Here is a 205,898-nt window from a genome sequence, read left to right as displayed (position 1 = left end):
CATACCCTCTATCCTCCCCCAGCCCGTCCCTATTCCATCACCGCTAGGAATGGCTGAAACTTAGAACAGCAATGCCTACCATTTAGTTCTCGTCATTGATTCTGTGCTGAGCTGCCCACCTAGAGTCCCCCCTTCAGGACTGAGGCACCCATTCCCCCACCTGCTGGGAGAGTTGGCTGACAGCTCTCAGAGGAGTCTCTTGGGGAGTTGCCTTCCCTCCACTGAAGAAAGCTGTCTAGCTCAAGGTCATGCTGTCCTCCCTGGGAGCAGCCAACTCCCATGACGGTCCAGTGATGGGGGCGGGGCCTGGGGGAGAGCCCAACTTGGGTGCTCAGTGGGCAGGCTGTGCTGGGGAGGAGGGCTCTAAGGCCCAAAGAAGCAAAACAGTGCCAGGGTAAGTCAAACCCCCTTCTCCCAGCATCCCCATCCCAGCTCCTTCGCTCAGCCTTCCCCGCACAACACGGTGTGCCGGGGTGTGGGAGCAGGTGTGGGCTTCACTACGGAGACGGGGAGGGAGAAAGAGGAGCTCACTGACGTCACGCCTCGTCACGTCACGTCATGTCACGTCACAGCGTCGGGTGATGTTGGCTGGCGTTGTGTGCCTTCACCTTGAGCTAGAGACATAGACGTTGCAGGCAGAGGTATTTTATAACATGCGGCTATGGGCCAGGAACAGAACTAGTTAGCCATTTGGGGGCAAAACAGCACAGTTTTATAGGATGCTTTAGGTTTTGTTTTTTGTGTGTGACTTTCTTACTAAGTGCTAGACACCGTGCCACTATTGCGCATGCTTTGTCTCATTTAATCTTTACAACAGCCCTGTGACACCAGGGTTGTACTAACTGATTAGAAAACTGAAGTCCACAGAGATTAAGGAGTTGCCCCTGGGACCCGCCCCTAGGAAAGCACATCGATCAAGTGGAAGCCAGGTCTATCAGGAATTTCGACGACTACTGCTCTCTGCTGACTCCCCAGGAAGTTGTAGCCCACTGTAATCTTCATCCAAAGAGCTCGTGCGACACGCTTACAAAGATCCAGCTACTATCTTCCTATCAGCAGTGACTAGCATAGTGTTTTGTCCTTAGGAACTGCATTGAATTAAGAGGTGCTGACAGCCTGACTGGCATAGCTGGGTGGTTGAGCATCGATCTATGAACCAGGAGGTCAGAGTTCGATTCCGGTCAGGGCACATGCCGGGGTTTTGGGCTCCATCCCCAGCTTTGGGCGTGCAGGAGGCAGCCGATCAGTGATTCTCTCTCATTGTTGATGTTTCTATCTCTCTCCCTCTTCCTTTCTCTCTGAAATCAATAAAAAAATATTTTTTAAAAAGAGGTGCTGACAGATCTCTTTAATAATAGATGTCACTGTGATAGACCACAGCATACTGAGAAAGGCAGAGTCGACTTTTTCTTTCCCACTGTAGGAAAGAACTGCAGTCTCACCGCACTCATTAGGGCCTTCTACTTCCTATTACACAGCAGAACTCACAAAGTCGGAGTCCCAAGGTGATGCATTTGTCTCTAAGTACAAATGAGTCCCACGCGGTGGTGGCTGTGGAGGTTAGTGGGGAGGGGCCCTGTGCGCTGCTGGCACAGCCTCCTTCTCCGCAGCTCCCCTGCTGGGAAGGGGAAGAGCCCTCAGCTGTGGCTTTGGCGCCTCACTGTGTCCCCAGCTGCTGACACATTTCCTGGCACCCGGGAGGCCCTGGGTGGATCTGTGTTGAAGGTCGAGGCACTGTTCCGGGGGAAGTCTCAGGACTGGGACTGGGAAAGCGAAGGAACCTTTATTGGACACCCACTGAGCATCAGTACTGCGCAGAGCTGTGCGGGGCCCAATGGTGGATCCAGGACCGCTACAAAATCTGCAGGGTTCAGTGCGAGATCAAAATGAGGGCACCTGCACCTTGTTCAAAAATGGAGAATTTCAAGATGGTGACAGCAGAGTACTAAAGCAAACGTGGGACCCTTCTGAGGAGGGAGTCTTGTGTGGCTGTGCAGGTCACATACCCAGGAAGCCGGCCCTGGGTGGATTAGAAAGGTTCTGTTATCAGCCCCACTGGCGTGGCTCAGTGGTTGAGCATCGACCTATGAACCAGGGGGTCATGGTTTGATTCCCAGTCAGGGCACATGCCCGGCTTGTGGGCTGGATCCCCAGTAGGGGGCGTGCAGGAGGCAGCCGATCAATTATTCTCTCTTATTGATGTTTCTCTCTCTCTTCCTTCCCTTCTGAAATAAATAAAAATACATTTTAAAAAAGTTTCTGTTATCAGAGGGCTCTCAGCTCAGGGGGCAAGACAAAAGCATTCACAGCGATGATTTGGTGTGATAAATAATAGTATGTGTTGGGGCGGGTGGCATGAGGTGTTATGTGAACAAAGACAAAAATGAGGTCATTTAGACCTCATACCGGGATTATCATCTCCTTTTTTTTTAACCTAAAATATTTTAATGTTTTACCTGTTTAACAGCTTTCGGATATATTCACATACCATACTATTTGATTCACCCATTGAAAGCGTACCATTTCAAAGTTTTAGTATATTGATGAAGATTCGCAACCCTCACCACAATCCATTTTAGGACATTTCCATCACTCCGAAGAGAAATCTCATTCCTATTAGCAGTCACTCCCCATTGTCCCCCGCCCCTCCCGGTCTAGGCAACTACTAATCTTCTTTTTGTCTCTTTCCCACTTGCCTATTCTTAGGAGTGGAATTGCTAGGTTCTATGGTAATTGCATGTTACTGCATTTTTTAAAGAGCGTTATTGAGATACAATTCCTATACCATAAAATTTACCCTCTTAACATGTACAATCCAGTGGTTTTTGTATATTCACAGACTTGTGTGACCACTATTATCTAAATTCTGAAACATTTTCATCACCCCCAAAAGAAATCTCACAGTGCTTAGAAGTCCTTCCCCGTGACATCTCACTCCTATGGATTTGCCTATTCGGTCAGATATTTCATATAAATGGAATCATATACTACGTGGCTTCTGTTTCTGGCTTCTCTCACTTAGCATAATGTTTTCAGGGCCCATTCACATTGTGGCACATAGATAATCTTCTGTTTGTAGATGAGGAAACCAAGACTCTGGGAAGCTAAATGATTTGCAACGAGTCACACACTAAGCCATCTTTTATCATTGGTGATAACAAGTTTGATTTCTTGGTTTTATGACAGTGTCTAACAGATCTCTCAATGGCAAAAATGCATTTCTCTTCGAAATTATTAATTGATCTGTGGGATGCTACTCTGAAACCGTATGATTATCTTGTTCCCCAACATCCTTTCCCTCAGTGACTTTAGCGCCCATTAATGATGCTACCCTGAATCAATCATTGTATTGGCAGTTGCAAAGTCTAATTCTGTCATTCGCCTACATTTATTAGCTGGCATGCTTGTGAATCACTGTGAACTTATAAATATTTTTACATTTTACTTAATGTGCTATAATCCATTACCATCATTAACTTTTTGATGCCCACATTGTTCAAAATCTGGCAACTGGGACTCTTAAAATAATTTGAAAGGTCTTTATAATAATCTATATGTCACAAAATACAATAGGTTGGAGGCCTATGAAACTCTAAAATGTAGACTATATTCAAATACTTTTTGGACAATTTGTTGGCATAAAATGTTTGCTACCTGAAACAAGTTCAGAATCTGTTGACAACACCTTTGATTTCCTTAGAAGTTATATGGTAGAACATTTTCTTTGAACTTGATGTTGATGTATTGTAATAGGACTTCTTCCAAAGAAAACCAGTGAATTTTCATCTTCAGATATTATTTGAGTCTGAAACAAGATTTTAAGTGTCGCCGAAACCGGTTTGGCTCAGTGGATAGAGCGTCGGCCTGCGGACTGAAAGGTCCCAGGTTCGATCCCAGTCAAGGGCATGTACCTTGGTTGCGGGCACATCCCCAGTAGGGGGTGTGCAGGAGGCAGCTGATCGATGTTTCTCTCTCATCGATGTTTCTAACTCTCTATCCCTCTCCCTTCCTCTCTGTAAAAAATCAATAAAATATATTTTTTAAAAAAAAGATTTTAAGTGTCTTTAACCCAACTTTTTAAAGTGGCACAGTCTGAAGAGTTGGAGAATTAATACAACTGCATTGGATGCCAGAAATTTCATTTCCTGTGCAATGCTGAAGACTGTGAGAATAGAAGGAAACTCAAAATAGCCCCAAATATATAGGATTGGGTTGGGCTGCAAGTAATAGAAAACCAGATAGTAATGGCTTGACTCCGCAGGGACTAAGTTTTTTCTCTTGCAATAAGAAACACGAAGGTGGTCAGTTCAGGACTAGTGTGGCTGTTCGGTGACCTCACCAGGCCTTCCTCTTTCTTTGCACGCCACCATCCTCAGTCTGTCTCCTTTGTCCTCAAGATTACACAATGCTACTGAACCTCTAAGGCATTGCACCTATGTTCTAGGTCAGACAGAAGAGAGGAGGAATAGAGATCAAACTGAACCAGTCCCTATTAGGAAAAGTTCTAACAAGCCCCAAGATATAAACAAGTGTTTCTATCTCGTTGGCCAGAATTGGAACGCGTGGACTTCTCACCTGCAAGGGAGTCTATGTTAGCAGAAAGCAAAGGAGAAGGGGGCTATGGATCGCTTTTGGTACCCAATCAACAATACCCACAGCCACGTACATGGCTAGGCATCTTTAGTTGATATTTCATAAAAGTTACATCTAAAGGAGTTAACATGGTTATCATCTGTCCGCCTTCCACGCATAAAGCAAAAATATTTTTTAGCATCTTCTATGTACTATTACTTCATTGAGGATATAAAAGATGGAAGTGATATGCTACTTCGTTTGTTCTCTTTAGGACATGTTTTTGAAAGTTCCAAGTAGTAAGCCTTAGGACTCAGGAAACAAACAGTTGTATTCAATTTTACGTTGCCTCTTCACAACAGTTCAAATCCAATCAAAACAGGAACTGAATCACCCCACTGAGTTAACTAGCTCAGTCAAATACTCAACGTTCTCCCGTGCAATTGTTTCCTTTGTGAAAATTGATCATAAATGAAATGCATATTCAGATAGCCCTGCCAAACTCACTTCAGTAGCTAGGTAGCATGGACATCATTTCCAATGTTTGTAGTAACTTGTTTATGTTTACAGGATGTATGACACTAAATAATTAGGAGAGCTACTTTGGATAGCCTACTGACAAATATAACTTTAAAATTATAGAGATAGCACCTAATTCTTTGTGTTTATAAGCGAAGCATAAACATGTAGGTTTCCTTAAAGAAAACTATTGCATTAGGCTGCAAACTCTTTTACATCTTCTAGATCAGGGATTGGCAAACTGTGGCCCATGGACTCCTGCCCACTATAAATAAATTTTTATTGGAACACAGCCATACTCGTCTATGCAGAATCTAAAGCTGTTTTGAAACTACAATTGGCAGAACAGAGTCGTTGTGATGGAGACTGTACAGCTTTCAATGTCTATATTTACTATCTGGCCCTTTACAGGAAAATTTTTAAATTTCTCATTACTTAGCACATACTAGGTATCCAATAAATGCTTCTTGACTTATTGAATAAATCCATTCAAGGCTTTCCAGTTAGATAAGAACAGTGAACAAATTAACAAACCTCAACACAACACATTTTCCTTCCACAGTTTCTCTGGTATTTGCTTGTTTGATTGTAGTTTGCTATTGTCCACACATGCCTGGCAAAGATCATGTTAGAACTTTGAGATTCTAGAAACTGCAATTCAGCACATCCAATCGAATAGCAAGCCACAGGCAAGTCCAGAGAACAAAGGAGAAAGTTCTTTTATAGAGGAAAGGAGGGTTCAGAGGGGCTGTTGTAAACAAAGAGTCCATTGGAGGAAACTAGGAATTCAAAATGTAATGGCTTTTCATTGGCTGCGTTGTAGCAGTCTTTCATTGGCTGCGTTGTAGCAGTCTTTCATTGGCTGCGTTGTAGCAGCCTTTCATTGGCTGCGTTGTAGCAGCCTTTCATTGGCTGCGTTGTAACAGTCTTTCATTGGCTGCGTTGTAACAGCCTTTCATTGGCTGCGTTGTAGCCCTCTCTCATTGGCTGCTTTGTAACAGTCTCTCATTGGCTGCGTTGTAACAGTCTCTCATTGGCTGCGTTGTAACAGTCTTTCATTGGCTGCGTTGTAAGTCTTTCATTAACTGAGTGGTTGCTGGTTGAGGAGAAGATCCTCCCTCTTCCTGCTGGAGTCGTGGAGTAGAAAAACATATTTCTGTTAGAGGTAAAAAATACTTCTCTTCCTGTTTGGGGTAATGGATGATGAGTGGTGGGGCGTGACAGGTCTCCCTACAGGACCTCCCAACTCCAAAGCATATGAGGATTCTGTTTATTCATCTTCACACATGTTTTATTTGACTCACACCATGCTGCTGCTGTTTATTTTTAAAGCAGCATTAGCGGCCAACAGATAAAAATAAGGAGACTTGACTTGGACCCGCCGCCACCTAAAGCTGCCGGCACCCTCTGCCTCGTTGTCCCCGCCCAGCCTCCTGCGCCCTGGCCTCAGAGAAGACCTTCATTCACACAGCGCTGCACCTTGGAACAAAGAGTAGACGATGCCCAACTCATCTGAGAGCAGCATCCGACCCAAATCCTGGTGGTAATACAGCCATACAAGGGCGAGAAGCAGCTTCCTGTCCTGGACAAAACCAAGTTCCTTGTACCTGGTCATGTCAGCATGAGTGAAGTCATCGAGATAATGACAAGGTGCTTGCAGCTCAACGCTAACGAGGCACTGTTAGTGAATGGGCACTGCATGGCGAGCGTGTGCACGCCGATTTCAGAAGTGCATGAAAGTGAGAAGGATGCAGATGGGTTCCTGTATGTGGTATATGTCTCTTGGGGGACATTTGGAATGAAATTGTCCGTATAAGACAAGAAAAATGCATCTGCTCTAGAATTTTTTAAACTCTTACCAAAGGGAGAAAAAGGGATGTTACCAGCTGAGATTGATCAGTTCATCTCATCACGGATCATGGAAACAGTAGTGTTCCTGCCTAGGAGTTTTAGAAAGTTATTTCGTACTTCAAGCACAAAAACTGAGCTCCAATGCGCACACTCAGCTTTGGAAAACTATATTATTTATTTAACCTAGGCTGTCTTGTTTTCAAATTTAGAAGTTTAAAAATAAAATACTTTGCATTCTAAAAATAAAAATGAGACTTCACATAATGAAATAAATTTCCAGCTTCTCTTGAAAACTTGAAAGATCAGGCAACGTGAGTACACAACTTGGTTAGGGCCATAGCCACCTGGGGTTGAGTAGCTGCTGTCTCCTTAGGAGGGGCAAGCTCTCCAGTTTACCACAGTCCCCACGATTCCCTACAGTCTTACCCCGTGCCGCCCCATCCAGGTACCCTATCTGCCTGGCCCTTCTGTAGACCTTTGTATTTAAGATCCTTACTCTAGAGAGTATCATTTGCTACACAGTAGTTTGATAGCTATACATTTACTTTATTTTCCTGGCTTGAAAACAGACGGGTACAATTGAAGACAAAACAGGAAAGAATGACAATGCTATTCCGAGTGCTACCTTCACTCCAACTAGAACGCAGCCTCGTTCTCCCACCCCCTCTTTCCTTTTTCAAACAAGCCCCAAGACAGCCTGCTTTCCTTGCCCCATTCCCGGCCCCCTCCGCCCACTTCATCTCCTGGAGTTGTTTACCTCAGGCTTTGGAGTACTGTCTCCCAGTTCCCTGTTTCCTTGCTGCCCTTGAAAACAAACACCTTGGCCCTTTTTGTTTTTAGAGTCTTACTGCTAATCACTACATGGAACCAGGCAGGAAATAACAAAAAGGAGGAAATTACAAAGTTTACAAAAACCTTATAGCTCTTACAGTCAACGTCCCTGATTCCCCTAACGAGGTGGCACCTGGAAGTCTCCTGTTTGTCCCCTCCTGTTAGATCCTCATCGCTGGCAGCTTCCCTATAAAGGGCCTAGAGATTCCACACTAAACAAAGAAGAGTCGCCTTGATAGAACAGGAACATTAGGTGGCAGCACAGGGCACCTCTTTTCAAGTCTTGCTACAATAGGCTGGCGGATGTGAGGCACCAAACTGTCTAGAAGGGCTAACTGGGTACCGTTAGCAGGGCAAGCATTTGGGCTGAGACCAGCGGGAGGATGCGAGTCAAGCCAGTCACACTGTGCTGTCACGGATCCAGGTGTGGCATTGTCTCCAGAGCCTTTCCCTGATATGTTGATTAGAATCGCACACTCTTAGGGCTGATACGAGTCTTCCCATCTAACACCTTGATTTCACAGGCAGGTAAACCAAGGTCCTAAGAAACTTGACTGGTCCTGTTGCCCCCATGCCATGGGTCCAGTCGGATGCCTTTGTAGTTTCACTATTGCCCGCTTATCCTTTGGGTCTGCCCTCCTGATTAAAAAGCATTTATTGAGCCCGGCCAGTGTGGCTCAGTGGTTAAGCATTGACTCATGAACAAGGAGGTCACAGGTTGATTCCCAGTCAGGGGATTTGCCTGGATTTTGAGCTTGATCCCTAGTAGGGGGCATGCAGATGGCAGTCAATTGCTCAGTGACTCTCTCTCATCATTGATGTTTCTATCTCTCCCTCCCACTCCGAAATCAATAAAAACATATTTTTAAAAAAATGTACTGAAGTCTGCTTATTATAAAGACTGACTTTCCTATGTTCGAAGGTGAAGCTAACAGAGCAGGGCCTCACACAGGAAACAGACTTGCTGGCAAGAGGTAAACAAAAGTTTCTGCCTCCACTTACTTAATCCACCCGGAGAAAAGTGAGGGCCTGGTCCGGAAGGGGGGTTATGGCTCTCAGCACTCCATGCGGCGTGAGGTCCCATGAATGGGAGCAGCTAGTACCATTGTGGCTCTTATCAAGCAAGACTGGCCTAGCATGACAGGGCAGGCCATGCACACCCAAGGAACTCGAAATCCTCCCAAATTACATTAGTAAAACCACTCACAACCCTAGAATTTAAACCCTAATTCAAACAACCGCATTATAACAAAATTATGTCCTCGAGCTCCAGTTAGTTGAGAGGACAGTCTAGTGATCAAAGGGAAAGGCCTTCTGGTTAGGCAGCATTTGCTTCAAGGGGTCAGGCCTCAGGAGAGAAACTTTCCTGGCAACTACTATCACGATCAAGTTTTAGTTGTTTATGTTAAAGCACCATGCTGGCCCTGACCGGTTTGGCTCAGTGGATAGAGCGTGGGTCTGCGGACTCAAGGGTCCCAGGTTCGATTCTGGTCAAGGGCATGTACCTTGGTTGCGGGCACATCCCCAGTGGGGGGCGTGCAGGAGGCAGCTGATCGATGTTTCTAACTCTCTCTCCCTCTCCCTTCCTCTCTGTAAAAAATCAGTAAAATATATTAAAAAATAATAATAATAAAGCACCATGCTGGGTGTTAGAGGCCTTGCCGCTCAAACTGGGCTCTTCCAAGCAGCAGCTGGTTAAAAATGCAAAATCTGCCCTAGGTGGTTTGGCTCAGTGGATAGAGCGTTGGCCTGTGGACTGAAGGGTCCAGGTTCAATTCCAGTCAAGGGCACATGCCCGGGTTGCGGGCTTGATCCCCAGAAGGAGGAGTGCAGGAGGCAACCGATCAATGAATCTCTCTCATCATTGATGTTTCTGTCTCTCTCTCCCTCTCCCTTCCTCTCTGAAATCAATAGAAGTATATTTAAAAAATAAATCAATAAATATGCAAAATCTCGCTCTTCTTATTCTGCAATGACCCTTTGAAGCCCCAAGGCACCTCACCGCATCCCTAGCTCAGCATGTCCTGTTATCCCCATGTTCCCCTTCTGCCTCTGAGCCGCTCATGCATACGGGATCTCTGACTCTCTCAGGTATGCGGGGTTCCCATACGTATGTATGTGTTACATCTGGTTATTTTATCTTGCTAAAAAGAAAAGAAAAGCAGACTCTGGGCCCAACCTATTCCTCCTGAATCAGCATCTTCATTTCAGCAAGATCCCCTGTTGATCCCTACGCACCTTACACTTTGAGAAGCACTGCTTTAGGACACTCTAGAGAAAAGGCCCGAACCCACAAAAGACAAACAACACCCCCCCCAAACAGCCCCTACCTCAAGGAGTTTATAGACTGGCTTAGGAGGCTCCAGAAGAGAAACTGGAAAATGTCATAAAAATGGGCACAAAGAACTGTATCATTAGCGCCACGCAGGCTGCCCCAGAACAAACAGAACACATATTTTGAGAGGGTGCAGAAGAATGATTACAGTCAAGAGGGGTCAGTCTGGGCAGGTTCCCACAGGTGGGGAGGTCCTGATAAGCATGGATATAAATGGAGAGGAAAAGGACTGGGAAGGGCATTTCGAGTGAACAGATCAGGCAAATCGGACATTCTAGGGCTAGGCGGTGGCCTACAGCTATTTCATCGTCTTATGCATGACCCCAGATTTTCGTTGGATCTTTCCAGCATGTCACATGTTGTGGCTTTACATTTATACAACCTCATTACATTTTATGGACCTTGGTTTAATCAGTGGTTCTCGGGCATTCCTCAAAGGGGTTCACTTAACATGCAAACTTTCTTCTTCGGATTGAAACAGGCAGGTCACCCTGCCCTTTCCTGTGCCACTGGCTGTGCTGTCTAGCTGTTCTTTTCGCATTGTCGTTTTGATTTGCATCTCTCGGATAATTAGTGACTTTGAGCATGTTTTCATGTGTCTCTTGGCCTTCCTTCTGTCTTCTTTCGAAAAGATTCTATTTAGGTCCGTTGCCCATTTTTTTATTGGATCATTTATCTTCCTTTTATTAAGTTGTATAAGCTGCCTGTAGATGTTGGAAATTAAACTTTTATCAGTGATACCATTTGCAAATATGTTCTCCCATACAGTGGGGTTTCTTGTTGTTTTGTTGATGGTTTCTTTTGCTGTGCAAAAGCTTTTTATTTTGATGTAGTCCCATTTGTTTATTTTCTCTTTGGCTTCTCTTTTCTCATTGCCCTAGGGGCAGTATCACTGAAAAAGTTCTTTTGGCATATGTCTGAGATTTTGCTGCCTGTGGATTCCTCTAGTATTTTTATGGTTTCCCGTCTTATATTTAAGTCCTGTATCCATTTTGAGTTTATTTTTGTGTATGGTGTAAGTTGGTGATCTAGTTTCATTTTTTTGCATGTATCTGTCCAGTTTTCCCAACACCATTTATTGAAGAGACTGTCTTGACTCCATTGTATGCTCCTGCCTCCTTTGTCAAATATTAATTGCGCATATTGGTTTGGGTCAAATATTAATTGCGCATATTGCCTGGCCTGAGTGCTGATTCTGGATTCTCTATTCTATTCCATTGGTCTATATGTCTGTTCTTGTGCCAGTACCAGGCTGTTTTGAGGACAGTGGCTTTGTAATACAGCTTGAAATCTGGTATTGAGATCCCTCCTACTTTATTCTTCTTTCTCAGGATTGCTGTGGCTATTTGGGGTCTTTTTTTATTCCAGATGAATTTTTGGAGAGTTCTTTCTAGGTCTGTGAAATATGCTGTTGGTATTTTAATGGGGAGTGCATTGAATCTATAGATTGCTTTGGGTAGTATGGACATTTTGATGATGTTGATTCTACCAATCCATGAACATGGTATGTTCTTCCATTTGTTTACATCTTCCTCTATCTCTTTTTTCAGTGTCCTGTAGTTTTCCGCATATAGGTCTTTTACCTCCTTGGTTAGGTTTATTCCTAAGTATCTTAATTTTTTTGGTGCGATGGAAAATGGGATTGCTTTTTTAGTCTCTCTTTCTGTAAGTTCACTGTTGGTGTATAGAAATGCCATAGATTTCTTGGCGTTAATTTTGTATCCTGCTACCTTGCCGAATTCATTTATTAAGTCTGTAGCTGTTCTGTTATAATCAGGTGAAAGGAAATGCCTTACCTGTGGACTCTCCTAAGTGGCCTTTCCAAAGCGGGGCAGATCTTCTCTGGAAAGCTACTAATCAGCTCCCATAAACAACCAGCCCAAATGCATTTTCAGTTTCTAGATAAAGTTAATCACCCTTGAGGGCCAGGAATCAAGATGAAAATGGGGAACTTGCTGGTTCCCCTCTCGGAATGTCTAGATTTAGTTTACAAAACAAAAGCGGCTGCACGGAAGATGAAACCCAGGGCGGCAGTGTTGATTTCCCCAATGAGCTGGTGTGGCTGCAACCCTCTCCTCTTCATGCGCAGAGCTGCTCGGAGAAGGGGGGTCTGGGAATGAAAGAGTGGGTGCCAAGTGGCGAGGGTGAGAGCGCCTCCGCTGGACGCCGGAGGGAACGCACATAAGAAGAGCCTGTCCCCACAGCTTTCCCAAGCAGTACCCTGCCAGGGGTCCTCGAACTACGGGCCGCGGGCCGCGGGCCACATGCGGCCCGCCGGGTGCCGCTGCCTGTCCTGCTTAGCAGCCGACTCGTCCCGGGCCCGCAGTGCGCATAGGAATTTGTTTATAGTTTGTTTTTTAAACTATAGTCCGGCCCTCCAACGGTCTGAGGGACAGTGAACTGGCCCCCTGTTTAAAAAGTTTGAGGACCCCTGCTACACACTGGAGGCCTCAGAAGAGAAAGTGGATCATTTTGAGGAGATAGCATTCATGATTCTTCAGAATAATTCCATCATGCGCCCAGGGACTCTTCCCCTTCTCTGAGCCCCGTGGTGGGTCGCTGAAATCAGAACGGAGCCCTGAATCTGTCTCCATGGGTATCTGCCCTTGGCATCTGAGCGGCACATTGCTTTGCCCAGCAACACTGGTGGGAGGGCCTCCATTGATGATCCAGAGATGAGATTACCGCTCCTCTCTGTCAGAGCCGATCAGCAAACAGCTAGTCACCCGCTGCCCAGTGCCCCTGGGGGAGATGGATTCTGTATTCACAGAGGTAATTTGGGTTGATAGGAATAGCATGGGGGGGGGGATGGATTCTGTATTCACAGAGGTAATTTGGGTTGATAGGAATAGCATGGGGGGGGATGGATTCTGTATTCACAGAGGTAATTTGGGTTGATAGGAATAGCGTGGGGGGGGGATGGATTCTGTATTCACAGAGGTAATTTGGGTTGATAGGAATAGCATGGGGGGGGTGGATTCTGTATTCACAGAGGTAATTTGGGTTGATAGGAATAGCATGGGGGGGGGATTCTGTATTCACAGAGGTAATTTGGGTTGATAGGAATAGCATGGGGGAGGGAGGGGGGAAGGCAATGGCGGCACCAAATCAATACTTGAGCTGCACAAATTAACGTCCTGGCTCTGGCTCTGGGTTTATGTTCGGGAGGCCGTGGCTCCCAGACAGAGACACTAAATGGAACAGACATTTCACTCCCAACAACAGCACATTCCCTTTTCTTAAGGAGGAGTCAACTAGAGACTTGATACATTAAAGAAAATTCATCGGGAACATCCAGGAGCTGGGAATGGAACAGTGTTTACTGTGGCACGCCCCTAGGAAAGAATGTGGAGAAGCTGGGAGAGGGGAGCTGCATGCCTGGCCTGAGTGCTGATTCTAAGAACAAATCTTTCTACACCCATGTCCGTAGCAGCGTTACTCACAGTCGCTAAAGCACAGGAGCAACCCAAGTGTCCACTGACAAATGAATGGTAGACAAAGTGTGGTATCTACAAGGGAATGTTACTCAGCCTTAAAAAGGAAGGCAATTCTGACACATGCTACAACATGGATGAAACTTGAAGACATCATGCTAAGTGAAATAAGCCAGTCACAAAAGGAAAGGTACTGCATGTTTCCACTTATCTGAAGTCCCTAAAGTAGTTAAGTTCATAGAGACAGAAGGCAGAATGGTGGTTATCAGGGCTGTGGGGGGGCGGGGGCAATGGGAGTTATTGTCTAGTGGGGACAGAGTTTCCGCTTGAGAAGATGAAAAGTTCTGGAGATGGATGGTGGTGATGGTTGCACAACTATGTGAACGTACCTATTGCTACTGAACTGCACTTAGAAATGGTTAAATGAAAAAAAAATGGTTAAATGATAAGTTTATGTTATGTATATTTTGCTACAACAGGGGTAAAAAAGGAATTGTTCATCCATCAGCCAGAGATCAAGCCCTTCATTCAAAGAGATCTTAACATCATGGGTTCCAAGGAGACTCCTGGAAATGTTCAGTAGGGTACAAAAGGTTTAACCCCTGAGTTTACTTTGGGACATAAATTTGTAATCATAGAGGTTGACACACTGATTACATATCAGCTATGATTGCAACATGGTGACACAAGGTTTGCCAGCGAAGCAGTTTCCTATCTGGTGGATCAGGGCCTTTCAAACCTGAATGTGCCTGGGAATCACCCAGGCATCTGGTTAAAGCACAGACTCTGGTTCAGTAGGTTTTGGGTGGGGCTTGAGATTCTGCTTCGCTAAGCAGCTCCCAGGTATTGCTGATTCTTCAGGTCCAGGGACCCCATTTTAAGTACCAAGAGTGTAGACCTCTCCAGTTAGGATTCCTGTCCGTGTCCTGTAAATAATGGCGCCCTCATTAACCCTGAACACAGGCATGTCCAGGTTTCAGTGGATGGACCGTCTCTGGGTGACATGAGTTATTTTGGAATCCTCTCCCTTTGATCCTTACTGCCATCAAAAGTCAGGTCTCATGGGATCTACAACTCCTTTTTTTCTCCAGCCCAAGCATGGACAAACCACAAATAAATCCCTTGCCCATTAGGTGTAGGCCAGATAAGATACATATTTTCCAAAATCATGCTTACAAGAAGGAAGAAAGGAGGGAAGGAGGTGGGTGGAAGACAAACGAGAGAGAGAGAGAGAGAGAGAGAGAGAGAGAGAGAGAGAGAGAAAGAGAGAGAGAGAGAGAGAGAACAAAAGGCTTTGTTTAAAGTCTTCTATAAGAATCCTGTGTGGCCCTCCATTGCTTTCAGGCCAAAAGTTCAGACTCCATAGAAAGGCTTATAGGATGAGGTCCCTGCCCACCTCTTGCCATTCCCCTCCATGTTCAGCCGTAATGAATTCTGTTCTTCCTTGACTTTAAAGTTGCTCTCTCCTGGAACCTCGTCCCCTCCTTGGATCACTGTCTCAGGCATTGTCTCTTCTGGAAAGACTTTAACCATGTTGCCGCCCTCGTTTTCTCCCCCTGTTGGGTTGTCCTTCTCTGTCTTCAGTTGCACACAGTGCTTACCTCAAACATAGCACTCACAGTTATATTTTAATCGTATTCCCTTGTCTATGTTCCCTGCTGGACTGTGAGCTCTCTGAGGCATAGGACAATGTCTTCTGTCGCCACAATGGCGAGAACATATGAAGTGCTCCAACAATGTTTGTTGAAACAATGAGCAAAGGCAAACTGTAAGTGTTTGACATTTGAAGGAGACATTGCTTAGTTCCTGAAACACCATGAAGTTGCCCTCAGAATGACTCTTCTAAAGGTCAAACACGTTGACACCAATTTCTGAGTTCCAGCAACTGGGACTGAACTCCCCTAATTCTGATAAACTGTATTTCCCCAGCTTCCTCATTTTATAGCATCTTCTTTGGAAAAACAAATGCAAAAAAATTCACAAGGTAATAAGAGTAGGTTTTAAATAAAATTTAGCAGGAGGCTAGCATCTCTTTGAATATTAGGATGCTAATTATACTCTTCTTATTGGACAATTTGACCCCAAATAAGTCTTTTTAAAATTGCAATGGTTCCACATTTGAGGTCTTGGGACATCTAGATGTTGCTAACAACCTCCAAATTGGTATATCTATATGCACATCTGTAAATTCTATCGTAGATACTGCCTGCTTTATGCAAAGTACTGTTCCAGGGCCTATGGGTTACCAAACTCCCACTGTCAAAAGCTTTGCCCTTCAGTTGTCTGGTCTGTGCATCTAATTCCATGCCTTCAGCACTTAACCTAATTCCCTGTCAGTCTCTAGCTTCCATCTGTCTCATCAACTCGAGACACATATTTCTAACACCCAGTGGGGCTTGCTCACCTGAATGTCACGTGGGCATCTTAAACCCAGTACATCATCCTTCCTCCCAAACCTGTGCTTCTGTTACCTACTGTGGTTAATGGAACCCTCATTTCCTCAGCTTGTGCAGGCCAATGATTTCTAAGTCATTCTTAGCTTCTTCCTTTCTCCCATCATCTCCCATCAATCAACGATCAAGTCTTGTTGACCCAGTCTCTCAATTCTTCCTTCAACTCATTCTGTTCTCCCTTTTCTTTTTTTAAATAAACCCCAAAATATTTATTCCAAAACAAATTCCATGTGGCTTAAAAATTTACATTTTTAAAATGAAAGTCTAGAAATCAAAGAAGAAAACATGGATATTTGTATAACCTTGGGATGGGAAAGGTTTCTAAATATCAGAAGAAAAGGGCAGAAATCATGAATGAAATGACAGCTCTAGTTGACCAGGTATCACTTGAGAGCCTTGTGGCTTCAGGACTAACAGTGACAGTTTATCAATCTCATCGCTTTTCAGATGAAACAAAAGCTGTCACCTGGCAATTTCCAAAAGGACCCTTGATTTGAAAACAAGATTATCTGAAGGTGTCCTGGAATAATTGGGTCTCCGCTCAACTCTTTAAAATCTAACCTTTCTCTCGTGCCCTCCCGCTAACCCAGGATAAAGCTATTCTCGGGTGTTGCACATACTCACGTCCCTTCAGTTGACTTACTTCTATTATTTAAACCTGCACTGTTTGTTGCAGCTGCTTTGGAAAACAGTCTGGCCGTTTCTCAAAATGTTAATTACAGAGTTATCAACAGGGCCCAGCAATTCCACTCCTAGGTATATATACCTTGTTCTCTTCATTAGATATTTCCTTTGCAGACCTATCAGAATCTTTGTTCTCCATAATAGGAAATTGCTGGTTTGTTTGCTCTTTCTTTGTTGAGTTAATCCATCACTGTCATCAGTAGCAGCAGCATTAACTGTTTTCTGTTACTTCTGTTTCACTAGATCCGTGCTTTGCTTTCTTCTTCAACCTTCGGTCATCTCCACCAGGCTCAGACCAGTGGTTCTCACCCAGCACCACGTCCTGCTCCTGGCCGCCCACTTGCGAAGCTCCCATGCCCAGGGTGTGGGGTGGGGCGCTGTTCCCCTTTTCAGCTATCAAGACCTTACCACTTCTCTCCTAGATTACTGAAATGACCTTCCTGTGATTTCTTTGCCTCCAGTCCCTCCTCAGGATAACTCTTCCCTCGGACTCCTGCCAGAATGTCTTGCTAAAGCCAAAACCTAATATTGTTCCTCCTTTACTTAAAGCCCTTCAACAAATCCCTTCTATCTATAAAATAAAGTCCAAAGACCATAGCAAGATTTACAAGGCTCGGGGTGACTTACCTTTTATCTCCCTTATCTTTTCAACCTCCTTTCTGACATTCTCCCTACAGACCTTAACTCTACCAATTCCCTCAGTGCACCATGCTGGCTCTTTCGTCAGGGACCTTCCAGATGCTGGAAATTTCAGCCCAGAAACGTCCTGTTTGTCCCCAAGCCGCACTGAAATGCCCCCTCCTTTGTGAAGACATTACCTCTGGGCACTCCATACATACTTCTATTATAGCACCTCTCACACGATACTTGTTTTTTTTTAAATATATTTTTTATTGATTTCAGAGAGGGAAGGAGAGGGAGAGATAGAAACATCAATGATGAGAGAGAGTCATTGATTGGCTGCCTACTGCACACCCCACACTGGGGATTGAGCCCGAAACCCGGCCATGTACCCTGACCGGGAATCTAACTGTGACCTCCTGGTTCATAGGTCAACGCTCAACCACTGAGGCACACCAGCTGGGCTGTACTTATTTTTCACATGCCTCCTTCCCTCCTGGATTGAGCTCCTAGAATGTAGGGACCACGTCTCACTCTGTTTTGTATCTTGGCTTTTGACCCAGTACTGGGTGCATCTCCAGCTTGCCATACATGTTCAATGAGTGACTGAGCAAATAATTGAATGAATAAATAATTGCGTGATATGAGTCAGAATAAGAGCCGTAAGAAAGGTGCAACTGAACTACTGCTGTAGGATGTTCAGACCTGAGTCATATTTATTGGGGAGACCAAAAAAGACTGTGCGCAGAGGAGAGTGGGGTTGGGGACTGGGTGAAAAAGCAAAGGGACTAAGAAGTACAAACTGTATTTATAGAATAGTTACAAGGATGTAAAGTACAGCACAAGGAATATAGTCAATAATATCATTTTAACTATGCATGAGGCCAGGCGGGTACTTGAAACATTGGGGGACCCCTCTGTCAGGTCGTCTAACCATGACTGTCTAGCCACTCTGCTGTACATCTGAAATGAATAGAGAATAATACTGAAGATAAATTGGAAAAAAAAGAAGTGCATGACAAAAAAAGACTGCATAATTGATTGCAATCTTTCAACTGAATCCTATATATTTGTTTGTGCTTTAATGCAAGATTCCCTGAGATCCAGGCATGGCCCACTCCTTTTCCAATTTCTGCCTCAAAATGAAATTAGTTTTACCTTCCATCTCTGGTATCACTTAGATCTTTAATTCGTTTTAGCTTTGCCTATAGTCCATTTAGTTTCTTACAATAATTTATCTACTTGTAAAAGAAGATCCCTTCTTTTTTTAAAAAAAAGGACTTAAGTGGCAGCCTCCGGACTGATCATGTGTTCCTACTCTTGCTTCTTGACTAGAAGGACCCAATACATGTTTGTTGGATGAAGTACAGGATTGCTCAGGCCCCGGTGGGACTTTGAGTTGCTTGGCGAGCACTCATCTCCCTTGCAGACTCCTAGGTACTTGGCCAAAGCGCTCTCCCTACCCTGTGTGTTTGACTGCATTTCCTTCTTTCTTTTTTTAAATATATTTTTATTGATTTCAGAGAGGAAAGGAGAAGAGTGAGATTGAAACATCAATGATGAGAGAGAATCATTGATTGGCTGCCTCCTGCACGCCCCCTACTGGGGATCAAACCTGCAACCTGGGCATGTGCCCTTGACTGGAATCGAACTCAGGATCCTCCAGTCCGCATGGCTGACGCTCTATCCACTGAGCCAAACCGGGTAGGGCTGCATTTCTTTCCATTTTCAATTCATTGGGGTTGTACCTTGTTGCACATGGATCTTCTGAACTTAGAACACCAAAGGCCTGTGTTATCTTCACAGCTCAGCACCCGTGGTGCTGATATGCCCCAATGTGGTTAATGTTTACCGTCTCAACCACTGGTTGAATTGTCTTTAAGTCTGAACGAATAAACAACCACACAGCAATAGAGGTCTAGGGTCTATTTAGTGACAGGTGCTCTGTTTCTGTGAATGGCGTCCCTCTCAGGCACATGTTACCCTCCTTCCCAAAAAGAGAAGAGGGTTCACAGCACAGAAAAATCCAGCACAAAGGCAGTTCCTGAGGGGCCCAATCAAAGAGCAAAGTCCATCCCCCTCCGGAACTTTCCTGAGAGCCTGTCGTATACAGGACCCTGCATGGAACGTGGAACCCAATCTCTGGATTCCCAGGTCTGGGCTTGACTTACCAGGCGATAATGGGATGTCTGTGTTTTCTGCAGGGTAAAGGGTTGCCTCCTCGCAGAATTATCCTTTTATCTATTGTCTTCCCTCCCTCCATCATAGACAGCTATGCTCGCTGCCCTTCTCTCTTCCTAATAGGTCCCCACACTTCTGAGCCATGTGCAAAGGGCCGGACTTTCTCCATCCAGGCATGGACCTCTGGGTTTAAGCCCGTCGGTGTGTCCTATCCCACTGAGTCCAGTGACTGCTATAGGGACGGCCCACGGCCTAAAACGGTCTAATCGGAGTGAACTCAGGAGTCTGCAGGGCATGTAGGGACTCGGACTCTTCTCAACCTGGCCAGGGGTGCGTCTTAGTTCTGCTGCCGCCATAGTGGGAAGCTGGAAGCTGCCAGGAGCGAGAAGGGGTTGCATCACGTGGCGACAAAAGAATGAATCCACCAAGGAAGCAGAGCCGAGACCTGGAAACCTGTGGTTTGAGTCCTGGATCACCACATTATGCCTGATCCCTCATGAGCCAATACATTCTCTTTATTGCTTAAGCCAGTTGGCGGCTGTTTTATTTCACTGGGAGCATTAAACGTCCTCGTTGGCACACCTTGGCTTATAAACTGTGTGACAGAAGAGACTGTGTCTATCTGGATCCCCACAGCACCCACCCCCCGGCACATTAGGAGGCATGCAATAAATGAGTGCTGACTGAATACACATCAGCCGGAACGCACACGTTCTATAAATCCCCTTTACCAACGTGACTGCAAGGAACCTGGCGTTCCACAGGAAAGTGATGTGGCTCCAGAGGCCAGGATCTCACCCCAACTCAAGGCTTTTGCTAACCACCAGGAAGTCTCCCTGGAAATAGGTGGCGTCTCTGAGAAGGCCCCCAAGTAGCAGCCCCTCCCCCCACCCCCCACTTTCCTGCGAATCTTGAACTGAATTCGAAGTAAGATAGCAGTAAGCTAGATGAGGACCAAAAAGATCTTTTATTACTAATACAACTTTTATTACTAATAAAAATAACCTTTATGACTAATAAAGCTGAGATGAGAGGACGTGGCTTATAGTATCAGGCTAATGAGCGTCTCAATACCCATCCTCAGAATTAGACGGACTTGGCCAGAATGGGCCTCCCTTTCCCACCCTGAGGTAGCCCTGTTGCTTGCCAAGAAGAGAGAAAGAGAAGATGGCGGGAGGCACAGTTTCTCCTTCCAAACTCATCAGTCACATGAAACCACTTCCTCCAGGAGAAGAACGAGGGGGCGGAGAGAAGGCAGGCGTGGTATGCTAATTGGGCTCTTTCACAAGGAAGGAAGCAGCCCGGGTGGGAAGACGAGGTCTCCCCAACGCACAGCAAGTGTGATTGGGTCAGGTCAATTGATTCTGCTTTGTTTTCCATCCTAATAGCTTATTTTTCAAAGGGTGGAATTTGTTTGCGTCTGAAGTATTCTCCCTGGAATCACTGACACACCACAGTAATACCAAGCTCCCAAAGGAGTTAGAAACCCTTAAAATCATGCAAATTCAAAGGGAGAAACAAGAAGGATTCACGATACACTTACACAACCAGGGGCACCGGGCGGCAATAATCCTGGCGCTGGCTCATCACTCACCGTGCCCATCACAGGCATTTCAAGAGCACTGAAATCTCACACCTGTCCATTTCTTTCCGGATGATCTCAGAGCCACACTGCACCCATTTAGTCACCAGGAGGGCGCAGCCAGTTTAACTCCTTGGTGGCACAGGGAAATGGCACTTCACAGTGAATTCCAGGAAACCGAGGGCCACACTAGACAGGAAGTGTGTGACCATGTTCCCAATTTCCCCAACATCAAGGCTGGGGGCTGAGAGCATTTTTCAAAACAAATGGTCAGTGGAGCAAAGTGACTGTCAGCCACATGCCTTTGGTTTTATTTACCTGGAACCTTTTTCCTGCTTCAGGGTTCTGAGTGTGTTTGTTTTCAAGGTAAACATTGGCCATCCAGGCTTTAAGAGGCTTTCCCAAAAAACCATTGTTTTGTAAATGTGACGTTTGGTGGAAAATGAATGACCAGATCAACTGGGCAATAATACCCCCATCCCCCCTAAATTAGCCAACAGCACATTTAAAATTCAGTGGGTTTTACTGGAAACTGTAGTGTTGGCTATTTTTGTTTTGTTCTTTAAATACATTTTTATTTATTTCAGAGAGAAAGGGTGAAGGAGAGAGCAATAGAAACATCAATGATGAGAATCATGGATTGGCTGTCTCCTGCACGCCCCACACTGGGGGTCAAGCCCGCAACTTGGGCATGTGCACTGACCGGGAATCGAACCGTAACCTCCTGGTTCATAGCTCGACGCTCAACCACGGAGCCACGCCAACTGGGCTGTTAGCTGTTTTTTTTTTAATGAATATTTCTTCTTTCTTTATTTATTTTTAATATATTTTATTGATTTTTTACAGAGAGGAAGGGAGAGGGATAGAGAGCTAGAAACATCGATGAGAGAGAAACATCGATCAGCTGCCTCCTGCACGCCCCTACCTGGGGATGTGCCTGCAACCAAGGTACATGCCCTTGACCGGAATTGAACCCGGGACCCTTCAGTCCGCAGGCCGACGCTCTATCCACTGAGCCAAACCGGTTTCGGCTTGTTGGCTGTTTAATGTGACTCTAAACACAGTGTGAACCAGGATGCCTCGAACCCAGCATGGATCTCCTCTGGTCTGGCTGCTAAGACAGCCTTGAGCTTTGATCTCACCCTGAGCAGCTCTCTGGTGGACTTTTTGCTGGAAGCCACTAAGCAGAGTTGGCTGGCCAGTCCTGGGAAAGATCCCAAGCTGACAATGGAAACCCACAACACAGCAGATGGAGACAATGTGTTCCCATCCCGCTCTCCTCAAATGCAAAGCTATTTTCTCATCTATTACCTGCCCCTATTTTTACCGTCAGGAGCTCTCCAAGCCACTTGCGCTGTCAATAATTGGCAGTGAGTTTTGCAATGAACAACTGCTCAGAATCAATTCCGTGGAACTGCACAGGAACCACGTCCAAAAACAGCAGATCTGGGGATTGCTCAGCTGCTTACCTGTCCTCCAATCCGTTTCTTGCCCTACACGTCATCGGCTAGAAGAACCTGAAACTTGAGCCACATCCTCAAATGCCAGTTCTGAGCACATGGTAGATATTTGCGAAATTCTCTTATTGATTGATGATTGACTGATGTGCACCTAGAGGGAGGGAACGAGCAGTCCATGAGGAGTTGCTGTGTAATTCACAATGAAGAGCGGGTTTTCCTGCTGACTCATAACTCTCCTTTCTAATTTCAGAACAAAGACCCCAGGGAGAGGTTTGGGTAAGAAACTTGGCCTCAGGGAAAAGCCTCTGAAGTATGTTCTTCTCTAAGACAAGCAAATAGGGAACTGGCTACTAGGAGGGCACATCTCAGTCTTTGCTGGTTTACCTTGCTCATCCACAGCACCAACCAGGGGCCCTCTGTGAAGCTGAACGTCCCCCCTCCTCCAAGCCGATTGGAGACATAACCCAAGGCTTCTGCTCACACGCAGCATGGAAGGAGCCAGTAGATCCTCTCTCCATGACCTCTCAGTGGCGCTCTACTGAAGACTGTGGGGCCTCCAATCACTTGAGCACCAGGAGGTATACACTTAGAGACATTCTGTCACTGGGGGAGCCTCAAGTGAATGTTTTCTTTTCCGTCTTTCCTCAGTATCCTGATCGGGTGGGTTTGGGGCAAGAAACCCTCCAAGGGCAGCAACCTTGGAGGAGGTGCTTGTTCATGGAAGAGAGAGGGCGAGGGGGCAGCCGGCTGCAGCCTAGAGCTGCTCAAGCTCCTGGGAGCCCCAGCCTACTCAGGCAGAGATTCACGGGCCTGCCTTTGCCTCAGGATTCCACATGGTGCTTCTTTACATCAGCCTTAGCCGAGCCGCTATCGTGGGGCCTAGTGTTCGCAGCAGAGACCGAGATCACAGAGCCAGGACCATGCCACCCCTGCTTGTATACTGACCTGATGGTCAAATAGTCATCCCCTGGGCCAGAGGGCAACTTTGGTTCTGTTCCCTCTGTGCAAAACGCCAGGATGCCTCCGCCTGGAAGAGGTAGACCCGTTTGTCAGCTGTGGGAAAAACAGCCAGAGCTGCTATTTGCACCCTGAAGTGCAAGCTGGGTAAAAATAGTGCTAGCAGCTTGGTCCAGCTTCAAACCCCACTGCAGAAAGAGATTATTTTTGGAAGAGAAGATTTTCCTCCCCACCCACAGATCTGAAAATGGTCACCTCCCCGGAGGAGAAGGGGGTAGACACTCCCACGCAAAGGCCAAATCTATCCCCCGCTCCACACCCCTGCCCAGACTGGAAACGCCTGCCCCTGACAGCCAGGCCAGGCCCCAGCACAGACCTGCAGGTGGCCTCGTTCAAGGTACAGTGGGAATTGATGAACTTTGACCACAGCGAGAGGAGGCAGATGTCCGAGCCTGGATGCGGCCACCCTCCTGTTTATTATTACTGTTAAGCTATCTGTTTGCCTTTCAAAACAGGAAGGAAAAAAATTGCCAAGAGAGTACATGAGACCCCATAACAACAGCTGAGATGATCTACTGCTTGAGAGCCTGGAATCAGTTTGGCTATAAATTAATATGGCTATAAAATGATGAACAAAATTCCCATAAGCCTGGTCCAGTTCCAGTTCTGTATTTGGGGCCTCCTGACAGCTGGGGCCTGAAACTCTTACCTCGTGCACTTGGTGTCGGGGTCCTGGGATCTCTTTCAGGTTCAGGAAGTGACCCAGGCAACCATCGGTTGTAGGACAGCCTCTTCTTTCTTTACGGTGAAAAGGTATTTTTAGATCCATGTAAGTATGTAGATTATAATACTTGTGCAGCTCTAGAGAGACATAGGCATGTAGCTAGTTGCTGGGATATGTGAAAAACAGTGGAGGAGAAAAACGCCAGATTAATAGTGTTATTAAGTGGCTCTATAGTCTGCAAGTGCCCAGGCACCCAAAGGCAAGCCCAATATTTTCAGAAAGGAAGGGGGAAATATCCCAAATCCTACCTCCACCTGAACCTCCTTCTTCAAAGATCCAGGAACCAAAACGGAGCTTCTCCTTTGAGGAAACATACCTAGGCGTACCTAACCGATGAACAAACAAGGGGAGATGACAACATATCACTCCCCAACTTCTCAGCACCTCCCAGCAACACACCCAGAGACCTTCATCCCCCCCCCCACCCCTGCCCCCATGTGGCTGTGAGCACAGGAGTAGTGACAAGAGGGAGGGCCGCTGGGTGTAGGTGGAAGAAACGGGAAAGACGAAAGACGGGAGGGACCTTGGGCCTGCAGGCAGCTTACTGCAGCCTGGCTTTTCCTCTGGCCTCTCAGGCCTAGGTTTCATCTTATCATTGCAACCTCCTAGTTGTGTGACTAAGTCACATTATCTTTTATTTTTTTAAAAATATATTTTATTCATTTTTTTACAGAGAGGAAGGGAGAGGGATAGAGAGTTAGAAACATCAATGATGAGAGAAACATCAATCAGCTGCCTCCTGCACACCCCCTACTGGGGATGTGCCCGCAACCAAGGTACATGCCCTTGACTGGAATTGAACCTGGGACCCTTCAATCCGCAGGCCGACACTCTATCCACTGAGCCAAACTGATTAGGGCCACATCACCTTTTAAAATCTCACTTTGACCTCATACCCGGCGGGGGTGGTGAGGACCGGGTGTAGCAGCATATACAGAGCACGTGTTCAGTGCCCAGTACAGAGGAAGGGATGCGGTGAGCCCAGCGTCTGGGAGCAGTGCTATTTTCCCTCCGGTATGTCATGGACCACGGGCCAGACTCTGCAATCTATCCTGCTTCTAGCTGCCAGATGACAGCAAGTTGACCAAATGACTAAAGTCTTAGCTCCGTGAGAAATGCATTGCATTTACAGGAAGCACTGAAAACCTCCTCCCACGTCATTAGACCTTGCTGCACCATGCCCTTCATTCGCTGCAGACCTTCACCTCTCTGCTTCCACCCACTTCCCCAGCCTTATCAAGAAGCCAGAAATAGACTCTCCCTACTCAGAGGTCTCTGCCAACGGGGAGCTCTGGCCAGCGGCGGGCTGGGTCAGCACTGCTTCTCAGGGGAGGGAGGCCACAGAGATGCGGCCCCCGAGCCCCTTTCCAAGTCTCATCAACCGATGACATCGTGGGGGAAGAGCTGCTGCTTTGCTAGGTCAGAGCTCTTTAAGCTATTTGTTCTCGGGCTCTGAGACTCCCCGGGGACCTGGGAAAGACGGCTGTAGATCCCCTTGATTGGTCCTCTCCAGGTTTCTATTTCCCAAGTTGAGAAATCCAGATAGTGCTGACTCCAGCCCAGGAACGAAATGAGCTCAGGTCTGTCGCTCGCTGACCTCACCCGGAGGATTGTAGGCCAAGGTGGCGAGGCTCGCTCTCCCCTCCAGCCTAAGTCAGCTTGCTCCTGAGTCAGCTCTCTTCACCTTCCTATTAATAGCCACTGCTTTGGCTGGCTCCACTCACAGTATGATTACACTTTAATAATACATCTCAAATAAGGAAGCAGCAAACTTCCTGGAGCTAGGTTACCGAGGGCCTCAGAGCGCATGCTTGGTCCAGAAGGCAGAGGCTGGGGCTGATTTTCTGCAGCAGTTGTAGCCGGGGAGAGGTTAGGGTGACTAAGTCGATGGCCTTTGAGACAAGTCACTGCTTTGGGGTTTCTGTCCTGCTGAGCTCTTGCTGGTTTAGGGCAGGAGACAAGCATGCAGGATCACTTTATTTTATTGTGATTACCACAGATAATCTGGGCAAGGCTGAAAAAGTGTGGTTCTTATGTAAGAATGCAGATCCCTCCGCTCCCCTGGATGGAAGCTGTGGGCCAAGCTGGAGTGAGTCCCTACCAAGGTCAACTTTTCTCTGATACTACAGTAACAAGGTGGCCTACTTAGAGAGGCTTGGGTTTCTGGATGGGACAGGCTGCCAAGAGCTAACTGTCCCATCCAGAAAAGTTTAAGCCACCTCCGTCTCCCCAGTAGAAGCAGACACGCTAAACAATCCTTAGTGTTAGATTTATGCTTATAAACAATGTCGTTGGGTCACCCTGTAATAGTTTCAACATTCCTGTTCTTTGTGGGCGTGGATGGGAAAAACGCTCACGTTCAGGAGCCAGAAACCCGGGTTCAAATGCTGACTCAGTCTCTTAGCTGAGAGGGTTAGTACATTTCCTCCCTTTCTGGAACCTGGAGCCTCCATCTTCTCATGTATATAAAAGATGCAATAATCTCTCCTGTAATGGTATTAATATAAATTAAACGAGACCAGCTTTGGAAAATATGCCTAGTATAGTGCCTGGAATATAGTACATGCTCAATGAATGGTCCAGAAAATAAAAGGGAGGGAAACGTGAGTGCAAACCAAGGCCATCCAGGCCACACTCGTAAAAAATAAAGATAGCATCTCCAAGTGTGCAGAGCTACGATATCAGCGTCTCTGACAGAAAGGCTGGTGGGAACACACAGAACTTTGCTTCCCTTCTCTAGATTCAGTCCATTGAAAAGTCACAATGAGAGGCCGATCTGGACTGTAATGTGCCTTGCTAAGGCCACAGTGAGGAGTCTCCTAGGTCCATTTGTCAGAAGTCTCACAGTTCATAAACCAGTATTGGCATTAAGAAGAATAGGTAGGCCCGGCCAGTGTGGCTCAGTGGTTGAGCGTCAACCCCATCACCAGGAGGTCGCCAGTTCAATTCCAGCTCAGGGCATATGCCTGGGTTGTGGGCTCGTTTCCCAGTAGGGGGCATGCAGGAGGCAGCCAATCGATGTTTCTCTCTGATCAATGTTTCTATCTATGTCTTCCTTTCCCTTTCTCTCTCTCTAAAATTAATAAAAACATATATTTTTTAAAAAAATAGGTAGGCAGTGGAGTGGAGGGATTGAGCAAAAAAACTCATGGACGTGGACAACAGTGTGGTAATTGTGGGGGTGGGGAGGATGAGTGGAGGTGGAAGAGGAAGAGAGGGGATAATTGGTGATGGAAAAAATTAAATTTAATTTAAAAAATAAATAAAAGATCATGAGTGCTGGAGGGGTAGAAAAAGAGGAAGAATGGGTAGGCGAAGGTTAGGGAAGGGTATTCGTCTGTTCCACTACTGTGTGCTTATCTACATTTCAAGGTCCCCTGTAAAAGGAGCAGGTCGGCCTGACCTTAGGGTGAACCCTGCTATCAGCAAGGCCAAAGGAGAGACCAAATATCACACATGCCCTGTATTTCAGCCTGCTGAGAAGTAACGTGCTCCCCAAACACCTGCTTATTCGATGGCAAAAAGTTGGGTCTCTTTAACCCAGCTGACTGCTTCAAGTCTGGATGGGGTGTGAGGGAGGGTGGGGCGCCAAACTTCGTTCTTGCTACAGCTTGCTTCCTCCCTGGTTACCAACAGCAGGCACATATCTGATGGGAGCCAGCCAGCGCTCCTGGCAGCACCAAGTGGGGCAAGTCCCAGCATGACCTGCCCCCAACGGGGCACTGACTGGGGCTGGTGCAGGGGAGGAGAGAGCTGGGGCTGAACTGACTTAGGCTCATATTCATGAAAGCAGCCTCACATTCCCCTCACCTCAGGAGGCAAAGGAGCAGGACTTCCCAGGACACCTCTTTGGGAATGGTCCTTATTTCCCCTGGGACCTATCCTTGTTATTAACACTCCACATGACTGTATCTATAGTGTATGCGAACGCTGAGAGGGGTGAGCACACTGTGATTCACTTACACGTAACAGAGACCACCCAACTTAAGCATCAGTCACCTGACACTACTCACTCCTTCCGTCACTGAACAAATACTTTTTGAACATTTATTCACACCAGTACGGTTCTGGGTTCTGAATAAAAGAAAGATGGTGTCTGCCCTAGGAGGAGAGTCAGACAATGAATATGACAATTAATATGTAATAGCATATTGTGATGAATGCAACTGGGAGATGGACTCAGCTATGGTAGTAGAGAATGTGGTGGTGGGGAAGGTGTCTGATTTAGATGAGAGGGTCAGGGGGGTGACATTTAAGGACTTGTTGCTGGGGGGGGGGGTGCTTCAGTGGCAGTTGCCCATGAAGGTCTCCCCTCACTGCTCTGCGAAGTTCCCTTCTCTCCTAATGCAAGGCTCTGTGAACCTGGAGAAGAAATATATCTTCCAAAAAAAAAAAAAAAAAAAGAAAAAAAAAGAAATATATCTTCCAAGAAGGACTTCTTGTGGTTAACTGGGCCCAAACTCATAACCAGAGTCTAGCAGCCGTTGTGTGCATCAGACGCTGCTCATGCACACACTCCTCATTTCAGGGAAAAGCCACAGATTGAGCTTTCAGCCTCCTGCCGTCTGAGTTAACTATCATGAGGGAATTCCTGGTTTTTGTCTTTCAACCAATGAACTGAGACTTTCCCTGTCCGATCAGAACTGTACAATTATATCCTCATTTGCATCTAAACTGACCAATCAGAACTGTATTGGTTTGAAGCATCATTTGCATAAAATTGGACCAATCAGGAACGGGCGGTAACTTTATAAAAGCCTGCCTCCCCTGTGTTTCAGGAGTGTACTCTTGGTATTCCACTAGCTGCATTTCCCCATCTGCAAACTGTTCACCTGAGTGTAACATTCCCTTTTCCACACCTTAAATTGGGAATGTTTGTTAACAGCCCTAAGAAGAAGGAAAGGGTACCTCAGCCAGGGATGCAGTGAAGAAGATTCTGGGAAAAGAAAGGGGGATACAAAATCTTTCTTCCAAGTCTTCTTCTGTGGATATATTTACTTTTCTTTTCATTCTCCCCAACTCCCCACTCTCCCACTCCCAGACACCCATCTGGACTCTGTCTAGGGCCTTTCTGGCACACTTGATTCTCTATAAGCTCTTCCTTGTTCCTGTTCCCCAGCATGTTCTCATCACTGTGAGGACATTGTCCTACCTGGCACAGCCCAGAGAAGCCCTTCATGGGCTCATTGTCTTTGAAAACAGTTTTCTCCAAGGCCCCCACAATCCTGCCCTTGAATCTCCAGAAGCCAATAGCTTTGACCTGCAGTAGATAAAACTCACCATTCCTGCTGGGCCAGCAGGCTAATTATAGTGTCTTCTTTCTAGAACTCTTTATCTCAAGGTTGTTTTCCTAAATTAGCATTAGTGAGGTTGACATCAATGCCATCTACCCCCTGCTTTAAGGAGTTGGCCCTCTAGACGGCTTGGAACCAGCCCAGGCATTGGAGACAGACAGACCTGGAATCACAGCTCTCACCTTTCCCAACTTTGTGACCTTGGGCAAGTCAAGAGTCTCTTCTGGGCCTCGGGTTCCTTATATGCAAGATGAGGAGGAGGATAATACCTCGTCTGCAGAGTTTGTGTAAGAATTAGCCAAGAGGTAGGCAAAACGATGGAATGTAATAGATACCCTGTAAATGAGAGTCTTTGTTATCATATCAGATATAAATAACCTGACAAATTTTGCCAGTGCCTTTTAGGAAGGTGAATGATTGTTCTGTTAAGAATGGTACCAAGCCCGGGCGGTGTGGCTCAGTGGTTGAATGTCGACCCATGAACCAAGAGGTCACTAGTTTGATTCCTGGTCCGGACACATGTCCAGGTTGTGGGTCTGATCCCCAGTAGGAGCATGCAGGAGGCAGCTGATCAATATTTCTCTCTCATTGATGTTTCGATCTCTCATCTCTCTCCCTTCCTCTCTAAAAACGAATAAAAACATATTAAAAACAAACAAACAAAAAGAATGGCGGCCAGGTCTACATTTCACTGTCTATTTGTAGCTCTTTAATTTGTGTATTGCTAAGAACCAGGTGAAATGAGGACACTTCAGGACATGGTAAAGGGCATGGATCCCAGAATCTTTGATTGGAAAGAATTCTGAGAAAACTCTAGTCCAAGTTTTTGCTATCGGACATGACTGAATCTGAAGCTCAGAAAGATGGAAATCTCCAATACAGAGCTGAGCAGCCGTCACCAACACTGCCCCAGCAGTACTGCTCCAGGGATCTCACACAGTTCATTGTATTTATGTCACTCATTCAACCATTAATCCAATAAATGTTTATGGAGCACCTACTATGTGCTGAGTACCATTCAAGGCATATAGGAGAGAGAGAGGGAGGGCAGGAAGCGAGAGTAGAGGAAGGAAGGAAGGAAGGAAGGAAGGAAGGAAGGAAGGAAGGAAGGAAGGAAGGAAAGAAAGGAAAGGAAAGGAAAGGAAAGGAAAGGAAAGGAAAGGAAAGGAAAGGAAAGGAAAGGAAAGGAAAGGAAAGGAAAGGAAAGGAAAGGAAAGGAAAGGAAAGGAAAGGAAAGGAAAGGAAGAAGCAATAAAAAGAAACTAAAACAAGCCTTAGCCAATTTGGCTCCATGGATAGAGCATCAGCCTGCAGACATGCAGGAGGCAGCCAATCAATGATTCTCTCATTGATGTTTCTATCTCTTTCTCCCTCTCCCTTACTCTCTGAAATCAATAATATATATAAATATTTAAAAGAAACTAAAACAAGGTACCAGTATAGTAAGTAATGGTGGAGGGGTAATGAGGTAGGGTGGCCAGAGAAGTCCTCTCTGAAGAGATGAAATCCGAGTTGAGACCTGATGGATGAGAAGGAGCCAGACACAGGAGGATGGGAGACAGCATCCTAAGCAGCAGAGACATCAGGGCAAAGTCTCCAAGCAGAAACAAGCTGGGAGTGTTCAAGGCTTGGAAATTATTTCCAGGTGGTTGTGGGTAGTGAAACTGCAGGTGGCAGAGTATGAAGCCTTGAAGGTTAAATTTTATTGTAATTGCAGCGTTTTGAGCTGAGGCCCAGCAAGATCTACTTTATGCTTTGAAAAGATCGCTGCAGCTCTTCTTGGAAATATGCTGTAAGTGGCATGAGTGAAAGTAGAGACCAGTTAAGGAGGCTGCTGTAGGGGTCCAGGCAAGGGCAGATGGTGGCTTGAACCAGGCTGCAGCATTGGGGAAGGTGAAGACTGGCCAGGTGGAAAATATATTTTGGGGACAGAGTCAACAAGAATTGCCTGTGGGTTAGATAAGGGGAGAGGGAGGAGTGATAGAAAAAGAGGAATCAAAGATGACTTCTAGATTTTTGAACCTGCTAAACTGGGAGGACAGTAGTGCTGTTTAATAGATGGGGTTGTTTGGGAGGTTATTCCACGTCTTTATCCTCCTCTAGACTGTAAATTCCCTGAGAGCTGGGCCCCTAACTCTCTTATTCACTGTTGTATGCTCAATGTATAGCTTGCAGAACAATAAAAGCAACTACCAATAATTGACTGTTTAATACATACCCAGCACTGTGCTCCGTACTTTATATTCTTTCTCATTTAACCTTCACAAGAGAACTGTGAGGAGATACTTGCTTGAATCCTCCTTTTACAAACAGGGAGTTGGGTTCGGAGAGGATATAGGACAGCCTCACAGTCTCACAGCTATTAAGTGGTAAAGCTGGCTCCAACGCCTATGCTCCTCACCACTACACAACAGTCACATAGTCAGGATGGTAGGTGGGTGGGTGGGAGGGTAGATGGGTGGGTGGGTGGATAGATGGATCAAAGGATACATGAATGGAGTAATTGGCAGGAGGAAGCTTCACATAATGAAAATCATTTGTATCAAAGTGTCTCTCTGAAAGTGGCACATTTAAAACGGAAAGATTTATGCCTGAAAGGGGAAAGATAGAAGAGCCAAGCATAAATTCCCACTAGGGTTACTTGCAGGAATTCAGAGGAGCTAGAATTTGCTGGGGCGGGGGGGGGGGGGGGGGCGGCGGGGAGCATAGAAAGTTCAAGAAAGCTTCGTTAAATTAAAAAAACAGCTTAGAAATTTGAAAAAATTATCTTTCCAGGGAGCATTTCCTAGTATCTTCCCTACCTCTCCCCCCCCCCCACCACCCCACCTCCCACCCCAAGTGATCTGGTATTACTTTAAGAGCCTTAGGATCACATGAAATATATTTTTTTAAATATTTTTTTATTGATTTCAGATAGGAAGGGAGAGGGAGAGAGAGAGAGAGAAACATCAATGATGAGAGAGAATCATTGATCGGCTGCCTCCTGCGCGTCCCCTACTGGGGATGGAGACTGCAACCAGGCATGTGCCCTTGTCTGGAATCGAACCTGGGACCCTTCAGTCCGCAGGCCTGCGCTCTATCCACTGAGCCAAACTTGCTAGGGCCACACGAGATATTTTTGATGTTTGAAAACTATCTTTTGAGAACTTTAATCAAAATAAAGGAAGAAAATATTGCTGTGAGTCAGACAGCCCAGAACCTGGAGCTACTCAGGAGTGTGGCTTACCACTTCCGCAGCTTACCTTAGGATCAGTGTGGCAAGGTCTCCAGTGGGTGCTCTATCAGACCGCAGCCTGCTCATGGAGAGGACTGTGCACCTAGTTCATGGCGCCATGGTGACTCAGGTAAGGACCCGGGACCCAGCCGAGATCAATCCCCTCCTCTCACTAAAATGACACAAATAGAAAATGTGTTGAGCACTTACTGTGTCAGATACTGTTCTAGGCACCTGGATCTCATTTGATCTTTACCAAATGACATAAGTACTGTTATTATCTTCATTTTATATAAGGAAACTGAGGCCAATGGATTCAAGTAGCTTGGCCAAGTCACACTGCTAGTTCGTGTCTGGAACCAATGCAGTCTGGAACCACAGCCAGTGTGGTTAACCACTATGCCACCTCATGGTGGGACAGTCTTCAAATCCCAGGGATTCTGTCTTCTTAATCATACTCTCATCTGACTCTTCCACTCTATCTCCGTGGATACAGCCCTTAGTTAGGCATCTATAATATTGCAACATCCTCCTCAATTACCTCCCTGCCCTCACCTAGCCCCTCTGCCTCCCTCTAATCTTTCCTTCCATAACTGGCCACGTTGAAATTTGATGTCCATCTGACCATGCCCTGCTTCTGCTCAGAATCCTTTAATGGCTTCTCGTTGCTTGGGAGCTAAAGCCCAAACTCCCTCAAGGCCCTTTAAGACCCGACTTCCTTGTGCAGCCTCATCCTCCTCTCCTGCTGTTTCCCTTGAGCCCTGTGCTCCAGGCGTTTCCAGACGTGCTGTTTGAATACTGGGGCCGGGCTGTTGCTGAGCCCAGAATGCTTCTTCCTTTTCTCCTCTGTGCAACACCCCCACCCCGTACACATGAGCACGTGTGCACAGGCACACACAAACACGCAAGTGTGTGCATATACCTTATCCATTCAGTGGTTACTCTTTATTCTTTGAGACTCAACCCCTAAGATGCCTCCTCTGTGAAGTCTTCTCACTCTCACAATCAGACTTAGGCATCTCTTCCTCCTTGGTATTTCCCCTTCATACTTCTGAGGAAACACATCATTTTTTCAAGGGTAATTTTCTCTTTACCAACTTTAAGATTGTAAGGTCCAAGAGGGCAGGAACCATAGTTATCTTGTTATGGTTGCATCCCCAGCATCTGTGCACGTTCCTAAATCTCTGTGAAATTAATGACCTGTTGAATTTGTGGGGTTTTTTTGCGGGGGGTAGATTTTGAAATCTGGGAGACATTTTTGTCCTCACATTTTCCCACTGTCAGGCTTATCTACCTGGAGATTTTTGTTGCAATGGGGTTCCAGTTGTAGGCAGAACATAGAGCAGTTCAGAAGGAAGACTTCAGAGACACATTACCTGGGTTTAAAACTTGGCTCTACCATCCAGCCAGCTCTGGGCCCTTAGGAAGTCACCATCTCACTAATCTTTACTGTAAAGCCAGGTTGATAACAGGACCTACTTTATAGGACTAGTGTGAAGGTGACTGGCACAGAGCTCGCACTCAATACATGTGAGCTATTATTAATAGCTATTTTCCCGACAGCTTCGCTTGACCCCATTGTGTCACCACCACTTTTTGAACCAAATGTCTAGAGTCCGCTTCTCAAGCCTGGATGCTCAATTTCAGCAGGCTCTGCATTTGCCATAGTATTGGGTCGCCCTGGATACCGGGCCTTGGGGAATATGGATGCAGATAATGGCTGAAACCAGGAATAGCCTTTTGCTGGGGAGTCATGATTTATTGCCTAGAAACCAAAAGGAAGCATTGCCAACCAGTCAGCAGATTACCTGAATTCTTCAGTTTTCACCCCTCTGGTCCCGTGTTCTCCCTTGCACTTGGTGAAACAGAGGTGATCGGTGTAGGCAGTTGTGGATACAAGCAGCAATTTCTCCTTGGAGGAAAGGAAGGGGGACATGCAGACTCTCAGGGGAGGCTGTGGGCTGTTTGGCTCCTTCCGTTGGTTGCACAGAGGTGTGTGAGAAGCAACCCTGGGGAAACAGAGCCCCAGTGTGCCCAGCTGAAAGAAATGCCTTCCTTTCTAATCTCATGCCCAAGGAGGGGGCTGTAGTCTTTATTTCAGACCTGATTTTTCTAGATCTTGGTTCACACAGTCACATTTAGAGGTCATAATTGTCTCAAGAGAGTCTTGAACCAAATGGCTAAGATTATAAATTGCAAGATTATCCTGCAAATGTGTGTGCCAAAGAAGTGAATGAGGAGTGACAGGAAAAGAACAAGATGATTCCTCAGAGGAATTCAAAGACTTTTCATGTCAAATTACTTACTAAAGAACCAAGGAATAACATAATTCTGGGTCAAGGGTGAGGTTTTCCCTTGAATGTTTAATTTTTTTTATAATCATTTTACATGTGGCTATTTTAGCGATGTTATCATCCCAGTCATCTTCCTGCAAGAACCGGCATTTCTGGTTTATAGGAGACTAGGTTGGAAAACAGGAGTTAACAAAAAGAGGTCAGTTTCGTAATCTGTGCCAAGAGCAACGTGGATTTTTTCAAACGAATTAATCAGAATATGTGGCCAAAGGGTATGCTTCCCACCTAGACGGGTGACGAAAAGGAATCACATTGGAAAGATTAGGAGATCCCATACCCGGGCCCCTCTTCCCAACACCCATCTGCTCTCATTTATTTTTCCTTCTTGTCTTTATGTTTTCTTATGAAGCAAAGGATATTTTTGCTTATTATGTGAAGTCACTTTTAAATTTCCTCGTGACTCTTTACCTTGTTGGTCAGGTAGGATTTCCTGTACATTTATCCCACGGGAGAAATGTGTTAATAGAAATCAAAGGAAAAGTGAGGCCTGACCAGTGTGGCTCAGTGATTGGGCATCAAGCTCTCAACCAAGGGGTTGCTGGTTCCATTCCAGGTCAGGGCACATGCTGGGGTTGCGGGCTCCATCCCCAGTAGGGGGCATGCAGGAGGCCACTGATGGATGTTCCTCTCTCTCCATATTTCTAGCTCTCTATCCCTGTCACTTGCTCTCTCTAAAATCAATAAAAACATATTTGGAAAAAAATTATTAAAAAAGTAAGAATGAGTATACAAAAAGCGCCTGTGCACACCCTGTAAAGCCGCCGGTGGGGCCTTGCGTTTCCCTTTTCTGGTGTCGGCGCGGCGCGGTGAGCACCGGTGTGCTCCGCCGTCAGCCATCCAGGCGTCCTCTGCGGTCTGTGCAGGTCTTCGCCGCCGTGGCGCACTGCCAACCCGGCAACGGCCTCATAAAGGTGAACGGACGGCCCTGGGGATGATGGAGCCGCCGCGCTCCCGTACAAGCTGCTGGAACCTGTTCTGCTTCTTGGGAAGGAGCGGTTTGCTGGCGTGGACATCCGAGTCCGTGTGAAGGGTGGTGGTCATGTGGCCCAGATTTATGCAATCCGTCAGTCCATTTCCAAAGCCCCGGTGGCCTACTACCAGAAATATGTGGATGAAGCTTCCAAGAAGGAAATCAAAGACATCCTTATCCAGTATGACCGGACCCTGCGGGTAGCTGATCCCCGTCGCTGTGAATCCAAAAAGTTTGGTGGTCCTGGTGCCCGTGCTCGCTACCAGAAATCTTACCGATGAACTCATCTGGGTTCCCCTTTATAATAAACAATGGTCGTGGGATTTAAGGTTTCAAAAAAGAAAAAATGAGTATACACATATATCAGAATAAATAAACTGACAGACCATTCCAGGTGCTGACAAGGGTGTGGAGCAACTGGAATTCTCAGGCACTGCTGGTAGGGATGCAAAATACTTTGGCCATATGACCCAGCAATCTCACTTCTAGTAATTTACTCAAGAGCAGTGAAAATACACAAATCTGCCCACGAATGTTTGTACCAGCTTTTTCATAATAGCCAGAAACTGGGAACAACACAAATGTCCATCAATTGATGAACATACTTCAGTATATCCATACAATAGGATACTTTTCAAAGATAAAAGGAATGACCTACTGATTCATGCAACAACATGGATGAGTCTCTAAAGCAAGCATGTCAAACTCGCGGCCCGCATGCGACCCACAGTGAATATTTTTGCGGCCCAGCCAATACAATGGGTTTTAATAAAAATTTTGTAACTTAATTTTTACAATATCCTATTATTCATAATTTTTTTAAAGATACATTCTTTTTTTTAAATATATTTTATTTTTTACAGAGAGGAAGGGAGAGGGATAGAGAGTTAGAAACATCGATGAGAGAGAAACATCGATTCAGCTGCCTCCTGCACACCTCCTACTGGGGTTGTGCCCGCAACCAAGGTACATACCCTTGACCAGAATCGAACCTGGGACCCTTCAGTCTGCAGGCCAACGCTCTATCCACTGAGCCAAACCAGTTAGGGCTATTATTCATAATTATTAATAATGAACTACAATGTTCACAAATGACTGATGACTATGATCGTGTTGCATTCATTTTCCTTATGTGCCTACGTGTAGGCGCACCTTTTCTCTCCACTAATACTAGCAGCGAATATTTTAGCAGCCGATTGCCATGTCATTAGTCTTGTACTGACTTGTTTGGTGTATGCAACAGGAAATAATTCGCTTTCAGAGAACAAGAAAAATAGGTTTATTTGCGTTACGCTTATTAATTTGTGCAGTTATTCAGTGTCTGGTAAGTTAATGTTCAAGAATAAAATGTTAATTTTTATTAAAATGTTCTATTATTTTATGTTAACGATTACTCATTTATTTCAGCCCTTTGTATTCAGCATGTCTCCATCGAAATAAACCTACGTTTCTATGAAAATTGAAGCTTTTGTGGGGTTTTTTTGCGGCCCTCATAAATTTAAACCTTGTTCATTTAGCCCATGTTAGCCTTTGAGTTTGACATGCTTGCTCTAAATCATTATGTTGAAACATGCAGAAGAAGCCAGACTCAAAGGCTACATAACATATGGCATCCTGAAAAAGGCAAAACTATAGGAACAGACATAGATCAGTGGTTGTTGGGGGGTAAGGGAGGGGCTCATTATAAAAAGGACATGAAAGAAATTTTTGAAAAAGGTGAGGGCAATATTCTGTATCTTGATTAGTTACATGACTCCATACTGTTGAGTTTTGTCAAACGTCACAGAACTGCACAACTGTGAATTTTGCCATCTATAAATTATGCTAAGTGAAATAAGCCAGTCAGAGAATCTCTAGTTCTAGATGGCCATCTAGGCGCTTCTACACACATTGTCTTACTCAGTCCTTACAAGCCTCTTTCACAGGTAAGTCAACTGAGCCTTGGAAGATAAGCGACCTATTCAAGGTCACACAATAACTAGAGCCTGGTCGTCTCCTGCCCACAGGCAGGCAGGATTTTAGACATTCTCATGGTGAGTCTGCCTGTCTTATGCTCATGGCATTGCTTTCTCAGGAGAGTCTCCCTCAGGTGAAACCTAGGTCTACCCGAGGCAAGATGAAATCTCTGATGCACTGGACACAACAGGCCCAAACCAGTCTTCTCTGCGGAAATTCCAACCTTTTCTTTGCAAGATGAATACCCACACCCTCTCTTAAACAGAAACTCCCAGAGTCCCTCCTATAACTAAGGCCCCAGATCAGGGGCACTCCCTTTCCAAATCCTCTAGCCTCAGATGGTACCATTTCTTTATAATATCACTTAGGTATAAAATGAAATGAAATGTGAACCTTGGGCATGTCTCGTCACCATAGAAACAACTTCAAGCCTGAGTGCCTCCAGGACTCATGGGTGCTGTTTCCCAAAGACTGGAAATAAGGGACTGGGAAAGCTAAAACAAATTCCCATTGGATTTGTGGCAGTTTGGTAATAAACGCGGCAAATTCAACATAGGATTATGTTCATATAATGATCAGCAGCACCATCAACCTCTTTTCTCTACGTTCTACACTGTGCGGGTCTGGTATAGAACATGTCAGCCAAACAAATGATCACTCAAGTGATCCTATTTTTGCCAAGGGACAGTTTCAACTTGATTAAGGTGGCTCAGAGAATGTGGTGGTAGGAAAAAAACATAAACAGTAATAAATTTCAAGAACATTCTGCAGATGCATTTTTGCTTCTGGGAATGGGAAACCAAAAATTTCCCCAGAGACTCCATTATTAAAGCCATAAATAAACATCCCTGGATGCGCCTGCTGGGTTGCTATGCCTGCATGGCCTTGCCCTGGAGAAGTGGCTTGGAATCAGAGGTGGATAGTCCAGGGGAGGCCAGGGATGCGAGTGAGTCGAGGAGCATTCGGCTTCCTCTCCCCTCTGTTGCGTGCACACCAGACCAAGATGCCAGGATAATGAGCAAATCTTGCTTTACTGAAGACCGCCAATGATGGTTACTACAAACATTTCAAGCAAGGTCCTAAAATTCAAGGATGTTTTTCTAGCTGATGCTTTTCTTCTTCTTCCCAAAACTGTACACATTCTCCCCTAGAAGTGGAAGCAAGTCATGTGGTGCAGGAACCCCTTACCTGACCGGCAAGGTGCACTGGGTTTCAGGTCCAGTTCTGGTACTTACCTGGACCATGACCAAGTATTGGTTTCCTAGTCTCCTTTGTAGAGGTTGGTTAGATGGTGAATGTTAGATCCTAAAATCCTATGCACCAGCAGTGCCCATCACAGTGAGTTCCACTCACTCAACAACAACAAAAAAAGACAATGACACGTGCTAAAGCCTATTTGATCGGGCAATGTGCTGGGTGCTGGGCAGTTCTGGGATCCTCACAATAACGTACGTTTTTTTACAGATGATGGGAACTGGTCCTGAGAATTACTGTGACTTCCTCAAAGTGATGGACGGAGAAGCATGCAATCAGGCTTAAAACCCCCATCTGTCCAATGGCAGATCCAACCTTCGTTCTACTTGACCCTGCTCAAGTCTGAGCTTGGGATAAGTCATTAACATGATTTTAATTTAAAATGAAATAGAACTGTTCTGTGAGAATTTTCAAATAATTTGCTAATGCCTTCAGAAATTCAGCATCTCTGGCTATTCTCTCATTAAGATGATCCCATGTCACTTGGGAATTAGAAGTATCTTCATGTGACATGAACTTTTAATCCTTGGCTTGTTCCAAGCTGGTCTGGAGAGTTGGTCCCGAATGGCCCCATGAAGATGTTGTCATACGTTAGGATACTTGAGTCACTTCTCCATGGGCAAGTTTTTTGATTTTTATAGTTTAAAGCAGCCAGCAACTGAAAGCAACACTTTTTTTCCCCTCCTAAGAAACATAAAATCAACAGGCACTGCAATCAACAGGCCTGAAACCCTGTAAAACAAAGGTATAATACAACTCAACCCTCGTCTCAATTCTAAGCTCTTGGTTTCCACTGGAAAAGCCAGAATTTCCATTTCATAAAAAAAGGAAAGAAAACATTAACAAAAACAAAATACCCATGAAATTTTGGGTGTGTAACTACATCTGCCAGAAAGTTTCCTATTTGGTAGTTACTCCCTTTCCTGAGAGGCAAGCTGGGGCCACAGATAGGGTGTAGGCTTAGAATCAGAACACGGGTGAAAAAGTCCCAGCTCTTCCACAAGCTTGTTATCTACACTCTCTGAGCCTTAGTTTCTCTTCTGTAAAACGGGGATATTTGCTTCATAGGATTGTTGCAAAATTAAACATATAATGTACATTAAGAACAAATACAATAGCCTTCTTTATCCCACCTCCAGTTCAAAATAGACTTGAACAAGCTGTTATAACAATTACTTTATGATTGACTCCTCACTATATCCCAGGCACCGGGCTGAGCCTTTTCCATATATTTCCTTTTTCCCAAGGGAAGCAGGTGTTTGAGGCTAGCCCTGTGCTCTAACTCCAAGAGCTTGCCCTGTGCCCTGTGCTGCTCCAGGACATTTATTGGGTCCAGATAAAAGGATTTATGAGCAATTGCTTCTGCAGGAAACAGCTGCCTGTGAGGGTCATGGCTGGATATTTGGCCAACAGCAGGGAGGGCCATGCATCACAGCCCTTTGTTTCCCACTCTGCACAATTGGAGCCTCTGGTTTTCTGCTCCCTGGGGTTAAGTTTCCTGACTAGACGGGCCACATATTATGTCAAAAAATGCTTGGTGAATAAATACATGCAAATAATAATTTGATCGCTCATGGTGTAACCATGAGCTCACATAGAAAACATTTAATGCTAACCTCATCGCCATTCTCCTCTTAGGGATTCTAACACGTTGAACAGATTTTGTTTAAAGCTGTTAATTCTCCCCCATCCACATTAATTCAATGTTCACCAAACCATATTAAGTACCTACTATTAATCGAGGGGCCAAGGATTACATATGTAATCCATTACAGAGTATTCAAAAACAACAAAGCCCCACTTATGTTCAGCTACGGAATATACATTCTTATTCAGGTAGCACTGACTTTGGTGACTTTGATTACTTTAATTCCCTGAGCCCTTACCTATGAAGCAGTCATGTGGGCAGACTGGGAAAGTGTCCTGTGAGCCTCACTAGAGTTAAGGTTGGAGGATGAAACTGGGAACACAGCATAGGGAAAGACCCTGTGGCTAGCAAAGAAACCTTGCAAAACTTCCATTTCGTCATCTATAGAACAGGAATAGTCCATATTTAATTTCAAATCAGCTTTCCCGCAGGATGGTGAGGATTCCTGGGATGATGAGAGGAAGCAGCTCATCGCAAGGATCCTCAGTGAGATCCTATAGGCAAAGCACTCAGTGGGTCTGGTGCTCGCTGTACTTTCTCCCAGTGTCATCTGGAACAGGGTAACTGCTGGGGGTAGAAGAGCTGGAAGGGGGAGGACCCAAAGACTGCTGGTTTGAGACTGGTTGACTCCTGCACATGTTATCTCCTCTCCTCCGTCTGCCAAAGGCAAACAAGAATGAAATGATAACAGGCGCATCCACTGAGGCAAATCAGGTCACAGGAAAATAGCACACCAAGGACAACTATAAGTCAACAGCGGCTGGGCCCAGAGTGTGAAAATTCAGGGGAAGTAGAGGGATTTCCTATTTGATGGGCAGTAGGCTCTTAAAATATTCCCACCAGCCGAAACCGGTTTGGCTCAGTGGATAGAGCTTCGGCCTGCGGACTGAAGGGTCCCGGGTTCGATTCCGGTCAAGGGCATGTACCTTGGTTGCGGGCACATCCCCAGTAGGGGGTGTGCAGGAGGCAGCTGATCGATGTTTCTCTCTCATCGATGTTTCTAGCTCTCTGTCCCTCTCCCTTCCTCTCTGTAAAATATCAATAAAATATATTTAAAAAAAATAAAATAAAATATTCCCACCAATGTGAAAGCACACAAGCACATCCACACACTTGTGTGGCTTTCCTATTTTCCCTCCTTGTGATTTAGGGAGGCAAGCTGTGGAAAAAGTGCTTAGAATATAACATACATGGATGATGTTCAAGCAAAAATGTTTGCACTGCAACATGAAGGTACCAGAATACAAAACGGTACTTACAGCTGGTTCTGGGAGACTGTGTGCCTGTGGGCGAGGCTGCAGGTAAGGCACTTGGGAAACAAAACCAGTTGATTGTAGGATGTTAACTTGCCTCACCTCGCCTAGACTCTAATAGAAGGTGTTTAATAAATGTGTTCAATGAGTGAGAAGACTTGATTAGTCAATTCAGAGATCCTGCTGCCTCTTTTTGACATAATTTTGTTCTTTTGTCCGTCCCCTCCTCCCCCGCTTACCTAATGCATTCCTATTTCCAAGGAAACCGGTATAAACAGAAAAGCTAAGAATATGGACAGAGTAGACAGAAATGATAACGGTCACTCATGCATTTCTGATATCTGAAGCCAGGAGGAACATTTGCAGATAAGGAGGAGACCTGATTTTTATTCATGAATGGGCCAACTGTCCTTGGAGAAAATAACGCCTCAGTTGACAAATCTGTGAGTGGGGTGACCTCCTGCAGGCCTTAGGTTACTTTAAATATTAAATGTCAAGATCAAACTGGCCGGGTCAATTAAGACAGATGAGCTCTACAGAGAATTAATATTTGAAAACTTTATTTTCTCAAATGAGCACCAACACAGATTGGAAATATGACAGAAACAATGCACTTTTCTCTAATACTGAACCACTATGTACAAATACAGGAAAAGGTGAAGACAAATTATTTGAAAATAATCATCTTTGTTATTAAAGCAAAGGGACCTGAAAAATGCCAACAATAACAACAAAACAAAAAAAAAGATAAACAAAAGAAAGTAACAAAACCCAAACCCAACAAATAGTTTGTAAACACAAGCATAAATAGATTCTGTATTCAAAGATCATCTCTGCAGGTTGGAGAAGGGAACTCTCACTCTCACTGAAATTTTATACAAAACGTATGGGGCAGATAGAATTTGGTAAAATTAGAATAGCTTGCTTCTTCTTGCTTTGCCTTTTATTACTGGCAGATTTCATGACTTTAATTTTTAAAATTAAACATCTACCTACACCATTATTAGCACGTTTTCTCATTTGAGGCAGACTTTTAAAAAACATGTAAGTTGACTGTGTTCAAGATTTGATTTCCTAGCCTCTTCCTGGGGCAATCTGACCTTTAAAAAAAGAAAAAGCTGCTTACCAACAAGGTATGTGCATTATTCCCTTACTGTTCTTTCAACCCAAACCAGTCGATGTTTTACCATGATGTGGCTTCTACAATTGAGCCCTGGGATGTGTGATGCAGACACTCACATCTCAGAAAAACACAGATCTGACTCTGCCTGATCTTCACACACAGAGTTCCTAGTCTGGAGAAGCTGAGCACGCAAGGAAAGAAAAGGGAATAAACCAGCAACAGTGCTACGCTCAGGAAAACAAGACCCGAGGTTTGTGCTGTTGGTCTGCTCAGGAACAAAACCATCACCAGAGAGAAAGGGAAGGAAAACCCTTATATGCCCCAAGGTGTAAACTATAGGTATTGTGTCCCCAATGAAAAAACAGGAGGCACAATGCAAAGCACTTTACATGCACACACACCATTCCAATTTTCCAGTTTGTTTCACTCTGTTACTAAATTTACTTGATTATATTTATTTTCTTTTCTAGCCAATACTGGTGCAAGATAATACTTCGATTCTCAACCTGCTAATGTACTGCAGAGCCCATTCCAATGGGGAAAAAATACAGCAAGGCATTGCTTTATTGCCTCCAGACTAATGTGATAGAGATCTTTCTTTCTTTCTTTTTTTTTTTTTCGAAAAAAAAAAAAAAAAAGAATACATTGGTGATCACTGTTTCCCTTAAAATATACTTCAAGAAATGCAGAGAAAACCATAAAATTTAAAAATGAAAAATAAAAAGTGCTCTCAGGGGATCTGAGAAAACAGCACCAAATATATTATTTAAAAAATTAAATATTATTTACAAAAGTATATATTCACAAGCAACTGTTTCTTTTATATATATATCCACTTGAAAATCTTTGTATAAAGGGGATGCCTCTTTTTCACACACTGACCCGCCAGGAAAGATGTCCTCCATCCTATGTCCCTGATGTTACTACTGTCCACGGAGTCGGGGCACCACTCAATCAGGCCCAGATGACGATCTGTGACCTTCAACTTCGGCTGAATTTGACTCATGCCAAATCAGCCCATCAGCAGCCTGAGATGAACAGCAAGGATGGGATGGGGCTGGGGTGGGTGTAATCCAGGGCCACCAAGGCCATACGACCTGGGATGGAACTGGATCATCAGCTGACAATGAAGGCAGCTGCTGGAGGCATAGAACTCTGGGCTGATTCGTTTCTCACTCCTCCCTCTCCCTTTCCTTACTCCCTCAACCCCACCTAAGTTTTGCATCGAACTCCAATTCCCTGAACCTACCAGGGGCGAGTGGACAAGGTCTTTGGTTATGCTCTGAGTCAATGATTTGGTGAGGAAAATTAAAGAATGAAGTGACTGAGGCCATGCGTTGATGCATCTCCACTGCTCAGCTGAGGGCTCTCCGATGCCACCAGACGTTCGGCAGACAAGCCATGAATGGAGCTGAAGGTTTAAGAAGCACTTTTGGTTTAATTGACACGAAGGGAAAGCCCAATGAGTTGGGTTTCTGTTTTTCTGTATTTATGGAAAAAACCAGCATTTTTCTCAGATCTTTTGCACCAAGTATGGTGCCCTCTACCCCTGGATGCTCAATGGATAATATTAATAATAATAAAAAAACACACCGAAACCAGGGTCTTACTGGAGCCTGGGCTGATCCGTGCAGGCCCCATCTCCAAGGAAGAAGAGGGACACATCGGTCTCCTTCTGCTGAAAATTCTAGGGCACCTCATGTCTGGTTTCTCTGTTGTCGCACTCCATTCTTACTTTTAAAGACAAAATACCCATGTTTAGCCCCCGCTTTCTTATTATGGGGAGGAGTATCAATAGCCAGGACATTCCCTGAGCCAGGGGGCTAATCAAAATCCATAACTGAAGGCCACTACCTTCAAGGGGCTGGAAGGGAATCTATGACTTCTGGGCTGCCAAGCCCATTGAGGAATGTGAAAGTTGTAAAAAAATTTTATTTTTTGAGATCTTGGGCTTGGGAGTGCCTGGAACCAGAGGAACTATTTCTCTGGGAGCAAAAATGCAATACTTTTTTTTTTTTTTTTTGAACTTCAGTCTGCTTTTCAGTAACGTGGGGAGAACAAAATCTCCCAGGGCTACTAAAGCACCGAAGATGTGGGCGAGAAGCCTTTGGGAACCAAGTTCCATTTCTAAAACTCGGAAGTCTTACAGAGGCAGTCTACTGTGAGCCTGGAGCCCCCCGCCTCCGGTCCTGCTGCCCGCCTCGGCCGGCAGGACCACGCCATCTCAGGGCCCCCATCCTGCGGTTGGCACACAGAGACACAGAAAGGCATTTCCATCGCCGACCCATTCCCTAGGGAAATTTGGTTCAATTCTGAAAAATCCTGGGTTGGTTGCTTGAATCTTGGTTAATCGATTTTATAGACTCTTTGTCTCCATGAACACACTCATTTGTGATTTCTAAGGTGAATATTCCTGTAGGATCAGCCGACCTGGAGAATGAGATACTGAGGATTACCTGACATAACCTGCATATATCTGAACAATAATATTTTCAGTCCAAGCAATGAAATGAACTCAGCTCAAGAAGTTTCCATCACGCGCTGTGTACTGGCTAAGTGGCTGTGGAACGGACTTCACAGTGCTGATTAAATGTAACAAACGCCTCCCTCTCTCAGGAGCCTTACAGGGATTTGCTCTCCACTTCACCTAATGTAATGAACTTTGGATAGGGAGGAGAGGGGCGGGGGTGTTGGGTAATATTAAAATTTGACATTTGACATCAAGTCTGATCCCTCCCCCTACTGGACCATTCGGACAGTTTTCTCTCTCACATTCAAGCGATGACTAAGCTCAAACCCTTGAGACTTTGTTTTCCACAATCTAGGATGATAGAACTGGAGAAAAACACCCAAAACTCTATGTATGGAGAACTGCTGACCTCCTGAAGCTACTGCACACCAAAGACGGAAGGAAACGGCACCGGACCTGCAATGGTTCAAAGCTAAGCTACGCCCAGCTTCACCCCTCCACACCCGTTCCTTCCATGGCGCTCTCTTCTCTCACTGAGGGGCAGGGAAAAGGTCAGACACGCAGAAATGCTAATTGGTTTTACGTGGGTTTTTTTTTCTGAGCCCAATATCTGGGCCATTTCTGCAGGAGCTCCCGAATTGCAGCTTCTTGTTCCCTGTTCTCCTCAATTACTGATTTTTACCTGGTTCCTGGTCACAGCCTTTGGGATGTTTGGATTTTTGCACCCATTGCAAATGGCAGTCCCCCTCCTCTCACCTCTGGTGGCTGAAGAGGAAACGAAGATTACCCAGAGGAGCGGTGGGGCTCCAGAGTCGTCCAAACCCAGCTGGGCTTCCCCCCAATCACTCACAGCCGCCAAGACACCCTGACTGGCCCGGGAGAAGCAGGCCGCTGCCCTGCCAGCTAGGATTAGGGCCACCCTGGTGCCCACCTGCTCACCTGGCACCTGTGGTGTCAGGAGCAGAAGCTTCTGATCAGAGAGAGCATGGTCATGAGGTATTGTTTTCTCTTTGTCCTTTTAGACAACTTGGTTACTTCAAGCCTAAGTTACCAGGTCTCCAAGAGTAGCACAATGTTGTCCCTACCTCTGCCCTCCCGCCCCCTGCCCACCCTGGAACCCTCCACGTTCCCTCTTGCTCACACCCCGCCGTGCACTGCTCCCCCGACCAGAGGCCGTCAGGCAGCTCTCCCGTGGGCCCCAGGCCCTGATCAAGGTGGGCTGCCGCCATGCGGTCAGGCGTCTGCTCCTTTTGCTGTTTTGTGTTCAGCCAACACGAGACCAGAGAGAGAAGCCAGGATCAACTCACAAACAGATACGAAGCAAAGAGACAGAGAGACAGCGATTTAGAGGCCGGTCACCAGAAAGACGGCGTCGGGGTGGGCCGATGCCCCAGGGGGCAAGGCCCCTACATGGATGGAACCAAGTGTCCAGTCACTCTCTCACGCTTGGGTAGAATGTTCAGTTGGGTGGCGTTCACGCGGACACGGGCTGGCGGCGGCTCTCGGCTCAGTCCCAGCCATTGTCCTTGATCATGTGTGCCAGCTCAATGATGTATTTCCCTTCTTTATATTTCTGGCTGCTTTCAAAGGCATGTTCCTAGGAAACACAAGGAAGGGAAAAGATGCTCAGTGACGAAAGACAAGCAGGTGACGTTGGTGGCACAGGAGCAAAGGCGGGGCCCGTGGCAGGCACGGAAGCCTTTGCGCCCCGCTTTACCCACACTCACGGAGAGAACTCCCGCCACGTAAGCACACTGTGTCCCTTTCCATGAACTGCGGCACTGGGGCGACACCAGGGCTTCCTCCACATTTACAACAGAATTGCTTCAGGATCTCTGCTCGTTCAGGTCTTTGCCCACATGTCACCATCTCGGTAGGCTCTTGCCAACTACTCAGTGACTTAAGACCAGAGCTTCCCCGCAACCCCTCCCCGCAGTGCGTGTCACTTTCCAACGTGCACTGTGACCTGCGCATCTATTCTGTGCGTTGTCTGTGTCCCACGACGACGATATCAGCTTCCTGGGAGGCAGGCGGTTCCTTTGTTCTGTTCATGGCCCCATCCCTAGCGCCAAGAAGACGGCTAGGCACATACCAGGCCTCCAATAAGTAACTGCCGATCGAACGAGTGCGTTTCATTCATCTGTGTATACAAATGTGTATACCTTTTTGGGGACACCCCATATTTTGTCTTGGGGAACTTGGTTTTTGACGCTAACCAGAAATCTGCCCTATGGATGTGTTCACACAGTGTCTGTGTTATAATTTATTTATTTATTTATTATTATTTTTTTAAAATATATTTTATTGATTTTTTACAGAGAGGAAGGGAGAGGGATAGAGAGTTAGAAACATTGATGAGAGAGAAACATCGATCAGCTGCCTCCTGCACACCCCCTACTGGGGATGTGCCCGCAACCAAGGTACATGCCCTTGACCGGAATCGAACCTGGGACCCTTCAGTCCGCAGGCCGACGCTCTATCCACTGAGCCAAACCGGTTAGGGCGTCTGTGTTATAATTTAAAACCAGACTTTGTTAGGCTTATAGAAAAGACAGGGAGAGAAACAAAGTATGGTGAGGCCAAACAGGTCTTTTCATTTCTTATCTTGCTGTTTCTATGTCAGATGTGTTACGTCTGCTTTTCCTTCTCTGCCTTCCTCCAGAGACATGGGCGCTGCACGAATCCACCCCGCTGCCAGACCTCCGGGGGGGCTCACTACAAAGTACCTGGCAGCTCCCCACCCTAACCCTGCAGCACTGCGGACTTTCCAGCTTGTCATAAGCCCCCACAGAGAGAAGTCCTGCACAGGAGTGAGGTCCGAGGGCTATTTATTTGCAGGCGTAGATGCCTAAAACATCCTGGTGGGTGAGCAGTCATTAGACGCCTAAGGTCAGTGCAGAGAAGCAGTGGAATCAGCTCATCCTCCCGAGTCCCCATATTAGTAACTGACGAGAGGTCCTTCTGGTCTAGAGCTCAGGGCTTTGGGCTGCAGGAGGAGAGTTCAGACTCCAGTCTTTGGGTGAGAGGACTCATTCCACAGAGTGGATAGGGAGGGGCACCAACAGAAAATGCACTAACACCACACACACAAGAGCTGTGGGCTCAGCAGTGATATCCTTGACACTTCATTATTCCCCATCTGTGTGTGTGTGTGTGTGTGTGTGTGTGTGTGTGTGTGTGTGTGTGAGAGAGAGAGAGAGAGAGAGAGAGAGAGAGAGGTGTATACAGCAGAGAATGTGGTTCAGGAATAAGACCTATTGTCTGTGTGTTCAGGGTGGGGAGAGGAAAAAACAAAACTAGGAAAGTGGGAGTATATCCTTATTTAAAACACACACACACACACACACACACACACACACACACACACAAATCAACACTCCCCAAGCTACAGGGCATTTACAAAAATGTCGCCACTGTGGGCTCCAGTGGACGGAGCACCACATCTGGAGTCTGAACTCCACCCCAGAGTGAGCGCTCCACTCTGCTTCCCAGTGTCAGAAGCACCACTTAACCGTTTACAATGTACAAAATGATAAACTCTCCATTTACAAAACTGGGACAATGAAAACATGTCACAGGATTATTGTGCGGGTCAGAAGAAATCATGGGATGAAGGCTGGAGCACTGGCCCGCACACGGAGGCGATCAACAGATGTTGGGGGAGAGAGATACATACATTCTACCCGGCCCACTATCTCCTCTGTTTACCTGTGGCTTTGCTCCCCAGCCAGGACTGTGAACACCCAGGGGCAAGGACTATATAGCTTCTCTTTTGTATCCAACACAAAGGCTCTCAATAAAGCTCTGTCAAGCAGTGAATCATTTGCCCTGAAGCAATTTAGGAGCAAAACCAACCAACTCAGACTATCTTCTGTCTGTCACCCAGCACAGCCTGAAAGGAATGAGACAGCCAAGAGAAGGGGGAGAACATTACTGGATAATCAACCCAGAACCATGGCCCCCAGATCACGCAGCAGGGCCAGTGGCCACACGAGGCAGGGTTGAGGGGGGGGGTGCGTTGCCGAATGGTCAAGGCCAGTTTCCCCCCAGAAGGAACCACCAAGGCAACCACAGGGAGGTTGGGCTAAAGCACCTTGGCAACAGGAAACACAGCGTCTAGGCTTTTTCCTTTCTAATCCAAATGTTTCAAGGGAGATGTCAATGCTGCTCCATCACAGACTCCACCTGCAGCCGGTTTCAAGATTTGCATATTTTTAAACTTTATTTAAATGCAAGCATACTTTTATGCCTGGCTTCCATTGTTCAACATCCTTTTTAAATAGAAGTCCTATTTTCAGAACAGTTTTAGACTCACAGCAAAAAAGGAGCAGAAGGCACAGAGATTTTCCCTCTACTCCTGCTCCCACAGACACACAACCGCCCCACCAGCAGACCCTGTAGAGTGGTACATGTGTTACAACAACAAACCCACATCCACAGTCATTATCCTTCTGCCAGCAGTTTGGACTCCTGCAGGCTCCTCCTACCTGACGTAGGTGACAGGACCCTAGGTAACTGACAGGGCGGAATGTAAGGGATCGCTTATGGGATAAACTGCCCTCCCAGAGACAGGAAGACTCATTGTTCAATTCCGCCGCAGCGGCAGAAAGGGCAGAGGAAAGCTCTGTGAAAGATCACCCAGTAAAGACAACAACAACAATACAAGCATTTTCATAGCACACATATACCTCTCCCACCCTGGCCAAGGACTGCTGACTTTCCTAGGTACCAAGAAGATGTGGGAAATACTTGCTGAGTTCAACAACGAAGGGATGAATGTCCGGTTGGCAAAGTCCAGCCCTGACTATGGCTGAGAGCGGGCATGCACTACCAATGCTTGATGACGCCGAGCACAGGGCCCAGGACTAGAGATGCTCTGGGGGTATTTACTGGGGCATGAAAGAGCATGGGCTCTGCGCTCAGACCACGACCTGGACCCCTATCCTACTTAGCCATGTAATGGCTAGATAACATTGAACGTATTACTAACCTCCTTAAGCCTCAGTGTCCTCATCCTTAACAGGGGTTAAGCCGGCTGGTGTAGCTCAGAGTTTGAGCATCGACCTGTGAATCAGGAGGTCAAAGTCCAATTCCAGGTCAGGGCACATGAAGGGGTTGTGGGCTCCATCTCCAGTTGGGGGGTCGTGCAGGAGGCAGCCGATCAATGATTCTCTCTCATTGATGATGTTTCTCTCTCTCTCTCTTCCTTCCTCTTGGAAATCAACAAAAACATAGTTTTTAAAAATAGGGGTTAAAATATGACCTACCCTCTAGGCATACTGTGAAGAGTAAATAAAATAATGTATGCCTGGAACATAGTAAGCTGTCAGGAAATGCTCTGTGCCAGTGTTATTATTTATTTAAAGGCAAAGGGTGTGTGTATGTGTCTGTCTGTCTCAGGGGTGGTGTGAGGGAATGAGTAGTGAAAAGGGAAGAATGCGTGTGGCAAACAGGAGTGTGCCATGAGCTGCTCTTTGGGGTCAGGTTCCCGTCCTGGACAAAGACAGTCCCCCAGGCCACAGAAAGGTTACTTCTAGAGCGAGGCTCTCGGCGTCCCCTGCATGTCCCTCTCTCCACCAGACTTCTCAATACTTACATATTTCCAGCCCAGAGTGGTTTTGCAGTTTTCACAGTAAATGTCTGCGACTGCGTGCAGTCCTGTTAGCAACACTCGCTCCTCCGCAGGCCCGCAGCCCACATTAACTCTATGCCAAGGGACAGAAAGAGAGAACGGGCAGTCAGTCACCTGTTCAGCATCAGTTGCTCAAGCTGAGCTCCCAGCAAAAAATTAACTGAGCACAGCTGCCTCGGGGGAAGCCCACACCGAGGAGGGTGCCCTCCATAACTGCAATCAATAACAACCCCCCAAGGGCAGCCACGTGGAAAATCTCCACTGAAGTGAATTTTAGGTCTGCAAGTTCTGATTCAACGAGTCGACTAAAAATAGTCTTGATGGTTGAGATTTTGCTTGCAATGTTCCTAAGAGGTGCTTTCAATCCTGTGATATAGAGGGGCAAACTGACGGCCACACTGTGAAGTCCACAGCCACGGGCACAGTCCTCGGAGCTTCCTGGGGGCTGGCTGCAGTTGGAAATGTGAAACATGACGGCCCAGTCTTGCCCTGAGCACAAGGGTGAGCGAGCCCTGGGTATCAAACACACTCTGCTCCTCCACAGAGCACGCACCATCTCAACTGCACACGCAGGCTTTCCACCGTCACAGCTCCTCGGCTTGTGTGTGCTTCCCCTTCCTTTCCCGGGAAGGGGCCGTAAATGTCGTGCCGGGTTAATGACTGAGGGCTGGGGCAGACTGTGCATCTGATGGAAGAATGGAGGACCTTCCCTAACGGGGCCTTCCCTCCAGCCTTAGGTCCTCCAGCAGATGCTGGTGTCTTCTGTGCAGTCTCTTCCTTTTCCCAATATGCCTCACACCTGGTTAGAAGCCCTCACGTGGAGGCTTTCTAAGAAGCACTTCAGCTTCTTCCCTGTGAGACCACAGCTCTCTGATGTGCCTCCTGGGGCGAGTGAATATATTGTTTGTAGCCAAAGATGCTGCCAAAAAATCCCCCAAAGGTAACTGGCGACCACTTGTGGAATGCAACATGCCACGGGTTTTTTACTGTGGCACAGAGGGCAGGGTCCATTGTTCAATGATCATTAAGTGTTGTTGTGTTTTCCCCCAACCCTCAAATTTGCACCAAACCATGGATGTACTGTTGAGAGACACTCACACTGAATTAAAGAGGTATGCGCGTCCTTGACTTCCTTGGAACGACTGAAATGCAAGAACACAAATCGATAGTTAGACATCTCTTTCACCCACCCACTTGGGAAAACCAGCCCAAATCACAGTGATCATGACCTTCCAGGATTGACAAAGAAAAAAGGGAGCAGTGAGCCAGTTAGCAGTCCAGTGAACCAGTTAGCAGCCCAGGAGAAGGCAGAACAGACAGAGCTAAGGATCCTGGCCAGCCCACACCACGACTGTCTCATTTTCAGTAGCCCAGTGAGAAGGTAAGAAAAACACAAACTCCCAATTCCCTCCTGACATCCTCTGATACAAGGATCCACCTGAGATCACTGATCCACACTGGCCTTTCCTAGACCCGCTTGATTTCAGCCCTGTGTGCTGGCCACGGCTTTCCTCGAGTAGGCTAGAGCAGTGGTCGGCAAACTGCGGCTTGCGAGCTGCCGCGGTTTGCCGCTCTGTTGAGTAATGAGTTTGCCGACCACTGGGATAGGGGCTTAATCACAAGGAACAACAACAGCCTGTAATTATTGGAATCGAGAGTCTAAGTCAGTGGTTGGCAAGCTCATTAGTCAACAGAGCTGCAGTTTGCCGACCACTGGGCTAGAGGGCATGGAAACCAGCCCATGGAAACCGGCACCTTTGCTCACCCTCTTGGTCCAACTCTACAGAGACAGCGAAGAATCCCTGAGGCAAGAATAAACCATCAAGCCCACCTTCTTCCCACGTGTTGTGCCTTCTTATAGAGTTAACCTCCATGACAGTTACAACCCTCCTAAATGGGACGTCTCTTTCTGAGGTGTGAGCAACTTGATCCCTAGGTCACAGGAGTGCTCGCTAAACAGCAATCCCATTTAAACGTCTAGCTTAAATATGAGCTTTCCTCTCTTCCGGCTGGAGGGTGGCAGGGAACAGGAGAAACAGGAGCCAGGGCCTGCCATGCCATTTGGCGTCTACTCCCACTAACACCGGCCCTACCCATGTTTGCCTCCTCCGGTTACCCTGAAATGCCTGGCTGACATGAGCCAGCCGTGTTCTGCATTGCTGCCTGCATTTTTAATGGTCTGATGGTTGTACCCTGAATTAAATATCGTAGTCTGCTCTGAAATCCACTCTGAAAACAAACGCATAAGGGGCTCTCCCATGACCTCTGTTACTCAGTGGCTGGAGAAACTGGGGGTGATTGGTTAACCAGACTGGATGCAGATTGGTGCCCACGAGACAGTCGCTGTCAGAAGCACAGGACTTTAGGGATCAGTGGCGCCAGCCAGAGAGTAAGGCAGAATGCTTGACTTGTGGGAAAGCTGCCTCCAGGGCAGCTGAACTGTTGGTTGCCTCCAACATACAAACATACCAGAAGCCTTTGCTCCCAGGTGTAGCTCCGGATGTTCCCCAGCGGCTGCTCAAACCTAAACCAACTCTCCTGGGTCTTGAAACATCCCTGAGGAACACAGGAACTCTCAGACTAGAATTGTGCATGAAAATGAGTGTCGCAGCCTTGAAGCCTGGAAGTGTTTGAATGAGATAATGTCCAGGGACACGGAGCACGGATTTGGCCAACCTATCGGCTCAACCTTAGAGCACGAAGACACCTGAGCCCAGCCAGGATAGCAAGGGCCTCAGGATCTGGCCCCACCACCTCTGCAGCCTCTTCTCTTGCTCCTTTCCCATGGTAGCCTTTGCTCTAGCCGGGCCCAACCCCATGAAGTTCCTGGAACTTGCACTTCACCAACTTTGCCCACAATGTTGCCCCGGGGGAGGGGGAGGCTCTTCACCCACCAATGCTAAGTCTCTGCTCGGCTTCCTCTGACCTCCCCAGGAAGAGGTGCCCCACTGGCACCTGTGTTCTGGACGCCTCCTGTTCCCTGTCTGTTCATTTTTTACTTGATTTTAAGAAGGAATTTGGACTAGCTGACCTCCAAGTTCCCTGCCAGCTCCAAAATTATATTCACTTACAGTTCAATGGCAATATATTATGAATAATCAGGAGTGTCATCCTCTAAAAAACATTTGTCAAGCCCTAGCTGGTTTGGCTCAGTGGAGAGCATCGGCCTGCAGACTGAAGGGTCCTAGGTTCCAGTCAAGGCACATGCCTGGGTTGCAGGCTCAATCCCAATAGGGGGCGTGCAGGAGGCAGCCGATCAATAATTCTCTCTCATTGATGTTTCTCTCTCTCTCCCTCTGCCTTCCTCTCTGAGATCAATAAAAATATATTTTAAAAAAGTAATAAAACAAATAAAGTAAAAAACATTTGTCAAGACTTTTAAGTTCAGAACTTAGAAGAAGGTGGTGATGGGAAAATAAATTCTAGAAGAACACAGGCAGGAAAATGGCACCATGGCTTTACCATTTATGACAGGAAAAGTCATCTGTTTCTCAAACACTCACAGGTCACCTACTATCTGTTTGGCACAGGTAGAAAGCAGGAAGCGAGGCAGCTTTCTAAGACTTTTCAGGGCAGCAGTATCCCCAGGAGATACACAAGCAACCCCCCAGAGTAGGAAAAGAATACTAGAATTTTATCTACTTTCTTTCATCTTTAAACGTTTCGCTAAACAGTCACAAGACATGGATTGCCTCTGGGATCTTCCCTGTGTCATGTGTACAGGTATCTAACAGGAAGTATGGGGCTCTCGCTGTGTGTGTGGTTTTTCTTGGGGGGGATACTCTTCTGCCTTTGCTTTCAGCACATCGTGAATACCACTATTTTTGTGCTCTAGGATGTCAATAAGGAGATCTTTAAACAGCAGGATCCTTTTAATTTTTTGTAATGAGATAAAGGACTACAAAGAGGTTCATTTACATAAAAAAATCTTAAAAATGTAAATATAAGTTATACATTTTTCTTTTGCAAGAAGACGAGCACTCCAAACTAGCTGCCTTTTGTGGTAAAAAGTAGGCTATTTTGCCAGATTTTCCAAAAACATAAACACACTAAATCTGTCCCTTCAAAGTAAAGGTGACATTTTAACAGGGAATGGAAATATAACTCCTTTTCAAAAGAAACTTTTGCTATGGAGAGAAATGGCATTTGGCAGTATTTTCATTTTATGTGATCTCTGTAGTCTACAATGGAAATGCCTATGCAAAAATTAATTCAAAACGGACAATAGTTAGAAGAAAATGCAGGAGAAAATCTTTGTTACTTAATGTTAGAAAAGATTTCTTAAGATAGTTCAACAGGAACATAATTAATTTTTAAAACCTGCCAAACTGAACTTCATAAAAAATTTTAACTTTTGCTCTAAAAAAGACACTAGTAAGAGAATAAAAAAATAAGACAGACTGGGAGGAAGTGTCTGAAAATCACACATCTGACTACAGATACACATAGCAACATCGATGAATCTGAAATGCACTGGACTGAGGTGACCAGCGGTTGCCAAAGGCTATGGAACAGGGGAGAAATTGACTACAAAGGGCTGATGGGGGTGTGGGACTGTTCTGACTTGTGAGAGTAGTTACAAGAGTATGTATTTGTCAACACTCACAGGACTATACACCAAAGAGTGTATTTTACTGTGTATAGAATTAAAAATAATTTTTAAAAATCCAATTAAATAAATAAAAAACTAAAAATCCAATAAAATTTTAAAGAATAAGCCATCTCTAAAATTTCCTGTGCCTCCACACTGTACTCCTATAGTTGTATAATTAGGAATTGTAAACAATTTCCTTATCTACTTAAAAGAATGCCAAACAAGGAGCTTCGGAGGCTTTGTGGCCTTGTTAAAAACCGCAAGAGCAACTGCAAAGTTCAGCAAAATCCTTTGTGTAAATGGTGGAGGGGCTGGAAAATGGGGGTCAGGATTTTGTAAGTACAACGATGCTACACATGTTCCACAGAATCGCCCTTTCTTTGAAAGTCAGTTTCCAGCGAGGGAAACTTAAAATGAAGTACCGAAATGCACTCAGCTTGGGACATACCGTGGAACCACTGAATCAGAAAGTGAGGAACAAGATTTTACTTTTCTCAAGAGTCTATTCAATGACATATACCTACAATAAAATCAGATTAAAAGCAAATTTATAATTGTTTCCTTTTTCTTCCGTCCTTTAAAATTACATAAATTATAAAGATTTCCTTTGCCTGTATGTTTCTAATGTACACATTACATAGCAGTACATACATACCCTTTGTAAGTGTGCGAATTAGGAGTATGTGCACAAACATGTTACTGCCAGGGGTGTGTGATTAAAAGTCTGGAGGCCACTGCTCTGGGGCTCTGGGGTAGGGCCCAGGAGGAATGTTCTCTGGCCTGACACAGATTAGAATTCCTCGAAAGTGGGGCTAGGGGAGGACACACACAGAGGAGAAACGCCAGCCAGCCAGCCCCAGCAGCACCTCGCAGGGCCACTACGGTTCTCGCAGGCTTGTTCCACGACAGCATGCTGGCAGCCGCCCGCCCTCTGCAGAAGGGTGCCGGACCCAAGCGGGGCTGTCATCCGGCAGCATCCACTCAGGTGGCCCCTGAGCGACTGTCTGAGAACCCGCTTCCTCAGCCTGGCACGTGGGAGCAGCCGCACTTCCTGGGGCAGAGCGCTCTCCCACCAGGCCTTTCACGCGGGGCCCTGCCAAGTTCTCAGTTATGATGGGAAAAACAGTGACTGAGAACAACAGGCATCTTGCAAATAGACACAGACAAGAATAGCCCCGGCTGGGTCGCTGTATCCTGTGGGGCCCGGCCCAGCCTGGCGCAACCAGTCACAGCCTGGCACTCCCCCACGAGTGAGGGTGGTACCGAAGGTGCGGAGCCTGAGAAGAGGCTCGGGAAGCAGCAGAATGAAGCGAACAGAATCTCAGGCTAGGAGATCCCTAAGAGACTGTCAGACATGTCAGTGGGATGTCAGCACTGCCAGGCACCAAGGCAGCTCTTTGCCATGTTGTGTGTCAACCACGGCTGGTATTTAGGGCTCTGGGAAAGTTTTTTTTTTTTAAGTTACACAAAACTTTTCTTCTGTCCTTTATAGGAAAGTAATCATTTCAGGCCCAGCCCTTCCAGCTAGCTCAAAGGAACGGAAAGGGCTTTGAGTTTCCTGTTTAGTAGCCAAAACCACTGATTTCTGGCTCCTTTGAAAGTCTGGAAGACAGAAATGCCTTTGAAAAGGAGGAGGACCGTTGAAAAATGGGGGGAGGTGGCAACAGAGCAAACATGTGGTTCCTTCCCCGTGGTGACAGGCCCGGGCCCTGGCCCTCACCCTGGAGTCCTGTATACTTGGACACACGCAGTCGTGAGGTCCTCCTGGCAGCAAGCAGAGCCTCTTACACGTAGGCCCCCTCCTCTCTTGGGAAGGCCAACCCCTTTCAACTGAGCACGTGCCTCAGGGGATGCGCAGAGAGATGGGGAAGCAGGTGTCCACTGGGAGCTGGATGCATATCTGCATATGATGAGAGGACTGAGTCTTGGCACCAGAAATTCGGATCAAATTCTGGTTTTGCGCCCTAGCCGGTTTGGGTCAGTGGATAGAGCGTTGGCCTTTGGACCAAAGGGCTCGTGCAAGAGGCAACCAATGGATGTTTCTCTCTGTTGTTCCCCCTCTCTTTCACTCTCCCTTAAAAAAAAAAAAAAATCAATGGACAAATATCCTCAGGTGAGGTTTAACAAAAATAAAACAAACAAAACAAATTCTGGTTTTGCAACTTCAACTTACAAGCTACTTGACCTTGGCAGTATCATTTAGCCTTCTCTCAGCTTCTACATCTTTTACATCTGTAGATGAAACCATGTCTATATTTCATAAGGTTGTTGAGAATGATAAGTAAAACAGGGTAACTGAAGTGCAGAATGAAAAGGTCAGTTCCCTGTCTCTCCTCCTTGGCCTTTTCAGGGGCCTGGAGAGGCGCAATGAAGAGGCTGCTTCTCATCTACTTGGTTCTTCGACATCCTTTTCTTTGGTGACTGGTCTCCTCCTTTCTCTACTATTATGACAAAAGATAAATCTTTCACTCTTTGCAACTCAATGTCTCCATAAAAATGGAGGCGGTAGACTGAAGCTCCCCATGGTTCTTTTCACTCATGATACCCTGTGAATCTGTTAGGGGCAAAAATAGAATATTGGGGACTAGCTATGGTTACAGGAAATATTAATCATGCTCTGTTAACCATGATTGCCTTGTGTTGGTTAAAGAAAGGACATTCTGACCTGGGAGTTGTGTACCCCTGGGCCCAGGGAGTCAACCTTCGATCTGGGAATCAATCTTTGAATGCAGCCCATTCTCATTCAAGAACTGTCTATTATCATGGACAGATTATGGAGTCCCATCCAAGGCTACATAGCTTGCTTCCCCATACCTGTAATCCCTACTTCCCCATGTAATCTTTGTCTTACCCTATATAAGCAGCTGGCTTATGGGGGGCTACAGAGCAGATTTTTGTGGATGACCTGCTGCTCTCCCATACTGCTGGCAGTTTTGGAATAAATGCTCATATATGATTCAACCCTGTCTCTGCTTAATTGGCTCAAGTAGTGACAGGCAGCACAGACCCATTGACTGTCCGGTTACAAATCCTTTAAAGCAGCGGTCACCAACCTTTCGGACCTCACGGACCACCAGTTGGCAACCGCAGCTTTAAAGCACTTGGTATTTGTTTCTCCAATTGACCATCCACAGGCAGTTTTAATTACATGGGCTTCAAAGAGGCAGACTGACAGAGTTTGAGCCCTGGCAAGCCAATTCACTTCCCCAAGACTCAATTTCCTAATCTAGAAAATGGGCACAACAAAATAGTATTCACATTCACATCCATTTTGTATAAAAAATAAATAAGATAATGTGTATAAAATAAAGAGCTTCCTAAACTTCAAGGAATTGTATAAATGTTGTTGTCAGAACGTCTTACTATATAACTATAAAAGAACTCACTGGCGCCAACATAAAGCTGTTTTGTTTAGTTGAATGGTAATCCCCATTACCATCAAAGTCACCCCTTTAAAGTATGCAATTCAGTGGCGCTTAGTATAGGTGCAACCATCACCATCTAATTTGCACCCCCTAAAGGAAATCTCACATCATTACTAGTCACCTTCCAATTCCCTTGCCCCTAACCCCATCTACCACAAATCTATTTTCTGTCTCTATGGGTTTGCTCAAGGAGCTGTATACTATACTACATACCATCATCTCAGTGGAAAGGTGGCCTAAGTGTTAGGTAGAAATACAAACAAGAGTTAGTAACACCTTCCCTCTTGGGATCAGCTAAACACCCCCCTTCAACAGAACTGGCATTAGGCTGGGAGGACCAGGCCAGTTTTTTTCCTTTCTCGTTCTTTTCTCCATCCATAGTTCAGACCTGGTGGAGTTTCCTATTTAGGGTCAATGTAAGCCACAGGCTCCATTCCAAAAACCTGAAACCCAAGCAAAATAATACCGGATCCTGTTTGGATTTTGCCCCGAGGAAGCATATGGAGAAAGTGGAAAGGATGATAATAAAGAACAATGAAAATTATGAAATTTTCCAGAATTAGAACTCAAATGCAACTTATAAAAAGAAACTGGGAACATTTAGCCCAGAGGGAAAAGATTAAAGGGGATTTCTTCCATCTTCTCTGCAATAAGAAGAGGAAATGGACTTAAATGGAAATACAAGACCTAGGTTAATTATAAGGGAGAATTTCCCGACTCGATGACTTCCACAACTAGGACACAGGTCACCAGGAAAGACTAGGAAAGGACAAAGCCGTTTGTACGTGTTTATGGTCTACAAAAGGCATTCACATATCTGTCTAGAAACTTGGAATGGGGGAAAAGGCCATGTGTGCTGCCGAGGGGTAGAAGCATGGTCTCCTACAGCCCTCCTTCTTGGCTTTGAGCTTTGGTAGGTCTCAAGGCAACCTCACATTCCCAAAACAGATGGAGGGAGGGGCAGGGAAGGGACTGGCTGGAAAGGAGGAAATATCTGCAGTGCGGAGTCATAAAATTCCAAGGGCATGGGAGCATACCAGTTACAAGAAACAGCACCAAAAGCCAAAAAACAAAAGGTGGTGAGGTGTCACATTTTATTGGTGAAAGGGGGAGATTCTGGGATCTGTCCTCTCTTAAGGATCAGACCTTTCAAATCCACCTTCCTGTTGACCCAGGTGAAACGAGTTGCTTTCAGGGAAGGACCTAGAATAAAGCCATGGACCAGAGAAGACCCTGCAAGCTCCGCTCCCTCATGTGTCACGCCTGCCTGAAGTGCAGTGGGAAAGAGGCAGGCTTTGGAGCTGGGGAGGCCTGGATCCAGCCCTTCCTAGTTGTGTAACCCTTGGGCAAGACACTTCCACTTCTGAGCCTCAAGGTCCCATCTACAAAAGGGAGAAGAGAATGCCAATTCCAAAGGGATATTGTGAGTGTAAAATGAATACACAGTACCTGGCCCATAAAAAATATTTGTAAATTCCATTTCCTTTCACACCACCACAGGCTTTTGGGATTTAAAATGGGAGCTGTAGGACTCCTCTGGAAGGACTGGGCTGTCTTCCCAGAGCTTCTCCAGCTGCTCTCCTAAACCCCTCTCCAGCCACAGACCTCACAGCTCCTCTCCCACACCTCCCCAGCTGTCCTAAGGGCCTCAGATGTGGCTTGGGGCCCGGTGGTTGTTCTCTGAAGAACCAAAGCTCTCTAGTCTGTGGCAAACGGTTAGGACAGTAGATGCCAATGTAAACATTCAGCCAGTGGGAAAACAGATGCTACCAGCTCTCAGTATCCTGCATTCCCTCCTTGCTTTCTACAGAGAAGGTATGGAAAGCACGCTTTCTCCAGAAGGATCAAGAGCGGGGGGGTCCCTTAGTCGGGCAAGCACTGGCCTCTACAGAAAGCCTGACCTGTCACCCTCACGTGGTCAGTCCTGGGAGACTGATTTCTGAGTTACAGTAGAGATGGTGGAATTAGGATGTAATGGCAACAAGGCATTAATCACCGGGCCCTTTGCAGTTCAACTCAAACACAAAGCTACTAGTAAAGCTGAAACAGTGGCGCTCAAATTTCTCTCAAAACCACGAGGCCTTTGAAAACAATTTACTATTCATTTGTATACCTAGGAAGGACAAATACCAATTTCTTAGATTTATGTAACAATCTACGCTTCTGTTTCCAAAGCCAACTGGACACTGGGGAATGAAAGTTTCTTTACACCACAAAGGCCGTCTGTGAAGTCACCTGGCAAAACAGACAGACTCTCTAGGTAAGTCTTGCTTTGCAACCAATCCAGGCAAAAAGGCCAGAAAAGCCTAATCTCCAAGACTGAAGCTGCGGAGGAAATTGCTTCTTAATTATTTTCTAATAAGCACGTCCTGTAGTGATACTGGAGAGAATTTATAGATGAAACTGAGGTGGCTCGTTAAGTTGTGAAATAACAATAATGGCTCACATTTACATAGTGCTTATCATATGCCAGGCAGGATTCAAATAGTTTTACATAAGCGAAGTCATTTAATCCTCTCAACGATCTAATGAGGTAGGTACAACCATCATCCCCATTTTACAGAAGAGAATAGTGAGGCAGAGAGAGGAGTTAAGACATGTGCCCAGCCAAAACCGGTTTGGCTCAGTGGATAGAGCGTAGGCCTGCGGACTGAAGGGTCCCGGGTTCGATTCCTGTCAAGGGCATGTACCTTGGCTGCGGGCACATCCCCAGTGGGAGGTGTGCAGGAGGCAGCTGGTCGATGTTTCTCTCTCATCGATGTTTCTAGCTCTCTATCCCTCTCCCTTCCTCTCTGTAAAAAATCAATAAAATATATTAAAAAAAAAAAAAAAAAAGACATGTGCCCAGAGTCGAACAACCAATACAAGATAGAGACTTAGGTGGTCTGGCTCCAAAGTCCAGGGGAGAGTGAAGTTGGGATAACAAGGGTGTTGTCCAAGTGACTTCCTCAAAGAGGGAAGCCTAACAGAGTTAGACTAATACTGACACATATGTAAGACGTCAGAACATGCAGAGCACTTTCACATACATGAACGAAATCAACCTCCAAAACAGCAGGGGGACACCGAAGCCCAGAGCGGCTCAAGCAATTTACTCAGCTTTACAAAGCTTGGAAGTCAAGGTCAGAACTTAAATTATGGCTTCTGACTCCAAGCCTCAATTTTTTTCAAGAGCGTGTCCACTTGGAAAAGCCGTCTCTTTGAAGAAGGATGGATCAAGCTGTCAAAACTGATGAAAACCTCTTAGGCTATTCAGTTTCCTCCGCTCTGCTCTGATGCCATATTTACTTAGCAGCTGACTAAATCGAATCCTCTTGCTCAAGTGGGTCTACCTTCCAGGAAGATAAACACACAGTTCAAGCTTTCAGGATTATCTGTTCTACTGTAAATTAATAAATTAGAATTCACTCCACCAGAGCTTGGTCACCTTGAATGAATGGATACAATTAAATTTGTACACCTTCCATGTGTAAGACTCTGCATCCCAGCCTGAAAACAGCCTTCCCAGCTTATTACTGAATGAATGATTCCTATTTTACAATTTATGGGGAAAAAATAATTGAACGCCAAGAAGCCCCTTAAAATCCCTGAACTTCATGGCCAAGACTGAGCAGAGAACCCAGAAGAATGCTTGGAGAGATGGTAAAAGAGAAATACTTAACTCATTGCAGTCTGTAGGAATCTCATGCAGTGGAGGGTCTCAAAACCAAACCAAATATGCATATGACTTGATCTAGTTTTAATTTCATAGTCTACTGAGATGTGAAGAAGCTCCAAAGGCCAACCTCTCACCTGATGCACCTTGTCCATATTTCTACCAAACCTCTGCTTAAATACTTCCAGAAACAGGAAACCCACTACCAGTCGCTCTGACAGTACCAAAATTACTGCTATGAGCTGAATGAACTCTGTCTCCTGAGAGCTTCCCCAATCCTCCATCTTTATATACTTTGGTATCAAACAGCACTTCAAGTTACAGCTTTAATGCCGTTCTCTTGCCCACATCAAGGTTTCCTTCTATGGGCTCAACTTGTCCCAGTTTAGTGCCTTGGTATAATGAAAGAATTAAGCAGTTGGATGAACTGGATTGAATTCCTAGTTCTGGCACTCTCTGTAGGGTATATTATTGGATATGGTCACCCCTCTGGTCACACATTCCTCATCTGCCACATGGGATAACAATGCCCACCTCACAGAAAGTCAATGCCTGGCATCTAATAGGCCCTCAATAAATGGTAGCTCCCTTCCTCTACAAGTTCCCTCAAGTTTCCCAGATATGCCAGGCTTTACCCTCACCAAGTTTACCACTTTCTTCTGAACCTGATGTTTCATTTCATACTAGGTGTTCTCTAAATACTTTCAACACTTCCCTCTCCGGGAAATGCTAACCAAAGCACAAGGCCTTATTTAATGAAACAACTGGATTTGAGGCTGCCTACAAAGTGAAGTAGGTTTATCAATGTGTGTTCCACTGTAGCAGTGGTCCAGCAGTAGGTTTCCTCCGCTGAGCCATATTAGCAAAGACCTACATTTCACCTCTGTACTCATATACCCCAAGGGACTGAGTTTAGGAGTAGAGTTATAAAGGAAGAGGCAATGTTACGTAAAAGGGTCACAGTGGTGAGGATCGCTGTACGGCCGGAAGAAATCACAGCCAAAGAGCTCTTAAGAAAGAAACAGGAACATATAAATATTAGAAATGTTTTTGCCAAAGTGCAAAAGCTGGGCACTGGTGATTACTGGTATTCCCTCTAGAAGCATAATGTGACTGGGTAGGAAGAGCCGGCACGCACTCCCAGCCCTGCCAGGCATGGCTGGGTCATCTGCCTTCAACTAGCATGATGTCCTTGGACAGATCCCTGTTCCTCTGAGCTGGGAGTTGTGTCATCTGTGAAATGAGGGGGTTGAGTAAGGTCTCTTAGAAGGGTGAACGTTTTGTGAGTCCATATTCTCTAGAGAAAACGCCTCACACATTAAACAAACATTTCTGACTCAGAGTTAGACCTCTTCCCTGGTGTTTTTAAACTTCCTGTTTATCTGCATAAAACACCAGCTGATCTATTTTATCTGATCATTTCACCCTGCGACTCTCATCCTCCAAGACATGCACTAAAATCCCCTTCACATCTTCTGGCGCTCAACCTTCTCCCCGCCCAACATGCAAGTCTCAGGTCCACTGTAAGATATCAGGCCCTGGAAAACCCTCTCCCAGGCCCAAAAGTTTTGTGTCACATTAAAATAGTCAGTTGGGGAGGGGGAGCCTGATTTCCAATGATAAGGGTATGGCCCAGAATCTTGTGATGCAGTCGTCTGAAGGAAGAATATGGTGCCTCTATAATTATATGTCAGCAAATATTTAATGAGCAGCTGTGTCAGATGTTGCTGGGCACCATGAGAATACAGCCGGTCAGCTCTGCCCTGAAGGTGCTTACAATCTAACCAATGGGACTACAATCTATAAAATATGTACAAAACCACCCAGAGGTCCCTGTAATACATTATGGATGTTAAAAGGATTCTGAGAACACGGATGGGACCCGAGAGGATGAGAGCACTCTAGGTGCGCAAGGACTGTCCCTGGAAAGGAAGTAGGTTGAAGAGACCCTTGAGGACTCAGGGCAGCCTGTGTGTATCCTCATCTCTTTCCTTGGGGAGGAAAATAACTCAACAAAAAGCCAGCAATGGTCCCTAGATGTTTGCTACATATAATAATAACAACAACAGATGCCTTGTATCTCCCATAGTTTGATACTGTGCTTTGTAAGTGAGGATGAAGCCACCCCTAGAAGCCGAACCTCCAGAAGCCCCTCTTTCGGACACCTACTCTGTTCTGAAGTGAGTGTGAGCATTGTCTATTGTGCATAGGTCTAAACACTGGGCGCTCTTATCACTCCCCCATCCACTAGTCGTTCCTTATGGATGGGGGTAGAGAGGGGGTGGGATCCTCCACAGCCCTGGACAGCAAATTTGAAAGCAGAACTTGTTCATTTTCAAACAAGGACCAGCCAGTTGGAACACGGAGTGGGTGTTTCCATGCAAATTCCAGCACTTTCAAGTTGCTCCATGAAGTGAGCCCAGCCAGGACAGCAAGTGTGGTTTGCGTGTGTACTGGGTTTTGGGGTTTTTTTTTTTGTTTTTTTTTTTGCAGCCAGCTCTTTGATTAGGTCTAGAGAGGGACTTAATTAGCATCATGGAAACAGAGCAGATTTCAGAAGGGAAAGGTCAGCTGCAAGCCCCAGTGTTTGCTATCAGCCATCTGCCAAGCAGGAAGTGCGACTCAGATCTATTTTTAATCATCTTCCCTAGGCGAGAGCTCCTGGGAGAACGCAGAGGCCAGCCTTATTCCAAGGCAAACATTTAATTGCCACCTTTCTATACACGTTTTAAATAGTCTCTGGACATTCTGGATATCATTTTCGATATATTCTGGGCACCAACCTGTACACACAGGCCCAATTCTTGGGTTCTGTTACTTAGGCACTGCCCACAAGGTTATCTTTGGAGGCCCTGGTTGGGGACCTCTTCTTGGGGAAATGAGCTGAGCCTGTCTGAATACCAACGAACTCCACATCATCATCCCTATAACCAGGGTCCAGGCATTTGCTTTGGCTGCGAGTGGCAAGAGAGGAGAAGAGGTGGAAGGTTAAGTCCAGGACACAGGTTTGCGCCCCAGAGCAGTAAGACCAATGGACCTAACTGTGCAAACTTCCTGGTCACTCCCGTTTTTATTTTAACCGCTTATATCACTTCAGAAAGGTACATTAGAACCAGTTTATCGGGCAGTAAATTTGTTACTCAAGATATGGACTGACTAAACGAGAAAGGGTTCGCCTCTACCCGCAGGGGCCCAGCCTGTGCTGTGGCCGGTCCATCCAGGCGCAAGAACATTCTGTCCACTGGCTCCTTCTCACTCCAGATTCCCAGCAGCACTCGTGTCTCAGTCCACCCAGCCCAGGGAGTGAGCCATCTCCGCGAGGTCTGGACTGGGAGTCTGGCAGAGTATGCAGAAACAGAGCCTGGCTCTGGAGCCCCACTTTCTCTCAGCCCACACACAAAACAAAAGTTTGTAAGCTGGTCTCTTGACACTTACAAACTTTTGGCCTCCAATTTCCACCCTAAGGTAAAGCCCAAGCATACGTGCCATTGTGGCGTGGCCAAGTCAAGTCCCAGCTGCCAAGGAGGCCGCTGGCCGCCACCCTATCACACACAACACTGGGGGCTGGAGGACCCGCTGAGACCCATGACAAAGGGACAAAAGGGGTGGGCTCTGGTTTTCCCCACCTCTGCACCCTCCCTCTTCCCTCTTCTTAGGAGCTTATCTGTCAGTGAGCAGCGATGGGAAAGCTAAGCTGAAAGGGCACCTTGGCTATGGGATCTTTGCCTGAGGATGTGAAATAAGAGACTGGGTATTTGGGGCAACTTAACACCGGCAGGAGCCCAGCCAGAGAGCCAGGGAGGAAGGGACTGAATAGGCAGACATGCTTCACAGGAGAGATAACCCCACCCCCGGGAGGGGGGATCTGGAATCTCTCCCCTCTGTGCGTGGAACTCTGCTCTAGTGAGCTGGGCACATGTGTCCCTGAAGGAAGAAAAAAAAAAAAAAAAAGGCCACTGCACAGGGTCACTCCCCCTGACCCAGTTGGACCACAAATTAATTAGGGCTCTGAGCCCTGCTGACTCTTGAGTTCCTCTGCTTTCTGGTTTCAGGAGCAAAGGGAGTCGATCAGTAAATAGCTTAAGAAAGAGTAACTCTCCTGCCCCTGCTGAGGACCTCCTTCCACCCCTTTCTGGGGGCCATGGGTCTGTGGGTAAGAAAACCTGTTTACAAAAACATACACAGGCAGAGGAAATCTGGGGTTCCATGTTTGGTACCAGAAACAGGGAGTTACCTAGAGATTTCCGAGCCAGGCAGACAGCCTGGAAAAGACCAGGAGAGGGGGCTGAGCTGGTCTCCTCTGCTAATTTGGAGCAAAAAATTAACTTCATGCTTGAGTACATTTAGGGGCATGGACGGGGGTCCTGCCTAAATTCCAATTCTGGTTCTACCATCCCCTAGCTGAGGCCCCTTGGTCAACTCAATTTGTCTAAGCTTTACTTTCGTTACCTGAAAATGGGAACGCTAGTGGCACATCTCTCTCTGGATTGGTATGAGACAGAAGATGTGGGTCCCATCAAAAGTCCCTGGTACAGTGCCTGGCACTTAGTACACTCTCAGTAAAATGATGACTATTGTCTTCATTATTAGAAGAATGCTTCCAAAGAGCTGTTTCCTTTTTCAGGCAAATGTTAGTCAAAACCACCCTCTGGGCCTTCAAGCAGTGGAATGGGGCTAGATCGCGGGTGGCAGGGACAGCATGGGTAGCTATTTCCCAAGTATTGAGAACTTTTGTCCTAGAGCCGTGGCTCCCAATATTAGTACTCGTTGCATCAGAATCTCAGGGGGAGAGGGGAGACTCCCTCCTAGGGCTGGGATTAGGGGGAGGCCAGCCAGGAAGCTAGAACACAACATTTAAGGAGGTCCTCACTCTGAAGTGCCGCCTCTGCACTTGTACTAACCCTAAGAATGCATGCCTCCTTAAATGTTGTGTCCTAGGTGACTTGTTTGTTGCCCTAGTCACATTCAGACCTATACCCAGTAGGAGTCTCTGCAGGTGGGACCCGTAGATCAGCCTTTTCATCCCAGGTTACCCTGATGTGCTGTCAGATGTGGAAATTGCTGTCCAGGAACTCCCATTTTCTAATGTCCTAAATTATGCCCAGGCAGGCCCTAAAATACATGAAGACTGCAGAAGCCACTTAGCGCCACCCCCCGCCCCCTTTGCCCTGTCCTGAACCTCAAAGCTACACCAAATGCCATCTGAATGCTGCCACTCAGTTCTCCCTTTAGAGTAGCAGAAAAACACATAAATGTGGAGTTGCAATTGCCAGCCTATGATGACTCAGTGAGCCTCAAGAAGCCACAAGGGTCACATAAGAGGGAGTACATGGCCCAGCAAACCAGGGAACTTTGAAAGTCCCTCTTCTCAGAGCTATGGGTGCTTGGTGTTGGCCAATGATTTATCAGATTGCTGTTTAGCTAAAGGCACTACCAGCAAGGGACTGAGCCTGGTTATTAATTACAGCCACTGGTTTAATTATCATGCTTATTAACTTTATACAGTATCAACATTTCTATTCACATGAAGCTTGTGACTACAGGGTTTATGGAAACTGGAGAGACGTTGAGTCCATTCTGAATCAGATGCTAGGACTCCCTTGCTTAAAACCTTTCAGTGGCTCCCACTGCACACAGAATTAAGTCTAACCTCCTTTGCTGGGAGTCTGGGCCCCATGATCCACCCCTGCTGACCTCCTGATTCCCCCTCACATGCCTCCTCCATCTCTTACCTGTGATTCCCTAGGCTTGATCTCCTCTAGAATGTTTCTCTGACTCTATTCAGTATGGACTCCCGTTTTTTGTTCACTAAGTAAACACTCATCCTGCTCTTTGTCCCCCCAGAATCCTGAACAATCACCTACTCAAACCCTGTGTTTTACTGCATCTTATTTCTCTTCCCTGATAGACCATAAGCTCCTTAAGCAAGGATTTTGTTGCATCCATTTCAGTATCCCCAGTGCCTCATACAGTACTCAGTATCTGCTGATTGGGCAGAGCAGTGAAGTGACTTATCAATGCCACAATGAATAGTTAGTAGCAGAGCCAGACTGAGAGTGGAGGCGACTTGACCCTTCATTCAGGGCTTTTATTTTATTTTATTTTATATATTTTATTGATTTTTTACAGAGAGGAAGGGAGAGGGATAGAGAGTTAGAAACATCGATGAGAGAAAAACATCGATTCAGCTGCCTCCTGCACATTCCCCACTGGGGATGTGCCCGCAACCAAGGTACATGCCCTTGACTGGAATCGAACCTGGGACCCTTCAGTCTGTAGGCCCACGCTCTATCCACTGAGCCAAACCGGTTAGGGCTCATTCAGGGCTTTTAAAATGATGCTACTGACTCTCCATCAGCAGCGTCCCTTACTGTCTTCCCATTGGACTGTTGAGATTGTATGAAACTATGTGCACTGTCTGGCTGGGTCACCTGGTAACCTTTGGTGGGAACCTGGGCGTGCGCCGTGGCTGAGGCTGAAGTTTGGCCTGTGAAGTGGAATTGTCTGCGCAGCTAAACTGACACGGGAGTGTCAATCAACCTTGTCAATGAGCACAGTGCATTAGCTCCGACACTGTCCACACAAAAGGCAGTCACCTGGTTTGGAATTCCTCCTGAAATCACATAAACCCATGTCTCCAACACGCGTTTCAACCATCTGTTAGAGCAGGCAGCAAGGAAGACATGAGCTGGGTAAGGCACTTAGGGCTTGGAGGGGATACCTGTGAGATGTGACAAACCAAAGTTAGATAATAAAGGCAACAGGCCTCTATGTGAAGTGAGAAGATTTAGAGCCCCTCCAGGATGTGGTATAACCCCTGGGTGAAGGAGCCTTACAACTTGAAGCTATATTTTTATTTTCAAGAAATAATGGAGGGGGAGACTTAATTAGGGACACTCCAGCCTAGGGGTATAAATCCCCCACTGAGTGGGAGGCCCTTGGTTTGGTTTTGGCTGGCTGAGTTGCCCGCTCTGACTATATCTAAGTGTATTCCTTTTCGGCAGGTAAATTCTCACTTGTTTTTGCTGCTATTTGTCCTCTCCTATTTGAATTGGTTCCTACAGGGAAACAAAAACTGAGGACACAGAGGGACTGTCTCTGGCTAGAAGTCACCCTGACCACGTATCTAGCCTAGGAGTCAGCAAATAATACACAAGGGCCAAACTGGGTCTCTCACCTGTTTTGCAAATAAAGTTTTGCTGGAATGTAGCCACACTCCTTTGCTGATGCAGTCTATGGGTGCAGAACTGAGTGGCTGAGACCATATGGCCAGCAAAGCCTGAAATGTGTACTCTCTGGCCTGCACAGGACAGTTCTGCCCACCCCGATCTAGCTGAAGGAACAGGGAAGTAAGCCTTCCAACAGCTCCTTCGTTCACCGAGAGACTGGCTGCCCCCCCTCTGGGAGTTAGGGGACTGGCTTTTGCATGATGTCATTTCTTTTTTTTTTTTTTTTTTTTTTTTTTTTTAGCACTAGTTACAGGCCTGGGATCCAGGAGGAGATTTTGCCTAATGGAGACACAGAAGGGCCTGAAATACCTACACCACGTGGCCTGGAATATAATGGGGCTCAAGAAATGCTTACTGAATAAACAAACAAAAAGCATGGGAAGTTGGCCAGTCTGTGCCCTGAACAAAAGTCCATCCTCCTCCCTCCTGTCAGTTTCAAGGTGACCAGTCATACAGGTGCCTAGCAGCAGCCTGGTGACCTAGATTTGTCAGACCATATCTTATCGGCTTTCCTTCCTCCTGTATTTACCCAGCACCTGCCCTCTCAGTGCCCAGGGCAGATTCGCCTGTTATTTTACAGAGGAGGAGACAGACAGGGAGGAGCTCTCCTCCCCCACAAATATACTTTGCTGCTTTTTTTTTTTTTTTTTCCTTTCTTTCTTCTGCTGAGGGGAGAGTAAAGAAATACGGTGGCTTATGGAGCCGCAGGAGGTCTGGTTTCTCCTGCTTCCTCTTTCCTTAGGTTTTCCAAGTGAATTTGTCTGGGGCGAACCTTAAGGGGCTCTGCAGAGCCCTCCCTGTCATTTTGAACATTTGGCATGGAAAGGGGAGGGGCCAGCTGAGGGTCAAGTCAAGCAGCTTTCAGAAGTAAAAATGGAGCCGCCAGCAATAGTGAGAGGCCTGGTCCAGCAAACAGACGCTCCTCCAAATACACGTCAGGGAACAGCAGGGCTCGGTCCCTGGCCACCTCGAGCTGCAAGGGCCCAGCTGGCACTTTTACGAGGCTGGACTTACCCCGGGTTGACTTGATGGGAGGACAGGGACAGTCAAGGAAAAAGCTGCATGGAAATCAGGCAAATGGAATGGAAAACAGCATGGAAATGATGGCTTCCCAGCTGCCCCAGACAACTCGGTACCAGGCTCAGGGTGGAGATCCCCACCTCTACTGTCGCCAGCTGCTCCTTTAGACAGTGGGTTCCCAGTAACCAAAGGGTACTGGGTACAGGCTGGCTGAGGGCAAGGCATGCATAGATCTGTTTGCCACTGCGTTCCCACTACTTAACATGTAAGAGGAGCTCCCTAAATGTGGAACAAATGATGAGGGAGTTTGGTGCAGGAGGGGTCACTCAGAGTTTTTGTTCTGGTCAGGAAATGCTTTTCTGTGCCCTCATTTACCTGTTAGGGAGCTGGAGTTCCAGTGAATGTTGTTGGTGGGACCAGCCCTAACAGGGAGGAAAAGGAGTTCCTGGGCCCCCAAAGAGAGACCGTTTAACTTTTGACAACCATTAATTGCCCCTTTAAAGATCCAAAGGTTTTGGGGATGACGGGGAGGGGAGCCAGTGCCACCTGCTCTGCTTCTTGACTTCACTGTGGTCTGGAGGGAGGAGCTTGTGAACTGATTAGATGTTGTTTTTAGCAGCAGCTGGCAGAGCCAGTCTCCTCCTCAGCTCCCTCCTCCCCTGAGTCACTGTCCAGCCACCAGCAATAGGCAGAGGGTGGGGAAGCTCTCCTCGGCTGGCAGCTCTGACCTGAGACAATGCTCTGGGTCACCAGGTCAAACCCCACCTCCCTTGGGAACAGGCTAAGTGCTTTGGAAACAAAGGTATCAGAGATTTATTTATTTTTTATTATTTTAAGGAAGCAAAATGACTTCTTTCCAAAGAAGCTTGGCCTGCCTGCCTCCCCACACACACCTGAACCATCACAGAGTTAACCAAACTGACAAGCAATTCTTGGCTACAGCCCTGACACCCAGGCCCCGACCTCTCTCCCAGCTGCCTGGCTGCTGTTGTCACAGTAGTTTGAGGTCTCTGTAACCCTGTAGGTCTTGGTCAGAGGCAAAGTAACCACCTGACAGAACAGGAGAGAAGGGGTTGGGAACAGATTTTCCACTTAAAATGCTAGAGACCTCGCAGGTGCTTGCAGGCAAGGCCCCAGAAAGCAGGATGAAGGCTGCCGCTCCTGTGATTGAATTGCCTCCAGAGACCTGTCAGTCCCTTTGGAATTGTAAGTAACAAGGATCAGAAGCCGCAGAAGACCAGCTGTACAGCTACCGGCAAAAGTTGAGTCTCTCAAAAAAGAAGGAACAAATATAGCAGGACAATTATGGGTGCCAGGACCTGGTTATGTTTGAGTGCCACTTTCTGTTGTTATTTTGCTTAAAAAACAGTCATAGAAAGATTTTTTAAAGGAAAGAAATGGGGAAAAAAATAGATACAGAGGCAAAGAAGCATTGAACAGACTGTCAAACTACAGAGGGAAGGCAGGGGAGGTTGGGCGGGGGGAGGGGGGGGGGCGCTGTAAGAGATCAACCGAAGGACTTGTACACATGCATATAAGCATAACCAATGGATACAAGACACTGGCGGGGGGGGGGCAGGTAAAGGCATGTAGTGGGGGGTAGGGGAGGCCGGGGGGAGGTCAATGGGGAAAAAAACAAAAGAGACATATGTACTACTATTTGTAATACTTCAAACAATTAAAATTAAATAAATAAATGATAAAATTTTCAATACAACAACAACAAAAAAGAGTCATAGAAAACAACAGTTAGCAGCATTTGCTGAGCGTTTACGTACTTGATTACTTCGTTTAATTTCCACAAAAATTCTATCTGGTATCTAATATTAAAAGTATTCCCATTTTCCCAATGAGGGCGTTAAGACAAGGTTACTTAACTTGCATAACCACTAAGTAAAGAAGCCAGAGTCTAAACCGAGGGAATGTTCTGGCTCAGACTTTACCCTGTTAACCCGAACTTATGTTGCTTCATATCACCTTTTGCTGCTACATTATAATCAGGGGGATGTGGAAGGAACCTTTAAAGATAGTTTCATCTAACGCCTCATTTGGAAGGAGGAAGAAAAAGGAGAGCGAGAGAGACCAGCCTTGTCCAAGATCACACAGCTTGATACTTTAATTCACCCGGCTGCCAGCCCTCTCCCCGGGCTGTCTCCAGCACTGACAAGCAACCGTTAGGTGCAAGGCAGTAGGCGGTGTAGCAGGGAGGAGGTGGCAAGGTACGAAGTCAAGAGGTACTCAGTGCTTTCTTGATCTGTACAAGGAGCTGAACTAGAAAACCCAGGTTCCAGGGCCCCTCCAGCTCTCATGTTCTGAGAGTCTGTGACTCCAGGTCATTTAGACTCTTGTTAGGAAACAAGACAATTATACATAAAAAGTGCATGTGACCACAATAACACAGACCTTGTTATTACAAGGCGTCATTATTAATTGCTAAACTAACAAGCAAGCGGAGCATTGTATCGACATTCAGTGGAGGGAGACAATCCTCTAGCCCAGGAAGACATCCTAGAAAACACTGAAGCTGGTCTTCAAGAATGGGTAGAGACTACTTAGCCTATCTAATAAAAGAGTAATATGCAAATTGACCATCGCTCCAACACACAAGATGGCCGCCCCCATGTGGTCAAAGATGGCTGCCGCAAGATGGCCAGCAGGGGAGGGCAGTTGTGGGTGATCAGGCCAGCAGGGGAGGCCAGTTGGGGGTGATCAGGCCAGCAGGGGAGGGCAGTTGGGGGGGACCCAGGCTTGCAGGGGAGGGCCATTAGGGGGGGAACCAGGCCTGCAGGGGAGGGCAGTTAGGGGGGGAACCAGGCCTGCAGGGGAGGACAGTTGGGGGGGATCAGGCTGGCAGGGGAGGGCAGTTAGGAGTGACCAGGCTGGCAGGGGAGGGCAGTTAGGGGCAATCGGGCCAGCTGGGGAGCAGTTAGGCATCAATCAGGCTGGCAGGGGAGTGGTTATGGGGTGATCAGGCTGGCTGGCAGGCAGAAGCAGTTAAGGGCCATCAGGCAGGCAGGCAGGTGAGCGGTTGGGAACCAGCAGTCCTGGATTGTGAGAGGGATGTCCGACTGCCCATTTAGGCCCGATCCGGCAGTCGGACATCCCTCAAGGGGTCCCAGATTGGAGCGGGTACAGGGTGGGCTGAGGAACACCATTCTCCCCACTCCCCCTCCCCCCATGCATGAAATTCGTTGGATGGAAATGCTCATTGAGAAAAGACACTTTTTTTTCTTAACAGTCAATAAAAATGGCGTTTTGCATATCATTCTACAAGCTTTTTAATGCAATTGCCTAATATAATGCCTCAGATATATTGCAGGTTTTTGCATTTTGGTCGTGTTCTTACCAGGAAAAGAATAGTTGTCTGACCTTTTCCTAGGTGGTTAATAAAGAATGCATAGCCTCATGAACCTGATTTTATTTCCGTTATGCGAATATCCTGCATAAGTGACCATTTTAGTATTTGGCTGGTATTTGGTGCTTTGTTTTGCAGTTTCCAGCTTTTTATATAAATGACCACATATGTTGTACATTTGGCCACATAAGGTGCTTAAAAGCAAAATAGGTTTTCCCTCAGCATTCAATCAAATTTCCACACGATGAATTCTCTAATGTGGATTTGAAGTGTATCTGGTTATATATTATATAACCATATTGTATTTTGTATTTTAAAAATTTCTACCACATATTCAATTTTTTAAAATGCATGGGTAGATGCAAAAAAAGAAGAAGAAAGGATGGGTAGAAACTGAATATAGAGAAAGAAAGGATTCTTCAGGCAAGGAAAATGAAAGGAGGGAAGACAGGGTACAATTCACCACCAATTTTACTGAGAGAGACCAGAAAATAACCTGGGTCCTTAAATGGCAAAGAGGGCCTAACCTATCTCGATCTGTATCCCATGCAGCTTCTTGGAAACCTATGGGCTTAGGCAAGTCAGTTAATGCCCACCTTGAAAGGATGTTGTAAAGTGATGAAGTAAAGAAAACATCTAAAGGAGTCCTTAGCACACAGTATATGTTCAATAAATAGTAGTTAATAGCAGCAATGTAGACTTTTCATCCTGTGGTGTTCGTCACCAATACAACCTCATCAGTAACATTCTGCCCTCCCCGGAGAGCCTTTCATTCCCCTGTACCCAAAGGTGCAGGAATATTGTTGGCTTCATCTACCTATGCCTAGTACCAAGGCGAGGGCCTGGCATGTTGTTTCAAATGCAAAAAATAAATAATAATGAAACGAACATGCGGTGTATGACGGTGGATTCTGGTCAGGCCCCAGAATATGAACAGCCACATCAGCAATGGTGCAGAGGTAGGAGGAGGATCGGTGCTCAAACACAGGGCAGATGTCCTTCACCCACTTCACAGCTTCCCTTTTTAGAAAAGGATTTTCTTGGATTTTGACTGGGAACACAAGCTTGCAATCACCAGCGTCCTCACCGAATGCCGAGACACTCATGTACCAACCAACCTTATGACTGGATCCTTATAGACATTTGCAAACCACACAGTTAATTTTCAGGGTACGCCTCAGAGCTCAGTCGACATTTCCTTTTGGTATTTAAAGCAACCACAGAGAAAGGATCACAATTGAGCAGATTCGTGTGCTCCTGCTGCTTGCACCAGACTCTGTCCCTGGCAGCTCCTTGGATAACAAACTGGTAAGCAATTCTACTTGTGCCCAGGTTCATTTTCACAGGGAACAGGCAACACAGTGGGACAGGTCTGCCTCCATCCAAAGCATGTGACTTCCTGAATTCAATTCCTCTTGTTCATGAGGACAGAATGTGAGCATTTCTCTCCCAAGCAGTGGTCCACAAGCATTTACTGCATGATCACCACATGCCTGGGATATCTTCAGATCCCTGCAATGCACATGCACTGGTTTTTCCATTTCTAGTCTCTTCAGCAGTTCCCCTACCACATCACAACCACATTTCCCTTCTCACAGCAAAGCTCTGGTCATTTAGTTACTTACTCAAAAGTCTTCAGTAGTACCCAGCTGGCCAGCAGGATCAAGTCGAACTTGTATTCTTCCAACAATCTGGCTTCAACCTACCCCTTCCATCACAGTCCCTCAATATCTGGCCCAGAAAGTTCATTTTTGACCAACAACTCCTTTGAAAACCTAATGAAAGCCATGAAAACCTCCCTAGAAAATGATACATGCACACACAGAATTAAACATACAACTTCAGGGATCCCTTGAAGCCAGTCCACGGACCCCAAATTAAGACCCCTGATCTCTGTCTCTATCCTGGGTACTATTAGTCATTCACTCAGATATTCGCTGAAAACCTACCAGCCTTTAGGAGCTGTGTCGGGTGCTGAAGACACAAAGATGACATCACAAGCATCTCCTCAAGTAGTTCACAAGCTAATGGGAGACATGCATCGTTTACACTGTGATAAAACTGCTTTAAGACAAACACAAGGTGAAGTACAAACTTCAAGAAGGAATGACTTATGAACCTATTATCTCCCCAACTACTAAGTTCCTTGAAGATAAAATCCTTAAGGGTAAGTAGCATGATATCTAGAACAGTGCTACACACACATATACACACAGAGCACATGTTTAGCATTCATTTGTGCACTGACAGAACAGAGACAATGAGACAAAAGAGCAAGTATGGGCACAGTCCCCGCTGCCATCACCCACACACACCAGAGGCCTCTGAGATCCTGCTGTGGCGGTCCCGTCCTGAAACAATTACGCCATACAAACTTCCCAGCCTAATTTATGGCTGATCTCACCCTGAATTTGATTCAGTCTGTCTGTATGGGGGAAGATGCTATGAGATATCTTATAAGCTCCACATGGTTTCTTTTCACCAAGAAACACTGTAATCTGATGACATCTCTTTGTTGGGAGATTTTCTGTATAAACTTGGTTCACCTGTCACTCCTTCCTGGGTGGTCAACAGGTCATCTTGTTTGCACTCTTCCAGAACTAATACTTCCTGGATAGGAGACTGGGACTTGCAAAGGTCAAGTAGTTGTAGAAAAGAAGTAATTTGCGTTAGATATGCGATTTTCTCTATAGAAGCTACACGGATGGACTGTGTTTTGAAACTGGGCTTATTGGCTTATGTTGGAACTCTTCCATAACTTGTCACCCTTGCCTTTGCTGTACCTCAGAAATGCTCTTTAGGAAACACTGACAAACATTCAACAATGATCTGCAAACACTGCAAAAGCAACAAAGACACCTTATTGTATGGGGTTGCTCTCGGCCTTTTGTTGCTGACAGCTCATCGCTCGGTAAAAGCCTGGGTCCCACTATTTCAGAAACAGAAAGTTCACCTTTTTGAGGTAAACATTTACAGGTTTACATACAATCATCTTGCTAGAATAGAAATACTAATTCTACTGAATCATGGTTTTTGTAAAAATCACTGGCATATATCCACTAGATACCAAAAATCTCTTAATTGATAAAATTAGAATTCAAAATATAATTTTGCAAGAATTATCCTAAGTGACACATCTTATTGTGCATGTTCTTTATGGCTCATTCTGCTTGATGTGGCACAGAAGTCACTAACACTACTAGTACAATCCAATGCCGACTATTAACATTTTCCAGAGTACTTAGAGAAAATGAAATGAGTAGACTTTTACAAATTCTGTTCCTGTGTGGTTTTTCACATGAGATTTTCGGGACATAAAAATGGCATTAATATTCTGGAGAGTTAGTTTATTGTACATGAAAGTCAAGCTGGTAGAAGCTGGGAATTGAGAAACGATATGATAACTTATCGAGATAGACAGAATGGGTTGGATCTCTGTACTTCCAGACTGACACCCCCTCCATGCCCACTACCTCTAAGCCATGGTGTTGGGGGTACAAGTCTTTTTGAGAATCACAGGTATCAAGCACTAGGCTCAGAAGCAGAGCTGGGAAACTGAGGTAGAGTGGCCTCTCAGCAACTGTGAGATCCACACAAGCCTTCAGAAGGTCTTGCTCTGAATGATGACAGAAAGACTTCGTCTTATGTCTAGGCACGAAGGGAAAACCCAAACGCTACCACTGTAAGCCTGATGGAACCCCAGAGGGAAGAAAAAGAAGCTGCCTCCTAGGAGCTCCCCAGCTGAGAAGGAAGCAGCTGAGGCAGAGCTCTTCCCACGGAGTGCAGCGGAGTGGTGTGGACTAGACACACCCGGTTTTGAGCCTATGGAACCTCAGTTGGTCACTGAGTGACCCATGGCCTGTTTCCTCATGAAGAGTGGCTGGGCTCAGTGACCTGCAACTCTGGGAATTCCGTATCTGTCACCAGAAGATAACTGACCTAAAGGTTTGACATAGTAAAAAATAGTTTGAGAGAGTGAGCAAAAGATTTCTTCCTGTTGCCTTCACTGGACTCCCCACCCCCCACACTCCAGAGCCTCCTACACCTTCCCTCCAAGGACCTAGAGCAGTAACTAAAGCAGCCAGTGTCTCCAAATGAAGCCACTGTCCCTAGAGTGGGATTGTGATAGACGAACCCAACTCGCTATTCCCAAATGGCCTACTCCAGGATGCCATGGAAGGGTTAGCAGGTGGGAGGGGAGGGAAGGGAATGACGACGACAGAGGAAGTTTTCAGGGAAAAGCTTTGTGAAGATCCAGGTTTCCATAATAGTCCCCGCTGAAATGAGAGTTGGGTGGTTCTTACTCAGGGCAACTAACGGTTCCAGTGGAAACCATTATTATTTATAACCCAGGTATAACTTTATCCTGGGGCTTGCACCATTAAGTAAGAAACTACAGTGTGAGCAATTCCTCATGCCAACTCAAAACACCTCTGCAGGCAAACATTCGGAGCACAACATCCCCAAGAAAGAAGCTGTAGGATGATGCCTCAGCACATTCCCCAGATAGTTCTCTCATCGACTCACCTACCCACCCCCAGCCATCATCCATCCCACCGAGCGAAAGCTGTTACCTTTCTGCAGACACGTGCATCTTTGCTGTCTATTTCTTCTATTTCCTTTTCCTCCATGTCTAACTCCTGTGCTCCATGGTCTGAAGTGAAACTATCTTGGCTAATGGAAATTTGTTTGGTGTCAGCAGGAACAATCCCTTCCACTCCACCCCTTGTCTTTCCTTTTTTTTTTGGACAGCAAGGCCAAGAGAAGCAGAGGAACCACTTTATACTTGCATAGAGCTTTCTTTGATTTACAAACCACCCACACATTTATGATCTCATCCAGCCTCATAGCAACCCAATGAGGTAAACCTGCTCCCCCCACACACAATAAGGTACACCTACCACACAGCACTGTTAGGGCGAGGGCACACAGTGAGCACAGTGCTAGCTACTAGGCATTAGACACAGCAAATATCATCTCACCCCTCTGATTAGTGAGAAGCTGAGAATCAGAGGCTGGACAGCTGAGTCCAGGCGTCCGGGGATCTAGAGCAAGCTGGGAAGGTGGAACACTCGGTGCAGGATTCTTTACACCACATGCCAATATGCCCTAATTGTTCAAATCCTGACAACTATGCATTTCCATGTGGGCTCAGCCACACTGGTAGGAAGGGAGCCCAAAGTCCTGGTTCCATCCCCTGTTCTCTGCTGGCCAAACACTCAGGGCTGCAGTTCTCTGGACCTTTGTGTCATCTTTTCTTTTTTTAGACCAAACAATGGAATGTCAAGCTTCCAGATCAAAGGCTCTATTACAAGCACAACTATTGTTTAATTATCGTTTAATTACACTGGCTGCTCTAGTTATCTGCTTCCCAGTGCCTAACTCCCCCAGGGCTGACCCTGAAACCACATAGATTACCTCAAGGGGGGAGAACAGGAGAAACATTCTCTCCCTGAACTTTCTTAGATGGAAGGGAGAAACAAAATGAAAAGAAAGGCCCATTTTCCAAGAAGGGGGCTGGGGCAATGATCTTCCTGTTAAGCAGACCTGCAGAAGAATCTATAGATTACTTAACGCCAGGGGTGGCTGTGGAGTGAAAGAAAGGAATCTTTGTGTGGTGCCAGCCACAGTTCCCTCAGTCCTAACCCACAGCCAGGCATTTAACCCAACTCTTTAAATCATCAAGCTCTAATGCACCCCATCTGTGCACCGGTTGTGGCCAATGAAACTGAAGCCTGTGCTGACTTTGGCCTGGATTTGTGAATGAGCCTTTCTGCCCCAGAAGGCCCAGGAGAGAGGACATGAAGCCAACAAAGTCTCTCTTGCTCGTCACTTGTCCTCTCCCAAAGCTCAGGCTCCATCCATGCATGTACTTGATAATTTATTGAGCTCTTGCCGTGGGTGGGATTCTGACCCAGAGATACAAAGCTAGCAGGAAATGGCCCAGGTGGGAAAGACTGTGTAGGGGCTCCTGGGAGAGAGGAAGGTGAGGAAAAAGGGCTGCGCTTGGCTGAGGCACAGAGGCCTGAAATCCTGTCTGTATATTTAGGGAATGCTGCTTAGTTCCAAGCGGTTGGAACATAAAGCAAGGAACTGGCAGGAGCCCTAACTCAAAAGGTCGGCTTTGCCACATCATCCAAGACCCGTGTTACAGGCCAGAGATGAGAGTGACTTTGAAGGCCACTGCCATCTCCCCATAGTCACTTCAGCCTATCCTACAGGGCCCACTTCTTCCAGAAATCCTTCTTAAACATGCTCAAAGTAATTGCTCCTTTTCTCTGAGCCTCCAATTTGAGTTCTTGGACAACATTTATAACTCTCAACTTCTCCATCCACATAAAATATGACTAATATCACTCAACTGGTGTGGCTTAGTGGTTGAGTATCAAACCATACATCAAGAGGTCTCTGGTTCGATTTCCAATTGGGGCACATGCCTGGGTTGTAGGCTCAATCCCTAGCAGGGAGTGTGCAGGAGGCAGCCGATCCATGTTGATGTTTCTCTCTCATTGATGTGTCTATCTCTCTCTCCCTCCCCCTTCCTCTCTTAAAAAAATCAATAAAAAAACACATTTAAAGGGGGGAAAAAAGAAGCCTGAAGATATTTTAAAAAATGAAATATGACTAATGTCACCCACTTTAAAGGCTTCTTATGAAGGTTAAGTGAGATAACAAAGTGTCAAGTAGCAGGTTTTTAGGACAGAGAAGGCGCTGAAATACATTTCACTGGTCCCTCAATTTCTTATGATACAGAGCACTTCTTCCTGGTATTAAAAAAACATTATCTTGGCTTCCACGTTCTCTGGAGGTTTTCAGAAACAGGACAACTCACATTTTCCCTTCAAGCTTGCAGGCACTCTTCCAAAGCAAAGAGGACTGAATCCTGTCTTCCCTCGCTGACACAGCCTCCCCCATCCAAACTTCCACACTCAAGGGGTTCCCGTAAGATCCAAGGCACCTGAGACAACACGAGTTAGGTGACAGAGGAGGAAGCCATAGGCTGGCTGAAGCAGAAACAGCAGAGAGGAGAGTAACTGGAAGAAACCCAGAGAAGGGAAGTGGGCCAGGTGTCAGGACTCAGAAGGCTCCTGGGTTCAAGCTCTGTGGTAACCCTAGACCCTGGAATAGGCCTAGAAGGAGGTTAACCCCGGTCCTGACTTACGAATCCCTACACCACACATGGCTGTTCAGCAGCCTTCCTCATGTCCTGCTGGGTCAGCCAGCTGGACACGACTGTTGTAGACTGTTGCTCCTTCTTCCCTCTCTGGCTGGGGCTCCCAGGCCCGGGGCAGGGAAAACGATGCCACCTTTTCTAGCATTTTTTTAAAAACTTAGTCTGGGTCTGCATAAAGGCTTGTTTGTTTCTTTTTATCTTTTTTTTTTTTTGCTTGAATGGCATGTAGTACAGGTTCAGAGGAAGGAGATTTTTTTTTTTTTTAAGGGAAAAGTCCCCCGTGATCTCTTTCTCCTTTTCATGCAGCCTCGTAAAACCTGTTTCTCCTCCCGTGGGAATCCAGGGCCAGGAGAGAAGCAGCTCCCCTGAGAGAGCTACTTGAAGGAGCCAGTTCCTAGACTGTGCAACGAGATGTTGGGTTTATTTACTTTTTCATATCCTCCCACCCCCACCCCAACTTCAGGAAGCAGTTGCCAAGGCTCCTCTGGAAAATAGGGTTCCATTTTCTCTTCTGATTGGGATCAAATGCCGTGTCAAGGCCCTAATGGTCCCCACAGGCCAGTGAGTCAGCTCTTCATCAAGCCACTCTGGTCCTCCCCAAAGTCAACAATCTCATGACCTTGAAAGGCAGTATCCTCACTCATCTCAGCTAAGAACCCTCTACAAGACATCTTGGCCCCACCAACTTTCTTCCAACTCGCTTTCCAGGCAGGCAGCATTCTAGACCATGTTCGCCTGCCAACCTACGCCAAGCAAGCCAAGCCAAAGACTCCAGCAATCCCTCCTTAGCCCCTCTCCCCTCTGGCCTGTGAGCCACCATTCCCCACAGCCTCCAACAGGGATGACATCCAATTTCCAAAATAACAAACTAGCACACACCCTCCCCAACTCAGTTATTTCTCAGATGGATGACACAGCCATGTGGGTCAGCCCCTCCCCAACTCCCACACCTCCCCCTGCTCCCCCTACCCCCACCCCCCATCCCCCAATATTGAAGATGCAACACCAATACCCAGGCTCTTGGAGAGCTTGCAACCCTCTGCACCTTTAGGGGCAGGAAGTGCCCCCCCCCCCCCCCCGGGGAAGGCAAGGCAGGCCTGCAGGGAATGTATACCTTGGAAATGAGTTCATCATGATTGGCCAAGTGGGCTCTGCAGTGAATGCAGCTGTAGGTCCGGTGGCAGGAGGGCAGATAGGCCTGGAAAGTCTTGGATCTTGTCATCTTCACCATTGGCGCTGCTGAGCGTGGGGTGAACTCTGGGGCGGCCCACGAGGCACTCCCACAGGACGGGTCGCAGGGGAAACACCGGAAGACACAGGTAAAGGCCGTGGTGTGGCAGGGGGTGGGTGTGGGGCGGGCTCCACACACTGGTGATGTCTTCAGAGGAAGGACCCTCAAGCAGAGGTCTCGGGCCGGTGCTCAGCAGCCTGCAGTACCAAGATAAGGGAATATCATTAGCTGATGGAGCTGGGCTTCCTGCAAAGCAAGGCGAGTCCAACTGCCACCAGGAGGGCAACATTTATAGGATGAAATGACCCCCTTCTGCTTCCTGCACTGTGTCAAGATGCCCCAGGAAGGAGAAGAAACCACCGGAGATCCCAGAACTGCTGCTTTCCTCGAGTTGGAGGTTCAGGGCTCTCAGCAGTCCCTCCACTGACATATAGCAAACTGGCATGATCACCACTCTTGGGAGCCCTGGAACAGGCCAGGCGTGAACGTGCTGCCTGTAGCCCCTGGGAGAGGGCTCCTAAGGGCCGCCCTCTCCTGAGCCGACTAAGATAAATGGCAGGAGTGAAAGGAGAAATTCAGCCTCCAGAGAGTCATTACATCAGCAGTCACATCTGGATTTCTCATCCATTTCCATCACGCGAACTCCCACCTGTGGAGACAACACACCCCACACCACCCTTTGCTAATGGACTAAGCATGGGATACAAAGGATCAAGTTCCCAACCAGCCAGGTCCCTCATGACTGGCCAGCTTTTCTGGGAGAAGTAATTCCCTTTGCCCTATCTTGCCCAAAAGTAGATGCTTAGTATATTAAAAACAAGCAAGCAAGCAAACAAACAAAACCCTGAAGTGAATAAAGGAAACCAATGAAATAAACTCCTGCACCTAAAATTCACAATGATAGCGACAGTTACCAGAATTCCTCCTCAACCCTCAAACTCCCCATCACTCATCCCACGGTGCCAAATCTCTCTCCTATCAGGATCTCAGCTCCTTTGTTCTATTGGGAACCAAGGACGCTGAGACTGTGGGATGGCTCCCAGGGTGTGTCCAAGTAAAGGTCAGAGGGCCCCAAGGTCTCAGCCTCACTCTGCCTGCTCAGGCTCCCCTGCCTGAGGCTTCTGGACCAGCCTAGTCCCTGGGCTTCACTACCGGGGGTGGCGTTCCCACTTGTCTCCCTCCAAGGAGAGCCAGAGTGTTAATTACCACCTGTGTCATGCTTTGAAGATAAAATTATTTAGAGAGACCAGAGAAGAAGATCAACAAAACCAATCTTCCTGGCTGGATTATGTCTGGAATCCATCTGGATATCTAGAGAATGTCTGCAAATCATAGTTCTTTTTCCTCTAAACCTCACTGGAATCAAATCTTCCCAAGGGAGGCTGCCCTCCCCGCTGACATCCTCTCCCGCCTACCCCCCAGCAGCCACTGAAGGCCACTGCATCCCTGGAACTCTGTCTTCCTGAGTGGTCAATCCCACCCGCCGGCACTGGGCTGAAGGACAACAGTGGGCACTACCCTATCCTGCCTGTCCCTGTGCACCCCTGAGCCAAGCAGGGTCCCCATCCATGAGATGTCCAATGGTTGAAGGAATTCAGGCCCGTAGGGGCCCAGTCTTCCCTGCACAGTCTATTTTGAAAGCTGTGAAATCTGGTTAAACTGAACATTATAGAAGTGACTTGAAGAATATGGAGGTGAGAACTGGTTTACTCAGCGTTGGGCCACAGCGGGAGATGCGGCAGGAATTTACATGGCCCTTGGCTCCAGGTCCCATTCACCTCGCCCTGGGCACACTCTGGGCGTGGGTAAAACCACAGCCCATGGGAGAGCAAGGCTGTTCAGTGTAAGTATCACAGGGTACCTGGGTTCCTGAAATGCCCTTGCACTTCCCAATACTCCTGTCCACTCTCAGAAAGAACAGTGCTCCCGGGAAAGGAAGAGTCCCAGTATTCTCAGGGGAAGGACCAGAAGAGACAGGAAGGGAAGCGAGCAGGAGGCTTGCTCAGGGCCGGCCGCCCCCAGAGGCCATGCCTTCGCTGCCCAGTGGGGAGCGCGAAGACACGGGCCTCCTCAGTCTTAGACAAACACTGAGGGACGTAAAGGAAACAGAGAGCCCAGGCTGCCCGTCTGGGTTTACAGAGCAGCCACGGGGTCTGTTTTCTTACACACGCAGCCGGCTTCTACATTATGCGTTTCCCCAGAGCAGAATTATTTCTTCTCTCACTTCTCTTCTGCAGGAAACCAAAAAAAAAAAAAAAAAAAAGTTTGTAGGCAGGGGGTTCTGGTTTTGCTCTGCTTTAAATCTGAATCGCAAAACGTATTCAAAGCTACCTTCTGAGCAACAGGCATTTACACATCCTGTATTAAACGTATGTCCCATACAAACACATACTCACGCACACACATTCACTGCACACCACAGCTCGGAACTTGAAAAGACAAGGGAAAAGCCAGCCGTGTAGGCAATATCCTGGGCTGCCTGTTGCTAAGAAAGGCCCTGGGGAGCCCAGGCAGCAGGTGCTGGTCTGCGCGGCTCCAGTCACTGCCTTCTCGCTCCTCGCTCCTCACTCCTCACAGGAAGGCACAGCACCTGGAAGCTGACTCCTGCCTCAAGAAGAAAGGAAAGGGAAGGTATGGTGCTGCAACATGAATCTTGATCAACTGGTCCAGGGCAAACTAGAAGGAATGAGGGGGATGAGTGAAAAGCAAGGTGAAGCAGCATCAAGAAAGGTCCTTGTGCCTAAGAAAGAAGAGGAGGCTGAACAAGAGGAAAGAAAACAGATGCCGGTCAGGGATGGGAAAATAACTACCCTCTTCCCTCTTGTGGGAAGATTTTTAAAGCTTCTTTGAGTTGGTTTGTAGGAAGGAATCCTATCTAATAAAGAGGGAATATGCTAATTGACCATCACTCCGTCACAAAGATGGCTGCACCCACAGCTGAAGCCAAGTTCCGGTAAGGAGCCTTAACGAGCATCAGCAGAAACCTGAGGCTACGCCCTCCCCCACCACTGTAGGGCTTGACAGGGGACCTCAGGCCTTGCCCCCCACATCCTGGTGCTGGGCTAGGGGACCTCAGGCCATGCCCCCCACCCCAGCACCAGGCCAGGGGACCTCAGACCACACCCCCTGCTCAGTGGGTCTTGACGGGACCTCAGGCCACACCCCCTGCTCAGTGGGTCTTGACGGGGACCTCAGGCCACGCCTCCCACCCCAGCATCGGGCCAGGGGACCTGAGGCTGTGCCCCCCTGCCTAGCTGGGCTTGACAGGGGATCTCAGGCCGTGACCCCCACCCAGTAGGGCTTGAGAGAGGACCTCAAGGTACACCTCCAGTGCTGGGTGAGGGGAACTCAGGCCGCGCCCCCCCCCACCCCAGCACTGGGCCAGGGGACCTGAGGCTGTGCCCCCGCTGTCTGGCTGGGCTTGACAGGGGACCTCAGGCTGCACCCCCCGCCCCAACACCAGGCCAGGGGACCTGAGGCTACACCCCCCCTGCCTGGTGGGGCTTGACAGGGGACCTCAGGCCATACCCCCCACCCAGCAGGGCTTGACAGGGGATCTCAGGCCATGTCCCGCACCTGGCGGGGTTTGACGGGGGACCTCAAGGCATGCTCCCCGCCTAAGCCTGGGCTGGGGGATCTCAGGCCACGCCCCCCATCCTGGCACTGGGCCAGGGCACCTGAGGCTACTTCCCCTGCCCAGTGGGGCTTGACAAGGGTGGGACTGGCCAGATCTGGATCTAGCCCAATGGGGGCGGGGGCTGGCCGGGTCTGGGTCTCACGTGATTTTGAGGCGCATGTGGGTTGGCGGGGACTTGACTCTGGGTCCCATGGTGCACCCCAGACTCTAACAGGAGGAAGGTTTTCATATACATTTTACTAATTTTATTTCATCTCTGACATTTCTATTATAAAGGGCAAATAGCAATATTAAATTACTTCCTCTAATTAATCCCCTTTTAATGTGCATGAATTTTGTGCACCGGGCCACTAGTATAACATAGTTAAGGGGCATGTTGTTGTTTTTTAAGGAAGAAATTGAGGGTATCGGGCTCCAGGCTCCATGGAGCTTCCTAACGCCAACATATTGATTCCCAATAATAATCAAATGAGCTCAATAGTTTAAAAACCTCTGGGCACAGGTACAAATTAAACACTGTTTTAAGGGAAGTGATAATCCATCACAGTTGAAATTAAAGGAAGATTTGCTACCACCCCCAGCTGGCTCCCGCTGATCAGCACAGAAAGAAAATATGTGGACTATTATTATGATTAAAAACAAAGACCTTCGATGCACCACTCTGAGAGCCAAATGCATAAGATAGGAAGCTCAGGCCGAAATGGGCTGGTCCACCTGACGGACAGGCCTGCTCCCCAAGGGGCCACGCCTGCAGCTGGGACTCAACACAGAACCTTGTGTGTGTCCCCAGGATGGAGGGTGAGAGAGATGAAGTCTTCAGGTAAGCCATGAAGGAACGAACTCGAAGGGCGTGGGAGCAAAGCTCTACTGACACACACACACAGTGCCACAGAAACTGAGAAGGTGGAACTCACAGGGGAAGTGACACCTCCAACCACAGGCCGGGGCCTCGGTGTGTTGTCGTTTCTGTGGGGTGCATTGTTGTTTCGGTGGGATGTTTTGGTAGAGGGGAGGCAAAGACTGCCTGCAGAAGACGTGGGCTCTGGAATCACAAACCAGTTCTACTCCTTTCTAGCTGAGCGATCTGGGGCAAGTTATTCAACTACTCTGACCTTCGGCTTCCCCACACTCTAATAATACCAACCTACAGAGGGTTAGGAGGATTAAATGAGATGATGTAAGTGCATATACACAATGCTGGCACACAGCCCCGGCAGGCCCATGAGCCTCCTTTGCCCTTTATATCCACTCTCTGCATTTGAGCCACCACGGTCTATTTTAAAAGCAGACTTGACCATGTCTCCACTTTCACAGCCTTCAGACAGGCAATACGGGGCAGTAGTTAAGGCAGGTTCTGGACCCAGACTGATATTTCAAATCCTAGTTCTATCACTGACTAGCTGTGTGATCCTGGACAAGTTACATAATCTCTGTGGACCTCACTTTCCTCATCAAAGAATAGGAGTATCTACCTCACAGGACTCTTGTGAGAATTAACTAAGTTAATCCATTAAAGTACTCAGCACAGGTGCCTGGCATGTAGTTAGTATACAATAAATTCTTAAGTGTGTACAACCGCTGACCACCACCTACCACTGTTTTCTTATACACACACCCATAAATGGCTTCAGACTCATCACCACCTCATACTCTATACTCCACTAATTGGACTTACATTTAAGGGTCAACCATGTCTCAGGAACTCTCCTACGTGTTCAGATTTGGCAACCAAACTCTCTGTAGTCCCTCCTAATACACCACACTTGCATCTCACTCTTGAAAGTTTCACTGATGCCATTCCTTCAGCCTGACACATCGTTCTCACCACTGTTCACCAGGCCCTTACTTGTCCATGAAGACTGAGCTCAAAAGTCACCTCAGCGTTGGGCTTATTGGCCTCTCCTCTGTGCTCACCTCTAGTTAACACCCCACTGAAAGTGAAGTTATCCTTTCCTGCCTGTTTCCTCTACTAGAAGTAAGCTCCAAGAGCAGAGACCATGGTTCAGTCATTTTTGTGCCCTTTGAACTCAGCACAGCGGAGAGGCTGTCATTGACCTGAAGTCCCTCTGCTTCTCATTGGGCTGCTGACTGGACCAGTCCACCCACCCATGCAGGGTAGCAGACATGACTGAGGCCCCTCCCTTCTCCCAAGGAATGAGATAGGGGGCAAAGTTACTCTGGGTCTCTAGGCTCCATAAAACCCATAAAGACCTGTCACTGGCATCTATGTCCATTCTTTGCATTCACAGGACCATATATATAATGGGAACTCTTAGAAAGCCTGAGGAAGGCTTTCTGCTAGCTTTGAGGACAGGAGTGTGGGAGCAGGACCAGTAGCCCCGTTCTGTTCCACTGTAGGTGAGGAAGCCCTGATTGGAGTCAATAAACAGGTGACAGTAGGGGAAGGGAACAGACCAGCAATTTCTGGAACTGGGAGACAATAAAGATAGAGAAATAGAAAGGCTATGGATGGCCTTTATCCCAGGAGAACTGACCTCCTTCCCCATTCCTAATGTCACCAGAATCCTGAACCCAGGCCAGGGAGCAGAGACCCAGACTCCCTGGGCTGCCATGCAAGAGGAGTGGTGGCAGTGTAGTCCAGTGGTGAGTGCAGGATCTAAGGCAGAGGGACTGGGATTCAGTCTTGGTTCCTCTCACGAGCTGCACCACCATTAGGCAAGTTGCCTAAAAGGGAGTAACAACAGTGCCTACCTCATGGAGGAGACAAAAGAATCAAATGAGATCATGCTAGTAAAGCATTCAGCACACTTGGATGGTTAGTACTCAATTACCTTGATTAGCTGTCACCATCCTGGCCAGCAAGCATGAAAAAGCACAGGAACTGCTGATTCACAAGGACCCTTCGGAGCAGCGTTCCTGTCTCCGAGTTGACTCATGGTGGTTAGAGGGTTAGGACCTAACTTAATCCACTTAAAGGTACACTGTGGTTTAAGTGAGTTTTTGTGGCTTAGCTGGGGATCTGGTATTATTGCTATGTCGTTCCAAACAACAGACCACTCCATCGCTTAATGCAGAGGACAAGATACCTCTGCGATGGGCGCGGTCTCTACTCATCCCAGGATGGAACCACTAGTGAGAACTTTGCTGAAATGCCCCTATTAAAACTGCCATGAGCCCTGGCTGGTGTGGCTTAGTTGGTTAGGCATTGTCCCCTGCACCAAAAGGTTGCTGGTTTGATTCCTGGTCAGGGCACATGCCCAGGGTTGTGGGTTCAATCCCCAATGGGGTGTGCAGGAGGCAACCAATCAATGTCTTGCTCTCACATGGATGTTTCTCTTTCTATCTCTCCCTCTCCCATCCCCTCCCTCTAAAAATAAATTTTAAGCAATCTTTTTTTAAAAAAATACAATCTTCACACTGTTGAGAAAAGGCTGTGGTCATTTAAAACTGCCATGAAGCTGACATGCAAGTTGCATAGGAAAATCATGTCATCGTGTTTCATGGTTTCCCACTTTATGGCACTGGACCCAGGTGGCACTTCAAATCCATCCAGTGGATAATAAAAACCAGCTTGGAAATTCAAGAAACCACTCTCTTCCACAAACAAAACCAACCATTCATCTCTATCCTGGATACCAGGCCTAGTCTTGGTTTCATGGGGATTATCTGTCAGATGATAATCCTCCATGATCTCTAGGATTCCTTCAGCTTTCAAAGTCCTGATTCCATGTTGTAATGACGTCTCTGCCAGCTGAGTCCTGCCCCAGAGCAGAGCATCCACCCACCAACCTTCGTCCTACTAAGACCCTGACTTCAACGAGGCCGCAGAACATGCCAGCTGCAGAGTCTGCTCAGAGATGGCTGCTGGATGTGCCTTTGCAACATCTGTTAACACAGCAATGCGTTTACCACATGGCCCTTCGGTCAGCATTTTGCCTGGGCGGCCCCACGGGAGACTTGCATCTGTTTGAACATCTGCATAGAAAAAAGGCAGTGCCCCTAGAAAATCCTGAAACTTGCATGTAATTTACTAGATAAAAATAGCTGTTGTTATTAGCTGGCTATGAAGAGATCAGGTATCTCTCTGGGTTGTTTCTACAATTTCAATAAAAAAAAAACAATGTGGTGCTCTCCCTCTTGGGAGCACACCTGCGCCTTTCCTGTCCCCCTCCCCTTCCCCCTAGGGGTGTTACCTTTAATTCTTCTCTCTCTCCCAAGCTCCAAGGACCCTTCTTTTGCCTGTAACTTGGTTCCTGAGCTCACTTATTCTATCTCTGTGACTTTCTAAATAAACTTTCCTACCTAAAAATAATAATAGCCCTAACCAGTTTGGCTCAGTGGATAGAGCATCGGCCTGCGGACTGAAGGGTCCCAGGTTCCGTTCCGGTCAAGGGCATGTACCTTGGTTGTGGGCACATTCCCAGTGGGGAATGTGCAGGAGGCAGCTGAATCCATGTTTTCCTCTCATCGATGTTTCTAACTCTCTAACCCGTCTCCCTTCCTCTCTATAAAAAAATCAATAAAATATATATTTTTTAAATAAAAAAATAATAATGTAAAGAGCCTGGCTTACTTGTCTGAAGATAGGTTGGCAAGGACACTCAGGTAGCTCACTGATGGCTTCCTTCTCTTTATACAACTCCTAGTTCCAAAAAGGATTTAAAGGGGCTTACAAAAATATAAACAATACAATACTATTAAAATAGGTTAAGAAATTAGGGTAGGAGGAATAAAAGAAAAAAGGAGAGTTAGGGTATAGACATGCATGCTATTAAATTGCTAAATATTTACTGAATTTCAGTTGCAAATTTGGCTTTGAGCTACCCAGTAACCAAGGCAGAAAAGAAAATAGCAGTTATACAGTTTATATTTTCTATAAAATAAAAGAATCTTGGTTGTTCAGGATACAGATTTTTCTCAGAGACATTCTATGAGTAGGAGACAATGAGGAACCCAGTGGACAAGTACCCCAGCGCTCCCCAAAAGTTCCTACCATGTAACCCTCTTGCAAGACTGTCCCTCCATGAAAATAGACATCAGAACAAACACCAAAGGGACTCAATGCAGTAAAACAGATTCTAACAGGGTCACGTCAGGGCAGCCTGAGAGCATGGCTTTCTGATGGTCTGGCTGGACCCAGCGATGCAGACTCTCAGAGGAATGGAAGAGCTGCAGCGCCTTCTGGCAATGGTCCATGAATATCATTTATCACAACCAGGCTTTTGAGTAACAAAAATATGGGCAGCTCCAACGTGCCAAGCCCAAACACTAATACGTCTGAATGCTGACACTATTTGGCCCTGCTGCTGCATTCAGCTCTCTCATGGGCTGCTTGTCCCTAAAACTCTCCCTGATGGGCCTCATGGTGCCCCTCTCATGTCTCCCTGGCTGCTCCTCTTCCATCATCCTCCTCCTTGGAGGTGCTCCCCTGTGTGCCTGTGTTCTCATCTACACCCTCCAGTCTTCTGAACCTCTGCCTCCCGCTCCTGAAACCTGGGTCCCTTTCAAAAGGATGCCTCTATCTGGCGCCTCGGATGGCACTGCAAACTACACCATCTTTCTCCTTCCCTGTGGCTCCTATCACCTTCATCCCAAATTCTATTCCTTTCTCCTGGAAGCCCAGTTGCCCAAACAGAAAACACCCTTGATTTTCTTCTCTTCCTTCTCTGTCATACTTCATCTGTCCCCTAGACCAGTGGTCGGCAAACTCATTAGTCAACAGAGCTAAATATCAACAGTAAAACAATTGAAATTTCTTTTGAGAGCCAAATTTTTAAAAAATATATATTTTATTGATTTTTTACAGAGAGGAAGGGAGAGGGATAGAGAGTTAGAAACATCGATGAGAGACAAACATCGATCAGCTGCCTCCTGCACACTCCTTACTGGATATGTGCCCGCAACCAAGGTACATGCCCTTGACTGGAATCGAACCTGGGACCTTGGAGTCCGCAGGCCGACCCTCTATCCACTGAGCCAAACCAGTTAGGGCAAGAGCCAAATTTTTTAAACTTAAACTTCTTCTAACGCCACTTCTTCAAAATAGACTCGCCCAGGCCGTGGTATTTTGTGGAAGAGCCACACTCCAGGGGCCAAAGAGCCGCATGTGGCTTGCAAGCCGCAGTTTGCCGACCACGGCCCTAGACGGCTGGCTCTGGCTCTGAAAGACACCCTCCCAGTCGCAGCACTCACTGAGTGAGCCCAGTCCTCTCCCATCCTGAACCACTGGGAGAGCTTCCTGACTGGGCTCCCTGACTCAGCGCTTACCTCGCCAGCCCATTCTAGAATTCTATTTATACAACACAATCTGATCACATCTCTCTCAAGTTTCCCAGCAGCCTGCAGGACTAAGCCCAACACCTCAGGTGGCACCAAGAACCTGGTGGCTTATCTTCTCATCACCTTCCCACCTCACTCCAAACCTGTTTCCCCAGCAAACCAAGCTCCCTCACTGCCTTACCTCAAGTTGTTTCAGCCTCCTGCAATACCTTAACCTAGCTTCTCTGCTAGTCGATGCCTCTCGTCCCTTAATACTAGCTCAAATGAGACACTAAGCACAGCTGGTGGCAGCCTTCCTCCAGCAGGCACCCTGCCCCCCCCCCTCCCTTTATCACACTGTTCCTGTGTCTGTCTCCTCACCAGACTGGGAACTTACTGAAGTCATAAGTCCAGTCTTTACCCAGCCCCTCCCCAGAGCCATGGTTTGCCCAGGCCTCCTACCTAGTGTCCAGCACATTGGAGATTCTTGGTAAGTGTTAACTGAGTAAATGAATGACCGCCCGTGAAACCATGCTGCCCTATAACACTGATATTTTTTAAATCTCCTTACTTACTTTGCCCCTATGCAGGACATATAAAATATCTAACTCTGACCCTAGCCGGGTAGCTCAGATGGTTAGTGTGTCTTCCCAAGGCTGTGTGTTCGATCCCTGGTCAGGGCACATGCAGGAGGCAACCAATGGATGCATAAATAAGTGAATCAACAAATCAATGTTTCTCGTTTCTCCCTTCCCCCCCCCCCCCTCTCTCTCTCATCAATTAAAAAAATCAATCCAATGCTGGACATGACTGGGATTCACACACCATTTATATGTCACAAAGTTCAAAAGGCAGCAAACTCTTGTGACCTCAACTCACTTGGGCTGGCAGTAGTCTAAGACTCAGTGCTGTGGAGCCATGGAGCCATGTCTCCCATCCACCCCACCATATGGACCACTGGTGGTTTCACTGGCTGTTGTCTGATGGCAGAAACATTTCCCATTTCGCCTCCCCTGGCCCTTCACACCATTTCTTTGCATCACCTAGGGCAGCTTCTGGACCCCTAGAAAAGCCCTTAGACTGTCAACACAGGAACCTTCTTTTTCCTGGGGTGGTCCCCATAAAACCCCTAGGGTGGTCTGAGCTACTGCGTTAAATGACTGAGTTAGGGAAAAATGAAGAGTCAGGTTTGGTTCAGGCCGAGAAGGGGCCCACGAAGCTTGCCTCGCTATTCCACATATAAAAGAGGGCCAGACCTGCCCTTTTCTTCCAACCCCCGGAGACTGCCACCCTCAGCATCAGTCCTTTTTTTTGTATTTGGCCATGCTCAGAGATGACAATCCTGGTGAAAACAAAAGAAATCCATTTTCTCCATGGTCTGGGACCCAGAGAGGGACCAGACACAGCTAACCTTGAATTTTAATCTATAATATGGGTGGGGAATGCCGGACCAGCGTGGCTCAGTGGTTGAACATCGACCTATGAACCAGGAGGCCACAGTTCGATTCCGGGTCAGGGCACATGCCCAGGTTGCTGGGTATGCAGAAACAGGAGGCAGCCAATTGATGATTTTCTCTCATCACTGATGTTTCTCTCATTCTCTCCCTTCCTCTCTGAAATAAAAAAAAATATATTAAAAAATAATAATTTAAAAAACAACAACAAAACAGGGGTGAGGAACGTCCAGCCCGAGGGCCATATAAGGCCTATAAAATCATTTGGCCTGGCCCTGCCAAGGCATCAGGGGTGAGTTAATTAAATGTGTGACCAAATATAGCAGGCTAATTTTTAAGTTGATAATTTTGTGACCTGAGAATGATATTATAAATATCCAAATGGCCCTTGGCAGGCAAAAGGTTTCCCACCCCTGATCTAAGACAACATTTAGAAGAAGCATCAAGAAAACATTGTTGAAAATAGGGAAGAGAAGTGGCCAATCTTCAGAAGTTCCTTGCCCAGGGAGCCCTCTGCAGAGCATCCTCCAAGCCCCATTAAGTCAGGTCCCCTATTCCACATGCAGAGCACTTTTCACAGTTGTAGCATTTTTATTAAAGTCATTATTTGATTGCCATCTGTGTCTCACACACTCAAGTATCAACTATTATTTACTAAATAAACAAATGTCCTTTGGACTATGGGTACTGTGTGGCCCCGAGATTCCTCTTTAACGGCTGCTCCCCCAGGGCACAGCTGGAGCCCCTATTAGTTACAAACCATCCATCCCCGATCTGTCAATACAATTTCATTGTTCAGCTGTCAGCATGCCTTTGGCTCCCCCACTTGAATCTCCCAATTCAAATAAATCCAAAACTCTAGACTCTGACATCTGTGGCTGGGCTCCCTTCCCTGCCTTTCCACAACTGGAATTTGGAAATTAAATTTAAAACTCAAGAGAAAGAAAGAGCAGAGGCACTTTCAAAAGAATGTCTGTAGGTCTCAAGTCCCAGCCTTCACCAGGACAAAGCGGGACATATTTTGTTCTAAGGATTATTAAACTGTCACCTAGTGTTGCCATTGCTTGAAGGAAAGGAAACGGAGTCAGGAGGAAGAGAGGGACTGATGTAGAGCAAATGTGTGGATTTCTCCTGTTACGGGAATGGCAGACAGGTTTTAGTAAAAATTACAGCCTCTTTTCTCTTTCACGCCTGGCACATCAAGGGGGTGGGGGGGGACGTGCACTGTGCCAACACAGCCTTTTCATATCATTTGAGAAACCTCCACAAAGCTGGTTGTTGATGGGTCAGCCTTCCTACTAGATTGTGAGCCATTGCTGGCCAGAGGCCAGGACTGGTTAATCATCCCTCATACCCAGCCCAAAGTCTGGCTGGCAGTGAGAGCTGAAAAAAGCCTTGGTGGAAAAGGTGGGAGTGTGGGGAGGAGGTAGGGAGGAGTCAACTGAGGCTCTGCAGCAACAAGTCAGTTAGCCTCCAGGACTCCACAATTTCTTCATTTCCTATTGTGGGCCCCGGAGGGGGCACTAGGTGCGCATTTTCTCAGTTAATCCTCACAACAACCCAGGGAGGCAGGCATTAAGATGACCTGTTTGGAAGTACCAGAACCAACATTTGAATCCGGGGCCCTCACCCTGCCACCCCTCATGGATTCTTCAGCTTAGACAAGCCAGAGCCAGGTCTGAATTTGTGCCTCCTAGGTTCTCGAGTCCTCTAGAGCACTAAGCAGAGTATCTCCCAGAGGGAGAGTAGAAATCAAGTAATTATAATGCAAGACAAAGATGTTAAGTTCTCTTTAAAACATTTTCAGACTCTCAGGGTTGGCTCAATGCTACAACTTTTAATTACAGAAACCTGAGAAAACAGATGAGGGTAGGGAATAACCTGAACCAGAAGGTGAATCAGAGACTAGGCACAAGAAAAGCGAGTTTTCAGTATCTTCCTGCTAATGGGCTGTTTGGCTTGGAGGCTGCAGTCATGTGTGGGACACTTCTTTCCTCAAATCCTGAAGGAAACAAGTTCAGAATCACATAAGCAAAACTTACCAAAAGCCCTATTTGTGTTTACACAGTACGTGTTCATACCATTAAAGCAGTAAATACTGAAAGAGAATTCATTTCTACCTTATGGTCCATTTGGTAGTGGGTCAATTTAGGGAGGGATCCTTTCAACAGACAGGGACTGAAGTGGTAAAATGGATGACATGCACAGGAGTCATACAAACGAAAGAAAAGAAAGGGAAGTGGAAAAGGAGGCCAAAGGTCAAAGATATTAATTAGGTGGCTGGTTTCTGCCAGGAAGAGCAATGCCTTAGTGATTTCCAGACCTCAGACATGTGTGGATGGCTGCACTGGAGAAACCTGGGAGCTATTTCTTTTGATTAGTAAATGCCTGCTTTTGTTAGATTCCTCATCCTGAACATTCTGACTGTATCCACCTTCGGTTGGGCAGGGAATTCTTAATGGCAGCCGGGATGGAAGAGCCCTAAGGATAGTTTCACTTTTGAGGAAGCCTATTTATTATCTATGTCAACCAGCCATTGTTCACAGGCTGCATGCTCAAGAGTGCCACTGTGAATGGAAATCACGGTTCACTTCCATGGAGTTATTCTAAACTGTGGCAATATCCCAGCAGTCTCCTTTCCATATCTCCTGTGCCTACTGAACATTCCCCACTCACTGCCTCTTATGATCACACCTCTGTGGCTCTGCACCCACTGTTCCCCCTGGAGTGTTTCTACATGTGTAAGTCCTCTTTATTCTTCACCGCCTCGTCTTCAATATGCCTACCCTTTTCTCTGTATCTCTGTGATGACTTTAAAGTCTACCTTGTTTTGTACTCTAGTTACTAACACATATGCCTTAATTGCTCTTAGGTGCAGAGGCCATGTTTAACTCATCCTTATCTCCCCAAGGTCTTATATCTGTTCAATGATTATCACCCGGCAAAATAAAACAAAACCCAAGGCTGAGTTTCAGCCCCAGGCCAGAGGTTCTCTTCTCTCACTCAAAATAGAAATCAGGCAGGATGTGTTCCAAGTCTGCGCCCTCTTGCCCCAGGTCCTCCCAACCAGAACACCATGGGAAAACAAAACAAAATTAGTATTTCCTTTAACTAAATTTAATATCAGATCAAATTAAAGCACTTGCTTCAGTCCAACCAAACTCAGCCACTGCTGGTACCCAGAAGACCCTGTCTGAGGCTCGGGGGCACCCATTGGCCACCTGAACATCAAGCTTTCCTTCCTGGAGATCAACAAATAGAGCTCCAGACACCAGAGGGTGTCTTCACTCTGAGCTGACAATCTAGTTTCAGATCTGGACACACCACATTCTCAAGACCTCAGGGGAGGGCTGTCGGCCCTGTAGCTCAGGAGACGGGAGAGCACACAACATTGCTGACTCAACCAGGAAATAGGAATGTGGGTGGCACAGTAGCACCTCAATGGCAGAATGCTCCTTTGCCCTATCAGAGAGGAGGCAGGCTTTGCCTAGTGTTGAAACATTCTGGGCTATTAGGGTTTTAGTCAGGAGCTGGTGTTTTTCCAGAATGTACAGGAGTAGGAAGAGCCCTGGGCCTAATAAACAAAAGGTATGGTTTATAGTCTGTGCTTTGCCCTAATTAGCTCTGTGTCTTAAGTAAGCCCTTTTCCCTGTTTGAGCCTCAGCGTTTATCTCTCTACAACGTAATACATAAAATAGGTGTTAATGCCCAATCCAGTATATGCCTAATTAATAAAAAGTTATAAGTCACTAACTTGAAGTTAAAGAAAATAAAAATTACAAGTTTCACATCAGAAAAAATTAGGATGCAGGGCCCTATAGTTACTAAATTCAAGCCACAAATTTGGCTTTGTGCTTCCTGGCAGCCAAAGCAAAAAGAGAAACATGATCAGCTATAAATTTCCAACTGTCCAAAGAAAAATCATAACAGTTCCTTGGAAGAGACAAAGCTTTTCGGAGAACTTGATTCTGAAAGTAATTTCTCCAATTAACTTTTCAAAGTTGCAGCTTAAGTTATCAACAATATAAACCCTTATAAGAAATGTAGTATCATGGTATACACAGCTACTTCAGACAGTGTCCCTCCAAAAAACAAAGAGCAGGACACCTCATCGCAGGGAAAACAAGTTGGGGGGGGTGGGGGGGTGGGGGCAGGGAATCAATGGCCCCAGTAAACAGCTTTCAGTTGCCCCACCTGAATCCAAGGATAAAAGAACAAGTAGACAACATTTCCTTCCAAAAACTTCTATAAAAGTTATTTCTTCCGCTGAAACTCGGTTTGGCTCAGTGGATAGAGGGTCAGCCTGTGGACTGAAAGGTCCCAGGTTCGATTCTGGTCAAGGGCATGTACCTTGGTTGCGGGCACATCCCCAGTAGGAGGTGTGTAGGAGGCAGCTGATCGATGTTTCTCTCTCATCGATGTTTCTAACTCTCTCTCTCTCCCTTCCTCTCTGTAAAAAAAAATCAATTAAAAAAAAGTTATTTCTTCCATATGGGTATTTATTTACAGTTATGCATTTCTAAATTCCATTCCAGTTCTGAAAGATCCAAGTGACACTTTGTCTTCATTTACGTACACGAATTTAAGACTTCTGTGGATGAAAAAGGGGTTCTCCGAAAAGTAACCTCACAGGATGATCTCATCTTAAATTCCTAAGAGGTCATGGTGGGTAGTCACACCTCAGACAGGTAACTTTTTTAGTAAAAGGTTTACATTTGCCTTAAACAAACCCTGTCCCCATTGTTGAGCATCTAGGTCAACATACCTTTGAAATAACCACCCTCAAGAGGGCACATAATCTTGTTAACTGCCCTGTAATCCAATCCCAGCCTTGCTTTCTCCCACCTTCATGCAATCTTCCTTAGATTGGCTCAAATAACCTCTTAGGTCAGTGGTCGGCAAACTGCGGCTCTCGAGCCACATGCAGCTCTTTGGCCCCTTGAGTGTGGTTCTTCCACAAAATACCACGTGCGGGTGCGCAGGTACAGTGCGATTGAAACTTCGTGGCCCAGGCGCAGAAGTTGGTTTTCGGCTCTCAAAAGAAATTTCAATCGTTGTACTGTTGATATTTGGCTTTGTTGACTAATGAGTTTGCCGACCACTGTCTTAGGTTGACTCGTTCTTATGTTGATAACGTAGTAGTTTTTACCTCTTACTGCCCGTTCTCAAATCAATGTTTTGGGAATTCCTGCCAGTCAGAGAGGGAGAATCTACCTATTAGCATCAGTGTGTTCACGAATAGCTAACACCAAGTGCTCAGGCGCCAGGCTCTGCATCTGGTTTCCATGCATTCTCTCATTTAATCCTCCCCTCAAGCCTGTGTGACAGTAACTATTATTAGTCCCATTTTACAAATATGGGACAGAGATTTAGAGAATTTCAGCAAATTGCCCAAGATCACAGTGATAATTATTCAGATTTTTCTGGTTCCAAAGCCCAGGCAGGCTCTTAACCCTACTTATAATGCCTCCTAGTATTAATGAAATGTGATTACTGGTAGAAATGCTTGTGTTGTTTTATCTCTTCTTCTCTTGAAAATAAAGTACTATTTCCTACTCTTGGAGACTCAGCCTTGGCTCTTACGTCATTCATTCATTCACTCCAACAACACAGATATTTTAGCCAGTGCCACTCCCTAACAGGCACTGTCAGCAGTGAGCAAGGCAGAGGAGCTCTGCAGCTTCCAATGTAGCCATCAAGTAGACAAGGTATGTCCAGATGGCCTTAAAGGTCTTTGGAAAAAAATTAAGGAGCTTAATTAAGAAAGGTTAAAGGGCAGGGAGGAGAGGAGCTGTTCTAGATAACTGGTCAGGGCAGGGCTCTCTGAGACCCAAGGGAGAGAAGCCAATCATGCAGAAATTTGGATGAAAGGCGTTCTGGAAAGAGGAACTGCCAGTAGGAAAGGCCCGGTGACAAAAACAAACCACCTGCAGCTGGATCCGAGGGAAGCAGAGTCGACCAGGTGAGGGCTGGTAGGAGATAAGGTAGGAGAGGTTAGGGGAGAGAGGAGGGCCTCAGAGAAAGTAGTTGGATTATGATTGAAAAGTTGTAAACAGGGGAGGAGCATAATCCAATTTACTTTTACCTCCCCACCTCCCAAGGTTACATTCGCGGCTCCCAAGTGAAATTCACGTAGGTTTGGCCCTAGCTGGTTTGGCTCAATGGATAGAGCTGTCAGCCTGCGAATTGAAGGGTCCCAGGTTCGATTCCGGGCTCGGCCCCCAGTAGGGGGCGTGCAGGAGGCAGCCAATCAATAATTCTCTCTCATCATTGATGTTTCTATCTCTCTCTCCTTCTTCCTTCTTCTTTAAAATCAATAAAATGTATTTTAAAAAAAAATTCAGGTAGGTTTGGTTCTTTAGGATGAAAGTCAAGTACCATCACCTTTTATTTTGTTAAGGATAATATCACTGAAAACTATCAACTCTAACAAAATACCTTTAGCCTGCAGGCCCTGGCTTTCCATCACTGAAGGCGCAAGTTCAAAAATATTCTTCTTTTTCCAGAGCTTAATACTCACTTCATGCTAAGAATGCAATTTTCAGAGCATCCAGTGCTTTGGTCCATAGATCCTAGGGAAGTGACAAGATAATATAGAAAGGAAACTGATCCTGATCCTCCATTTGAACGGCACCTGAACATCTCTGCCCTCTGCTTTTCCTCGCCTAGGATATCCTATCCATTGCCATCCTTTTGTTGCTTTCTTTTTTCCATTGGCTCAAAACAGTCTCAGTGTGGCCTGCTTGTCCAAAACTGAGCATCATTAATGTCAACAATCCTACAGTTAGTAATCCCATATAAGGCATACCTTTGGCAGGAAGGACCTCAGTTGAATTTAAATTTGGGCAATTTAGAGTTCTTTTTGAAGCTAAATGGCAGCTTTAATTCAAGGAAATTTTCTTTCTTTTTTAAAAAAATATATTTTATTGATTTTTACAGACAGGAAGAGAGAGGGATAGAGAGTTAGAAACATTGATGAGAGAGAAAAATCGATCAGCTGCCTCCTGCACACCCCTTACTGGGTATGTGCCTGCAACCAAGGTACATGCCCTTGACCAAGAATCAAACCTGGGACCCTTGAGTCCGCAGGCGGATGCTCTATCCACTAAGCCAAACCGGTTAGGGCAAGGAAATTTTCTTTTACCAAAATTTGGATACAGTAACTCAGAGGGAAACATCCAACAGATCTGTGTATGTTTGTGCTCGAAGGTAGAGACAGAGGTAACAGCATTAGAAACTGGATGACTAACAAATCCACATGCAGACAGGAGCCTGAGCTGTCACCACAGGAAAGAACCAGGACCAAGGAAGACAAGGAGGTGGGGCACTGTGCCTCTTATTAACAACTGTTGACAGACAAGCCTGTGACACTACCCCCACCCCCACCTCCAAACAAAAACAAAACCCTAGGCCTGCACTTCCCCCAGACTACAGAGCCTGGAATACCCAGATATTAAACAAAATCGACCTCTTCTGCTGGCCATTTGTTAACATCCAAGGCACAATGACTGTGTTGCTAACTCAAAACCATTAAAAGTCATTAAAACAGTAATGATTTGAACGCAATCTGTGAAGAGCATAGCTAAATCCTCCGCACTACTCATGACCCCAACCCCAGGCATCTAAAAACATCCAGTGGCACAGAACAGAGAAGAGCAGCCCTCAAATGGGGTGGGGATAGAAGGGAAGGGGCGTCTATCTCTTCTCTTATGGCCAAGTTTCATGGCAGCTGAAAGCCAACAACACTACAGGCTACTGAGACAGGCAGGTGAGAGACTAAGGTTTGCACAGTGTGGGTCACATTTCTGACTCAGGCGTTGCACACTTCATACCCAAGTTAATGCCTTTCATTGTTCACTGCCCCCAATCCCACTAGGTCAGAGTTTCTTATCAACCACCTGCATCACAATCTCATGGCCCACTTATTAAAAATGTGCCCCGCTGAAAATAAACATTACCAGAGTGGACTGACAAACTGCATTTTTAAACATGGCCAAGGTCATCTTTATGCACATCAAGTTTAAGGACCTCTGCCCTAGACTCTAGGCTAGGGCCTAGAGCAATATTTCTTAAACTGTAGGCCTAGAGTTATTTGGTCAAGAAATCAAATTAATGGGTCATGACCAGCAGTTTTTTTGTGTGTGTGTGTTTTAATTATAAGTAGAGCATACTGTAGGTAGTAAGGGCAATTGTTTCCTGGAACTTATCACAGCTCTGGGATGTAATGATGTAAAATGTATTCCTTACTGTTGTAAAATGTATTCCTTACTGATCCAAAAGTTTGAAAACCCCTCTCCTAGGAGGAAAAGTTTTCTTGTGTATGGTGTTTAATTTTCTATCTTCCACCGCTAACTCCAAGCCTGACTTCCGTTCAAGTACAAGTTATCAAGGCAGATCCCAGAAATGCTGTTATCAAATCTTAAACCGACAAGGCCAAACCGAACTGAGGAGGGGGATGAGCCCAAGGTCCCTTTCTACTCCAACCAGGCACCCTTATCACGGAGCTGGGGACAAGGGACAGTGTCAAAGGGAAGTTTGCGCAACTCTCCTCAGGCTGGAGCTGTCCTTGATAAGAACAAAACTTGTAGCCACTTCTATCACCGTCCAGAAGAATTAATATATTCCTCACCAGGGCAAGAGGCAGCCTCCGTATGAAGTGCTAAGGCAATGAGGGAAGAGATGGACAGAAGTCACATTCAGGTTCAGCCCACATCTGCAAGTCCTGTGGCAGTGATTAGGTCAAAGGAAAGCCAGGGAAGGTTCAATCCAATCCTACTGATCACAAGGTCAAGTTCTCAAAATCAAGAGCTCTTAGAGCATCAAGCATGTGAGGTCAAGTCCCACCCAAGCCAGTGACATGTTTATCTTGGGCAAGTCGCTTAACTTCTCAACCTCCACCCTCACCCCCGCCCTAGGCTCCTTGCACCACTGATGCCCTGTGAACAAGTGGGGTACAGGGTAGCAGTTCCTCTTTTTGCCCACTGCTCCAGGACAGGGAGCCCCATCGTGCATATCTTGCTGGATCTGAAGAGAAGAAAAAGGGAGGCAAGGTAAGGAAAAAGGACGAGTAGCTAGCTGTCTTGTTAGCTTTCAGACTCACGAAGCAAGGGCTCACTTCAAAGAGCCTTAAGTCTCCAGAAGAGCAAATGGAACAGCAGGCCAGAAAGCAGCCCCCTCCCCCTTCCTTCCCCTCCCCCTCCCGCAAAGCCCTGAAGCAGTTTCACGTGCCATTCACAGCAGCCCGTGCAGAGCCGAGAAAAACAGGACACTCACTCACTTGCCTTTAGAAACAATTGTAAACTGAGAGTGAAGTCGGAGGTGGCAGGCTCCTGGGCTGGGTCCAAAAGAACAGGTGGTTCCCCCAGCCCCCAACCGGAGAAAAGCCACCACTTGGGTAAAGACACCCAGAAGAGGTCAGCGGCCACAGAGGGTGAACTTAAAGCAGGGAGTTCCTGAGAAGTAATCGCTGTAGAGGCCCCTACATTCCGTCGGGCAGGAGAGAACTCGCGCCCACCCGCTTGGCAAGGGCACTGGGGAGGCGCCGGGAAGCGGCCAGGCAGGAACTCGGCTGCAGTCACCTCGGCTCGAGGCCGGCCGAGCGCTCCCTCCCGGGAGTTTTGAAGCAGCCAGTCTCCCAAAGGCGGGGTCCCCGAGGACGGCGCTCCAAGACCCATAGTCTCCAGCAGGCAGTCAGCCTCACCCGGGACAGAAATGTCCAAAGCCCCCGCCCTGGCCCCCACGGAGTCCGAACCCACGGAACTTATGCTAAGAAAGAAGCAGCGATCGGGTCTCCAGGTCCCCTCGGCCCAATCGCCACCCCAGACATGCCCAGTTCGCCGAATACGTTCTAGACCCGCACCCGAGGACCCCGCGCCACCTCGGCTTCCTTCGCGGGCCACCGCGAGCCCGCCAGTGTTTGTAAACAAACCGGTCACGTGGCCCCGGCAGCCAGCTCCCCGCCCCCTGCGCTCGTGGCCCCCACGAAGACCCCACGCCTGATTCTGACTCGGCCGTGCTGGGCAGAGAGCGCCGCGCTCCGCGAGATGGGGCCGGAGGGGCCGCGGGATCGGTGCCCAGTGCTGGGTGCCCGGAGCTCACGCTGTCAGCGCGTCCCATGCCCACGCGCGCTCGGCCTGCACCGCGCTCCGGATTTGCTTACCCGGCTGCAAGCTGCACCGTCCGGCCCGCGCCAGGCTTGGCTCCACGGGGATGCGCCGAAGCAAAGGACCGCCCGGCCGGATCCCGGGCTCCGGGCGCTCTCTTAAAGCCACAGTCTCCGCCACTGCCGCCGCCGCCACTCTGCATCCCTCCGGGTCGGGGCTGGGGGCTGCCCTATGACGGACGCGCCCCCGCGCCTATCCCCTCAGCTCAGCACATAGCAACACGCCGCGGGTTGGCTCGGCACGGCCGCAGCCACCCACCCCGAGCCAATCAGGAAAAGACGGAACTCCGCCCCCCGCTTCCCCTACCTCCCACCCCCCACCCCTCTGCCCTGGCGGGGCTTGGGTGCGGGGAGTGTTGCGATTGCCGGGTCTGGCCCCGCGAGGCTCAGGCCGCTGTACTCGGCTTACCAGGGCGACTAGCCAGAGGAACGGAGAGAAAGGGTGATGAGAATGGGAGGGCTCTCAGCGTCTGGGAGGAGATCTTTTATTTGGGTTTGGGATTTGTCCCCAGGTCAAAACTGGGATTCCCAGAACCTGGGGTAGGGAGAAGGGAGGTTTATAGTGCTTCTGCTTAAAGGTCCAAAGATGGTTACTCTCCTTACACCTTAGCCATCCCTAACCCAGAGCCTAAGGTAACTGAGGAGGCCCTCAGATCCTGGGGCTGTTGAATAAGATAGTACCAGCCCGGCCCAACCAGGCCCTACTCAGAAGCAAACCATTCTCCCTCTTCTCTCTGCTCTGCTAGCCATTTCGGTGAGCTCAAAGTAGGAAAGAGCCTTTAGGGAAATTGGTTGGCGCTCAGCCGCCTACTGCTGCTGATTTTCCAAGACTTTTAGAGGGAGACGGGGATGGTAACCCCGGGAGAGTAGGTGGGTCAGTGACCAGAGGGGAGGAGCCCACATTCTGGGTCAGTGGGGTGGTGCTTTTCAAGGAACAGAAGGTTAAAAAATAAGCCCAGGGCAGTCAGGAAATTCAGGGAGGCACCAGGTGGGTGGAGTGGGGCAGTCTCCCAGCAGGAAAACAGGTCAGTTTGAAAAAGAATGCTGGCAGGGGTCAGGGGAAGAGAGCGGCCCAGCCTTTTCACTTGGCCACTGAGGTTCCTGCAATTCCTCAGAGACCAGAAATGAGAATGGTAGAGGGGTGGGTCCCCTGGTGGTTCAAACTTCACCCATAACTCCATCCAGCTGTGTTTAAAATATATTTGATTCAATTAATATACATTGCATTCAAATTGTATTCAGTTAATATAAGTTGCATGGTTGGGTGTGAATCCAGTCCTAGTGTTAGTAAAAACAACAAAGCTACCTTAAATACATCAGTATTGTACATGTCTATCAGTCTCAAATGTGCAGTTTCAGTAAAAGCAGGAGCACCATGTCACTATTCACAATTGACAAAATTTGAAAGTCTTGCCGAAACCGGTTTGGCTCAGTGGATAGAGCGTTGGCCTTCGGACTGAAGGGTCCCGGGTTCGATTCAGGTCAAAGGCATGTACCTTGGTTGCGGGCACATCCCCAGTAGGAGGTGTGCAGGAGGCAGCTGATCGATGTTTCTCTCTCATCGATGTTTCTAGCTCTCTATCCCTCTCCCTTCCTCTCTGTAAAATATCAATAAAATATATTTTTTTAAAAATTTGAAAGTCTTAAACAAACAAACAAAAAAGGCTTTTGAGATAAGGAAGAACCCTGAAAAAGAAAGGTTTAACACTTAAACCCTTAATCTAAGAATGTGAGATCGATTCTTTGGATTATCAAAAGCTTGATTTCTAGCCTTTGGGCCACCTCTTGGGCAAATGCCTTTGTCTCTCTGGGCCTTGGTTTTCACCGTATAAAAGGCAGAATGAAATAGGATGATCTCTAAAGTTCCTTCTGGCTCCAAAATTCTAAGTAGGGCCAGAAAATCAAACCTATTACAATGTTTCCAAAATATTCTCCTAGTGAATATTTGTGTTGACAGATTATCACTCCCTAACAGTAGATATTACATTAGTTTAACACCCTAGGATATTGGTATGTTATGTAACAAGATTGGTGGCTACTGTTTCTGTTTAAATAAAAGATAATGTTAGCTAAAGAGGACAAGCCTGGTGCAGCGGTTGAGAGAGAGATCTGAGGACCCCTGCAGGCCTGCTGTGGGTATGCAGGGGACTCTAGGATCAGGAGACAATTGAACTAGCCAGCCAGTCAACACAAAATATTTAAGAAGCCTGATAATGTCCCCTCCCAGGCAAAAGAGTCAAACATCCTGAGTTGTTAAGTGAGAGTAAAACAAAGTCTTGGGTGAAACAAAGTAGCAAAAGTGTTTTCCCTTCCTCTGAAAGCAAGCACCTCTAATTGCCCCTCAGTACACATTTACTCAGGGCCCATTAAGTGCAGAATTTCCTGCTTGACCTGGAGGATAGTACACATCTGAATAATCTACTGAGAGGAGAGAAGCTGAGGCTAATGGAGAGTGTGTGAGAACAGGCAGATATTTACCCTATAAGGCAAAAAAGAGACGAACAGCCCTGGCTGGTGTGGCCCAGTTGGTTGGAGTGTTGTTCCACACAGCAAAAGGTGGTGAGTTCAATTCCACATACCCAGGTTCCTGGTCCCGTCGGGATGCATGTGGGAAGCAACCAATTGATGTTTCTTTCTCTATCTCTTCCTGAGAGAAGGAGAGAAGTGAGAGAGAGAGAGAGAGAGAGAGAGAGAGAGAGAGAGAGAGAGAATTATTCATATTTAGCTAAAGGCCTCTTTTTTAAAACCCTTGGCAGTAACATTTTGACAAGTACCTGGCCTCAAAGACAGGTTATCAGCCTGGCTTTGTCAGTGGCTCAGTACCCTGGTGTCCTCTGTGTGAGGCCAGATTCATTCAGTCCCAAAGTCTTTACAGCCATTCTTTTCCAGCATCCTCTCTCTCCAACCTCATGTTCCCACTGTTGCCATATCGGCGTCACTACTACAAGGAGCAAGGTCACTTTTATCTGCTCATCTTATTCCACCTGGTGTAGCATTTGACATGGTTACATCTTCCTTTCCTTCACCCCCACTCCAATCCATCAGCAGGTCCTGTGAGCTCTACTTCAACATGTATACATTTGTCTGTCTCTGTTGCTATCACCTGGTTGGAGCCACCAGCATCTCTTGCCCAGAGTAAGCAGCACCTGACTGATCTCCCTGCTTCCAACCCTTTCTCTACACAGCAGCCAGATGGTACTTCTTTAAAACAACCTCCTTAGGATGCCCCACGGGGCCTTCCAACCAGGCCTGCCCCTCTGTGGTCTTCCCCCATCACTCCTTTGCTCAGGCTGTTCCCAGTCGAGCTGGCTGCCCTTCTGTCCCTCAGATGCACCAGGCCTAGCCCTGTGGCCATTTTTTTGCATTTGCTGTTCCCTCCACCTGGGACACTTTGCCTTCAGAAGGCTGCCTCCGTGCCACTTGGCTTTCAGGTCAGACACCTCCTCCAGAGAGCATTCCCTGATTACCCAATCGTAAAGGCCCCTGCCCCTGCCAGGGTACTCTATCATCATACCCTCTCCCAGCTTATTTTCTTCATAACACGTATTGCTCTCGGAAGTTACCACGTTTATTTATTTGTTTTCAGACCCCTCCTGCTCTAAAGCGTAAACTCCACGAGAGCATCAGGGACTTTGTCCTGCTTCCTGTTGTATCCTCGCACTCAACCAGTACCTGCTTGTTGAACAAATAACGGAACAAGTGGATGAATATGCCTCCTGCCTCGCATCCCTGTCCCTACAGCTTCTTTCACTCCGAGTGCTCTTCTCTCCTTTCCCCCACTTCCCTCCGTCTCTGCCTTTTCCTCTCCTGGTTCCATCTCAAAGCCTTCTGCTTGATGACTCAGTCCAAAGGTCAGATCAAATGGCACTTCTGTGAAGGAGTTTCCCCTAACCTCCCTAGAAAATCTAATTTTTCTCTTCTCAGTACCCTCCATAGCACTTTATTCATAGCGCTGCCACATCACTCAACACTCGGCACTCCCTATTAAGAGTTATCAGCGATCCTTCCTCTCTGCCAGCCCCTCCTAGGATGGAAACTTATCAGATCATCTTTGTATTTTCAACACCTGGCACACGGGAGGCACTCCCTCATGGTTTATATCTCCGTTGAATTCAGTAGGGATTTAAGCAGAAATGGATAGGGTCTAGCGCCTCAGGGTATACGGATCAAGAGATAGCAGTCTGACTTTGAAGTCTGAGAAGTACAATCTAAAGCTTGGGGATATTCTATAATAAAAAGGAGCAACCTATATCTTAAAATCACAGTACCATGGAAATGTCCTGGAGGCTAAAGGCTGCTGGCTTACCTTACCGCCTGGGGATGCTGTCCCCTGGGCCTCTGTGGGGGAAGGCGGGCTGCTCCTGGCAGACCTCACTGGACCCCTCCTCCCACCTCTGCCCATAAGTAAAGCCCCATGACATCATGTCACAAAGGAGGGTCTGGTGCCTCCTTCTTGCAGACGGATCAGGTTAAGGTGCTTTGTTTCTTTATGTACAATAAATGCTTTCTCTGATCCTTGTCCAAGTCCCTCCTTTTCAGTCCTGAAAGTGGCTGGTTATATGCTTTTTAGGCTGTACGCGGGTAAGGTTGGACCTCCGCCCTCCAGAAATCCCCCTGACAGAACAGCTGCTATCATTTATTGAGCATATACTGTATACAGAGCAGTCTCCATCCTATCTAGTCACCGTTAATCCTCAAAGCAACCTGCAAGAGAGGTATTCCCCGCCCCCCCTTTTTAAACAAAGCTGATCCCATGGAAGTTGAACCCTGATTTTTCTGGCTTCAAAGGCCATGTATTCTTTCTTCCACAGTGTCCATCAAAGAGTGAAAATGCTTCTCTCCTCTTTAAATATCCCCGTCGCCTTTACAGGGAAACTCGTTCAGCACAAAGCCACCCCACAAAGCCAAGCTGAAGGCCCACAAACAAGGATTGTAAGGGCTCAGCAGTCCCATCTTAAAAACAAGGACAAGAATATTTACTTGGTGCTTTCTGTTCTGAGAGCTGCTATAGACGCTTTACACGTATTGCGTAATCTAATCCACTATTCACAACAACCTACGAGAGGGCACCACAGGTGTACATACCTTAACCACTGGTCCAAAATCTAAAAAGCTCTGAACATCAAAAACAAGCTTGACAGAGCTCATAATGGACAATTACAGGCAGTGGTATTCAATCATCATGATCCGCAGGGTAGAATGTATTTGTCAGGATCCTATGATGTTTCTTTATTTGCACAAGCTACTAAAATTACTCTCATGGAGTATCTTTACCTTTCCAATCCTTCCCACGTGGGCTAGTCTCAATATTTAAACAATCAGCTACAATACCATTAGGATGTCTCTCTTCAACATCCCGATGCAATAAACCATAGCTTTTCCTATACTCCACTTTCCAAAAAACAACAACAAAAAACCCACAAAAACGTTGGATGCAACTCATTTGATGGCAAACTTAAACTGATATGAGGTCATTCTTAGGTATTATTAATCCACCTAGTACATTCATATGTTTCTTATAGGAATATTAATGTTTGAAACAGCTCATACTTCCTAGGTTTTTATGTAACATACAACAGTATTTGTACTAAAATATTCTAGTATCTAAAACATCCACCTATCAAATATAGGATTGAGAACTATATTATTATCCCTGTTACAGACAAGTAAACGTAGGCACAGAGAGGTTAACTAATTTTCTCAAGGTCACACAGCTAGTAAATAGTAGAGCTAGAATTAAAAATGTCTGAAACTGTGAAAAAATATTTGGAGCACACACGACAGGCTAAGGGCTAATTTTTCTAAAGGCAAAGGAGCCCTAGCTGGCTTGGCTCAGTGGATAGAGCGTTGGCCTGGGGACTGAAGGGTCCTGGGTTCGATTCTGGTCAAGGGCACATGCCCTGGTTGCGGCTCTGTCCCCAGTAGGGGGGCATGTAGGAGGTAGCCGATCGGTGATTCTCATCATTGATGTTTCTATCTTTCTCTCCCTCTCCCTTCCTCTCTGAAGTCAATAAAAATATTTTTTAAAAAAGGCAAAGGATATGAAGTAACAATTCATTGTAGAGGAAATAGAAATAACTTGTAAAAGATATGAAAAAATGTTTAACCATACTTACAAGAAATAAAATATAAATTAAAATTATAATGAGGTGCTATTTTAATCTTAGATTGGCAAGTAGTAAAATGCTCAATGACATTGTGTTGGAGATGTAAAGAAATAGCCATACTTGCCAGGCTGGTGTTGCTCAGTGGTTAAGTGTTGACCCATCAATTCCAAGTTAGGGCACATGTCCGGTTTTGGGCTGAATCCCCAGTATAGGGCGTGTAGGAGGCAGCCAATCAATGCAATGATTCTCTCTCATCATTGATGTTTCTCTCTCTCTCCCTTCCTCTCTGAAATCAATAAAAACATATTTTAAAAAATAGCCACTCTTATATGGTTGATAGTAAGGTAAATTGGTAATTTCTCTTGTCAGATCTGACAAGAAGATGGTAACAAAAAATATCCACAAATGATTTGAAAAATGGATTTGTAAATTTTTTGCTGTTAGTCACATACAATCAGAAAAGCTTGGAGACCCCTGGTTTGAAAAAGTGACCCCTGAAGAGCAAGAATTTGTCAGTGACACTCCCACCTGGTCCAGACAGAAGGTGCCCCAGAGTCTGGGGTGTTTCATTCTGCTTAACTGCTCACACCTACGGGGAGGCTGGATGAGCCTACTGTAGTTCGATGATACCATCTTTTAAGATCACCCAACGCATTTCTTAATTATGTCCTTGATGTTCAAGGGTAATGGATGATTCAAATGTGGCTTCCCACGTTGTTACCTTTCTCACAGGTAGAAAATGTGCCGTCCAAAGTCTGTTCATTGCATAATCCAGTACTGGACTCTTGGGAGCTTGAGGTCCACCCCCAAGAGACGCCTCACCTCTGAGCATTATGACAAAATGAGGTCTTGGGTTTGTCAAAGTGATGCCAGAGCCTAGAGGACAGACACCCTCAGTTTCCCCAGATGACTTCATGCCGGTACTCTCTCCTCCTAGTGCTATAACCCAAATTCTTCCACTGAAGACCCTGAGAAGTAAGACAGATCGAAACCTGGGCCTTGTTTCTAAAATAAGAGACTTTATAGCTCTGAGTTGTAATAATTCTGCAGCACACCTAATGTTATTCTTGCTCAACAGCTATTTCTTCTATGGCCTCAGGTTTGTTTTGTTTTTAAATAATAGTTTACTGATTTTTAGAGAGAGGAAGGGAGAGGGAACGAGAGAGAAACATCGATGGGCTGCCTCCTGCATACCCCTACCGGAGATCGAGCCAGCAACCCGGGCAGGTGCCCACACCGGGAATCAAACCAGCAACCTTTCTGTGTATAGGACAATGCCCAACCAACTGAGCCACACTGGCCAGGGCCATGGCCTCCATTTTTGAACAGTGTTAACTCACCAACTCGTTAGCTGATTGTTGTTTTGGTCTGCCAGGCACCAAGGTTCAGGCTCTCAACAAAGGCTCTTCAGACAACACTGATGAACTGACCTACAGAGCTGTGTTTACAGAGGTTCGCGGTCTGGCTTACTACTGTGGCTGAATGCTGAATAACTGCATAGCCAGCCGTTTTGGCATTCTCCCTCCTGTGCCTGGGCTGTTCCTTCTTCGAATAAAACTGAAACAGACCCATTTTCTTTAGTCAATGACAATACCATCAGCTGTCCCAGCAGCTTGGATGACCAGACTTTTATTTTCGCCTCAATGCCTGATGGCAATACTCCAACTCCAGCAATTTCCAGGAGTGAGGAGCAGCCCATGCAGGAAGGGTATGACAGGCCCCAGGGCATTGGGCTGACCTCAGATCAATTAGGACGGCAGTTCTCAGCTTTAGTTGCAGATTAGAATCACCTGGAGAGCTTTTTAAAAGTAGCAATGCCCGTGTTCCCACTCCTACCTATTGCGATTTCATTGGTCTGTGTGGAAACTGGGCACAGATGCCTTTAAAAGCTCCCCAGGTCATATGTGCAGTCGCAATGAAGACCACAGACGTGGGGTCGTATGTTAAAAGAGAGGATTGGGCCCTAGCTGGTTTGGCTCAGTGGATAGAGCGTCGGCCTGCAGCCTGAAGGGTCCCAGGTTCAATTCTGGTCAAGGGCACATGCCCGGGTTGCGGGTTCGGTCTCCAGTTGGGGGCGTGCAGGAGGCAGCCAATCAATGATTCTCTCTCATCATTGATGTTTCTATCTCTCTATCCCTCTCCCTTCCTCTCTGAAATCAATAAAAATATATTTTAAAAAGAAACAAACAAACAAATAAATAAATACCGGCAGAGTTCTCCTTAAAAAAAAAAAAAGAGAGAGAGAGAGAGAGAGAGAGGATTGGAAGCTGGCATATCCCTTCTAAGCCTCTGGTCTGAAGCTCCCCTAAAGCATCTCCACACCTTTGGCAATTAGCTCACAGATATATTTGCAAAAAACTGCAGAAGAACAGTGTTAAGGATACAATGCCACGCTTCACAAGTGGCAAGACATTTTCTCACATATTCTTACATTTGACTCTTAAAATAATCCAGTGAGGCAAGCGGGACAGGTATTATTAGCCACACTTTTCTGGTAAGGAAGTTGGTATCCTGAGCCCACTGAGGACCCGGACTTCTGGTTTTCGTTCAGCAACTTTTAAAATTACATAACCGCATACTCTGCAGGGGTCCTCAAACTTTTTTAAACAGGGGGCCAGTTCACTGTCCCTCAGACCGTGGGAGGGCCGGACTATAGTTTAAAAAAAAAAAACTATGAACAAATTCCTATGCGCACTGCGGGGCCCGGGATGAGTCGGCTGCTAAGCAGAACAGGCAGCGGCACCCGGCGGGCCGGATAAATGTCCTCGGCGGGCCGCATGTGGCCCACGGGCGGTAGTTTGAGGATCCCTGCTACAGTGACAGTAAATAACCTCGGCTGTCACAGGGAGGGAGGAATACCACACAGGAATGAGCAGCAAGGGTTTAAAAATCAGACGTAAGAATGTGAATTTTAGTTCTGCCACTTATTAGCTCTATGATCTTAGGTACATATATAACCTCTTTGAGACTCAGTTTTCCTCATCTGAATATAGAACAAAACTACAGTGCCACCTTAAAAGGGGCATCAAAGAGATACAACAGTTGATATTCTCATATAATCATGCCACAATTTCCTACTTGTGAACAAATCTCTAAGAATTTTTTTTTTTTTAATGTAGTTGGGCTCCTTTATTCCATTAAGTTTTCTTTGGTCTCAACCTTTGCCTTTCGTACCTGACACTACTGCATGGGTGAGATGCTTCACTGGTTTGTACTGGCAGCATTTCTCATTACAGTCACCAAATGATTTCATCTAGATCAGAAACCAGAAGCACAGAAAATTCACCATTTAAAGTGTAATTGATTCACTTCCTTTTTTTAGAGAGGGGGAAAAAACACATCAATTTGTTGTTCCACTTATTTATGCATTCACTAGTGTCCTGGTGCATAGATTCATGCACATTGAAAGGAAATTAATTAGAAGAAATATTTTAATATCACTATCGCATCTTGCTAATGAAAAGAAAATAGGATTCTACTGAGTCTCCTACCTACCTACTTCAGGACTTCTGTGAGGGTCAAATGAGATGAGGCACAAAAAAACGCTTCACAAACATTTGGTTAAACTGTAAAATGTTTGCACCTCGCTATAAAGCAAGTCGGGTTCCTGGGCTGAAGAAACTCCAAGGAGGCTAGTTGCTAGGAAGAGGAAGCCAGGCGTTGTTACGTGACGTCATGACCTGGCACCCACAGGGACCGTTTTTGGGCTGGGCTGTGGGCCTCATTTTGCACCATGGGGTCTTGGCAGCGTTGGCTGTGATTTGGTGGGGTGTCGCTCTGGGGTGGTGGCGGGGCCTGTGTCCCACTTGGGGGAAGCCAAGTGTTAGTTTGTCAGTGCCAGGTCCATGGTGCCATTTATTTTTAAACTAGAGGCCTATGCACAAAAATTCGTGCAGGAGTAGGCCTTCCTTCCCCCTGCTGCTGGCACCGGCTTCCCTCTGGCACCCGGGACCTGGGCTGGCTTCCCTCCAGACCTGGCTTCATCAGGAAGGACGTCCGGAATGACGTCTGGTCTAATTAGCATATTACCCTTTTATTATTATAGAAGATGGCCAGTGTGCGTCATGGCAGCTCCTGCGTTGAGTTTCTGCCCCCTGGTGGTCAGTGCGCATCATAGCTACCAGTTGGACAGACGGACACTTAGCCTTTTATATAGATAAATTGATTCTTGTATGTTCCCTGACTGGGGATCAAACCCACAACCTTAGCTTATAGGGACAACATTAACTGAGCTACCCGGCAAACTTTCCTTATTTTTAATGACCTGGCCAGTTTTGAGGTGTTCTGGTCAGGTGTTTGTAGGATGCTCCACTACTGGAATTTGTCTGATGTTTTTCTCATGATTAGACTAGGTTTATGTGGTTTGGGGAGGAGGATCACCGCGGTAAGGTGCCATTTTCATCACATCATATCAAAGGCACATGCTATCTATTTGATTTATTAGTGATGATGTTGACTTGAATCACCTGGCTGAGGTCACCTTAGATTTCTCCACCGTGGTTACTCCCCTTTCCATACTGACGTTTTAGCAGGAAGTCACTATGTACAGCCCACACTGGGGGAGTTATGCATTCCCACCTCCCCCTGCCCCCCTGCCCTTGACAATGGAATATCATTTAATTGGAATGCTTCTGCAGATTTGGAGATTGTCCAAAGGTTTTAGTTTGTAAACCTTTTGCTGTCAATGCACAACAAGGCATGACCATGAACCTATTTGGTGATTTCCATAGCCCTGTACTAGTTTCTAGATTAGAACCATAACAGGGTGTAGGGAGACCTCTAGTGGTTAAGTAAGGGCATAACCAGCCAGTTGCAGGCTCTTGCCTTCTGCCACTGACATTCCTTCAGTCCAGTGGTTCTCAAACAGGGATGATTTTGCTCCCCAGCTCCAGGGAATATTCAGCAGTATCTGGAGCTATCTTTGATAGCCACGTTTTGGGGAGGCGATGCTACTGATATTTAGTAAGAAGAGGCCAGGGATGTTGCACAGAACACATACAAACAAATGATCTGAATTGACACGCCACTAATACTAAGGTTAAGAAGCCTTGTGGCCAACAGCTGTATACAGGTGTATAAAGGTTATAGTCATGCTCAAACAAACACTTTAAAAGGGAGAGAGAGACTCTGTTTTGTAAAAAGAGAGGACAAATTCTTCCAATAAAACGTGCAGCTCAACGCTATTGATCACAGCAGAGATAGAAGAAATGGCGAAGTGATTTCTGGAAATGAGCAGTTTCTGTTGGGGCCAACATTGGGCACATGAATACGAAAGACAAAAACTCATGCTGTGGAGCAAAACAGAAGCAAATGGTAAACGGGAGGCTGTTCTGAGCAGAAGAGGTGCAGGTAGAAAAAGAACTGAATCAGGGCCAGTGTTTTGAGAAAGGGAATAAGTAATACATTTTGTTCCAGATGATTTTTAAAATATAAATCAATTAAACTAAAAATAAGTTTGAGGGGAAAACTGCAGCCACGCCCATTACAACCATGATCTACAACTATTTCAATTGCATCCCTATATATTTTATGTTGTTGCAACCAATGAATATAACCACTTCATACTCTACTTTTTAAAAAATATATATTTTATTGATTTTTTACAGAGAGGAAGGGAGAGGGATAGAGAGTTAGAAATATCAATGAGAGAGAAACATCGATCAGCTGCCTCCTGCACACCTCCTACCGGGGATGTGCCCGCAACCAAGGTACATGCCCTTGACTGGAATCGAACCTGGGACCCTTCAGTCCGCAGGCTGACGCTCTATCCACTGAGCCAAACCGGCTAGGGCTCATACTCTACTCTTTTCAATGAATGTTGTATCTGAAATGTTTTTATATTCCTAAAGTCTTTATTATCTTTTCATTTAAAAATTTTTTCCATTCTCTTTTTAAATGTCTATATTTCACAGTGTAGATGAACCACAGTATAGCCATTCTCCTATTGTTTCAGTAGTTTTTCTAACATTGTTTCAATAGTTTTAGGTATACTTCTTTAAATTCTAGAATTTATTTTCAGTATATGGTGTGAGGTAAAACCCAACTAGGTATTTTTATACAATTTGCTACAAATAATTGATTATATAATTTCTTATCTACTGTGATGTATCCTTTATAAAATATTAACTTACTCTTTTAAAAACCCTATAACTGTTATTACCCACATTTTACACCTAATAGGCACAGAGAGGTTCAGTAAGTTAACCAAGTTCACGCAGCTAATAAACGGTGGAGACTCAATCTGACACAGGCAGTTTGGCATCAGAGACCCATTCTTAATTAATTGAGTTAAATTATAAATGAGTTAATATTTGTAAAGAATCTAGAACAGTGCTTGGCACACAGTAATCTTTGTATAAATGTTTGTTTAATATATTCAGGGAAAATGTCATGGACTTATTTATCCAAAAATCTGTTTCAAGGATAACTGTTTGTATTCCATTGATCTGTGTTGGTTTCTGTTTTAGTTTTGATTATTAAAATAGCATTGGGGTGGGGGGCTGGGTGAAAAAGGTGAAGGAATTAAGAAGTACAAATTGGTAGTTACAGAATAGTCATGGGGAGGTAAAGTACAGCATAGGGAGTATAGTCAATAATATTGTAATAACTGTGTCGTGTCATTTGGGTACTAGACTTATGGGGGGGGGGTCACTTTGTAAGTTATATAAATCTCTAACCACTACGCTGTACATCTGAAACTAATATAATACTGAATGTCAACTAATTGAGAAAAAAAATTTTAAACATATTTTTATTGATTTCACAGAGGGAGAGGGAGAGAGAAATAGAAACATCAATGATGAGAGAGAATCACTGATCGGCTGCCTCCTTCCTGCCCCACACTGGGGATCGAGCCCGCAACCCAGGCATGTGCCCTGACCAGGAATCAAACCGTGACCTCCTGGTCCATAGGTTGATGCTCAACCACTGAGCCACGCTGGCTGGGCAACTAATTGAAAAAATTTTTAAATTTAAATAAAATAAAATAGCATTTTAAATATGATAGGGCAAGCCCACACCAATACCCACTATTCTTTTGTAACACTTTCCTTGCTAGGCTTGCCTGCTCATTCTTCCAAATAAATTTTATTACCATAATTATGGAAAATTTAAATATAAAAAAGTAAAAGAATTATAAGCACCCCAGATAAACTTTCCCAAATCATTTGTTTCAAAACTCAAGTAAAGCCGAAACCGGTTTGGCTCAGTGGTAGAGCGTCGGCCTGCGGACTGAAAGGTCCCAGGTTCGATTCCAGTCAAGGGCATGTGCCTTGGTTGCGGGCATGTCCCCAGTGGGGGGTGTGCAGGAGGCAGCTGATTGATGTTTCTCTCTCATCGATGTTTCTAACTCTCTATCCCTCTCCCTTCCTCTCTGTAAAAAATCAATAAAATATATTTAAAAAAAAAAAAAAAAAACTCAAGTAAAAACAGAAACAAACCAAAATAAGCTCCTTTTGAGAATTTGATGGTAAGTAATTCACACTAAGAGTGAATGTGATATTAATACTAATTAAAATTCTCCTTCAGAAATATGGTTTACTTCTCCACTTACTCAGGTATTTCTTTGTATTCCTGAGTAGTATATGGTGGTTTGGTCACCCAGATTTCTTGTTAATATTAATTAGTGACGTTTTTCTTTTGTGTTGGTGAAAGGGTGCAGAGAAAGGTTTTTTCCTCATGCCATCTTCACTGGTTATTGTCGGGCATTGGGGATATAAATTAATGTAAAAATTGTGTAATATAGCAGAGGAATATACTAGCCTTGTAGAAGAATTATTAATTCACTCATCACAACATCTATTGAGCATATGCTGTATGCCAGGCTCTGAAGACACATGGATGAGTGTGTCTATTTCTTTTTGTCCTTGGGGAACTGATACTCTTTGGAAAGATAAATAGATGATCTAAATAATTTAAAGCAGGGCAATAAAATGCCACAAGGAAGGTCAATAAGGCTGCACCAAGGAGATAATATTAATCAGTGAAAAGGGTTCTCCAGGAAAGAAAGGAGGTGCATTCCATGGAGCAGAAACACCTCATGTTCAGGGATAGGAAATTGGACATTTCTGTGTGAAGGGCTGAAGCAAGGCAAATGGGAATTGCTAGGGAGGCATTGAATAGTATGTTCTGCACAGAGAACAGGGCATTTGTTTGCTGTAGCTGACGTTTTGGGTATTTGGAATGGAGGTGGCTTCTGGAAAGATGAGTGGAGGTATAGAACATGCAAAAGGTTTGAACTTTATCATAAAAGTAACAGGGTCAGCAAAGGTTTTAAAGCAGGAGTTTTTATCAGAATTAGTCTTTGACAGAATCATTCTGGCACCAGGGAGGGCTTGGAATGGGAAGAGAGAAGGCTGGAAAGATGGTGACAGCCAGACTGTGAAGAGCTTTGCATGCTGTAGGGAGCCAAGCCTGCCATTGGACCTTAACCCTCAGGCAGCAGAGTGATAAGATCCAATAAGTAATAAAACGGTACAATGTGCTGAGATAAATGGCACAGATAGTAACAGTAGGCATTCAGGGGCGGGAGTTATCACCACACAGGGAGAGAATCTTGGCCTTAAAATCAGATGTAGGCAGGAATCCCAGGTCTTTCATCATGTGTGAACAAGCTTTGCAGCCTTTAAAAAAAAAATTATATACATATATATATATATGTTTTTATTGATTTTAGAGAGAAAGGAAGGAAGAGGGAGAAACATCTGATCAGCTGCCTCCTGCACGCCCCCCTAATGGAGATTGAGCCCACAACCTGGGCATGTGCACCAACCTGCAAAGCGACAGTCAACCAACTGAGCCACACTGGCTGGGGCTGTAGCTTTTTTTTTTTTTTTTGGGCTGTAGCCTTTTGAGCCTCAATTTTCTGACCTCTAATAAAATAATGAGGCCAATAATACTTACCTAAGTACCTGCAGTGAGGACTAAATGAGAAAAACTATTTTAATGCCAACTATATAGTAGTCACTCAATAAGCCTTATTTCCAACTGTGCCAGCTCCTACCTTGATTGAGTTCACAGTTGAAAAATTTGCATTTTCACTCATCACTGTTTTCATGCTCTGGTACTTCTCAGAATCTACTACCCATTTTCTTTTTCATGTCTATATTCTTGTACTTAAATTCTACCTTAAGACAATTTTGTTGTTGTTGTATATTCTTTATCCTGCCAAGAGCACTTTAGATCTGGAGAGACCAGCTCCTCCACCCTGTCCATTTCACTGTATCACATGTCCTGAGATTTGCTTCTTTCTATCTGATTCCAGGGTCAAAGATCTTGATGATAGCACAAGCATTTACCTCAGAGAGATAATGGCTTATTCATTTTCCTCTTCTAGCTTCTGAGAAAATAAAACTAAACAACTCAAAAACCTTGGGAGAGTGAGAAATATGAACTGACACCCCCCCACTCTTCTACCTTCTTAGGTTTGGGCCCAGAAGTCAACCAAATAATGTCTTTGTCAGTAAAATCTCAGTGCTTGCAACTCAACCCAAAGACTGATGTTGTCCCCAAACCCACCTTGCAATCTGTCATCATTAAAACACTGCACCATGTAAACTCACCATAGTGCTGGTTATCGGGAAAGAGGAGCAGCTCATGTTCCGGACAAAAATTGATTTGTAGGTACATCCAGAGCTGAAGGCTGCAATATAGTGATTCATTTATCGAATAAATCTTTATTGAAACCTTCTCTTTGCCAAGCATTGTTCTAAGTTCTGAGATACAGCAGTAAACAAAACAAGATCCTTGCTCTTGTGGAGCTCACAGTCTAGTGAGAGAGACAGATAATGAATAAGCAAATGCATAAGTATATACAAAATATGCCAGCTGGTGACATGTGCTATGGACAAAAATAAAACAAAAAGGGGGAGAAATGATGAGAAGGTAGAAAGGGCTATTTTAGGTAAGTGAATTTGTTTTGTTTTTCTTTTCTTAATTATCAAGCTACTAGAGGCCCAATGCATGACATTTGTGCACTGGGGGGTTCCCTCAGCCCAGCCTGCACCATCTTGCAGTCCGGGACCCCTGGGGGATGTCCACTGAGGGGTCCTTAGCGCTGCCACAGAGGTGGGAGAGGCTCCCGCCACCACCACTGCATTCGCCAGCCATGAGCCCAGCTTCTGGCTAAGCGGCACTCCCCCTGTGGGAGCACACTGACCACCAGGGGGCATCTCCTGCATTGAGCGTCTGCCCCCTAGTGGTCAGTGCACATCATAGCCACCAGTTGTTCTGCCGTTTGGTCAATTTGCATATTAGCCTTTTAGAATATAGGATAACAGATAAAGTATGTAAAGTGTACAACTATGTACAACTTGATAAATTTTTAAAAATTGATTTGAGAGAGAGAGGAAGAGAGGTGGAGAAACATTGATGTGAGAGCAGAACATCAATCGGCTGCCTCTTGCACACCCCTATCTGGGATCTAGCCTGAAACCCAGGCATATGCCCCGACCAGGATTCAAACCAGCAACCTTTCAGTGCATGGGACAATACCCAACCAATTGAGCCACATCTCTGTTATCGCGTGTTTGCAACTGTCTTTTTCACTGTAGACATTCTATGTTTGCGAAGTGACTTCTAAGCAGAGACCCGAGGGAAGTGTGTTCTACTTGGAACACTTTGCCTCTGAAAGAGAAATACAAAGGCCTCGAGGCAGACCTGTGTTGTTTGAGAAGCAAAGAGGCCAGTATGGCTGGAATTGAATAAACAATGGAGAGAGTAATAGGAGACAGGGTAAGAGAAGTGGAGAGCTGGGGCAAAGGATAAAGTAAGCCAACGAAAGGCCTTTTTTCAAAAAAATGTATTTTTTATTGATTTCAGAGAGGAAGCGAGAGGGAGACAAAGAGAGAAATATCAAGAATGAGAGAGAATCACTGACTGGCTACCTTCTGCATGCCCCCAACTGGGGATTAAGCCCAAGCCCAAAACCTGGGCATGTGGCCTGACCGGAAATCAAACTGTGACGTCCTGGTTCATAGATCGAATCTCAACCACTGAGCCACACCGGCTGGGCCATCAGCAGGCCTTTAATACTGAGATAGAGAAGAAGTCATTGAGGGTGTTGAGAAGACAGACACAATCTGACTGAGGTTTTTAACTACATCCCTTTGGCTTCTCTGCTAAGAAAAGCCTGGCCTGGCCAGTGTGGCTCAGTGGTTGAGCACCGACGTGTGAACCTGGAGGTCACGGTTTGATTCCTGGTCAGGGCACGTGCCCGGGTTGTGTGCTCAATCCTCAGTAGGGGGAGTGTAGGAGGCAGCTGATTGATGATTCTCTCTCAACATTGGTGTTTCTCTCTCCCCCTCTCCTTTCCTCCTAAAATCAATAAAAATAAATAAGCCTGAAGAGCCAGGGAAGGAGCAGAGCGGGGAAGAGGCAGGGGGAGTAATCCAGGAGAGACATGGTGTGGGCTCGGGTCAGGATTACAGCACTGAGGAAGTAAGGGATCTGGTTCTGGAATCATTGTGAAGGCAGACCTGACAGGGTTCTTAGATGGGACTGGGGTATACGAAAAAGAGATTATCAAGCATGAGTCCAGGTTTTCAGGCGCGAACAGGGTGGAATTGAACCCAGTCTTCTGTACAAACTTTTTGGTATAACTGATCACACAGAGAATCCGCCAGGGGTTTACTCCTTCAAACCGCATTTCAGTAACATCAAATTTAGGAAACAGTCCATGTGACAGAGCTTTGCTGGAACAGCCTTGCACCTATTGATACCTGTAATAAAAAATAATTTCTTCTGGAGGGATTTAAGCCAGTCTACAATGATAGCAGACAAAGATTGGCTTTGTTTATAAATCTCCTCCAAGGGCTCTATACACTTTACAAATCGCACACTAGCCAGTTGTTCACCTCAAAACAAAGGCATTTCAAAAGCAGAGAATTAAGAGGTGTGGAAGAGGCAAGGGAATCGAGGTTGGAAAACAAATGCCTTCACATAAGAGCTCACCTCAAAGCTATCTGTAAAGCTCAGTGAAGGTCTTACGGAGTGCTCAGGAAGGACCTCAACAGGAAACAAAAGCGCAACTCGGATTTCACAGCACAAAGCAAACCTGAGGGGACTGAACGAAATGATCCGGTCAATAAAAAGTTCAAGGTTGACATTAAATATGCACAACACACTGTTATGCTGAGAGAATTATCAGAAAATGCTTACAAGTAGGTTTTCCTACATAACAATAACAAAACCCCATAGATTTCTGGCGTTATTGCCTTACTGAGGGGGTGAGGAGAGCACATTGCGATTTGCGTCGCCCTCCTCTGAAAAAATGGGATTAAAGAACTTTCAAAGGCGGGGGGAGGGGGCAGGGTGGGAGGATGGGAGCGGGCTAGAAGAGGTTAATGGGGGAAAAAGGAGGACCTATGTAAATAAAGATTAAAAAAACCCCAACAACTTTCAAGGAACAGAAAAAGAGGGACCAATCATCAGAAAGCATGAGAAGTGGCATCTTTCAATGGCTTCTGGTGACATATTCAAGTCACTGGCAAGAACCGAGGGTGGAACTCGAGATTGCAACAGGCTCACCAGAGCCAAGCGGACGTGACCGCTCACATGGGGATGACAGCCACAGCATTGGCAAATCATGACTCATGGCCCACAAGCTGAGAATGGTTTCCACATTTCTGGATGGTTGGGGGAAAAAAATCAAAAGAAGAGTATTTGTTATATGTGAAAATTACATGGGATGAAAATTTTGGCATCTATAAATCACGTGTTGTTGGCACATAGCCCCACTTATCCATTTAGGTAGGAGTAGTTGCGACAAGAGCCCCTGTAGCCTGCAAAGCCTAAACTAGTGTCTGTCCAGTCCTTTCCAGAAAAAGCTTGCCAACTCCCTGCTCGATATCACACTGATGTATAAAAGTAGAAATAACAGGCGAAGAAACTTACTTCTAAAATGCAATTGAGCGCACATCTCAGAAATGGAAAAGCAGAGTGTATACAGCTCTTTTTAAAAAATAAAAATATACATATTGACTTCAGAGAGGAAGGGAGAGGGAGAAATACAAACATCAATGATGAAAGAGAATCACTGATTGGCTGGTGCCTCTCGTACACCCCATACTGGGGATAGAGCCTACAACCTGGGCATGTGCCCTTGACTGGGACTCGAACCCAGGACCTCCTGCTTCACAGGTTGCCACTCAGCCACGCCAGCCGGGCAAGTGTATACAGCTTTTACCTGCAGCACTTGGCTTTCATTCTTTTCAGGCAATAGAAAGGAGAAAGATCACTTTTCCAAGAAAGGAAAGGGATACAAATCCATTTAATCAGCTAGAATCAGATACTGTTCAGGTTTTCTGCTCTTGAATTGGCCTTTTCCATAGGGAGTTAATATAAAAGTCAGAGGATACACAATGGTGAGTTAGTCAGCCCACATACAGTGGCATTAAAACTTTCAGAATGGAGAGCTTGCCTGCCTTTTCCACTACTGGAGCCTCAGAACCTCCACATTGTGAGCATTCGATATTTGTTGAATGAATACCTGAGCATAAACTCTCTGCACACACTTATGAAGGAAGTTGGCTACTCTATCTCATGTTTTCTTCACGCTGCAGCGTTGAACAAAAAGAACCATTTTGTTCTTGGCCTCGAAGTGCTTTGGGGAAACTGCAGCAATAACACTTGAGATCTCTCTGCTCCACCTCAGGATGAGAGCACTCCAGAACACAGTGGCCCCTCACCCCCTCGCTGTGCTTACGTCAAAGGGCAAGTACGGGTCCAGCACAGAGAGGAGAAACCAAGATGGCGGCATAGGTAAACACCTAAACTGCTGCCTCACACAACGATTTCAAAACTACAACTAAAAGACAAAACGGCCCTAATCAGTTTGGCTCAGTGGATAGAGCATCGGCCTGCGGACTGAAGGGTCCCAGGTTTGATTCCGGTCAAGGGCATGTACCTTGGTTGTGGGCATATCCCCAGTGGGGTGTGTGCAGGAAGCAGCTGATCGATGTTTCTCTCTCATCGATGTTTCTAACTTTCTATCCCTCTCCCCTCCTCTCTGTAAAAAAATCAATAAAATATATTTTAAAAATAAATAAATAAAAGACAAAACGGATATCATCCAGAACCACAGGAAAGCTGGCTGAGTGGAAATTCTACAACTAGAAGGAAAGAGAAAAGCACACGGAGACTCAGAGGAGCTGCAAAAGGCTGAGGTACGGAGACGTGCGCGCGGAGAGGACTGGCGGCTGAGTGTGTCGCTGGATTTCTCAAGTGGGAGATGCAAGCTCTTGACTGTGATGAACTCCAGTTCAGGGCGAGACCCTGGGGACCCAGACTCATTTGGGGGGAATCTGGACTTTCAGGAAAAGAGAAAAGCACACTGAGACTCAGGGGAGCTGTGAAAGGCAGAGGTCCGGAGGTGTGCGCACGGAGAGGACTGACTGCTGAGTGCTTGGCTGGCTTTCTCAAGCAGGAGGGAGACGGAAGCTCCTGACTGTGCTGAACTCCAGTTCTGGGCGAGACTCTGGGAACCCAGACTCATTCTGGGAGAAACTGGACTGTTTGGCAGTGGGCGAAACTCGAAGGCGGCTTTCTCTCAGAGGTGCTTACAGCGATTACCATGGGACAGTGAGACCCAGGGGTTTATTAGGGCAGAGTTGACAGGAAGCCAAGGCTGTCTGCTCCGCCCTGAGACTCCGCCCCATCCAAGCTGAGCACAGAGGCTTTTGTAATTTTGCAAGTCTTGTCTCATAAGGGTGTCTCCAGCACAGAAGTTCTCCCAGCGTAGACACAGCTGATCCTCACAGCCAATTGGCCTGGAGGTCAGTTCCTCCCAGTGATACCAACAACAATCAAGACTTAACTACAACAAGGCTGTACACACAGTCCACAAAGGTGTGCACCAAGAGTGTCCACCTCAGGTAACTGGGGAGGCTGAGCCACTGGGCCCTATAGGACACCTAGCACACAAAGCTACCCTACCAAATCAGGGAAGAAGCGAAAATCTGGAGACAAAGAAACAGATCACAAATGAAAGAAATGGAGGAAAGCAAACGACTGGATATAGAATTCAAAACCACGGTTATAAGGTTTTTCAAGAATTTCCTAGAAAAGGCCAATAAATTTAGTGAGACCCTCGAGGATATGAAAAAAGACCAACTAGAAATTAAACATACACTGACTGAATAAAAAATATTATACAGAGACCAAACAGCAGACTAGAGGACTGCAAGAATCAAGTCAAAGATTTGAAATACAAAGAAGCAAAAAGCACTCAACCATTAAAGCAAAAAGCAAAAAGAATCCAAAAATTTGAAGATAGTGTAAGGAGCCTCTGGGACAACCTCAAGCATACCAACATCCGAATTATGGGGGTGCCAGAAGAAGAGAGAGAGCAAGATACTGAAAACCTATTTGAAGAAATAATGACTGAAAACTTCCCCCACCTGGTGAAAGAAATAGACTTACCAGTCCAGGAAGCACGCAGAACCCCAAACAAAAGGAATCCAAAGAGGACCACACCAAGACACATCATAATTAAAATGCCAAGAGCAAAAGACAAAGAGAGAATATTAAAAGCAGCAAGAGAAAAACAGTTAATTACCTACAAGGGAGCACCCATACGATTGTCAGCTGATTTCTCAACAGAAACTACGCAGGCCAGACGGGAGTGGCAAGAAATATTCAAAGTGATGAATAGCAAGAACCTACAACCAAGATTACTCTACCCAGCAAAGCTATCATTCAGAATTGAAGGTCAGATAGAGCTTAACAGATAAGAAAAAGCTAAAGGACTTCATCACCACCAAACCAGTATTATATGAAATGCTGAAAGGTATTCTTTAAGAAGAGGAAGAAGAAGAAAAAGGTAAAGATAAAAATTATGAACAACAAATACATATCTATCAACAAGTGAATCTAAAAATCAAGTGAATTAAAAATCTGAGGAACAGAATAAACTGGTGAATAGAATCAGGGGCATAGAAAGGGAGTGGACTGACAATTCTTGGGGGGAAAAGGGTGTGGGGGGTGCGGGAAGAGACTGGACAAAAAGCGTACACCTATGGATGAGGACAGTGGGGGGAGGTAAGGTCAGAGGGTGGGGTGGGAACCGGGTGGAGGGGAGCTATGGGGGGGAAAAAGAGGAACAATTGTAATAATCTGAAGAATAAAAATTTATTAAATTTTTTTTAAAAAAGGGCAAGTATGGCCGCTATGTAGTGAAGGCTCCACAGGAAGGTTTGTTTGTTTCTGATTCCAGCTTACTGGGTTGTTCAACATCAGCCAGTAGGAGCAGACCCATGTTTACAACCTAGCTCAGCCTCCTTATCTCCTGTTCCTGCAGGCAAAGCTCTTTTGTGCTTAAAGTGTTTTTTCAAAGACGCTGGTTATACGTATAGAAAATACCAACCCAAACAACACAAAATCCAAATGCTCTTATTTACACAAGGATGCTATTTTATCTTCATTCACTAAATACTGAAAGAAGTTCATAGTTCCCTTTGCTTTTTTTTCTACTTGCAAATATTAGATGAACTAACTTACCTGAAATGTTAACCCTGAAGAATGTTGTCTAAAAAAAGAGGTTCCATACTCAGTTTCTTTTTCTGTTCTTTTCAACTTTAAGTTGTTTCTATAATCTTTTCAACTTGAATTTTTGTTTTTGTTTTTGTTTTTTTTTCTAATTAGGCATAAGGGTCCTTGGAGCTTAGGAAAGAGGAAGGTAAAGATAACGCCATGGAGGGTGTGGGGGGTGTGAGGGAGAAGAGGGAGAGAGGTAGGGGAAAGGCCAGGGCATGCTCCCTGGAAGGAGAGCAGCCTCAACTTGAGGTTCTGTTTTTTTTTAAATGTATTTTTATTGATTTCAGAGAGGAAGGGAGAGGGAGATGGAAACATCAATGATGTGAGAAACTCACTAATTGGCCGCCTCCTGCATGCCCCACACCGGGGATTGAGTCCACAACCCAGGCATGTGCCCTTGACTGGAATCAAACTGGGACCCTTCAGTCCGTAGGCCAATGCTCTATCCACTGAGGCAAACCGGCTAGGGCTCAACTTGAAGTTTTAATGAGGATCTACCATGTACCTTATGTGCATTTTGCAAAGTTGGGGAAAAGGTAAATAGCAGAGGTGAAGACAAGCTTCTCACACTCCAGAAGCCCCATGTTATAGTCATTTTTTGTTTGTGACTGAATTACCCCAAGGGGAAGTGCAATTTATATACCTACATTATGCATTGCAGAGAAAAGAAATATGTAAGAAATCTCTGTTCTCCTGGATAGTATTTTTATGACAAGAACAAAAATTCCAACAAGAGCACTTAAGAGTTTTCATGCTATCATTTAAGATCTTTTAAAGGTTGTTGTTGCTTAAGTAGTCTCAAGAGATAAATAGCCAGAACACTACTGGTTCTTCAAAATGTTAAGTACAAATGCACTACCAGCTAAGAATGAAAATTTCCCTTTGCCTTCCATAAAAAAGGGATACAGAGAAATAAGTCAGATTTCCACATTCTCTCCAAGTTCAGGTGTTTAATATTAATTCTCATTGTCTATATCAGGGGTCCTCAAACTTTTTAAACAGGGGGCCAGTTCACTGTCCCTCAGACCGTTGGAGGGCCGGACTACAGTTTAAAAAAAAACTATGAACAAATTCCTATGCGCACTGCGGGCCCAGGACGAGTCGGCTGCTAAGCAGGACAGGCAGCGGCACCCGGCGGGCCGGATAAATATCCTCGGCGGGCCGTAGTTTGAAGACCCCTGGTCTATATCGTGAACTTTGCCATCAGAAAACCTCAGTTTGGATACTTTGTGATTTACTCGATCACAGACCTTGGGCAATTCTTGGACCTCTCTGAGCCTCTCTCTCTTCATGATTACCTCATGATACTTCTTTTTTTTTTTTTTTTAATATTTTATTGATTTTTTTACAGAGTGGAAGGGAGAGGGATAGAGTCAGAACATCGATGAGAGAGAAACATCAATCAGCTGCCTCCTGCACACCCCGCACTGGGGTTGGGCCCGCAACCAAGGTACATGCCCTTGACCAGAATCGAACCTGGGACCCTTGAGTCCGCAGGCCGACGCTCTATCCACTGAGCCAAACCGGTTAGGGCTTTTTTTTTTTTTTTTTTTTACCTCATGAGACTTCTGTAAGAATCAAGGAAGGTAATATATATATACTAGAGGCCCGCTGCATGAAGATTCATGCAATAGGCCTTCCTTCCCCTGGCTGCCGGCACCGGTTTTCCTCTGGTACCCGGGACCCGGGCCACAGCGGAGCCAAGCCTTCAGCCTTCAGGCTTGGCTCTGGCCGCAGTGGAGCCGTCAGTCTTCAGTCTTCACTTGGGTAGAGCCTTCAGTCTTTGCTCCGTGCCTGCGTATGCAAATTAACCCATCTTTGTTGGTTTAATTTGCATACCCACTCCTGATTGGCTGGTGGGCGTCACAGAGGTACGGTCAATTTGCATCTTGCTCTTTTATTAGTGTAGATATATAAATACCTGCCTGGCTGGTATGGCTCAGTGGTTGAGCATCAACCCACCAACCAGGAGGTTACCAGTTCGATTCCTGGTCAAGGCACATGCCCAGGTAGTGGGCTCAATCCCCAGTAGGAGGCCTGCAGGAGGCAGCCAATCAATGATTCTTTCATCATTGATGTTTCTATCTCTCTTGTCCTCTCCCTTGCTCTCTGAAATCAATATATATTTGTATAGACATAAAATGTTTTTTTAAGAAAAAAAAGTTTCTTCTTTTTTTTTAAATGTATTTATTTCAGAGAGAGGGAGAGATAGAAACATCAATGATGAGAGAGAATCATTGATCTGCCCACCCCATACTGGGGATCGAGCCTGCAACCTGGGCAAATGCCCCAGCTGGGAATCAAACCGTGACCTCCCAGTTCATAGGCCATTACTCAAACACTGAGCCATGCTGGCTGGGCAAAAAAGACCATATTTAAGAAAAAATCTTCTAGCCCTGGCCAGTATGGCTCAGTTGGTTGAGCATTGTCCTGTGTACTAAAAAGTTGCTGGTTCAATTCCTGGTCAGGGCATGTACCCAGGTTTTGGGTTTGGTCCCCAGTTGGGGTGCATATGAAGGCAACTAATTGATGTTTCTCTCGCACATCAATGTCTCTCTCTCTCTCTCTCTCAAATCAATAAGAATATATATACATACATTATATATACATATATATATACACATATACACATATACATATACATATATACACACACACACATATACATATACATATATACACACACACACACACACATATATATATATATATATATATATGTATATATATATATATATATATATTAAAGCCTTCTAAATAAGAATGCCCCACCAATCCCTTGAAAGTAAGAACTGCATCTTCTTTCTTATTAAATCCCCAACATCTGGAATAGTGCCTGGTACATAGAAGATACCTAATTATTTAATTTTGAATGAAGGAATACTTTACCATATAATATAAATATGTCCTCATGAGGCAACTTTTACTATAATTTTTAGATTAATAGTAGGGTAGTAATTGAACATAAGATGCCAAGTTAGAAGTTGTCCCTGGACTACTAAACTCTTATTCTAAGTCTTTCTCTCTAAAATATGATATTCCTGATGGTAGGGCCCAACCACAGCTTTATACACTCCACATGAGTAAGAATAATATTCCATTACATGCATACCACATTTTGTTTGTCCACTCATCTGTCAATGGACACTTGGGTTGCTTACACTCCTGACTATTGTGAATGAAGCTATGAACCTGATATACTGGGAAACTCCCTGCTTTCAATTCTTTTGTGTATGTACCCAATTACTGATCATATGGTAATTCTATTTTAAATTATTTGAGGAATCACCCTATTCTCTTTTTTAAGAAGTCATATTATTTTACATTCCCACCAGCAGTGCACAAGAGTTTTAATTTCTTTACAACCTTGTCAACACCTATAATTTTCTGGATTTTTCTCATAGTAGTAATACTAATGAGTGTGAGGTAGTTCGAGTAATTTTTTTAAAAATATATTTTATTGATTTTTTACAGAGAGGAAGGGAGAGGGATAGAGAGTTAGAAACATCGATGAGAAACATCGATCAGCTGCCTCCTGCACACCCCCTACTGGGGACGTGCCCACAACCAAGGTACATGCCCTTGACCGGAATTGAACCTGGGACCCTTCAGTCCGCAGGCTGACGCTCTATCCACTGAGCCAAACCGGTTTCGGCAGTTCGAGTAATTTTTAAAAAATAAGTTATTTGGGAGAAGTTATTCCCAAAGCTGATTAATTTAGAAAAAGACGTTTTCCTGAGAAAAATGTTGACATAGTTGTTCTCAGCATTTCCCATCTGACCCAAGAGGTATTTTTCTTCTAAGATGGTATCATTCATCTAACTTTTTGATAGGTTAGTGATTGCTGTTAGTGATTAATAGGGCCGGGTGTATCCTGTTACATTTTGCAAAGCCACCCAAATGTTTTTCTTTGGAATCATCTGACCTAAACATGATGACTAAAGGGATATACCCAAGAAAAAGGGAAGTGAATCAGCTATGAAGGAGATGGGGTTGGGAAAGAGCCTGTAAAAAGTTAATAGTTCATCTGAACTTTTTTTTTTTTTTTAAATATATTTTATTGATTTTTTTACAGAGAAGAAGGGAGAGGGATAGAGAGTTGGAAACAACGATGAGAGAGAAACATCGATCAGCTGCCTCCTGCACACCTCCTACTGGGGATGTGCCCGCAACCAAGGTACATGCCCTTGACCGGAATCAAACCCGGGACCCTTCAGTCCGCAGGCCGACGCTCCATCCACTGAGCCAAACCGGTTTCGGCAGTTCATCTGAACTTTTACTTAAATATACAGAAGTATAGTTTCATCGTTGGTAAACTTTAATATTTGACTTCAAAGATCACAGAAGACAGAAAGGTGAAATTTTGGGAGTTTTTAAAACTCAAATTTTTTTTTTTTCATATAATGGTGAAATGGTTAAAATAAGGAAGTGAAAAAAAAAAAAAACCTACCCTCTGTGTAACGCCATACAATAGTTGGGAGAGGCCTAGCACTTATGTATATTAAATATTAATTTGTTTAATCAAAAGTTTTACTTGGAAGAAAAAGGAAAACAATGACATGAGAGAAATAATTGTATTTCTTTTAACACACTCTTCCTATGATCGTATTTAAGAAGTTCAGTGACAAAGAACATGAAGAAGAATAAGCCTGGGAACAGCAATGTTGCGTGGTGAAAACAGCTTGAACTTTGTCTTGGAAGACAAGTTTAAAGGTTTTGCATAATAGGTTTGTCACCTTACTAGCTGGGCAATCTGTGTGAGTCACCCAACCCATCTGAGCTTCCATTTCCTAATCTATAAATCTGAGGTAATATCACTTATTTCACAAGACTGTGGTAAATATTAAATAAGACAACAGGTGTGATAATACCTGGCATACAAAATATACGGGATATATGTTAATTTTATTCCTTTTTCTAAAGTAGGGTCAAAGTTGTCTAGTTATTTGGTAGAGCTTAAAGCATGCATACTTGGGCTCTGGATATTGCTTTTCAAAGAGTGACTTGAATTGGAATTTTTCATACTCCCTCCAGAAACTCGTTTCTTTCTCATCTCAGTAACTGGCTCCACCATCCAACTATTCAGTTGTATAAGCCAAACCTACCAATTAACTTAAGAGTTTTCCCTCTTCCTTTACCCACCAAGTCCATTGGTTCTACCTCTAAAATAGATCTCAAATCCAGTCACTCACTCCATCTCCACTCCCACTGCCCTATCTCTATTCCCATCCTGTCCCCTTCCAATCTATTTTTACTTAGCAGCAAGAATAATATTTAAAAATGCACTACATCAAAAGTACAGCATAGGGACTCGTCAATAATCCTATATAATAAAACCCTAATATGCAAATCAACCACATGGTAGGACGAAGCAGTCGCTATGATAAGCAGATCACCAGGGGGCAGCTCCTGTATTGAGCATCTGCCCCCTGGTGGTCAGTGTGCACCCACAGCGGGAGCGCCGCTCAGCCAGAACTGGGCTCACGAATGGCAAGCACAGTGGCGTGGCTGGAGCCTCTCCCGCCTCCATGGCAGCGCTAAAGAGCAGCGAGCCGAGTGGTAAGGAGCAGCAAGCAGTCGGGCAGTAAGGAGCATGCAGGCCAGGCTGAGGGACCCCACTGGTGCACGATCTGGGCCTGGGAGGGACCATGGGAGGGCTCCAGGGCGTGTCCAAGCCATCTCATCCAGTCCCAATCGGCTGGATTCCAGCAGCAAGCTAACCTACTGGTCAGAGCATCTGCCCCCTGGTGGTCAGTGCATGTCATAGCAACTGGTCAAACGGTCGTATGAATGGTCGGACACTTAGCATATTAGGCTTTTATTATATAGGATGTTACCCTGGAGTATAAGAAAAAAAAGATACTGCTTCCTCCTTTTCTCTCAGCTCAATTACTTACTAACAAGACCAAAAGCCCTAAGGAGGGCAGGAATTGTTCTGTATGGTTCACAGCTATAACCCAGGTGCCAGGAATGGCAGGCATTCATAAATATTTGTTGAATAAATACAACCCATTCAGGCTTGATAGAGATCTTTTCTCACATGTCCTCTCTCTCCACTAGCTCCTTCTCATTTTCACACGTTTATAAGCCTCCCCATTTAGAACACAACTCACTTGATACTGCTGTCTTTTCAAATGTCCTGGTTCTCCAATTCCTTTGAATAAGTGGCTGATTTTTACTAGCCTCATTTAGTACCATTCAGTCCTCTTCAGCCCTTTGCAATCTGGTATCAGTTCCATCAACTAGAGAGATAAGTGAACCACAGTTAAGGAGGCCTCCTTCTAAACCAAATGCAGTCATCCTTTCCCAGGCCCTGCCTTCTCAATGTCCTATTTTGGACACTGCTGATAACCACTTTCTCTCATAAATTCTCTTTCATGGGGTTGAAGATGCTGTGGGCAAATTCAAGGGATTGACTCTGTCACTCTTTTCCCCACACTCATTTCCTTCAAGAGTTTTTCTTTTTCTCTTAATTTAAATTATCAACTCTTTTGTTGATGAGGCTTAATAAATCACAAGTGAGTTTATTTCATTTTAAATACAGAATCTCAAGCCTTGAATTAGCACTCAGAACAGTCCAGAGGCAGAAAAGCCTAACATCACTAGTGGCTTTATGAATTGTGTTGGTATGCTCTCAGCATTCTTTAAAACAATTTAAAAATTTTTTCTTTAATAATTTTTTTCAATTACAGTTGATGTACAACGTAAGTTTTTTTTTTCAATTACAGTTTACATTCAATATTATTTTGTATTAGTTTTAGGTGTACAGTATAGTGTCAATCATGTACTTTACAAAGTGTTCCCTCTGATATTTCCAGTACTCAGCTGGCACCATTGCTCTCTGCATTCTGATCTCTGACTCTTGAATCTGACTGTTTTAGCTCTGACCTTGTTTTGGTGCCTGGTCTCAGACCGCTATTTACATTTTCCTTTTGTTACTGAAATGATTATGTCATATTATTGCCTAGCAGTTTTAGTTCTTGTTTTTAATGTCTTGAGTTCAGACACCTACTGAAGTCATAAGACTTTCAGTTCAGAACAAACTCTTCAACCTGGCACTCTTCCATTGGCACTCGTATCTACTGCAGATTCTCTCTTGACCATTTAAAATTTTTTTTTACTGATCTGAGAGAGAGAGAGGGAGAGAGGAAGGGAAAGGGATGTCGGGGGTGGAGGGGGGGAGAGAAACATCAATTTGTTGTTTCACTTATTTATGCATTCATTGGTTGATCCTTGTATGTACCCTGACCAGGGATCAAACTTGCAACTTTGGTGTATCAGGATGACGCTCAACCAGCTGAACAACCGGGCCAGGGCCTTTTTTTTTTTTTTTAAATGTACCTTCCCAGGGCCACCATGTTGCACAACTCTAAGCAGAATCATCATTCACACTGTATTCTATGTTAATGGTTTCCCATACTGGAAAATACTAAGATTCACATTTTACATTCTTTTATCTCAATTCACTGCTGCCATTCTTTCTCTACAGTTGTGGCTTCTAGATGCCCACTGTTGTCAGGGCCCCACCTCAATTTCTAGAACCAGCCCTGGCCAGAAATTAGAGATGTAATAGCTCTAGGACGTAGTACCAACTTACTACTATAATTAGTCCAGTGTTATCGCTTTGTTCTTCAGTTCTACTAAATGAGCTTATTTCCAAGACCAGGGTGCTAGCTCTGGTTGGTACCTGGTGTCCTGTTTTGCCTTGGTAACGTGCCTAGGACTTTAGTCCTACAAAGAAGCTCTTACTATTTCATGTTAAAACTCCCTCATGCCAATTGCTTACTGAAATGCCTGCCAACTGCTGTCCAACTGCCATGTACCTGGGATACTACTGACATGCTGAACTAGACCTATAGCTGATTCTGTCAAATCTAGTGCCAGCTGCATCTCAGCAGAAAGGTCTTCCCCACTGTGCTGTCCACCACGCCTACCAATAGCTATCTCAAAATGAAAGGATATTTAGCCTATTTTATTTATTTATAAAATATATTTTTATCTATTTTAGAGAGGAAGGGAGAGGGAGAGATAGAAACATCAATGATGAGAATCACTGATCAGCTGCCTCCTGCATGACCCACACTGGGGATAGAGCCCACAATCTGGGCATGTGCCTGATTGGGAATCAAACCGTGACCTCCTGGTTCATAGGTTGATACTAAACCACTGAGCCAGGCTGGCCGGGCTATTTAGCCTATTTTAAAATATGATACCCCAATCAGAAAAGCAGTATTTAAATGTTTTCTGATGGTGAATATCAACTCTCTTGTTAAAGCTACTATACTTTTATTAAGTGATTTAGTCACCTTGACTATAAAATCATCAAACTTCTAAAACATGACTTTCTAAACATCTTTACCACACTGGGTACTTTATCTTCTATTGGTTGACACAAAATATATGCTGGCCCTACAATATGAACTGCTCTGAATCATAACAAAGCAAAATTTGGTAAAAAGAAATAACATAAAGAATTATATCAAATATGATCCCTAGCAACTATAATAACAAATTATTGTGAAAATGGCTGATATAATGGATTACCTGCCCAAGTTATTTGTTCACATGCCAAGAAGCAACTTCTTTACCATAAAAGTGTTTCCACATTTTCTTTACTCTAGAGAGAAATCTCAGGTGCATTTACTCATCAATTCATCACCTCATCAAATTCTGCAAAAAGAAAAATCTACAAAGTATATGTGAATTTACAACTACAAAAACAAACAAACAATGAAGGACCCTTATTTTGTTCTTGGAAAACTTTATTTCGGTATAAACAAAAAAGGCAAATGTTACTTATATCATCCAGGGATAAGTGAGAGTCTGGTCATCCCTCTTAGCTGTAAACTGGCAAACTCTAAATGAGAGATGTGATCTAGGTAAAAGATACTTATTAATCCAGATTACATTAATCTCCCAAAGAGATCATGAAAATTAGTCAATAAAATCAGAAACAGATTTATATGAGGTCACATCAGAAAAGCAGAGAAAGTGATGGGTAGTGCTTTGGAAAATTTCATTTCCACATTAATACTCAGAAGAATACATTCTTAAAGATCAGGAACAGGTAGTTTATACCACAAGTATTAACAAATGATATGTACTTTCATCAGTTTCATGTGATTAGGATTCAAGATGTTACTTAAAATCTAGATGTAGGCCCACTTAGTCATTGCCCAAAATGGAAAATTTAAATTTCTTTACAGGACACATAAAAATATGACTATTTGGATCTTGTCTTAATTTACAATTGGTAAGTCTAGTTTTAATATTTAACCCCCCAAAAAAGAAAAAGGACATGTTACACACCTGAAGAGGATTCCAAATAGAATGTCCCCATTAACAACAGCAACTATGAAATCTAATTCAGTCTACAGATTTTATTTCTGATCAAGTAATAAACTTCCAGTTAATTCTTTGAATGTGCCTTCTGTTAACATGTACAACTTGTCAGGTAACCACATCAATGATTTCCAAGCTCTCCTTCCACTGTATTTTTCCCCACCAACTAAGATGTAGCTAGAAATAACAAGACAACCCAAAATAGCTATAGTGGCCTTTAATAGTTTTGTTTTACTAATGAGCTGGCCTTATTCCAGTGAAATTATCAAGTTATCCAATAGTCTTTTGATTTCAGAATTACTTATAATTATATAATCATATACAGAAATCTTGATCAATAATCTTTCTAAATAAACTATTTACAAATGCAAAATATGCAATATTGTTTAAAATAAATATACAATATAGAGTTTCTACATTCTCAGGCAGCTTAAAAATGAGGTAATAAAAACTTAACTGATTAAACCTTTTACCATTCTGAAAATGGCTTAGGAAAATGATAATGAAATTTTTTTCCCCTTAGGTCTTTTCATGGTTTCTTTGAATGCTTCTGAATACTTCCTTTTCTATGCTGAAAAACTGTGTAAAAAATTCTTAAGCTTTGTTGGATAATCTGTCATCACCCCAGTTGCTCCCAAATCAAAAGCTCTTTTGTATTCTTGTTCTTCATTTAATACCCAAATATATACCTGAAAATTAGAAGCATGAGAAGTATGAGAACAAATGTTAACATAGAAAATTATTTTAAAAAGAAAATTATTTTTATAATAGCATTTATCTGCAATTTTAAGAAATAATTGGACCCTTAGTTTAAAAAATTCCACTTTGCTCATTAACTATGCACTGACCTACCCCTCTGCCTTTAGCTACTCTTACCTCTACATAAGTGGACTTGTAGTTACTGAAATGCCAATGCTTTCTTGTTCACTGTAAGGCAGAACTTAAGATCTTCATATGTCAACCAGTCAAGCATCATCATCAGAGTTGGGACTAAATTAAGTCAGTTAAAAGTTCCTGTTCCTTATACTTGTGTTAAACTGGTAAACTAGTCTGTTTCCAAAAATACATCATTCCAGAAACTTACCTGAATGCCTCGGGCAGTAAGGTGGTCAAACAAAGCTTTTCTCATTAATAAACTAGAAGAGAAAAGCAGAACCGATTTAGGTAATTCTTAGCCTTAGGAAGGACTAAAATTAGTCCTTAGTCCTAACTTAGTCCTAATTTAGAGTTTTAAGCAATGGCCTCAAATAATAACCGGGGCTATGGATGCATTTATATCTTAACTGCTGGATCTCTTTTCACTGCTGGCTAGTGAACAACCAGAACCGACTTTCTACTCCTTGCTGCCACTAGATCCTCAAGAGACCCATTCTTACTGGAGCAGCTCACTGGAGTCTGTATTCCTAAATTTGCAAGTTAAAATAAGACGGCAAACTTGGGTCAAGTTCTATAACATCATAATTCATTTACAGAATGGATTAATCTTTTGTGAGCTCTCTTAGAAACCTAATGTCATTAATTACACTATCTATATATAGGGAAAAAAAATTTTTTTAAGCTCAAAATAACCAACTAAAAGTGAACTTTTAGAATACAAATCACTTGAGCAAGATGGGAACTATTGTACTGAAAAGCTTTACATCTAATTTCTTTCTTTTTAAAAAATACATCTTTATTGATTTCAGAGAGGAAGGGAGAGGGGAAGAAAGATAGAAACATCAATGATGAGAGACAATCATTGATTGGCTGCCTCCTGCATGTCCCCTACTGGGGATCAAGCCCACAATCCAGGCATGTTTCCCTTGACCAGAATGGGACCCTTCAGTCTGCAGGCTGATGCTCTATCCATTGAGCCAAACCAGCTAGGACTACATCTAATTTCTATTCCGTTTATGTTTATTAGAATGCTACTAACTAGCTAGATAACCCCAAGTAAATAATTTAACTTTGGGTGGGTTGTGTTCAAGTTGAATGAGATTATCTCCCTAAATTCCTCCTAAGGCTTTCTGACTAGTAATTAAACTAATTCTAAATGATTCATACACATTCATTTGTATAGTTGATACTCAACACATCCTTGTTACAAATTACATGTCGAAAGATCACACTAAATTTGAGCACAGTATTTAATAGATATAGCTAAAACTCTAACTTGTATATCAAGAAACAAAAATTCTTACATATCAGAAAGCCAGATGAGAAACTTCTGACTTTTGGACATTTTGTGTGGTTCTTTTAACCTGAGACAAAATAAAATTTGAATAAATTAGAAACACAGTGTGATACAATAAAAAAAGTTCAGAAACAGAAAGTGCCTTATACTTAGTGTGTACTAAAAAAATATTCCTAAAAGGACAAACATAAATTAAAATAAAGCCCATTTGGATTCTCTATTTTCCACTGATTCCAGGCTTTTTACAACCACGACTGAAAGGTTTAAAAAAAGTTATCTTTCTAGAGACCCTGAGTGCCTAGGGCTCATGTCTCTTCTTATTTTGGTGAAGCCACTTTCTCTTGCTTCGTCTGCTATGATTTAGTATATAGTAGACTTAAAACACACAACCAAACTTTACTATAGATTAAGTTATTTGGGGTAAAAATGAGACCAAAAAAAACCACAACCCTATAAAAGCATTTTTTTTCTTTCCCTCTCAATGTTTGAAGATCTAGGCCCTGTACTTTTTAATTATTTTTGCTATTGAAAGAGCACACGACTTTTAGACCTGTGCTGTTTCTTCTTCAGTCTTATTGATGTCCAGAGCAGCACCACTACCTGTGTTAATAACTTTGGTTGTGACCACAGGGAATCTCTGATGAGCCTCTCTACTATGAAGATTTCTCAGTTTCTTTCTACGTTTAACAGCACATAGTGATTCTCTATCTCCCCAGATCTTCATTTCTTGTTTTCTTTCTAAAGCCACCTATCAACACTCTTAGTATAATCCTGAGTCCCCACCCTTAAATTCATTTTGCTCTTTCTCTCTAAATTCAGTTTTTATTTAGAAGCTCTCTAAATAAAATCCTTTTTTCCCTAACTCTAGCCAAGGTGGGAAGTCCTGGTTGCTATTTCAGGAATCTCAGGGATTTAATACCTCAAATACTAAATTACCTCACTAAACACAAATTATTATGTTGTCTTAGGAAGTTCCCATTGTCTCCCATAAAAGAACCCCAAAAATTAAAGCATACAACATAATGTTTTACCCATGTCTTAATCCATAATCACTCTTTAGAGAAAAGATTAATTCTATGCAGTTTTTTCATGTCTGTATTTCAATATTAGCTTCTAAAAGGAACACATAGAGATAATCTAGAGAGCTCAAGAGTTCATTCCAGGCCAGAGAAAACTAAGTACACTAGGAATAAATGGTTAGGAATCATTTTAATTTAGCAATGAAAATTATTTCTTTGTAAACAAGTAGTGATTTCTGTTGTTTTACCTGAGAAATAGCCACAAAGATCGCTAATAAATATAACTAGGAACAGATAAAAATGCTCATCACTAAGTAACTCAAACTGGTATGAAACATAGATGCTGAATACAAGGGTACTGACCAAATTCCTTTTCTTACCAATATTCTCTAATGGTTAGTGACTAATATTCAGCTTGTTGCTGTTTTTTAATAAATATTTCTTATTGACTTCAGGGAGGAAGGGAAAGGGAGAGAGAAAACATCAATGATGAGAGAGAATCATTGATTGGCTGCTGCCTGCATGCCCCACACTAGTCCACAACTGGGCATGTACCCTGACTGGGAATCAAACCTCGACCTCCTGGTTCAGAGGCTGATGCTCAACCACTGAGCAATACAAGCCCGGCTCAGCTTGGTTTATAAAAAAATTCTGTTTGGAGAATGAAAAAAGTTTTCATGCAGGTGAAATCACATTTAAATGATCTCCCAGGAACTCTGAATTCCTTTGTGATGATTCAGTTATTATAAACTAGAGGCCCGGTGCACAAAATTTGTGCATGGGGGGGGGGGATGTCCCTCAGCCCAGCCTGCGCCCTCTCCAATCTGGGATCCCTCTCACAATCCAGGACTGCTGGCTCCCAACTGCTCACCTGCCTGCCCCTAACCGCTTCTGCCTTCCAGCCTGATCACCCCCTAACCACTCCCCTGCCAGCCTGATTGATGTCTAACTGCTCCCCTGCAGGCCTGGTCACCCCCAACTTTCCTCTTCTGCTGGCCTGGTCACTCCTAATTGCCCTCCCCTGCAGGCCTGGTCACTCCCAACTGCCCTCCCCTGCTGGCCATCTTGTGTCCACATGGGGTCAGGATCTTTGACCACATGGGGGTAGCCATCTTGTGTGTTGGAGTGATGGTCAATCTGCATATTACTCTTTTATTAGATAGGATAGAGGCCTGGTGCACGGGTGGGGGCCAGCTGGTTTGCTCCGAAGGGTGTCCTGGATCAGGGTGGGGGTTCCCTTGGGGCGTGGGGCGGCCTGGGCGAGGGGCCTGTGGTGGTTTGCAGGCTGGCCACGCCCCCTGCCGACCCAAGCGTAGGCCCTGGTATCTGGGGTTTATTTATCTTCTACAATTGAAACTTTGTAGCCTGGAGTGGAGCCAAGCCTTCTGCTCGCTCCCTGGCGGCAGCCATTTCTGTTGGGATTTATGTATCTTCTATAATTGAAACTTTGTAGCCTTAAGCGGAGGCCTGGGCCAGCCAGGGTGTGCAGAAAGCTTGGCTTCCTCCATCGCCAGGGAAACCCAAGCCTCCCTCCTGCTCTCTCCATGGCTGCAGCCATCTTGGTTGGGTTAATTTGCATACTAACTCCTGACTGGCTCATGGGCGTGGCTTGTGGGGGTAGCAGAGTGATGGTTAATTTGCATATTACTCTTATTAGAAAGGATTTATAGCTAGAAATCACATTCTGAGGGTGCAGGAGATGAAACTATCTGTCTTTAATAATAATGATAAAGATAATTTAACAATAAAAGCTATCATTTATTGAGTGCTTATTATTTGTCAGGCACTAATTGTTTTATATATTTTTTCCTTTGTAGTAAATTAGTGTGTGAAAAGCAAGGCTTTGTACCCTGTAGAGAAGTTATGCATACATAGAAATACCTTATATAAACAAATTCTATCATTTTCTTTCTCCTATCTCCAGAGGTTTCTTTTGGGTTGTTGTGGGGGTGGCTGTTTTTCTTCCTAAATGTATTAATACTAGTGGTGAATTTCAAGTTTAATGGAGTTTCAGCTTCGTATAGTTGTCAATGAAGTAGGAAGAAGGGAAGTTGGAGGGCAATTGCTACTAGATGTTAGAATAAGAGAATTATTAAACTTCAACAATTAAGTTCAATTCTTTTTATCTGACTTCTGAATACACAGGCACAGAAAGTCATTGTTATGTGAAATGGGCCCAGATTAAATACTTATAACCCTTTGCTAGTATTATTCGTTTTAGAGAATGTCTTATGGCAAAAAGCACTGTTAATATAGGTCAGCTAATAAAACATGGAAATAACTATAGCAATCTATTCTTTATCATTAATATTTATATTAATGAGCTCTATCTTAGTCTTCCTGTAATTGATAATTGATGAAAACAGGTAACCACTTACTTCAATATGATAGAAGGCATTGGGATTTCAAAAAACTGTTCTCGAATGGGCACAAAGGGCAAGAGACCAGTGAAGAACAGGCCAAGAATGAGCAGAACACGTTGTACACTGAAGAGAATGGGAATATCTGAATTCTAAAAGACACAAACAATATTATGTTACTTTGCAACTGCTCAAATAGAGGATTAATTTCACAATCCTCAACATTTCCCAAGACTCTATCTTTTTTTGGGGGGTCAATTCTCACTAGAGGGTACTTTTTCCATTAATTTTTTTAGAGAGAGTGATAGGGAGGGAGAGAGACAGAAAGAGAGACAGAGAAAGATAGAGAGACTGTGAAACATCCATGTGAGAGAGACGCATCAACTGATTGCCTCTTGCATGTGCCCTGACCAGGGCGTGGATCGAACCTGCAACCCAGGTGTGTGCTCTTGACTGTGAATCGAGCCTGAGACCCTTTGGTGCACGGGCCAATGCCCTAACCACCAAGCATACCAGCTGAGCTACATTTGAGTTTTTTGTATAAAAGTAATACGTTGGGGGAAAAAAACATGTAAAAAAGTAATTTATTTTAAATAGTAGCTCTAAATTACCCACCTCTTTATTTTCTAAAAAATAGAGTAAATAAGTTTGAGGATTTCTTTTCCCCTATGTTTGAATGCTGCTTTGTAGTATTTTCAGCTTATTTATATATACAGGTGTGTCAGCTGCAACTTAATATACAAGTCCCTGAAAAACCTTGATTTCTGCAAATTCAGACCCTAAGAATAACAGAACTTACGAGGAAATAGAATTAGGGGCTGAAACTCAAAATTTATGCAACTTTGGAACCAGAGAACTAAAAACAGTACAGTAACTGGTACTTCTGGAGAGTCATACGAGGCTGCTAATGGGAGAGGTGGGGAGGGAACTGGTATACCACTGGCATAACAACTGGCCACACCCCATGTTTTGTTTTGTTTTTTAAATATATTTTTATTGATTTCAGAGAGGAAGGGAGAGGGAGAGAGAGATAGAAACAACAATGATGAGAGAGAATCATTGATCAGCTGCCTCCTGTACGCCCCACACTGGGGATCGAGCCCACAACGTGGGCATGTGGTCTGACTGGGAATCGAACCATGACCTCCTAATTCATAGGCTGACGCTCAACCACTGAGCCATGCTGACCAGGCCCCCATGATTTTTAAATGAGAAAATCTGGGATGGGACCCAGGCATCAGTAGTTTTTGTAACTGTTCAGGTAATTCCAACATACAGCCAAGGTGAAGAACCACTGCATTATTCAGCTGGCATGGCTCAATGGTTGAGCACTGATCTATGAACCAGGAGGTCATGGTTCAATTCCTGGTCAGGCACATGCCTGGGTTGCAGCCGATCAATGAATTTTTCTCTCATCATTGATGTTTCTCTCTCTCCCTCTCCCTTCTTCTCTGAAAAAAAACACAAACAAAAAACAAAAAACCATTAAGTAAGAATAGTGCCACATGTTTTCCCATCACCAGTGTATAGCCCTCTTTTTTTTTTAGTTTCTAGCATCTGGGAACTAAAGGTCTAATGTAAAATTCTTGTAAATCACATTTTAAGAATTATAAAAGATGCATGACAATTATATACAGCATGTTCATAATATGAATGACAAATACTATTGACACAATCTTATTTGATGTTTGAAAATTACTGTTGAAAGAAAAAAATCGAGGAGAAACCAAGATGGCGGCATAGGTAAACACCTAAACTGCTGCCTCGCACAACAATTTCAAAACTACAACTAAAAGACAGAACGGACACCATCCAGAACCGCAGGAAAGCTGACTGAGTGAAAATTCTACAACTAGAAGGAAGGAGAAAAGCTCACAGAGAATTGGAGGTACCGCAAAGGGTCTTTGTGCGCGCAGAGAGGAAGGGCGGCGGAGTGCCTGGCTGGCTTTCTCTGGCGGAAGGGGGAAGGGAGCCCCCGACCGCATTGAACCCCAGTTCTGACTGCACTGAACACCTATTCCGGGCGAGCCCCTGGGGACCCACGCTCTTGTGGGGGGAATCTGGACTCTCGGGCGGAGACTCGGGAGCCGGGGAAGGCGGAAGACTGAAAGTCCGCTCGCGCCAGTGCGCACAAAGGCTGCGGAGGCTGCCACAGGCTTTCCCTAGCGGAAGGGAGTGAGAGGCTCCTGACGGCACAAAACCCCAGTTCTGACTGAAGTGAGCCCCAGTTCTGACTGCAGTGAACCCCAGTTCCAGGCGAGCCCCCGGGGACCCACGCTCTTGTGGGGGGAGTCTGGACTCTCGGGCGGAGACTCGGGAGCCGGGGAAGGCGGAAGACTGAAAGTCCGCTCGCGCCAGTGCGCACAAAGGCTGCGGAGGCTGCCACAGGCTTTCCCTAGCAGAAGGGAGTCAGAGGCTCCTGACGGCACTGAACACCAGTTCTGACTGAAGTGAGCCCCAGTTCTGACTGCAGTGAACCCCAGTTCCAGGCGAGCCCCCGGAGACCCACGCTCTTGTGGGGGGAGTCTGGACTCTCGGGCGGAGAATCGGGAGCCGGGAAGGCAGAGGACTGAAGGCACACACGTGCTCGCAAGGGCAAGGCTGATGGGAAGCCAAGACTGAGACTCCACCCCATCCAAGCTGAGCACAGAGGCTATTGCAATTTGGCAAGTCTAATCCTATAAGGCTGTCTCCAGCACCGGACTTCTCCCAGCATAGACACAGCTGATCCTTACAGCCAACTGGCCTGGAGGTCAATTCTTCCCAGTGATACCAACAACAATAAAGACTTAATTACAACAAGGCTGTACACACAGTCCACAAAGGTGTGCACCAAGAGTGTCCACCTCAGGTTAACTGGGGAGGCAGACCCACTGGGCCAAATTGGAAACCTAGCACACAAATCTACCAACTCAGGGAAGCAGTGAAAATGCGGCGTCTAAGAATCAGATCACAAACGAAAGAAATGGAGGAAAACAAACGACTGGATATAGAATTTAAAACCACGGTTATAAGGCTTTTTAAGAATATCCTAGAAAAGGCCGATAAATATAACGAGACCCTCGAAGAGATGAAAAAGGACCAACTAGAAATTAAACATACACTGACTGAAATAAAAAATATTATACAGAGACCCAAAAACAGACAAGAGGAACACAAAAATCAAGTCAAAGAATTGAAATACAAAGAAGCAAAAAACACTCAACCGAAAAAGCAAAAAGCAAAAAAAAAAATCCAAAAAGTTGAAGATAATGTAAGAAGACTCTGGAACAACTTCAAGCGTACCAACATCAGAATTATGGGGGTGCCAGAAGAAGAGAGCAAAATACTGAAAACCTATTTGAAGAAATAATGACCGAAAACTTCCCCCACCTGGTGAAAGAAATAGACTTACAAGTCCAGGAAGCCCACAGAACCCCAAACAAAAGGAATCCAAAGAGGACTACACCAAGACACATCATAATTAAAATGCCAAGAGCAAAAGACAAAGAGAGAATATTAAAAGCAGCAAGAGAAAAACAGTTAGTTACCTACAGGGGAGCACCCATACGACTGTCAGCTGACTTTTCAACGGAAACTATGCAGGCCAGACGGGAGTGGCAAGAAATTTTCAATGTGATGAATAGCAAGAACCTACAACCAAGATTACTCTACCCAGCAAAGCTATCATTCAGAATTGAAGGGCAGATAAAGAGTTTCACAGACAAGAAAAAGCTAAAGGAGTTCATCACCACCAAACCAGTATTATATGAAATGCTGAAAGGTATTCTTAAAGAAGAGGAAGAAGAAAAAAGTAAAGATAAAAATTATGAACAACAAATACATATCTATCAACAAGTGAACCTAAAAATCAAGTGAATTAAAAACCTGAGGAACAGAATAATCTGGTGATTATAATAGAATCAGGGGCATAGAAAGGGAGTGGACTGATAATTCTCAGGGGGAAAGGGGTATGGGGGGGTTCATAAAGAGACTGGACAAAAATCATACACCTATGGATGAGGACAGTGGGGGGTAGGTAAGGGCAGAAGGTGGGGTGGGAAATGGCTGGAGGGGAGCTATGGGGGAAAAAGGAGAAATAATTGTAATAATCTGAATAAAGATTTATTTAAAAAAAAAAAAAAGAAAGAAAAAAATAAAATAAAACAAACAAAAGAAAATTACTGTTGAAAGCTTGGAAGTTTTTAAATTCTAAAATGACAGGAAACTAAAAACAAAAAAACCCAACTACCTACCTACCTACCTACCTAAACAAATAAAATGACAGAAAGTCAGAGGCTTCTAGAAAAAATATATGAATCAAAGGAAAAGTTCTGTGATTCTGGATCAAAAGTGAACTTTTTATTCTGAAATAATTATAGTTTCACAGGAGGTTGTAAAAAACATAATAGAGTCCTATATACCCTTAACTTAGCTGCCCCAAAAGGTGACAATCCTGTAAACCAGTCCAATTATTTTGAACTTTAATTGCAAGGTCCATTATCTCTATGAAATCCATTATCTATAAATCCATTACCTCTATTAGCAAACTCTGGTTAGTTGCTTTCACCCAGTACCACTGGTCTTCATATTAAAAAAATATTACTATAATAACTTACCATTTATAGATACATAACAACAAAGGCCATTCTGTATCATTTTTGAAAGAATTACCTCTTTGTAGCACTTTCCTACAATTTCATAATTGGCATTACCCCATACTGTTATGTGTTCTCGTCTGTATTGTTTCACCAACTCTGAAACCTGTAAGTGAAAATTCATATTTTTATGTATGTGCCTACTGTAAATCCACTTACATTATTTTATTTAAAAAATGGGTTATAACTGACTATCTGCCAGTGAATAGTACAAAATCTTGGAAGAAATGATGTATAAATTAAGATTATTTTATAAAATATAAGAAATTAGTTACATTTTACCATTATATCACTTATCTAATAGAATACAACTACTTAATAATTAGATATGCACTAACTAAAAATGAAACAAGTTAAACTAGAAGTTAATTATATAAATGCCAGAACTATTGGCTCACAGGAGCTCACTTTTATCCATGACTGAGACATGACAACTTTGAAAACAGGCTTTCCTACAGTAAAGTGATCTCTTTTACCAGGGCATTATTTAAAACAACACTGGCCCCAGAGCATCACATTTCCTTGCACATTATCAGTCTATTCAGCCACCTATTCTAGCCTTATTAGTTTGTGAAATTGGATGCATGCAACACATTCAGAGGAGGCAATGCCTTAAGTACCTTCTTAATCAGCACACTGTTGTTGACTTTGATGTCGATGTTAATTGGAGTGTTAGGAAAGGCCTCAAAAACTTCCTTCAATAATGGAATTCGGTTATCTTTTCCTTCACATTGGCATGCTAAGAAAGCAAGATTTTTAAATGATTTTTAAAAGATAACATTTTTTTGATGATTAGAAGAGATAAAGTAGTAGTCATAATAGGACATTTACAAAATGATGAAAAGCATAAAAAAAAAAGAAGAAAAATTATATAAATGCAACAATTTAGATATAACCATTGTGACCATTTGGTATACTTTCTTTACTCTTTTTCCCCCCTATGCATAATTTAATAGTTATAGTATACCTACATATTTAACCTGATCTTTTTATGTAAGTAAAAAAAAAATATTGCATGTTAATACACTGTATTTATAATTATGTTTTAAGTTTTTTCATTAAACTTTAAAAAAATATTTTTTTAATTGATTTCAGAGAGGAAGGGAGAGGGGGAGAGAGATAGAAACATCAATGATGAGAGAGAATCATTGATCGGCTGCCTCCTGCACCACCCCCTTCCCCAACTGGGGATGGAACCTGCAACCCGAGCATGTGTCCTTGACCAGAATTGAATCCGGGACCCTTCAGTCTGCAGGCTGACACTCTATCCACTGAGCCAAACCAGCTAGGGCTCATTAAACCTTTTGAGATAACTGGATTTACGTGAAGTTGTAAGAGATAATAGATATCTGTGCACCCTTTACCAAGGTTCCCCAATGGTGACCTTGCAAAACTGTAATACATTATCATAACCATGATACTGACATTGATATTATCCACCGATCTAATTCTACAATTATTATTATTTTTGGTTAATCCTCACCTGACGGTATTTTTCCATTATTATTATTATTTTTTTAGAGAGAGTGGAGGCGGGGTGGGGGTTCGGGGGGAAGAGAAACATTGATGTGAGAGACACAGACACATTGATTGGTTGCCTCCTGCATGTGCCCACACTGGGACAGGGAAGGAACCTGGAACCCGGTTAACATGCCTTTGACCGGGAATCGAACCCACGACCCTTCAGTGTGCGGGACAATGCTCTAATCCCCGACCCACACCAGCCAGGACTACAATTATTATTTTAAAGTTTTAAAAATATTCCATTGAATAGCCATATATCAATTTAATTACTTTCGTTTAACCATTTCCCTTGAAAGGTAGCAGTGTCTGCCACTCCAAAATACGCCGCTTGGTATAAGGATTATTTCTAACTGAAGGCAATGGAGGAGAAGCAGATACAAGAAGGGCTCTCTGCCCCTCCCCTTTTTGCTTTAAAACAAGACTTACATTTGTACAAAAATTAATCATCCACAACCATAGACCCTTATCAGCACCAGAGGACTCTATATAACAAAGTGACTAGCCTTTATCTTCCATTATTGTCCCACATATGTACATTCCCACAATTAGCCACCCTAAAAATTCAAAGTCCTTTTCCTTTGCTTGTCACTTCTCTAAAAATACATTATTGTTTTGTTAAAATGCTATATAAACTCAGGTTCTAGCCATCTCTGAGTCTCTCCCATGAGACAAAAATATTAATACACTTCTGCTTGTTTTCCTCGTATTAATCTCTCTTTTGTTACAGAGTCTCAGCTGAGTATCTAGAAAGGTAGGTAAAGTTTTTTTCTTCTCTATAGCCTATCAGTGGTTACTGAGATTGTTTCTAAAGTTCTGCTCTGTTATCATCACTGAATTTTTCAGATGTTGAGAATAATATGTTTAGGCAAGAGAAATACACGCTACTTTAGTAATGTGTTGAGTGCAACTCAATTCAAAGAAAATTGAGTCATGAAAAAATTAAAAGAGGATTTCAATCATTCTTTACATTTCTTTGTATTTCCTGAGGTTTATTTTCTCCAGATGGACAAGCAATATGGTGTAGCTAAATACTGGCCTGGTGAGGAGAAAACCTAGATTAAGTCCTAGCTTTGTCATTTACTGACTGTATAACCATAATTTACATCTTTGGCCTCTTTCTTTATCTATAACAGGAACAGACAGACAGTCTCAAAGGTCTCTTCACATTCAAAAGTTTTATGACTTTATGAGGGAGGTATACAAACCAGAAAAAATTAAAACATTTTTTTTACTCAAATGATCTTCTCATTTTTATGAGGCTTTGGCTTTGCTCTACAAAGGGAAAAACGGGAAAAACTTCACTTCTGAAATTTTCTTTTACTTAAAAAATTGTATTTTATTATTATTATTTTTAAATCTTTATTGTTGAAAATATTACATAGGTCCCCTTTTGCCCCAAATTGACCCCTTCTAGCCCACCCCTACTCCCCACCCATGAAATTCTCCTTTCACAAGTTCACAATTGACACAACTATTAGAAAAGCTTGGCAAGTATAATCCTACTAGTTACAAGAATGAGAAAGATATTTCCTCAAACCAACACAGCATAATGATACTTACCTGGAATGCAAAAACCAACAAACATCAGATCTAAATATCACTCAGAGATAGCTAATTTAAACAGTTTTCTAATTTTTATTTGCCTTTCTAAATTTTCCCAAAGAGAAATTTTACTGACCAATTTTAAATCTAGCTCACTGAGTAGTTAACAGTTCTTTTTGAAAATTAATATCAATAGATCCTTGACATTTAACCAAAGTTTTAAGTATATCCAAGCCATACCATGGACCATAACCTATAGCATCTCATAGCTTTACTGAGTTACATTTGAATCATTCAAAGCACAAGGCTGAATTGTGATAGTGCGGGAGACTATACCTGCTCAGCAACCTGTATCTCAAGGTGTATTTTCCATTCTAACATAACTAACAAATTGGGGCCAAGGAACATGTTTCTTTGTAAGATATGCTCCCTCAAAGGAAAGAAAGCTGTTATGCTGCTAATTGAAAAGTGAAGATGGCTAGGAAAAGTATGGTTTTTATTTACTTATTTATATATTTTTATTGATTTCAGAGAGGAAGGGAGGAGAGAGAAACATCCTACCTAATAAAGAGGGAATATGCAAATTGACAGTCACAAAGATGGTGGCGCCCATAGCCACAAGATGGCGGCACCCAGTCCCCTCAGCCCCACCAGAGTCGCAGTGTCCTTTCAGCCCAGCCGGGGTGGGGGGTGGGTGGGAGGGGGCACGGCGGCAGGTGCACGGTGTGGCTGGACCCACCCTCAGCCTCCCAGCAGCCCAGAGGCACAGGCAAGCCTCAGATGTCAGCTGCCCAGCCGCCCAGGGCCGCCCGAGGCTCAGGTAACCAGGGCCAGCCGAGGTTTGCACTACCGGCAGTGGCAGTAGCAGAGGTGTGATGGGGGCGTCACCTTCCCCTGATCGCTGGACCACCTCCTGCCCCTGAGGGCTCCCAGACTGTGAGAGGGGGGCAGGCCAGGCTGAGGGACGCCCCCCACTCCAGTGCATGAATTTTCATGCACCGGGCCTCTAGTCAATAATGAGAGAGAATCACTGATCAGTTGCCTCCTGCACAACCCCCACGAGGGACCAAGCCGGCAATCCAGGCATTTGCCCTGACTGGGAATTAAACCATGACCTCCTGGTTCATAGATCGATGTTCAACCACTGAACCACACTGGCTGGACTGGATGATTTATTTGAGAAACAGAATTCTCTTTAAAATTTAAAATATGGAGCACCTGAATGACATAGAATCAAATGTGAGACAATTAGTAAGGATCTGAAAGGGGTCCCTTCAATTTATTTTCATTTATTGACTTATGATTACTATAAGTTATAGTATTCCTGAACTAGAAACTTTAGAGGTACAAAGTGTCCCTAGTAATATATGGGTTTCTTGTCATTAGTATTTGGCTTAAATGAACTATATATAATTTTAGTAGAATGAGCTAATTAAATCTCTGGACTTCATCTTTTCAGGGTCAAGATTTCAGATTACGCCTGAGAGAATGTTTTGAGGGCAGTACTTTTAGCTGGAACTTACTATGACAAGAGAACACGCCTATATATCTAATTCTCAACATAAATGAATACACTTTAATGTTAATGTTTAAGTTGCAAATGGGAAATATTACCTCTTTGAAACGTGACATCCAGTTTGCCAAGGTAAGGTGGGAGTTCCTTTAAAAGATATTGAAAAGAGTTAGCTATCAAAAAATCAGTATTTTAATGTCTTACATTAAGACATAAATATTTGCTTCTTCAAAAAATAATAGAACAAAACACTACATATATAAGGTACCCTGTAGCAGAACATCTCCAAAAGCAATTCAATTCTTGCTCCAAAAGCAAGAATTCTCTATACTTTCTTGCTCAATTTTGCAGTAAACCTATAACTGTTCTAAAGTACATTAAAAACAAAAAGTTCAGAAAATGCGTATCATGTCAAAATATTAAAAAATACTATATATAATAAACAGCAGGATCACAACTATATAAAAAACATACAGGATATTCAATAAGGTAGTATCCTATTAACATAAGTTTTCTTTAGGTGGTAAAACAGCATTTTTCCTTCTATTTATCGGGATTTACTACTAAAACCAGATTTTTAAAGCGTTCTTTCCCATACTGTAAGAGTAAAACTAATTTATATATTTAATCCAAATAAGATAAATTAAAGAATACTTCAAGGAATTGAACTCTAGTAGTTTTACATTTGAGGACTTTGGTAATTTTGTTAAATTACTTACAAAAATAAGACTCTATATATGTACATAGTGAGTAAATCTTTATTGAAACTCAGAATAGTTTTTTAAAATTTCCTTTGACATTCATTATTTAACCACTGTCATTTATTTTTTATTATTTTATTATTTATCTGGCATTCACTGTTTTTAAAAACGTTACGGCCCAAGATCTACTAGATATTAGTTTATCATGCATTTTTATACTTACACAGTATTTGAGATCTGAGATGTTTACATTGACCCCAGTTGATCTCTTTAGATTCTCATCATGTGACACAACAACTTGCTCATCTTTTGTGATATGACAGTCCAATTCCAGCATATCAGTTCCAATGGTAACTGCACTGAAGAAATACAAAGAATAATGACATTCTGAAACTTAAATTTGTAATTATAAATCAAACAGCAAAAAATTAAAAATCCATAATATTAAAATTTCTCAACACTGTCATCTATTATGATTTACTGATGTGAAAATATTCTAAAGGAACTCAGAAGAAGAGAAGCATGTTGTCTTTCCATAACTAGCTATCCTAACTTCTGTCAACCCAATAGAATGGAAAGAAATCAATAAAAATATATCTAAAAAAAAAGAAAACATGAAACTCAGTGTATATCTCCACCAGAGCTCTTGGGTGACCAGATACATTGTCAATGAGCAATAATATTTTGAAAGGAACTTTTTTCTCCTGAGCATTAAATTCTCAACTTTAAAAGAGAATATTTGTTTGCCAACTATATCTTTGTTGGAGCCACAAATCTGTAAAAGTGAAATCCAAAAAGACGTAATAAACAAAAACAGCTTTCAGGTTGGTAGATTATTTTTCTGTATTTTTTAATTTCCTTAAATATTGTTGTTATATAATATTTAGAGAGGAAGGGAGAGGTAGAAAGAGAAACATCAATCAGCTACTTCCTGCATGCCCCACTGCTGGGGATGGAGCCAGGCAAACTGGGCATGTACCCTGACCAGGAATCAAACCAGTGACCTCTCGGTGCATGGCTTGATGCTCAACCACTGAGCCACACTGGCCAGGCATATGCTTATCTCTTAATAACAAGATAATAAATAAAAATTTAGAGCAATAGCAAGTATACTTAGGACAATTTATAAGTTATCCTAATAAATTATCCCAATTTGATATACAAATAGCTAGAACATAGCAAGCAATTTTTTTTTATCACTTTGGCCTTCAGAAATTACCATAAATAACAGTAGTATGCATCTACATTAATTGAAACACCAGTTATTTTGTAGCAAAATTTCTGAGAAGTTGATGACAAACACTGAAAAAAGTTAGGGAAGCCAGGCTTCAACTTTCTAGAAAAAGAAATTAAAACTCTAGCTATAAAAGAAGATGTGAAATTACTTGAAACTCCACAGAAGCTATGCATACAATTTACAACAGGAATTTTGTTAAGGAATTTATTTGAATTTCATTAATTCCTCACAATATTGAAGTTGTATTATCATTCCCACTTCATTGATGAGATAATTGGTATTATATTAACTAGATAGTCTAAAAAATATTGTAAGAATCAGGTCACTAATAAATTACTTTGTCTGCCAACTTATACTTCCAGCTATTGCTAATACAATTTGTTTCTTTCTCTTACCATTCATGTTAATACCATAGGGATCAAATTGTCCTGTGGGTATTTACAAAGACAGCCTGGTTTAATAACCTAGTTTTATTAACTCTTAAGAACCAGATTTTACATACTCAAGGGCTTAGTGACTCTGTGTGTGTGTGTGTGTGTGTGTGTGTGTGTGTGTGTGTGTGTGTGTGTGTGTAATATAATCCCTTAGTCTTTGGTTCTATGTTTATTATGGATGGGGTTCTATCTTCTTCATCCTGTCTTCTGCTAATATTCTGCTTTGTTCTTGAGTACCCCATTCTATATCTCATTCAGTAAGCAACTAGTAAGAGTTAGCACCAGAGCTAGGTGTTAGGGAAAGTTTGATGAGGAATGCTTATTTATGTAGTTTCAAAGTACCTCCCTACAAAAACACTTATTAATTACAAAGAAGAAAGGAGTAACTTCCCAGTGGAAAAGTCTCTCAGAAACCACTTTAACCAAATGACCAAAGTCAACATCACTGGCTCCTTCAAGCTGACTGCCGTGTCCTGTTCATGTCCTTCCTTTTTGGCACAATAAGCAGTGAGTGGTTTAATTTAACAAAGCAAATTAATAAGTTATCCATTTGGTCAGAACACAAATGATTTCTTTTCTAATATGCATTCTTCTATACTTGACAAACACTCTACAATGAATATGCACTACTTTTAAAATAGAGGGAAGAATCAAAGTCTTAAGCTCATGCCATATGCCTGGGACTTTCTCTTCACCACTGCCTCCCAATGTTTCTTAACATTAATTCCAGAATGAATTCACTTTGCAACTCTTCCATGAAAGTCTTTCTTGTCGCTTCAGATTACAAAGATTATTACAGACAAGAGGTCATCAAACGGGCAGTTCCCAGCCATTTTGGTCTCAGGACTCTTACTGACTACCTCAAAGAGCTTCAGAAACTGACGTCTAAAAAATTTATTTATTTGAAAATAAGAGTAAACCCATTTCATGCTAACATACACTTTATGTTAGAGATTGAGAGAGCAATGAGGAAAAGATGCTTGCTCCCAAGAAATTACTGAAGAGCTATATTCATAACTTAAAATGTTATTGAAAGCATTTGATAAACCAAATTAAAGAACTTTTTATAAACTGTGAGATGCATTTATTTCTCTTTGTCAGTCCTAATTATTTCTTCAGCCCCACTACAATACAGTCTTAAGGTCCTTACAATTTCCTAGACATACCTGGTCTACATATCCTCACATCTTAATCTCAAACATTTCACATTCTTCCTCTCTGCCAAATTATAGCTCTTCTTGTCCTGGTATCTTTTCAATTTTCTGGTTAATCTTAACCTGGCTTCCCACACCAACTATTTATACTTCCTCTAATATCTATCTTCTCATCTTCACCTACATATCATAATATATATGCTTTACGAAGTGTGTAACTAAATATGTGTGTGGGGTGTATCTCAGTGGAAACTGTACACATGAAATTATACACATATTTAGCTATAGCTAGCTAGAAATATAATCTCAGTAGAAAAAATAATTTAAATTATTCTGTTTTACAGTTTATGACAAGAGGAAAGAGTATGCACTTTAAATATGTAAGAGACTCTTGAGATTATAGTTAAAAGGCATCATATTATAGAACAGGAAAAGTAAGCCATGACAAATTCAGGGGGATAGGATTTAAATGAAACTAAAATGTGGAAAAGCATACCTTTGGACCTGGTAACAGGAAAAATAATCTCTAAAATGTCTTTGAATGATGACAAGCAGGACCAAAACATAAGCCAAGTTTTCCTGATTTCTTAGCTGTCTTTATATACATAAAAATGGTTTTAAAATTACATAAGAAAAAATCAATATAGATAATGTCTTTCATGGGGTTTAACTTCTCACATTCCCTGTTTTAGATTAGATTATGGGTTCAGGTCTGTACGAGAATTCCTGGGTAGACACATAATCCTATTCATAAACAGCAGCCAGTGTAACAGTTGTTTCATTTTCTACTTTTCTCTTTCTCTCCAAGACTAATTAGCATTACACACAGTATGTTCCTTGTTATAAATGTCTTCTTTCAACTTTGGAACTATAGTATCTTTTGATTCCCCAAACTCTGATGTAGTTTCTTCAGTTATGCAGAAGCCAGACACACTATTTGTAACACTGGAGACTAACTGCATAAAAAAGCAATTTTAGTAATATAGAAACAACTATATTATTCACAAGTGGATGCGACATGTATACTATCTTCATTTTGTGAATCATCATCACTTTAAAGATAAACTGTAAATCTTTCATATACTTACTGCTGAAATGCTGCCATTGTATTCTCCAAATTTTCTCCAGCACCTGTAAAAACATTAAATGTAAACTTCATTTACTTATATACTCTGAACATTTCATTTTTCTATAAATTCATTTTAATAAGATACATCTTCACAAATGTTCTAAAGAGTATAATGGTATCTTTATTTTTCAGCTGTACCAGGAAGAATCGAAGATCAAAACACAGACACAACAACACAGAAGTGTGAGAGCACCTAAACATGATTTGTAAACTGTCATATCTGCTTGTCATAGAGGAAAGACAGAAGAGGACTTGGTACCTATACACCTCCCCACGCAGAGTTACAATATCTCTCTTCTGTATTTACATAGTCCCTTATGCACCTCTCTACCATGCATTTATCATATTATAGGATAAGTTATTACCTATCTCCTTCCTTCCCCATTAATTACTTAAGACAAGTGACTGTACTTTAATCACCTTGGCTGAAAGCAGGATACTATAGTAGTTGAGAATGGGACTCCGGAGTTCTGATCTTTCTTCTAAAATCTATTTGATGTTTGTGTTACCTTGGGAAAGTTACCTAATCTCTGTTAGACTGAGCTTTCTTACCTATAAGAATGAGGGTAATGGTTACTAGAGTTGTTGCATAATAGAAAACAGATGAAGTAAATATGGAGATTATAGTTTTTTTCAAAAGTAAGTGCTGTTTTGAGGTTAAATGACTTTAAAACATCCAGCTGGTGTCTGTTTTAATCAAAAACTATGGAAATATGTTATAGTCAGATAACCAATATTTCAAGAACAAAGCATTCTAAAATATTACAGAAAAAAACTGGAGTGCTAAAATGGTTATTGTTAAGTAAACTAGTGACGGCTTGTTGTCTCAAAAAACAACAAAAAACAAAAAAAAAAACCCAAAAAACAACAACCAAGGAAGTTGAAAGAATTCTGAAGCCAATTTGAAGGCATTTTCACCAGCCAAACCTGAAACAACGTTAGCATCAAACGAATGATAATAACAAATTTTAAACTACTGGATAAAATAGGAAATTCTCAGTCTATTTTAATAAATGGAAAGTTTGATGAGGAATGCCTATTTATGTAGTTTCAAAGTACCTCCCTACAGAAATGCTATTACAGAGAAGAAAGGAGTAACTTCCCAGTGGAAAAGTCTCTCAGAAACCACGTTAACCAAATGACCAAAGTCAACATCACTGGCTCCTTCAAGCTGACTGCCGTGTCCTGTTAAACATGTCCTTGCTTTTTGGCACAATAAGCAGTGAGTGGTTTAATTTAACAAAGCAAATTAATAACAGTTATCCATTTAGTCAGAATACAAATTATTTCTTTTTTAATACGCATTCTTCTATACTTGACAAACACTCTACAATGAATATGCACTACTTTTAAAATAGAGGGAAGAATCAAAGTCTTAAGCTCATGCCATATGCCTGGGACTTTCTCTTCACCACTGCCTCCCAATGTTTCTTAACATTAATTCCAGAATGAATTCACTTTGCAACTCTTCCATGAAAGTCTTTCTTGTCGCTTCAGATTACAAAGATTATTACAGACAAGAGGTCATCAAACGGGCAGTTCCCAGCCATTTTGGTCTCAGGACTCCTTTACTGACTACCTCAAAGAGCTTCAGAAACTGACGTCTAAAAAATTTATTTATTTGAAAGAGTAAACCCATTTCATGCTAACATATATTTTATGAAAAATAACTATCTTCCAAAAAATTTAATGAGAAGAGTAGTACTGTTTTACATTTTTGCAAATCTCTTTAATGTCTGGCTTAAGAGAAGGCAGCTAGATTCTTATATCTGCTTAACATGTACCTGAATTCAACAAGGGGTAGTTTTATAAGTTCGTTGCAATGTGGAATCTGAACCACATAAATGTCCTTTTCATACTCTATTACATAAAAACCCACTGGTCCATTGTGAACTTTGAATGGATTTTTCACCCATTCATGGCTTTATGATATCATCCAGTAATCTTTTGGAAAATACCGATTCACTGAACTATGCTAATCTTCTAAATGCTGACACATATCATTATAAAATATATATTTTTAAATCTCATTTGTTAACATCTGATCTCATTAGGAGAATCTTTGAGAATTGGAAAGCTATCAAGCTCACAGTGACGGATGCTAGTTTTCAAAATTCTAATTTTTGCTTAAAAGTTCAAATTAATCATTGGCACTACCTTCATAGAAGGCAGCTAGGTTATTTTTTTTTGCTAATGAGAGATACACTTTATTAATTTTCAAGAACATATCTGCTGAATATTCAAGTATCCATAACCAGTTGTCAGTTTTTTTAAGTAAAAACGGTGTTCTGTGGGGGTAAAAGGTAAATTCAGCTCACAAGTCAAATGACTGCACAAGTGCTTTTTCTCAAGACAACCATCATCATACTTTGGTATGCAGCAAAAGTGACTATCTCTAATTATGTCACACAGAATATGTATAGTTGAAGGTTGAAATTTAATAACATTAATAATTTTTACTAATACATCAAAGATATTCTTAAGTGAAACTGCCAGTTTTTCTTATTTATTGATTTTAGAGAAAGAAGAAGGGAGAGTGAGATCAATTAGTTGTTCCACTTATTTATGCATTCACTGGTTGATACTTGTATGTGCCCTGACTGGGGATCAAACCAGAGATCTTCTGGTGCATGGGACAAATTACTTATTAGATTCATATGGGGAAAGCCTAGAGAGTAACTAAGAGTATGTCATTCCTCTCCAAAGAATTATTTGGTGTTAGCACTTCTCTCATGAAATTCCTTTTTTTTGAAGGAATGGAGATACTTTCTTTCCACCTTATTTTTAAAAATTTATTTTATGATTTTAGAGAAAGGGAGAGGAGGAGAGAGAAACAGCGATCGGTTGCCTTCCTCACGCACCACGACCCACCCGGCATCGAACCAGCAACCTGGGTATGTGCCCTGACCAGGAATCGAACTGGCGACCTTTCAGTGCTCAACAAACTGACCCACATCAGCCATGGCCCAAAAGCGATCTCTACCCTCAAACTTATCACCTGTTAAATCAATCTGTGGCAACATGGCCAGACTGTGACAGTACTCTTGCTTAATTGCAAGGGTGAAAAATTAGAAGGAAAGGTTAAGATTTGATCAGTTGGTCCAGCTGGTGTGGCTCTGGTTAAATGTCATTGACCCATGCACCAAGAGGTCACTGGTTCGATTCCTGGTCAGGGTACATGCCCAGGTTGCAGGCTTGATCCCCAGGAGGGGGCATGCAGGAGACAGCCGGTTGATGTTTCTTTTTTAAAAAATATATTTTATTCATTTTTTACAGAGAGGAAGGGAGAGGAATAGAGAGTTAGAAACATCGGTGAGAGAGAAACATCGATCAGCTGCCTCCTGCATACCTCCTACTGGGTATGTGCTTGCAACCAAGGTACATGCCCTTGACTGGAATTGAACCTGGGACCCTTGAGTCCGCAGGCCGATGCTCTATCCACTGAGCCAAACCGGTTAGGGCTGATGTTTCTTATTGATGTTTCTATCTCTCTCGCCCGTCTCCTTTCTCTCTCTCTCAAAAAAAAATTTTTTTTTAATTAAAAGACATTAAAAAAAGATTTGATCAGTTGAATTTTAAAAATTCTTTGACCATTAATTCCTAGTAAGTAGACTTCTTTTTAAAAAAATATATTTTATTGATTTTTTACAGAGAGGAAGGGAGAGGCATAGAGAGTTAGAAACATCGATGAGAGAGAAACAATGATCAGCTGCCTCCTGCACAACCGAAGTACATGCCCTTGACCGGAATCGAACCGGGACCCTTGAGTCCGCAGGCCGATGCTCTATCCATTGAGCCAAACTGGCTAGGGCTAGACTTTTTTTTTTTAAGCCTGTTGCTTAATTCAATTGGCTCATAGAGACAGATTAGAGAGTATTAAAGTATGTTATTTCCCTGCTATCCTATCTCTATCTGAAATAAATATATATACCATATAATTCCAAATACAGGACAATATGTACTTAAAAGATATACTTTAAAATGTCCAGATAGTAAAGTTTAGGAGTTATTTTTTTCTCTTCTCATTTCCATATTTCCAAGTTTCCTATAATGAACATGAGTTACTTTTACAATGGGAAAAATAATAACAAAACCCATAATTTCAGCCAAAACCGGTTTGGCTCAGTGGATAGAGCGTCAGCCTGCGGACTGAAAGGTCCCAGGTTCGATTCCGGTCGGGGGCATGTAACTTGGTTGCGGGCACATCCCCAGTAGGAGGTGTGCAAGAGGCAACTGATCGATGTTTCTCTCTCATCGATGTTTCTGACTATCTATCCCTCTTCCTTCCTCTCTGTAAAAAATCAATAAAATATATTTAAAAAAAACAAAAAACAAAAAAACCCATAATTTCATAAAGGAATTAAGAAAATGGCCCTTGATTATACTGCTTGCTCTCCATTTAATCCAAAGGGTATATCTTTGGTTCTGTTGATGTTTCATCAATACATTGTAGTTATAAAATGTGCTCTTGGTCAAATAAATTTAAGAAACACATGGAAAGTATCTAACATGTAGTAGATAATTAGCAGGCAATAAGCTATTATTTTAATTATATATTAGTATCTGTACTAGAGGTTAGAGACAAAATTAATAAAATCTAAAACTTGGCCTAGTAATGGAAGCTGATGTATTAATATATCCTATTACAATATAATGTAATACAATGTATGCTTTAAAGAGGTAAGAGCAAAACAAGCCTACAGCATTTAATTTCCAAGACAGCCCCTTTCAAGGACAATGTTAAAAAAGACAAAAGTGTTCATTAAAACTTTGAAAACGTAAGTATAGGGTGATCTCAATCTTCATAATCAACTCGAAGTTCTATTGCAAAATGCAAATGTGGATCCCCTATATCTATGCTTATATTTTCAATTTTACAAATTTTCAGAGTGCTTTCTATGTACCTAGTCCTCTAACAACTCAAAGAGAAGCAAGGCAAATGCTTTCCATTTATAGATAAGGAAAACTCAGGCTTATTCCCAAGGTTAATTAGTGGTAGGTCCAGCATCTGACTCAGGAAAATGCTTTTATAGCAGACATAATATAGTACACATTAAGAGTTCCAAGTTACAGCAATTCAGGTGTATATACTTTAAACAAATATAGCTATCAATATTTCAGTCTCAGAATGGTTATACATCTGGTTTATATGAAATATCAGGTATTTGTCGTTAGGGCAATTATAGTATTAGCCCAAATGTTACGTCATATGCACAGAGAGACTACTGATTGCTGTTATCAGTGTCCAAGAAAAAAAAAAAAAAAGCAAGCAAGGAGACTCCTTCCCAGTCTATTATTTTCCAGAAACATAGTATCTTGAGTTACAAAGTGTGTGTGTGTGTGTGTGTGTGTGTTTAAAATAAATACCTCCTCTATCACTCTGGACTCAACTGTATTATTTGGTGTAGATGCTCCACACAAAAGCATATGAAGCCACTAACACACTGAAACTCACTACAGTGCTTTAGCCCAGCATACAAGCAGAGTAAAACAGATTTTGAGCCTGCAGATATTTTAACAAGATTATTTCTTCTAAAATAAAATTTAGATCACCCATAATGACAGATTAGAGAGCTTTTTAGAGGATCTAGTTTTGTTTTGGTCTGGGTTTTAAGCAAGCACACTTTTTGAAAATCAGTAAACACAATTGCAGTGTGTACTGTCCATCCCCAGAATAGGACTATCACCACTGAAAATTGCTTCTACAGCAACAACTTAAACACTAAAAGTTGGTTTGGGGCTTTAATGGTTGAAGGCGTATTAGCAGTTACATGTACATTTTATAGATGAACTATGCATTTATTAAAATGCAGATAAATCAAATGAGAAATAACATGGCATTTAGCAGGTGACCCCTGAAACCCTTTGATACTTTTCATGAGTGGGAGACTAGCATAACCATGGAAGTTAGTCTTTAGTACTATGTGTAACTGATAAAATTATACAGATGAATGCTAATGTATTTCTGTGACATTTAAAACCTTATTCCTGCCTTAACTGGTTTGGCTCAGTGGCTAGAGCGTCAACCTGCGGACTCAAGAGTCCCAGGTTCGATTCCGGTCAAAGGCATGTACCTTGGTTGCCGGCACATGACCAGTGGGGTGTGTGCAGAAGGCAGCTGATCGATGTTTCTCTCTCATCGATGTTCCTAACTCTCTATTCCTCTCTCCCTTCCCCTCTGTAAAAAATCAATAAAATGTTTAAAAAACAAAACAAAACAAAAAAACCTTATTCCTGGCCAGTTCTTGTTAGAAAAGGAGTGATGGTAGTAAGACAAGTTTTAGACTATAAATCTAGAAATTTACCATTTTAAGTATTAGGCTACAAATTCCAAGCAATTTTCACCTAGTTTTACATTCATTTCTAAAGAAGAGTTAACGTTGATTGAAATAATCCAATTTGACGACATTTTATACATCATACTTCAAATGAAATAGACACTTAATACTGAATAATGAAGAGGCAAAGATTGGACCTGCTGTGACTGCTGTCTGGGAAATCAGAGCGTGGACTATCTAGTCTCCTTCTAGCAAGACATCTTTCCAAAAGAAACTTTTTGCTTTCTTTAAACAATACCGTCCCGTCATGAACAAAATCATCTTTTCACCTTTTGGAAATCCACGTGTCATTGCTGGGGTGTGGGTGGGGCTTTAAAAAACCCCACAGGTTTGCAGACTGGGGCACCTGGACGTTCCCGTTCCCGTCCCAGCCCGGCCCAAGCGCTAAAGGTGCCCCTGGAAAGGGTACCTGGCTCAGGGACCCGGCTTCCCTCTCTCACTAATTATCACGCTCTGGGTGGGGGTGGGGTGGGGTGGGGCTGGCCCAGGGTCTGCAACACCAGGGCGGCAGCACGCTCCAGGTTCCCGCGTTCCTCAGCCCTGAAAACTGCGGCCCAGGATCTCCCCACAGGCTCCCCCCGGCTCCCTGGGAGCAGCCCGTTCCCGCCCCCCCCCCCCCCGCAGCCTTCCGGCTCCCCCCGCCCCCCTTAGTGCCTGGCTACGCGACCCTTCTCGCGTCCGCTGAGAAACTCTCCGTCTACCCCATTCTCACCCGGGTCCCGCCTCCTCCTGAGAATCCCGACATCGCTGCACCCAAGAAATCCTCACCTTGGCTTTGTCTCAAGACCCCCTTCCTGCCCCCAGGAGACCTCCCCTCCACATCGCCTTCACCTCCGGGGGAGCCCCCTATTCACCCATCCCCATTCTTCCTCAAACTCTGGGCGTATTTCCACCCGCCAGCCTTTTGCGGAGCTCCGAAGGACCTAAGGGGAGGGGGGGGAACACAACAAAAAGGCCCCCCCATTTCCGCCATCGGGTTCCGGGACCCCCTCACCTCCGCGGTGAGAGATGTGTTTACTGAGGAACCGCTGTTTCTTTCTCTGGTGCAGCAAAGTCGGGTACTTAAGCAACAAGAATGAGGTCACCAAGTACCCTCCCAGGGTGGAGAGAAGGTAGTAAGCCGCGGTGGACGACATCTCGGCTAAGTGTGGGAAGTCCCCCGCCGCCAGGCCCTCTGAACTCCACTGCGGCGGTCGCGAGGACAGCGGCGGCTCCGGGCCAGCTCGCCCCCAGCCGGTGCCTGCGGCGCAGCGCGCACTTGTTCGCGCCCGCCCACCACGCAGGCGCAGCCGGCCCGAGCCCCAGCAACAAAGGGGCTGCGGCACGCAGGCGCGCTCCGCGCCGGTGCAGGGAAGGCGCCGGCCCAGGACCTGTCTTTGTGGTCAGAAGCAGCTCCACACTGCGGCGAAAGCTTGGAAACCTGACAATGCCTTCGCCGTCACTCGGGCAGAAAGGACCTGGCATAATTTGAAAATCCACGTAAAAAAGGAATGATCCCACCGTGCGTCTTAGCCTCTGCTCTAGGAAATGCAAGGAACTGTTACCGATGGAGGAGTTAAAGCTTGTTAAAACAAATAATAAACCCATCCATTTGTCTAGCCAAGAGAGAACTTTCCCTATAGTAACATGTACCCATGCAAGGTACCAATTTATCAGTCAAATATTTGAGGGACTGGCTCCTCTTTAATTTATTGTGAAAATACAATCCCCATGCTTTCTACACGGTAGGCAGTCAAGAAATATTTGTTGACTTACGAGTCCATTTAAAATAAGGAAACGCTGACAAGGCCATAGTTTATCACTCAGAAGTCTAAGGAAGACAGGAAACTGAATTCCAAAAGTCCCAACTAGCTCCCCTTTCACCCCACACATTCCAATCTATTCTAAGAGTCTTAGTTTAAATGCAAAAGAATTAACCCCGAGGCAGAAAATTTGGCCAGAGCAAGTCTTCCACTAGGTAGAATGCAGAATGATTATTTAAAATCTTGTGGTTCTTGTCTCTGGCCTTAAGCAAATTATTCTCTTCTGTTCCTTTATCTGTAAAATGAGATTTTTTTTTTTTTTTTTTACTAAATAAAAACCTCCAACTCTCACATGCTATCTGATCTTGATTCCCCGAAATTCTAGCTTCCTTTAAGAGGAGTAATATTTAGAAGATTTTTTAAATCAGGGGCCTTCAATAGATTTTAAAAAGTAGCAGAAAAAGATTTTGTTCAGTTTATCATCAGCAGTAATCTATTTTTTTAAATTTAAAATTTTTATGTATTTTTAACGATTTTAAAATTTATTTTAGAGAGAGAGAGAGAAACATTGATGTGAGAGCAATACATGGATCAGCTGCCTCCTGAAATCCCACTACTGGGGATCGAGCCTACAACCCTGGTATGCCCCATGGGAATCTGTGACCTCCTGGTTCATAGGTGGATGCTCAACCACTGAGCAACACCGGATTTGAAAACAATCAAGGCCCAGCAGGCTCAGGAAGAACCTACAGAGGATCTGTAGGGAAATAACATTTTTGATAACTATTGTGTAATCTGAATTAGGTGTGGTAGACAGGGAGTGTTAAAGACAAAAGCCACAGGCCCAAAATGGCATCACTCATGCTAAAAGCCCATGATAAACCTAGATTTTTTTTCAAGAAAAACGATTTTAGCCGAAACCGGTTTGGCTCAGTGGATAGGGCGTGGGCCTGCGGACTGAAGGGTCCCAGGTTCGATTCCGGTCAGGGGCATGTACCTTGGTTGCGGGCACATCCCCAGTGGGAGGTGTGCAGGAGGCAGCTGATTGATGTTTCTCTCTCATCGATGTTTCTAGCTCTCTATCCCTCTCCCTTCCTCTCTCTGTAAAATATCAATAAAATATATTTAAAAAAAAAAGAAAAACGATTTTAAGTATAATAATGTTACATGCAATAAACATCAAATATTCCAAGAATGTTTATTACATGTAACAACCCTAGATTTAATGCCTAATCTAACTGGAGTTTCAAAGCCTCTCCCAGAAACATAATCTTAACCACCAGTATGGAATTTTCTGGTCATCTGTAAGGTAATCTGTCACATGGGCCCCCATTGAAAGACGAGGTAATCTGTATGATAAACCTTTCTCTTTTCCTAAAGGAAAGGGTACCCCAGCCCTGCTCCGTGATACACTCTGGCTCTTTCAGCATCAGTTTCCCCAAGGAGGCAGGAGGGTGATACATCTGGGGGCTCCCCTGCCCTCCTCTCAGAGCCAGAGAAGGGGAGACGCGGGGAGTCCCTGCTGAGTTGGCTCCAGCGTGAGCTCCGCGGAGATAGACGTCTCCGTCTTCCGAAGCTTTTGGTGGGGGGCACTTCGCTACGGAGAGCGCCTCTCTGGTCTGTGGTCCAGCGCCCCCGCGCCGAGGCGCCCCAGCTCCTCGACCGACCTGGCTCCCGCGCACCCCCTAGTGGTCGCCGCGCGTCCTTGCTCTGGCCCAGGCTCTTCACTGGCGCTGCTCACGTGGCTGCATTCCAGGTCAGTAACCTCTGTAGTTCAGAGTCACCAAGGGAGCGGGAAGAAAGGAGATGGCGGCTGAACACGATCCAAGTGGGCCCAGTATTTAGGATTGAGCCTTCTCCTTCCACCCAATTCCGCCTTCAGGCGCCCCCCCCCCCGTACCCCTCCCAAAATGTAGTTTTCTTCATTTTCATTTTTGTTTGTTTTCATTTCAGCTTTACTTGGGAACCATCCAAAAGCTTCTGACTACGTGAAGGTCAAGTGTACCATTGTGCAGCTGTGTTTCTTTTCCAGAAGAACTAAAAATACTGCTGGTGGTGGTGAGGGTCAGAGAAGGAGGTAAGGGTCCTCAGAAAGGAGGTGCATGGACTTGCGGAGAGCCCAAAACTGGGAGCTGGAGACCTGGGCACTAGGTGACAGCTCTTAGCCCTTTCTGATCTTGTTTTTACTCACCTGTAAAAGGAGATTAAAATGCCTGTTCTGCCCACTGTTGGGGCAGAAGGAAGTAATATAATTGGTCAAAACATTGTTTTGAAAAATACACAGCACTGTATATAAGTAAGCACAGTGTCATTTATGATGTACCACAGATCACTGACAGAAACCGTATTCAAGCTATCTGGGCATGAAAGCACACTTTGGAAGTTATCAAGTAGTTGCCAATAAACCTAATATATAGAAAAATACTTAAAAGCACCAGAGTGTTTGGTGGATAGAAAACCATGAGCTTCAGAGCAAGTTAGAGTTGGACAGTCGAAGAATACAAGGGCCCTCCCATACATTAGAAGGGCTTGGTAGCAGCTTCCAGTGATGGATCCAAAAACTCTCATGCTCCAAAAAAACCTTACATAAAACAGCATCATTTATACTTTTTATAAACTTGCAAAAACAAACAAAATAAAAGTATATCTATAATTGCCCTACAAGAGAATTGAAACCCAAAAACCAGTTTAAACCTCATGGTAAAGAGCAATTGAAACCTAATGCATACAAAACCAATTTACCAACTGTTACACACTAATGAACAGGTACTCATTTGGAAGTAAAGCACTCGGGAGGGATAGTTAGCTCCAGGTCCAAAAATCGAAAGGTTAGCTGCTGAGCTTGAACAGGCCCTGGAAGTGGAAGTGTCCCCTCAGGGTGCTTTGGGAGAGCTGCAGTCAGCTGCAATACAGTAGAATCAACCTCTGAAGTAGGCTGAGCTGGGGTGGAAGTATGACCTCTTCAGTGGACTGTGGGAGGAAGAGCTGAGACCTACTTCTCAGTTACAGATGGTTCACCTTTTTAGGGGGCTCTGAAATTAACACTGATAGGCACTGGATGCTGAGCTTCACCCAAACCTAGAGGTGAAACTGTCACCCCATGATGTACTGAAGGTTGAGCTACAACATCCATGGAGGATTTTGGAGACTGAGCTCAATCCTCGGCTGCACTGGAGAAGGTTGTACAACAGCAAGAGGTACCCAAGGCAGAGCTGAGCTCTTTGCTGGATTAAAGATTGAGGGTAGGGTGGATGCTTCTCTGGAACTTCCTAGTGGACTAACAAAAATTTCAATGGCTCAGAGGATGCTGTAGACTAAGTTGAGGCCTCTGGAAGCTGAGCTGAAGCCTCCTGAGGGTTTGGAGAAGGTTTCATTTTCTCAGGGGCCTCTGTAGGCAGAGCTGAGGCTTCCTGTTGGAATGATAGAAGTTCGACCTCTTCACAAGGGTTTTGCTGATCCCAAGGGCAGGCTCGGTGGGCCCCCGGGGGATGGAGGTCACCAGGACAGAGTGCAGGGCCAAGTCCAGAGGCTGAACTACCTGGACCTATAGCCACAACAGCTGCCATGTGAACAGGAGCCGTGAGGCCCACAGGTGCAGCCCACACATGAAAGGCAGAGGTCTGAGCACAGCAAGTGACCCAGGCAAGTGGGGCACAGCGACAACCCAGGCCAGAAGCACGTGAGGCAGAGCTGAGCTCTTCTGCTGGATTGAAAATTCAACATATTCAGGGTAGGTTCTGGAGTCATGATGATCTCCATGTTTGAAGACTGAACTGGGACTTCAGTCAAGGTTGGCTGCTGAGCCTGAATAGACTCTGGACATGGAAATGTCACCTCAGGGTGCTTTGGAGGAGCTGCAGTCTGCTGCAGGGCTGTATCAACCTCTGAAGTAGGCTGAGCTGGGGTCTCTCCGGCTGGGATGGAGGTTTGACCTCTTCAGTGGACTCTGGAGGATGAGCTGAGACTTCCTTCTCAGTTGCAGGTAGTTCAATGTTCTTAAGGAGCTTTGAAGTTATCAAAACCCCCAGGTCCACATCTTTCACACTGATAGGCAACACTGGATGCTGAGCTTCACCCGAATCTAAAGGTGAGACTATCACCTCATGATGTACTGAAGGTTGAACTATGACATCTATCGAGGATTTTGGAGACTGAGCTCAACCCTTCAGCTAGACTGGAGAAGGCTGTACACCATTAAGAGGTATGTGAGGCAGAGCTGACCTTTTTGCTGGATTGAATATTGTACATATTCAGTGTAGGGTTGATGCCTATCTGGAACTCCTCCATGGACTAAGAAAAATGTCAATGGCTCAAAGGACATACAGACTGAGCTAAGGCCTCTCGTTGGAGTGGAAGCTCAGCTGAAGCCTCCTGAGGGTTTGGAGAAGGTTCCATTTTCTCAGGGGCCTCTGTAGGCAGAGCTGAGGCTTCCTGTTGGAATGATGGAAGTTCATCCTCTTCACAAAGGTTTTGCTGATCCCAAGGGCAGGCTCGGTGGGCCCCCGGGGGATGGAGGTCACCAGGACAGAGTGCAGGGCCAACTCCAGAGGCTGAGCTACCTGGACCTAAAGCCACAACAGCTGCCATGTGAACAGGAGCCGTGGGGCCCACATGTACAGCCCGGACATGAGAGGCAAAGGTCCGAGCACAGCAAGTGACCCAGGCAAGTGGGGTGCCGGCATCATGTGCTTAGTGGGAGCCCAACATTGGCAGCCATGTCACAAATGGCAGCCATGTCATGCATGGGCGCCTTAGCAACCAAGCACCCCTCCCCCACCTCAGGTTTCAATCTTTATTTAGGCAACCTTTATTATTCTTGGGCTGAGAGTGACTGCACAAGAGTGAGCCTTTTGTTTTGTTTTGTTACCAGAATCACCAGTGGTTCTTTTCCCCTGCAGAAAAGACAACTACCTCCCGATGGATGTCCCCTCCCCCCTCACAGTGAGGCAGGATTTGGGCTGCACCCCTGGGTGGCCTCAGAGTCCAGAAGCCCATGGATGGTGGGCTGGGGGTTTTAAGGAAGGTGGGGGTTAGGGGGGTGCTGCAGAGCTTCCCAACGAAGACACAGGGCCTGGCATCCTAGAAAATTCAGAAGGGCCAGTCCAGTCTGGCAATCTGAACTCCTCCTCAAAGCTAAAACCTGCAAGACATTCTTCCTCCCCTTGGCCATACTGCTTCCAAGAGAAGTAGCTGACCTATAAAATACACCAGTTAGTGCGGAGGGGAGGGGAAATGTTGCTATTTCTTCTAAATTCTCAGTATCCATGTCTGATTCTTTTTTAAAAAATCCTCACCCGAGGATAGGTTTATTGATTTGAGAGACAGACAGAAACATGGATATGAGAGAGAAACATTGATAGGTTACCTCCTGTACATGCCCAGACTGGGGATCAAACCTGCAACTTAGGTATGTGCCCTGACCAGAAATTGAACCTGCAACCCCTAGTTGCACAGGACTATGCTCCAACCAAATGAGCCACCCAGCCAGGGCTCCATGTCTGATTCTTAGTTCACCACTCTATAGACAGGGGCTACCACTGAATGAGAGATGACTCCAGGGTGAGCAGTTCATTCTGGGAAACAGCGTCTGAAACCAAGTGAATAACCCTTTACAGTGGTGTGGGAAAACATCCCCCTCCCACCTTGGCTCAACACAGTCATTGATCTAGAAAAGTAAAGCATCCAACAAGTTAACACTACATCCAATAAAGAAAGGAAAATGCCTGACAAGCACATGAAATAGCACTCAAAACACACTAACTCTGCTACTAAAAACATTCACTGGTCAAATTGCCTATCAAAATCAAATTAGACCATTTTTTAGTTTCCCAAATCCAAAATATTTAGAGTATGACACCCACTGAAGAATTATCAAAACTTCATCTATTACAATTTCTCACCTACTGACTATCATTTATTCAACCAATCTTTGATGAGCACCTGCTAATGCTATGTGCAAGACACTATGCTAGGAGATGCAGGGGATATAAGATTAATATCCTATATAATAAGAGAGGAATATGCTAATTATCCATTCTGCCCTGTGGCGTAACGACTGACCACATGACCTACCTTGTAAAGACCAGATCACAGATCTGCAGGAGGGTGGGGCAGCGGGCAACGGAGAGCTATAGGAGGGGCAGGGCAGCAAGCAAGTGGGAGGCGGAGATCCAGCAAGCTATGAAGGGGGGTGGGGGGAGCTACAGGAGGTCAGGGCAGTGGGTGGAGAGCTACAGGAGGGCAGCAGCGACCTACTGGCGCACGGATTTGTGCACAGGGCTACTAGTAAGGATATATAACCCTTAATCTCATATAAAGATAGGACAAGTATACACAAGGTAGACTGAGTGTCATTAAGAAAAACAAAATGCCAAGTAAGTATGTAAATATACAAGTTCTTTTTTAAAGGAAACCCAACCACAAACTGTAATTTAACTCCGCATATACAAAGCTATCAATCCTAAATACTATTTGCTAGGCCTTCAAAGAGAAATTAACATTAGCTGAACTGCCTTGCCAAAATGCCCTGGGATAGTGTAATTCAGTCTCCAAGGGCCTTTCAATTACGGGCTCTTGGGGGTGTGCAAGAGGCAGCTGATCAGTGATTCTCTCTCATCACTGATGTTTCTCTCTCTCTCTCCCTCTCCATTCCTCTCTGAAATCAATAAAAATATATTTAAAAGAAAGAGAACCACACCTGATTTCTTAAAGTAAAAACTTTAACTATAGAAGATGTACTAAAATCAAGTTGGCGACAAGTGGCATAGTCCCCTCTACATACAACACACAAATACTTGACCCTTAATTCATTCCCTTCATTTTCCAAACAACCCTCCAGCAACCAGACTCCCCTGAGGCCTGCAAGGAGGCAGAGCCTGCTCTATCAGACCAACCTGCCAATCCCTGCACTTGATGGTGCACTTACAAAATGGCACTTCCCACTTGCAGATGACTGGATCATTAGCACTATTTTTTATCGTCTCTCCTATCCAAGATCTGGCCTGTCTCCTCATTGCTTTGTCTACCAAATACAGACTCAACTTTATTTCAAGGACTTCCATCAACTCTCCCACCAACCAAACCAGCCCGCATGTCCTCTCGGCCTCATCCCTCCTCACCTTTGTTCTCTGCTCTCTGTAGTTCTAATTCAGCTCTCTGAGGGCAGCCTCACTTCACTCACATTGCCATTCTGTCCTATGGCTTTCACTAACTCTTTTGGGAATCCATCACCACTTTCAAGACCCTTCATCAGCATCCTTCCTCAACTATTATGTCACTGCTTTTAGTGTTGGGAAGGGATTGGTATACAAGAGAGTAGGGTGTTGAACAGAGAAGGATGGTGGTGTCCCTTCCCACAGACACTGTCAGCTACACAGGCTACTCCAGGGCTACCACCCAACAGGAGCCACAAGACAGTTAACACATGGCCACCCCCTTGATGTCTACTCAGATTTGAAAAGCTTCCCAATGAAGGATTCATCATTTAACAGCCAAGGAATGAGGGAAATACGAAAGCTGGTAAGGCAGAATTGTGGCCTTACGTGGGGAGAAAAATTCTGTTTATATTACTACACAGGAGGGAACAGGATCTGAGTTAGAATATTACAAGAGTTGTTTAGTAAGAGATTCTGATCCAGAGCTAATCTGATGGGCTGTTAATCATAGAGACACGGCCCATGTTCTAAAAGCTCTTCAGTCAGTTGGCGGGGGATGGGGAGTGTAGGGTGTGGGGGGGGGGTGGAGGAGACACACAGCTATGCTTAAATGATGTATCAAACCAAAGTGTTAATGAAAATAAGTAATCATAAGGGTAGGAAGGATGATGGAGTTCAGACCTGGTTTGGAAGGCATCCTGGAGAAGGTGGGTACCGAAGGAATGGTTTGGTGAAGAGAAGGGATTCCAAGCCACGCACTATTTCAGAGATGAGCTTGGCCTGAGATATTCATAAAGAACTAGTGAGTTTATTCCTCAATGTGTCTATTCAGATATCTAGTCCTTTCAAGCTCTTTGACTCTTATTGAGATAAGATTTGGGGGTTCCAAGTCTATTTGCGTTAATATTGCATGCAAGCTTTGCATCTGTCTTATAATGTGGGTAGCTTGGGAGGGGAGAGAAATAGACTAAAACATGGTTTTGGTCTTGTGAAGGGTTCCTTCAGAGCTTTTTCACTGAAAGGGGCAGAAAGCCAATGTAAACTGCTCAAGCGGGAAAGGGATAAAGGGATTCACTGGTTTCCCAAGATGGGAAGTTCTGAGGCTTTAGGCATGGCTCAATCCAGGGGCGTAGTGATAGTTACCTCTCTTTCTTTCTCACCTATGTGGGGCAGCAGAGTGTGGGTTGGGGTCCAGCAGGCAGGGAAGAGGACCCAAGAATCCTGCTGGGAGCTAGGGATAGAAAGAGGTGATTCAGGTACTATGATCAGCTCCTGTGGATTCTTCTAGAGACACTGAAAAATACTGGAAAGCCAGCAACTAAGAAAAAGGACCTCAAGTTCCTACAGTAAGAAAGTGAGCACTTGCCTGTCTTCATCCCATGCTACCTCCAGAAGACCCTGTTACATCACTCTGGGATTTGGCTTCCTTTTTTAAGGAAAAAACTGTTCACACACTTTTTAATCTGTATTTATGAAGTGCCTACTGTGTGCAGAGGGGCAGGGAATGGAGGGAGTAATGAGCCTGCTCTCAGACACCCGACATCTGGCCCTCCAGCCTGAGCTCCAGCCACAGGGATTCCCCTGCGCTCACACTATTTCCTCTGCTGAGACCTTCCTCCCAAGCTGCACCTGGTCAACTCTGACTCAGCTGAGATTCAGCTCAAAAGTCTCCCCTCCTCAGGAGAGTCAGATGCTACCTGGTACCTATGGTGATGGAGTTTGTGCATTTTATTGTTGTGAGCTAGACATGTGCAGTATTCAAGGGGAGTGTGGCAGACTCTACTTTCTAAAGATGGCTATAACCGTGGATTTATCCCGTCTCATGTGCTTGTCTTAACACTGTGACCAACACTCCTGCCAAGAGCTGGAGGGGGCTTGTGACTGCCACAGCCCAAGGAATATGGCAGAACTGATGCCATGTGATTTCTGAAGCTTGACTATAAAAAGGATACAGCTCCCACCTGGCTCTTTCCCTCAAGCTGTTCACCCTGAGAACCCGGCCACCATGCTGTGAGGAAGCCCCGGCCACATGCAGAAGCCCTGAGCAGGTGTTCCAGGGGACAGCCTCAGCCAAGGAGCTCAGCCAACACTGAGCCAAAGACATTTGAGTGAACCTTCAGATGATTCTCCTCCCCAGCCTTGAAATCTTCCAATCGAGGCCCCCGACAGCATAAAGCAGGGACGAGCCATCCCAGCTATGCCCTGTCCTCAGTCCAGATCTCCAGAAACTACAAGGGGGCCTTGTTGAATCAGGTTTATACTACAAGGCCAGCCCCATGACTGGAACATAATGGGTGCTCAATTAGCATTTACTGAATGAATGAAAACTTTGGCGGTGACAATTCCAGTCTGACCTTTCAACCATCACTCTTGCCTCTTCTACATCCCCTTCTCAGAGTTCCACTACTCTGAGGGAACCGAGGCAGTCACAAGCCTGCCCAGGAAGACTAAGGGCACTGAGCCCTGAACCAAGCAACCCTGCTGCCTGCCCAAGCTCCATGAGTTCTTACTGCTTAAGCTACTTGGAGAAGGGGTAGCTGGTACCTGCAGCCCAGAGCATCCTCACTGATCCACATGCTTGTTTTACCCTCACAACAGTTCTGTAAAGGAGGTCACCAACACCATCCCCATTTCACATATGAGGACTTTGAGGCTAAGCGACAGGGAGGGAGCAAGTGGTAGAAAATAATGAAGTGGGGATTTGAATTCAGGTCTTCTGATGCCAAACTCAGTATTATGTCCATGACACTGTACCTGTTCACAAATAAGTCTAATTAGTGAATGAATGCTGGCTAGTCCTTGACTAACAACCACATCAGATGAATAAGAAGGGATGAGACCCAGGCCTCATGCAATTTTAATTAATGAGAAAACTTCAGTTGCCATCTTTTATGTCCCAGGCGTACACTAAGCACTTTACACTGTAGTGTTCACTGGTTCTCAGCCATCCTGTGAGATGACATCATTTATCCCTAGAAGGTAGGAGAGCAGAGGCTTGGAGAGGTAAAGTGATTTGCTCAAGGTTACACAACTAGTAAGGGGGAGACTGCACACCTTCCTCCTGCACTTACACCAGGAGGCTTGAAACCAGACTCGGGAGGGGAGACTGGTTTAGGAGCGTCCCCACATCCCCTTCCTGGGCAGGGGCTCTTGGATCCAGAGTCCAGGGCATGAGCAGGGATCCCTCCAGGCACTTCTGGTTTCAGGATGACAGCTAAGGATCCCGACATCTGCCCTCAGGTCAGGGTCTCCTGGACCCCCTCCATTACCTCCCTCCAGCTTCCCATCCAATACTTCCTCACCTTTCCTCAGGCCACTCCCAAACCCAGTCAGCTGAGAACTGAGCTCACACTCCTCTCCTTCACACCAGTTCCTCTCCGATTCCCCAGGGACATGGCAGTGCCACCCTCAGGTCCCCTACTGAACTCAGGTCCTCCCTCCTCCAGGAGGCGCTGTCACCACTCCCACGGGCTGGATAAGCTCTCAGCCCCTGAATGCAGTCTCTGCTATCTACCCTACTGCTTTGCCACCTATCAGTACTCCATGAAATCTCGTCTAATTATTAAATTGATATTTCATGTTGAAAGGGTACAAAACTAGAGTTGAGCTCCTCCCACCCCCCTTAAGTGAATATCCTAGGCCTCTACATCTTTAACCAAGTGCTGGTCTCTCCAAATGGGTGACCTCAGAAAACTTATTCCAAGGTGCTTTCTCATGGAGGGGGTGGCCATGGCTCCTGTTCTGGAATTCTGCTCTGGGGGCTGCCTTCTAAGGGTCTCTCAGGCTGCTCTCTGCTGCAGGGGTAAAGGAGGGGGAAGGAAAAAAATGGTTTCCTGAAAGCAATCACCATGGACACTGAGTTTACGCCCACCCAGGCATACAGCAACAAGAACTTGGACAACATCCAGGGACATTCAGGGTCTTATCTTTAGATATTCACAACATTGAGACGTCTGAGGGGCAGTGGTGATTTTTGTCCCCTCCTACAAAGGTCCCCACTGCCTGACCCCTCACACCTCTGTCCCCACATATGCTCTGGGCATGAGAAACGTAGCAAAGCATGCTGAAAGGTGCCAAGTGAGTGGGGCCAGAGGGTGGGCTCTGCCCATGCTGTCCTGGATGAAAGGATGTGGAGCCCACTGCCTGGGCTTCAAAGGAAAATACGGGGGAAAACTTCCTCCCTTCTGCACAGCCCACCACGGTCTGTCTCCAAGTTACAGCCACTAAGGGTTCAGCTCCATTTCAGGCTTCTTGGGCCTGAGCAGCAACCATCTCTTACATGGACTGAACCAGCCCTCCCTCATGGCCCTTTGGTAGATAAAGGCTGACTAGAGCTTATTAATTCCCCCAGGCTGCACCCTTCCCCTACTCTTCCTCTTCAATTGTCCAGATCACCTGGCTCTCTCACAGAAAGCCCCTCCTAGTTAATGCCTCCATTGCCACAGCCACAAGCCACTCTACACTCTTGCCCCTCAGCCTTGGAGATTCTGTTCCTCTGTCCTCTGGTTGTTCCAAGCGAACAGTTCCTGCCTTTCCAGTTAAACAGGAATAAAAACCCATCACACCTGGAGGGCACTTCAGGCAGTGGTTCTCAACCTTCACAACACAGAATCCCTTGGAAAGTTAGAAAAAAAAAAAATTCCTGAAACCTAGGCCACACCTGAGACCAAGTAGCTCAAAGCCTCTGGGGACAAGCCCCAGAATGGGAACTGGTTAAGCTCTCTGGTGATCGCAGAGGCCAAGGCTGAGACTTCTCGCTGCAGACATCTAGAGTCTGCCTCAAACACTCAGTCTTTTGGGCCCCTGTCCAACTGGGAGGGGATGCGGGACAGCTGTTACCCTATTCTAAGAAGAGAAAGACAAGGCTCAGGAGAAAGATGTGGTTGCCACCAGAGAGGCTGGGGCTTGAAGCCAAGTGTCTGCATCCTGGGTCCAGGGCTTTCACCACTGCCTCTGTAACTATGCCCAGTGCAGAGGGCAGAGGTTCCTTCCAACTCATCTGCCCCGAAACAGCTAACATGGTGCCAGGCATATGCCAGGGCTCTGGCAGCTGGATACTGAGGAGATGGGCTTCCCTGCTGGGCCCAATGTAGAACCAAGGTTGAGAATCTGTACTAGCGGCATAGGGATGAAGTGGGGAGGGCCTGCATAGGCCCTATGGCCTGGGACTTACCAACTGCACTTGGGGGGGCCAAGGACCTGCCAGACTCCCCCACCCCATCCCATTTCCCTCTTCTCCCATGTGCCATATAAAATGAAAGGACACAAAAAAAGGGAGAAGGAACTTTAGACCTAAAAAGAGCGGAACCAAACCTGCAATTGTTTCCTCTTCCAACACCAGGCTTAAGACACAGGGTTCTGGGCAGACCAACGAATAGTTATGTCGCTCTCTGGTGGCAGGGCCCGAGTATAGCTTCCATTCTCCATTCCCAGAAATTCCTGGCCAAACAGCCTCTCCCCTTTCAATTAGGAAAATATTTTAGGACAGAGAACCTGCCATATAAGGTGCAATAAATGCCTTATAGCCCTTTACCCAATCCTGGCAGGCTGCCTTGATCCCCGCATCTCATACTGAGCACAGGAGCCAGGTCAGTGCAGTGATCGTGAGCTTGGGCTATGAAACCAGACAGGAGAGAGGCCAGCTCCTCCAGGACTCCTCGCCGGGGCCTTGGGAAAGTCACTAAAGCCCAGCCTTCTCATGCACAATGGGGACAATACAGGACCTAACTCAGAGGGTTTGTGAAGATTAGAGGGGCAGCCCAGGAAAATAACCATGGCTGACTTTCAGTAAGGGCTCCAGGCAAGCTAGCAGTATTAAAGGTCTGGGTTCCTCCCTAAGCAAATAAGACATCCCTATCCTCACACCCCCCCCCCCCATTTAGACACTAACAAATCATGCTTCTCTCTTTGCTTTGGCTTTGGGGGCTCACAGACAAATTAGGGATTCCCCAGAGCACTTCAGTAGGGCTTCATGATTTAAATTGAGTCTTTTCCTTGGTATTGATATTCTACTCTGATTTGTTCTTGATCATTTCTTTATATTTCACTGTTTTAGTTATTTCCTATAATTCTCCTTAAATCTTTTCTGAGATAGGATGTAAACAAATAAGACTTTACTGGGGACTTCATAAGTTATTCTTGCAAATGCTATCATCTTGATTAACACAAATATTCTAATTTAGAAGGTTTGGGGTAGACCCCCAAGAATAATAATTAAAAGTTTCCCAGCTGCTTCTGAAGCAGACAGACCAGCCCCTAGCCATGGAGCAATGTCTGAGAATGTCTGGCCTGAAAACATTAAAAAGGGGATCATTGGCATGGCTTTGAACCAGGTCCACCTATGAACCAGGAGGTCAGGGTTCAATTCCCATCAGGGCATGTGCCTGGGTTGCAGGTTCGATCCCCAGTCGGTGTGTGCAGAAGGCAGCCAAACAATGCCTCTCTCTCATCATTAATGTTTCTCTCTCTCTCTCTCTATCTCCCTCTTCCTTCCTCTCTGAAATCAATAAAAATAAAAAGGAGATCATTAGTTACAACAATGAATGTCAAGTTTCTTTACAAAACGTAACATTCTAAATAAAACAAATCTCAATTTTATTCAACCGATATATTTAAAAAACAATGGGTTTAAGTCCAAATTTGCAAATAAAACCCATTTAAATTCATTAGGGCAGAGGACTTAGGAAAAATCCCAGCAATGAAGCCTATAAAAATCAAGACTCTCCTATTTATTTGGTCTTCGAATTTGGCTTTTCTTAAGGTGGTCACTCAAGTAAATTCCACAGAAAGAAGATATTCCCAAGTTCCTTGACAACCCACTTGTCTTAAACCACAACAGGCAAACCTTTTACCAAAAACCTGGACAAGGTCACAGATTGTCAACCGGAGAGATTCTCGCACCAGCTCAACCTGGTAACTCACCCTGACTCCACTAGGTGGTGCTGATGTCCTGGCCTCGGACCCTTCCCTACATGGGATTGTGAAGACAGAAGCCTTCAGTTAGGCGTTTCTCACGGACACACTGTGTTTGCAGTTCCCTAGCCAGGATGGAAGACCCACAAAATGCCTCCACAATTTTTATTACAAAATAGGGAGAATGGCTCTGAAGGTGGGAGAAGGCCTTACTGCTGGTTCATCAAGGCTAACAATCACTATAAAGGCAAGTGTGGAAACCCAGTGGTGCACACTACAAACAGATGTCACATCAGCCAATAGAGGAGGGGTGGGCAGGCGAGTTTTGCTCTCCCCAAGTTCAAGTCCAAATGGCTTAGCTGCTCCTTTTGCACCTTCCTCCAAAGTGCACTGTCTGGCAAGATCTTCCAGAGTCCAAGTCTGTGCAGTTTAAAAACCCATTTTTATGGACTGCTAAGAGGCCTATGCTGGGTCCTGAGGATGGCAGAGGTGCTGGATGTGAGGGAAATTTCAAATTGTACCTTCCCAAAATTAGATCTAGGTCTGAAGATGCCTCAACCCCTCTCTCCATCCTCCAGGCCATCATTTTCATTCTGTCAGGGCCTTCAATTCTTTTATGAAGGGGTCATGGATTCCCCCTTCCTTGAAAACCCATGGGCCAGAGCAACAGAGATTCCACCAAAAGTGTGAAATCAGTACCCAGGAAACTCATGTTAAAAATCTGTGACTATTAAGAAACATTTACCAAAAGGGTATCTATGCCACAGATGTTGCTTAAAAGACCAATACTGCTACAGAAACAGGTGGGAGGTGAAAAGGGAAGCTGAAGGGAACACACACAGAAAAGGGGAAGAAACAGAAGACAGTCCAAGTAACAATAAATAGACAATAGGTGGGGCAACACAATCAAAGGTGGCAGTAATATGGACCAGGTTTCCAGTCTGGGAAATTCTGAGTGCTAGCTTATGTTTTGCCATAAAGCTACTGAGCATAGGGCTGAGAGGGCCTGTGATCAATGAAAAAAATATGCTAACCAGGTCTTTCTGGTACTTTCAGCAATTAATCAAAACGGACAGACTGCCTTTACAATAAATTCCACGATACACCATTCTTAATCCAGGGTTGGTCAGAAAAGGGAAAAGGGTCTGGTCTCACAAGGACACCAGAGACAGTTTTAGGGTGGTACCTGCCCACACTGGCTGGGAAGAGGGGGGGCTTGGCTGGCAGTTGCTAATATATTTCCAGGGAAGAAAAGAGAGCCAAAGAGTTAGAGATGTTAAAACTAGAGATGAGACTGTAATGGACAAATCACTAACCTTTGCTCACAGATACTTTCTAAGGGGCCAAAGCCCAACAAAGCCTGGGCATGGGTGCCAGGCTGCAATCTTGGAACCTTAAAAGCCAACCATCCAGTAACTAGGGTCTTTAGTCTTAAGACTGCACATGCCCAGAGAATAACAGTGGCCTCAGTTTAGAAAGGAGCAACACCCAACAGCTGTAATATGGAAAACCTTACTCGTCAACAACAGCCCAATGCCCGCTTCCTCTAGGGAGCTGCTTCTGGGGAAGGGTGACAGGTATGAGCTGTAAGTCATCTGCATGTCATTTTGGGGGTGGGGTGGCTAGTTGCATGTGAACCCATTTACTATATGAATGTAGGAAAAGAAGACCTCTTTCCCCTCCTTCTCTCCGCTTCTGCTCATCCTGTCCATTAGGAGCTGGAAAAGCTGGATGATGACAAAAGTGTGGACAGTCCTGTCCGAAAGGGTCACCGTGAAAGCCTTCCAGGGGTGTGCATCATATATGTGGACAAAACCACCAAAGCCATTCTTTTCCTTTCCTTACTTCATCCCCTACCATTACATCACTTCCACCCCCAGTGAGAGTGAGAGTGACAAAGAGAGAACAGGTACTTCGTTCATTTCCTATGCACCGTGAATCTTGGTAGCACTCGCATCTTCTCCAAGATGTCACAGACAGAGCAGGTGTGAAACGCTCACAGGGTTACAGATCACAATTACTTCTGAGTGGTTTTCACAGTTAAGACGGACATACATTTCAAAACATGGCCTCTGGGCCCCCCTTCTCTCTTTCACGCACACACACACAGTCACACACGCTCATGCAGTGGGAACGTTGTCCAGCTGCTGGGCTTAGCTGGCTCATGTCAGGTACTGCACCACGAAGAACATGACCACACAGGTGAGCAGCATCCCACCAATCATAAAGTACTTGTCCTGGAAAGCCCGTTTCTCGATGAGCCGCATCACTGTGTTGGACAAGCCCAGCATGTTGGCAATGTCAAGGATCCTCTTCTGAGTCCCCTGGGGCAGAAAAGATAAAGAGAAACAGGGTGGGTGAACATTATTATGAGGTGGGGCTTTACCAACAATAGTCTCTTAGTCAAGCCTAAAGCATATACAAAGCAGCATCAACCAGAAATAAATCACTCACATATGGTCAAATGACTTTGATCAAGATACCAGAGCAACACAAGGGGGAAAGAAAAGTCTTTTCCACCAATGTGCTGGAACAACTGGTTATATAATAAATATCACATGTATGTATCACACACACACGTCTTGTATAAATTATATATAAGTATCTATGTGTATGCATATATATTTGTGTAAAAAAATGATTCTTGACCTGGGGTGGGAGCGAGCTAGAAGGGGTCAATGGGCGGAAAAAATGGGACATATGTAATACTTTCAATAAAGATTTAATTAAAAAAGAAAAAGATCTTCGATTCATATTATATATAAAACTTAATTTGGATCATAGAATTAAACATAAAAGCTACAACTGTAGTAAAGCTTCTAGAAGAAAACACAGGAGAATATCTTAAAACTGGAAAGAATGCAGATGTCTAACACCAGAGGATGGATCAACTATTTATGATACATTTGACAATGGGATAATGCTTGGCAATAAAAAGGACCTAATTACCAACATGTAACAGTATGAAAGAGCTTGGAAAACACTGAGAAGAAGCCACACACAAAATAGTAACATCAATTACAGGCAAAATTAATTGATGGTGAAATAAATCAGAACCGTGGTTGCCTGTGGAAAGGGGCAGACTGACTTGGAAAGGGCACCAGGGAGCTTTTAGGGGTGATGAAAACAGCCTATGTCTTGATACAGTGTGAACTACAATGATGCATGCATTTGTCAAAATTCAATGACCTATACAAATAAGATCTGTATACCTCCTTGCATGTACATGATACCTCAATAAAAATTTTAAAATTATAATATTTTATATTAAAACAGTCTGCTCCCTAGCTCCCAAATCCTTTCTATCAGGATGTTGCCGAGTACAACACGTGGGCTAGTGCCCAGGTTTACGAGAAGGTTTGAAGTGGGCAAGATGGAATGACAGAAACACAACTGACAGACACCAACACAATGATCTAAAACCCCTTATATAAATACCACCACCCACCACCAATAACAAAAGGGTGTTTTATTCCTAAACCAAGAGCCCAAACCACCCAGCCTGCTCTTCCTCCCTGCTTTCTAATTTTCATTTTTAATCACATTCAAATTCTTATGAAACAAGAAATAAAGATGAATGCGGGGGAGACCCCAAGTTACTTCTACACACATCACCAACTGCATCTGTATGGATGGCATCTAACCTAATGCCCCACACCCATTTTTTAAATGAACAACACAGTAATAAGCAAATGAGAAGAAGCAAGAGAAGCGAGAATGACACAAGGCACTACCGACAGGAATTCAGACCTACGTACTGCCCAGACAATGATCTCAAAGCCTCACTGAGAGAGATCTCACAAGTCAAACTTGATTATTGCCAGAGGAGAGCAGAGACATGCTTTCCATACGGTGATGGTGAATACTAGACTCTCACTAAGATTCTTCTCAGCTCTGAAAGTGCGTATTATTTCCTCACCATATGAAGTTCAAGCATCAAGCTTCTAAAATCACCTAAAAATTACCATAACTTTCCCCCAAAATAAACATTTTCAACTAGGAATAGCCTCAAATCATGGCACAGCTCCTTTATGTTCTCTCCCATGTTAATTTCAAATGGTTAAAGCCAAAAACTTCCCTTACAGAGGTGGGGTGGGAGGCAAGTGGAGGGAAGAAGGCAGGTAGTGGTGTGTGTAGAGGACATGGGATTAGCAACTTCATTCCAGCCTCTGACCACCTCACAGGTTTCCTAGCACTTCACTTCCGGGGACCGTGCAGGGGCAGGAGTTGCTTGCACTACTCAGTGATACCAGACTGCAGTAGGAAGCCAACATTAGCCTTAACAATAAGCTCTAACTCCCACTGCTCGACGTTAGTGTGACATGGTGAGCCCCGTCCTAAAAGGGTTTTACTGCTTTTCTGAGATATGGGAAGGAGGCCAGCCGTTTTCTACAGAAAGGGCGGATTAATCAACGTGTATCAGTTTAGATTACTGCAGGTGGCTGTTCTGAAAGGAGGGCACCGTGAAGCTGTCAGAGAACACACTTCAGGCCGTCAGCAGGAGGTTACATGTCACTCGTGGCTTGCCTGACCTTCCCCCTGGTAAAGGTGGCAGAAATGTACTGAAGGCCCATGGAGCTGACTGCCTCAACATGGTCCAAGAAAAACTAAGATAAAGCTCATGCTTCCGAGTGACTGTTTCTCACAGCTCAGTGGCTGGGAGTGCTTCGTTCACAGGGAACCACACCCTGATAATAAGGCACAGTCCACACCCCATTATCCATCAGAGTTGATACAGGAAAAGGGCTGAGGCTGAAACATCATGACTGGCATCAGAGTCTGTGTAATGTTTCTGTAAACTACTCCCAGGGGGTTGGAGTCTCAGCCAATGGCGCAGGGCTTCCAGAAATACCTGGGGCTAAAGAGTGAGTGAGGAGTTACTGGGGATCACCAGCATGTGCTCTAGAAGCTATCTCCTGCTAAACAAACAGGGCAGCCCTGAGACCCCACCCCTGGGGGTTCAGTTACGAAAGCACAAAAAGGTCTCAGTTATAAAGCACACAGCGGAGGCCCTTAAGAGAAAACACCTAACTGTGAGGTACCAAAGTACAGCCACGTCTTCTTTCTTATGAGAATGGATTAAATAACAGAATTTCTTAGTCTATTATTGGTTTCTCTCAGAGCAGCAGTCACCTTCAGTAAGTGGGACAGACTTGGGATACCAAAAGATACCACATTATGATTCGTTGCAAGCACAAGAAATACCTACTGGCAAAGGCAATTAGGCTACTTTTGGACTCATAATAATTTGACACCAAAGGAAGGATCCCAAACTAAAGGGCTCCGTCTCACCATCACAGCATCACAATTTGGGAATACGTAACCAAAATGCAAAGCAGGTACCAAGCTGTTGGATTAGGCCAAAACAAGAGGCCTTCTCCCTGTCCCCCAGAAGGGCCCCCACCTTCAAGGTCATTCTCTGGGCCCTCAGTCCCTCCAGAATACTGTGCCCGCCTCCAATGAGGTCATCCATGCCGTGGTGAATTTTCTGGAGGGAGGAGTTAAACTGCAGTGATTCATCCATTGGTATGGTGGTGTCAGAGTCCTGTGAAAGAAACGCAGGCACTTGATTAACTTTGCTTGCGGGTCAGGCCCTGCGGTCCCACCGCGTCTGACAGCTCTGCCTGTTGGCCAAGGCCAAGCCAGAAGAACAGCCAGAGGGAATGGTGCAAGAATCAGAGGAACCTAATAGAGAGGGGGAAAAAAGGAAAGCAAAGCGAAGATCTGGAGTGGCCTCTGTCACTTTCCTCAGACTTGCATTACACAAGTCTTGTTAATTCCTGCCTCTTATCATTACCCCCACTTGGGAAAAGCGAATCCTTCAAGACCTCATGGGCTTCTCTCAAAGTCTTTCTCTGACTGCTCACTAACCTAGCTTGTTCCAAATGTTCCTTTACTTGTTTTCCCCTTAATACCACATTAAATGTTTGCTTTTGTTCTTTAGCTATTTTATCCATAGCTTATCCCTCCACTTAGACTGACACTGACTAAGGACAGAAGAGACAGTGCTTTCCTACTGACGCCCAAATAATGTTCAGATGGGACTGGTCTCCTGAGCAGGCAAGAAAAATCTGCACAAAAAGGAAGGGAAACAAAAACTAATACTGACCAAGTACTGTCCACTTTGCATGCTCATTACCCTACGCTCACTTAATCCTCATCCTAACCTTATGAAGTAGTTAACATATTACCCCATTTAGAGATGAGGAAACCGAAGCCCAGACAGTTGGGAATACCTTGTTCAAGTTCTCACAGAGCTGGTAAGAAGTCCAGGAAGGCATGAATCCCAGTACTGAGTGCAGAGTCTGCTCTCTTAGCCATCCTGTCTGGAGAAACATCAGGACCAATCCTAGGCTCTAAACTGACACTGAAAGTGCACTGTACACAGAAGCAATTCATGACCAGCCATAATACTGTTCTCTTTCCTGCCTCCTGATGACCACAAACTCTTCTGTCAACCAGAGCCATTCTTACCACATGTTCTGAGCCACCCCATGACATGTTCACTGATTTTTAGAGAAAGGGAGAGGGAGAGGAAGGCGGAGAGAAAGAAAGACAGAAAGAGGAAGAAAGAGAGAGAAACATCGATCCATCTCCTGCATGCACCCTGCCAAGGCCAGGGATCAAACCTGCAACCTAGGTATGTGTCCTGACCAGGAATCGAACTCTCGACCTTTTGGTGTTCAGGACGACATTCCAACTAACTGAGCCACACCAGCCAGGGCCATTTTTACCACTTTTAATCCTTACAAAGAGATCAAACCACCTTTTCTTTGATGTTCAAGTTCAAAATTAATTAATGCACACATGTTCAATCTCCCTTGATAACAGGAGTTTCTCACACCCTCTATTCTCAGCACCTTAAATAGTGTTCTACATATAGCTAATGCTCAGTGGGTCAGAAGACTGCAGAGTTTGAATCAATTAAAGACTTCATTTATTTGGCAAGCATTTATTGAATGCCTTTTACATACAAATCTTTCTTACTTTCCCACCTGAAATGGTAAGAGCTGATGAGCCACTATCTCTCAGAAAAATGTATGATAGTTCCAGATCACAGAATAAATAGGAAGAAGTTCATTCAGTAAGTCCCCAGCCTAAAAAATGCCTAAGTAACAATCAAAAGCCCACATAACATCTTCCAGAGTGTCATAGAGTTCATTACATTATTGGAAATTGGCCATGCTTACCACTATTCCACCAACACGTCTCCATCACACTTTTGAATTGTTAGTCATTGTTACTTGACTGCTTACTCTAGAGACACAGAAACTACAGAGGTACATTCTGAAACACTTGGGGGAAATTTACTACAAGGGTGGACACAGCAAAGAGAGTTAAACATCTGCAAATTGAGAAGTGATTTCTTCTGATGTCAGGCTTAGAAAGCTAAGACCTCTTTAGAAAACAAACATCTCCATAAAAACACACACACACAAACAAAACAAAACAACAAAACAAAAAACCACCCCAAGACCCACCTCATTTGGCAGAATATAATATGCAGAACACGAAAAAGGTCAGTATGTCCTACATCATGTGCAGAAAATGATCCTATTGAAACCAAAGGGCAGGGACAATGGTGTTCTACAAAATCAAACAAGAAAACCAATAGGCCACTTTCAAATAGGCTCAAAACAAGTAATCCATCTAAAATAAAAAAAAGTCTGTTAACAAATTCCTCCAAAATTGCGCTCAGCCTAGGGACAAAAACATTGTAATACATCTGACACTAGAACCACACACATACTCAGCACAAAGGCAACTGCCCCAAGGCAGCTTTGAAATGCTGCCCTCACTAAAAATGGCCTAAGTTCTAATCATCTGTCTCTATCTGATCAGAAAAAACGTTTCTACCATGTCAACCACGACCTCTCTGCATCGCCCAGTCAAACCAGGCAATTTTCACCCCCGCTCATTCCCTCAAGTTAACTGCTTCCTCTTCAGGTTTCCGTATTAGAAAAAAAGATTCCCTGTCTAGTTATAGTCTCTGTGGCAATGCACAAGGTCCACTGTCATTTCCAGTTGGTCTCCTCATCAGTCTGCTTCAGACACTACCTAAAAGGATGACGCTCAGACCCTGAGCTCCAGCTTCAATGAGCTGTTGAGTACCTGCAGACTCCCACCCTGGTGCCTGGCTTACGTTGGGGGTGAAGGTGCGAGACAGAAGCTCCTCTCGCTGTCTCTCTTGCTGCTCCCTTGTGTATCGCCGATGCTGGAAGTTTCGGAGAGCAGTCTGCAGGTGCTGGACATCATACTTTAACTGGTCAACACGACTGGAATTGAGAGAGAGAGAGATGTTACATCCCAGGAACCCAGAGTGGCACAATTTGAAGTCACCAGGCTTTGTATTCAGGAAAGAAGACTTTCCTTACTTCTTCCTATGCCACTCCATGCCACCCTCCCACCCCAAATAATCTGATTTTGATCAATGATGTTGAAAATAAAGAAGTAGCTTGTGGTTAAAGTAGGGTTGTAGCACACGAGATTCCAGCAGCTTTACTTAAATACCTGCTGGTCTCTGATTCTGGATGCATGACAGAGAACAGGTGACAGGAAACAGGCTCAATGACCTCTTCCTGACCTTCTATGGATTATATCACTCTCCTGGAAGAAGCCCAAGGGCATCTTTGGCATAAAGCATCAGCAAAGTTTCATAAAACTTTTGGGAGCAGGGGCTGGGGTAGAGGTGGTGAGGGTGGTTTCATTTTAATTTCATGGGGGACTATCAAACATTAGATCGGTATTTCATTATAATTAGACTGATTGAAGTGATTAGGAGCAAGATTCATTTCAACCCAAGAATGTAGTGGGAGCCAAAGGGTAAACTCACTTAGGCTTCAAGTGGCCATGGGTTTGGACAGAAAAACAGTACTGGAGACAAATTTTCAAAATGACACAAATGAGGTAAGGAGACACAAAACTTCTGAGCCACTAAATCACAGAATTTTTATTTTGAGAGAATAAAATTGCACCCTTTACAGGGACTTTATCTTCGCACAGTCTCAGTTTTTCAATGTGTAAATGAGTTTTCAGAGCATTCAATAGCCCCCCTGCAGAGAAAGACCTGTCTTAAGGACTTGGGTTGTTAGAGCACTCACAGTTTGGCATTCTGTCTTTTATTAGGGGGCTCCTTGCTGGACAAAATCTCCAGGCGTTCTAGCTGGCTGAATATCTGGTCTATGCTTGCTTGGATTTCGTTTTCTACTACTGCACAAAAGAGAAAAAAGAATAATTGCTGGAAAAGAGATAGTGAACTTAAATTAGAATGGTAAATCAAACATATCTTTTTCCATACCCAATAGACTCAAAATATGTATTTCAAAAGGAGAAAAATGCATATGCTATTGAATAATAGAAAAAGTTCAAGTTATACTAAGTGACTCTGTAAATGCTGTTTCAAATATGTATATATAGCTGTTAATGATATAACAATGCCAATTTTTAAGAGGGTAAATCTGTAGAAATAAATTTCCTGCTGTTAGAAAATAAAATGAACATTTAAATGTTATCCAAAAAGTTTTTAAGCAAGAGTCAATATTTTCTGATACAGCATGAGGTCTCTTTTCCTTTGAGATTATTCTCAGATATAGATTATAAATATCTAGTAAAAAGACTGCCCATTAAATTCCCTATAGTAATAAGGTTAAAACACACACACACACACACACACACACACACACAAAGGGGAAGATTAGTAATCGAAACAGAGGAGAGTTCCCTTAAGGCTTTCCATAAGAATGGGTGGGCTGAAGCTGGAATCCCCAAAATAGACCAAGTATCAGTAGGAAAGGCCCAGGAAAGAATCCATAGCAGTAAAGATATGATAAACACAGTCATTTTCCTTATCCCTTGTGATAAACCGTCAAAATGACCTCTTTTCCATTTCTAATCATGTAACAATGAGATTATTGGGAAGGCAAACAAAGTCAATGGACAGAAACTAAACTGTGCACAAAAGCAGATTGCTTCTTGCCCCATAAATAAGTGACAGCAATGTCACCTTTGTAGGTTAGCTAACAAATACAGATTAGAACAAAGTGGGGCACAGAACCAAGAGAAGAGATGCTCTGAAGCTGTGGAAAGGAGACGGAGAAACGGGCATGGTGACAGCCAAGCAGCGAGGTGAGAAGGCAGCTTCTGCAGTGTGTGGGTAGCCAGCAGTGTCTGCATGACCGACTCAGAAAAAGGACCTTTTCTTATGATAGAAAAGACACTAAAAACTACAAAGCAGCCCTCTACTCAAAAGAAATCATGGTGTGAGAACTAAATGAATTAATATTGCTATTCATTTCTGAATAGGTCTTCTAAAAAGCCACAGTTCTCACTCAGAAGAAATCACCAATTCCAGTTAAACATGTCCAACTTTTTATGGAGCACATTCCTCTAAGCTAAGGACTAGGTAATAAGATTAAGACAGATGGAGGAAAGAACTTCCACTCCCACAGGGCCATGTCAGGTTGAGTGGAGGGGTAATGGGGGATGCGACTTGGGGGATTCCAAAGGGCACAATCAGGGAAATCAGTGACTGTGCCATAGGGTTTTCTGCACCTTAACAACAGAACTCATTCCACGCTGAATCATTAAGCCCCTGAGGCAGAAAGGCAGTCAGGAAACCCAGCCCATTAGCACCGTGTCATCAGAGAAAGGACTCTGGTCTCCATAGCTAATTACTCACAGTGCACAGACTGCTTGTCTGCTGTCTCCAGGCGTCCCATGTGAGACTGGATCTGGTGGACCTGCCTATCAAAGGAAAAGGGAGGAAATGGGTGAGACAGGAGTAATCAACAGCACTTCAGTCAGGAAAGTCAATTTTTCTGATGCCAACATGTAACTGATTTAAATTGACAGCATCACTGAACTGTAAAATTTTTATGTGGCACTTGAGGCCACATGTTTTGGCATGGTTTATAATATCTTAACATTAGTATTAATAATAATAATACTGACAGGCAGCGTTTATTGAGTGCTTCCCCCATCTAAGACATTCTGCAAAGTCAATACCCTATGAGGAAAGTATTATTATTCTTATTTTATAAACAAGACAACTGAAGTCCAGAAAGGTTATGTAACTTGTTCAAGGTCACATAGCAAGTGATAAACCTCGATCTGGACCCAGCCAATCCCACTCTCTGTTGTTTGACCCAATGTGCTGAGCATTGGTCTGTACTGGGCAGAGTCAAAGGGTGAGGGAGAGATAATCCTTGTTCTTGAGAAACAATTTAATTAGGAATGACAGGCTAGATAGAAAGAAAAGTCCCAAGAAGATTTAAGAGAAAACTAACACATGTAAGTGTAAACAAATAGAAAGCTGAGGAGCTAAGCACAGTGGTACCATGCAAAGGCAAGTGAATGGATGAAAGGGCTGGGGCTGAGACAGAGGAAGCTGGAGTTTTGTGGGTGAAGGGAGTTCTGAACATCATTTTGAAGGGAGATGTGATTTGGTGAAGGAAGATATAAAGGAAATGATATGCAAGAAGGCATGCAAACCATGTCAGGGGATTAACAGGAGGCCACCCTGTCTGGAAGAGTCAGGGTCAGAGGGGAAGGGTGGATGAGGCGATTAGTTGGACCATCAGAGGAAGGCCCTCAATGAAAGGGATCTCCTACTTGGTAAACATCTTTCCCAGGCAATATGAGGCCACTGCCATCTCATTTGGAAATGCAACACTATACCCTGGACTTTTGGCACGGTCCCAGACATCAGGCTCCAGAGCACCCTCGGAAGGCTCCCTAAAGCTTGGCCAAGGTCACGCTCAGAACCTTTCCTAGTGGTCCCTGGGATTAGTCCTTGGAATTGCTTATGCTACCCCCAACAACCGCCTCCTGGTGCTTATAGTCTCTCCGTGTTAGAGCCATGTGAAAGGGACCAGCTGAGCTCTTATATCATCCCCAACTCGAGGGAAAGGTCACCAACCATCTTCCACCATGAGTACCACAAACTGTGACCGCAAATGTACTAATGTGAGCCAGGAGCCCAAATTTGGTTTCTCTAGTCTTTTTCTGGGCTTTCCTGTGGCCTCTAAGCATGACCCATGGCACCAGAAGCAAGGACAGCCTTTTAATGACTCCCAGAGTGATCCTGGGCAAGACTCATGCCCCCTAGAAATCACTACTAGAATCTGAGAGACCAGACTGCTACTTCAGTAGGTAAGTCCAGAATGGGGCACATGGAGACATGGAGGCAAAGGTAGAACGCAGCTTGAGGTAATGAACATCTGGATCAGGGCAACTGTGGTAACAGTTATAGAGGACTGGATGGTAATGCCAATCAAAGGGAGAATTAGAACTTTACTGAAGTCCTGGATGTAGGCAGTGAGGTAAATTTTCAATTAACAGAGTAAATCTGAAAATTGGTGGCATTACTGACAGGAACAGAAATAAAATGAAAAAACGGAGAGGGGTGAAAAATAGCCAAGACACTCTGAATAGGTATGAAAGGAATGACCTATCCTACCTGCTATTAAGACTTATTACAAAGACATAATAATGAAAACAATATGGTAACATGCAAGGAGAGACAGACAAAGATAGACAAACCCCAACCCTGACTCAAGACAAAAGAATAAAAGCCAAAACAGTCCTACATATTTGGGGACTGGTGATATACCAGTTGATCGGTGGGAAAACCATGAACTAGAATTTTTTTTTTACAACGAAGGCACCATAAAATATAAAAAGACAGGCAAAGACTGGAAGATATCTTCAGCAGATTAACAAAGAACTAATGTCGGGAATATATAACAAACAGCTACAAATCAATAGGAAAAAAAAATAGGAAAAGTCAAAGCAATTTTTAAAAAATGAGCAAAGGGCAACTGACAAAAAAAGAAAACCCTAATGCTCAGTAAACATATGAAGAGATACTCAACTTTATTAGTAATCAGGAAAGTGCAAATTAAAAATAAGGAGATATGCCTGGCCAGGCTCAGCAGTTGAATGTTGACCCATGAACCAGGAGGTCACGGTTTGATTCCCAGTTGGATGACCAGGCATGCAGGAGGAAGCCAATCAATGATTCTCTCATCACTGATGTTTCTATCACTCTCTCCCTCTCCCTTCCTCTCTTAAATCAATAAAAATATTTTAAAAAAATAAAAATAAGGAGATGTCACATTTCTCCTATTGGATTGGCAAATATTTTAAAGTCTGATAACACACATTGATATAAGGATGTGTGGAAACTAGAACTCTCATACAAGGCCGGTAGGATTATAAACTGGTAGAAACCCTTTTAGTAGGTTTTTGATAAAAACTGGTAGAGTGAGCCCTAACCGATTTGGCTCAGTGGATAGAGCATCAGCCTGCGGAGGGAAGGGTCCCAGGTTTGATTCTGTTCAAGAGCATGTACCTTGGTTGAGGGCACATCCCCAGTAGGGGGCGTGCAGGAGGCAGCTAATCGATGTTTCTCTCTCGTCGATGTTTCTAACTCTATTCCTCTCCCTTCTTCTCTGTAAAAAACCAATAAAATATAGTTTAAAAATAAATAGACATATTTCTAAAAAAACAACAAAAACTACACACACACACACACAAATAAACAAACAAAAAACTGGTAGAGTGAAATATGTGTATATCCAATGAGCCAGCATTCCACTTCTAGGACTAGGTCCTTGAAAGGAAGAGAATGGGTGTGGGATTCAGTTCTACTTCTGTCTTTAAATACCTGAAGCATATGTATTAAATATGAGGCCTAACACATGTTATATTATTCTCTATTTTTATGTTTGAAATATTTCATACATAAAATAACTAATTTTTTTTTCAGATGTTGAATCAATGATTTAACAAGGATCATTTATTTACTCACTCAGCCATTTGTTCATTCACTCATTCAACAAAGAAGTGGGATAGACAATCACAATGGTCCATGGGGGAAAAAAAAACCACAGGTGTGCCTATAGTGGGAAAGGAGTAATATGCTGAGGATACCACAGTAAGTTTATGTTTATTTCAAGAGATATTTGATAGCCTCTCAAGATATTTTGTAGTAAATTTGGTTTGATTGATAACACAGGTTGAGGGATTGATTTCTAGTGTTCCACCATAGCACTGCCTTTGGTTCTGTGTCGTTCAATATTAAAAAAAAAAAAAATCAACTTATGTTTATAAAATCTGCACATGATTTATGATAGAATGAGGGGTTAAGATGTGACAAAACAAACATTAACATTTTCCATTTAGGCTAAAATGGGGATTAAAAAGTATCCTGTCTTCAGATGTAAAAAAAAAAAAAAGTCAAATGCACACTATAAAATGCCATTCAATTCTGGGAGCCAACATGTCAAAGAAACCCTATCAATTAAAGGTTTACCCCAATGGGAGATGAACAGGATGATTGAGGGAGTGTTTAGGAATCAAGCCATGAAGACAAACTGTCAAGAGTCTTCCTGACCGGAGTGAAGTGAAATGGAAGATCTTGCCAGTCGCTTTCAATTCTTAAATTCTATGAGGACAGCAGGAGAGATGAGGCCAATACCCACAAAACCCTCTTCAGCTGGCTTTTACTATTTCCTAAGCTAAAAAGGATCAACTTTAATAAGTTGCAGGGAAACATTACTGACTTTTCCCATCCAATCTCTTCTTGCTTCGAATGAACTAAAAAAAATATGGCCAATAAAGTGATTCCAATCTCTACATTTCATGCCTGAGAGGAAATATATGCAAAACAACAAAGCAAGTATGCATGGCAGGGTGGGAACTACTATGTGCCAAGTGGAAAATCTGTTTTAAACTGAACTGGGAATTCAGACAACACACTTGAAGCCAGCAAAAAACAGATACACTAATAAGACCTGGGAGTGTGGACATTAGAAATCAGAAGTCCTAGATGTGTCTAGCATGGGGTCCGTGGTGGGCTTGGGTGATAACTAAGCAGAGACCTAGGAGCAAGTAGGCAAGGGTCACTGTTGCTAGTCTTTTTTAAAGGGTCAGTAGAAAATCTGGGAAGCACTTTAAAACATAATTGCTTTTTAAAAGTCCATCCATGTTGCCTCTGACTGCCATATGGAAAGATCTGGGTTGAAGTTCCAGTTCCACTATATACTAGCTAAGGTACACTGAACAAGTAATTTAACCCCCTGATGCCTCAGCTTCCTCAACTGTTAAAATAGAGATACTAATAATCACAATTATTTAAAGAGTGGTAGATCCAAATGCAATATGAAAATGCTCTGTACCCTATACAGCATCATAAAAGTTTGTTGTTTTAACCTTACTTATCAATAGTAAAACCGTCTGGTCATTTTCACTTCACCCACTTTGCCTCTACTATACAGTATTTAGCCTCTGATCAGAAGGCAAAACTAAAAATGGAAAAACTGGTCTTGACATAAGGTAAAGTTCTTAAGTGCAACTGCTCATAAAAATCATCTGGAGAGCTTGTTAAAAACAAAACAACAACAACAATAAAAACAGAGCTTCTTGTACTCCAGACCAACTGAATCAGAATCTCTAGGACTGCAAGTGGGGCACCTTTACAACACCGGGATCTCAAACACAGAAGCCTGCCTATTGGCTCCTCTTTAAAGTTCATTCTAATGCGTTAAGTATAAAATGTTTATTCCACTTTTCATTTTTTCCCTCCATTCACTGTTCAGGCAGTTCAGGAGTTTGTAAGATACATTAACTTTAAAATGTTTATCTAATTCCAATGTCCTGTACATTGGAATTAGATAAACATTTTAAAGCTATGTATCTTGCAAGAGATAATCACAAACTGGGTTCAAACTTCAAGTAAAATTAATATGTTCCGTTAATGTTGTGTCAATTCAGCTACTGTCATTAATTTCTGCAACTGCGGGAGCTAATTTCTGACACTCCCAGGACTTGGTGTGTTTCCTGTGCTTTAAATCCTCACTCAAGGATATTTTTCCATTGATTTTTAGAGAGAATGGGAGAGGGAAAGACATAGTTATTAAAGTAGAATTGGTAAAGATATACACTTAAAAAAAAAAAAAAACAGGGACTTAGATTTACACCAATGTTCATATTAGCATTATTCATAATAGCCAAAAGGTAGAAACCCAAGTATCCATCTGCAGATGAATGGATAACAAAATCTGGTTGGTGTTCACACACAGGATTATTATTCAACCATAAAAGGAATGATATTCTGATACATGACACAACATAGATGAGCTTTGAAAACATGTTAAATGAAATAAGCCAGACACAAAAGGACATATACTGTATGGTTCCATTATATGAGATATCTAGAATAGGTAAATTCAGAAACAGAAAGTAGAACGGAGGTTACTAGGAGCTTAGGGAGGGGAGATTGGGAAGGTACTGCTTAATGGATACATCAAGTTTCTGTTTGGGCTGATGAAAAAGTTCTGGAAATGAATAGCAGTGATGGTTACACAAATGTGAATGTACTTAATGTCACTGATTTGTACACTTAGAAATGGTGCAGATGGTAAACTTTATGTTCTGTGTATTTTACCACAATAGAAACGAAATAAATCATAAAAGTTCTTTCCAAATAACAGGATAGGTATGATCCCTATTTATCATACTCAACTACATGTCTCAGCAAATTCCAAAAATGCAGGACAATATTAGTAAAGGACTACCAAGGAATTTAAATTATGAGAAGCTACATCAAAACTTGATCTCCTTAATGGTAATCTGTAACTAGGTATGTAATACTGAATGCTACTTGTACAGCAATTTCTTTGTGCCATAAAAACATGGTCTTTAGTATAAACCAAATCAGAAACAAAAAAAGGGAAAAATCATAATGTAGCAATAAGTTTGGGGTCAATCAAGAATGGAGGCTGACATCATTTAGGAGCTGCGAGCTATAATGAGACTTTTTGACATTAGCCCACTGATGGATCCTTCTAAATTGCTTAAGCTGATCCTGTCTGTACTGCTTATTTTACCCTCCATCCTATCCTGCCGCACGTCGGTTCTTTTGTACGTTCCCTGACTCTCCAACTAAACGGCAAACTCCTTTGGGCAGAGCTCTAACAACCCGGAGCACTGAGTTGGCAGGTGCGAGACAAACTATTGCAACTTTCCCTTCACTTAGTCTGCTCAGCAGGTAGTCACAGCCTCGAAGATCCCGGGAGCCATCCGGCACATCTTTTCGGGCCCCAAGCCAGACCCTCCATTCGCCGTAGACCTGGGCATCCCGCCAGGAACTGACCACTTCCGAGCTGCCTCCAGCAGTGCCCCCGGCGGAAAGACTGGGCCTCCACAATGGCCAAAGCCCCAGGCCCCAGCTCAGGACGCCGGTTTCACCGAGCCTGCCTTTGCCCCGCCCGTGCCCCGACGCGACCCTCACTTGTGCGTTTGCTGGTACAGCGGTTCCATGTCGCCGGCCCAGCCGGGTCCGGCTCCGGCTCCGGCTTCCTCTGAACACGACTTCACAGCCCTCCTTCCGGCTTTCGGCTTCCGGTCTCAGGACCCTCTCTCCTCTACCGGCTAGGGCTGCCCCCCCGTACGCCTTACTGGTGGTGATTACGAGAGTAGGAAGGGGAACGAGGAAATAGGCCGGGAGAAGAAGGATAACTGTAGTTAAAGGTTAGGCCTCAGATGGAGGACTAGGAGGTATAGGTTTTGGCGGGAGGCTGTCTTCAGCATTGAGTCAGGCAGTGGCGAGGGCAGCCTCAGAATATTGACGTGAGGTCCTCAGAGCAAGGTTGGCGGCGAATGGGTGGTTACCTGCTCTTCCTTGCTGGAGGCAGGCTAGGCTTCGCGTTAAACTGTTTGATTGTGGGACTGGAGATGCGCTCTCCCCTGGAGTATCTGGCACAAGCTTCTCCTATCTCAAATTTGTGTGCTCACTTGCCCACGCACCTACCCCCCCTCCCCCCCTCCGCACGCGCACACTAGTCATCCAATAAACCCACATTGAATGCGTGTTTACTATGTGTTATGTGTGTTGTGGGAGAAGCTAGGTTCCGCCTGCCCTCAAAGAGGTCGAAATCTAGGAAAGAAAATAAGTTATGTATACGAATAAACGTCTACAAAGTAGAAAGTCCAAATATTCTAAGCCGAGCTGGCAACACCAGCAGCGCTGGTAGGAGATACACGGAAGACAATGTAGGAGGTGGCATTTGAATTCGGACTTGAAGGATTTGGACACTTTGGCCTCTCCACATAGGCCTAACCCATTTCCATCCCACTAGGCTTATCTGCGGTTCCTCCCAAGGGAGGAGACGTTCCTCTTCCTTTGAGAAGTTGATGCTACTATTTTCCTGTATCCTGGATCCCACCCAGTTTTGTGTCTCAAGAGACTGTCTATCTTGTACATTCTTTCCCTAACATTATTTTTCCATTGTAATATTTATTAATGAGTACCTACTATTACAAGGCACAGATATTAGAGGTAGGAATACAAGAAAGACAGCCCTCAAATCTCTCATCTCTCATTGTTGGGAGGACTATTCACACCCTCAAGTTATATTACCAAGTAGAATATTAGTAAGTGCTACAATTGATAGAAAGAACCATTTCTCTGGAGAAGAGCAAGTGTACATGGACTTTTAAAAATCGTGAATAGGGCTCAGCTGGCATGGTTCAGTGGTTGAGCATCAACCTAAGAACCAGGAGGCCACAGTTTGATTCCTGGTCAGGGCACACGCCTGGGTTGCAGGCTCAATCCCCAGTGTGGGGGTGTGCAGGAGGCAGCCGATCAATGATTCTCTCTCATCATGGATGTTTCTATCTCTCTCTCCCTCTCCCTTCCTCTCTGAAATCAATAAAAATATGTTTTGAAAAAACATGAATAGGGCCTTCAAGAATCCATAGAATTTGAACAGTGTCTTGCACACACTACCACTCTGTATGTTTATTGTTTTGGCCTGGTAGAGATTAAGGGGAGGGCATTGAGCAAAGAGAAATGGGGAAAAGAACATAGATCTTCTGTGGCTGAGTTTAGGGTGTTTGGGGCAATAATAGAATTAAAAGAAAAGTTGGAGGTGGATCATAGGGGATCTTAAATGTTATGCTTTGATTTTTATTTGTAGATTTTTATTCTATTGGTAGTTGGAAGCTAACAGAGGTTGGATAGAAATTTTAAATGTTCTCAGAGAATGTTTATCCCTATACCTTGTTCTTTTTTGGACTTCACCGCATCCCTGTGATGTAGTCTGCTTCTCAGTCTGTTAGGCCTCTATATTTGCTTAGTCGTTCCTCTAAAGAGAAGAAAATTCAATCCTCCCATCTTGCTGCACTTTAAACTTCTATCCCATTTCTTCTTCTTTTATGGCTAAACCACTTGATCAGCCAATTGATGTACATTGCTGATATTTTCTATAAGTGACTTGTCCTCCAATCTCTCCTTTGCTCTACTAGGACTGTTTTCTAGGTTTACCGGAGTCCACTTGACTTAGTCCAGTGGCATCTTTTCATGAATCATCCTACATATACTCACTGAGCTCATACAATACAATACTGAGGCTGGGTTACAAAGATGAGTAAGACACTAGCTTGCCATAGAACAGTGGTCGGCAAACTGCGGCTCACGAGCCACATGCGGCTCTTTGGCCCCTTGAGTTTTTAGCAAAGGCCAGCTTAGGAGTACCCTAATTAAGTTAATAACAATGTACCTACCTATATAGTTTAAGTTTAAAAATTTGGCTCTCAAAAGAAATTTCAATCGTTGTACTGTTGATATTTAGCTTTGTTGACTAATGAGTTTGCCGACCACTGCCATAGAAGTTCTTTAATATCCTGGAGGGAAACATCTACATAGATAGTTAGAATATTATGTGGTGAGTGTGAGGTAGAAGTAATGACAAGTTTTACCTACAGTGTGCAGGGAAATATGAATAATAATTCACTGTTCAGAATTTCTTAGTGCAAATGTGCAATAATAGTATATCTTCCAATCATGTCTTCTCTTGAATTCTTTAGGTCTTAATCACTGCATTCCTAGAATATGATTTCTTCTAGTATTGACTACACCCCTACCTTCCATACAGTGAAACCAGTTGGCAGACGGGAAGGAGTGGAGAGGTCAGGGGCCAATGGACGGAGCAAGAAGAGAAGTCCCATTCATGCAAGAAATATCTGGCCCTCACCTGGACCAGCTTAAGACTGACTTGGTGGCTCATAAGGTCACTACATTGATAGGGAAAAAAGAAAGGATGTTGATTGTAAAAGCAAGTTAGCATTACAGAACAATGGTCTTGAGTGGAAATAGGCATGGCCAGTCACCTTTGGAGGACTGCCTAACATGTGGTGCAAAGCCTGTGGAGGGCGTGCAGTGTGGTAGTGGGGAGCCCCACACTGGGCAAAGGATGCTGCCACCCCCACGATTCTGGTGTGCTGTAAACTGGAGGCAGCCCTGTGATCATAACACAGGCTGGCAAGAGCTATGGCATGGACCCACACAGGTGGCTCAACCCCATGGGTCAGTAGTGGATTGTCAGTAGTCCAGAGTTCTGGACTTATCCTGTATCCAATGTGAATGGGAATCGCCTCCAAATTAGCAAGTCAGTACCATTCTGGTGGCCTGATCTTGTGCAATGCCACAAAAGAAATACTGTGCTGGCCAAGAGAAGCAATCTGCTTGCCAGATTGCCCTAGACAACCCATAGGCACGAGCCCTGAAAGCTTTTAGAGCTCCATGTATGTGGTGAAGGGTTCAAGAGTACTCTGAAGAGAAGAAACAGACTGGGATAATCCCAACCATTGGAGGGGGACTTAGAAAAAATCAAAAATAGCATTTCAAAGTGTGGGGACCCCTGAGGCCCAGGACCTGGGCTAGGGAGTCTGCTGGCCTAGGTCTCAGGACCATATTGGATGGTAGAATAAAGATGGTCTCATATTCTTTTTTTTTTTAAATAAATCTTTATTCAGATTATTACAATTATTTCTCCTTTTTCCCCCCATAGCTCCCCTCCACCCATTTCCCACCCCACCTTCTGCCCTTACCTCCCCACCACTGTCCTCATCCATAGGTGTATGATTTTTGTCCAGTCTCTTCATGAACCCCCCATACCCCTTTCCCCCTGAGAATTATCAGTCCACTCCCTTTCTATGCCCCTGATTCTATTATATTCACCAATTATTCTGTCCCTCAGGTTTTTAATTCACTTGATTTTTAGGTTCACTTGTTGATAGATATGTATTTGTTGTTCATAATTTTTATCTTTACTTTTTTCTTCTTCCTCTTCTTAAAGAATACCTTTCAGCATTTCATATAATACTGGTTTGGTGGTGATGAACTCCTTTAGCTTTTTCTTGTCTGTGAAACTCTTTATCTGCCCTTCAATTCTGAATGATAGCTTTGCTGGGTAGAGTAATCTTGGTTGTAGGTTCTTGCTATTCATCACATTGAAAATTTCTTGCCACTCCCGTCTGGCCTGCATAGTTTCTGTTGAAAAGTCAGCTGACAGTCGTATGGGTGCTCCCTTGTAGGTAACTAACTGTTTTTCTCTTGCTGTTTTTAATATTCTCTCTTTGTCCTTTGCTCTTGGCATTTTAATTATGATGTGTCTTGGTGTGGTCCTCTTTGGATTCCTTTTGTTTGGGGTTCTGTGCGCTTCCTGGACTTGTAAGTCTATTTCTTTCACCAGGTGGGGGAAGTTTTCGGTCATTATTTCTTCAAATAGGTTTTCAGTATCTTGCTCTCTCTCTTCTTCTGGCACCCCCATAATTCTGATGTTGGTACGCTTGAAGTTGTCCCAGAGTCTTCTTACATTATCTTCAACTTTTTGGATTTTTTTTTTGCTTTTTGCTTTTTCGGTTGAGTGTTTTTTGTTTCTTTGTAATTCAATTCTTTGACTTGATTTTTGTGTTCCTCTTGTCTGTTTTTGGGTCTCTGTATAATATTTTTTATTTCAGACAGTGTATGTTTATTTTTATTTATTTATTTTTATTTATTTTTTAAAATATATTTTATTGATTTTTTACAGAGAAGAAGGGAGAGGGATAGAGAGTCAGAAACATCGATGAGAGAGAAACATCGATCAGCTGCCTCCAGTACACCTCCCACTGGGGATGTGCCCGCAGCCAAGGTACATGCCCTTGACCGGAATCGAACCTGGGACCTTTCAGTCCGCAGGCTGAGGCTCTATCCACTGAGCCAAACCGGTTTCGGCATAGACAGTGTATGTTTAATTTCTAGTTGGTCCTTTTTCATATCTTCGAGGGTCTCGTTATATTTATTGGCCTTTTCTAGGATATTCTTAAAAAGCCTTATAACCGTGGTTTTGAATTCTATATCCAGTCGTTTGTTTTCCTCCATTTCTTTCATTTGTGATCTGATTCTTTGACGCCACATTTTCACTGATTCCCTGAGTTGGTAAGGTAGATTTGTGTGCTAGATTTCCAATATGGCCCAGTGGGTCTGCCTCCCCAGTTAACCTGAGGTGGACACTCTTGGTGCACCCCTTTGTGGACTGTGTGTACAGCCTTGTTGTAATTAAGTCTTTATTGTTGTTGGTATCACTGGGAAGAATTGACCTCCAGGCCAGTTGGCTGTAGGGATCAGCTGTGTCTATGCTGGGAGAAGTTCGGTGCTGGAGACAGCCTTATAGGATTAGACTTGCCTAATTGCAATAGCCTCTGTGCTCAGCTTGAATGGGGTGGAGTCTCAGTCTTGGCTTCCCGTCAGCCTTGCCCTTGCGTGCACGTGCGTGCCTTCAGACCTCTGCCTTCCCGGCTCCCGAGTCTCCGCCCGAGAGTCCAGACTCCCCCCACAAGAGCGTGGGTCCCCAGGGGCTCACCTGGAACTGGGGTTCACTGCAGTCAGAACTGGGGCTCAGTGCAGTCAGGAGCCTCTGACTCCCTTCCACTAGGGAAAGCCTGTGGCAACCTCCGCAGCGTTTGTGCGCACTGGCGCGTGCGCGCTTTCAGTCCTCCGCCTTCCCCGGCTCCCGAGTCTCCGCCCGAGAGTCCAGACTCCCCCCACAAGAGCGTGGGTCCCCAGGGGCTCACCTGGAACTGGGGTTCACTGCAGTCAGAACTGGGGCTCAGTGCAGTCAGGAGCCTCTGACTCCCTTCCACTAGGGAAAGCCTGTGGCAACCTCCGCAGCCTTTGTGCGCACTGGCGCGTGCGCGCTTTCAGTCCTCCGCCTTCCCCGGCTCCCGAGTCTCCGCCCGAGAGTCCAGACTCCCCCCACAAGAGCGTGGGTCCCCAGGGGCTCACCTGGAACTGGGGTTCACTGCAGTCAGAACTGGGGCTCAGTGCAGTCAGGAGCCTCTGACTCCCTTCCACTAGGGAAAGCCTGTGGCAACCTCCGCAGCCTTTGTGCGCACTGGCGCGTGCGCGCTTTCAGTCCTCCGCCTTCCCCGGCTCCCGAGTCTCCGCCCGAGAGTCCAGTCTCCCCCCGTAAGAGCGTGGGTCCCCAGGGGCTCGCCCGGAACTGGGGTTCAGTGCAGTCAGAACTGGGGTTCAGTGCGGTCGGGGGCTTCCTTCCCCCTTCCGCCAGAGAAAGTCAGCCAGGCTCTCAGCCGCCCTTCCTCTCTGCGCGCACAAAGACCCTTTGCCGTACCTCCAATTCTCTGTGAGCTTTTCTCTTTCCTTCTAGTTGTAGAATTTTCACTCAGCCATCTTTCCTGTGGTTCTGGATGGTGTCCGTTCTGTCTTTTAGTTGTAGTTTTGAAATTGTTGTGCGAGGCAGCAGTTTAGGTGTTTACCTATGCCGCCATCTTGGTTTCTCCTGGTCTCATATTCTTTGCTACTGCCCCCATTAAGAGGTGGAATCTAATTCCATTCCCTTTGAATCTGAGCTGGCCTCAGTGACTTGCCTGACCAATAGAATGTGGCAAAAATGAAATTCTGGGATTTCCAAGGCCAGGTCATAAAAACTTTGCAGCTGCTACCCAGCCTCTTGGAACACTCTTTCTGGTAGCCCTGAGTCATCTTGGAAGAAGTCTGACTTCCCTGAAGCCATGATGCTGGACAGGCCATGTCTATAGATGTTCCAACCAACATGCCCAGTTGAGCTCAATCTACCAGCCAAGACACCAGAAATGTAAATGAAGACATCTTGTATCCTCTGTTCTAGTCTACCCACCTGCTAAATTCCACAAAGTGACCTCTGCAGACTCCACATGAAACAGAAGAATCACTCAGCTGAGCCTCTGCCTGAATTCCTATCCCACAAAATCAAGAGATATAATAAAATGGATGATATTTTAAGTCACTGAATTTTGGGGCAGTTTGCAGTAATAGATACCCAATCTCAAAATGTTTGTCATCTAATTGGGGAGACAGGGTTCAGGACTTATGAAAAGGTAACAATGCAAGAAAAGGTATGAATGTGCAATGAGTAGTAAATAGTTAAGTTCTGTCAGAATGCAGAAAGGGAAGAGATTCCTTTGAATCTGGATGATAAAGGAAGACTTTCCAGAAGAGATGGGGTTGCAGCTGGACCTTAAAATACAAAAAGTGGTAAGACATATAGAGAGGCAGGCACAGGGCATTTCTGGCAAGCAGAGAGGTAAATCTGGAAGGTGTAGATAGTCCCAAGAGGCAGTCTGTGTGGTTCCCCTTGGCTAGAGCAGAGGGTTTCTGCCACAGAGGAAAATGGAGCTGGAATGAAGCAAAGCCATACTTCAGACAGTAAAAAATGCTTTGCCTCTATCTTGTGGCCTTGGGAACTGTCTGGAGGGCTTTGAGCCTTGGGTAATGGAATCAAGAATATTTCAAGGAAATCATTATGATGACTTCATGCCCTCTCGTTTTATTTAAACTTCAAGAGATGCCCCATAGTTCTGCAGTTCCAGGATTTGACAAACCAAATCCATAGTCAGCCTGCTTGTTCCCTGTATAGTCTGATAAACTGGGAACACATCCCTCTGAAGAGTCTTTTTGGTCTGTCCAATTGGATGAAACAATTTGGATCTCTGAAACTACATTCATCTGTTGTGTCTCTCTGGCCATCTCGAGCAAATTCAATGGACTAATTCTCTTAACCCTTCTACCAAGCCATCAATGCTCCCTATACTTCCCCAGCCCTGGGCTCCATCCCCTCTCACATACCTTCTGTTCCTGTTTCCTCCCGACTAACCGCCCCCCTTGCCCCTATTGTCTATGCCACCTGTGCCAATGCTCAGGCACCACCTCGAACAATTGGTGCCAGCTTCAAATATATCTCACTTCCTCTACTAAACCGTGAGAGCCTATTGAACAGTCCTCATCATTCCTCAACCACTCCCTTCCCTTTCCAATCCTCCTCCTCAATGTTGCCCCAAGATCTTTCTAACAGAGATTTGATGTCATATATACGTCAAGACCTTTAATAGCTCCCTGGTGCCTAAGAAACACACTTGGCAGCCCTCCTTACTGGCCGCATCCCTGGCCATTTCCCCCGTCCTGACTAGAAGAATTGCAGCTCTTCTCACAAGGGCCTCTGTGTCTTCTGGCCTTTGCATGCACTATTCCCTGTGCTTCAAACACGCTCTCCTCTGCCTCAAGCCTGATTAACTCCCACTTTCTGGAGTCTCAGCTCCGGTCTCAGCTCCCTTGGGATGCACCCCTGACATCCAGGCAGGGTTGAAATTCCTCCCCCTTGTCCCTCTGGCACCTGGTGCTCCCTCTCAGCATTTGTTTCACAATTCTCTGTCCACTAACTGGAGGGCAGGAGGTGTCTCTTTCATTCTTGCATTTCCCCAGCATCTAACTCAGTGACTCATAAGAGGTAGGTGCTTGTTAAATATCTGTTGACTTGCAATGCACTCCACCTAACCAACTCACTCTCTTAAATAGTCTACCTTCCTGCCATGTCAGAAGCCCAGAATTATTTGAAAGTTGACTTTTAGGTAGTTATAGACTGCCTGATCAGTGGGGCCATTCTCCTGCTGAAAGAGTCATCGCTTGAAATCAGTGCAGAGTGCTAAACGAAAGGCTCCCTTTTTTTTAATATATTTTTATTTTTATTGATTTTTTACAGAGAGGAAGGGAGAGGGAAAAGGCTCCCTTTTTAAGCACTTTCTCAACTGTTTCACATTTTGGACTCATAAGCACCTGGTGGGAGGCAGGACAGGCATCACCATCCTGGTTTGCTAGACAAACATGCTGAGCTTCAGAGAAATTAACTTGCTTTCCCAAGCTGGCCGTGGGAGACGGGGGCTAGACCCAAGCTGCAGCCAGCCACACACCACCCTTTAGGTAACTACTGCATCATCCTTCCTCTTAGACCCATAGAGGGCCTTGCCACAGATAAGTGAGACATTTCTGACGGCTTCCACTTTGAACAGCAACAAAACCCCAGTCGCCCCACCAAAGCCAGAGAAACATAATCTCACTGCCTCTGGGTTTGCTCCCCAACCCCTTCGATTAAATCTGAGCAGACAGAAAGGATGACATTTCTGAACTCAGAGGCTGCAATGAGCTGAGGAAAACAAGCATCTGTGGCCCCTGCCGGGACCCACCAGGTGGAGGAGATATTGCCCCGGGTGCTGCAGGAGGTCTCCCAGGAAGCTGCCCTCCACGGAGAGTCCATCAGCAAATTGTCTCATGTAGCCATAACAGCCAGGAGCAAGGTGGGGGAGCAGGGTTTTGTCCAAAAAGAGTCAGTGTATTGTAAACATGATAAAAGGGGCTGGAAAGCCCCACTTATCACTGACTAATGTGTCCCCAGGTCATGGGGAGCCGGACCCCCACCAGCAGCCCTGAGCAAGGAAAGAGAATTCCCAATTAACCCCATCTAACCCCATCACCTGTGAGTGGGGCCAGGGCAAAGGTCTGGCTCTTCCTCTTGCTAAGTGATTCCCATGGTCATTAGGCACTAGAGGGGCTCAGCACGGACAGGTTCTAGGAAGCCCTCTGCCAGGCTGCAGAAATGCCTCTGAGCCCCCTGCTTCTTGGGGCCACAGGGGTCAGTGTGGGTGTGTGGGCATCCTTGGAAGGAGAGGAGGTCTGAGGAAAGCAGAGGTAGCATGAGGCTGGGGCAACTGCAAGGGAAGGGTGGTGATCTCCTGGTTAATCATGAAGCAATGGGTTGGCTTAATTTATACTTGAGGGACAGAATGAGGAATTAGTCTCTTTGGGCTCTTAATTCTAATGATCTCATTTATTTCTTACAATCCCCTTGAGTGTGGCTATCTTAACTTATAGATGAGAAAACTGAAGCCCAAAGTTACGTAGTGGGTAAGTGGCTAGCTGAGACCTGAACTCAGGTCTTGCTGACTCCCAGCCTGGGCATTTCAGTGTCAGTTGGACCAGATGTACCAGATCAGTATTTAAGTCTGAAACTTTTAAGGGATGTTTGGCCATGTGAGTTCTACTTTCTGTGAAATATACTTCACCCCCACCCCCACCCCCCGGGGGCCTTCCTTGGTGGTCTCTGTCTCCTCCTTTTGGACCCCCATTTTGCTGGACCATCGAGGCATGGGATAGTAGACAGAGTTCAGGATCTGATACACAGAGTCTGAGTGTGACTCTCCAACTTGGTCCTCTTGACCAAATCAATTCATTCCTCTGAGCCTCAGTTTCTTTATCTATTAAATGGGGACAATAATACCCACTTTAGGTATTTTGCTGTGTTGAAGGAGGATTAAATGAGAAGGGGAATAAAGGGCTTTGCACAGGATTGCTCAACTACTCTAGGCTGGAGAGTATGGGTTTAAGGGGATGTCCTCAGGAATCAATCCATCTACATGTCAGAAGAGAGTGTGTTACCCTCAAGTAGTGGGACTTTGAGGATCTGGCTTACTGGAGAGCTCAATGTCCACCCAGGAATTGACTCAAGCTGTGGGAGGCCACACAGTGTGGAGGCGGGAGATTGTTATTGGCAGGTGGCAACTTTTGGGACCTGGCAAAGAGTGGCAATCTAGAAGCCCTTTAATCTACAGC

The 205,898-nt window shown here is 44.6% G+C and overlaps 3 protein-coding genes and 1 pseudogene across 7 annotated transcripts in view; 1 reads left to right on the top strand and 3 right to left on the bottom strand.

The window, feature by feature from the left end:
* LOC308254944 (microtubule-associated protein 1 light chain 3 beta-like) overlaps nt 1-6,907 on the top strand; it is a 9,836-nt pseudogene extending 2,929 nt beyond the window's left edge. The window contains exon 3 of the transcript in view: nt 6,424-6,907. The product of the transcript in view is annotated as a microtubule-associated protein 1 light chain 3 beta-like (transcript). The remainder of the gene's footprint in view (nt 1-6,423) is intronic.
* Nucleotides 6,908-45,270: 38,363 nt separating this feature from the next.
* YPEL2 (yippee like 2) lies at nt 45,271-133,429 on the bottom strand. Of its 2 annotated transcripts, none has more exons than XM_080679852.1 (5): nt 133,338-133,429; nt 82,999-83,312; nt 52,531-52,574; nt 51,397-51,505; nt 45,271-47,397 (listed from the first exon to the last, which is right to left on the bottom strand). In XM_080679852.1, exons 2-5 carry the CDS (start codon nt 83,113-83,115, stop codon nt 47,308-47,310), a joined length of 360 nt encoding a protein of 119 aa, XP_080535978.1. In that variant the 5' UTR covers nt 83,116-83,312; nt 133,338-133,429; the 3' UTR covers nt 45,271-47,307. The 2 variants fall into 2 exon arrangements, with proteins under 2 accessions (XP_080535978.1, XP_080535977.1); XM_080679851.1 differs by lacking the exon at nt 133,338-133,429 and adding an exon at nt 104,585-104,810.
* Nucleotides 133,430-135,971: 2,542 nt separating this feature from the next.
* Nucleotides 135,972-163,618, bottom strand: GDPD1 (glycerophosphodiester phosphodiesterase domain containing 1). 2 transcript variants are annotated; one of them, XM_080679848.1, is made up of 10 exons: nt 163,322-163,618; nt 155,949-155,991; nt 152,259-152,394; nt 151,436-151,481; nt 147,376-147,494; nt 146,772-146,861; nt 142,137-142,270; nt 138,747-138,806; nt 137,651-137,702; nt 135,972-137,255 (listed from the first exon to the last, which is right to left on the bottom strand). In XM_080679848.1, exons 1-10 carry the CDS (start codon nt 163,461-163,463, stop codon nt 137,133-137,135), a joined length of 945 nt encoding a protein of 314 aa, XP_080535974.1. In that variant the 5' UTR covers nt 163,464-163,618; the 3' UTR covers nt 135,972-137,132. The 2 variants fall into 2 exon arrangements, with proteins under 2 accessions (XP_080535974.1, XP_080535973.1); XM_080679847.1 differs by lacking the exon at nt 163,322-163,618 and adding an exon at nt 156,410-156,541 and having other exon boundaries at nt 135,979-137,255.
* A 13,649-nt stretch (nt 163,619-177,267) lies between these two features.
* GOSR2 (golgi SNAP receptor complex member 2) lies at nt 177,268-195,552 on the bottom strand. 2 transcript variants are annotated; one of them, XM_080679849.1, is made up of 6 exons: nt 195,429-195,552; nt 188,814-188,878; nt 187,237-187,345; nt 186,279-186,411; nt 183,540-183,680; nt 177,268-180,459 (listed from the first exon to the last, which is right to left on the bottom strand). In XM_080679849.1, the coding sequence occupies exons 1-6, from the start codon at nt 195,455-195,457 to the stop codon at nt 180,298-180,300; spliced, it is 639 nt and encodes a 212-aa protein (XP_080535975.1). In that variant the 5' UTR covers nt 195,458-195,552; the 3' UTR covers nt 177,268-180,297. The 2 variants fall into 2 exon arrangements, with proteins under 2 accessions (XP_080535975.1, XP_080535976.1); XM_080679850.1 differs by lacking the exon at nt 183,540-183,680 and having other exon boundaries at nt 177,277-180,459; nt 195,429-195,540.
* Nucleotides 195,553-205,898: the final 10,346 nt, after the last annotated feature.

This window comes from Plecotus auritus, assembly GCF_963455305.1.
Source record: "Plecotus auritus genome assembly, chromosome: 7".
Taxonomy (NCBI): domain Eukaryota; kingdom Metazoa; phylum Chordata; class Mammalia; order Chiroptera; family Vespertilionidae; genus Plecotus; species Plecotus auritus.
Note: the sequence above shows the minus strand (reverse complement) of the source record. Positions and strands in the feature narration are given on the sequence as shown.

Bases quoted from the DNA above. Each gene is read 5' to 3' on its own strand.
- YPEL2 (XM_080679852.1), bottom strand. From the start codon at position 83,115: ATGGTGAAGATGACAAGATCCAAGACTTTCCAGGCCTATCTGCCCTCC. The intron at 51,506-52,530 runs GTGAGTGTCTCT...CCCTTGGCATAG, and splicing joins GCATACCTCTTTAATTCAGT to AGTTAATGTGGGCTGCGGGC. The intron at 47,398-51,396 runs GTAAGTATTGAG...TGTGTTTCCTAG, and splicing joins CCACTCTGGGCTGGAAATAT to GAACATGCCTTTGAAAGCAG.
- GOSR2 (XM_080679849.1), bottom strand. From the start codon at position 195,457: ATGGAACCGCTGTACCAGCAAACGCACAA. The intron at 187,346-188,813 runs GTGAGTAATTAG...TCTTTTGTGCAG, and splicing joins AGACAAGCAGTCTGTGCACT to TAGTAGAAAACGAAATCCAA. The intron at 183,681-186,278 runs GTAAGCCAGGCA...TTTCTTTCACAG, and splicing joins CTCGCACCTTCACCCCCAAC to GACTCTGACACCACCATACC.
- GDPD1 (XM_080679848.1), bottom strand. From the start codon at position 163,463: ATGTCGTCCACCGCGGCTTACTACCTTCTCTCCACCCTGGGAGGGTAC. The intron at 151,482-152,258 runs GTAAGTATAAAA...TATCTTTTAAAG, and splicing joins TCTCAGATCTCAAATACTGT to GAACTCCCACCTTACCTTGG. The intron at 137,256-137,650 runs GTAAGTTTCTGG...TCTAATTTTCAG, and splicing joins TTACTGCCCGAGGCATTCAG to GTATATATTTGGGTATTAAA.